Here is a 231263-nt window from a genome sequence, read left to right on the forward strand (position 1 = left end):
CGTAAGCACGATCCAGCCCTGTTTCTGGGCAATGCGGCTGCCTGCAGTTCTCAGATCTGTCTCCAGTGCTGGTGGGGAAGCACCACTGTGGCTGGGCAGGGCCTGGAGCTCAGCGGGCGCTCGGTTCCTTCTTCCCTCCTGCATGTATTTGTTAGGCGCCTACTGCATGCATGGCGGTGGTAAGAACCGGGGCAAAGCCACAGAATCCCTTGTCCTCATGCAGTTCCCCTTTTAAGTAAAATAAACGATAAATAAGTAAAAACGTCTATTTCGTCAGATGGCGCAATGGAGAGAATTAAGCCTGGAAGGGGGAGAGGCGGCGGGGGAGTGAGGTGGGAGAGCAGTGCTGAGGGACTCACCACGTCGGGTAGGGGGAGCACGTGGGTGTCAGGGAAGCTGAGTGACTTCAAGGCGGTGAGGAGGGAGCCATGCAGATGTCTGGGTGAAGGGTGGTCTGGGAAGAGGGGACAGCAAGGTCAAAGGCCCTAGGTGGGAGGGTGCTGGGTGTGAGGCCAGACCAGGCAGGGGACCTTGCAGGTCTCTTGCTATGGACGGAACTGTATCTCCTCCAAATTCCTGTGTTGAAGCCCTAACTCTCAGTGCGACTGTAGGTGGAGAGGGGGCTTTTAGGCAGTAATTAAGGTCAAATGAGCTCATACAGGGGAGGTCTTAATTCAATAATTGGTGGCCTTAGAAGAAGAGGGAGGGAGGGAGAGAGAGAGAGAGAGAGAGAGAAATCGAGATTGTGCTGATGAGCAGACAGCGAGAAGATGGTCACCTGCCAGCCAAGAAGGTTCTCACCAGAACCCGACCAGGCTGGTACCCTGATGTCAGATTTCTAGCCCCTGGAACCGTGAGATCTGTCTACGGTATTTGTAACAGCGGCCTGAACAGACTAAGCCACCTTTGTAGAGACTGTGGCTTTTACTCTGAGATGGAGGCCGTGGGAGGTTTTCAGCAAGTGGGGTGGACCGACCCCTGCTTTAGAGGGATTTGTCTGGCTTCTGTGCGCACAGTAGAGGGGGTGGGTTGACAGGCCAAGCAGGGAGGCCCGAGCGAAGGCTATCGCGAAGCTTGGGCAAACCCACACTATAGGACCCATTCAGCAGTAAAAAGCAACAAACTGACACCTGCCACAACATGGAGGTCCTCTAACACCCCCTTCTCCCCTGCAAAGGTTGGTTAGGCGCCTGCTGCTTGCATGGCAGGGGTTAGTTCTGGGGACGGAGCCCTGGCAAAGGGGAAGAAGACCAGACACGAAGACCACATCTCGTACGACTCCATTTGTATGCAACGTCCAGAAAAGACATGATGAAAATGTCCTAGGGGCGCCTGGGTGCCTCAGTCAGTCAAGCATCTGACTTCGGCTCGGGTCATGATCTCACAGTTCGTGAGTTCGAGCCCTGTGTCAGAGCCCACTTTGAGTTCCGTGTCCCCCTCTCTCTGTCTCTCTCTACCCCTCCCCTGCCCCTCCCTTTCTCTCAAAAATAAACATGTTAAAAAAAAAAAAGAAAGAAAATGTCCTAAAACAAAATTATGATGATGGTTGCCTAACTATGAATTTACTGAAAATCACTGGTTTGGATCAGGGTGGTGACAGGGGAGGTGGTGAGAAGCAGTCAGGTGCTGTTTTGTGGGTGCAGCAAATGGTATTCACTGGCAGATTAGACGGGAGATGGGAGAGAGAGAAGAGCCCAAGACTGATCCACGTGCTAATGCCCACAGCACTCACCACGTTACAGATCCTGCTGTAAGCCTGTTGCAAATTTGAACTCCTTTAATCCTCATAAAAATTCTTTTTTTTACCTTTTTTTTTTTTTTTTTCTTTTTGAGAGACAGAGAGAGACAGAGCGCGAGCAGGGGAAGGGCAGAGAGAGAGGGAGACACGGAATCCGAAGCAGGCTCCAGGCTCCGAGCTGTCAGCACAGAGCCCGAGGCGGGGCTCGAACCCACAAACCGCGAGATCGTGACCCGAGCCGAAGTCGGCCGCTTAACCGACTGAGCCACCCAGGTGCCCCTATCCTCATAAAAACTCTGAGTTAAAAACTGTCATCCCCATCTTACAAATGAGAACACCGAGGCACCGTGCCCACGGTCACATATCTAGGATGATTCCAAGGATCTGGGTGAGCGGGATTGACACGTGCTAAGGCCGTGAAAGTGGCTGGTTTGTGGGACAGAGGAACAGAAGTGCAGTGTGGACACGTCAAGGCTGGCCGAGGCGGTGAGCCATGGCGCGATCAGGCCCGGAGTTTACAGGAGGAGTCCAGGGCACGGACATAAACTTAGAGTCATCAGTGCATCCATGAGACTCACCCAAGGAGAGAGCACAAAGGGCAGAGGAGGCCCCAGAGCCCCCCAGCATGGAGAGGTTGTGGAGACAAGAAATGAACAAGAGGTTGGGGCACCGAGTGGCTGGTGAGGTGGGAGGAAAACCAGGAGAGGGCAGTGACCGGACAGCCCAGTGGGCGAGCGTCTCAGAGGACGAGGAGGTGGCCGCGACAAGTGCTGCTGACGGGTCACACCAGGTGGGGGCGAATGGCAGGAGGACCGGGAGGCCGAGGGCCTGGCTGCTGGGGACAGAGCTGGGCAGAGCCCCCGCCCCAGTGCTGTGAGCCCTTGCGTGAGCTTATCTGGGGGCCTAGGGGGCCTCAGGGCAAAGGGGCGTGAGCATTCTGAACCCTGCAGAGTTTAGGCGCTGGCAAACATGAGATACACTGGCGTGGCCCCTTTCTGAGGCCGGATTTAGGGGAGACCACCTGTCCTAGGAGCGCTCTCCCCTCCTCCCAAACCAACACGGGGAGCCAGGACTCTGCACTGGCCAGTGGCCTCGGGGCCAAGGTGACAGGGTTGGAGGGGAGGGTCAGAGAAGCAGCTGGTCAAGGAGCCAGATGGAGGCCAGCTCCTGAACCACTATGCGCTTTGGGAGAAAGTGTCCGTGGGTGTGTGGAACATCGGGCCACAGGTCACCGTGCTGCGGGACTCCCTCACCTAAACAAAACAAGGAAAGGCGTTTTGACTTAGACAATTCCGAGCTGTCCCAGCATGATGGGATCGTGACGGTTGGGCCAGAGACGGAATGCAGCTGGAAATGGAATACCAGGGTTGGTAGTGGGGTGCATCCGGGGAGTCTGGCCATCATGGGGCACCTGGTTGTCTGCCCACCCCCCTCAGGACAAACGAGCTATGAGGACAAAAACTCTGGTTTCCAGACGTGAGTCAGCACACCTGGTGATTCTACGAATTCCAGGCAATGACTAAGTTTCCCTTCAGCCAAGCAGATGGAGCCTCAACACAGAGATTTGGGTAATTAATGTAATTTGGGTAATGCATTGGCTTGATTTGGTCTCATCTGGGCTACACAGTTCTCCCTAACATTCGAGATGCAATTAGAGGTTGTTACCTGTCTCCCTCTTGACCGGGTGAGGGAGACTCCTGAGTCTACCTGGCAGGGTGTGAACGACTTCATCTGGCCACCGGAGTGAAATGCGGTGTCTGCCCTTTCAGCCTGTGGTTGGTGGGTGGACGACGACAGATAGGAAGCCACGAGACCGGCTCCTGGCAATCCCAAGGCAATTTACACGGACTAGACAATCTTCGAGATCCCATCTGTCTTCGTCGGCTAGGGCCGCCATGACGAAGAACCACAGGTTGTGTGGCTCAAACAACAGAGGTGCGTTGTCCCACAGTTCTGGAGGCCGGAAATCTGAGATCAAGACGTCGGCAGGGCTGGTCTTTCTTCTGAGGCTCTTCTTGGCTTGTAGATGGCTTCCTTCCCCCTATGTCCCCACACGGTCATCCCTCTGTGCCTGTGTCCTAATCTCCTCTTACGGCACCCTGACACCAGTCGTATTAGATTAGGGCCCACCCTAATGATCTCATTTTAACTGAATTCCCTCTCCCGAGACCCTGCCTCCAAATATAGCCACATTTTCTGAGGGACTGGGAGTCAGGAGTCCACAGCCTCATCCAATGAACTGTTGGATGATGCTGAGTGCCCTCTCTTTTGCTAACTCCCCACGAACCTAGGTGTGAGCCATTCTCTCTCTGGACCCGTTTTCCCATCTGCCTCAACTGGGAGGCACAGATCAGTTAATGTACAAGAAAGTGCTTTGTCACATCCACGGCTCTGGTCCTCGGAGGCACAGCACCACCCCTAGGGGGCATTTTGGAAATGTGTGGCTGCAGGCTTTGGGTTGCCACAATAGTTAGGGGACCTCGCAGCATTTAGTGGGCAGAAGCCAGGGAGAAATCCTGCTTCGCGAGGGACACCATGAACTGTCCTCTGTCACTCACGACCTTTTCATTTCCTCTGTGCATTCACGTGGGTGAAAAACAACAACCCACAATCATCCGAACTGGCACCCAATTCTCTTTTGCAGAACACAGGTTTTGCTTTTCGCAATGTTTATATGTATGCTGTCCATGGGAAGGCATCGCCAGGCAAAGGGAGGGAGGGTTGTGCCTTGGTTTGTTCAGAACTTTATCAAAAATGATGCTCCCCTTTAGAAAACTCACATTTTCTGCAACACACATTTAGGAAACGAATCTCTAATGCGACTCTATTCATGGCGCTTGAGTCATCGATACAATATCCCTGTGCCAGGTTTTGGGTGTGTTAGCTGTCTCATCCATTCTAGTTAGAGATGCAGGTGTTATCTCCTTATGTCACCTCGTATAGCTGTGAAATATATTATCCTAATTTACTTTTCATCTCTCCTTTCTATCACAGACAGGGCATTATATATTTTCTGGAAAGTATGTGTTCCGTAGTTATATTATCTCTGAAATTCACTTGAAGACTTTAGAGGGCGTGCTAAATATTTTTAGGTGGGGGCTATTACACAGGGGTTGAGAAATTCTGCTATAAGGCACCACGCGGGTGCTGACTTTAGCTGGGCTGGTCAACGGTGGCGGCCTCGAGGCTTTCCCGTTTCTTCGGTCTCCTGGCATGGCTGCACCTGCCCCAAGCTGATCTCATGGCAGTGGAGCGCCCTCAGAAGGAAGGGAAATTCCTTGCTTTTGTAACACCATCGAGGCATCAGCCACTGCTCCTTACTTCTGACAACAGGGCCGGTCGCTGCCAAGGCCGCTGGTCATCTGTCGCCCTGCTGCCTGGCTCAGGGAACTTGCGAGAGAGAAGGCATGGCTGAAGGGACAACTCCTCTGAGCTGGCGACAGTCTGAGAAGCGGGGTCACCTGGAGGCCCCGGGCTGGGGCAGAACCGTGGGACTGTGTCGTCACCGGTGATGTCACTGGGGCGGAGCGGAGCGTCAGCTGCCTTGGCCACTTGTTTGTGTTCCAGCTTTGCTCCAAGCCTGGGTGCCAGCCCCTCCCCAGGCTTGGGGCCTCGGGCTTAATTAGTGGCACAGCACATACACACGGTCTGGCTCCCCTGGGACGGCCCCCTTCCCCCAGGGTGCGGCCGATGAGCAGGCGGGCTCCGCCCCAACCTCTCCTGCAGCCCCGGGTTACTTTCCTCCGTCTCACTGCTCCAGGTGGCGTGGACAGTCCACCAGAGAGAGGGCTCCCTGGTGCCACGCCAGAGGGGTCCTGCTGTCATCCCCCCCCCCGAACGCCCCATCTGCAATTCCCGTACCTCTGTGACCATCTATTCTCTACCTCCCTCCCCCTCCGGGTCATTTTCTACAGGCCTCCGGCCGAGGAAGGGCCAAGCGCTAGCCTCGCCCCTTCCTCCACCCGCACCCCATCTGCTCAGCAGATTCTCCGCTCTTACTGAGGATACTGCTCAGCTGTGTGGACCACCTGCATCGGTGCTCATCAAAAATGCAGGTTTCCAGGCCACCCCGGACCTAGAAAATCACCATTTCTTTCCTTTTCTTTCTTTCCTTTTTTTTTTTTTTTTTAACCTTTCATTTATTTTGAGAGAGAGAGACAGAGTTCAAGCAGAGGAGGGGCAGAGAGAGGGAGACACAGAATCCGAAGCAGGCTCCAGGCTCTGAGCTGTCAGCACAGAGCCTGACATGGGGCTTGAACCCATGGACTGCAAGATCATGACCTGAGCCGAAGTCGGACACTTAACCAACTGAGCCACCCAGGTGCCCCCAAAATCACCATTTCTGTGGCGGTGGCCCTGGAATCTGTATTTTAATGTGAGCTCCGTAGCTGATTCTCTGTCCCTTAAATTGGGAAACCCTGACCTACAGAATAAAGTCCCAATGTCTTTACGGCCCCAGTGGCTTTCATATCGGGGCTCCAGCCTGCCTGTGTAGCCTCATTTCCCACTGCTGGGCTCACATCGAACTTGTTGTTCTCAACATCGTGGGTCCTGCTCCTTCCCAGCTCCTCTACCCACACACGCTCTTTCTTCTGCTTGGAAGAACTCTCCCTCCCTTCCCCCCTTGAAAACTCCTACACATCTTTCAAGACAAGATCAAACAGCACCTCTTCGGGAAGCCTTCCCTGATTCCCTCCTGGTAAGATACGTTTCTGCAGCACTGTGTCTTATCATGATATCTCTCCTCACCCTGTTCTGTCCTCTTCTCTTTAACCCCACCTGCACCCCACATTGTCAAACCCCGGAGGGCAGGGAGAGTTTTCTTATTTATCTTTAAAACCCTGCCACCGAACTGATTCCTGGTACCTAGCGGGTGCTCAGGAGATATTTATGTATCAAGGAAACCTTAAGTAGTCTCTTGGATGTTAATTTCCCATCTCTTCTTAATTGGGGTTCTGCTTCAGGCTACTGGGCTTCATTTAAACCTTGGTCATTAAAAAGCAGTTCCTTTGTTTCCTCCGTGTGGCTCATATTTAGCCAAAGAGATTTATTTCTCCAATAAACCCAGCTCTCCAGACGGCCACATTCATTTGTTCCTCCCACTGAGAAATGAAAGGTAGTCACAGAAGCGCCTAGAGCTCCTGTGCTCGTGAAGGCAGAAAAAGGGACCGGAGAAACTTGTTCAAATCTCCCTGACAGCTGTTGATCAAGGTTGCTTCCCTAGAACTTACCTCCGGTGTTTGCAGGGTTAAATGAGATTCTTTAGGGGTGGAAGAAAAACCTCTCAGAATTCTTTTCTTTGTTCTTATTCACTGCTTTAATTTTTCAATCCGAGAAAAGGAATTCTCAGGTCTGTGTTCCAAGAGGGTGGCTACATCAGGGGATGAAGAGATGACAGGTGGGGTTGTTTGCAAACCCAACAGGCTCGGAGCTTCAAACTACAGAAACGCAGGCTGGGGATACTTCCGGGTTCCTGGTGACCCAAGACGGCTGGAGAATTTCTGCCTGACATTGTGAATTCAGGTACAACGTCCGTCTGAAGAGGTGGGGTTGAAACCCATCTGATTTTTCTGTTTTCCTGGTTAAGAATGTTATATCTCTGAGGATTCTTGCTGCCAAACTATTTTCATAGCTGCAGACCAACCGATCTGGTGGAGAGACTTCTGTATTCTCTGCCGGCTTATCTCCAATAGAATTGAGGGGCTCTGGCGGAGGTGAGGATGCCAGATGCTAAATGGACTGTCCGGGCCCTGAGCTGGACACAAACAATAACGGTCTTGCCCCTAGAATGCTGACATTCAGGGTGAGAAGGAACTTTGAAGGTCACCTTGTCCGATCCCTGCTTTCTGTGCTTGAATTCCCTTTGCGACTTTCCCGGCAAATGATGATTATCTAGCCCTTGTACAATTGCTTCCAGTACCAGAGAACTCATTACCTTCTCAGACAGCCCGTTCCATTTTCTGATTGCTCTGCTAGCCAGCTCGCTCATATGTTAAGCGGACATCCGTGTCTCTAACTTCTAGGGGATGCCATTGCTTGTGCCTGCCTATAGGAAAAGTCTTCCAGGTTGCAAGGTTTCCCTTGTTCAGGCTAACCATCTCTGGTTCCCGTACACTCTTTCTGTGGATGATGGGGACCCATGTTAATTTACCCTTTTCCCACATAGTGGAGGTGTTCGGACAATGAGCTGTTTGGGGAGGGCTCCTCAGGGGAGGAGTGAGTTCCCTTACTTCTCCCCGGGATGGGCATGTGACACCAAGTGGTGGCTGTCACTACCTCAGTCCTTGGCATAGTGCTGGGCACGTAGGGAGGGGTATGCAACAAATATTTATTGGATGGGTGGATAAACAGTTGGATGGATGGGTGAGTGGTTGAACACACAAATAGGTAAGTGGATGAATGAATGGAGGAATGCATGGCTCAGTAAGTGGAGGGAACCAACTTGGAAATGTTTAGCTCAATGAATCCATATCTGTGGAACTTCCATGCCCGTATTGTGCTGGGTAGAGGAGAGAAGTGCTAGGGAAAAAATGAGCTGCTTACAAGGAAGTAGATACAATCTTTGTCTTAATATTTGAAACAAATTGCACCTGAATTCATGAAAACAGCCTCCTCCTTCTCGAGATCTGATATTTATTGACACCTGTCATACGGCAAATCACCAGCAATATAACATGGATTCCAGAAATTCCATCCTATGATTTGGGATTGAGAAAGTTAGAGCCAGAAAGGATATTAGTGATCAATTGGTCAAACCCTGTCTTTTATAGGGGACACGGAAGTGGACGTATCTTGCCCAAAGTCACACAGGGAGTTAGTGCCAATGCCAATCCTGGATCTCCCAGACTAGCACCCCTTTCCTATATTTATTCTTTGTTCAGATATTATTTGTTGTGTTCCACCTTTCATGTGTATTTGCTCCAAAATGTCTGCTTTGCATTGACCTTGCAGCCCTTGCTGGTTTGGAATTCTGTAGACATCATCTGTTCATTCATTCATTCACCACTCACTCTCCATCCGGCTATCCTTGGGGAAGATTTATCGTGCATTAAGCCCTGCGTTAGGTTTTAGAGGTAGATGAATGAGACATGAGCCCTACCGTGGAAGAATCTAGCAAGGGAGACAGACCCATAAACAAACAAAAGGTGCTGTGCTCAAGCTATAAATGGGGAGTGAGTGCCAAGAGGAAGAAATGGCTATTTCTGCTTGGGACCCAGAGAAAGCCCCCCAGGCTCTAAAACAGCTAATGGGTCTTGAAAGATCAGTAGGAGTTTGCTGATGGATAGGTAGGGAAAGGCATTTGAAGCAGAGAAGAGCCATTTGCTAAGGCAAGAAGTTGGAAAAGACCCAGCATCAGCTATAGCCCAGGGTGCGGGAAGCAGTGTGGAAGGTAACAACACGGGTAGACTAAAACCACAACTCTTAAGGGTCTCCCGGGACCCAGGGAGTGGCACAGGATGGCCTTACCCATTCCCTGATGATTTGTTCTTGTGTCCCAACAAAATGCTCATCAGCGAGAGCTTGAAAAATGAGTTCATCGGAGGGAGAATTCTCTCAAAAGCCTCATTAGAACTTAGCCGTTAGGGAGTGAACTACAAGTGTTCTCACTAGTTGCGGGAAGTGCAATGTTTTTGCAGAAATTATTTAGATTTTTTTTGGCTTTCACTCTGACCATTAGTATAAAGGAAAAACAATGCCCCGTGTGTGTATTATAAATAACTTGGAAGTTAGTCTCCTTGGTTTTTCTGGAAGGCTCACAGAAGTCTCTGTTGGAAGGCTGTATGGAGTTGAAGAAGGATACATGTGATTTAAATTTAAAGATGAGCCAGATATGACCTGTGATCAATTTTCAGCGGCTGTTGTGCACTTGGGTTGCAGAGACATTAAGGAAAGCTTGTAAACTACCTAACAGAGCACTTAAAAATCTAATAAATAAGAAATACAATGCCACTGTCAGAAGCCTTGATGGAGGTCAGAGGGAGCCCGAGAAGTAATTTGTGCAATAAATCCTGTGAATTCCCATTACTTTTTTTTTCTTCAGACAGGCTAAAAATAGAAGCTTCAAAAAAATATATATCGGAGGTAGAAAAGAGAAAATGGTGATTTGGAATGAATTGCTTGATGGCCTAAGCTGAAAATATAGACATTAGAATCTGAGATTACAAGCATGGGAGATACCACCATGTTTTTTTAGGGAGCCACATTTGATTAGACAAAACTTCTAAAGGGACCGTGTCCCCTAGAAACAAATCAAAGTGAACAAGGTAAAGACCCAGAGAAGTATAAATTTAGTCCCTACTTGGCTGAAGTCTCCTGGACATTCCATAGTCTGACTTCTTTATGATCATTAATGACCATGACTGAGGGTGTAGCAGTTCTGATGTCTCAAACCATCTGGTGTCCCCTCCCATCATGCCACCACCCTTCTGATGACCACCAATGACCTTCGTGTTGGTGAGGCCAATATATTTATCTTGTTGTATCCTCTGCTGCATGTGGGACTGTTATAGGCCCCTCCTTTCTTGAAATGTGCCTCTCTTAGCTTTCAAGATTCCCACATTTTATGCTTTTCTTCCTACTTCCCATTCCCACATTCTCAATATCCTTTGCTGGCTCCTTTTTTCTTCACTTGTACTTAAACACTGATACCCCCCCCCCCAAGTGCTATCCCTCACTCTCTTCTCGCCCCACATGCTCTGAGAAACTTCAAGACCCCCAAATTTCTGTCTTTGCCTAACATATGTCCTAACTCCATGTTCTCAAATTCTTTCTAGATCTGTGCTGTTCACTAAAGTCACTGCTCGACACATGTGGCTATTTAAAGTCAAAATCTTAAAGTAAAATAAAATTTAACATTTGGTTCTTCATTCACATAAGCCACGTTTTAAGAGCTTGATAGTTACACGTGGCTACTGTGTTGGATAGTGCAGCTACAGAACATTGCCATCGCTATAGAAAGTTCTATTGGACTGTGCTAGTTATTGCCACTTGAATATTCCACGAGCACCTCAAACGTATTATCAGAAGAATGTTGGTGTGTATGGAAAAGGGGGTCAAAGAGAAGTGAGGGAGGGGAGAAAAGATTCTTTCACTTGTAAGTGATACAAAACCCATCTCAAGAGGATTAAATAATCAAGGGAGTTTAAGTTTTAAGTTTATTTTTTTATTTTGAGAGAGAGAGAGAGAGAGAGCGCGTGAGCATGGGGGCATTGGGTAGGGGCAGAGGGAGAGGGAGAGAGAGAATCTCAAGCAGACTCCATGTTGTCAATGCAGAGCCCAACGCAGGGCTCGACCCCATGAACCACGAGATCATGATCTGAGTGGAAATCAGGAGTCAGACACTTAACTGGGCGACCCAGAAGCCCCAAAAGGGTTTATCGAGCTGTGTAACTAAATGGCACAAAGAAGGGTGAGTTTCGCATGAAGCTTGATCCAGCCACTCAGCAACATTATTAAGGACCATCTCTCTACTCTGCCATCCATAGCCTTGACTTCATCTGAAGGTAGCACCTGTTGAGGAAAGAGGTTGGCTGCCGGTCCTCACTGCTATCCAAAGGGGATAGATGATCGTTGCCTTTGCATTTTCAGTATAAGTCTTCCGATTCACTTTGGTTGGATCAGCCCAGGCCACGGGCCATGTCTATGCCCAAACCAATCACTATGGCCGGGGACACGGAAAGCATTAACTGGCTTCATCCCGTGGTCTATCTTTGGAGCCAGAATCATTTGGAATAAGATTGTCCTGACTCACAAGGGTCTTCAGACAGAGACTGGAAGATGCGGGGGAGAGAGAAGGGGAACACGGATGCTGAGGAGACACCTGCAGATGTCTGATAGAAGGGAGAAGGCATGACTTTAGAAGGAGATTGAAAAGTGGAGTTTGCAGTGAATTTCCTTTCTTTGAAGTTTTAGAATCGGGACTCAGGTACTTTGGGTTGACAGGAAGGAAGGAGCAGGACGGTGCATGCTTCTTTCATGTGGCCCACTATTGACCCTTCCATTCTGTGTGTTTCTTTCTTTTTTTTTAATGTTTATTTATTTTTGAGAGAGACAGAGCACTCACAAGCGGGGGAGGGGCAGAGAGAGAGGGGAACAGAGGCTCTGAAGTGGCCTCGACACTGGCATCAGAGAGCCCGATGCGGGGCTTGAACTCTCGAACCACGAGATCATGACCCGAGCTGAAGTTGGATGCTTAACCGACTGAGCTGCCCAGGTGCCCCCCTATTCTGTGTGTTTCTTAAGGAGACCTTTTACTCTGCAGCTGCAGAAATGATAGAGTTTTCTGGGAGGGGTCAGAGGACTATAAAATGAGGTTGTTCTTTCAAAGCCCAAAACAAGGTGGAGGGTGGGGAGAGGCTGTGTATTGTCCCTTTACTGTGATATTTTTTGCCAAAACAAGGTGGAGGGTGGGGAGGGGCTGTGTATTGTCCCTTTTGGAAGTTCTGGCAGAAATGTATTTCATTTCATGGAACAGAAGTTAGTAAAACCGTGTCTTTTCAGCAAGTATGAATTAAGACCCAGACTGCTTTCTTTCATAACCACATGTAACGAGCATCTTAGCTGTGGAGTGATGGCAATCCCCCAAACTCCATTAACACTTTACTCGGGGAGCCTGAGGAACCCCGTTTAATGTTAAGTATATTGTCACACCTGGAGGTTCTCCAATGGAAGCGTTTCACTTTTCTTCGAGTAATATGGTACTGGGAAAAAAACTTAACTAGAGCATGTTGAAATTCCCTTTTTGCATGAGTACAGAAATTTTTCTTTTCCTGAAGTTGCTTCAGGTTGTTATTATTATTTTTTCAAAGCCAAAGCATTTGACACGTGTCCACTGTGGGAAGCCCTCCTGAAAATTATTTGTGAAACTCAGAAGTGGGGGTTTAAGGGACAGCCACCTGTTATGGGTTACATCGTGTTCCCCAAAAAGACACGTGGGAGCCCAAACCCTCAGCACGTGCGAAGGAGACCCTATTTGTAAATAAGACTATCGCGGGTGTCATCTTAAGATGAGGTCGTATCGAATGAGCAGTGGCCCATAATCCAAAGACTGGCATCTTTATGAAGAAGAGATCATCTGGACACAGAGACAGAGAGAAAAACATACGATGACAGAGGCAGAGGTGGGGGCGGTGGAGGGCAAACCAAGGAGGCCAAGGGTTGTCTATAACTACTTGGAAGCTAAGAGAAGGCAAGACAGGATTCTCTTGCAGCCCCTTCAGATGGCACGTGGCCCTACCGACAGCCAGGTCTTGGACCTGTGGCCTCCCAGGTCACAAGTGAAAGAATAGATTGTCGTTGGAAGCCACCCAGTTTGTGGTATTTTGTTGTGGCATCTGAGCAAACTCATACAGCCACCACGGGCTCCGAGGCCTTTTCTCAGAGCAACACCCGGTTCCTTTTCCTCCCCGCCTGTTGAGAGAAACACAGGTCCTGAGTTGCCAGACTGACTCAAAGTGACTCGCAACTATCCTCCACTGTGGCTAAGACCACCTGCCAGGGTCACTGTGACACTTTTCTGATCCCAACCTTGAAGAATCCCTAACCTTCTGAGTTACATCTCACCAACCAGACAGCACAACTTAGTTGGGAAAGGGGAGATCTAAATGGAAAATCTGTACGGGATCTGGTTTTCTGAATGTGAATAAACTCCTGCGCTCAAGAAATTTTGCACGTTCTGGCAGGCAGGGCGTTGGCCACAAGCCCTGCTTCCAAACTCTAGTTACTAGGGAATTGGATGAGGCATTTAAGTCCCGTGAAAGTCGGGCTCCTCATCTGTAAAATGGGTCAATAATTCCCACCCTGACAATTTGCTAGGCTTACTTGGGAATCGGATGAGAGAGGATACGAGTGAACCAGTCTGAAATGGAAATCGCATACACATCTAAGGCACTGATGTGCCCAAGGTGGCCACAAAACCCAGTGTCTTAGTGAGGGAGGAAGTGGGTGTAGAAAGCTCCTGAGATTTAATACCAGTTGGGTGCTCGAGCGGAGCTCAGAACCAAGGGATCTGCTCAAGGGCAAGCGGCAAAGCCAGAAAGCTCTAACCAGAATTCAGGCCCCTAAAACCAAATGTTCTGTCTTCTCACTGAAACACCTCCCCCCACCCCAGTGGGCCCGGTGCATTTTCTTCTCTAAGTTATTTTTATGCTTTAGGAAACTGCTGTCTCACTTCTCCCTTTCTTAATTGTTGTCCCTCTCTGTCTTCCTCTTTTTCTCATCCTCTTTCTCTCTCTCTCAAACCACATCTTTCCTTTGACAATTTCAAGTAGAGTGAATACAGGGTTCTCAGCCATCTGGGCATAAAGAACTCACTATGCAGTTCAACAGAAATGATCTCCTTTGAAGAATCCCTACTTTAATCTCCACTAAGGCAGGTTTTTGTGGTGTTAGAGCAAAGTGACACAATACTCTTCAAACTAAAAGCCTTATTAAGTAGTATTCAGAAAATCTTGCAACTTTCCTACCTTCCTTATAATTGGAGGCTTAATTAACTGGATGAGTTTAAATGATTTTTTAATAGCACTTGGTTATTAGGACTAATAAAATATCCCAGAATAACTGTCTCAACCTTTTGGGGAAGGGCCAATGATCATCTTTAACATTTTTATGATTAAAAAAATACATCTTGGTTGAGTTAAAGCGTATGTGTATATAATGCATGCCTTAGTGGGGTTGGAACCAACATGCGCCAGAGCCAACAGCCTTTTGTGGCACATACGGTCACAGCAGGTGACCCCCAACCTGGGAGAGCATCTCTTCTTTCCTCTGAGGTCTCTTGTGATGCAGTGAAAAGCTTGATTGTTTCAGGGGGACCCATTTCAAGACCTGATTACATGTGTCGGGGAGAGACAATTGGATGTTGGATCATCTCACCGTGGAGATAATAATGAGCCTTCCCAGGCTGGAAACCCCTCCTTCCCTCACCAACTGTGGGACCTGAGAAAAGTGCAGGGGTCACTGGGTTCTCAGCTGGAGAAGTAAACACAGTAAGTCCTGCCTTTACCTGCGTGATCCACGTAAGAAAATGAGTGTGAATCTTGGAATCAAATTTGCAAAACTCTATACAAATGGGAAGTGCTATTCTCCGTGCAGGAAATGCCCTCAGAGGGACCCGAATGGGGTGGGGGCAGCCCATGTACCATTGCTTTCTTCGATACTAACTTCAAATGAGGCCCCACCGCAGCCCCTTCTCAGGAGCTGCCCTTGACATTCCAATCCAATGGGACCCTTCAGTCCTCTTGAGATGCCCTTCCCCACTGATTCTGCACTGCCCCCAAAGTCAGTGTACCCAAGGGCCTTCCGCAGTGAACCTAGACCTCTGACCCCCTGTGGTTCTGCGGCTCCTGTGGCATCTCTGGTCCTTCTCACTAAAGACAGAGTCTTAGGGGACCAGGTGAAGGGGGGAAGGGTAGACCGCCCTTGCCTCTGGCACCGTCGGCACCTGTTACATTCTGCTGCCCCTCCAGCCACGAATGAAAACTCACTGTGGTCCAAGCCACGGCCGCCTACGGTGCTGTGATTTCTCAGACCAGAAAGGTGAGGACAAAACAAAGCTTGCCCCCCCCACCCCCAGCACACACCTCACTGTCAAATCGCTTTTCTTTTCTAAGGGCAGAGGGAATAAGGGACCCTGTGCTTGGCTCTGGAAGCTTCCAGGGCATTTGTCCCCAGCAACCGTGAGGTTCCTGATCTGGGACTTTAACATGACCTTCCCTGCAGGGCGGGGGTGGGGGTGGGGAGGAGCATTCCTCCAAGGTGCCCTCACCACCATCACTGGGGCTGACACTCTCCTTTATTGGCACTTTGAGCCATGGATCCAGCGGGGGCAGAAGCAGAGGGGATACTGTGACCCTGGGAAGATTTAGGGTGACTATTCTGTAGGCAGCCTTCAGAGGGAGAATGAGGCATCTTCAATCCCACCAACTCCTGCCTCCACCCGTACCCCTGAGTGCAACCTTCCGGCAAAAGGGAAAATCCTTTGCCTCTACAGTAGCTCTGGTCCAGCCTCCTGGGGCACATGCAGATCACCTGTGGCCACCCCCTTCCCCACGCTGTTCCAAGCTGTGAGTTCCATTGCTAAATTCCTAAAATCAAAACAAGGCATATCTCTTGGTCACCATGGAACCTGTTCCAGGGGGAAGAACTGAGCCTGGGCACCGGAATCCAGGAAATAGAAGGGTTCCTGGGAGCTCCTCCATCAGAGCACGTATCTGGTTCTTCCGGATGCCCAAGAAGGAGCCTGGGAGTCATTCCAACACTGCCTTCCCCTCCCTCTGCCCTGGGCTTCTCAGTTAGCAACTCCGCTCGCCTCATCTTGGAAATTTGTCCTGAGTTCCACGCCCCAGTGTCTGGCCCCACTGTCAGCCTTTCATCCACACCAGCCTCTTTTGTCTGCTTTTCCTTCCTGAAGTCTGCCCCTTTTCAGTCCGTCTTTCCACACAGGCTGCCCAGTGGTCCCTTAAAAGCCAGATCTGACCATGTCACTTGCCTCCTTACACAGAGTCCCCCAAGAGCATGTTATTGTCACCAGGACAATAGTCAAACTTCGTGGCCTAACTCCCAAACCCTGGAGGACCTGGCCGTGGCCGGATTCCCCAGGAGCCCTGTAACCATTATCCTCACATTCTCTTCTGCCCTGATATCGCCGATCCTCAGTTCAGGGTTGTGCCTTATCTTTAACAACGTAACATTTCTGAAATTCTGATGTGTTTGAAATGGACCTATGCACTTAGTGTTTCAATCCCCTCCTCAGAGAAATCGTTAACAAATCAATGGTGCATAACCATTGATTCAATCAAGATAACCAATAATGTATTGGATCCGAGGAGCCACCATGGCAAGTGGGGGACGCAAGTATCACTTGGCGAAATGAGAGAAAGATGTACTCTGGAATTTGAACTTTACCTAGTGGAGCCCCCTGGAAAGGATGGGAAGGGTCAGACTGGTGTTTTGATGTTAGGACGGAAGAGAGAACCAGACCTTTGAAGTAGAAATCTCTAAAAGACATTTTGCAGATGGACGTTAAAGTAACGGCCTATTAATGCAGATAGTGAGAAACAAGGGGGCGGGGGAGCAGACTTTTTCTGCAGAGGGCCAGATAAAAATGTTCCAGGCTCTGTGGGTCATCCTGTCAGTCAAAAGTATTGTGCCAGTGCAGTGGTATGGAAGCAGCAATGGACGGTGTGTAAATGAATGGGTGTGGCTGTGTCCCAATAAAACTTTATTTATAAAAACAAGTGACATTCCAATAAATTAAAAAGCGTTTGATAAAACTTTATTTGTAAAAATATGGCCTATGGGTTATGGTTTGCCAGCCCCTGGGTATGGCAGGGAAATACCTAGCATTTTCTCAAGCAGAATTCTGGAGTAGCCAGAATCTTGGAGTTGTACCGTGGGTATCAGTCAAGGTTTTCAGCAACAGTTTTGAAGCTAAAGGACCTATTCATAAAGGAATGAGTGGGATGAGGGAACCAACAGGGGATGTTGAGCACCCCCCTCACCCCCCCACCCCCACCCAGGGATGCACAGCAGCTGGAAGCCATCACCACCCAGGGCCCAAAGGGACAAGGGGAGAGAATAGTATTCCTGGAGCTCAGATAAAAGCTGTGACCTTGGGACAGGAGCCACCTGGCAGAAGCAGTGGCCATGGAGGGACACAGCCACCATGGGGACTGCACCCAAATCAGGAAGAGAGGGAGGAGCCTTTCTCTCTATGGTTTGTTCTTTCCAAAGTTGACGCTTGCCCTACCGCCCATCTTCATCCCCATTTTGCCTTTGGTCATTCATCTTCCTCCAAGCACTTAAGTATCTCAAACTAATAAATGTCTTTAAGATACCTTTAAGAAAGGCTGTTCCATAATCCTGCTTTAGTAATCGAGTGCAAAGTCCTGTCTTTTATACCTAGCAAGCATTTCCCCCGACCTAAACCCCACATTTAATTGGTATTTATATCCTCTTTCTTTGCCACTCATGGATGCGAGGCACACTTTTGGGTACTGAGGTTCACTCGAAGGTGATTAAGACTCAAGGAACTCGGGGCGCCTGGGTGGCTCTGTCAGTTGAGTGTCTGACTTCGGCTCAGGTCATGATCTCACACTCCATGAGTTGGAGCCCCGCATCGGGCTCTGTGCTGACAGCTCAGAGCCTGGAGCCTGCTTCAGATTCTGTGTCTCCCTCTCTCTCTGCCCCTCCCCTGCTCATGCTCTGTCTCTCTCTGTCTCAAAAATAAATAAAAAACATTAAAAAAAAAAAAAGACTCAAGGAACTCAAAATACAGTAGAAGAGATAGACTGCTACCTAGTCAAAATAGGGATTCAAACACGCTACACGAGAGGTTTGAGCCAAGGGCCATGAGAACACAGAGGAAGGAAGGCTTAACTCCAGCCGGTCTAAGGGAAGGCTTTGCCAAGGGGGTCGTGTTTGAATTAGATCTTGAGTAGGGGTTTTCTGGAAAGGGGAAACAGCTTGAGCAGAGGCTCTCAGGGGAGAGAGGGGTGTGTTCTAGAAGACAGGGTATCAGAGGAGATGAAGCAGAGCAGATGGAGTGAGCATAGTGCCTGGTGAGATTAACAAGGCAGGTGGGGCTGGGCCATGAAGGTCCCTGCGTCCCTGATGAGACCATTGAGTCTGAGCGGAAGCATCAGTGCAGACAAATGACAATCAGTCTCTAGACCTTGGATACTCAACTTTCACATTAAAATGGAAAAAGAAAATTTCTCTAGAACTTCGTTCTCTTGCCTTCTCTGCTCTGACATTCACCTCAGTGTTAGCTCCAGCTATGTCTCAGAAGCAGACCCTGCCCTCACCAGCCCCCTGTTCTGTTCAGCTGCTTTTTTCCACAAAAACGCTTCTTCCAAACAGTTAAATGTGAATTTTGGATCTCATTTTTCGATTTCCATTCATTACCAACTGTGGTCGAAAGATTTGCATGATGAGAAGTGGGAAGACGAAATTGTCTTCTCCTTGGAGAAATAATTTGTGCACCCGCCATTTCGAAATTGTTCCAAGTTCATGCTTCACGAGAAAAAGTTACAAATTGCTCTCTGGAATGGAGCTGAGGTACCATCTGCGAGCGACCTCACTTGCGTCTGGTGGGTTAATATCTGGAACACCTTCTCAGTGTGGCCTTGGGGGAACGAATGAAGAGTCACGAATCAAGGCCACCGTTAGGGCGTTTATTCATGCACTTATTAAATACTTATTCACCACTGATTAGGTACGCAGTACCGGGCAAGATGTGCTAGGAGGTACACTCACCTGAATCGAAAAACTCAAGTCTTCCCATACTGGACAGTAAGCCCCATGAGGCAGGGACTTTGCTTACTGATTCACTGGTCTATTGCCAGCACAAAGCGGTGGCCAATCGATATTTACTGAATGAATGAATAAAGGAACAAAAGCATTCCCCACCCCCCTCATGCTCATGCTCTGTCTTTCTCTCTCAATAATAAATAAATGTTAAAAAAAAAAAAAAAAACCGGGGCGCCTGGGTGGCTCAGTCAGTAAAGCCTCCGACTTTGGCTCAGGTCACTATCTCATGGTTCGTGGGTTCGAGCCCCGCATCGGGCTCTGTGCTGACAGCTCAGAGCCTGGAGCCTGCTTCAGATTCTGTGTCTCCTCCTCTCTTTGCCCCTCTCATGCTCATGCTCTTTCTCTGTCTCTCAATAACAAATAAACGTTTAAAAAATTAAAAAAAAAAAAAAGCATTTATGCTGTAATGGAAAGGCTACTGGTCGCCTGGGTTTGAATCCTAGAATCTGATCATGAGCAAGCCAGTTTCTTTATCTATAAAAATGACTTGCCTGACTTATTGAAAGTAATGGCTTTGATCCTAATAGCATTGAAAACCTGTAGTTCTGTATCTTGTCCCCATATATCTTTGTCCTTCTGAATGGGAGAAACCAATCTACAAAATATCATAAACATCACGGTTTCTAAAAAGTCATCATCCACTCTCTGGACGCCAGGTAATACTAATTGATACTGGAAACAGGGGAACTTGAGAATCCAACAGAATAGAGGTGGTAAACTGTAGAATGAACTCCCCCTGCCTCCTTTGTTGGCATGGTTTTCAAGAGCCCGGGGAACAGAAGCCCTACCAGTTCCCTCTCTGCCACAGATGTACGATGCCAGCTAATGGAACTTTCTCTAGCCCCCTTGTTATACAATCAGCAAAGTGAGGTGATCAGCAGAGAGCCGGCCTCACCACCCCTCCTCCCCCTCTGCTTTTTGGTCACGTGAGTCCTGATGGTCAGCAAGCCCGCTCTTCCCCGGCAGTTGTAACAGTTCAGATAATAGGCCCACAGACGTCAGCCCTGCATTTATCCGCTTACAATGGCTCAGTTCTGCACTGCAGCATTATTCGAAGCCCACTTTGAAACAAACGCGCCTTGAAACGCAGACAACTGTGCCTCCCCCCGCCCCCACCTCTGCTGGGAACTTTAAAAGACACCTCGGTGAAACCAAGCTGGGCCGTAATGAGAAGGGGATTTTCCTGAGCACGAGCCAGGAGGCCGGCAGACTCTTAATCAATAAACTCAAATGCCACATGAGTTTCAGATTCAGGGGCAGAGCCTGGACTTCCTGCTAGCTTGCAGAGCTCCAGCTGGTGTGGCTTCTCCCAGAGTTGGTCACAAATGTGGCAGAGGAGGGGGTGCCACCTGAGATGTTTCACCATCTCCAGGGCAGAGGAAAATGCCATCTCTCTTCCTGACCATCTTCCTTCATGCCGGAAGTGTCCAGCTCCAGGCCACTCTTTTTTTTTTTTTAATTTTTTTTTTAAACATTTATTTATTTTTGAGACAGAGAGAGACAGAGCATGAACGGGGGAGGGGCAGAGAGAGGGAGACACAGAATCTGAAACAGGCTCCAGGCTCTGAGCTGTCAGCCCAGAGCCCGACGCAGGGCTCAAACTCACGGACCATGAGATCATGACCTGAGCTGAAGTCGGCCACTTAACCGACTGAGCCACCCAGGCGCCCCTAGACAATATTTGTTTAAGTGCAAGAGGCTGGATGCTTTTGCCTCCCATACCTGCAAATTCATGCGTTGAAACCAATTCCCCGATGTGATGGTACGGGGAGGTGATTAGGTTATGAGGGCTTCCCGAATAGGATCAGTGCCCTTATAAAAGGGACCCCAGAGAGCTCCCTTGCCCCTTCCGCTGTGTGGGGGCACAGCCGTTAGGTGGACATCTCACCAGACACCAACTCTGTCAACACCTTGATTGTACACTTCCCCAGCCTCCAAATCTGGGAAATAAAATTCAGTGGATGGTAATTTTTTCTTACATTTATTTATTGTTTTTGTAATCTCTACCCCCAATGTGGGGCTCGAACTCACAACCCTGAGATCAAGAGCCCCGGGCTCTTCTGACTGAGCCAGCCAGGCACCCCGGTGTATTGTATTTTTGTTAGAGCAGCTCAAACGGACTAAGACATGAAGTAAGCAAATGCTACCCCTGGGCCGACCAGGTCTCCGGCTGGTGTGCTGGAGTCCCAGGTTGACTAGGACAGGTGCCCCTGACCCGGGCTCGGGTCCAGACTCCGGGAGCAGGTGGAATTGCACTACCGAGCCCCTGACACAGCCATCCGGTGCCGAGCTTGGAGGTTGCTGGGGAGAACTAGGCAAGGAGCAGACATGCTCCCTTGGAGGAAATGGGCCCTAACCCCTGCCCCACCCCTTGGGGGTGACTCTGATCAGGTGGCAGGAGTGTCACAGCAGCCTCCACAATAGAATTCTCCAGGAGGATGGGACCCTCCCAAGGGTCAAGGGTTGACCCTTGACAAGGGCCAGAGGCCAAAGGGTAACAGAGGTTTAATTTCCACGAGACAACCGTCCTAGTCAAGCTATTGAGGTTTTGTGCCCGAGCCGAGTGGCTAGAAAAGTCGCTTTGCAGGACCAGAACCTGGGAGTCCAGGCCAGATCTGCAGTAACTCTGCAGACAGAGCATCCCACCTGACTCCCTGGGGAGCTATGGCGGGCTAAGGGTGGGGGGCCCGTCACGGCCCAGCAGCAGAACTGAAGTCGTCTGTGTCCCCAGCGGCACCGTGGGCTTTGCCTGCCTTGGGGGGTCTGCCTGAGTTTATGGGCACCAGACCAGCACGGCTAGGACGGAGCCTCCGGCTTGGGTACACAGAGGCACCTCTGAGGGGTTCCTGAGCCTAGCAGGGCAGGGGGCCCAGGGCAAAAGCCCGGGCATCTTGTCAAGCTGGCGTGTTGGCATCTCTTACTGAGTTGGCATGGAGAAGCGCGAGTTGCACTTTGGCCCTTGAAGATGCTGTTTGCATCCCAGAGCCTGTGAAGCAGGACCCGCCAATGACTTGGGGGCTGGCCACCCTGACCTGGGCGGCGGAGCTGCTGTGCCTCTTCGAACCACTAGAATTTCAGCCACAACCCCCCTATTCTGTCCTCCTGGGGTGTGCATTGCTCGTCTGGCTGCAAGCCCCCCATGCTGGCTTGCTGGGGCTTCCTGTCGTTTATTTTATTCATATGGTTATATGGATTCGCCTCAAAAAAGATTTAAAAAAAAATTTTTTTTTAACGTTTATTGATTTTTGAGACAGAGAGAGACAGAGCATGAACGGGGGAGGGGCAGAGAGAGAGGGAGACACAGAATCCGAAGCAGGCTCCAGGCTCTGAGCCGTCAGCCCAGAGCCCGACGCGGGGCTCGAACTCACAGACCGCGAGATCGTGACCTGAGTTGAAGTCGGACGCTTAACCGACTGAGCCACCCAGGCGCCCCTCAAGAAAGATTTTAAGGTAAATTTGTTTTTCCCTGTGAGGTAAGGATTATTATTTCTATTTTAAAGACCATGAACTGCAGCTTAGAGAGAGGACACCACACAGCTAGCCGGCACAGCTAATGGCAGAGCTGAGATGGCAATGAGGGTCATTTTGACTCCAAATTGAAGTCTCTTGTCCCCCCCCCCCAATAGACTTAGAAATTAGGAAGCACTTGCTACCTCTAAAAGAACACGTAACAACGTCCACATAGGTCGTAAAGCGTAGCACTAAAATGTCCCTTCTGTGAAGCACCCGTGGAGGTCTCCGTGGGCCACACTGCTTCCAGATGAATGTTGTCAGGGACCTGCCAGGAGTCAAGCTGAGCCCAGAACTTTCCAGAGTTGTGTCCTGAGACTCTCACGGCCCCTGGAGGTGGGGGCAGGCGAGCATTTCATTCTCAGTGTACAGACGGAGAAACGGAGGTGCTAAGGCTTTTCCATCCGGGCCGCGGCCTCATGGCAGGACAGAGCCCAGCACTTCCCCACCCATGGCTGCTTGTCACACCCTCCGGGGACCTTTTGGAAAGCGTAGATCGATCCCTGAGCTTTATCCCTGACCTTGTAGATCTGAATTTCCAGAGCTGTGGCCCAGGAGGGCATTTTTTCCAAAAGTTCCCAGGCGACTCTGATGCAGCTGGCCCAGATCCCGGGCTGGGGAACTAACGTTCCCCGGCACTGTGCCACACCGAGTGGTCGGGAGGGAGGGCCAGAGCTGCAAAGCTCCGGACGCACCTGCTGGCCTTTGCCTGTTCGCAATTCTCAGTGACCTGCAGCCCACGGGAGGAGCCTCGGGGACCCTCCTAAAACAAACACGCAAACCCTTTCCCCAGGCAAAGAACACTCCTTCCCAAAGCCTTTCATTGTCACATACAATCAACGTTACTTAACAAATGAGTATCGAAGCTTCCTAATATTTGGTGTTTATAAGGTAAAAGGAGCCTGTCGCTAGCATTTGCTGAGGGCTCTAATTCAGCATTCTCCCGAGGAGTCTGGCGGCCACCCAGCTCTTGGCAGCAGAGATGGCTGGGAATCCTGAACCTCCGGGAAGGATCCCCACTGCCAGCGTCCCGTCCGTGCTGCCTTGTGCTGGCTGGGCTTTTCAGACTCACCAGTATCCATGGAGTTGGTGACAGGCTGTTTGGTTAACCCTGCAGCGTGTAGTGATGCCTATTTGTATCAACCGTTTGGGGAGTCTGTAATTTTCCAGCAACTAGATGCTAGCATTTCAGACTGTAGAATTCATTTGCAAATCATCCACATCCATGTCACAAAGGCAGGTGTGTACGTGCGCCTGTGGGTCCCTCGAAACTGCTTGGATGGTGGTATTGTGTGTTATTGCACACGACGGAAATCAGGACAGGTTGTGGCAGGTGGACCACCGGCTCTTTTTATCCAAGGGGGGCACCAGTCAATGAAGTTCGAGAGCCACTGGCCTAGGGGCATCAACTCTTGGAGCTGGAAGGCATCTCGGCCCCCAAATCAGGGAGCCCCAGAATTTGCTATGGGCTCGTTAACCAACCAGACCCAAGAGGTAGTTTCCTCCAATTTCAAAGACTAAGGCTGGGCACGTGGACAGTGGCTGCCTGCTCGATAACATGATATTTGATTTACAGCAGCCCAAGAGCGTAGCTTGGGCGTGTTAATATTGGATTATTTCTCTTCATAGTTAGCTTCCTCCTCACTTCACCGTTTCCATGGCAACACTTCTCAAACACCACTTCGTACTCTGAATACACAATATAAACAATCTGCAGTTGAACATTTCCCAATTTAGGGGTTTGGAGCCAGAGCCAACAGGCCTGCCATTAGGGATAAGGGTGAGACTCCCCTGGGAAGCCACGGGGAGCCGGATGCTGAGGGGGTCATGGCAAGGATGCCTGAGCCAGCTCTCCGGTGGCCTGGGGGCCAAAGGGTCTCTAGAACACTGCTCTCTCTTCCGGGGGTATTTAGTAGATGAGGGGCTCAGAGTGACTTATGGAGCTGGTAGGCCTCCATCACTTAGAGATGAGGGACTGGAGCCTTGGAGGAGTGAAGTGACTTTCTCATTGCCACACAGTGGCATACTCATGGCGGACGCCGCGGGCCCATCCTGGTATTCTTCCCCCTCAAGCCTAGACTCACTCTCCTCCATTGCAGCGCGACGCTCTGGGAAGTCACTACCGGTTGATCACGAAACGGCACGTAAGACCCAGTCCAGTTGCCATTCCAGCAGAACCAATACTAGAGCCAGTCCTGCCAAAGGAATGACATTAGCGTGGATCACTTGTTCCGGAAGCCGGGAGACCCAAGAAATAAGAAGATAAAGCAGGAGGAAAGTGACGCAGCGAGCATCTTCTGGGTGCCAGGCACGAATGAGGTTAGTGCTGCCTTAGGATCTTGTCTCACCTTTGAAACTCACCACTTCCCCATTCAAAGGGAGTCAAGGGTGGGCTCCGTCCAGACAAAAATCCAACAGAGGGGCAGAGCCGGGCGGAGAATGTTGGAGAGAAGCTAAGTGTGGACAGATCCAGAGGCCTAAGGCAAAGCAAGTCCGTAAGGTGCTCCGGGGAGCAGACGGAGGAAGCAGGATCCGTGGACAGACACAAAGCACAGCGGTGGGGGCCCAAGCCTCGTGCTGGGAGCTGCGTGGGGTGGGAGAGGGAAAGCAGGTTTGGGAGCACAGCCGGTGCACCCCGGGGCCGCGTCGTGAGTGCAGGGAGGGTCACACTCAGGCTCACTCTCACGGGCTTTGGAGCGTGTGGCAGAAGACAGAGGCTCCTACAGACGTTCAGGGCTCAGTGGATGGGGGACAGGCCTTTAAGGAAAGACCAGCCCTCATTGTTCACAGCCAGGAAACTGAGGCACGAAGAGATTAAGTGATGCTTTTGGAGCCACCCAGCCTGTGAGGCCCATGTGAGAGTGAGGCACAGATCTGCAGACCCCAAACCCTACTCGTTGTCTTAGGAATCACCCCCTACCCTGTATTGGCGGTTTTCCTGTTCCGGTTCAGAGTCATAGAAAAACAGGTGGGAGGGGACAGCACGGAGGGTAACTGGGATGTAGGGTCTGAGGAGAAGTATAGCTGATAGGCAGAAGAAGGGTGGGTGGGGTGCAGGGGAAGGACCCTAAGGTGGCAGGAGGCTGGCAAGGGCACCCCCTTGTCTCCAGGGATCTTGTGCTAGGGCGATAGCGATTGTCCGGAGCTGCCTGACTTGGGGCTTCGGCCGGCAGTTGGTGACGACATTCTTTGTGCCTCTTGCTTTGAGAATCGCCTCCTCTTGTCTTGATGGCTGCAGGAGTGGTCCCTGAGGCAGCCCAGACTGGGACCCCTCCTCTGCCTCAGGGAAAGGCCCTGAGTGCCCGGATGAAAGGGACACCCCCTTGATCCCTCGTGTGTCCTGTCAGCCCAGAGGGACACCAGTGACAGGCACTTCCAGGGTCTCAGCAAGCTCCACGTTCAGGCAGCATCATTGCAGGAATTGTCTCTATTCAAGGAAACAGGGACGCAGCCCATGGCCCAAAGAATAGCCCAGAACCCCACTGAAGCCATCGATATGTTTTCTTCTTATCAAAGGAGGTATTTTTATATCCAGTCTCTGCCTATACATAGTAATGCACACATTTCCACATAGTTATAAGCGTGACAAAGAGGATTATTGGTTTTGTTTTGTTTTGTTTTTGAAATAGAAAAACGTCAGACCTTTTTCTTTCAACTTCCTAGCAACCCTTAGCATCTTTTGATTTCTGAGTGAATGATCACATGATTGCTGTGTCTTTAGCAATGAACCAAAGAACACTCCTGGCCTCAGGAAGTTGGAGAGAGAGGCTCGGCATGTTTGGGAAGATGCCACCCGCGAGTGTCCTGTGGGGAGAGGCCGCTGTTCCTACGGGTCAAGGTTTGGGGAAGTGGTAAGGGAGGGCTCCTCATTTGGCTGCCGAGCAGGCTTTGGAGCAGTGGGGGGATGCAGTCCATCATCTGTAGGTTTTAAAAAAGCAAACAGAAAGGGAGGCTTATTCCTTGCACAGTTGGTGCAGAGTTTCTGCCTTTCTGCCCACATCCCAGGGACCCAGAGCAGCCCGCCTCACCCATCAGAGCCCTGGCTGTTCCTTTGTATTTGGTTTCCAAGGTGCGCTCGGGAGGTGGGGGCGTGCCTGCCGTCTGTTCTCCCAGGGATGGCCCATCAGGTTTCCCTGGTGATGTCAATGGGTCCCCAGACCTATAAGAGTGTCCCTGAGCCAGGTCTGCTCTCCAGGTTCTGTTCTCCAGCCTGCGCCAAGCTGGTCCTGCCTGAGGCCCTTGTCCTGAGCTCTCCAGGCCCTCAGAATGTTACCATGGAGCAAAATCCACATGCACTTCTGGGCCCTGGGCTGTAAACCTGGGGCCCTGACAACGCCCTTCTCTGCAACCGCCAGCCCCCCTCACCCTCAGTGACTTGAACACAGTTGTTCTGCCTTTTTCTGTGGGCTCCTCAGAAGAAAGAGGGAGCTGAGAATCACACCATGCCTCCTGCCCTTAGAGAAGTCCTCTTTTTTTTTTTTTTTTTTTTTTAATTTTTTTTTCAACGTTTTATTTATTTTTGGGACAGAGAGAGACAGAGCATGAACGGGGGAGGGGCAGAGAGAGAGGGAGCCACAGAATCTGAAACAGGCCCCAGGCTCTGAGCCATCAGCCCAGAGCCCGACGCGGGGCTCGAACTCACGGACCGCGAGATCGTGACCTGGCTGAAGTCGGACGCTTAACCGACTGCGCCACCCAGGCGCCCCAAGAAGTCCTCTTTTTTAAAGAAATTTTCTTCGTGTTTATTTATTCATTTTTGATAGACAGGGAGAGACAGAGCATGAGCAGGGGAGGGGCAGACAGAGAGGGAGAGAGAGAATCCCAAGCAGGCTCCACACTGTGTCGATCTTGATGCTGGGCTCGATCCCACGAAGTGTGAGATCCTTATCCTGAGCCAAAATTGAGAGTTGGATGCTTAACCTACTGAGCCACCCTGGTGCCCCAAGAAGTCCTCTTTACCATGGCAGTTTGCCACATGGAAAGAGCCACAAGCCAGGAGGCCAAGGCCCGGCTCCACCCCTGACTCAGGGTGACCCTGGGAGAGTCATGCCCCTTTTCTAGGCCTCAGCCTCCCCACCTGTAAAGTGCAGACGTTAGGCTAATCCGCACTCCTCAAAACACCAGTTCTACGGGGACATAACTGGTGATAGGAGCAGAAAGGGTGCCAGGGCCAAATAAGTTTGGGAAATGTTGGATTCGGCAGACCATAAGAGGCTTCACCGCTGCAGATCTTCTCAGAGCTTTAATGCACCTCGTAGATTTCCAAAAGGGGATTGTAGCATAAGGAATTTTCTAAACTTAGAACATCTCCATCTTCTTAGCGTCAGCATGAGAATTCCCTTTCTCTCCTTGGAGAGGCAAGGAGAAATTGATCTTTACTGCTTTGAGCATCGAAGGCTGTTCGGCCTTTCAGTGGTCTGTCACTAGACTAAGCTCTAACTGCATTTCTACAATACGAATAGGCCTGGCAAGACCTTGGCAGTGGGTGGGGGCCACCTTAAGGTTCAGGGGAAGTTTCCAGTCCTCCGTCCTCCAGAATTTGTACCCAAAATCCCATATGTACAGCTTGTACACTTTCCTGGGGTGCAGTGGGTGGGGGGGGGCAGATAGCGTCTATGGCATTCAGCAAATTTTCCCAGGCATCTGTACCCCAAAGCTGGGGACCCACTGCATTTAAACTCTTACCTTGGTAGAAAGTCTGACTACGGAGGAGTTTGGGTGTGGAACACACCAGCTGGGACTTTGCCATCTTGCTGGGAGTTGGAGCAGAGGGAACAGGGAACAGAAACGGCAGGACAGCAGGCAGAACATGGGGATAAGGAGAGAGATTAGCAGCACCTCTGCCCTGGGCAGGCCCCAGCGCCCCTGACTTCTTCCCTGGTCCCGCTGTCCGTGCTCCTGAAACTCATCCCCTGGTTCTGAAGTATGGAACGTGGCTGCTGAAAACTAATGTCCATGGCAGGGGGAGAATTACCGCTGTCTCAGAAAGGCCCCGTGTCGTCCAGGTCACCAGGGCTCCGTGTATGACACTGTCGCTCAAGGGCACAGATGTCCTGAAAGTATGTGTCTCCTCAAGGCCGGACACTTTCTTTCACTTCCTCGGAGACCCTAGGGCCTGTGGCTTGGACTCTTTCTGTGCAAACCAGAGAATGATGCAGAGAAGCTGAGAACCGGATGAGGGAATCCACCGCCTTTTACGGAGAACAGCCTGCACCTATGGATGTGTCCTGAGGCAGCGGGGTATCCTTGAGGGGACCAAGAGAAGATTCTAGCGGAACAAAGACCCAGAGGCGTGAAGCCTGGATCCACAGAGGGACGTCGTGAAGAGTTCATTCAAAAGCTGACTTCTAAAGTTCACCCTTCTGGCCCGCTGCTGTCTTTTGATCACTGGCCTTTGAAACAGAATACTAATCATAAGTTTATACATTATTATTTACAAGCAGCCTGAGGGATTAGAGTCCTCTCGGCTCGAAGGGCCTCATGACCGCTCACACGCATGACCCAGTGGAGGGTGGTTTCAGCGGTGGTCAGAGGGGAGATCAGAGCTGTGTGCTGCTCACAAAAGCTCTTTTCTTTCTCTTCTTGGATATCTTCTCAAGTATCTGCCTGCCCCTACCCAAAATCTCTCCCCGCTGCAGGTAAGAATCTGCTGGAGAGTTTGCTTTCAGAACCCAGTCGAAAGGGGGGAGAGAGGAAAAGGAGAGGCCCCAAATCTAGCCAACAACATTCATCAAAAATCCTTTAAATTAATTTAAAACGCTGAGTCATACAGACCCATCAGCATTGCATAACAGACATTAAAGTATTAGTATTACTTTGGGGGGCACTTTATTATGCAACAAAGTGGTAAATCTCTTCTGGGCCCTTTTTTTTTTTTTTAATTTTTTTATTTTAATTCCCCAAAAGACTTGCAGGTGGTGAATTTATTTTCAAATGGGTTGTTGTTCCAGACTCCTATTCAGTCTTTTGGCTCAGAGCAAGGGTGGTGGTCCCTGTGAAAGTTAATATCTAAAATTAAAGGGGTGCTTGGTACTTTGAAAACACTTTCAATCACATACGAAAATAGAACCATCCATCCATTCTTTAAACAAGTGTTTACCGTCGGCCTATCTGTGCAGGAGAGTAAGCTCTGCACCTGAAATTCTGAGCTTCGGTCTCTCTTTGTCTTTCCTGGGTCTTAGTTTCCCCGGCTGTAGAAGGGGGGCTTGGATAGGAGAGGGAGACACAGCATCCAAAGCAGGCTCCAGGCTCTGAGCTGTCAGCACAGAGCCAGACACGGGGCTCGAACTCATGAGCAGTGAGATCATGACCTGAGCCGAAGTCGGACGTTTAACCGACTGAGCCACCCAGGCGCCCCAAGAAAAGTTCATTCTTGAGGTAGGACGGCTGAGCGCAGAGATCCTGGACCCAGACTGCCTGGCTTTGAATCCCAGCTTTGTCACTTAGTAGCTGTGTCACTTTGGGCAGGTTCCTTAACCCCTCAGAACACTTGGCTCTTCCACCTGAAAACTGACAAGGGTAATGGTATTTACCTCCCGGAGTTGTTGGCAGGATTAAATGAGTCAATAGACGTAACGTTCTTTGAATGCTGCCTGTCCCAGACCCAGGGTAGATAAATGATACATTGTGATGATTGTTTCTGTTGAGGCCTTGGCAATATGTCTCTCGTGCATGGCACAGGCTATTACCAGGCCCCTTCCTCTCTCGGGGGGCGCACAGCGGGTCCAGCCTCCCTGGCAGCTGTGGTCCCCAGGCTGTGTTCTAACCCCTAGGATGTGGGTGGAGTTGAAGCCGCCACTTCCAGGTCTGGCCTATAAAAACCTTCCATTTGGGATTCTCTGTGCCTTTCCCCGCGGCTGTCTCGGCACAGACCGGCTCGGCACCCCCAGAAGCCACGGGCTGAGGATGGCCCAGCCAGGAGATAGAGGGGACCGTGACTCCTCACCGACCACGTGGAGAAGAGCTGCCTGCCCCTCCACCCAATGTGGACATCATTCAAGTGAAAAATAAACTGACGAAGCGCTGAGCCAGTGCGATCTGGGGGCGGCTGAGTTACTAGAGCAAGGCGCTGAGCTAGGTCTGGAGTCTGACAAAGACCCAGACGCCTTTCCTGAGGGGCTGAGGCTGGTTGTGATCATTCAGATGCTTGACTCTGAGTTTCTGATATTATCTGGGTAACCGCACCAAAGGACGTCCAGTTCCCTGGCTGGGGACAAGAACTTGCCTGTCCAGCAAGTGCTGGCCTTGTGTCTGGCCAGCTCCCCGCAGACAGCTGCCCTGGCTGGCCGCCTGGACTCACTACTCTCGCTCTCTGGCCCACGCATTCCTGCCCAGACGCCCCAGGGAGCTCCCCAGCTTGGGCAGGCGGTGCGCCACCTCGGTCCTCGGATCTCAGTCCTCTCCCGTCTTCCAGCCATGGCTGTCCCTTGAGTGGGAATTAGCAGGGATGTTTGTACAGGAGCCTCCAAAGTGGGCAAAGTGAAACTTTCCCTCATTAAAACCCCAAAGCACGGGCTAGAAGGATGTTCACCATGCGGGATTGGCTTCTGGAGGCGGGTGACGCGCTGAAATGCGCTTGGATTGGGGACACGCCCGCCCCAGCGGTCCCAGAGGCAGTTAGTGATTTCCCGTGTGGCACATCTACAACTCCCTGGGACGAAAATCTCCGACACTCTCTCTGTCCCCTTCTCCCAGCACTTGCCATTTTACTCCTGGCTTAGTTGTCATTTCTTCCTGTGTATTGAGGCCCTTCCAGAGGTGCAGAGAGAGGCTGGGGCTCCCGGGGCCCGAGCCATTAGAGAGAAATGAAGAAATGTGAAAATAGGGCACATGCACAGGAAAACAAAAACCCACGCTGCTCTAGCCTTTGGCTGTGCAGCGCACTGACTGGAAAGGAAAATCTGGCTTTTGTGCAATGTCATGGCTCATAGTGAGCACGGAGAGGCCAATTCGGCTGGAGACAATGAGCGAGGGTCTAAACCAGAGGCAGCTTTCGAGCCGTGTCCCTTGCCAGATAGCCCTTCCGACTATCCCTTATGGGGAGCCCTACCAGCCTCACCTCTGCTCTCAGAGCTGAGTGACCCGAGGGGCGTTGTGTAGAGGGCACTCAGTAATCTGCACCTTGGGGAGGAGGCTGGGATCAGCGGCTTGCTACCCGAGGCATCTTGGCCAAGCCCCTTATTCTCCTTGAGTCCCAACACCCCATCGGTGGCAGAGGCTGATAACTGCCCACCAGCCCCCCTCCTCTGTTTCCACAGTTACAGAATTCACCTGGGCACTGCTTGCCCAGGTAGGCATTTTCTACCCTTGCTTGGTTAGGTGTGGTCATGAGACTCAGCTTCTGCCAACAGAATATGAGACGGGATGTAGCCGGGGTGGGGGTGGGGCTTCCAACACTGGCCGCTCCTCCTCCTTCCCGTTGGCTGGACGCGTGGCGGTGAATCAGCTTTGACCATGTAGCTGACGATAATGGCCTAGGGGATGGCAGAGCCACAAGGTGGCAAGAGCCTGGGTCCCTGGGTGGTGCTGAGGTGCCGAGCCCCCTTAGAAACGTGGACTGCACTCTGGGGCCGGATTTCCTTGACACAGGAGGCTACTCTTCACTCCGACATATTCTTCATAGGCTGGTGGGGGCGTTACATATTGAGGCATGAAGCGATATACAGTTAGGCGCTCATTAAATGTTTTCTGAACGGTGAACAAAGGGACGGGTTATTTTCGTATTTAAACCCGAGGAATCTGAGAAGCAGGCTTGCAAACCATGCAGCAGCCACATCGCTTGAGTTTAGGAAACCCCAGGTCCAGTGTATTTAAGGATCCTCCCTCCTCCCATCAGCCTTGGCTGGGAGTCCGCACCATTACTCAGGAACTAGGAGATGGCCCAGGCAGGAAATAGCGCCATGACGTATAGCCTTCTGTCTCCACCTAGAACTCACTTATCCCACAAGCTAGTTAGCATGCCTATCAGGATGAGAAGCTGTGGCATGGGGGAGTGGGTGAGGGTATAGCTAACGGGCAGAAGACCAGGTTCAAATCCCGGCTGTACCTCTCATTCCTTGTGCAAGCTCGAGCAGGCTGCTTAAGTGTGAGGAACCCAATAAGTGGGCATGCTAGGTCTGGCACTGCCTGCTCCTCAGGGCTGTTATGGGGATCAAAAGATGTGAAAACACTGCATATGGCACATGCCAAGGGGAGCAACATGGCGGGCAGAGTCACATGTGCTGAATGTGGGCCAGGTATGCTTTCCCTTCCTTCCATGAGGATTTATTGAGCACCTACTAAATCCAGGGAGTGAGTGTGGCAGATGCGGTTCCCGTCCCCACAGAGCTTAGAGTCTGGCAGAAACCACACGTAAGCAAATAGGCAATTACAATTCGGTCTGATGGATTATTTGACAGAAGCACAAGGCACCATAAAAACACAGAAGAGGGGGCTCTTAACTCAGGCGTCAGTGGTCCTAGAAGGCTTCTCAGAGGTCATGACATCTTCCTTAAAACTGGAAGCAAAAGAGTTAGCCGGGTGTCTTGGTTCAGGCTGTTATAATAACAATACCATAGACCGAGTGGCTTATAAACAACAGGCATTTAGCTTTCAGTTCCGGAGACTGGCAAGTCCAAGATCATGGTGCCAGCAGATTTTGTGTCCGGTGAGATCCACTTCCTAGTTCATAGATAGTCATCTTCTCGTTGTGTCCTCCCGTGGCAGAAGGAGAGAGGGAGCCCTCGGAGCCCCTTTTATGAGGGCACTGAGCTTACTAATAAGGCTCCACCCTCCTGACCTAATCACTTCCACACACCATCACATTGGGCAAAAGATTCCGACGTGTGAATTTGGGGGGTGGGGCACAAACAGTCAGTCCACAGGCCTAGGTAGAGGGGGCTTTGGAGGTGGGAATGTGTGTTCCAGAAAGATGACACAAGGGTCACCTCTGAAGAACAAGAAAGTGATTCTGACTAGCTGGCTGGAGCCTGGGGAGCAAGGAAAGGCATGGTAAGGGGTGGGCTTCAGGGGGCGGTGAGGGTCTGGAGCAGGGCTCTCCACCCTGGCTGCAGCCCGGATAAAATACCAAGGCCCGGTGCCCCCCTCCCAGCCCCCCAGTGGCTGAAAACCTCCCCAGGTGAATTGAACGTGCAGCCCACGTGGAGAAGCCGGAACAGATCACGCAGGGTCCTATATGCCGAGCTACAAAGCTGGAAGTCTGTCCTGAGAGCAACAGGGAGTGTCTGAGGGTTTCACAGAAGAAAGGGACATAATCGGATTTTCCTCCTTGGGTAAGATTACTCTAGCCGCTGAGTGGAGACAGGAATGTGCTGGGAAGGCTGGCCTTAGAGATACTGGTTAAGAAGGCTGCTGCAGGTATCGGGTGAGGCATTGAGCCCGTGGGGATGGCAAGAGGCGGACCGATCAGAGGTCCTAGGGGCGACAGACTGGCACGGGAGGGGAAGGGGCAGGAAGACAAGGATGAGGCCCAGATTTGTAATTTTAGCAATCCCCTGAACACACGGGACCAAATTCCTGAGGAGGCCCCAGCTCCAGCTCCAGACTTAGGAGTCAGCAGCAGAGGATAAACAACGCCATGCACAGAACTGATGAGCTCTCCGGAGTGAGAAGAAGGGCCCAGAACAGGAGGCCAGAGGGCTGAAGGAAGAGCTGGTCAGAGAAGGAAGAGAAAACCCAGAAGCACGCACCTTCCAGAAAGTCCCAGATGTGACTACTGAGAGAAAGGTGAGATCAAGAGTGTCAGATTCTGCTGGGATGTAGCCACAGGTCCCTGGTGACCTTGACAGTGAAGATGAGTGGAAACTTAGGGGGGCGCTACAGTGATGGTGAGAACAGGCACCACCTAACAGGGGCAGCTGTTTTTTTTTACCTGCCTCACATTGTAGCCAAAATGTGTTTATTTATTCACTGCATGAATACTTTATTTATTAAGCACCTAATGTGCTGGGCACAGCCGTGGATAAGACAGCAAGTCCTTGAGGCCCTCACCTGCCAGCAGGAGACGGATACTCTCGATCATTGCCACGGGCTGTGTAATGGGGATACAGGCCAGTGGCTTTGCAACAAGCAGGACCAATTCTACTGGGGAGCGGGGAGGGGCAGGCAGGAAAGGTCCTAGAAAGCAAGGGAAAGGGCTGAGGTTTGCACTGGAGTTTTCCCCGGGGCTGTCCACTGCAGGGCTGAGATCTCAGTCAGCAGGAAAAGAATGGCAATACAGGACCTCATGGTGGTTTGGTGGGACCACGCCACTGGTTTTGGCCGATGACTGGTGGGGAGCAGTAAGCATGTCCCTTCCAGATCAGCGTATTCCTTTGCCAGTGCAAGATCCTCCAGGAGTCTCCTGGTGAAGAGCCATGTTTGAGACTGTGGCTGCTCCCAGGTACCTGAGTAGCTGTCCCCAAGACACACAGGACAAGTGTGGGGGAAGAAAAACCATTTCCCCTTTACCCACCTTAGGTTCATTGGCCAGAGTCCTATAAATTAGATCAAGGAAAGACAGGTTAACAAGAGAAAGACAAACAGAAGTTCACTAACATGTGCATCATGCGTACACACGGGAGCACTCAGCAATCAATCAGTAACTCAAAGGGGTGGTTAGAACTTGGGCTTATAGGGGCGCCTGGGTGGCCCAGTCAGTGGGGCGGCCGACTCCTGACTTCAGCTCAGGTCGTGATCTCGCGGTTTGTGGGATTGAGCCCCGCGTTGGTCTCTATGCTGACAGTACGCTGGGGATTCTCTCTCTCCCTCTGTCTCTTGCTCCTCCCCTGCTCACCCTGTCTCTGTCTCTCTAAGTAAAGAAATAAACTTTTTTTTTCAAAAAAGAACTTGGGTTTGTATAGACTCTGAACAAAAGAACGTTACACTTTTAGCCAGTGACAAGACAAAGGAAAAAGACTTTGAGCTTCCATGGGGTGGCAGGTTGTGAGAAGGGAAATATAGGGGGAGCCAGTGGTAGATAAGGGCTAGTTTTAGCAGAATTTGTTAGATAGATCCCTCTGGCATTGTCTCCGGGCTGATAAGGATCTAGAGTTGTCACCACTGATTAACTTCTGTCCTTACTGGTGTGGGGGAAGCGCCTTTACAAATTCATGTCCCCCTTTTACATAACTAGAGGAAGGGCAGAGTGTTTCTTGTATCTGCTTCTTCTCATTTGCCTTCAGCTCAAAATAATCCTTATGCCAAAGTGGCATATTTTGGGGTTGCACATTTTGCTACTCTAAAACAAAATTGTGTTGTTTTGGTCACCATGGCATAAGCTAGCCCAGTGGTTCTCAAAGTGGGGGGGGGGGGGGCGGTCCCTGGGCCAGCAGCATGAGTTTCACTTGGAAACTTGTTAGAAATACAAATTATCGGGCCCCACCTCAGACTTACTGAATCTGAATCCCTATGGTGGGGCTCAGCAATCTGAGTTTTAACACACCTTCCAGGAGATTCTGAGGCATGCTCAGGACTGAGAACCGCTGCCCTCGCTGGGGCTGACTGATACCTACAGCCATCTGAAAGGCAGAGCAAGAGGAACTAGAATTTATAGAGAAGGTCATTCTAGTAAACTTGAAAAAAATCAAGAAGAATTAAATGGTCAGGTTCTGCATGTCATAGGAAAGGATTTTTAAGAAAAATATATTGGGAGGCACCTGGGTGGCTCAGTCGGTTAAGCGTCTGATTTCAGCTCAGGTCATTATCTCACAATTCGTGAGTTCAAGCCCCGCGTCGGGCTCGGTGCTGACAACTCAGAGCCTGGAGCCTGCTTCGGATTCTGTGTCTCCCTCTCTCTCTGCCCCTCCCCTGTTCGTACTCAGTCTCTCTCTCTCTTTCTCTCTCTCAAAATAAGTAAACATTAGAAAAAAAATTGTATCTATCCCTACAGACTGAGCCTTCCTATTAAAATGGCCCAAACTGTTTGACTTTGTGGATGGTCTCCTACTATGTTACATCAGAAGAAAACACTGTCACGGGGGCCGGGCAGTGGTGGCGGGGGGTGGGGGGGTGGGGGGGGTGGGGGGTGGGTGGAGATACTCTGAATCCAGTGGCATTGAAGCCAGACCTAGGGCCTAAGATAAACCCAGAAATGCATTTTCCATTTGTCCCCATAGCCTTGCTGACTTAGAAAATGCTCCTGAATGCTTTGAGTCTGAAAGGTACATAAAACCCAATTCTCTCTTCTGCAGGGGTGAGTCATTAGAGCTGCAGCACAGGCTATTTGGTAATGGCCACTATTTAAATGAAGCAAAAAGTACAATTCAGGCGAATTGCTTTTTAAACTGTCAGATCCAAGGAACCCATTTGTGCGTATGAAATTATTCCAAGGGTTCTAACTACTAACTGAACATAGGTATAAGATGTCAAAGGACACAAATGCTGTATTAAAGAGCTGGCTAAATGTTTAATGGCAGATACCCATTGACTCCTTTGGCCTGTTTTGGATTCAAAAATTTGTTTTAAACAGCCCTAGGTGAGCTCCACAGACAAAAGTTTTTAGACAATATTAAATCCTAGTAACCAGAAGCCATTTGGTTTATTGGAGTTTTTTGTTTTTTTTTTTTTTGGAGTTGTTTTAACCAATGTGACCCTAAGGTTGTTTTATGGAGAGGACAACAGCATATTAACACTTCAGCTTTTTCTGTTGGCTTCAATTTGATGCCAAGGGCTCTTGGCTAGCTTTCGAAATGGTATATTTAACACGTTCTATGGTTGTTTTTTTTTTGCTATTGCTATTTTTTTTTTTTGCTATTTGCTATTGATAAACGCGTCCTTGTACAGGCTAATCGATGAGAAGAAAATTCGGCAATAGTATGAAAAGTACCTTTTTTTGTCACCAATATGGGGGATAAGCCTTAATGGTAAGTAAGGCATCTCTATAGACAAAAAAGAGCCCTGGGCTGTTCTGTATGAGACCAACACCGCCTTTTCCATTTCATTTCCTCTAGGGGTTTCCACCACAATTAGTCTTGTTTCATGCCTTCAGTATCTTTGTAGCCACTGAAACGGGGCTGCTGAAAAATAATTAGTGAGCCTTCTCCCTCCCCAGGCCCTCTAGGTATTTACTTGTGTTCTAACACAAACACAATTGTCCCTGCTTAGACTAGGAGGAACCATGCGGATGGTGATCAGCTAGAGGCACTGGGACAGGCTTGAAAGGGCTATGCTTCTCACACCTGGATGTGACACAGATCTCCAGAAGGTCTTGTTAAAAATGCACATTCTGGGGTGCCTGGGTGGCTCAGTCGGTTAAGCCTCGGACTTCGGCTCAGGTCGTGATCTCGGGGTCCGTGAGTTCGAGCCCCGTGACCGGCTCTGTGCTGACAGCTCGGAGCCTGGAGCCTGCTTGGGATTCTGTGTCTCCCTCTCTCTCTCTCTCTCCCCTCCCCCGCTCGTGCTCTGTCTCTCTCTCTCTCAAAAATAAATAAATGTAAAAAAATAAAAATAAAAATAAAAATAAAAAATGCACATTGTCAGGAGGTCTGGGCTGGAGACTTGGAGCCTCCATTTCTTCCAAGTTTCCAGGCAAGGCTCACGCTGCCGTGGACCACATTTTAGGTAGTGATGGGAACATGCACGTTCTGCAGAACAGTGACTTTTAGAACTGACTTATTAAACAGTAGTTTATCTGAGGGTCCAGCTCCCCTTTGATTTAGGGTTCCTTGAAAGCTGGGGCAGAATCTTACACATTTTTTTTTGGTTGTTTTGTTTTGTTCGCTGGCTGCCACTTGGCACAGGTCCCTGCGCACGGTGGGTGTGTATTTATTTAATTAAACAGATCTGGCCTTGCTCCAAAAAAAGGATTTTAAGTGGACTTAACCCCTAGCAGGTCCTAACTAGGTGCGCGATGAATTGGCCAGGGAAGGAAGTCAGTCCCAGGGGTAGTCGCAAGCCCTCTGGGCTGAGGCCCTTCCTTCGCAGGGCCCCACCACTTGCTTGCACCTGGATTCCACTCCAGCTGTCTTCTGAAATTCTCCCTCCTGCCCCATTTTTTAAAGCGGTTTACCCTAGAGAGCCGGTCAGAAACCAGGAGAAAAAACCAACCCAAACCACAGAGCCCTGCAAAGCGGCAAGGCTGCAGAACATCAAAAGCCCAACTCTGGGTGGCGGGGCCGCGTTAACTCTGGGGTTTTCTCCCTCTGCCTGACCCGGAGCGTTTTGCAGGTCGTCGTTGCGCCCCCGCCGCCGGCTCCCCCCGCCCGCCCCGAGAGCCCTGCAGGAGCGGGTCCCGGCGGGCGCGGGCGCCTGTTGGCTCGGTGCCAGCCTGTTAGCTCCGCTCGAGCAATTAATCTTCCCGTGCATCTCCCGCCCCGAGGGGGAGGCGGCGGTGCGAGGGGTGCGGGTCGCCTCGGGGGTCGTGGGGAGCCCGCACAGGAGCGGCCGCGCGACAGAAACCCTCGTTCCGAGAGTCCCTGCGTTGCCAGAACCTGTTCCTCTCTGCAGCAGCCTCCGAGGGTAGAGAAGGGATTGTTTCGGCTCCATAGGGGAGGGGGGGGCGATTATATTGGTCAGTAGTTGAGCCTCCCCGGGGGGAAGGGAGGAGCGCACGGGCGAGCGCGCCCTCGGGGAGGAGTACACGTGCTGGGGAGGGGGGTGAGAGGCGGGCGGGAGGGGAGGAGAAGGGAGGCGAGAGCTGCGGGCGGGAGGCGCCACGGCCTCGCAGACGCAGGCGCTGGCAGCCGGAGAGAAAGTTCCCGGGGAGAGCTCGCCCCCGGGAGGGCTGGCGTGGAGGCCACTCGCGGCGAGGGTCGCGGGTCCCGCGGAAGCAGTCTGCCTTCTCCCTGCGCGCGCTGGGCCGCCGGGCTTGGCTCGCCGGGAAGCAGGGGGGCACTGCTGTTGGGCGGCCGCCGACAAACTTGGAGGGGGAGAATGCTGCGAGTGGGAGCGGCGGCGCGGGGCGCGGGGGCGCACTGAGTGCTCCCCGCGGGAGCCCCCGGACGCTGCTGCCGGGGCCGCGGCCGGGCGAGCGCGCCGAGGCTGAGCGGGCAGGTAGAGGCTCCAGCGGCGCGACTGCGCCAGCCCTACGGACCAGGGCCGCCAGCGCCACCGTGCCGGCATCGCCTCCTCGCCCCGGAGCCATGGTGCGCGGAGCGCGCACGCCGCGCGCGGGACTCTGAGCTCCGGCTGCGCCGCGCGCCCCCACCTCCCTTCTCCCAGCCGCCCCGCCGACCTCGCCCGCGGGCCATGAAGCTTTGGCCCGGAGCCTCTGGCCTCTGAGCTTCGCCCGCTCCAGCCCTAGCGCCGCTCGGCCACAGCTAGCACTCCGGCCGCCGAAGCTCCCCATCCTCTCCCGGGGACGGCACCCAGGCGCTCCAGGATGGCCCTCCGCGGGCCCCTCCGGCCGCGCAAAGTTCGCAGGAGGCGAGAGATGCTGCCGCGGCAAGTTGGCTTCGTGTGCGCGGTGCTGGCCCTGGTGTGCTGTGCGTCCGGCCTCTTTGGCAGCTTGGGTAGGTGCCGGTGCGGGCCCGCCCCGGGAGTTGAGGGGCTTGGGCTGGGAAGCCGACGGGCAGCTCCGAGACGTCTCCCTTTCCTTCCCTGCCACGTTGGTCCCAAGGGTTCATCCGGTCCCGTCCCCTCCCCACCCGGCAGGTAGAGCGCACCCAGGAGGGCTGACATCGACGCTTTGAGCTGTGGTCCCCGTTTCCCTGAGCTGCGCGCGGCCCTTGGGGGCTCGGGACGCGGCTGCAGTTCTGTGTTACTAAGATGAAAGCCTGAACATGGGGCCCCTCCGTTCCCGAGTCCTGTCCCCAGAGTGCGTGGGGGAACGGGCGGCGCAGGGGCGGGGTTCAGGTGTGAATTCTCTTAGCTTCGGGAGGACCGAACTGAGTGGTCCGCTTTCCAATTTTGCGAGCGGAGAGGGTTGTGTTCCGCGTTTCTCAAAAACCCGGATTCTGAGGCTGGGCACTGGGTCTCATCCATGCCCTCCCCGCGGCCAAAGGAGCTCCCTGAGGGTCCTGATGCATCCTCTTCCAAACCCTGAAAACGTCGGGGGGCAATCCCCTCGGGAGGTTTCTGCGGTGTTTCAGCATCGCTTAACTCCTTTTAATCCCCGCGGTAGGGGAGAGCACTTGTGTCTGGAACCAGAAGCCGCACTCCTTCATCCAAGACCGAGTGATTTGGGAGTCTCTTAGGATATGCAAATCTGAGGTGGAGAAAGAAACTTAGAAAAAAAAAAGATCTGTTTGGGGGTGGAGTGGGGGATGTGAGCCCATGTGGAATCTTCAGAGGACATTCACTTGGCTAACACTCCAGTTTTTAGTTGGGCGCTGTGGACCTTTTACTTTTTCATATTAAAAAAAAAAAAAAGAAAAATGCAGGTGACTTAGCAACCCGGAGGGTGGAGATAAAGCAGGAAGTGCCTTTTTGAGCAGTTAGGGACAATCTAGAGAGGTTTATAGTGATAGGTGAAAATCAGGTGGAACTTCATTAAACTCTTAAACTGTTTTTCAAAACCCCAACTTTGTGATTTGAGAACATAAGGTAAAAAAATGGCTCTTTCCAACAGAAACCCAGGAAGGTTATTTGAACATCTTAACCGGGTGCTTTGCATTTGGGCCGAGTCCGTGTATTTTTCCCCTCAGTTACACCCCCAGAAAAAACAAAATGCTTAGAGGCTCTTAGGTGTCAGCATTATAGAAGAGTTGTTATTACCCAACTGAAGCTGTGTGCACATCAGGAGAGGTAAATGAATACTTTGAAGCTCTTAAAGTGAGAATCGTTTTTATTTGCTAGATCAGAAATTACCTTTAGGAGTTTAACAGTGTTTGGTCACTGGCATCCACACCGCTGATGTCCCTTGTTACTCAGTGTGGCTCTTGGACCAGCAGAATTAGCATCACCTGGGAGCTTGTTAGTACAGAAATCCAGGGCCCAGCCCAGACCTACTGACATAGAATCTGCATTTCGACAAGGTCCCCAAGTGATTTCTGTGGACCTTCAAGGGTGAGAAGCTCTGGGCCAGATCCCATCAACCTTTTCCCCCCTTTGTGCTGACCTAATAATCCATTTGTAGTTCGTCAGGGGCAGGGACACCTGAGCATGTTTACTGGATGAGAACTTCATGGTTACCTACCCTGTGAGGGGCTGAGTGCTCTTGGCCAAGGTCAGATCACATGCTGACCCATCTGGGACTAGAAACAATGGACCAGATGTAAGAAACAGATTATGGAGTGTAAGCAGGTGATATTGTGCTTCTAATCGTTGTCTCACTCCCTACGGGTGGCTCGAGTAGTCAAACAGGGCTGTTGCTTATGTAGCCAGATACAGACGTGTAAGGTCATTGGAAGAAAGCACCATTTTGACCTAACGGTGTTTGTGACTTCTTTTCCAATCCAGGGCATAAAACGGCTTCTGCTAGCAAACATGTTCTACCAGATACATGGAGGAATAGAAAACTGATGGCACCAATGAACGGGACTCAAACAGCTAAGAATTGCACGGATCCTGGTAAGAAATCCGTCTCCCCCTTGCCTCAAGGCATTTGGCCTCCAGATGGTGCTTATGTGGACGTTACAGCCAGAGCTGAGACAGGTGCTTTGATGAACCTGGGTGGGAAAGGGTAGCTGTCAGGCATAGAAAAGGTGACGTACAGGCATTAATCAGTTGTGCTGCTAAGCAACTCTAGTACTTTCTTTACCCAGCAACGGGAAAGGTCACATTGGAGAGTTTTAAAATTTCATTTTTTTTTTGTTCTCACCACGCTCCTAAAGGCTGTCTTGATTTTGTTTGCCCGGGGCTGGGCGGGGGAGTCTTTGTTTTCTTTCCCTTTTGCTCACGGTATCCATCTGATGGAACTCTCGGGGCAGCAAATGCAGCTGCCGTGGCAGGTGGCACTTTGGGATGACCCTCCCGTGAGGGTCACAGCATGCCAGGGCATCTGCAAGGGTAGGACGCTGTGGAGGCTGGGGTCTGTGGGTGCAGTGGAAGCTCCCAGGGTATGGTGCCAGCTCGGGAAATGGATTCTGCTGGCGGCAGTTCCGATGTTCCCCTTCAGGCTCCTCCAGGGGCTCAGAGGCTGTAGGGACCCAGAAATGACATTTTATCTGTTCTGCCACAGGCAGGTTTTGCTTAAATAGGGGAAGAAGGATCCCGGGAGTGTACCTGCAAGCAGTGAGGCAAATAGAAGCCGCCCAGGCCTCGGGGCAGTCCCGGGCTTGAGTTCTGGCTCCAACACTTGGGGATCTATTGTGGGAAGGACCCAGTGGGGTGACGTGTTCAAAAGCCCGTTGAGAACTTGAGATTGTAGATGGGGACCAGTTGGCTCTTCCACCGAGTTGCCCGGAAGCCACATTATCTTTTTATGTCTGTTTTCTCATTGGTAAAATGGGCAGAATAGGACTTCCTGTTCTGGGGTTGTTGGAAGAATCTGGTAAGGTCAGATTGGTAAGGCTGTGTGTAAAAGGAAGTGGAAATCCGGGGCAAAGATGCAGGTTTGGATGGCAGTCTTGACTTATTTTCGTAGGCATGCCTTCTCTGCATTCTACACGTCAGGAAACCTCTAGGGAGAAGATAGGAGTCGCTCAAAGTCACAGGACTTCTGGGGGGTGAAGCTGGCATTGGGATCTAGACCTGTGTGATTAAAATGCTTAGTTCCACGGGCATAGGAGGCCAGGGTTCTCCCTCAAAGCCTGTTTTACTACACCATCCACCTCCCTCCCCTCAGGATGCCTTCTGAGAAGGCCATGTGGGGGCAGGGAGGGTAGGTGAGTACAGGCCTGCAGAGAAGCTGCTGGGATTGACTTTGAACTTGGACCATCGATCCCTGAGAAATTCCAGGTAATTCTCCCAGCCACAGTGCTCATCCAGTCATTTAACCTCCCTTGGACATCTTTCATTACCAGAAGGGGTGGAGGCATGGACCGGACAGGTGAACACATGCATGTACAGCCAGAGACTAATGTTGGGGTCCGTGCCCTCCGGGGACCTGAGACGCTGGAATCCGCACCATCCGCAAGGGCCGGGGACACTTTGCTACTCTGGGTAAAGAATCTGGAGCAGTGCATCTTTGGTTTCTGGCTCTCTGGTACCCTCAACTTGGTCAGGCTATGCCCTCCTCTAACTTCTGTCACATTGGGCACATTGGCTGAGACAGAGCCCCATTTCTTGGGATAGTCTCCTGTGCCCCCTTATTGCTTCTGTATCTTCAGTGTACTGTCTCATCAAAAATTACCCGACTAACTGTGGGGCAGGCATCCTATTCGGCAGGAAGACCTGGCCTTGTCCCCCTTCCAGAGAGGGTATCGGAAATAGTATCTTTAGCAATAGTGAACACCCGTGGGTTATGCTTTTGGTTGACTGTTTCTGAAATCAGGCCCTGCGTGTAGAGAGGATTCCATAAAGCTTTAGATGATGGAGTGAAAGGACATTTTGAGTATGAAGCACTTATCCTTCCAGGGTTTTTGCAAAGATGAAGAATGGGACGTTCAGAAGTTTAGTGACTCCCCAAGAGCTCTTGGCGGTCAGGAGCATTCCTGGGTCACCTGGGTCTGGGTCCCACGCCCTCCCCATTCTGTTGCACCTGCTCTAGTTTTCCTGCAGCCCAGGTGGGGGCTGACTCCCGACTTCTTTCTAGCTACCTCATCCCCGGGCCCCCTGCCATTTCACAAGCACGTAGCACACGCCTGCTGTAGTGTGTCCAGCCCTCCGATGGGCACTTGGGGAGGGTGTATAAACAAGCTTAAGAGGCAGCTTTGTCAAGTAGCTTACTGTCCTGTAGAAGACGGGCTCCTGACCTAGGGAACATTCCGTGAGGCAGAAGGATGGCAGAGGCCCTGCGCACAGTCACCAACCCCCCGGGAACCCTTCAGGGGCTCAGGGGACCGGGTCTGAAGTAGTTGGCGTAGTCCTGGGCTTCAGATGAGGCAGGCCTCTAGGGCAAAGACAGAAAACGTGCCCAAAGTGGGTTTAGTGCCAAAGGGAATTTATCGGGTCAGTCCCTGAAAGCGTGAGATCAAGGGTGAAGTGTCATGACTCAGTTTCTCTCTGTCTCTGGACTCGGAAGTCCTCCGGCGTGGGCAGGTGGTTACTGGGCTCCAGCTTTCTGTCCTCCCAGACCTCACAGTGCTGGGAGGGGTACCGGTGGCGCTTCGGAGGTAGTGAAGTTCTGTTGGCTTGGGTCACATGACTCCCTAAGCTAATTGCTGGTGGGGGGGGGCGCGGGGGGGAGGGCTGGGCTTGGGCTGGCATACACTTGAGTCCTGGACTCTGCTTCTGGTCCGAGCAGGCGCTCGACTCTTTGTAACTGTTCCCTTACAGGGTCCCATCCCCAGGCCGCTGCTTTGGTACAGGTGGATCAGAACTTCCTCCCACTTACAGTTTCAGAGCGTGACAGAGGGTGACCACTCTCTTCTCTACACAGTTAAAGGAGTTGCCCCTAAAGAACCACGGAGGGTTCTTGCATCCTCTGAGGTTTCTGTTCTGCATCTGTCTCCCCAGGCTAGGGGACCCCCAGTCCTGGTCTGCCAGATGAGGTCTCTTAGGCATGTGGGGAGATGGGGCTTTAAGAATTTCCTGCTCTGTCAGAACATCTAGAGCTAAAGTGCACCCCTGCCCCTGCCCCCCATGGACAGTCAACTAAAGTTCATGTTTTTGTAAGGAATAGTTTCTTTTCCAGAAAACCTGAACGGTACCCTGCTCTGGTGGTTTCTTAAGTCTCGAGGTGGAAAATGGGCTCTTTGCTCCACCTGGGGCCACTTCCCCAGGCCTTGCTGGTGTTCCCATCTCATTATTCGCATCGCGGCTTGGGTACCTCCCCCATCACATTACCTTATATCTCTGTGACTCGTATCGCCATCTAAAGTAGCTTACTTGTCCTCTGTTCCCCTTGAGGGCTCCCTTGCTCACTGCTCTGTGCTCAGAAGAGTGACTCTTAGCTCTGCCCACATCTTTCAGCCCTGGAAGAGCTTCTGAAATACTCCGGTCCTGTCCCTGGAGTGTCTGATTTCACTGCTCTGGGGCCCGGGAATCTGTACTTTTTAAGAGCTCCCTGGTGAGTCCAAGATGAAGCCAGGGTTGACGCTCACTGGGCTAGAGACCTGCTGTCCAGTGGGATTGGCATCACCTGGCAGCTTGTCGGGAATGCAGAGTCTCAGGTCCACCCAGGCCTCCTGAATCAGAATCTGCATCCCAACGAGATCCCCGGGGGCAATGCGCGTGCACACTACTGGCCCAGAAGCACTGAGCCAGGATGCCGCCTGACCCTTTGTAGGCATTCAGTTAAGTATTTGAATGTTGAATGAAGGCTAAGACTTGGGATAACCTAGAGATTTTCCTGGAAACCAGTGGGTTTCATTTTTGAATGTAGGGAAGCTTAAAAAAAAAATCATCATCATTTTTGACCCCTGAGGTCTGTGGGAAAGTCCTTATCTTCCCCCAGAGATCGGTGCCTCTTAGGACTTAAATTTTTCTTTCACAGTCTATGAAGAGGGAGCACTGCAGAAGAGAGGTGGGTCCCTCCACGCAAAACGCATGGAATAGGAACGAGAGGCCGTGACTTTGAACTGTCTTAGCTCGGGCTGCCGTAACAAAATGCCGCAGACGGGGTGGCTCAGATGTGTATTTCTCACAGCTCTGGAGGCTGGGGAGCCCAGATGTGGTTCTGGGTGAGGGCCCGCTCCCTGGCTTGCAGGTAGCTGCCTCCCTGTGTGCTCACCGGGTGGAGTGAGAATCTGAGCTCTGGTCTCTCTTCCCCTTCTTATGAGGGCACTCCTGTCACCATGGGGACCCCGCCCTCATGGCCTCTTCCAAACCCAGTCACCTCCCAGAAGTCCTACCCCAGACTCCCATCACCTTGGGAGACTAGGGCTTCAATGTAGGAATTTGGGGGTGGAGACAAACCTTCAGGAACTAGAGTTTGCACATGTCTCTGGCAGTGGCACTAGAGTGGGAGGAACCCGGGATTCTGTCACCTGGAGGCTCTGACAAATACGGATGCCTGGGCCTAGCTCTGACCTGTGAGATTAGGACTGGTGGCGAGCATGTCCTGTGGCTGACTTTTGGAGCTTCTGGGAACCATGCTGTTCCCCCTCGATCCTCCAAAATGGGTTGTCATTGACATGTCCCATGGGCCTCCTCTGATTACCCAACCCAAAGTAGGCTCCTTTTTTATTTTATTTTTAATGTTTATTTTTGAGAGAGCATGAGCAAGGGGGGGGGGACAGAGAGAGACAGAGACAGAATCTGAAGCAGGCTCCAAGCTCCAAACTGTAGGCACAGAGCCCGACATGGGGCTCAAACTCACAAATCGCGAGATGGTGACCTGAGCCAAAGTCGGACGCTCAACCAGCTGAACCACCCAGGTGCCCCAATAGCCTTCTGGTCACCGGTTCTCTTGTCCTTGTTCTTTGTAGACACAATTGTGCATTGTTATATTGTTTACTTCCCGACTGAGCGTTGTTTGCTTTTTAAACCGAGCATATGCTTCAGTTTTTCCTTCTGGGACAGTAAGGGGGTGATAATTACATCCACCTCAGAGGATTGTTAGAAATAAACGAGTTGATACCCTTGGAATTCTTACATGCTTAGACGTTAGCTTCCGTTGTCCTTATTTTCTTTTCTTATCTGTGTCCCCCAGACACGATACAGTGCTTGTGAATTGTAGGTCCTGGGAAACTATCTGTTAATTGAATTTTACGAGGACAAGTTAAGTAGGGATCCTGCCAAATGTGTATTTTTTTTCCCCCTCAAAACAAATTTTTTAAAAAATATTTTGAAGATCTGGGATGTTGGCAGTTGGCCCACCTTGCAGGACTAACCTCTAAATTGAAAAACTGTTAGGTTTTTTTGCTCTGGACAATGAGGTGTTACTTTACACGTTGGCTGTAAAGCTGGGGTGGGTCCTCCTCCCCCCTGCTTTAGCTGCCTTTTCCCTCACATTTGAAGTCATCAGTGCTCTGTCCTCTGCAATGTCCTACCTCTTCACTTGTGTGCCCAGTATCCTATGCCTGTATTCAAAAAAAGAGAGGGGAGCTTTGCCCCCTCCTCACGCCCCCACCATTGATCCTGGAGGGATTTGCTTTGTCTCGTTTGGTTTGTTGCTTTGTCTTCTTGACTTAAAAAATATTTTTTTCAATGTTTATTTACTTTTGAGAGAGGGAGACACAGAATCTGAAGCAGGCTCCAGGCTCTGAGCGGTCAGCACAGAGCCCGATGTGGGCCTCGAACTCCTGGATTGCGAGGTCATGACCTGAGCCAAAGTCAGATGCTCAACCGACTGAGCCCCCCAGGCACCCCTGGTTTTCTGCTTTTCAAATAGTCTTCAATTTGAAATGGCTGATGACTATGTGTCTATCTTTGCTCAGGCTGCTATAATAGAATTCCAAAGACCGGGTGGCTTAAACACCAGAAATGTCTTTTCTCACAATTCCAGAGGCTGGAAGTCTAAAGGCCTGATCCGGTTCTGATGAGAACTCTTGCTTGTGGACTGCCCTCATTTTGCTGTGCCCTCACGTGGCCAGGAGAGAGAAGGAGTGAGAGCCAGCTCCCTGCGGTCCCTTCCTGTAAGGCCCCCGATCCCATCAGACCAGAACCCTGCCATCACGACCCGGTCTAACCCAGATCATCTCCCGAAGGCTCGATCTTCAAATATCATTACTTCGGAGCCTAGGGCTTCAACATAGGCATTTTGGGAGGACGCAAAGTTTCGGTGTCCATGGAAGGAAGGCTGGGAAAAGACGTCTGCTGAGGTGACAGGTACATGAAAGAGATCTGGGGACGGAGGCAGTTCCTAGGCTTTCAGGAGAGCAGAGTGGTGGATGTGGGCTCTTGATGGAGGCTCTTCAACGGTTAAGCTGGCTCTGATCTACCCTCACCCGTGATTCTGTGCCAGGGCTGATGCACGGCCACAGTGGGAGGAGAGGGGGGTGGTGAAGGTGGTGGGGCGGGCCCGCACACGGGAGTTGACGTGGAGGCTGGGTTGGGAGGAGATGAGGTCACTGAGCAGGTGAGCGCTGCAGTGGGTCTCTGTAGGCGCCCGTGTGTGGGGAGCAGAGGTGCGGAAAGCATGAGAAAGCAGGGGTGGGGTGGGAGGAGGGGACCTAGAGCCACAGAAAGTACATCAGGATGTGGGTGTGGAGGTGAGGTGCTACTGGGGACGTGGCTCAGCGTCTGGATTCTGACCCAGTGTCTGTTCGAATGCTGCTTCAGCAGGCTTGGGAGATCAGCACATCTGAAGTTTTAAAGTTGTTACGTAAACGCAAACCCTGACTCAGAGAAGCAAGGATTGAACTAGTTACTGGGTGCAGCGAGGTCAGTCCAGTTATGGCCCCGGGCGGGCAGGGACAGAAGTTCCGGCCCGGGTAGGGGGTTTGCTGGGTGGGGCAACCTGCAGAGTCAGGTGGTTTCCTGGGTAAAGGGTCCCCAACCACCTTGGAATGCTGATGGGCTTGTGCAGCCACCAGCCCGATCACAAGTGGAGGCCCAGGAAGACGGCAGCTCATCATCAGAGGGATCGTTCTTTGCTTTTGGGGGGTTGGGAGTAGGGATGTTATTACAGAGAATCAAATGGCTTCGGGACCAAAGACCTGGGTCCCGGTATTGGTGCTCTCTGCAGCCACCAGAAAGGGCTCCTTCCCCAGCAAGCACCAGCTCGCTGTTTCTTGGAGAAGGCCGTTTGACGGGGTGGAGGCAGATGTGTGGGTTTGAGCCCCCCCGCTGGCCGGCTGTGTGACCTTGGGCAACTTACATAATCTCTCTATGCTTCAGGTTTTCTATTTTGTCAACTGAGGATAGCAGCAGTCCCTACCTGTCTCACAGGGCTGCTGTAAGACTGAGACCACACGATCTATGGAGGCATTAAGTGTTTCAGGTGTCCCAAGCACACGGCTCCTGCTGTCACTGTCATCGTCATCATGGTGGCTACCACCTGCTCCTCCTAACCTCCCTTTAGGTGTGTGCTGTTAGTGTCTTCATTTTGCAGATGAGGAAAGGAGACTCAGATGAAATAACTAGTCCAGAGTCACCAAGCTAGCAAGAAGCGAGGCCAAGGGTGTGTGTGTGTGTGTGTGTGTGTGTTTAATCGACTGTTGTGGAGCAGTTGTAGGTTTATAGAAAGATTGAGTGGCAAATAGAATTCCTGTATCAATAGCTTCCCCTACTAACGTCTTGCATTACTGTGGTACATTTGTTGCAAACTAACGTCCAGAGTTTACATCAGGATTCACTCTTTATGTTGTACTTCTGATGAGTTTGGATGAATCTATGATGACGTGTGTCCACAATTATGGGATCAGACGGAATAGTTTCACTGCCCTAAATATTCCCTGTGGAGCCTTTTAATTTGGATGGTCTGAGTTGTGAGCCTATATCCTTATCCATAATTATCAATGGATGGGTGGGAAAAGATGATTTGGAAATGGAGCCTTCCACTGCCCCTTCCAGTCTCTGTCACTGTCTGGGCACCCCACTGTCTGAGAACCCCATTGAGAAATGGGGTTCCTGTTCATTGCAGTAACACACATCTGTGGGGGCTCTGCTTCTGGGTGTGTTTCTAATAGTGGTTTGTTTGCAATCAAAAGTTTGTTCCCCCCCCCCCACTTATATTGAGAAATAGTTGACGTACATAACCATAGAAGTTCAAGGCTTCAGTGTGATGGTTTGATGTGCATATATTGTGAAACGATTACCCCAGTGGGTTCAGCTAACATCCATCTTCTGTGGACAAGTATAAAGAAAAAAAACATTTCTCTCCTTAAGATGAAAATTCCTGGGATTGACTCTCTTACCAACTTTGCCGTATACCATGCAGTCAGCAAGGTTTGCTGTAGTCACTGTGTCATATGTTAGATCCCTAGGATTTAATTCTCTTGTAACTGGAAGTTTGTACCTCGTGACCACCTTCCTCCAGTCTCCCCTCCCCGACCCTCCACCTCTGGCAACCACAAGCCTGATCTCTTTTTCTGTGTTTGGTCGTCTCCTCCCCACCGCCTACAAGTGAGATCGTACAGTATTTGATTATTTGACTTATTTCAGTTAGCGTAATGCCTTTAAGCTCCATCCATGGCATCACAATGGTAGGATTTCCGCCTTTTTTGTGGCTGAATGATATTCTGTTGTGTATATTCCATATACGCATCTTCTTTATTCAGCCATGAACGGGCACTTAGGTTGTTTCCACGCCTTGGCTGTTGTGAATAATGCTGTGAATATAGGGAGGGGGCGGATATCCTTTCGTTAGTATTTTCATTTCCTTTGGGTATATTCTCAGAAGTGGGATTGCTGGGTCATATGGTAGTTCCATTTTTAACTTTTTGAGGAACCTCCATACTGTTTTCCATAGTGGCTGCACCATTTTACATTCCTATCAGCAGGGCACTGGGTTCTCTTTCCTCCACGTCCTCGCCGATACTTGTCACACCTTGTCTTTTGGATACTGGCCATTCTAGCAGGTGTGAGGTGGTATCCCACTGTGGTTTTAATTTGCGTCTCCCCCCATGACTAGTGATGTTGACCATCTTGTCATGTACTTGGCCTTTTGTAGATCTTCTTTCTAGAAATGTCTGTTCAGGTCTTTTGCCCTTTTTAAATTGATTATTTTTTTGCTGTTGAGTTGTCTGAATTCCTTACGTATTTTGGATATTAACCCCTTAGGAGATACATAGTTTGCGAATATTTTTTCCCATTCTGTAGGTTGTCTCTTCACTTTGTTGATACTTTCTTTGGTTTTACAGAAGCTGTTTAGTTTGACGGGGTCCTTCTTGTTTATGTTTGCTTTTATTGCTTGTACTTTAGGTGTTGTATCCAAAAATTCACTGCCAAGATCCGTGTTGAGGAGCTTTATCCCTCTGTTTTCTTCTGGGAATTTCATGGCTTCAGGTCTTACCTTTTAACTTTTTAATCCATCTTGAGTTAGTTTTTGTAAGCGGTGTAAGGTAGGGGTCCAGTTTTATTCATTTACATATGAATATCCAATTATCCCAGCACCATTTGTTGGAGACCCTTTTTTCTCTGTTGAGTATTCTTGGCTCCCTTGTCAAAGACTAGGACAGTTGACTACAACACACAGTTGACTGTATATATGTGTGGTCTATTTCTGGGCTCTCCATCCTATTCCATTTGTTGGCTTGTCTGTTTCTATGCAGTACCATACTGTTTTGGTAACTGGAGCTTTATAAGTTAGCTTGAATCAGGAAGTGTGATGCCTCCTACCTTATTCTTCTTTCTCAGGGTTTCTTTGGCTATTAAAAGTTTTTTCCCCCCTTATCCAAACTATTGGGGCCATCTGCTAGCAATCTCTCCTCCCTACTGGGCCATCTGCTACCCCCCGACTTCCAGATTCTCCACTCTTGGTGCCATGCGGGCCTCCCGCAATCCAGAGAGCGCCCACTCGGCTTCCTCTTGAACTCTGAGGAACGTTCCTCCCCAAGTTAAAAATGGAAAGCATTAAGCAGTGCCATGTGTTGCCTTGGGTGGAAGAGAGCTAGTCATTCAACTCCACAGAAAAGCTTTTAAAATAAATTTATTAAACATTGCCCGTTATTGAAGAGGACATTGGAACATAACGGTTTACTAAAAAAGAACAAAAATGCCGGAACAGTATACAAAAGTTTCTCCTGAAAGGACCGTGGAATGCCCCCCCTTGGGAGAAGAACAGACAGTCACTGTGTGGCTGAGAAGCCAAAGCAAGGCATGATCTCTGCTCAGTGGATCATCCCCATTCGGATGGGAAAGCATGACCACTCTGTTTTTGGACCTACAGCGCCCTTTGCTAATTCAGCACCGTGCAGGGCTCCAGCCCTGGGTCTCCTAGCAATGGCAGGAGAAATCAAATGCAACATGCATTTCTGAGTGCCTGTGCACTCTGCACCGGGCTGGGCTCTGAAGCCTGAATGGCCCGGGGCCCTGCTATCACGGAATGCACCACAGAATAGGGGAGACAGGTGGGGGGGGACAGGGGTGGTGCTCAGATAACACAGAACTGCCTGTGGCAATTGCCTCGGGAGGAAAGAGTGCAGTGGTTCATGGGAAGGGTGCCCTTCCCGGGGATGACCTCTGATCCCAGTCTCGAAGGGTAGGAGGTGGCCGTGGAAGGACATGCTAAGCAGAAGGCACAGTGTACTTGAACATGCTGCCTGGGATATCGCAGCATCACGTCTGTACCTGCAGCAATGCTTGCTAGCAACCGCTGCTTCTTGCTCACCAGCTCTCCGAGGGGAGAGCGAAAACAAACACCTCCTAAGATTACCGTGCAGAATAGTAAGTAATTAGGCTTTGGGGATTTAGCAAGAAGTCTGTGCTTAACCAGGGCTAGGGCTGAATCAGATTACTTTTTTTTTTTTTTTTAAAGCAGAAGGAGGGGGGCCGGGGCTGGGAAATGTACCGGACCCCAGGGTGGAGTTGGCAGACTGGTTCACGGGGGCCCTACTGAGCCAGAGGTAGGACAGTCACCCCAGTTCACAGGTGGTGCTGAGCTCGGGGATTGCTCAGGACAGATTGCGGTTGTACCAATGGAGATGTTTGCCAGTCCTTCCCCACCAGCCTGTGAGCTCCTAGAGGGCAGGACTGTGTCCCTGGCATCCTTGGTTCTGAGGCTAGCTAGAGTGTGGTGTCACTTCAGCTTGCAGCCAATGGTGACGGGACGGACAGACCCCCATCCATCTACCTGTCCAGGAGCTTGCCCCGCAAAAGTGGCTGTTGTCTCCTTAGCTGCCCCTTCTAGCCTGATGCCTTGGGACAGATCAGAACACTCAGCCAGGACGGATTAAGGGTTCAGAAGGTGGACTCTGAAGCCAAACTGCCTGGTTTCCAGTCCTGTGTTTGTCCTTCCCAGTTAGGCGACCTTGACCTTGAGCTAGTTACTTTGTCTGCGTTCTAACCTCAGGGAGGGGGAAAGGTTTGTTTTGTTCACGGAGGTAGCCCAAGCTCTAGAGCAATGCCTGGTGTGCGTGCGTGTGTGTGTGCGCGCGCACGTGCCGTTGTAGGAGGCCACTCGGTACTTTCCTCGTGGGGCTATGAGCACTGAATGTGGTGTTAGTCTATGCAAAGTGCTCACAAGAGTGCCTGGCACAGAGCAAGTGCTGTACAAATTCTTGCTGCTGAAATTATCTCTGAAAAATAACTTGTGTTAAACTATAATTTTACAGGATAAACGTTTAGGACTGGCCTCTGATGCGGGATTGAGGGTGAATTTTGTCAATGCAGCACTTGCTTTATTTCACGTTCAAGTTAAAAATGAACATCTGGACTGGGGCCCCTGGGTGGCTCAGTCGGTTAAGTGTCCGACTCTTGATTTCGGCTCAGGTCACGATCTCCTGGTTTGTGAGTTCATGCCCTAGTCAGGCTCTGTGCTGATGGTGGGGAGCCTGCTTGGGATTCTCTCTGTCCCTCTCTCTCTGCCCCTCCCCCGCTCACTCGTTCTCTCTCTTTCTCAAAATAAACTTGAAAAAAAATGAACATCTGGACTTCTGTTTGCTTGTTGTTAAGTTTTTGAGGATGAGAAGCCGTTGACTTTTGCATGGCTGATGCTGAAAGACTGCCCAGCCCACACAGGCTGCATTGGGTCTCCCGATGTGGGTTTTAAATCTGGTCCTTCCTGTTGGTGATGTGGGATGTGATGAATGAGGGATTTGGAGACCAGTTTGTGCTCTGGCCCTGACACAACCTGTACAGTTTTGTATAAGACACTTTGCTATGGGAGCCTTAGTTTCCTGCCTGTGCAATGGGCAGAAGGGTGATTCTGTTACTTTTATGAGCTTTGAAGATTAAGTGCAAAGTGCTGTGAGAATGTCATTACCACTGTTTGCACAACTGTGGTAGATGCTTGCCCCTTTGAAGACTTCCTTCCTTGTGGACCAGAGAAAATCAGTTATCCGGGGCTTTTCAAAATTGATCCATAAAACCGCAAAGAGGATTTGGCCGAAGCGTTGTGTTTGGCTCGGGTGAGGCAGAGGGCCTGTTGGTGGACGCTTTAGGCAGAATGGAAAGATATGGAGGTCATTTCAGTTGTCCCCACACATACCAGACCTTAGGACCCTGCCATCGGTTTCCCTCATTTCATGCTATAAATGTCTGCCTTCATTCCATTACGCATGCCAACTTCAGGGACCAACATTTTAGCTGGGCTGATCTCAAGCCAGCTGGTTCAGCTCTTGCCCTTAGACATGTTAAAATAATCACATGTATGAAAAAAAATTACCCTACTTAAGAGGCCTCCTGAGGACAGTTTCTCTGAGCTCAGGTCGGAAGCCGTCCTTGGGTTTAATGTTTGGTTGCTGGGTGAATGCTGACTGGCCAACCCTGTCTGCTGGGCCGGTGGGGAAATGGAAACTGACCTGGATGTGGACCCTGCCCCCGGGGAGCTTCGATTCCGGTTGAGAGGAGCAGAGTCGACAAAGTTAACCCCTAATACGAGGGGGAGTGTGAACGGCCGCAGTCCCTGTGGTGGGACAGTTAAGTCCTGGATATCAGAACCAAGAGGTGCACTACATCAAAGGGGTCCCTGAAGATGGGCAGGTTGACTTTTGAAGGGTAATAGTGGGGTTGACTCATGAGTAGCACTGTTCTCCGTGCCTGACGTGCACCTCCTTGCTGGCCCCTGTGACGGTCTTGGGAAGGTAGGTGGTAGTATCCTCATTGGTGTGATACCCATGTTTTTAAACAAGTTTTTTAATGTTTATTAATTTTTGACAGAGAGAGACAGAGCATGAGTGAGGGAGGGGCCGAGAGAGAGGGAGACACAGAGTCCGAAGCAGGCTCCAGGCTCTGAGCTGTCGGCACAGGGCCCGACGCGGGGCTCGAACTCACGGACTGCGGGATTGTGACCTGGCTGAAGTCGGACGCTCAGCCGACTGAGCCACCCAGGTGCCCCGACCCATTTTTTACAAGAGGTGTGAGCAGCAGGGATTCGAACATGGGCGGCCTGGTCCCAGAGCTCTTTGGGGGAAGATGAAGGGTCCCCTGGCTGAGGGACAGGTGGGTGCGCGGTAAACCGGGGCACAAGGTGTGTGGGCAGGTAGGCTAGGCAGGTCACCTGTGGTGAGTGTGTGCGGGACCGAGAGCCGTAAACACCCGAAGGCCTTTGGGCTCCCATGAGTGGTGGGGGCCAGTGGTTCCAAGCAGCTCTGTGTTTTAGGAAGATGACTCCGCAGGCCACGTGGGACGATAGCTTCAGCTGAGGCACATGTGAAAGTACTTGGCATTATGCCCGATGAGCTTTTGGGGACCCCCAAAAAAAAGCAGCCCGAGAGAACAACTGGACCTGTCGCTCCATTATTTAGGCGAGACGTAGGCAAAAGCGATAGTCTCACGGGAGAAGCTGAGCAATAGCTGAGGAGGCGGAGGCTACAGATCTTAGCAGGTGCTGGATTTGCAAGCTGAGAGGCGGGGGCTGGCTCTGCTCCCAGGTGCAGGTGGATGGTCCCTGGCGCCACCGTTATCCAAGAGGGGGCCCGGGAAGCACTCCTTCCTTTTGTAGATTTGGACCCCTGTATGGGGACCCTCGTCCAAGAAGAGTCTTGGACCGGGCACAGCGGCTGGTGTCTGTCCTGAATTTCATATTCCTAAGTGCGCCTCTGACATCGGACATCCGTGGGTGGGGTGCTGGTTGGATGTTGGGATGGGGGAGGGGGAGAGATCCTGTCCTCCTCCGTGAGTCCCCAGGTTAGAAGGAGAAGGTGGACTTGTACTCGCCTTGTGTGACCTGGAATGACGCTCTGTAATGCCCAGCGTGGCTGGAAGGCATCACGAAGCGCGCAGCATTTGAGCTGTGCTTTGACACAAGTGGGTATTTGCTAGACAGAAGGGAGTGTGCGGCATTTTCCTGGCGGTGGATGTGGTGATCGCAGACGGAGGGTGGTACAGAGCCTGGCCGGATCAGGGATAAGGGTGGTGGTTTTCAGTTGGTCTCAGGTTTGGGTCCTCGAGGGGACGTGGCGGGCCCTGTGGCTGCATTGTGCGAAGCCCAAGGTGCTACCGTGCTCGGGCGGCTGGACTCCCTCTGGCTCATGAAGGGTTTTAAGAGTCAGAAAGATTGACTCTCGCCTCCCGAGTGACTGCTCACCCCTCTTTTCACCCACGTGCAAGGACCCTGGGCACCTGCCGGGCGGGGAGCTGAAGGGACACAAAGGTGTGGATCTTGGCCCCAGGGAGCACGGCTCAGCGGAGCATGGAGCCCTGCCCTCATGTTCCTTCTGCACTCCACCTCAAGTGTTGGGACACCCGGCTTATTACGCTCTTTACATCAGCATGGCTGAATCCCAGCAGGACTTTGCAGGTGCTTTTGTGAGAAGCCACACATTGGCATTTAAACAAAACCACGGAAAAAAGTTTATAAAACGTAGAGCACCGCGCGTACACAAGAAAGGGAAGGCTCTAGGGTTCTTTCTCTGCAGGACAATCACTACTTACAGCCTCTTCCTGGTTTCCTTTTCAGTCCCTCTCCACCCCCTCTGATGAGCAGGAAAGGGGGGAACCGAGCCCTCTTCCTGAAAGGACATTCAGGTGGGCACCTGGCCCGGTGACAACAGCCTAGCCTCCCTTGGCGTCCTGGTGACTTTCGTGCCTCACCTTATTTGGAGACGAGCACCGGGGCCTGGGGACCACGGACATGCCTGTGCTGTGCTCTCCGTGAGTGCAGGGAGCCTCCCCGTAGGTTGCGGATGAGGGTGTGGACTCGGCACTGGGTCCTGCAGGGCAGGAGGGGTGGAAGAGAGGCAGGAATAGTCTCTGCGCTGGAGGGCGGTCCCAGCCGGGAAACCGGGTACCAGAAAGAGGTGGAAACGTCCCAGAGGCCCACAGGAGTGTTGATAAAGGCGATTAATGGAGTAGATAGAATGACTTTTAAGCGAAGATTAGGGAAGCTAAGTGGCTCTGGCCAATTAGCTAAGCCTCCCTGAAAAGAACACTGTGGGAAGGGGCACATGGTTTTGCAAGATTCACCTGGTGCCTAGAGGTTGTACCTGGGGAATCGGCAGACCAGGGAGGGGAAGAACCAGGCAGCTGGCCTCCCCGAAGTGCCTCTCAAAGGAAACCTTGGCTTCTCCAACAGCCTCCCCAGGAAAATGGAGGGAAATCCCATCACCTGGGGTATCTGGGTTTGGCAGCGTGCTGGAGAGAGAGAGGGAGAGGGAGAGGGAGAGGGAGAGGCGCGCGCGCGCACACACACACACACACACACACACCCCATGTTGGCTACAGGGTGGACTGGCCCCGGCCCTTGTGTCCCGTCTCTTCTCTCTCCCTTTTCTGGGTAATTCTTCTGTAGCCCCGGGGGAGGGCAAGCCCTTGAAAGAATTGCTTTGAAATCATTTAAACTATGCTTGTTTTTCCTGAGCTGGCAAAAATCCCAATGTAGTGTGGTGTAACTAAATGACTTGTGGGCTTTGGGTGACCCGAATGCATTAGCAGGAAGAAGGAAAAGAGGAGAGGGGGTGCAGACCACGTGCACGGGGAAGATGTTGCTGCTGTTTCTGTAGCCTCCCCACCCCCAGCTCCAAGCTCAAAATGAATGCTTAGAATCAATCATGTCTGAAGGGACCTGAGAGGAAGGCAACAGGTTTTGAGCTCTCTTCTGCCTCTTTAATGTGCCCATGATCACCTGGGGGCCTTGTTAAAGGGGCAGATGCAGGGGGAGGTCTGAGGTGTGGCCTGAGGCTGTGCATTTCTGACAAACTCCTAGGTGATCTCTGTGCTTCTCTGGAGACCACACTTAGAGCAGTGAGAACAGTATGGAGTCTGCTGGACCTGGGCTTGGGTGGCCTTGGGCAGGTTTCTTGGTCTCTCTGAGCCTTCACTTTCCCCATCGGTGAAATGGGGGTCAAAGTGCTTACCTGGGGCGGTGGGGGGGGGGGTCTTGGCAGAAATAAGAGACCATACCTGTGGGCTGTTTTGCTTGGTGCTATGACTGCTACTGAACCTGAGCTCCGGGATGTGAAGCTTGACCCAGCATTCCATGAGCAGCACCGGTCCACAGGTGGTCTGCCCCCTCCCTCCATCTCCTGCTCAAGAAAACTTCCATGATCAAATAAGTCTGGGAAAGACTGTAAAGTCTGCCTCTGGTGAGGACAGAGGGGGCTGCAGCAGTGTGTTCAAGGTTCTGGAATATTCTGCAGTAAAGAAACCTTTATACTTAGGGGCACCTGGGTGGCTCAGGTGGTTAAGCATCCAACTTCAGCTCAGGTCACGATCTCGTGGTTCACGAGTTCAAGCCCTGCATCGGGCTCTGTGCGGACAGTTCAGAGTCTGGAGCCTGCTTTGGATTCTGTGTCTCCCTGTCTCTCTGTCCCTCCCCTGCTCTCACACACTCTCTCAAAAATAAACCTTAAAAAAAAAAAAAAAAAGAAACCTTTACACTTACAAGCATTCTGTTTTGGTAAAATGCACAAAACCGTAAAATTTACGATTTTAACCATTTAGAAGTAAAATGCCGCTGTAGTTGAACGGCATTAAGTAATTCACAGTGTTGGGCAACCGCATCTCTAGAACGTTTTTATCTTCTCAAACTGAAACTCCATACCCATTAAACAATGACTCCCCATTTTCTCCATGCCTGAGCTCTTGGAAACCACCCTCTACTTTCTGTCTCTGATTTTGACTACCCCAGGTACCTCATGATAAACAGAATCCTATGACATCTGTTCTTTGTGACTGGCTTATTTCACTTAGCATTATGTCCTCGGGGTTCACCCAAAATTTTATTCCTTTCATCTAATGCATATACCATATTTTGTTTATTCATCCATCGGTGGACACTTGATTGTTTCCACCTTTTAACTGTGGTAAATGATGTTGCTATGAACATGGGTGTGCAAGTATCTGAGCTTTAAACTTGTTAAACCCAGTATTTTCCAAATATTTGGGGTGTGTGGGTATGGATGGAGAAATGCCTAACAATCCAACCCACTATTCCCAACCTTGCATGTTACAGTATATGAGGAAATTTCAGGTCTGTTGCTGAGGTTTTCAATCCTAGCTGTGCTTTAGACTCACCTAGGGAGCTTGAAAAAAAATTTTTTTTTTTTACCCATGCCTGCCCACCCCTCCCTCCCCTGCCCCCAGACCAATTAAATCAGAATCTATAAGGCTGGGACTCGGGTGGACGTGTTCTCCAAGCTCCAAGGTGGTGGTAAGGAGCAGCCAGGGTAGGGAGCTGTGCAGGGAGGGGTTCACTCCCAGCTGCAATGTGGTGCCAGGACAAGAAATGAGGCCTGGAGAGTCCCAGGACCTCGTGTGCTGCAGTCCCCCATGAGTCTTCCTCACCCAGATCAGGCTCCAACACTGGAGTTTCTGCCACGGGCGTGCAGGGTGCAGGGTGGTGAGGACGGTGTGCCCAGGAGCAAGGGAATGATCTGGTAATTAGCAGCCCCTCGGCCTCAGTCTCCCATAAATCCATCCCATTATCGACAGGTATCTGTTACCCACCTCTCTAGGGAGGCCGCCAAAGGTCCTGTCCTCAAGGAGCCAACCTGGTCAGGAGGCAGGCCCACACTTACCTGAAATCACCAGCGATGCCTTTGGGTGCCCAAATGTGGACTTGCCTTACCGTAATTATGCAGAGCTAAATGCAGATCCAATGGGGCATTTCTGATTTTGATATTTTACTGAAGTCTCATTCGTTGATGAGACCTCATGCATTAATAAATTTCCTGCATTAAGAGCACCACATTCAAATATTTCTCATCCAGGAAGATCGCTGTTGATTCTCCTTGTCACCTGGAGATTGAGAGCTAGAGTTTCTGGCCTTTGTGCTATCGGCCAGATGGCCTGGGCTTGGAAACACTGCCCCTCCCTGAGATGGGGATTTGTCTCTGCGGGACTTGACCTCAGGAGCTACTGTTTAGTAGCCTGCTGTCCCTATTTAATTTCCAGGGTCTGGCAACCTTGGTTGCCCAGTCTCACTTTGGTCTGATGTGTAGCCATGTGGGGGAAACACTTAACGGCATTTACATTATTCTGTAAGCATATTATGGGCCTGGGAAAAAACCAGCCAAAAGTCCATTTTTACTCCAGGTTCTATCTTTGGACTTGCTCCACTCTTTCCAGGAATGTATGATGCTGGGGTTTGCTTGATGGGGTCTGTTGTGGCTCATCTGTTCATTCACCTCTTTCTTTTTATAATCGCATTTTAGGAGTATTTGGATGCCATCCCGTGTCTTAAATTGTAGTACCCAGTCGTCTTATTTTCCGGGGGTAGTTGGCAGACAAGCTAGAAAGCAGTTTGCAGACTTAATCAGAAATTCACCGTCACTCTCCATTTCACTGAGTGATAGCTATCTGGAGTTGGCTAATCCTTGAGGCCAGATTTTTTTCCCCCAGATACTCTCCCTGCCTCTCAGACGGATGGGGTTCTCCTCTCAAACCTTCGCTGCCTCTGAGCTAAAAGTCTGCTCGGGCTATCTGCTCACACACTCCTTTGTTCATTTAGCCAGGAAACTCAAGAGCCTCTGATGTGGGAGGCACTTTGGCAAGTGTAGACGAATTGAGCAGGGCTCTCTCTAATACAGTGCGGGAGGGAGGAGGAAACATGAATCCAGATATCAGCGGGTTGTCATGAGGAAAGGAACTCTCTTTCTGCCAAAAAACAAAACAAAAGAAAACAAAAAACAACCCAAAACAAAACAAAAAATCTTCCAAAGCCAAATCTAGCCCTCCGTAAACTCGTTCAGTGACTGCGTTCTCGCTGCTTAAAGACATACTCCGTGCAGAATACCCCAGGGAGGAAGACTGATGCCATTTCCAAGGATCCTAAATTATTGTCCAGCAGGAAGGTAAACTGTGAAGTAGAAATAACTGACATGCTCTCTGGGGCTTGAGGGACGCACATCGACACACCGGCAGGGGTCAGGACTCAGAGAAGCACCGGGTGTTTCCTTATGCGTCTTCATGGAGGAATTGGCCATAAGGGTGTTGACAACCTTTGACCCTTATGGATGGAGGGAATCATGTGGACTGAGGTCTGGAGGCAGGGCTTTCTGTAGTGGCTCGTGTGACTGTTTGCATTTACCTAACTTTAGATCTTCCTGAATAGGTGTGGATGCGACTTGCATTATAGGCTGTTCAATCCTATACTTGCTTTGGCCAAGGACACGGCTTAGACCATACCTGAGGGGAGCCATAAGAGCCATGTGTGTTTCTTCCAGCTCTCACTCTTTTGTCCCCTTTCCCATGAGGATGGAGTGTCCTGGGTGGGACTCCTCCTTCTGCTTGGATTCTAGAATGGGAAGACACGCAAAGCCAACCTGTGGTTGCCAGTATGTGATGCGAATAAGAATAAGAGTGTGTTGTATGATGTTTGTATGAGGTTTCAGGGGGTTGTTTGTTACTGTACCATAACCGGCAGTTTTAGCTGGCGAAGGCTGTCGGATACGGTCTCAGCAGTAGAATAGTGTGGTTTGCTCACGAGTAGTGTTAAGCGAGGGGCGGGAGATCTGGGGAAGAGGGATCATCTTGGAATCAGATGACAGCAAGCTTCTGTTGTCCAGCTAAGAAGTTTGGGTTTCTTACAAGGTAGTGGGAGTTGGGGGAAGGCTTCTGAGCCAAAGACTGAGCCGATGAGGCACGTGCTTTGGGGAGATGACTCCAGCCTCGGGGCAGAAGATGGAACTGGTCCTGAGGTGATACTTGACCCTGTGCAGGGGTCACAAGGAGTGGGTCCTGGTCACATGGGGGTACAAATGGAAGCTGCCTGGAGGTGAAGGAGGGAGGGAGGGAGGGAGGGAGGCAGGCAGGCACAGGGGCTGGGTTCTTGCCGGGGAGGGAGCTTAGTCTTTTAGTCCCTCCACAAGCGAGGAGAGCCTGGCTGACCTCACATGTCCCATCTGGCCAGCTTGCCAAGTGCCCTGCGCTGCCTGTGTCACAGCGAGGTATCTGGGTGGGTTTCGGGCTGTCTCCTGGCTTTGAAATGTCCTAAAATCCTGCTGCTGCCCAAACTGTTGTCCGGGCAGCATGGAAAGATTTGATGGAGCCTGGCTGAGGGAACGGACAGAATGCCCAGTCAGGGTGCTCTGTACCCCGGGGGCAAACTTCAGGGCAACCCCATGAGGGACTCAGGGATTTGGCCGCTCCACTCACGGATTCATTAATAATTCATTCAGGAAATGATTAAGAGTGCAGACTCCAGGGGAGCTTGGGTGGCTCAGTCGGTTAAGCATCCGACTTCGGCTCAGGTCATAATCTCACGGTTCGTGAGTTCGGGCCCCGTGTGGGGCTCTGTGCTGACAGCTCAGAGCCTGGAGCCTGCTTCGGATTCTTTGTCTCCCTCTCTCTTTGTCCCTTCCCTGCTTGCACTCCATCTCTCTCTCAAAAATAAATAAAGATTAAAAAAAAAAGTACAGACTCTGGAGCTGGATTGCCTGAGGGTTTGAATCCTGGCTCTGCCACTTAACTGCCCGTGACCTTGGGCAAGTTCCTCATTAACTCTTCTGTGCCTCAGTTTCCCCATCTATAGAACGGTGGGTGATGACACCCCTGAGGTGAGTAGTCTTGGTGAGCAGTGCTTTACCATAATTAGAGCACTGGGAACAGGCTTTGACCCATGACAAGGGCTGCTACAGCAGTGGGTATTGAGCACCTGGGCCGTGCCTGGCACTCGGGGATGTGGTGGTGAACAAAGAGTCCCTGCTTTCTTGGAGGAGGCAGAAGATAAATTTGTGGGTAGGTAGATGTATAATGTGAGCTGACGAATATCCTGAGAAAAAGAAATGAGGATAAGGAGGTAGTGACCAAGATGGGTTTGGGGACCTAAAAGAGAGCCCAGGGAAGGCCTGTTAGGGGGCGAGGTCTGCATGTGGTGAGGGGGAGGGCCTGGCTGTCTCTTCTGCCGGAGGAGAAGTACTGGGAGCTGGGTTTCGGGCCAAGGGAACAGGAAGTGCAAAGGGCCTGAGGAGGGTGTTTCTGGGGCAGGGAGGCTAGTGTGGCCAGAACAGAGGGCACTCCCGGACTATTTCCCCTTTAAGAAAATTTTTTTTCACGTTTATTTATTTTGAGAGGTGGGGGGAGGGGCAGAGAGACTCCTAAACAGGTTCCACACTGTCGGTGCAAAGCCTGACGTGTGGGTCTCGATCTCACTAACCGAACCGTGAGATCGTGACCTGGGCTGAAATCCAGAGTCAGAGCACTTAACTGATTGAGCCACCCAGGTACCCTGAAGCTTTCTGTTTCTATTTACTGTTCAGATTTTATAGCAAATGGGATTTAAAAAAAAAAAAAAGCCACACAGGAATGTGAAGGTCTGTTGTCCTCAAACCTAACACTATTCTTGGAGCTTCACTTTTCCATCTATAGAATGGGGCTTATCCTCCCTACCTCTGGATGACTGGGAGGGGAGACGGGACACATGAGGCCACGTGTCCTCGGTCTCTGCACACAGGAGGTGCTCAGTAAACATTAATTATGGGAAAGCGTGATCTGCGGGCAAGGAGGGAAGTCTCTCTGGAACATAACATGTTGGGCTGAAATCTGAGGTCATGAGGGAGCGATGGGCATCATTTAACCGTCTATTAAAAGGGTCTTATATTCACGCTGTTATTCACATTGCGGTAATAGCTGTTTGCAGGGGTAATTTTACTTATGAAAGGGGAAAATGATTGTCACATGGTGAATTGGCATTGAACTAGGGCTGTGGTTTTTGACTTCAGTTGCTTATTAGAGTCACCTGTGGAGATTATACCCCCCACCCCCCACCCCCACCCAGGTACCCCCCCCACCCCCCAATGCTGAGGCCATACCCCAGACAAATTAAGTCCGAACCTCTAGGCCGTAGGCCAGTCTGCAGTGGTTTTCAAGGCTCTCCCAGTGATTTGAATCTGCAATCACCGTTAAAAACTAAGCTGGGGGGCACCTGGGTGGCTCGGTCAGTTGGGTGTCCGACTTCAGCTCAGGTCATGATCCCGCAGCTCGTGAGTTCAAGCCCCGCATTGAGCTCTGTGCTGACAGCTCAGAGTCTGGAGCCTTCTTTGGATTCTGTCTCTCTCTCTCTCTCTCTTTCTCCCCCCTCCTCTGCTCATGCTCTGTCTCTCTCTGTCTCAAAAATAAATAAACATTAAAAAACATTTTTTTTTTAACTAAGCTGGGTTGGGTGTGGATGTCACCTCCCTTGCTCTGGAAGATTCTGCAGGGAGACTTGGGCACCCCTGTGGTTTGGGACTAGGGTGGGAGAGGTGGGGGTGGGGTTGGAAAAAGAATGACCTCAAGGTCGGGGTCCCACCCAGCTTCTTCCTGTGTGGTCTTCACTGCCAGTATGGTTCCTTTATGTGGCTGGACATAACGTTATGTTTAACCTTCTAAATGCTTTACACTTGACTCTGTATTCTTACTAAAAAATACACAGGCTCTTCTATGGGTTCTGATATCAATCTCCTATTTCTTCCTCCTTGGGAGCCAATATAGCGATGAGGTACATTCCTGATCCCAGTTAGTGTCCCCCACTGGGCTCATTTTACCTGGTTTGTGCTGGGATGCTTCGGATCTTTTAAGGAGCGAAGGGCACCAGGATCCTGGTGTGTTGCCTTGTGGTGTAAGACCTCACTCATGGCAAAAGGCGGACTTGGGAACACCAAAGCCTCAAGGTAAGCTAGCTGCCAGGAAGGGATGGTTTGTCTCATTGGTTACTGAGATTCTCATTGTTCCCTTATTGCTTTGGCTGCCAGGAAACTTAAACTGTGTTGTATTCTCACTTGCCTTGCATCCCTTAGTGTTTTTAAGGAATATAATTATCCATTCTGTCTTTATCGTTACTTCTGCGTCCTAGTACTTGGCTTTCAGCCTTTGACTCTGATCTCAAACCTTTTTGAAAGTAGCTGGGTTATAAAAATACTTTTGTCCTTGTTTTTTTTTTTTTTTAAGAAAGAAAATGATGTTAATGATACAACACAGATTTTATTTTGAGATCTAGGATACATAATTATACACCAGATAAAATGCATAGAACTCTATCAAAATATCAAAAGTAGCACCATTCTGAAAATTATGAAGGAAGCCAATTTCATCAAACTTAATTTTCTCCAAAGTAACATAGTTTCTTTTTTTTTTTTTTAATTTTTAATTTTTTTTTAAATAGGCCCCACACCCAACGTGGGGCTTGCACTCATGACCCTGAGATCAAGAGTCACACATTCTTCCAGCTGAGTCCACCAGGCATCCCACAGTAACATAGTTTTCTAGTGAAAACTATGCATTTGGGTTCTTCTGTATGGCTTTCCTTTCATTGCACTCATTCTGTTTTTGTTTAATTGAAGTATAGCTGACATATGATGTTACGTGGGCTTTAGGTGTATGTTACAAATACTTTTAAAGAAAATGATGGAAGTCAACCCCGCTTAGTAGTTTTTATTTGTTTAATGTTTATTTTTGAGAGAGAGAGAGAGAGAGACACATAGCTTGAGTGGGGGAGGGGCAGAGAGAGAGAGGGAGACACAGAATCCAAAGCAGGCTCCAGGCTGTAAGCTGTCAGTACAGAGCCCGACGCGGGGCTCGAACTGATGAACTGTGAGATCATGACCTGAGCCGAAGTTGGACGCATAACCAACTGAGCCACCCGGGCGCCCCAACCCAGCTTGGTAATTTTGAATGGTGACTGCATATTCGAATCACTGGGAGAGCATTGAAAACCACTGCAGAATGGTCCATGCCCAGAGGTTCGGACTTGATTTGTCCGGGGTATACCCTCAGCATTGGGGGTTTATAATCTCCATAGGTGACTCTAGTGGGCATTTGGGGCATCACCCTGGTCCCTGATACCTGACTGGGAAAGAGTTGTTCTCATCATGTGCAAAGGAGGAATTAGGGCATTACAACTTCTTTTGTGACCCTGTCCTCCTCCTTGACGAGGACCCGGGAGTGGGGAGACTTGCTCAGGAGGTGATGTGATGGAGGGAGCTGGGCACTCAGTGTCGGACACACTAGAATTTCAATCCTGGCTTCTCCACTTACTATTACATTTGGGCAGGCTTTAACCTCCTTGAGCCTTCGTTTACTTATATATAAGGTGCAGACCATCCTAGCCCTGCAGGTTTATTTTGCAGATTGGATCAGCTGAGGTGGAAACAGCAGTTGGCATGGTGCTTGGCACCTGAAAACTCTGGTGGGGTAGCATTTTTCGCATGATTATTGCTCTAAGTCAGGGGCAGCAGACTATTGATGGAAAGGGCCAGAGGAAATATTTTAGGCTTTGCTGGCATCCACTATCGGTGGCAACCGCCCCACTCTGCTGTTACAGGGTGAGTTGCAAAGGAGTGTGCAGGACTGTGTTGCAATAAAACTTTATTAACCCCATGTGCCAGCCCCCCCTGCTGTAGGTCACAAAGTCAGTGGGCAGTTTCCTGTTTTTTTTTTTTTTTATTTAACGTTTATTTATTTTTGGGACAGAGAGAGACAGAGCATGAACGGGGGAGGGGCAGAGAGAGAGGGAGACACAGAATCGGAAACAGGCTCCAGGCTCCGAGCCATCAGCCCATAGCCTGACGCGGGGCTCGAACTCACGGACTGCGAGATCGTGACCTGGCTGAAGTCGGACGCTTAACCGACTGCGCCACCCAGGCGCCCCTGTTTTTATTTGTTTTTGAGAGAGAGCGCAAGTCGGGGAGGGGCAGAGAGAGAGGGAGACACAGAATCAGAAGCAGCCTCTGGGTTCTGAGCTGTCAGTGCAGATCCTGACATGGGGCTCGAACCCACAAACCATGAGATCATGACCTGAGCCAAAATTGGACGCTCAACCCGCTGAGCCACCCAGGCGCCCCGGTGGGCAGTTTCCTGATTCCTAGCCCCAGGGGCCCACACTGGGCACATCAGAAATGGAGACTGCACGGTAGTTTTTTGTTGTTCATCACTTGGTTTTCTGGGTTAACTTTTCCCCTAAGAGTCACACGGAGGTCTGATTTCAGCTAGAGAAATCCAAAATGGGCTCAGCATGTCCATGTATCTTCTCTGGGCCTCATCTGATGTGTGTGGGGAAAGTCCTTCTGAAGCACAGTGTTCTAAGGGCCCCTTCGGTGATAGCTTTTGGAGCCCAAGCCTCTGTGAATGTGGGAGCAGTGATTACTGAGACTCTCACATACAAGTGACCACTTAAACTCTCGAAGGAGCCCAGACTTTGCAGAGGGTTTAGCTGCTGACTGTGGCTTATGATCTGGAGTTACCAGTTCTCAAGGTGGCAGGGGGTGGGGGCAGCAAATCATGTCGCAGGCTCCAGAAGGCTCATAAAATGAACTGTCACAAAACAAGAGGGAAAGAATAGAGACACCCCCCAATTCCAGGTAAAAAAGCCGATGTAGTGATTGCTGTGAATCCCCACCCCCCTGCATCCCAGTTTTCAATGTCCTAAACAATAAAAGTGATCAGAAGAATTTGTGAATATAGAGGGCGTATTCTTTTTCATTTCTTTTTAAATTAAACTTTTTGAGAACTGTTGAGTCAGATGGCAGTGATAAGAAACAGTACAGGGGGATTTCTTCTACCTTTTACCTTGTTTTCCTTAATGGAAGCACTTTGGAGAAACTCTCCGTGTCACAGCCGGGATATCGACGTGGATACAGTCAAGATACAGAATGTTTCTATCCCCTCAAGGATCCCTCAGGCTGCTGCAGGGTGTTTTAAAATATAAACTTTTGTTGAATTGGGGGTTCATTCAGATGGGCTGGCATGCCAGCAGAGTGGTTCAGTTGTTTTCATGACTTGCTTTTTTCAAATACTCTGCGTGGCTGAGAATCTTATTTCCCATGGCAGAATGTTTCCTTCCTGAATTGTGGATAAAGGAGCGGTGTAATTGATTGCCTTCCTAAGAGGCCGTTCTCGAGGGTTCGAGGGTGTGCTGCTGTCCTGGTCCCACAGGGCAGACACTCACCACTCAACCTGGCAGACATCTGGCCAAAAGGAATGCTTTAGAGCTCATCACGGAGGGAAGCTTGCCCCGGTTCAAAATAATGCACTTATAAACAGTAAGCTGCAGGCTCACGGATGCATTGGACCCCATTAAAGTCTCTGTATCTAGAAAGACAGCAGAGTAATAACTGGTGAACTGATCTCACCAGTTTCATCACCGTGTGGTTCTTTTTGGGAGCTGCTAATGGTCGTGGATGGGTGCGGGTGACTTCTTAGCCCTCCTGCAACCCAGTTATAAAGAAAGCAAGTTGTTAATATGTTTCTGCCACACCTCTAACCTTCAGTAAGAGGAACGAAGTCCTAATACACCCTTTGCAAGAAGGATTGGCGTAAAGTAGAACCCATAACACGCAAGCGTCAGGATTCACTTAACTTTATAGTCCGGATCAGACAGCCAGAAACCAGCCATGCCGTTTGGGGATCAGGCCTTAGCCCCATACTTAAGGACGCAGGATGCAGGCTTCACTCCCTAGTCACCCTGGGGTGGGGGTGGGGAGGTGGAGACGACCTCCTCTAAGGATACCTCATCTTCTCCACTCATCTCAAAGGCCATCGATTTCACCAGGGAGAGTCCATTTTTCACACGCAGTGTGCTCGTTACCGAGTCGTTAAGTTACCAGCAAACCTGACTCGTTGTGCACATTAGTGGAGTCCCTGATGCGGATGGAAAAGAGGCAGCTCAAGGACTTGGGAATTTTGCCAGCCGTCCTGTTCGCTCCCCCAGGGGTGGGAATTTGGGTTTTGGCAACTGACCTTCCCCTAGAGCTTAGCTGAAAGCAACACACGCACACACCCCTCATGCTCTTCGTGTGGAAAGCTCAGGGTGAATTATAGGCATCGTGCAAGTGGTTAGTAGGGCAGGCTGGCTGTGCTTCACACACTGTGTGACTCTGGCATTTTTTTTTAATTGCTCTGTTTCCCCATCCATGAAATGGGGATGATGGGACCTGCCTCAGAGGGTTGGCGTTCAAGTTCAGTAAATGTGTGTGGCTCTTGTTAAGTGTGTGTGGGGGGGAAATAAATGCCTTCAGCTTTCTCTTCCCCCATGGATGTGAGCAAGACATGAGTCCTTTAGAGTCCTCTTTAGGTGCTCCTTCTCTTCCTGGAAAGTTACAGGCTTCCTTTTAGTTGGCGGTGGGGTAGGGTTGAACAGAAGGGAAGAAGGTCTGCAGAAAGGAGGAGGGTCTACAGGGAAGATAGACCTTGAACAACGAGCCAAGAGTGAGAGGAGCTAAGAACAAGTACAAGAGGCAGTTAGAGCCTAAATGGGGGTTTGCTCTAGCAAGAGAAAACTATCCCAAAGCAGGGGTGTTCAACTTGACACACACTAGACAAGTAAGAATTACCCTGGTGGAGACAGAGGAAGAGGATGGCAGGTAGAAAGGCCCTGGGGCAGGCAAGAGTGTGGTATGTTACAGCAACACTGCTGAGTTTGGAGTATAGAGAGATGGGGACGGAGGTGGGAGGTGGGGCCCTAAGGTTGCCGGGACTACATTGGACCTTCTTGGCCAAGGGACTGAATTTGGACTTTGATGGAGGGCTCTCCCCTACTAGGGCTTTTCATTGTCATCAGCATAGATCCTGATTCCAGAAGATGGTGTCAGATGCGTGGCAGCCTCAGTTTGCTGATGGGTTGAGGCCTAGGAGGGGATGTACTTTGGAAGCCAGAGAGCTGTCCCAAAACTCATTTGTTCCCTGGACCTTTTTCTCCATCTGCCAAAAGGGGAGGTTGTAGCTGATGCCCGAGGTGCGTTCCAACCCAATTCGGGTGAGTTAGAGTTGCAAGGGGGCTTCTCTGGGGGGTGAGGCCATTAACATTCAAGAACATTCAAGAAAGAAGTTGAGGCTGCCTAAGTTAGAAATGAAACCTACCCTTAGGAAATGCTATCAGCTACCTTTGGAAATAAGTACCTACCTTAGTCTTTTTTGAGCTGTTCTCACAGAACGCCGTACTTAGACAAGGTGTCTATCAGCAACAGAAATTTATTCCTCACCCTTGTGGAGCCTGGAAGTCCAAGATCAGGTTTCATCACGGTCGCATTCTGGTGAGTGTCCTCTTGCTGGTTGCAGACAGCTGACTTTTCATTGTGTCCTCACCCGGCAGAAAAAGGGCGAGCTCTCTGGGGCCCCCCTTTCTAAGGGCAAGAATCTCATTTGTGAGGGCACCACCGTCATGATCTAATGACCTCCCAAAGGCCCCACTTCCTAATACTGTTGCACTGGGGGGTTAAGATTTCGGCATAGGAATTGGGGGGGGAGGTGGGGACTCACCATTGAGTCCCTAACAGCCCTGTTGCCTGAGAATGTGATTCTGGAGAGGTTGGGAAAAGCTGAATTCGAATCCCTCAAAATTCAGAGTAGGGTTTCCTGATGGTGCTTTCAAGAGGGCCCTGGAGAGTACCTGCACTTCAGTGTAGGGAATTTTTAAAAACTTAGTCTTCAAATAAAATATTCCTAGGGTTCAAATCCAAAAAGAACAAAAGAGGCTATAATAAAAATTCTCCCCCCCCTCCGCCCGGCTCTGTCCAACAGTAACCCAAATCCCTTCCCCAAAAGTACCCCATTACCAGATGTTGCCACGTATATCCCAGAGCACGGGGCTGAGAGGATCCCTGCATCTCACACAGTTCGTTGCATAGCGTATATACTCTTCTGTATCTTTCCTTGCTGTTGAAGGCCAACCCAGATCATCAGTAGTAAATAAACCTTTTCCTCCCCATAGTATTCTGTTGTATAGTGGGCTATGGTCTATTTAACTGGCTCCCTACAGACACGTACATATAGATTGTTGAAGCTGAAGAAGGCAGAAGCGTTGTTATGATGCATAGCTTACAGGTGGGATTACTGGGCCAGTTATTGGCCTGGTATTTTGGAAATTTTTAAAGTTTATTTATTCTGAGAGAAAGAACGCGAGATGGGGAGGGACAGACAGGGAGAGAGAGAATCCCAAGCAGGCCCCACACTAACAGCAGAGAGCCTGATGCGGGGCTTGAGCTCATGGACCCGTGAGATCATGACCTGAGCCGAGATCAAGAACCAGACACTTAACTGACTGGGAGTCACCCAGGTGCCCCTTGGTCTGGTGTTTTGAGAGACCTCTTTGCTTGTGTGCTAGAAGCCACGACTGGGTTGGAAAGGGGTAAAGGACAGAGGGGAAGCTCAGGTTTGCTCGGCCTGGGAGCACTGCCTTCGTCAGGTTCAGGGGCATCTGGCCAGGTCCTGTTGCCATGCTTTTGAGGGTCTGCCTCCATTCTGTAGCCAGAGGTCACCCAAAGTTGTAATGAGTGACGTGGGCCAGGCAATCCCACCAGGTGAGACCTTCTGAATGTGGCGGGAAAGTCTTTCCACTTGTGAGTTAAGGGTGGTGCTTACTCTCTCCCATTCCCTGACTGGCGCCCTGTTTGCTTATAAGTGTGCACGTGCTGCCGGAAGGTAAGGCTGACCCACCCCGTATCCTCCCCTTGCCCATACTTAGTCCAAACAGGAAGCACAGAGCTCTGGCGAAATTAATGTGACCTTTTTCCATGCTTTTGTCTCTTAAAAACCAGAATGAACTTACCTCTTTGCCTTTACCAATCTCTGCAAATTGTTACACAGTAGCACAGCTTTATGGGAAGAACAGACTCTGAAGCCAGAAGTCCTGAAATCATACCCTGGATCCGTCCCTTACTAGCCATGTAACCTTGGGTGAGCCATTTGTCCTTTCTCTTAGTTTCTCCAGTTGTGATGTGGGGATGGCAGTACCTGGGTTGTGAGGATTATAGGAATAAACGGATGCACATCACATGGCCAGTGCCAGGAATGTAGGAACTGCTCAGGAAGTTGTCACAGCATAGACCGTGTCCTTCTCCTTGATGAAGCTTCCGTGGGTCCCACGGGCATGGGATGAAGTCCAGACTCTGGAGCAGGACATGTTTCTGTTCTCTCTGGGATCTGGTTCTTCTCTCTCTCACGTCCATCATCTACCTGATAACTCGGGTGTGCTAATCACGGTCACACATGTGTTATGGCTACATGTCCTTGATGATTGAAACACTAAGTCAAAAAAAAAAAAAAAAAAGCCTTCTTGACTCTCATAGTACAGAGAATGCACTCTCCATGCCGAATGAACCTTGCGGACGTGATCTGACACTGAGTATCTCCAGGATCTCAGGTAACTGGAGGTAGGGCATTTCTTGGTGTTGGAGCTGAGTGGAGCTATTTCCTTGGTATTTTCCTCGACCGTCTTTCTAGCTTTGATGGGTGTTAGTTGGATACTTGCGTTCTCCCTTCAGTACTGGAACATTTGTCAGTTTCTTCAGACTTACTAGGGCCATCTTCTCAACCAGGGTTAACTGAATGTTACAGCCTTCCTTGGGAAGGATAAGATGAGAGGTCATCTCTTGGCACAATTGAGATCTAGAGGGAAGTTCTTCTCAACTCAGATCTAGAGAGAAGTTCTTCTCAACTCAGTAGAGATCAATACGGAAAGCTCGTTGTAAGAAGGAATTGGAAATCCTGGTGTAAAGCCAGAAATTGGTCCGCTTGATTAAATTTCACTTGGGAAACTGTGAAGAATACATGTATTGCAGGTCTCTAAGAGACCCCCATGTTCAGGGTAGAATTATTCACAGCAGCCAAAAGGTAGAAGCAGCCCAGGTGACCACCAATGGATGAGCGGGTAACAGTGGAATGTTATTCAGCCTTAAAGAGGAAGACCGTTCTGACAAACGCTTCAACACGGGTGAACCTTGAGGACGTTTCATTAAGTGAAACGAGCCGTTCACAAAAACACGGTTACGGTGTGATTCCACTTCTATCAGTTACCGAGAACAGTCAACTTCATATAAAGACAGAGTAGGATGGTGGGTGCCAGAGGCTGGGGGGGTGGGTGAGGGAACAGGAAGTTGTTGTTTTGTGGGGACGGAGTTTGAGTTTTACAAGATGGAAAGAGTTCTGGAGATGGACGGTGGGGACAGCTGCACAACCGTGTGAATGTACTTCATGCCGCCGAACTGCACCCTTAAAACCGGTTAAGACGGTGGCTCTGGGTGGCTCAGTCAGTTGAGTGGCTGACTTCGGCTCAGATCACGATCTCATGGTTTGTGAGTTTGAGCCCCGTGTCGGGCTCTGTGCTGACAGCCCAGAGCCTGGAACCTGCTTCAGATTCCGTGTCTCCCTCTCTCTCTGCCCCTCCCCTGCTTATGCTCGCAGGCGTTCTCTCTCAAAAATAAATAAACATTAAAAAAAAAAAAAAAAGATAGTAGACCATTATGTCTTGTGTATTTTACTGCAACTAAAAATTTTGTAAACAATATGTGTTGCATTTTGAAATTGTAACAAGGGAAGGAAGTTTGTTTCCACGTGTCCTAGGCTGCTTTTGGCGGAATGAAAGAATAGAAGTCTCCGAGAGAGAGAGAGAGAGAGAGAGAGAGAGAGAGAGAGAGAGAGAGAATATGAATGAATGAATGAGAATTCCTTCCTTGTCAAACTAAGTTTGACAAGTGTTTCTTTTTGGGAAGTTAACTTCTGAGAATATGCTCCTGGAAGGACCTGCTCTTTGAGGCTGCTTTGGCCAAAAGTGTAGAGTGGGGAGAGAAATTAAAGTTGGTCCTATTCTGAGAATTCTCCTTTTCTGAAAATGACTTGTTTCCATCCAGCACAGAGGGGACATGAGGCAGAAATACTGTGTAGGATCTGGAGAGGAAAAAGTGTGTTCAGATAGGCCAGCTCCGTGCATTCAACTGGGATGGGTCCTTTTTTCCCTCCATCTAAAAGGCAAATGATGGTGACCCATTTTCAAACATGCTTATTTTTCATTCAGTTGACCCTTGATGACGATAGAGTGCTTGTGGTTTCCACTGTTTGTGATCACCTGCTGAAATCTCATTACAGCGCATTGGTTGGTCCACACCTGTTCCGTAGATGCCGGGAGGCTGGGTGCGGGAGGGGTGAGTCACTTTGGCTGGGCTGCCCAGTGACTACTGCTCAGCTTTCTTTACTCATCTTACTGTGGGGAGCTCTAGGCTCAAATATCCAGTGGCCTGTGGACGCCCCCTCTGGGATGATCAATAGGCCTCTCCAAGGTGACATGATCCACACAGATTCTTGATGCCCTCCTGCACCCGTCCCCTGCCTGCCCCAGTTCTTCACCTTTTTATTGGCATCACCAGCCGTCCAGGTGCATAATCCAGAAGCCATCACATGGTCTGCTTTCCTGTACCCCACCTGTCTGACCCGCTTACCTCCAGAACATGTCCCGAATCTGTCTCCCTTTCTTGGTCTCCATTGTGACCTCCTCAGTCCTGGCTGCCATCCTCTCTGATGTAGTCTAGGGTGATGATCTGGCCTGGGAAGCTAAAAGCTTAGAGCACTCACCCCACCTTGTCTAGCCTAGTGATCTAGTCTATTCTAGCCTTGGAAGAGCCTGGCCTCATCTAGTCTCACCTGTTGGGCTCCTCTAGAATAGTGGGAGGGCACCTTACCGACCCTTCCCCCAACAATCCACTCCAAATACAACCAGAATGATTTGTTAAAACCTGTGTATATCTGTTTACTCATTTTTCTGTAGGCTGGCTGTCCTGCTGATTTGGAGAAGTTGTTTATATGTTTTGGATTTGAGTTCTTTGGGTTTTGCTACACATATTCCCTGGTCTTCAGCTGGCCTTTTTTCTGTTAAAGGCTGTCTTTTTTGATAAAGAGGTGTCTTTTAATATAGTCAAATGCCTCAGTCTATATAGTTAATATTCCTTACCTTTTGTTAAAGGTTGATTTCTCTACCTCAAGGTCACAGACACATTCTCCGACTTTATCTTCTACAAGCTGTAGTTTCTCATTTCACATTTGATTTTGTAATTAGCCTGGTGTTGATTTCTGTAAGTGTTGAGAGGAATCCAATGTCACCTTTTCTGCTAGATAAACTCAATTGTCCCATTAACGTAGGGTGACCTTTGGAAAAAAGGTCATGTTATGTCACTTCCCGCTCTTTCATCAGCTATATTAAACCTTCAGGTGGCTTCCAAAGCCCTTACCTCTTGGTTTCCCCACTCTGGAGCCATCTTGGATTTAGTTCTGTTTTTCAAACAGGTGAACCTCATTCCTGCCTCAGGACCTTCGTGCTTGCTGGTCTCTTTTCCTTTCCCCAGAGTTTTACCTGGTTGTTTCCTTTGTATCTTTAATATCACTATCATCCTCTCAGAGTGCCTTCTCTGTTTACCCGATAGATTCCCCCCCACCCATTACTCTCTTAAATTAAAAGTATTGGTCACTATCTTAATTTTTCCTTTAATTTCTTTACCTCCCCTCCCCATTAGAATAGTAGTTCTTTGAATGCCAAGATCGTTTGACTTGTTCTCTGCTGTGTTCCTGGTCCCTAAACAAAGCCCAGGTAGCAGTAGATACTCATTCATTGTTGAATGAGTGGATAAGTCAGAATTTTGTGACATGAGGAATTCCATGGAAAATGACCCCTAAATGCCATAAAGGACTTTACAAACTAAAGTTTGTTGATGTGCATTATGAGGATTTTCTTTATTTAACAAACATGTAGGTCATGTTTACATTGACTAAACACGGTTTTGAATTGCTTGCAAAATAGGAACTTAATTTTTTTTAAATATATATTTTTTTAATTTTTTTTCAACGTTTATTTATTTTTTTGGGACAGAGAGAGACAGAGCATGAACGGGGGAGGGGCAGAGAGAGAGGGAGACACAGAATCGGAAACAGGCTCCAGGCTCCGAGCCATCATCCCAGAGCCTGACGCGGGGCTCGAACTCACGGACCGCGAGATCGTGACCTGGCTGAAGTCGGACGCTTAACCGACTGCGCCACCCAGGCGCCCCAGGAACTTAATTTTTAAAAAATGTAATGCAACTTCCTTATAATAGCATGGATATTGACTATAAAAGCTGTAATGTCGTCTTTTTTATCGGCTAAACCATGCCACTGTTGTTCTTTTATTCAGAAAGTGGGATCCCACCCTTTGAAGTAGGTATTCTTATTGTCCCCATTTTAGTTTTTAATTTTTTAACGTTTATTTTATTTTTGAGACAGAGAGAGACAGAGCATGAACGGGGGAGGGGCAGAGAGAGAGGGAGACACAGAATCGGAAGCAGGCTCCAGGCTCTAAGCCATCAGCCCAGAGCCCGACGCGGGGCTCGAACTCACGGACCGTGAAATCGTGACCTGAGCTGAAATCGGACGCTTAACCGACTGAGCCACCCAGGCACCCCTTTATTGTCCCCATTTTGAAGAGGAGGAAGGTGAGGAAGAGACACGTTAAATACCCAAGATCGTCTGCCTGGGATGTTGAGGGCCTGGGATTCAAACCCAGGCAGGATTTATGTGAAATACAAGATACTGTGAAAATGGGACCAGGAAAGAGTGTTAAGGGAGTATCCATCTCTCTCTAAAGATTTGCAGGTGTCCTTGGTAACCAGCACAGTTTCCTGCAGCATCTTCCAGGGTGTTCCATGGCATTATAAACCCTGGAGATGATCCAGTGGTAAAGGACATTGGGAAACATGTATCGTTTGTCCTTCAGAAAATCACAGCCCACCTTCACATGCTAAAGAGAAATTCTACAGCAGGTACTCTGTCCTGTTGGACCCACTGTTTCTATGTATTAGTACAACTATGACCAATCCGTTAATTAGTATTCTGAGGAACGCATTTTAGGAAATAATACTCTACTATAATAAATAAAATGGCTTATATTTTAAAAGGGGGGAAAGACCTGTAAACACAACTAATAACTCTTTAAAAAATATTTTTTAATGTTTTTATTTTTGACAGAGAGAGAGAGAGAGAGAGAACGAGAACATGAGTGGGGGGAAGGGAGGAGAGAGAGGGAGACACAGAATCCCAAGCAGGCTCCAGGCTCTGAGCTGTCAGCACAGAGCCCAATGCGGGGCTCGAACTCACAGACTGAGACCATGACCTTAGCTGAAGAAGTTGGATGCTCAACTGACTGAGCTACCCAGGCACCCCTAAACACAACTAACTCTTAAAACTTTGGTGTATTTCCTTCTGTAATTTTTTTACACATGAGCTGTTTTTTTTTAAACATAGCTGATTGAACAGTTTTGTATCCTGATTTTTTTCCACTTAGAATTTGATTCATGAATAAACTTTGTCTTATCTTTTAAAAGAATATTTAAAAAAATTTTTCAGTTTTGACCATGTTCGTGCATTGCACTCAGCTATCACCCCCTGCCTCTGGCAGCCACCAATCTGTTCTTTGTATCTATGACCTTGTTTTTAAAATTCCACATGTAAATTAGATCACATGGTATATTTATCTTTCTCTGTCTGACTTACTTCACTTAGCATAATGGCCTGAAGGTCCATCCGTCTGGTCACAAATGGCAAGCTTTCGTTCTTTTTTATGGCTGAGTAATATTCTAATGTATATATACTACATTTTCTTACCCATTGTTTCCATGTCTTGGCCGTTGTAAATCATGCTGCACATGGGGGTGCAGATATCTTTTTAAATTCGTGTTTTTATTTTTGCTACATAAATATTCAGAAGTGGAATTGTTGGATTATAGGGTGGTTTTATTTTTAATTATTTAACAATCTCCATACTGTTATCCAGAGTGGTCGCACCTGTTCCCGGTACATGAGGGTTCTCCTTGCTCTCCTTGCCAATGCTTATCTCTTGTCTTTTTGATAATAGCCATTCTGATGGGTATGAGGTGAAGTCTCATCGTGGTTTTGATTTGCATTTTCCTAATGATGAGTGATCTTGAGCATCTTTTCATGTGTCTGTTGGCCATCTGGATGTCTTTGGAAAAATGTTTATTCAGGTCCTCTGCCCATTTGCTAATCAGATTTTTTTTTTCTGTCGAGTTGTATGAATTCTTTCTATATTTTGGGTATTAGCCCCTTATCAGACATAGGATAAGGGGTATTTTCTCTCATTTCCTAGGTTGCCTTTTCATTTTGTTGATGGCTTACTGTGCAGAAGCTTTTTGGTTTGATAAATGGTCCCAACTGTGCTTGCTTTTGTTGTCTGACCCTCCCCCCAAAATCATCCCTAAGACCAATGTCAAAGAGCTTACCACCTTATGTTTTCTTCTAGGAACTTCCTGGCTTCAGGTCTTCTGTTCAGGTCTTTGATTTTGAATCAGTTTTTCTGTATGATGTAAGATAGTGCTCCGGGTTCATTCTTTGCACGTGGCTGTCCAGTTTGCCCAGCACCATTCATCAAAGAGACCGTCCTTTCTTCGTTGGCTCCTTTGTCATAAATTAATTCGCCGTATGTGTGGGTTTATTCCTGGGCTGTCTGTTCTATTCGGTTGATCTCCGTGTCTGTTTTTATGCCAAAGATTGCTTTGTATAATTGCATTATATCCTGGAAAGTGACTACACCATTAAGTAAACTAGACTGTTGACCCAAGTTGTTAGATTTCTAGGTGGTTTCTAACTTTTGCTATCATAAATAAAGTGAGAAAATAAATGTCTTTGGCAAAAAAAGCTTTTAAAACAATATTTACAATTGTTCCTTAATATGCTTTTCTGAAAACAGAATTACTTGGGCAGAGTACACACATTTTTAAGACCTTGATCTATCAAACTGCCTTCCAGAAGATGCCAGTTTGCCATCTGCAGGATATAATTCTTTGTTTTTAAACAAACATTGGTGACCCATTGTTAATTAGAAAATTCTATTACAAGGTGAATAATTGGTGCTATGACGTTTTTACACCCTCACCATTAAACTTGTTTTCCGTGTGTCAAAGGAAGACTATTGTTCAAGAACCATTCTCTGTCATTTCAAGTTTTGTAACTTCTCTTTTCTGTAAATAACTGATGTATTTGTTCCTTATCTGCCTGGAGGTTTTGTGGTTCTACAACAAGTGTGAATTGTGTTACTTAAGCGGATCTTGGAAAGTCCTGACCAGATACTAAGATTCATCATGGTTACCGGCTGATGGGGATTGGTTCTGGGTGGGAATACGTAAGAGCTGGGCCCTTGGTGTGGAGGTGCACCCCTCCCAGGCCAAGCCCAGTCCAGCATTTGAGACACCCCCTCCCCCCAAGTGGGTCTGGACACCATTCCTTCTCCTGCTCTCACAATCGAGCTGATGAGAATATGAATTTATTTGTTCCAAATCATCTTTTTTTTTTTTTAATGTTTGTTTATTTTTGAGAGAGTGTGAGTAGGGGAGGGGCAGAGAGAGAGGGAGACACAGAATCCGAAGCAGGCTCCAGGCTCTGAGCTGTCAGCACGGGGCCTGACGTGGGGCTCAAACCCACGAATGGCGAGATATGACCTGAGCCGAAGTCGAATGCTCAACCGACTGAGCCACCCAGGTGCCTCTCAAATCATCTACTTTTTAATGGCATCTTGAGGACCCCTCGCCCCACAGCAGTGCCCTGACATATTTACTCCCCTCATTTTATCCTCACTGAAGCCCTGTGAGGGAGGAAATTATCCCCGTCTCGGTATATGGGGAAAGCGATGCCCCATTGGACAGGTGAGGAAGTGGCTTCTGGACAAGTTGGGTATTTGCTTTCTGGACTGTCCATCGCCTCCACTAGATCTGTGACCTTTTGAGGATGCCTGTCCCTTGATCCGTGTTTGTGGTGCCCGGCACACTGCCCATTCATCCGGTTCACGTCATTTGCCCTGGTGACCAGCTGGTGAGTGACGGGCTTGGCCCTCGGCTCCGCTGTCCCTCCCTTGGCACCCGCCAATTCCCCCAGGTTGCCACAGACTCTCAGTTTCTATGGAGCAAAGATCTCCAGTGCCTGACGTGGCTCACAGTGTCGCCTTGCATTTCAGAGGACAAGCCATTCTGTGTGTGAAAGTAATTAGACTAAAGCAGCCAAGCCTTTTAAGCACACGTTTGAAGTGAAAGGGAACATTTTAATCTTATAAAAAGACATGGTGTTGCCATGCTCCCCACCAGCGCCGGGCCTCAGCTCTCAGGTAGGAGGTGTCAGAATGGAAAAAGCCACAAGTGTTCATGGCCAAAATCTGCCCGTGGCTGTTGAGTGGTTCAGGTTTTCCTACAGTTGGCACATTCCCCACACGTTTCTCATCTCGGGGATGTTGACCGATTATGTAATAGAACATTTTTTTGCTGAAGATAGCATTTGAAACTGCAAAAATGTTCCCTGCGCTAGCTAGAAAATATTAAAAAATAAAAATAAAACCCACACCAACCTTCGACTTCAGACGTTCTCCTTGGAAAATGTCACAGGGGTAGAGAAATGGAGTAGGGGAGGCAGGGGGGCTTGGGAAGGTAGAAGGGTGGGCACGGCTTAATTTTCTTAAAACCTTGAGATCTCAGCTGTGTGCATTTCTGGTTGCTAGGTCATTTTGTAAAAATAAAGCAGAGGGAGGTCGAAATGGGAAGAAAACAAATGAAGGGAGAGACCTTTCAGAGGCGAGGGGAGCACAACTAGATTTGTTCAGTCAACAGGCTTGATCTTTTGCTAGGTGCCCGGACAGTGATGAGATCAAAGAAAACCCTCATCCTCATGGTGCTACAATCTAGCATGCTGGGGGAGAGAAATCATAAACGAATATGGTGTTTGGTGGGACCACAAAGCTGGGTGATAATTATGGGGGGTTAGGGCGGGGGAGTCAGAATGACACGAGTCAGGGTGTCTGGAGTGGGGTGGGCTTAGCTTAATGTTTAACTTGAGATCTCCATGGGTCCTCCAAGTAGGAACAGGTGCCCAGCTGGTGATTGGAGATGGAGTCTAGAGAAATAGGGGTTGGATAGAGGATCCTGGGGTGTGGGTGGGGTGGGGTAGGGGGGCAAAGACTGTAGCCTTGGGGAGCATCTTATTTCTGGGGCCAGGAGGAGAACCATGTGTAAGTGCTGGCTCACAGGTGCTCAGGAAACATTTGTTGAAGTGATGAGTGCTGGTAATGGCCTGGAACATAGAAAAGTTAGAGCAGGTGTGGTTCCCTGACTGCAATTTGGGCTGGAGGCTTGGGACTTTCCTGTCCTTGCTTGGTTAGGCTGAAATAGAAACCCTAGGGCCTTAGGCTTCCCTGTCTAGCCCCAGCCTGATTCAGGGGGCCCTGGTGTGTGACCTCAGGGGCCTTTGGGTTCGCTAGACTCTGTCAGTCAGGCCCAGCCTTCCTGCTTTCCTCTTCCAGGTCTCTGGAGAGAGTGCTCTGAGTTCCCTTTCCAAGATGGCTGGATGGTGGTACCTTGGGACTTCCCCTGCTGGGTCACTGCTTGCCTCCCTGTCCTTTCCCAGGTGCTTAATTCCTGTGCTTCCCCTTCTCTTTCTTAATCCTTCTCTTTTTCCTGGCCCCTCTATTCTCCACTCTCCCCGCATTCACCTCTTGCTGCCCAGAAGTGGGGTGGGTAGATGCACCCATTGGGCAGCTGCAGGTAGAATTGACCCCACTGAAATGTAGGATCAGGTCAGCGAGCCTGTATATGTTCACAGCCATGACCCACGTGGGCACCCGTAAAAAGGATTTGGGGTGGGGGTGGGGGGTCCTGGTAGAGATGGCTTCTAGCTTCCAGAGAGATGGAAGTTCTGTCTTAAAAATAAGAGAGCTGTTTTCTAAAGTGGTCGAGGCTGTCACAGTCGTAATTCTTATCCAGTCCTGGTGTCTGTTGGGGGGTGGGGTGGGGGGGGGGTCAACACGTTCTGCTCAAAAACTTGTGTGGAATAAATGTGCAAAGAGAGGCAGCAGCTCCAGGCCAAATCTATGATGTTCTCGATATTTGGTCAGCAACCATTGGATACCTACTGTATACCAGAGGCTGTCCCAGGGGTTCCTTGCTTTGCAAGGCGCGTGATAAGAAGAAGCTGGCCGCCTTGCTGAACTTCCCTAGGCCAAGTTAATGAAACTTGGAGTGTACTGGTTTTTTTTTTTTTTTTTTTTTTTTTAACTAATAACCAAGCGGAAGAGAGAAGGAACTCTGAGGAAGGGAAAACTGCTTACGTTTCTTAGTCATCTGACCATCTCCCTCTTGCAAAGGGCATGAATCAGACGGCTCGGCTCCCTCTGCGCCTGGAGGACAAGACCGTCCCCATCTGAGTCATGGGAGGTCGCGGTTACAGGCCAGCTCGCCGCTGGAGTCGGAGTGAAGGGCGATTACTGTGGGCAGTGTATGCAGACATCTGGTCTGGAAGCGAATCGGAGCCTGCACGTCATCTGAAAGCTGGTCTGTGTGCCCTGGTCCCTTGGCCGCCGGCTTGTGGCCAGTGGCTGCTGCTTGGCCAAGGTTTCTCAGAACATAAAGCACTTGACAGTTTCACACTGTGTTAATGACAGAGACTGATGGCAGGCTGGTTTTTGCCCTCTGGCCTGTCATTCTCCTGCCCATGAGACCGCCCTTCTGAGAGCTCCCATTGTCCACATCCTCCCTTTGATTTAAGTTTCCAGAATTCTGCATGGCCGTTGGGATGAAGAAGAAACTTCTCAGCCTGGCATCTGGAAGTGCTGGCTCTCCGCCTCCTGCTTCTCTGGTTCCATGGCTGCACCTGCTTGGGGTTATGGCCACCTGAACCCTGATGGCGTTGCCCACAGATGCTTCCTTGTCACCCCGCGCTTTCTCCTCTCTGGCATGCTCTGTCTGATGATACCAACCTCATTCTTCAACATCCAACTGAAACTGTACCTTCCCGGCAGCACTCCTGATGCCCTTGGACAGAATTACTCGTTTTGTTTTTTTCACTATGGCTTTCATGACATACTTAAGTTATAATTATTAATGTGTCACGTATGTGTTATCATAATGACCTGCCTTTCGGGACACACTGTGGGCTCCTCAGCTCTCCACCCAGCACGCAGCCAGTGGCATGTGATGGTCCTAAACTTTCACAGAATGGACTAGATCCATGACCGTCATGGGTACCTCCTTAGGTGACTGCCTCCTCCCCCGGCAGAGCTCTGTGCTAGGCTCTTGGGGGCGGAAAGGGGTGGGAAGGAAGGACAAGGGGAAGTAGCAGGCCAGAGCCACAAAGTAAAGGGGGTGGGGTCGCTGCCCTTGGGCAGGAAAAAGGGAGAGGAGGAGAAAGCACAAATAGTTATCTGTAAACACGAGGCACAAAGCAGGTGTATACACAGAACACCTGTGTATGAGGAGGAGCCAGGATGACGGTGGCAGTGGGCACAAGGAAGTGACATTGGAGCACATAGCCCAAAGGAAAATAGCCTTCTCCCTCCCAGAGACCTCCCCCATCACCAGAGGCTGGAACTGGGGAAGGAGGGAAGGACTCGAATATGCACTTGCTGTTTCCTCCACCAGGCATGCTCTCCCCGGTCTTTGTGTAGCCGCTGCCTGTCCCTGACCACCCAAAGGAACTCAGAGCCTCTCCATCTGCCCCCTCCAGATGACAAATTGGTGACCAAGATGGTCACGGCTCCTGCTTGGGTGTATCCAGCAGAATCTTGAACGTTTATCCGGCACGTGCTTAGTAAATGTTGGATAAAGTGCATCTCCTTCTCCAAAGGGGCCAAGCAGCCCGCTTATGTGCCCTGTGAGTTTCTTTTCCCTGCCTCACTTCCTGACCTTCCCTCTGCCTGATCCTTCCAACTCTGCTTATGTGGCCCCCGTGAAGCCTCCTGGATACCCCCTGGCCTGGGCTGGGGACTGCCTTCCTCCGCACAGCCAGGCTGCTGAGCGTGGGCGAACTTGTGGTCTGCCCGCTGCCTGTCACCACCCTGTCTTGGGGACTCCGAGGGCGAGGACACTGGTGCTCACCGAGGAGACATTCATGTTGATCTAACTTCACCTCCCCAGGCTGTTGGAGCATTGATGAGAGGAGGTCTGTAGGTCAGGCAGATCTCAGGCAGATCTTTTTATTTTTTAATTTTTTTAACGTTTGTTTATTTTTGACAGAGCATGCCAGCGCACATGTGGGGGAGGGGCAGAGAGAGAGGGAGACACAGAATCCGAAGCAGGCTCCAGGCTCTGAGCTATCAGCACAGAGCCCGACGCGGGGCTCGAACTCACGAGCGGTGAGATCATGACCTAAGCCGAGGTCGGATGCTTAACAAACTGAGCCACCCAGGTGCCCCTGTGGGTCCAGGAGATCTTAAAACACCTACTGTGATTCCAGGGCTTGCTACTGTCCTAATGACCCTCGTTTGGAGCGAGCTTCTGCACAGGCTTGTCGCTCACCCCCAATACCTTTGTGTCTGGATGGGCCGACCCAGGAAGGCTTGGGTTAGTGCTCCCTGCTTCCCCAAGTGCTGGCATTGATGAGGAGGAACTGGAACCCGTGAGTATGGGCTCATGCTTCTTCCCCACCCCTGGACTGTTCTCCTGAGCTCCCCCATCTAGCGTATCTTCCAGCGTGGTGCACTGGTGACCTCCTCCTTCCCGCCGTGGGACTGTAGCTGCTCAGCCCTCTGTCCCCGGGGCCTGAGGCTCAGAGGGAGCACTCTGAAGGGTTGAGCCAGCCTCACGTCCCCTGGGCTGGCAGGCATTGTGATGTGAGGTCCCCAGTCAGGTTGAAGGGGATTATGATCACAGTTCACATCTATTGGTCCCTTGCCATGTGTTGGCCACGGTTCTTAGAATTTCATGTCAGGGGCGCTCGGGTGGCTCAGTCAGTTAGGCGTCTGACTTTGACTCAGGTCATGATCTCACAGTTCGCTAGTTCGAGCCCCACATCGGGCTCTGTGCTGACAGCTCGGAGCCTGGAGCCTGCTTCAGATTCTGTGTCTCCCTCTCTCTCTGCTTCTCCCCTGTTCATGCTCTCTCTCTCAAAAATGAAAAAAAAAAATTTCATGTCTGTTAACTGTTCTCATTTTTTGTCTTTCTACTTTTCGCTTTATTGTAAAACTCGCCGATTTTAAGCGCGCAGTTTGAGAACTTCGGTAATTGTGTGTGCTTTTGTAACCGATCAAGATGTGGGAATTGCCCTCCCCGCCCACCCCGAAATTTCCTCATACTGTCTGCGTTCAGTCGCTCCCTGACCCCTACCCTGTCCCAGGCAATCACTGACCTGCTTGCTGTCACCAAAATTTTGCCTCTTCTAGAATTGCAGAGAAACGAAATCACAGAGTGTATAGCCTCCTTTTCTTTTCCTTTGTTTAGTGGGAAGTTTTAAAGATGGACCACTGATGATGCATGCCTGCCTTTTCATTGCTGAGTGGAGTGGCACCCCACGGTGCGGGTGGTCAGTGGAGATCGGGGTGGTTTCCACTGTTAACTATTCTTGCAACAAGACCACGAGAAAGAAACTTACCAGGGTCACGCAGGCCGGGCGGCAGAGGTGGGGTTTGAACCAGGCAGTCTGATGGCAGGGCCCGTGTTCACACTACCATGCTTCACTGCTGTTCACCAAGTGTCCAGTGTAGCCCAAGCACTTATGGTAATACCTTGTGCTCGAGAGCTTACCGTGTGCCAGGCAGGCACTGTGGTAAATCCTTCACGTGCATAAAGTGGGTTGGTTGGCCCAGGCTTTATGTGGGATAGGTACCACTCTGTTCCCAGTTAGCAGGTGAGAAGGTGGAGGCCCTGAGAAGTTAGGTAGTTATAGTGAAGTCTGGCTGAAGTGGGGAGGGAGGCACCCTTTTCCTTCTGGGCGTGCTGGCCAGTGCGGCCTTCACCCGGGAGCCCTTGATCCTGGGGCCAGGTGCCTGGGAAGGGGGAAGCAGAGTGCGCGGGGGACGCAGACCTCTCTGGGGGGGGGCAGGAGGTCATAGGATGATGGGTTTGCCAGCAGCTGCTCAGGGTAGACAGCTCTGTCGGCCACAGGAACGAGGTCATGGCAGCCTTGGTCAGCCAGGAGCACGCGCAGACACCGAAACGGGGGTGGCCTTGTGCCTGTAGCTGTGCACTGTATCCGAGGGCATGAGGTTTACGGGGCTACCCTCTGACTTCAGTGCTCAGGGTGGAATCTCCTTGGCCGGAGCTGCTGCTACCCTCCCCTTTGAGCTTGGAAGGGGGTTTGGAGCTTGGAAGTGACATAATGGGCCAGCACAGTCTTGGGACAAATTCAGGGCTTGCTTGGATGACGGAGCTCATCTGGTGAACTTTGTGGAGCTGCTGAGCACTTTCTAGAAGCCTGTTTCTCTATCCCTCGCCACCCCTGGTCTCTGTTCCCGCAGATTCAGTTAAAATGCAGGCCTGTCCCCTCCACAGACACACCTATGTGTGCCTGTTCCTGCCCCCCCCCCCCCCCCGTGAAAACAAACAAACGTGAACCAGGAGGAGGCCACAGGCACTGTTTTCTTTTAAACTTCTCTGGTTTAAGACTTGGGTTTAGGTGACAATGCTGGTTTTTATGGGCGGGTCAGGGGTGAAGTTGCCCAAAGCCAGAGTTGCTCTTTATTTCTTTAGGATCTGTCTAAATATTAAAAACAAGTAAACTTAACAGGTATAACCCCTCTGTTGGCTGGATAGTGAGGATTGCGGGATGGCAATTCTCACTTTAGGCTTTCCTGTGGTCTTACAGAAGCATTGTCTGTTTAGGTGGGTAGGAAAGAGGCACTTCATTCCATTTGTTTTCAACCCATGGCTCAGAGAGCCTGAGTAACCTGCCCAGGGTCACACAGCTGGTGCGCAGCGTGCTGGGACTAGACCCGGGTTCAGTCCCCTCTGGGTTCAGTGCCCTCTTGGCCACTCTGCAAAACCCCCTGCCTGGCTTTGGTTGAGGACTGAACTTTCCGTCTGGCTTTGAGGTAACACCTTCCCAGGAGTAGAGCTGAGGGAGCAGGTGGGTGTCCGAGGGACCATCCAGGAATTGTGGAGTGGTCCTTGTGTGTCACCTCAACACTTTCTGATGCAGCAGGAAGAAAGGACAAGATACGCCAGGGTCTTCCTGCACCAGAGGCTGGGAGGTCTGTCCTTTGACGCTGATCATGAGAGAGCAAGAATCCATTCAGTGTATTCAGTGCTGTTCGTGGCTCGAGATGGGGATTTGTACATTTAGGAGCTACTGGGTGCTTGCTGTGTGCTGGGTACTCTTCTAACGGTGTGTGGTGTTAACTCACGGACCCCCTCCCAAAAAGGCAGAGCAAGGTCAAGGTTGCCCAGTTGGTCAGGTCAGAGCTGGACTTCCGACCTCTGCACCAGGATCAGAGCAACACGACGGGGTTTTGGTTGGCCCCAGCCCAGTTTGGAAGGTAAGATTTGAGGGAGCAAGCCAAGCACTCTGCCGGAGAAATGAATGAGAAGAAAGGGGTGTCCGCAGTGGGAAGGTAGGTCTCCAGAGGAGAAACAGTGGGAAAGAGAGGATGCAGGGAGAGCTGGCCCGTCCCGTGGGGAATGGTCAGCGGTTCGGTGCCCAGCGCCGTGCTCCGTTTCCTGGTGTTTGTAATACCAAGCCTTCAGCCACGGACTGCCCAGGAGGGCCCTGAGGGTTGGGGTGCTTCAAGGGATGAGAAAACAGAGGCAAGGGTATCACAGCTTAGGGAAAGCGGAGAAAGGCCAGCATTTGCTGCAGGGTAGAGAATGAGCATTTGAGAGAAGCAGAAACTCAGAGAAACAGAAGCCCTGGGAGGGCTGTCAGAGTACATTTTCGAAAAAGTTAAGCACATCATTCTCCTACAAACCGACGGCGAGCACGTGTCAAGGACTTACCGAACTCATTAACGAGGGAACCAGCGGCACGATGGATCTCACCCCAGGAAAGATCCAGGGGACCCATATACCTGGTTAGCGAAAGGGTGCTGGAATCCAATTCCTAAGTGAGGCACGAAGCTTGCCAACATCCTGCAGGGCGACGAAACCCCCGCCTTTGGGATTGTCTCTTCTCCCTCCAGACAGAAGCGAGGGGCAATTTACTCATCCCAGCAAGTTAACCGCTAACTTGGCAGAGTCTGAGCCACAACGAGGAGGGAATTACCAAGGTGACAGCCCCAGGAGAGTCACATGACCCTTTGCTGGGCAGGTAAAATGAGGCTCCGGCGTGCCACCGAGAGGACGGCTGACGTGGGAGTGCTGGATGACTGTATTCCCTGTGTCTTTGGAGACTTCCTACGGTGGCTTGTTTGGGGACGCTACCTGTTGCTTCAGTGTGAAACGATGCGGGCTCACCGGTAAAGGTAGTGGCTTGACAATGCACATCCCCTTGGCCACTTCCCATTATGAGTTCACTGAAAGGGTTTTTTTTTTTTTTTTTTTTTTAAAGCTAAAATTCAGAAAGACCAGAAAAAGAAAAAAGTTTGAAGCTGGAAAACAGAAGTGTAAGGAGTAAGTTGCCCCGTCCCGCAAGCTTGGGGGCAGGGGGGATGGTGCCCCCGAAAACAGGAGGGCTAGGGAGAAGTCTGGGGAGCAGCTCAGTACCGCCTCCTCCCCATTTACCACAACTGTCCAGACTGCCCTGTCCAGACTGTGGCAGAAAATGAGAATTTTCTCTTTAGAAAGCATGAAACCAGGGGTCCTTGGAGATGGGCGATTAAGGAGGGGTTTGTATGCCAGATGGAGACCCGAAGCTGTCCTCCCCCACTCAGCCTCCAAAAAACTCGTGGCCAATTCTGTACCCGCTTGGAGGAGACTGGAAAGTTCTTCCCTTGGGGACTCTGATCAGCTGGAGAGGAAGCATCTAAAGACTCTGACCTCTATTTCTCTGCATCTTTGCCAGCACTTGTTGTTTCTTGTGTTTTTGATGTGAGCCGTTCTGACAGGTGCGAGGTGATATCTCATTGTGGTTTTGATTTGCATTTCCCTGATGATGAGTGATGTTGAGCATCTTTTCATGTGTCTGTTAGCCATCTGGATGTCTGCTTTGGAAAAATGTTCAGCTCCTCTGCCCATCTTTTACTGGGATTATTCGGTTAATGGTGTCGAGCTGTATAAGTTGTCTGTACGTTTTGGATACTAACCCCTTATCAGATATGTCATTTGCAAAAATCTTCTCCTATTCAGTAGGTTGCCTTTTAGTTTTACTGATGGTCTCCTTTGCTGTGCAAAAGCTATTTATTTGGTTTATTTATTTTATTTTTATTTTATTTTTATTTTATTTTTATTTGGTATTTCTTTGGTCCCAAAGAAAATGAAAATGCTAACTTGAGGGGCACCTGGGTGGCTTAGTCAGTAGGCATCTGACTCTTGATTTTGGCTCAGGTCATAATCTCATGGTTTGTGAGTTTAAGCCCTGCGTCGGGCTCTGTGCTGATAGTGTGGAAGCTGTTTGCAGTTCTCTCAAAATAAATAAACGTTAAAAAAAATCCCATTAACTTGAAAAGAGATATGCACCCTATGTTTATTGCAGCATTATTTACACTAGCCAAGATAGGGAAGCAATGTAAGCATCCACTAATAGAGGAATAGATAAGGAAGATGTGGTATGTATACAGTGGAATATTACTCAGCCATCAAAAAGAACAAAATCTTGCCATTTGCAGCAATATGGATGGAACTAGAGTATAGTGCTAAGTGAAATGAGTCAGTCAGAGAAAGACATATACTGCATGATTTCACTCCTATATGGAATTTAAGAAACAAAACAGATGAAAAAACAAGAGACAAAAAACCAGACTGATGAATACAAAAAATGGACTGGTAGTTGCCCAAGGGGGCAGGTGGGGGGGTGTGAAATGGATAAAGGAGATTGAGTACACTTATCCTGATAAGCACTGAGAAAAATACAGAATTGTTGAATCCTGTTGTACCCCTGAAACGAATATAGCATTGCATGTTAATCATACTTGAATTTTTTAAAAAAATCACCAAAACAGTAAAGGACCTGCTCTCCAGAGGTCTCCACTGAAACAGCCTGAGAGTCCTGTAACTGAGGCCTTGAGCCAAGGCCATGCTTCACGCTTCTCACGTCAGCCTAGCAGCCGAGAACCACCCCACATCTCAGGAGAAACTTGATTTTGCAAACCAAGCAGAAAAAAAGCAATTTGGAGGCAACCAACTATGCAGTGGAAGGAGCCAGCATGTAGTCCCAGGAAGAAAGTAGACTTTGCATTACCTGCGTAGTATTCTTACCAAGATGTTCAGTGTGGATGGAAACCTGAGGAAACCAGAGAATCCATATGTAGAATAGCATGTAAGAAACTGATGTGGAGACTCCAGACTTGGGAATGAGAAGAAGGCAAATATATATATTTGTGCAACACGTTCTGGGGACAACTGTAGAAATCTGAATATGAGCCATATGTGAGATAGTGTTACATCAAACTTGAATTCCTCGATAGTCACAATAGTGTTGTGGGTAGAAGCAGGATTTCTCAACTTTGGTCCTGTTGACATTTTAGGCCAGGTCATTCTTTATGGTGGGGGCTGACCTGGGCATTATAGGATGTCAAGGAACGATCCTGGTCTCTACCCACCAGATTCTAGCAGCACCCCCTCCTGTCTTGACCACCAGAAATGTCTCCAGACATGGTCAAATCTCTCTTTGGTGGGGGTGGGGGCCAAAATCTCCCTTGGTGAGACCCATTGGTATGGAGGAGAATATTCTTGCTCTAAGGGAAAAGGCAGTGAAGTATTTAGGGCTGAATTTTATATCAGTAACTAAGTTTTAAATGGCTTAGCAAAACAAATATGTGATACAGAGAAAGTGACTATGGTAAATATTAATTGGTCAGTAGGTCTAAAGGGTACAAGGGCATTCATTGTAGGTTTTATTTTATTGAAGTATGGTGGACAATGTTATAGTAGTTTCAGGTGTGCAGCATAGTGATTCCATAATTCTGTACATTGTGCTCTACTCACCACAGTAAGTACAGTTGCTGTCTGCCATCATACAGAGTCATTACATTATTGACTACATTCCCTGTGCTGTACTTTATATTCCCCTGAATTATTTATTTTAGAATTGGAAGTTTGTACCTCTTAATCCCCTTCACCTGTTTCATTCATTTCCCACGCCCCACCCCCACCCCCTCCTCTATCCCCTTCAGCCTCAGGTTCTCTGAATTTATGAGTCTGTTTCTGTTTTTTGTTGTTTCGTTTGGTTTTTTCTTTCAGTTTTTCTTTTTTTGAAATTCTACTTCACATACAGTGCAAGATTGGTTTCAGTAGTAGAATTCAGTGATTGGTCACTTTATTACAATACCCAATACTCATCATAACAAGTGCCCTCCTTAATACTCATGACCATCTAGCCCGTCTCCCACCCACCTCCCTTCGTCAACCCTCAGTTTGTTCTCTGTTGTTAAGAGTCTGTTGTGGTTTGTTTACCTCTCTTCTCTCTCCCTCCCCCCCCACCCCAATGTTCATCTGTTTTGTTTCTTAAATTCCACATATGAGTGTAATCATAGGGTACCTGTCTTTCTATGATTGACTTACTTCACTTAGCATAATACATTCTAACTCAATCCACATTGTTGGAAATGGCAAGATTTCATTCCTTTTGATGGCTGAATAATATTCCATTGAATATATATACCACATCTTCTTTATCAGTCGATAGACATTTTGGACTCTCTCCATAATTTGGTTACTGTTGATCATGCTGTTATAAACATAGGGGTGCATGTACCCCTTTGAGTCAGTATATTTGTATCCTTCGGATAAATACCTGGTAGTGCAATTGCTGGTCCATAGAGTAGTTCTATCTTTAATTTTCTAAGGAACCTCTAGAGTTTTCCAGAGTGGCTGCATCAGTTTGCATTCCCACCAACATTGCAATAGGGTTCCCCTTTCTCCACATCCTCCCCAACATCTGTTGTTTCCTGAGTTGTTGCTTTTAGCTATTCTGACAGGTGTGAGGTGGTATCTCATTGTGGTTTTGATTCATATTTCCCTGATGATGAGTGATGTTGAGCATCTTTTCATGTGTCTGTTAGCCACCTGGATATCTTCTTTTGAAAAGTGTCTATTCATGTCTTCTGCCCATTTCTTAACTAGGTTGCTCGTTTTTTGGGTGTTAAGTTTGATAAGTGCTTTATAGATTTTGGATACTAACCCTTTATCAGATATGTTGTTTGAAAATATATTCTCCCATTCCATAGGCTGCCTCTTAGTTTGGTTGATTGTTTCCTTTGCTGTACAGAAACTTTTTATCTTGATGAGATCCCAATAGATCCTGTTTTCTTTTGTTTCCCTTGTCTTTGGTGATGTGTCTAGTAAGAAGTTGCTCTGGCCCAGGTCAAAGAGGTTGCTCCCTGTGTTCTCCTGTGGGATTTTGGTGGTTTCCTGTTTCACATTTAGGTCTTTATGCATTTAAAATTTATTTTTGTGTATGGTGTAAGAAAGTGGTCCAGTTTCATTCTTCTGCATGTTGCCGTCCAGTTTCCCAACACTATTTGAAGAGACAGTATTTTTTCTGTTGGATATTCTTTCCTGCATTGTCAAAGATTAGTTGACCATATAGTTGTGGGTCTGTTTCTGGGTTTTCTATTCTGTTCCATTGATCTATGTGTCTGTTTTTGTGCCAGTGCCATACTGTCTGGATGACTACAGGTTTGTAGTATAGCTTGAAACGTTCATTTGTTTTTCAGATTCCACATATAAGTGAAACCATAGAAGTCTTTCTCTGACTTTTTTTGTTTAGCGTACACTGTCTAGGTCCATCCATATTGTCCTGAATGGCAAGATTTTATTTTTCCATTGTTTGTGTATACTGTATCATCATTATCCATTCATCTGTCAGTGGACACTTAGGTTGCTTTCATATCTTGGCTATCATAAATAATGCTGCAGTAAACATAGAGGTGGATTTATCTTTCCAAATTAGCGTTCTTGTTTTCTTTGGGTAAATACCCAATAGTAGAATTACTAGATCATATGGTATTTCTATTTTTAATTTTTTGAGGAACCTCCATAGTGGTTGCACCAATTTATATTCCTACCAACAGTGCACAAGCATTCTTTTTTCTCTACATCCTCACCAATGCTTGTTCTTTTTCTTCTTTTTTTTTAAGTTTGTTCATTTATTCTGAGAGAGAGAGAGAGCGTGCGTGCACGAGCGGAAGAAGGGCAGAGAAAGATGAAGAAAGAAAATCCCAAACAGGTTCCACGCGGTCAGCACAGAGGCTGCCATGGGGTTTGAACTCACAAATCAAGAGATCATGACCTGAGCTGAAATCAAGAGTCAGATGCTCAACAGATTGAGCCACCCAGGCACCCCTGTTATTTCTTTTTGATACTAGCTAGCCATTCTGATTGGTGTGAGGTGACAACTTAGTGTTGTTCTGATTTGCATTTCCCCAAGGATGAGTGATAGATATTAAGCATCTTTACATGTATCTGTTGGCCGTCTAGAAGTTGTCTTTGGAAAAATACCTATTTAGTTCTCTGCCCATTTGGGGGGGGGGTTGGTATTGTGTGAGTTCTCTACATTTTTTCTATATTAACCCCTTGTCAATGATATCATTTGTAAATATCTTCTTCCATTAAATAGGTTGCCTTTACACCTTGTTGTTTCCTTTACTCTGTGAAAGCTTTTTAGTTTGATATAGTCCCAGTAGTTTGTTTTTGCTTTTGTTTCCCTTGTCTGAGGAGACAGATCCAGAAAAAAAAAAATTGCTAAGCTTTATGTTAAGAGATTACTATCTATGTTTGCTTCTAGGATTTTTATGGTTTCAGGTCTTACATTTAGGTCTTTAATTGATTTTGAGTTTATATTTTGTATGGTGTGAGGAAGTAGTCTAATTTCATTCTTTTACATGTAGCTATCCAGTTTTCCCAACACCATTTATTGAAGACACTGTCTTTTCCCTATTGTATATTCTGGCCTCCTTTGTCATAGATTAATTGACCATGTATGTGTGGGTTTGTTTCTGGGCTGTTTATTCTGCTGATCTGTGTATCTATTTTTGTGCCTACCACACTGTTTTGATTATTATAACTTTGTAGCATTACTTGAAATCTTGGATTGTGATACCTGTAGCTTTGTTCTTCTTTCTCAAGATTGCTTTGGCTGTTTGGGGTTTTTTTGTAGTTCTATACAAATCTTAGGATTGTTCCATTTCTGTGAAAAATGCTGTTGCTATTGTGATAGGAACTGGATTGAATATGTAGATTGCTTTGGGTAGTATGGCCATTATGACAATATTCTTCCAGTGCATAAACATGGTCTGTCTTTCCATTTATTTGTATGGCCTTCAGTTTCTTTCATCAGTGTCTTACAGTTTTCAGAGTTAAACTTATCCTTTGATTGAAGTTATTCCTAGGTATGTTACTCTTTTTTTTTTTTTAAATGCTTATTTTTGAGAGAGAGCATGAATGGTAAGGGGCAGAGAGAGAGGGAGACACAGACTCTGAAGCAGGCTCCAGGCTCTGAGCTGTCAGCACAGAGCCCAACATGGGCTTGAACTCAGAAACCATGAGATCATGACCTGAGCCAAAGTTGTACACTCAACCAACTGAGCCACCCAGCCTCCCCTGATATTTTATTCTTTTCATTCTTGATGCAGTTCAAAAATGGGATTTAAAAAAATTTTTCTTTTTGTTAGTTCATTATTAGCATATGAAAATACAATAGGTTTCTGTATATTTTGTATCCTTTACTGAATTCGTATATTCTGGTAGTTTTTTGATGGATGGAGTCCTTCGGGGGTTTTTTTGTGCATAATATCGTGTCATATGCAAACAGTGACAGTTTTACTTCTTCCTTACCAATTTTCTTCCTTTTACTTGTGTGATGGCTGTGGTTAGGACTTCCAGTACTATGTTGAATGAAAGTGGCAAGAGTGAACATTCTTGTCTTATTCCTGATCTTAGAGGAAAGCTTTTAGTTTTAACATTGAATACGATTGTTAGCTGTGGGTCTGTTGTATATAGCCTTTATTATATCGAGGTATGTTCCCTCTAAACCCACGTTGAATTTTTATCATGAACTGATGTTAAATTTTTCCAATTGCTTTTTTTTTTTGCATCAATTGAGATGATCATATAATTAAAAAAAATTTTTTTTGATGTTTATTTCTGAGACAGAGACAGAGCATGAGTGGGGAGGGGCAGAGAGAGAGGGAGACACAGAATCCAAAGCAGGCTCCAGGCTCTGAGCTGTCAGCACAGAGCCCGACGCGACACTCAAACCCACAAGCTGCGATATCATGACCTGAGCCGAAGTCGGTCGCGCAACGGACTGAGCCACCCGGGGGCCCCTGATCATATAATTTTTATCCTTCGTTTTGTTAATGTGGTATATACCATGTTGATTGATTTGTAGATATTTAAACCATCCTTGCCTCCATGGAATAAATCCCACTTGATCATGATGAAATGATCCTTTTATTGTGTTGCTGAAAATAATTTGCCAAAATTTTGTTGAGGATTTTTGCGTCTATGTTCATCAGGGACATTGACCCGTAGTTTCCCCTTTTTGTAGTATCCTTGTCTGGTTTTGGTATTAGGACAATGCTGGCCTTGTAGGATGAATCTGGAAGTTTTCTTTTCTCTTGTATTTTTTGAATCGTGTGACAGGGATAGGTATTAACTCTTTAAATGTTTAGTAAAATTCATCGCTGAATCCATCTGGTCCTGGACTTCTGATTTTTGGGAGTTTTTTGATGACCAATTCAACTTCATTACTAATAATGGGTTTGTTCAGAGTTGCTGTGTTTTCCGAATTTAGTCTTTGAAGATTGTATGTTTCCAGGCACTTACCCATTTCGTCTGGATTATTCAGTTTGTTGGCATACAATTTTCTATAGTAGTCTCTTCTAATCCTTTTTATTTCTGTGGTGTCACTTGTTCCTTCTTTTTCATTTCTCATTTTATTTGAGAACTTTTTTCTTGATGGGCCTGGCTAAAGGCTTATTAATGTTTGTCTTTTCAGAGAACCAACCTGGTTTTTATTTTCGTGTCCATTTCATTTATTTCAACTCCAACATTATGTCTTGCCTTCTGACTTTGGACTTTTTCTTCGCTCCTTTAGGTGTAAGTTTAAACTGTTGCTTTGAGGTTTTTCTTGTTTCTTGATATAGGCCTGAATTGCTCTTATCAATTGAGATGATCATATAATGGTCCCTCTTAGAACTGCTTTATCTGTGTCCCAAAGATTTTGAACTATTGTTTCCATTTTCATTCCTCTCCACGTATTTTTAAATTTCCTCTTTGAGTTGTTTTGTTTTTGTTGCCCCATTGAGTGCTTAGTATTAGTAGCATGTTGGTTAACCTCCACATGTTTGTGCTTTTTCCAATTTTTTGCTTGTAATTGATTTCTGTTTCAGAAAAGATGCTGGACATGTTTAAATCTCCTTAAATTTGTTGAGACCTGTTTTGTGGCCTAATGTGATCTGTCTTGGAGAATGTTCCCTCATTGCATTCTTTAAACTTCTCTTTAAGATTTGAAGTCTCAAAGTAACTTAATATTAAAAAAAATTGCAAATGAGGACCCACAGAATTTACAGGTGAAGTGAAGAACTTAAAAAATGGTTAAAAGAAAGAACTCCTAGATATAGAGCAAAAAGACATTTAAAACAGAAGATGCCTGAATCTGCTGCTTATCAGCTGAGTGACTTTGGAAAGCCTCCTTATCTCTGTGGGTTTCAGTTTCTTTGCCGCGAGGACGGAGCTCATAATTTCTGTCCTGCCTACCACACAAATATAAAAGGCAATTCCTTAAATTGTTTTTAATGGCTATTTTTGAGAAAGAGAGAGAGAGTGCAAGCGGGGGAGGGGCAGAGAAAGAGGGAGACACAGAATCTGAAACAGGCTCCAGTCTCTGAGCTGTCAGCACAGAGCCCAATGCGGGGCTCCAACCCACGAACTATGAGATCATGACCTGAACCAAAGTTGGATGCTTAATCGACTGAGCCACCCAGGCGCCCCATATAAAATGCAATTCCTGTCCTTACTGTTGTATGAAGTTCTCTTAGTCTGAGATACACCTGTTTTCTGTGAATGGTGTTCATGTACTAATTGTTCTGCCTGCATCATTCACTCATTTATTTGAGAAACATTATTTAAAAATACATGAGTAAAACATTTTTATTGTAGACAAAAAACCCCAGAAAAAGTGACAAAAATTAGAGAATGAGATCAGAAGGTCAAACATCAGAATAATCTTCTAGAAAGAGGAGATAAGAAAAATGGGGGCGGGAGTGGAAATCAAAAAAAAAAAAAAAAGTAACGAGCACTTCTAGGAACTGAATTTCCAAATGAAAAGTACATTTAGGTCTTTGGCAAAATGGATGAAAAGGGGCCTCACTGAGGCTTATCATTCGGAACTTGTCCCAGGTATTTAGAAAAATGTCTAGAAGTTTCCAAAACGAGGAAGAAAGAGGTTCCATATGAAGGACCGAGACCCAAGGCAGCTTCAGACTTTTTTGCCAGAGCACTGGAGGCTAGAAGGCTGCAGAGTGTAATGCCTTGGAAATCCTAAAAGAAAGCTATTCCGACCTAGAATTCTCTACCCTACAGAGCCTCAGCCTGTAGTCAAGTTTGAGGGCAGAATAAAGACATTTTGAGACATGCCAGGTTCCTTCTCCATCCGAGTCTCAGTGAATTTGCATGCACACGCCCTGAACTCATGCTGTGGCTCATGAAGTGTACATTTCAGGGGTCACGGACATTTCCCACCTCCAGACTGTCACAGTCAGTGGGTGTATGAATCAAGAACGGAGAGAGCTGTTCCAGAATCTGAGGATCTGGGGTATAAGGATGACACAGAGGGAAACACAGGCAGTGGTATGTTTATATAAATAAAATGCATCATCATAAAATGAAAGTTCTAGCCTGTGGCAGCTAGCCGGGGAAGGCTCTCGGCGTTCTGAGCAGCATCTTGAAGTGGGGGCAGGAATTAGGCTGGCAGAAGAGGAACGTGTGCAAAGGCATGCCGGCATGAATCAGTACTGGGGGGTAGTCGTCACAGGGAAAGGGGTCCTCAGTATGTGTAGGTTTCCTCTCAGCCCCTGTGACTGTCTGAGAGCGTACATGTCTCACTAGACAGACCCACTTTCCAAGACGGAGTAAAGGAGAACACCTGGTTTCAGGGAGCCCATGACCTTGGCTGGTTCTGACCTTGAGCAGTCGCTGCCCACAGGTGTTTGTGACCGACAGCCTGAGGCTCACACAAGAGAATAAGGGCTGCCCGGGATCCACAGTGCACAGTTCCTGGGGCGTCCCAGAGAGAGGCAGCCAACGGGTGGGGACTTCTCATAGGACTCTTACTACCTGTGCTGCAGGTCAGGGCCACGAGCATGCCCACCTGGCTCTGAGACTCCGCATTGCCTAGGCAGGGATGGAACAGCATCGTACAATCAAGTGTCTCAGACTCTGTGTGTTGCAGCAAAGTGTGCCCAGGCTTCCCGAACCTGAGGATCTGCCTCACTCCCTTGACTCTTGGCCTTTGTGAACTTGCGTCTCTCATCTGTAGAGTGAGGGTGACGTCAACCTCCAGGTTTCAGAGACGTGGTGAAACAGTGCCCATCACACGTCACATTTGTACCTGCCTGGCCAAGCCCTAGGGAAGAGAGAGGGCGTGGTGGTTTTTAAAACAATAGACACTTGGAAGGGAACAGAGGCCCTGGGAGGAGCAGCACTTTGGCTGGGTCTGTGGTGGGCTAGAGAGAGTGGGAAAGGGTACCCGGTGTGCTCCTGACTCCTTCCAGAGGTCTGTGTCCCCTACTGGTGACAGCAGCCCTGTCTTGTCCCACTCCCCCCTTGCTCTGCAGGCACTTACGAAGCGCGAGCGCTCTCAGGGTCTGCGGTACTTTCTCTTCCTCGAGTTCTTTCATACATCAGAAAAATTCCCCACTGAGAACGAGGTGGGGGTGGGGATCTATCTCTATACCCAGGGGACTTTTAGGTTGAAGACCATCAACTCTGTAGAGAACACCCTTCACTTAGCTCTGTGTGTTTTTAACCATGTTTAGCCTTTCCTTATTTAATTTTTTTTTAATGTTTATTTATTTATTTATTTAAAAAAAAATTTTTTTTTCAACGTTTATTTTTATTTTTGGGACAGAGAGAGACAGAGCATGAACGGGGGAGGGGCAGAGAGAGAGGGAGACACAGAATCGGAAACAGGCTCCAGGCTCCGAGCCATCAGTCCAGAGCCCGACGCGGGGCTCGAACTCACGGACCATGAGATCGTGACCTGGCTGAAGTCGGACGCTTAACCGACTGCGCCACCCAGGCGCCCCAAATGTTTATTTATTTTTGAGACAGAGAGAGACAGAGTATGAACAGGGGAGGGGCAGAGAGAGAGGGAGACACAGAATCGGAAGCAGGCTCCAGGCTCCGAGCTGTCAGCACAGAGCCCGATGCGGGGCTCGAACTCACAGACCGTGAGATCATGACCTGAGCTGAAGTCGGATGCTTAACTGACTGAGCCACCCAGGTGCCCCTTAGCCTTTCCTTATTAAAAAAAAAAAAAAAAAAATATATATATATATATATATATATTTTATTGTGGAAAATTTCAAAAATCTATCAAATCAGAGACGATAGTATAATCCCCAACATCTCCATGCAGACTTATGGCCAGCCCAGGCGGTTTTATCAATACCCTCTCCATCCACCTCTTCCTATAGCATTACTTTGAAGCAAATTCCGTATATCATATGGGATATCACTCATAAATAATTCAGCATGTGTCTCTGAAATGCTTTTTTTTTTAAGTTTATTTATTTTGAGAGGCGATGGGTGGAGAGTGGGAGACAGAGAATCCCCAGCAGGATCTGCATTGTTAGTGCAGAGCCCAATGTGGGGCTTGAACTCACGACTGTGAGGTCGTGACCTGAGTTGAAATCAAGAGTTGGACACTTAACTGACTGAGCCACCCAGGTGCCCCAAAAGCTGTGTTTTGTTTTGTTTTGTTTTGTTTTGAATGACATAACCACTCGTATTGGACCTGAGGAATGTTCTGTTTATTTTCTTTGTTCCAACTGGACTGGGGTCTTTACTGCCTCCACTGGGGAGAAGGAAGCCCCAGACAAAAGGCAGAGAGGAGCCTAGAACGTTCTTTGCTTTTGTTCTTCCCTGGGTGCTGGTCCTGGAGACGGAAGAGTGGTTTCAGGGACCGTCAGGAATGTTTTTGACCATGCTTGACTTTGACCCCACCTTTCTCGAGCCAGGCTGGGCTCCCGAGCCAGTGCAGGGCTGACCCCCAGAAGGCTGGGAGGGAGCACTGACATCAGTCGAGTCCCTCCTGTGTGAGGAGCACCACGTGCCATTCCTTTCCAGTGGAGCAGGTGGTGTGGTTCCCGCTGAACAGAGAAGACAGAGGCTCAGAGGGTCCTCGGGCTGTGAGTGACCATCGAGGATCAAACCCATGAGCATCTTGAAGGACCCAACTCTGGCCGGTCTTGGGTTTCTTGGAAGGTGGCGTCAAATCACAAGCTAATCTCCACAGATGGAAGCTTTTCTGAAGTGCAGGTGTCTTCCCAAGCCCGACGCTGCTTGCATAGGTAGGTGCCCGTTGGGTGGGCACCAGGCACCTGTTCCCAGTTTGCAGAGGGCACAGGCATTCTGCAGAGGAAGCTGTCCCCTGCAACCGTCCCCCAGCTCTGCCTTTTCTTTTGTGACTTTCTGTAGCACTGGCTCTGGTCACGTTTTCTCATTATGCTCAGCATTTGAGAGTCGAGTCTGAATTTTAGATTTGTGCTCTCGCTATATGGAGCCTTAAAAAATAGGATGTTTCAACATTCCTATTACCCAGAGTTAGGGGACCTTTAAACATTGGATACAGTGTTTTGCAATTTGCTGGCTTGCCCTATTTTTGTTAATAGATCTTTAATTCTCTTTAAACATTTGCTCCTACCTTTTGGTTTTATTAAATTTCAAAATGCACATGTGTTTTTGAGTCCTCTGGGTAGCGAAATGTCAACAGATTATAGAGTACATTTTTCCATTGCCTGCCAGCCTGTAGAGTCATAACAACCCAAATCTGATTAGAAATGAGGTTACAACCCCCCACTCTACCCCAGATCTTCTGAGAATAAGGCCACGGAAATGAGAGAAATTAAACGAGTGATTACGTTCCCCTCAAACAGTTACAACTTTTTACCAAATTCCTTTCTGGGGATTGGATTTGATAGGAGGAAATGTACTTGGACCCTGTTGTGCCCATCAGTTCTGCTGAGCCCTAGAATAAGGTTCATTACTGTTTGATCAAGAGAGAGTTTGGGAGAGACCACTTGAGACCCACTGGGATGGCTGTGATTTTTTTTTTTTTTAAAGGTGTTGGTGAGCTTATGGAGAGATTGGAATCTTCTCACACTGCTGGTGGGAATACAAAGTGGTGTAGCTGCTGTGGAAAGCAGTTTGGAGAGGGGCACCTGGGTGGCTCAGTCAGTTAAGCACCTGACTTCAGCTCAGGTCATAATCCCATGGTCCGGGAGTTCGAGCCCCACGTCAGGCTCTATGCTGACAGCTCAGAGCCTGGAGCCTGCTTCAGATTCAGGATCTCTCTCTCCCTCTCCCTCTCCCTCCCCCCCTCCCTGCCCCCCCCTTCTCTGCTTGCACTCTGTCTCACTTGCTCTCAAAAAATAAACATAAAAAATTTTTAAAAAAATAATTTGGAGGATCCTAAGTAAGTTAAACACAGAATTACCACATAACCCAGTATCTACCCAATGTAATTGAAAACAAGCACGCAATCAAAAGCTCCTACACAAATATTCATAGACATATTCATAAAAGCCAGAAGGTGGAAACAACCCAAATGCTCGTGCACTGATGAATGTGTAAATACACTGTGGAATATCCATACAGGGAAACGTTACTCAGCCATAAAGAGGAACAAAGGACTGATATTTGCTGTGTCTTAGAGGAATCTGGAGAATACGATGCTAAATGAGAGAAGCCAGACACAAAATGCCCCATGTTGTAGGATTTCATTATGTGGAATGTCCAGAATCGGCAAACCCTTAGAGACAGGCGGTTGTCAAAGGCTGTGGAGAGAGGGGAGCTAATGGGGAGTAGCTGGTTAATGGGTAAGGAGTTGTATTTTGGGAGAAAGAAACTGTTCTTGCAACTAGATGGGCTGGGTGGTTGACAACATCGTGAACGTACTAAGTGCCAGCGAATTGTATACTTTAAAATGGTTCATTTTACGTTCTGTGTTTCACCTCAGTCGGAGAGAATAAGACACTTTGGGTTCTTGTACCACACGTACTATTGTGTGTGTGAAACTACTAGAACTTGGCATGAAACTGAGTAAGGTAGGGAGGACCTTTAAGTGGAGTGGTTCAACGGGCAGTGTGGAGCAGTGGGGACGAGAATGGGCTCTGAACGGAGACGGGCAGGGGTTCAAATCCTCCCTCCTCCAAGCGGTGTGATGTCAGGTAAGTTAGTTAACCTGTGTACCACTTCTCCAAACTCTAGTTTCCTCTTCTACAGAACAGAGTCAGCACCCTGCCCGGTGCGTCCTGTCATGTGGGTGACTCCACATCTCTGTGCATGTTCTCAGGCCACACGGACTGTTGGAGGCACTTAGCAGGTGTCTGATCTTTCTTTCCTCTGTGGTCTGTCCGTGCGCACGGCATTAAGGCTGGGTGGGGCTGACCACGGTCCTGGAAGCCATTTGCTGGGTGTCTCGTGGGCCCGTGCTCGTCCAGGTCCTGCTGAGCGACTGCTAGCATACCCTGTCCCCACCGGGCATGTGAGTTTTCCGGGCATGCATTATCCTCTCAGCACTGGGATCAGCTGGTTAAACCTGCGTTGGCTCAGGTGCTGGGAGGGGTTGGGTGTTCCTAGGATCAAAATCTAAGTCTGTGGTCCCTGGCTGCCTCCCAGGGGACTTGTGGCAACCTCTGAAGACATTCCTGGTTGTCACAACCCTGAGGGAGGGGCTCTTACAAGCATCTGGTGAGTAGAGCCCAGGGAGGTTGTTAGGCGTCCTGCAACACACGGGGAGCCCTGTAGACCACGAACAGCCTGGCCCAGGTTGCTAGTCGCACAGAGGAGATCCCTCTGCTAAGTGACCTGTCGGAAGGACAGATCGATAATGCCCTGGGAAATTCCCCACAGGGGGAACATTCCTGCCTTCCATGGGCATCTCATTAATTATCTCAACAGTCATGTCAGCATCTCCCCCACTTGATGCATGTGAAAAGTAAGATCCTGGAGGGCCTTGTCCAGGACCCACAGCTGCCGAGGATTTGAACTTGGGTCTTACTCCAGAATCTGTCTCCTTAACTGTGAGTAAGACAGGACAACTCTTATGTTGTCTAGACTACCTTATGAAGGCAAAATGGGACAAAGCATGTTTTATTTAGATAAACCAACATTACTCAGTACCCTGTCCTGCCTGGGAGCTGTGTGGCATGGCCCTTGCTCACAAAGCATCTAGAATGTAGTGGGCAAGGGGGCAGATCTTGAAACAGATCAATTAAATCCATTTTTTTTTAAGTTTATTTTTGAGAGAGGGGGCGTGAGTGGGGGGTGAGTGGAGGAGGGGCAGAGAGAGGGAGTCAGAGGAAGTCAGAAGCAGGCTCTGCACTGTCGGCCCCGATGTGGGGCTCAAACTCATGAACCTAAGCCAGAGTTGGACGCTTAACCGACTGAGCCACTCGGATGCCCCAATTAAATCCACTTTTTAAAGGACTAAGAGGTGGAGGTAAGTGTGTACCCAAACCAAGAAGGTGCTGCCTGAGCTGAGTTCAAAGATAAGTGGCAGTCAGCTTGTAGAAGACAACCAGGAAGCGTGTTCCAAGTAGATGGAACAGCATGAACACGAGGTTGTCGAGCGGCATAGAGCTGGTACAGGTGGTTGGGCTGGACACTTAACCTGACTTGGGAAGTCACCAGCAACAGGAGAGGAGTATACCCTTAGAGGAAGGGGGACTGTGTGTGTGCAGAAGGGCTTGGACCTTATCCTGAGGGTGAGGTGGGGAGTGACGGGGCACGATGTTCTGGATCAGGCATTCGGCTGCTCTATGGAAGACGGACTGGGAAAAGCAGTGGGCCAGGTTGTCAGGTTGCTTTAAGCGATGAGGTGGGGCTGGAGAGGTACGTATGGTCAGGGAAGAGTATGGTCAAGGAAGATGGCTTAGAGGCCGGAGGTAAACCAGGCACCTGATTTGCTTTTGGAAGAGGAGATGGGAGGGGGGCAGCTGTGGTTATCCCGGGTCTCAAGCTTGGGGAAGGGGAGTGTTAGGATCCTACTTAAAAGGGAGGAGATCGGGGCACGAGGTTTGAGTTTGAGCTGCTGGGGGACCCACAGGGGGATTTGCCCAACACACGGTTAGGTGTGACCTCAGGGGAATGGGTGTGCACCTGTAGCCTGGCAGCTTTTCCTCACCGTTATTTGAAATTCATCCATGTTGTTGTGGAGAAGAGGAGTTGATTTTTTTCACTGCCCTGTCAAATTCCATGGAATGAGTTCATAAGCGATTGGTTCGTCTATTCAGCTGTCAATGATCATTTATTTAGGTTGTTTGGAGCTATTTGGAATACTACCGTGGTGAACATCTGACAGTTGCCTTTGGCAGGCACGGGCTTTCATTTTCTTTTGCACACGAAGGGGAAGAATTGCTGGATGGTGGGAATTTCCTTGGACATGTTTCATAGCTATGGCTGGATAGTTTTCCAGTTTACCACTTTATGTGGCTTCCAGAAGGTACAGGGGTTCTTGGTACTTCATATCTTGACCCAACATTTCAGTCCTGGTATCTCATGACTTTAACATGCATCCGTGAAGATATGCTTGGTTCTGACCAATTTCTTGTGTGTTGATATAATAACTGTTTGGATATCCTTTTCTCCCCACCTGCATGATACGTCTTTGTCTTGTTTTCTTATTAGGTTCTTTTTCTGATTTGTATCTGAAAAAGTCCTTTCTCAGATATGGACTGCATTCCATTTTCACTCTTACAGGTGTCTTTTGAGTGGAAGTTTTTAATTAAAAATTTTTTCTTTTAGTGTTTTTATTTATTTTTGAGAGAGAGAGAGAGAGAGAGAGGGAGGGAGGGAGAGAGAAAGTGTGAACAGGGGAGGGGCAGAGAGAGAGAGGGAGACACAGAATCCAAAACAGGCTCCAGGCTCTGAGCTGTCAGCACAGAGCCTGATGTCAGGCTCGAACTCAAGAACTGTGAGATCATGACCTGAGCCGAAATTGGACACTTAACCAACTGAGCCACCCAGGTGCCCCTGGAAGTCGTTAATTTTAATTGTAGTAATGACAGCAGTGAAGTAAAATGTCTTTATTAAAAATGGACTGAAGTGGTATTTTGGAGAGAGGACACCTAGTGCTATGGCTAGTGTGATTTTTAAGGGAATTAAAAGCTCCCTGGTTTCATGAGTGGACGAAGGAAACAGCCCGAAGTGGGTTTTGAGTCTGAGAACCTCTATTGGGCAGGTCCCCAGTCCTCAGTCTGTAAAAGGAAGGGGGGCTGTCAGCCTGGCTTCTTGGGGTGTCCACAGGGCCCGGTGAGCTCACATGGGTGAGAGGACTCCAAAGAGAGATGTTGGTGCTATTCTCAGAGGCTCTGCTCAGGGCCTAAAGGCAGAGGAGAGGCCCCAAACCTGCCTCCTCCCTGGCTGTGGGGGCGGGCCTGGGGGACAGGGGCATGGGGTGGGGACAGGGGTGGGCTTGGGGGACAGAGTCGTGGCAGGGGCTGCTGGAATAATCTAGGAGGGCGTGTCTCAGGTTGGGGGAACTGGAACACCCCTGCTCCCTTCTCTTTCCTAGCGTCTCCCCCTTCCCAGAGAGAGGACACTTCCAGGATGCCTGGGTGGCCTCCACACCACTTGATGCCCAGTTTGATGGGGCTCGGGGCTCATTCCCATAGGCCAACAGTCATGCATGAAACCCACCTTTCTCCCGCACACCCCCATCTCCCACCACCTGCCCATCACATGCTGTGCTCCAACCACACTGACCTTTCTGTTCTGGGAACACTCGGCCACTTCCTGCTTTTTGCCCAAACCATCCCATCAGCTGCGGATTCTCCCCAAGCCCGTATATCCTCAAGCCTTCTGTCATCTGTCTCCCCTGTATGGTGGCCTCTTTCTCTTCCCACCCCGCCTTGCTCTGTATTCCCTGAAGCTCTGCGTGAAGCTGGGTCACACGGCAGAACTGGGGTCGAGTCCCTCTCAGTCCCGCCAGCAAACGCTAGGGGACGTGGACCTCACGCGGTTTGTTGCATCCCCATGGCCTGGAGTCGTGCCTGGCGCGGAGGAGGAGCTCATGAGCACCGAAGGGGCGGGGGGACCCAGACACTTGCCAAAAAGGGGGTCCTCTGCAGTCGGAGGCCGAACAAGTTGGCCGTGACAGGGAGCACCTCACATTTACAAGAGATCGAGGAGGGGGATGTTAAGCTGTAAGGGCCAGATTGAGTTTCCTAGGATGTCCCCAACCGTGTTTACTTATCCTTCATAATTCTTGGGCCTGGGTCAGTTATGGAGGAGGGGGCCCATACTTGGTCACATTTCCTGGCCCCGGACAGGAATCTGCCCACCCCCCAGGGCCACAGGTTGCCATAAAGGCCTCCGTCCCCTGCAGGCTTAGGGGAGCCCTTTGCTAGGGGCAGGTGTCAATGCAGAGTGACTCCCAGGTGTCTGGGTAGATCCTGGTCACCTGCAGCTTTGTTCTCAGCGCTCCGCCCCGGTGGGGCTTCTCTGGACAAGTCCGAGCAGAAGGCGCTGCCTTTTCAGCCACCTTGGTGACCACGTGGAGTCACGGCCTGCGCGGGGTCGAGGCAGGTGAGCTCGGGGGCCCAGGATGGAACTTGTGGCTTCTGCCTCGGGGTCGAGCACCACCCAGAAAGCAGCCTGCGGGCCAGGCCGTTCCCATCCTGCACCAGGCTGGGTGCAGAGGCCTGACGGGCAGCACAGAGGCTCGGGAGGCGTCGGACGCTGCCTCTCGTGAGCCGGCGACTAGGGGGGAAGAGAGGGGCCCCTTCCAAGCCTTGGTGTCTCTCGTGGGGAAGGGGTTGTTCCTTTCCTAGGGCTGGTCGTGAGGGTTCAGTCAGAAACCATGGCCCTGGGACAGGGGAAGCGAGAGGTGGTGGCCTCACAGTGAGACGGTGGAGATGCCCCCTGCGCCACCCAGTGCGCTCTGATGATCACATAAGGAGTTTTCACCTGGGCCTCTGGTACATTTAAGTTCTTCAGTTATTCAGTGACATGATTTTGCTTTAGACTCTCAACCATGCCTGCATATTGGCATCACCTGGGGAGCTTTTGAAAAAAAGTAAAAAAAAAAAAAAAAAAAAAAAAAAAAAAAAAAACGGGCACCGGAGTGGCGCTCAGTCAGTAAAGCCTCCGACTTCGGCTCAGGTCACGATCTCACGGTTTGTGAGATCGAGCCCTGTGTCGGGCTCCGTGCTGACAGCTCAGAGCCTGGAGCCTGCTTCGGATTCTGTGTCTCCCTCTCTCTCTCTGCCCCTCGCCCACTTGTGCTCTGTTCCCCTCTCTCTCAAGGATAAACAAAAATTAAAATAGATAAATACTCTGGCTTGCAAAAGATAGATGGGCAGGTAGATTCATACGGAGATGTACATGTCTAAGGCCTTCTGGCTCCACAACTTGCTAGCTCTAACTTAGGCAAATTAACCTCTCTGAGCCTCTGTTTTTCCATCTGTTATTACTACTCAGGTACCAGGCGAGGCTCTTGGAGGTACCCTCACTCATGTAATCCTCTAATCCCCCGAATAACCTAGGAGGTAGGCAGAAGTAGAAACTGAGGGAAGCGAACGTTAACTTGCCATTGATTGTCATAGCTGGTATGCACAGCGGATTCGGGCTACCTCCTGTGGAGGTCATGCGCTAACCCTATGAGGAAACAAAGGAATCTCCTAAAAACTCCTGTAATATCGGTCCTGGAGCAATTCTTAGGGAATCCGGTGCCCTCCAAGTGGCCCCGGGGATTTCTTGATGCTGTGACTACAAGGGTCCTGCCTTGGGCGCTCTGCCCTCTAGTGGCAGATGCAGGAAGTGCGTCTGCTCCCGGGCTACGGAGCCTCTTGGGAAGTGGGAGGCGGTGGGGGGGCGGGGCGTGGACAGAGAGCCCTGGATTCAGTTAGAAAGTCCCTTCATTCACTAGCAATGAGGCCATTGGTTCATCTCTCTCAGCCTCAGTTTCCTCACATACCTTGCCTCAGACCTGCCCTCCACCCCCCGCATGCCTTGTGGGGACGGCTGCAGCAGTCCCCTGCCCGCCTCCCTGCCATAAGCCATCAGTCCTATCCCCTTCCATGTTGTCTGGCTAACCAGCAGATCTGATCATCGATCATCGCTATCAACTGTAAAGACCCTGCGGGGGTCCTCGCAGGGGAGACCTAACATTTCCTAAAGGTCTGGCCCAAGCTGGAACCTTGCCACGTAAGACCCCCCAGCCTGCTAGCTAGCCTCATTTTGTGCGCCCTTTCCCTTGCATAGACCCCAGCGGGCATCAAAAGTAGTGGGCCTTGGCTGTGGAAGTGATGGGCTAGGGAAGGCAGCCAGCCACCCAGGGGCCAAGAGCTAGGACAGAATGTCCTGAGTGGGGGGGACTTTGCATATGCCTTCCCCCTCCTGGAATGCCCTTCTTCGCTATCTCCAGATGCACACCCATCCACATAGCCTTTAAGACACACTTGATCTCCCCTCTTCTGCAATACTGCCTCTTGGCGCCCCAGGCAGCGGGAACTGCTTCCAACTCTCCTGTCACCCCTGGGTTGAAATCTCCACCGGCTACACGGGTCATGCCCATGACCTTGCGTGTTTCCCACCCGTGGCTCCCCTTCGAGACTGGGAGCTGCCCCAGGCAGAAGCTCTCTCAGCCTCAGCAGTCTCTCCCCTGCCCCAGCAAGGTGCTCGGCACAGGACAGGCCGCAGTGTTTGTGAATGAATGAGTGGGAATACTACAGATGAGGACGGTTTCCCGGGCACGCAGACGTCCAGTGCCTGTGGCTGGTTGGGGGCGGGGGTCTCCTGCTGCCCCCTCTTTATCTCCTTCCGGGTGCAGGCTCTCAGTGCTGCCCAGGACTGTGCCTGGCCGGACCCTCCTCACCATTGCAGGCTGAGGGTGGTAAGGGCAGAGAGGGAGAGAGAGAGAATCCCAAGCAGGTTCTCTGCTGTTAGCGCAGAGCCCAACACGGGGCTTGAACCCACGGGATGTGAGATCACGACCTGAGCCGAAACCAAGGGTCAGACGCTTAGCCAACTGAGCCACCCAGGTGCCCCCACGAGGCTTTCAATATGAGTTACCTGGGGCTGGGGAAGGGCAGCCCAGGCAGAGGGAACATGGCGAACAGGGGCTCCGATGCCAGGGAGCCCTTAGCTGGGCCAGACTGGGCCTGAGGAAGGGGAAGAGGACAGGCTTGGGAAAGGAAGTTGGGAGACAGGTGGGAGGGTGTAGACTGTCACTCACACAGCAATGGCTGGCCTTAGGGCGGAAGAGCCATTGTCACTGGGGCCGTGGGAACCGCAATAGACATGAACCTGCCAGCTGGGGCACGGCGGGCGTTCATTCCTCCTCCTTGAGCCCAGAAAGGCACTTTACGGGGGTTGGTTACTTTGCGTTGGCGGGACGCAAAGAAAGGAGGCATCCAGCTCCGTGTACCTCCACCCCACCCCCCCCCCGACCCCTGCCTGTTGTTTGAAGCCTGACTCGGTCTGAGCAATGTAAGAGGAGGGTGGCATTTGAGACCACACTGGCAGGGCACACTGGCAGCAGCCGAACTCCAGGTCTTGCTCACAGCTCTGTGTGATTTCACGACGTAACCTCTCTGAGTCTCCGTCCCGGATGGGCAGGGTGATGGCCCAGAGTAGCTGGGGCGGATCCTAAGCACTGAGGCAGTCTGAGCAATAGAGGAAGCCTCATGCAACACTCAGAAGAACCGTGCCTGACAAACAGCAGGTGCCTGGCAAGCGTAGACTGCCACTGCTCTGCGGGCTTGGTGATCATGCCTGTACTCTCAGCATCTCCAAGACATGGTGCCTTCCCATGCACTCCACGCGCGTGGCGCTCCCAGGCGCTGTGTCTTCTAGAATAGCCGGAGGGGTCTGCCAGGTAGTTCCTGTCACCAAAGAGGGGAAATGAGCTCAGCGGGAGGCGACAGGGCATTGTTGCACAACCTTATGGAGATGTATACTCAAGGCTTTTGATGATGGCCCGCTCCCGCTCCCAAGGCTCTTTAGCAACAGGGACGGGCCCTTGAAGGTTCCAGGTGAGCTGACACCTGTGTGTGCTCTGGGTGCAGATCTGTAGTCTGAGCTGGGATGTCTCAAGGATGGCGTCTGCCCATCCCGAGTCCCTTTCTCCCAATCCTCCATGCTTTTCTTGAACTTGATGTCCCAGCTCAATGGATGCATGGGGAGGTGGGGGGGAGCTGGGTATCCACCTCTGCTACAGGACAGGCGAGCGGTTATGGGGGAACCAGAAGCTTCCAGAAGGCTTGTTTCTGGGAGCTCAGATCCCGTGTCCCCCATGGCTTCAAGGCAGCTGCCCATCTGGTGAGGGTGTGGGGCCCTGCACCGATGTGGGGGTGCAGGCTTTTGAAAGACCTATGGGATCCCTCAGAAGGGGGATTTTCAGACTCTAACCCTCCATTCTTAGAAACTTAAAAGTAGGTGTGTTTCTCAAAATAGTTTCCTCTTTCCCCTCTGGTAGATGTTTCTAGGGCATGTTTGGGGAGGCAAGGTGGCCTTCCAGGGAATGCCCTATGTGGACTGTTGTGGAGAACATTGCGGTGGCATTGGGGAGAGACAGGCCTGGGCTTAACTCCTATAATCTTGGCAAGTCACCTGCTCTCTCTGTGTCTCAGTTTTCTCATCTGTAAAACGGGATCCTAACAGACCTGCCTTCCCAGGTCACCGTGCAGACTAACAGAATGCACATAAAACACTAACACTCCTTCCTTCTGTGATTTCCTGAGTGCCTAAAACCAGTGGGGTGCTTGGGGGTCCCGCTGCGAGCAAGACAGCCTCTGCTCCCAGAGTCTACATTTTTGGGGAACGGGATAGCTTCTAGCACAAAGCTCTCAAATGATACACACTACCTGCTGTTAGCCAGAATTAGTATTATTTAAAGCCAACCTCATTCTCCCCTCACCCTCCCGCCACCCCTCCTCCAAAAGGTAGTCAAACTGCAAAAGTCCGAGAAGAATGGAGTTCCCAGCAACATGGTGCATCCTACTAAAGTGTTTGCTTGAGGTTTCCATTAATCCGTGTTTAACATATAAGCAGATTATCTGAGCAGAACTGGGATTTTTGTGCGGAATGATTTGCCTGTCCCTGGCCTGGGCTGCTGGCCTGTGACCCTGCCTTTGAGGCTCTGTCTATTCCTTGTGTTGAAATTCCAGGAGGTCCATGGTGGGCAGGTGCGGGCAGAGGGAGAGGGCTTCTATAGGTGTAATAATGTGTTCTCAGAGACATCTGTGAGCACAAAGGTGCTTCCACCTTGACATTCAAGGGGCTCCTGCAGTAAACCTGGCTGTCCCCCCTCCCCCAACCCTCCCCGGTCCCTGCCCCTGTCCTGTAGACCCACCTCCGCCAGCATCTGGCTGTCCTACAGGGTCTAAGGGAGGAAATGAAACAGCAAGAGGTGTGGGGATCCAGGGACAGCCAGGCAGGGGCGCCGTGGGAGGGTGTGCCTCTGGAGAGGAGGCTTTTTATCACTGACGTTTAAAATTTCTGGCCAGTGGTAACCACGAGTAGTGCAACTCATATTAATATTTTTAAAGTTTATTTATTTTGAGAGAGAGAGAGAGCACGAGCTGGGTAGGGGCAGAGAGAGAGGGGAGGGAGAGAATGCCAAGCAGGCTCTGCACGATTAGCACAGAGCCCGACACGGGGCTTGAACTCACGAACTGTGAGATCATGACCTGAGTGGAAACCAAGAGTCGGATGTTTAACTGACTGAGCCACCTGGGCGCCCTGACTTGTCTTAGTTCTTACTTTGGGAAATATACGTAACATAAAATTTACCACTTTGAGCATTTTTGAGAACACAGTTCAGTGGTATTAAGGGCATTCCTACACTGTTCGGCTTCCCGTCTCTGGATTAGATGACTCTAGATCCCTCCTGTAAGTGGAATCCTAGTATCTGTTTTCCTTTTGACTTCCGCTTAGCACAACGTCCTCAAGGTTCATCGGTGTTACATAGCACGCGTCCTGCATCGTTCCTCGTCAAGGCCGAATGACGCTCCGTTGTGCGTGCACCTCAAGTCGTGCTTGCCCGTTCATTCATGGGTGGACACTGGGGTGGCTTCCGCCTCTCGGCTGTTGTCAAAAATGCCACCTTGGACACGGGTGCAGGTGCACGCTGTCTGCTCGAGTCCTTGCCTTCTGTTCTTTGGTGTACGGGCCCAGACTGGGAACTGCTGGATCCAATGGCAACTCCCTGGTTAATTTTTTGAGGAGCTGCCGTACTATTTTTAAACCGTATCAACAGCGCATCCTTGATTGGGCCCCCCCTCGGTGCCCCGTCCCTGTACTGTTTTCCTTTATCGTTGCCTGATAAAACCTTGAGCCCGACCTCAGAAGGACTTGCGTGTGCGACCTTTAGGTCTGGGGTATAAAGGGCATCCCGAGGGGTGCCCCTGTCCTGAGAGGTGGGCTTCCCCTGGACTCACCAGTGAGGTCTGTGGTTCTGCGGCTGCGGGGGGCCCAGGCAGGGTCCCCAGCTAGGTCCTCTTTCATTCTTGGGGCCTCCCGATGGCTGGCTTCTAACTCTGTTGGAGAGGGCCCACCGGCGTGGACTGGGGACTCCTGTCCTTGGGCCCGGGCTTCAACGGGTGGGCCGGTTGGCCCTCCCTCTTAGTGTGGGGGGCAGGGATGCGGGTGCTTCCCACTTCCTTCTGGCACCCAGGGAAAGGGAACAGTGGAGGTGTCCTCGCCCATCTGCTGGTCTGGGGTGGTCGGTGCCGATTCCAGTGACAGCTCTGCAGAGCGCCCTTCGCATCACGTGGGGCAGAGAACGCCCCTGGGCTCTCCGGGACTCTATCCAGATTCTGCATTGAGTTTGCTTTAAAAAGGCAACTTATTGGGGCGCCTGGGTGGCTCAGACGGTTAAGCGTCTGACTTTGGCTGAGGACACGACCTCGCAGTTCATGAGTTTGAGCCCCGCGTCGGGCTCTGTGCTGACAGCTCGGAGCCTGGAGCCTGCTTCGGATTCTGTATCTCCCTCTGTCTCTGTTCCTCCCCCGTTCACACTCAGTTTCTCTCTCTCTCAAAAATAAACATTAAAAAAGCACTTATTTGATATCGGTGCACTAGAACACTTATGGTAGAAATCCTACGCTAACTGGGATTGTCCTCATGATAAACTGGCTGGGGGATGGGGAGGCGGCAAGGTGGGGAGGGGTGGGTAGGAGATGAAACCACATCACCCTGAGTACGAGCTCGTGGTTGTGCAGGCAGGTGATGGCTGCAGGAGCATTCACTGTACTGTTCTCTCTGTTCTCTGTTTTTGTCACATTTCCCACATTAAGTGTTAAGAAAAACCCAGCCTTTGGGGTGCCTGGGTGGCTCGGTTAAGTGTCCGACTTTGGCTCAGGTCATGATCTCGCGGTTCGTGGGTTTGAGTCTTGCATCGGGCTCTGTGCTGACAGCTCGGAGCCTGGAGCCTGCTTCAGATTCTGTGTCTCCCTCTCCCTCTGCCCTTCACCTTCACCCCGTCTCAAAAATAAACATTTTTAAAAAATTATTAAAAAAAAAAAAAAGGAAAAAACCCAGCCTTTCTCTCCACCCCACTCCTGGAAGAAAACCTTTCTGAGCACTTCTTCTGTTTGGACGTTTCCTCTGCGTTCTTTTATTAAATGTTCAACACATGTGCAGTGGGTACGGTTATCCCCCATTTAATAGGTGAGCAGAGGAGCCTTGATATTTCTGTCAGGTAAGCGGCTTAGCTGAGATCTGAACCAGGTCTGGCTCCTAGAGTGTTGATCTGCACCCAGAACAGAGAGCCCAGCCCTGTCTCACCAGCCAGGGGTCTGTGCAACCTGGGCCAGGGCTCAGCTTCTGGAAACCCAGTGCCCGGGGAAAAGGGGGGACCCCCAACCCTGTCCCCGTGGCTTGGCCTTTGCCCTCTCCCTTCCCCAGAAGGTTCTGCCCGCAAGGGCCTAGAGATGGGCCCCCAGAAAGGTGGAAGGGGCGATTGGCGACTGAGCCTGGGTGGCTCAGCTGCTTCTCGGCAGAGCAGCTCCCCTGTGCCAAGCCGGTGCTGCCTCCCCAGGGCGCACTGCCTCATTAGCACACTCTCATTTCCTGTGTCTTCCCTGGGCTCCTGAACCTTGCTGCTCAAACCTCCCCTCGCCCCCGGGCTCCCGCTTCCTGGCTGCGTTGCGGTCCCAAGCATCCTTGGCAACTTGTTTGTTTGGTGTCCCAGCTCCCTCTTCTGTGCTGTTGGTCTGATGCCAGCTGGTCCCTCTGCAGAGGTATTTTGGTGTTTTATTCCCTCCCATCACCTCTGCTTCCCTCGGGCCTGCGTCTCCCCGGCCAGGTGTCCCTGCTGCTGTCCCCGCTGGCCTCCGAGCCCAGGTTAGCAATGTCCCCCGCGACACCACCAAAGGGGGAGTGCATTTCTCTGGGTCCCGCCAAGGCATGCCCACACCAGCTCGCCCGCATCCGCCTTCCCCCGAGCGGAGAGGGCACCGTGCTGTCAAACAGGACCTGGTTCCTGGCCTCCTCCTCAGTCTCATTAGCTTGTCAGCCTTCATTACACTGAAGATATTTTTAAACACTCTTAACACATTTTTGCCTTCGTCTTAACCCCTCCCCTGGTTAAAACATGGTTGTTCTTCCAGTTCATTTTTCCCCTAAGATCTGACAGCATATTTTCTTAAAATGTTTTCTGAACCTTTAATTCTTTACCACCAGAAATTTGAAAGAACAACAGTCACAAAATTAATAGAACATTCTGCGGGGCTGTACTGTGTGCCCTGTGCCGACGGGGCTGGGGGCTCCTCTGTGAGCCCCAGGAGGCTGTCCGCACCCATGGACGCGTGTGTGTCACTACCCTTGTGCTCATCACCAGACAGGCCTGCCAGTGCCATTTTACAGCAGTGGTTGGGGCACTGGGTCTGCCAGGGAACACAATTCCTGTTTCAGGAACCTTGAGTTGACCGTGGCCGGGAGGTGGTATAATGTTAGATAGGATGCCAGCTGGTATAGCAGGTGCCTCCTGTTTCAGCCTCTTATTGTAATAACGGTTTGCTTCTCACGAGATCTAACGCTCTGGGGTGTGGTGCTGGCCGGTGTAGCATTTTCTGTGTGGCCATTCAGGGACCCAGGCTCCTCCCCTCTATGGCTCTGTCTCAGTAGGGCTCAAGTCGTACGCATTCATCCAGAGGATGGGGAAAGAAAAGGGTGTAAGAAACATACCTGCTGCTTGACGACCAGGGTCTGGGAGGGCACGCGTTACTTCCACCAGAGAGGGCTGGTCGCATGCCCTACCTAATGCGGGGGGTTCTAGGAGGTGTCCTTGGCTGGACAGTTACTTCTCAGCAACAACCCTCTCCTGGAAGAGCCACGGTCTTTGGAGGACAGCTGGCCACGTCTGCCATACGCGGGAGTGGGATGGGAAGAGGGTGGAATTGGAAGAGACGCTTCCCATTGTTAGTTTCACTAGAAGAGCGCCAAGTCTTTCACCGGGTTTGATCTTCAGGTTTTGTGTGTATCCCAACCCAACCCTTGTGCCCTGTGATAAGGAGCCAGGGTCTCGGTGTGGCTGGTTCCCCTCTGGAATGCTGGTTTCCCCAGAGTCTGGCTTGGGATGCATCACCACCTCGCTCCTGGAATAAGCTCCGTGTCGACCGTCTGAATCACGCAAGTGCCTGGAATAGTATGTGGTACTTGGTAGGTGTAACTGATTGTGGTGGCCACCTTGGGAAAATGGTATCTCCTGCCCCATATGCTGTACCAGTAGAATGTGGCAAAGGAGACATTCTGGACTTTTGAGAACAGGTCGTAAGAGGCCTTCCAGCTTTTGTCTGTCTCTCCTGGGACTCTCTTGCATAGAACCCACCTGCCGTGTCCTGAGAAGGCCAAGTGACCCTGGGGTGTCCCATCTCCCATCCCCAGCTAGGATCCCAGCCAACTGCCCATGCCAGGTGCTGGCCATGTATTTGAGTGTGCCACTGGGGGCATGTGGCCTGGTTGAACCTTCAGATGATGACAGCTTCACCCGACATCTGGCTGCAACTACAAGAGACCTCTCCGCCCTGACATGGGAATGACCCTTCCTGACCCCAGCTCTGCATTCTCCCCACAGAGCCCCCAGCCCAGGCTGAACCATGGCAGCCAGCTCTGGTTGCATATGGGACGCTCAGGAAGGCACCTGTCTCAAACAGCTCTTTCCTCCTCCCCAGTGCCCTGTAGATTTTACTGACCCCTCTCTTTCAACATTATCAGAAACTCTCTGTAATTTTCTAGAGGTAAGGCAGGATTTCTGGATTTAGAGATCAGTGTGTAGAAAACTAATACATCTTGATGTGAAAAATGCATTGGGTGCTTATCTTCTCCTAGTTTTAGGATCATTGGAAGAAATGAGACATTATTAGAAGGTTTTTCTTCTCTCCTGGGTTCCCCCAATTTTGTCCTTCTTGTTTGATTTCATCCTGATGTCCCCTCTGCCTGCCACTTCCCTTCTGGACCTTTGGGCCTTGGTGGCTCTGTTTGTAGCCTGGGCCAGTTTTCCGTCCTCACAAACGACACCTTGATTTCTGTATCAGGACAACGGCTTTCCTCTCTGGGATGTGGCTGGAAGTGGCCTTGTTTCCAACGAATGCTCTGCAGTGAGATATTCAGGGTTCCTTTGTGGGCCCTATGGGGTAGTTCACTTTCAAGACCACCCACTGAAGGGGGCCTTGGAATGGGAGGTGGGTACCCAGATGCCTCAGCAGTGGAATCCCAGAGCCCTGAGTTAGGGGCAAAGAGTAAGAGGGAGAAGCGATCGGTTAGGATTCACTTTCCTTTTCCATCAGCCATAGAATCTGAACTATCAGTGAGCAGTTCCCCCCCCTGGAGGTTTCTAAAGAACAGTTGATGCTTGGAGGTGCTGGGAGTTTCTAATGTTGTCCTTTGTGTGACTATACGAAGTATCTCCTGCAGCACTGAGGGTTCAAGGGTGTGTGCCTCACATGGACCCCTGCCCCATGTAGACGCCTACGGTCTGAAATAGGGGTTGGGTCAGGTACCAAGGGGAACAGTTGATGCTTCCAGTTCCATTCAAGACAAGCTCTTAAAGGAATAATGCCATGGTCCCTAATTTTCTCTTACTAATTCTCAGGTTTTGCTGTTTGTCATCTCTGGATGTGTTCCTTGGTTTAGGGGAACCCCATCCATCTGCAATGATTTTTATTTTTTTTATTATTTAAAAAATGTTTTTAATGTTTATTATTTATTTGAAAGAGAAGACAGAGTACAGGTGGGGGAGGGGCAGAGAGAAGAGACCCAGAATCTGAAGCAGGCTCTGGGCTCTGAGCTGTCAGCACAGAGCCCAGCGTGGGGCTTGAACTCCCACATCGCGAGATCATGACCCGAGCCAAAGTTGGACGCTTAACCGACCGAGCCACCCAGGCGCCCCTGCAATGATCTTTAAATGCAGGAGTGCAGATTTCTGCAAGCAATTAAAAATAGTCCTCCAGATGGAAAATTACTACCGTCATAATATTATCGTTTTTACTGTAATATATAATTTTGCATAAAATTTTGTGCGAAACAATCAAAGGAGACTAGAATCGGGTGATGTTATTTCAGTAGGAATTCAGATGGCTCTTCCTACAACCTATAAAACCACTCGGAACCACAGGTAGCTCGTTAACACCCACATTGTGTGGGACAGCAACGATACCACGTACATGCTGTTTATGAATGGGGTTTGATTTTAAATGATGGGTACAGTCCAGGTGCTTCTGTTTCGGGGCAAACTTCCTGGCTCCCTTCCCCCTGTTACGAAAGCAAGATACCAGTTAAGGGATGTGGTGAGACTTGAACTTGTTGTGACCTTCCCGCTCAGAAGCCAGACAGCAGGCGTGACAAGGGACGCAGGTAAGTGGGAAAGGTAGGGGTGGCCTCCAGGATGGATAAGACAGGCCAACAGTTGTGAACTTGACCCCACATTGGTATATAGATTGTCATCCTGTTCCCTTTAGAAGTGGGAAGAGAATGGGAGCCCATCATTTTTGCCTGATGTTTGCAGCCCGCCGTTTTTGCTTAAATAGGGGGCAGGGGCGCTCTGCTGTCTTGAAGTAAGGGTTAAACTTGGCTGCACTCCATTTGCATAAGTAGAAAGAAGCCAAGCCCTGTTGCCTTTGAGGATGCAGTGATGCGAAAGGTTTCTCTAGACTGGCAATTCTGAGAGCAGTATCTGCCACTTGACTGAAGATTTAGGGGCTCCTCCTGAAGCATTAAAAAAAAAATCCTCCCTGGTTCTTGTGGGCAATGATGTACCTTCAGCTAGCTCCAAAAACTTCACATGGTGGAAGTTGGGAAGGGTTACTTAGGACCTGAGCTAGCAATTAAGAGTTTCTGTGGTGAGACTTTTTATTTGTAAACTAAAATTCATGAGCTTCTAGCTTCTAGAGCTTGAAGGCCCTAATTCAGGATTCTGTAAGAAGTTTGGATGCCACTCAGCAATGGGTGATAATGCACCCAGTTCCTACCCACACATAACATGCATGGAGAGTTGGGATTTTTTCGACTTAAAGGAAGTGTGCTTTATGAGTGTACTTTCTGTTGTCTTGAAAGGGTCACACTTTTTAAAAAATTTTTGTGTCTTTATTTTGAGAGAGAGACAGAGTGCGAGCAGAGGGAGGGGCAGAGAGAGAGAGGGAGACACAGAATCTGAAGCAGGCTCCAGGCTCTGAGCGGTCAGCACAGAGCCCAACGTGGGGTTCGAACTCACGGACTGTGAGATCATGACCTGAGCCAAAGTCGGGTGCTCAACTGACTGAGCCACTCAGGTGCCCCGAGATGGTCACACTTTTTAATTGCTGCTGTTCTTTTCACACATATATTTTTTTTTAACTTTTATTTTTTTTAAGTAGGCTCCATGCCCAATGTGGGGCTTGAACTCATAACCCTGAGGCCAAAAGTTACATGTTCTACCAACTGAGCCAGCCAGGTGCCCCATTTTTTATTTTTATTTAAAAAAATTTTTTTAATGTTTATTTACTTTTGAGACAGACAGACAGAGAGTGATTAGCAGAGGGCAGAGAGAGAGGGAGACACAGAATCCAAAGTAGGTTCCAGGCTCCGAGCTGTCAGCACAGCGCCTGACGCGGGGCTCGAACTCACGAACCGTGAGATCATGACCTAAGCCAAAGTCAGACGCTCAACCGACTGAGCCACCCAGGCGCCCCTCCATTTTTTTATTTTTAACTGAAGTCGAGTTGACGTTGTACCACATCGTGATTCAACAGTTGTATGCATTACAGTATCCTTACCAGTGATCATTGGTCACCACACCAAGTTATTGCGATATTATTGATTTTATTCCTTAGGGTGAACTTTTTTTCATCCCCATGACTTTTTGAAGAGACACGTGGTATATTTGCATCTGAATAAATCACACTCCTGCCCCTCCCCACCCTGCCCTCCATTTGCTATTAAGTGATGCTTCGTTTCTATCATGGAGTCCTTGGTGCCCTGGGATGTGGGGACGGATGAGGCTGGGAGAGCCTCCGGTGCTCTTAATCCTTCTTTGTGGGCCGTGGTGCAAAAAGATAAAAAAGCAAAAGGTGAGGGAACGTGTGCCCTTGATCAGACTAGGGAGCGGCAGTCAGCACCAGAAGGGATGGGGACCGAACTAGGAATGTGACCTTCTGCATCATTCAGTAGCTCCGGGTTGCATTTGAAGATGGGTCACAGTTTCCTCGTTGTATTGACTTCTGGGGCGTCCGTAGCTCTCTGTCTGTGGTGGGGTAGGTTTCATACACCACGTGCATGCCTTCGTATTCCACTTTTTTCGTTACCCTTTCTGTTTTCTGTATCTCTCTTTGGTAGTCGGGATTCTTCCTTGGTGGTTCAGTGGCCCACTGAGTCACTAGTGACTGATGTGATGGGGCATTTCAACAGCTTCCTGAATCTGCCCTCACCCCCTCTGCTTAGGACATTTCCCCTTGACACCAGTGGAGCGAGGAGAATTGGAGACCTGCCGTCATAACGGGGTTATGGGGCACGTTCCCTGTGCCAACGCTGTCCTGCCCCAGAGATCCCAACGGGGAGAAAGAAGCCTGTCGTACTAATACCATTTTCTCTTTGGTAAGAAACTGGAGGTGGAAACTATACGTGTTCTTAATGATCTCCGAGTGTTGATTGCTTGTGGAACCTTAAACAGAGAAGAGTCCTGGGAACAGGACATACTACACCCTTTTGCTGTTGGTATTTCATACCAGCGGTTCTCAGTTGCTCTGAGGCTGGAGGACGGTGTGAAATCGATCACCGTGGATAATCCCAGATTTGCATTTGGAATACAGAGGTGTCTTTTCTCAGAATCCCACGGAAAACCAGCCTCCCTGCGTGCCCAGCTCCTCCTGCTCCTGTCTGGTTCTCCCGGCTGGGCGGTGTTGGGAGGAGTCCCTGAGTCACCATGTGGAGCGGCCATCTGTGCCTGAGCGATCACGGTCTGGAGCTATTTGGGTGTCTGTCTTTGGCTTGAAAAGGAGTCTGCGATGAGCCCAGAGTGGCTTCCTTAATTCAGTGCAGTGCTCTTTCCCCTGTTCCAGAAGGAGGAAAGAGCTTTTGGCGTGAGAATAGTTGCCCCAGCCTTGTGGGGGAGGGGGTGCTCTATGCTCGGCATGCATGGGGAGGGGTGCACGAACAGAGGTGGAGAGGTCCGCATGGCCAGAGATACGTGTGGGGCAGTGACCGGGCTACGGTGGGGAGGGGGCGGTCTCCTCCCAAGGAGAATGGCTGGCAAGGTTGGAATTGTCCAGAGCCAAGTCCCGGAAGGAACGAAGGATGTTTCTGGAATTTCTGTTGGTGATTATCTAGTGTTGCGAGCTGGGACTTAAGAGAAGTAAGAGCCCACCTGGTAGAGAGGTTTTTCCTCACCCTAAAAACAAGAGCAAGTGATATACTTAGGGTCCATAAAATAAGTAGGATCTGACTCCAAAGTGGTCCCAAATCAGAACACTTGACTCAGGTCAGCAGGACCCCAAACCTGGCACCTCGCTGTGTCCTTTTTGAGAACAAACCATAAAATGCAAATGGGGACCCCCAGGGCCAAGCCCTGAACAAAGGGGCCACCTTTGAGCCTCCTCTGTCCCAGGCCCTGGCTTGGAGCTGGACCTGGGGGGGGATGGGCCGTTGCTGTCATCCATTTTGGGTCCACACACCCAACGTGGTCTCATTTCAGGGTGTGGTGGTGTTTTTTTTAATGTGTCCTTGGTGTATGTCTGCTTAAGTTGGGTGAAACCTGAAGATGGGCCGTCGCGGTTGGTAAACTGGCATTTGGAGACCGTTTGGCAGCAGATGGGCAGTTAGTTGAGGGTGGCCTCGTCCCTGGGACAGTGGGGACCACTGAGGGTCTCTGAAGAATGCCCCGGCATAGTCCCAGCGGGGCTAAGAAGGGGTGGGGGGTGGGGGTAGCAGGCATCCACTGTCAGAGGAGTGGGCGGGGCGTGTGTGAACCGTTTTGGAGGAAGAGGGTCTGAGCCTGGACGGAGGCAGGTGCTCGAAGGCCCGATCTTACAGACAACCTCTTCCTCCTTCCTCGAGCTTTCTGGTCCTTAGAGAAAGCCTATTAGCCTCAGCCGCTTGCTTCTCAGGACCCCCAACCAGCCCAGGGTGCTAGGATGGGTTGCCTCACATCCATCCAGCCTGTGCCCACCCCTGGTTGGGTTCAAACGTACCCCTCCCCAACTAGCCAAGGTGCGAGAAGGAATTAGCACACCCAGCCACACAGGTGCCCACAGTCCCCACTGAGAGACGGCCGCCCTGGGTGGAGCGGTCCCACACTCGGCCTCCCCTTCTTTACGCAGTGCCTCTCTTACCCATGGCGAGATCCTCACGGTCAAGGACCATGTCCACGTGAATCTGACACACTCAGGAACTGTGTCGTGTTTGAAGATCATCAGGTGGCTGACTTCAGGGGGATTCCAGCAAGATTTAGGACCTTAATTCATAATCTTAACAACCTCATCCTGCTCAGCCCTGTTAGATGATATTTAAATGCCAGCACTCGCTTGAAATACCTGGGGAGAGCCCTGCTAAATTATTCAGCCCTTAATTGATCTTAAAATGCATTTTCAGTGGGATACAGAGTTACCTAGACCCCAGCTCTCAGCAAATAACATGTTGTTAATTTCATGCACATCGAGTTAAAAATGTCACTCCTTGGGGTCTAAATGGCCATAAACTTGCTTGTGCAGCTGAGGCTCTCCTTGTTTTTGACACCTGCTAGACAGAGCTAAGGATTTCCTATTTGGCATGATGAATACAAACGGTGTTTCAGATTAGCAGTTTCCAGATCCGATTGATGTTCCTTTTCTCCAAGGAAGGATAAAACAAACACATCTCAAAGATATTAGGAAAAGGCAGTTGGATCTTGGATGGAAACTTGGATGGAAAATAACTTGATGTTACTGTTAATTTTCACATGCAAGGTATTACCTAAGAAAGAAACCAATATTTATCTGGTGGCATTGACTTTTCAATGAAATGTCGCCCCATGTTAACACTGACACCGTTTTATTGCCTTCTGGGAGCAGTTCTGAAATCTTGAAGCTCCTCCAATTACTTCGATCCTCCTTTCCATTCAGTGAGTCATTGGGCTGGAACTTAGCTGGCTACCGGGGCTTTGCAGTGTGATAGAGCTAAATCATTTCCCCCTCTGGTACCCTCCAAATTCTCCCAGTGAGAGTTTTTATCACATTGGTTCATTAAGACAATTACAGTAAAATTTATTAATTGCAAAGGTAGAGAAGAGAGAGGAACGTGGCCTACAGCAAGCTTTGCAGAGAAGAGCTTGCTTCGTCTGAGCTTTGGAGGATGGGGCCCCGGGAGAAGCGGAAGGTGGGCAGAGTGCAATTTTAAATAAAGTACTAGTGTTTTAGAACTGGTGGTATTCTGTTAATGATGTGTAGTTATGACACCTAGATAAACTGGAGAAAACCCGGAGATGTTGGGGCGCCTGGGTGGCTCTGTCGGTTAAGCGTCCGACTTTGGCTCAGGTCATGATCTCGTGGTTTGTGGGTTCAAGCCCCGTGTTGGGCTCTGTGCTGACAGCTCAGGGCTTAGAGCCTGCTTTGGATTCTGTGTCTCCCTCTGCCACCCACCTCCCCCAAAAAATAAACATTAAAAAAAAAAAGAGGATGTTGACTTACAGTTGGGGAAAACACCCTACCCATCTACCGCCAAAGTGCAGGCAAACCAGGGGCTGGAAGATTTCATGGAGCTTGACAAGGAAGCTCTAACCATAGTTGCCTCCTCTGGGCCATGTAGGATTGCAGGTCCGTGTACTCTGGGCTGTGAATCCTGGTTCATTAGGGGCATCCCTCCCTCTCTGGGCAAGTACTGACCAGTATGTAACTGAGCACACAATCCGCTGTCATAATTCATTGCGATGATACGAAGCTAACTCCTGCCTCCTGACAGACCTAAAAACAACCTGAGAACGTGGGTCCCCTGTTACCTGTCTTTTCCCGTTTATTTCTCTGGGCATTGGTGTTTAGTGCGGGATTCCTACTTTGCAAATACTTTTTGCTTTTGTAAGTACTCTTGATACCTGATGTAAACAAGCATGTTTGAGGAGTTCATGAAAGGGAGGGAACGAATCTCCAATCTCATTGGTACATCTGCCAGTTCCCCACCTGGGAGGCAAACCTGGGAAACGGGGGTGAAAGCCTAAAGTGGAAATGATTGTCTTGGAAGTATCTCCATTTCACAAGACGGAGGACGTCCTACAAGGTATCTAGTAACTAGCGGTCCTTGCTTCACCAGCGGTGCAGGGGGTATAGTGAACAGAAAGTTCTGTGGCCTCATCCCTCAGTCTCATAAGGAAGGGACAGAAATTACCTGCCTCTCACAGTTGAGTTACCCAGCAACACTTGGCGAATTAAATCAACAAACGTCGCTTTGACCTTATTGCGTGCCTGGTGCTATGCTAAGAGCTGGCAGCACCAAATGGAAGAACACAGTGTCTTCAAGGAACTGGTGCTCAAGGTCTAGTGATAGATCGCTGTTTACAGCTGTGCAGGTTGTGCACTGCACAACCCTAAGGGCTCCATTCAAATCTTAGACATGGCGGATTTGTCTTATTGTTATGACAATATTCCAGTAGATAGAAGCAAAATGTCTTCAGGAAGGGGGCACCTTATTCTTTGGGCTAATATAAGCCTGAATGAGAAAACAATTTCAGTACATCTGACAGTGGCCAGAGTGGACATGTGTGTAAAAGGAGCCCTCTGTGTGCCTGAGGGAGTCCGGGAAGGGTGTGCAAAGAGCAGTCCTTTGGAAGACCATCCCCCTGAGCAGAGAGACCATGTTTTGTAGCAGCATAGAGATGGTGTTCAACATTCAGACTGCTTGGGTTTACATCCCAAATGTCCCCCTTACTGTGTGACCTTGGACAAGTTACTTAAACCTCTCTGTGCCCTACCTGAGTTGCTGCTAATTCTGCAATACCCCAGGATGTGTATCCAGCCAGGCAGGTGGTTTAGTAGGAATGAAGCGTGGGGGCAGGGAGTCATCTCAGCCCTGCTCATGTGGACTGATGAATTCATTCTACCTCCCCAAATTGTCCAGCCTTTTCCTAGGGTGCAGACCACACAAAGGCCAAATACACCTGCTAATAACAAAATGTATTGTGTTTTCCTTTAAACAGCAATGCTTAAAAGTAAAAGAGAAATATGGACAAATATATTCAAATTCCTCTAGGTCCATTGCCTGGTCTCCTTCATGATGGGCTAATAAAAGTCATGGGATATATGGCTCCATAACATTTGGGCACTTTATAGTTTGCTGATTGTGGTCCACAGATAACATTTATCAACGTATACTCTTGTTCCAAGGGACAAGGGCAAAGCTGAACAAGATAAATGTCCGCTGGAATAAGTAAACCATATGTCAAAAGCAGGACATAAAATTGGTTACCCTGGCTTCTAAAAATACCTCTATGAGGCAGGCAGAATTACTGAGCGCTAAGTGTAATCATAATTGAGTATGGCCACTCACTTCCTGATTGTCATGGTCCTGAAGTATACTGAGTTTCATATCCACAGTCTCAACTTTTTCCTTGCCTGGGTGTGCCTCCTTAGTGACAGCCCCAGAGAGAGGTCCAGATCCTTCACGTCTCCTATCAGGGTCCACGTACTGCGATCCAAACCCCCAGCCAGATGACGAAGGTGGATGTTTGAGAAATTTCAAAATGTGATTCTTTTGGAGGTTAGCTGGGAAAATGATCACAAAAGTAACAGAGAAACTCCCAAGTCTCAGTAGCTTCACCAGTACGAGTTCACTTTTCATCCCACAAAAAGCCGCCGTGCGTGTGCAGCAGGGAAGCTTCCTGAGCGGTGACCCAGGGACCCGGGCTCCTTTCTGCTTTGCCATCATCAACAGGTGGCCTCCAGGGCCCCTGTGAAAGGTGAGAGAGGGTGGAGAAGACATGCCTGTTTTCTGAAGCTCTTTGGGGGCAAAAGGGACCCATGGCACTTGTGGCCTGGCTGATGAGGTCCTCTGGTGGGCAGCTGTTTCTCTGCGGCCGTGGCTGCTGTGCCACGGAAGGGGAGCCCGGGTCTGTGGCAAGCCCCCCACTGTCTCGGCCAGCAGGCGGGTGTGAGCAGTGAGCCCTCCTCCTCCCCCAACACACCCCACCTTCCCGAGTTCGTTCAAAATAGCAGACTATCTGAAGCTCCAAGAGTACTGGCTGGAGTTTGAGGTTCTAGAAACGGGACCTCGTAAGTTAGAGAATTGCCCCCGAGTGTTCTGGATGCAATTAGGGCCAGCCTTTAGCCAAATTTCCAAGGAGGCGTCTTCTCTCATCTATTCCTCCTTTCTTCTACATCCTTCTAACACTCTTCTCAGCAGACTCTGCTAGAAATTTCCATTTGGGCGCCGCACCCCCACCCCCTCCCCATATGCTCTGTTCCTACATTACGTACGTAGCTTCTCTGTCAGCCACACTACTCATTCTTTGAGTGCTGTTAATGCTCAGTATTAAGAGGTAAAGCTGATGGGGCTAATTTATACTAGTATGTAGTTGACTGACAGCTCTTTTTCTCTGGAAAGTGAATTATATTTTAAAAAAATATACATACACACACACACACACACACACACTCAGTACTCTCTTTAGTGCTGGGGGTCCTGTGCATGTCCTCCCTGAGCAGAGAGGAACACAGAACAGTGATGAAGGGCCAACTGAGTACAAACCCCTACTTTGCCCCTTGCTGTGTGACTGCGGGCAAGTTACATAACCTCTCTCTGCCCTCAAATCAGCTGTTGCAGACGTTTCCGCAATACCTGGGAGCGGTATGTGTCCACCCAGGCACCAGATAGATCAGTTAGTCCTTTAGCTGCAAGTCAGATCTCCTCCAGAGGTTTGAGAATAGGGCTTAGGAACTGTGTTTACAACAGGGAGGAGGTAAGCATGAACATTCCGGTGGAAGCTTCCCCACCAGCTCCTGAGTGGTCGGGATGGAGAGCCTGGGGTTGTTTAGCACAGACCTCACTCTGGTGGGGTCCAGCATTCAGGATTGACTACAGCAAACTATAGAACTAGTTTGCAGGCAATCTGATACAGCGGAGGCAGCGGAACTGTGTGTGTGTGTGTGTGTGTGTGTGTGTGTTGAGATGGCAGGCTTACTCCCAGCGTAGATTCAGACAGAAATGATTTCATGTGAACCAAAGTGCTGAATCGTCACGGGATGCTCATATGGGTTATGTATGCTTGTTGTTCTCATCCACCAGAGGGAATGAGTCAGGATGGAAGGAAAAAAGGGGGGGGGGTGAGTAAATGGACCTGGGATTTGAATCTCTGACTGTATTTGTGGTGGTTAAATGGAGTCTTCTGGGTTTATTTGTGTAAGGAAGTAACTTGCTTCGTTATTTACTTGGTGATCCCAGAACGGCAAGCAGTAAGTGTGTTATTGGAAACATAGGAGCGGACTGTGCGCGGGCGGGTGGGGAAGGTCAGGGGAGCCAGGGCCTGGGACCGGGCGAATGCTCTGTGGATCTCTGCAAGGGTGTGAGTTTGTGTTACCTTGGAAGCCTCCTAGGTGGGCTGTTTTAAGATGGCTGCGAGAAGTGAGCCAAGGTGGAGAAACCCCAGGCTGTGGAGCCACGCCCATCTGGCTCGTGTTGAGTTCTGGCTCTCCTGCTTATGGGCCGGAAGGCTTCACACAAGTCCCTTAGCCTTTCTGGACCTCAGTTTTCTCATCTGCCAGATGGGGATAATGAAACCTCCCCATCAGGTAGTAATTAGGGTGAAGTAAGAGAATGACTAACAAAGGTTGCTTCCTTTATCTCCCTACTGGTGTTAATCACGACTATTTATTCTTTCCTTGTCCTGAAGCAGGTTAAACTCTGCCTGTTCTCCCAACAGGAAGCCCTCCTGCTGGGAAAATTCGGTTAGTGCAGATGCATGCATGTCTTTCCCTCAGTGTGAGAAAGTGGGGAACTTTGATTTCAGTATCTGTGAATTACAAGTCACTGTTTGGGGGACTAAATAGATAAGGGGCTGGAGTTTTCTGAGAGATAAGAAGCTACAGATAAAGGAAATCTGGCCCTAGGACCGGCTCACTGAGTCTTGGGGTGAAGGGCGGGGGGAGGTGAGTGGGGCTTTGGCTCGGGTTTCTGCAGACAGCGGTGGGGCTGGGTCAGGGCGGCTGGTGGAAAATAGCTTCTTGGCTATTTTGCTGAGTTAAGGTCAGTCTCCTGGGCTCTTCCCATCCCAGTGGTTCAATTGCTCTGGGTCATTAAGACACAGAGAGGTCCAGCAAGCTGACCTCAGCAACAAGAGGAGGCGATGCTGCACAGCTGGATGGAGGAATGGGGGGGGTAGGATGGGGGGGTGGGCATTGCTGGTGCTGTCTGCCCACAACCCAGTTTCCTACAGAGCCAGAGAAAGCTGGAAGCCGTTCGAGGCTGTGAAGCACAGAAAATAATGGAGTTGCAAAGGATGGAAAGGAACAAGGGAGAGAAAATGCACATGCATTAAATGCAGTTTAGAACTTTTTATTGAAGGCTAACATACGTATAGGAAAGCACGCTTCATAGATTTTTCACAAACAGAACATACGCATGTCACCAGCACCCTCGATGAAGACACTGTTACTAGCCCCAGAAGGCCCTCCCGGTCCCCTTGTAGTCCGCCCACCCCCACCCCCGATGGGGACCCCCCCCCCCCTCCGCCTCCTGACTTGTAACAGCATCTTTGTAAGGGCATCTTTAAAAAAAAAATTTTTTTTATGTTTGAGAGAGAGAGGAGCGAGGGTGGGCAAGAGGCCGAGAGGGGGAGAGAAAGAAAAACCCAAGCAGGCTCCCCGTTGTCAGTGCAGAGCACAATGCTGGGCTCAGTCTCCATGCTGGGCTTCAGGACCGTGAGATCATGACCTGAGCCGACCGAAATCAAGAGCCAATGCCTAACTGACTGAGCCCCCCGGGCGCCCCAAGGGCAGCTCTTTTAAGGTAAAATTCCGTGCATGTGCACAAGAGAGTGGCATCATTCTGGCGTCATTGGTTACACGGAATAGCGGACATGTCCTGAGCCCTCGCTGTATGCTGAGCCTCTTGCACACTTTTACATGCATCCTGTCACTCTGTCCTCTGAACAAGTCTGAGAGGTGGGGGCTAATATTAGGCCTGTTTCACAAACAGGAAACGAAGACACGGCAAGGTTAAGAAGCTTGTTTGTCAAGGCCACCCCACAGTTAAGTGACGGAACAAGAAGTTGAAAGCAATGAAGGTCCACCTTGCCGTGTGCCTCTTGGGGGAGGCAGAGGGCACTGGTCATCTGGAGGTGGTGTGTTGGATGCGGAGACGACAGAAGGACCGAAAGTGATTGTGGGTTTAGTAATTGAAGAAAATCTAAGGCATCGACAGCAAGTATCCACACTGATGCTTGTGCATATGGGAGGCATGTTTCTTCTGTGTTCACTCACGGGTTTGAACACCTCTTAGACAAACTCGGAGTTCTCCCCTCTGTTTGAGAATCACTTCTCTGGTCCAGCTGTCTCATTCATCATAGATGAGGAAATCGGGTCCCAGAGAGTGGAACTGACTTACCAAAGGTCAGGCGTTCAATGAATATCAGGGCTGAGACTCAGGGCAGACTCACTGCACAGTGCTCTTTCCTTCCTGTCGTGTAGTCCCCTGTTAACCAGCTTCTCTATACACCTATTTCATGGAAAGTCACAGTTGAACTGGATATTTTGGAGCCTGTGTCGGGGCACAGGCCTGGGACCCCCAGCTGCCTGCCTGTGTCTCCACCTCCAGCCTTGGAATCAGGGTTGAGACACTTAATAGAGCTCTAGTGCCCATTTTCCCTCTTTGCCCAGTGAGTGCTGCTCATAGCCAACATTTTCCCTGCCCAGGTGGAGCCTTGCCCCTTGATTCCCTTCTTCCATTTAGGCTCTTACCCAGCATGCATTTAGAGCCGGCACCCCATGAGTCTCTCCTCTCCTGGCTGGGGCCTGTCTTGGTGGTTTGAATGAGGCAGAACCGGGTCCCTGAAGCTCATGGGTTTGCTGAACCCTCAGTCAGTGGAGAAGGAAAAGGAATCCATACTTCCTGCCGATGTTTCTTTTCAAAGTTTCCACTAGCTCAGTGTGTTTCCTGCCCTGGGATTATGTGCCTTCATTCTTGGACCAGCAACTATTGAGTACCTGCTGTGTATGAGACGCACTAAGAGAAATAAGACAGGTGTGAATGCTTTGGATAAGATTGTCTGTCAAAGAATCTTCTCAGGCACCTTGTCACATATGATTCTAGGATCCAGGCCCCTGCCCTCCCGGGTTTCATTCTAGCTGCAGCTAGTTGTTTTAGGGCTTTGGTTATAAGTGACCAGAACCCAGCCTGGACTGGCTTGAGCGGGCGATGGGAAATGATGGGCTCCTGAACTGGGAGGTCAGGGCTAGCTTTCAGTATGGCTGGATCTAGGGGTCAGTGGGTGGCAACAGCATCGATCCTTCCCTCGTGGCTTCCTTCACAGCACATCTCTGCACAGAGGCCCTCGGAAGCCCTGGTGTGCATTTTGACCACTTTGAGGTTTTGCAGGAAAAAAAGCTGCTCCTGAGATGGACTCCCATGGGACCGTTCACTTATCTCTGAACCAACCCTAAGGTGGAACCAGCCCCACTTCAGTCTTCCGGGCAAGAACAGGAGAGGGCACATTCCCACAGGGCGAACCAGGGTTATAGGATGCTGGGAGGCAGGCAACAGATGTCCACTCGATCACCCACCCCAAGGACTCTGAGTAGCCGACTCTGGTATAATCGGGCTCTCTTTGAAACAGCCTGATCTGCGTGTGGGCCAGGCACCTCTGTCCTCTTGGGCCTGGATGTGTGGCCCCAGCCACGAGCCTCTCTGACCCCTGCCGACCCCACGTTGTCACCCCTCTAGATTCATGGCATCGCGGCGCCCACCCATCACTCCAGCCAGGCCATAGATGCATTCTTCTGGCCCCCCTCAGTCTTCCAGCTGGCAGCCCAGGTTGCCCCAGCATTTGTGCATCTGTCCCTTCCTTCTCCAGCCCCGGAAGCTTTTGTTGAGGCCCCTGTCCCTCACACCCCCCCCCCCCCCCGAATGTGTTTCTAAAACTGGCATCAGCAAACTACAGGCCAAATCCAGCTCATCGTCTGTTTGTAGATGGCCCACAAGCTTAAAATGGTTTCTTTATTTTTAATGGCTGGGGGGGAGGGAAAAGGGTGAAAAGAAGAATAGTTTGCGGGACGTGAAAATTACGTGATATTCAGATTTCAGTGAACATAAATAAAGTTTTATTGGAACACGGCCATGCTCATTTGTTTATGTATCCTATATGGCTGCTGCTCGGCAGAGTTGAGTAGTTGCGACACAGACCATATGGCCTACAAAGCCTGAAATACTTACTATCTGGCCCTTTACAGAAATAAGCTTGCCAATTTTTGGCTTAAAATACTCGAATCCTGTCATGCCTGAGCTCAGAAGTCTTCCAGGGCTCCCTGGTGTCATTGAGACACTAGGTTCCTATCCTGGTACTCAAGGTCCTGTGATCTGGTTCAGTCCCACGTCCCAGTATGTCTTCCCATTGTCATGTTCCCCTCCCTTCCAGAACGCTTGGGTCCTGATGGCGCAGCATTCCCGGCCTCCTGGGCTCCCTCCCCCTTCCTGCCGCAGCATCCAGTTCATTCCTTTGCCTAGAAAGCCTCTCACCCCCTTCCTGACGTGACTCTGGAAATCCTCCAGAGCTCAGCTCTCCTGTCTGCCCATCTTCTCTGAGTCACCTTTTCTGAGTTAGAGTTCATTGTTCCCTCTTCTGTGTTCCACTGAAGCTGTTCAAACCTCTCCCGTGGCATTTGTCTTGTTCCAGCCACCCTCCGCTCCCCACCTGCTTCCCCCTCTGTGGGAGACTGTGAACATTGCCTGCTAACTTACCCTTATTCCCTTGCAGCCCCTAGCATACATCCTCCTGATAGATTGCACACACACTGCACTTATCCAAAGGAGTGAAATCCAAAATCGGGACCGGGGGCAGTTTCAGTTCCAGGGACAGACCTGCTCATTGTATAGGAACCTACACACACACACACACAGAACCACAACTGGCAGAATAAAAATCTTCCGCTGTGGTGGGATGCACAGGGAAGTTGGTAGAAATAGGCAAGAGATGTGCCATTATTGAACGGTGTGGATTTGAGTTGATTTCATGAGACTTTCAGGAGAGGGTGGGGAAGAGGGGGAGGGGGCGGGAGTCAGAATTTTCTGGCATGTTCCTAGCCACTCAGTTTGGGTGGAGAGAGAGTTTTGTGAGCGGGGACAGCGTGTGGACTGGTATAGATACACCATGTGTGAGAGGCAGGGAGTGGGCAGGTCGTAATTACAAGGAGGCAGAGTGAATGTAGGCATCAGCGTTCAGTGGACGAAAGTAGAAGCTGCCATTTTTTTGTAACGCATTGTTGTTAGTTTCAGGTGTACGACATAGTGATTCAGCAGCTCTGTACGTGACCCTGGGTCTGGCTGTGCTCACCACAAGCGTAACTACCATCTGTCCCCATACGGTGCTGTTAAAATACCTTGGGCTCTATTCTCTAGGCTGTACCTTTCATCCCTGTGACTTATTCATTCCATAACTGGAAGCCTGTATCTCCCACCACCCTTCACCCATTTTGCCCATCCCCTCCCACTCCCATCCCCTCTGAGGGCACCCGTCAGCTTTCTGTACCTTTGGGTCTGTTTCTGCTTTTTTGTTGGTGTGTTCATTTGTTTTCTTTTTAGATTCCACTTCTAAGCGAAATCATGTAGTATTTGCCTTTCTCTGACTTATTTCACTCAGCATAATACCTTCTAGGTCCATCCATGTTGTTGCAAATGGTATGATGTCATTCTTTTTGTTTTTTTTTTTTATGGCTGTGTAAATTCTACTGTGTGTGTATGTGTATATATGCGTGTCTTCTTTATCCATTCACCTATTTGTGGACACTGGGGTTGTTTCTGTCTCTTTTCAAATTAGTGAAAAGGTCCTGTGGAGTAGCTACCCAATATTGGAATTATTAGATCATGTGGGAATTCTATTTTCAGTTTTTCAAGAAACCTCCATACTGTTTTCCACAGTGGCTGCACCAGTTTACATCCCCACCAACAGTGCACGAGAATTCCCTTTTCTCCACATCCTTACCAGCTCTTGTCATTTCCTACCTTCACACCATGCTGACTGGTGTGAAGTGATCTCGTTGTGGGTTTGATTTGTGTTTACCTGATAATGAGTGGTGTTGGGTATCTTTTTATACATCTGACATCTGTATATCTTTGGAAAAATGTCTATTCAGGTTGTCTGCCCATTTTTATTTGGATTATTTATGGTTTTCTGATGTTGAACTGTATCAGTTCTTTATATATGTTGGATACTAACCCTTTATCGGGTATGTCATTTGCAAATAACTTCTCCCATTTAGTAGGTGGCATTTTTATTTTATTGATGGTTTCCTATGCTATGCAGAAGCTTTTTTTTTTTTTTTTTATGTAGTCCCAGTAGTTTATTTTTGCTTTTGTTTCCCCATGCCTCAGGAGACCTATCTAGAAAAATGGCAGCAGCTACCATTTTAACTGATTTTATTCCCTGGACTAGTGTTTCTCAACCTGGACCCTATTGGCATTTGGGGCTATATAATTCTTTGGGGCACCGTCTCATGCCTTGTAAGGTGGTCAGCATCCCTGGCATTTATTCGCTAGATGCCAGTAGTACCCCTGCCCTAAGTTTTGCCAACCAAAAATGTTTCCAGAGGTCACCTAGGCTGGGTGTGGGGGTGAGGAGACAGAATTACCCTCAGTTGGTAACCACATCCCCAGATGACTGCTTCTCAAACTTTCTGTAGCAAAAAAACAAAACAAAACAAAAAACAAAATGAAAAACCCTTGTTTCTTTATAAAATACTAGAAAAAGAAGTCAGTAGAAAAATGACCACATACTTGATCGTCACAAGGTCAGATTGTTGAAACGTGTTTAAATGCTTATTCCTTTTCTCTGTTCTGCCCCTTTCACGGATGGATAAACAGAGGTTCCCAGACCACATTCCAGTACAGAAAAATGTTAGAGAACATTCTCCACTCGTGTAGATGTCAGCGTGTGCTGGGATTTTGTCACTCTTAGGCCCTTGTTAGAATGTTTCCTCGTCATCTTGTACACTGACTTTTCCTCTGAAAAGCAGACTCACCCTTGAAAGGTGACGTTCACCTCGTGTTGGAAGGAGTGCATTGGCTGCCTCCTGGGTGACCCACCTCCTCAGAGATGGCGTCGCTCAGAATTCTCCTGAGGAAGGCCTGGAGTCCTACTGTTCCACTTTCTGGAAGCTGTTCTACCCCCTGACCGCCCTCCAAAGCCAGAGCCCGTGCCGACACGCTCCTCTGCCAGGCTCTCCCTGCCAGCGGGCCGGTTACCTTCCCAGTTCTGGCCCTGAGTCTGGGATGGCTTCCTCCCCATGTTGGGTGGTCAGCCTGGAAGGTCAAGGCTCTTGCCTTTCATCCTGTGGCCCAGAATAGGCTCGTAAATGGCGGGCGATGGAATTGAGGGCTGCACGGATTTTAAATTTGAAGGCCTTGAACTCTACGGAGGTGTAGAGAAATCCTACCATCCTTTCTGTGAAGTGGAAATACTTGAGGGGTGGGGGTGGGGGTGGCAGGGCATGGCAGGTGAGAAGTCAGAGAAGTCAGTGACTTTGGGGGTGTCACCCCATTTCTAACTTTTTAACCTAAACACAAAGTGGGGCGTCCCTGGTAAAAGTCGGCTGCGTTGAGCAGGTATGTGGAGGAAGAGAGGGGGCTGGCAGGAAAGCCAAGAATTGTTTCCGTGGCTTAATGATTTGCTTCCTTCCTGCCTTGTGTTGGGCGTTCTCCAGCAAGAGGACTCGACATGAGTGGAACTGAGCCGAGAAACGGTTGTGGTCCCATGTCTCTGATTACCTCAGCCCTCCTCTTACTGGGGAGGAAACTGAGGTCAGGTCTGTCAGAGTTAGTGGCTCAACTGAGGCCAGAATTGAACTTTCTGGACTCCTGATACAGCATGTTGTCTGATTCTTTACTGCCTCGTGAACCTTGATTTTGGTTGATGTTTTTTGAAGGGGAGGGGATGGGCCTGGGATAACATCTAGGGAGAGAAATGGCCACAGGTAAAGTTCCAACGAGCTGGTGTGCTTTATCTTAGATTTTGTTCTGTGGTTCAGATGAATCTCCCATTTATGACAGGCTAAGAACTTCCTCAAACCTCACAGTGTTTGGTGGAAACTTAAGGAGCTAAGTAATTTTCCATAAGCTCACAAAGGAAAGCCAAGAATAAAATTCAGACCCTAGCGACTCTTCATTGGAAATGTTTTGACAGAAGCCAAGGACAAGAATAAGCCCAGAGCCTAGAAGGAATTAGGCAGACTTTTTTTGTTCTGAGATCTTAGGAAAGAGGGGTTGTATGTCCAAAGCATACCTGCCAATCATTCAACAGATGTTTAGTTAAGCACCTACTATGTGAGACCTCTGGAAAATACATTAAGCTTCCAGTTCCTTCCTTTCTACCTGCAATTTTGTTTAACCCTATTTTTAAATCCTTATTTACTTTGAGACAGTGCATGCACATGGGAGTTGGGCAGAGAGAGAGAGAGAGGGAGAGAGAGAATCCCAAGCAGGCTCCGTGCCGTCAGTACAGAGCCTGATGTGGGGCTCGATCCCGTGAACTGTGAGATCATGACCTGAGCTGAAATCAGGACTCGGAGGTTTAACCAACTGAGCCACCCACCCAGGCGCCCCTGCTTTACCCTGTTGTTTGAACTATAGCGACTAGTTGGGCTTGTTAAATGTGTAAGTGTCTATAAGGACCACATAATTCCTTGGCCAGTGCTCACTGAGGGACTGACTGATGTACAAGCAACTGTAGGAGGGGAGAAACCAATCTGTTTCCAGGAGGATCTCACTGTGCCTTCCCAAACAGGACTGATGAACTCAGCCCCTGTCTGTGCTGAATCCTGGCTAGATGCTTCTTGTTTTGAGGTCCCCTGGGGGAGAGGCAGGATTGTGCCAAAGAGAAAGATGGCCAAACGGGAAACCCCCAGGGGGTGGAGTGGGGAGACAGGGAGTGACCTAAGGATGCTGAGGGGGTGACGCTGACCTACAGCTGTGGGTTATCAAATGGTGAGAGTAGCCTGGCAGGTCCCTCTGCGAACTCTATGTACTTGTCCCTCTGACTCCTGGCCTCTGGCTTCTGCCTCATCCAGGGGACAGGAGGAACAGCTCCTCATTCTCCACTTCCCAGGCCCAGTTTGCCAAGGTCCAGTGTATCAGTCAGAATTCTCCAGAGAAAAAGAACCAGTAAGAGGCACATCCATACGCACACTCATAACAAGATTTAGGTCCAGGAAATTGGTTTATGTCATTACAGAGACTGGCAAGTCTGAAATCTGTAGGATGGGCAGGCAGGCTAGAAACTCTCAAAGCAAGAGCTGACGTTTCAGTCTTGAGGCAGAATTTTTGCTCGAAAGGCCTTCATCTGATGAGATGAAGCCCAGCCATGTTATCAGGGGCAATCTCCTTAAAGTCAGTTAGACGCTGGGTGGTAGATGTTAACCACATTCGCAAAACACCTTCATGGAAACACCTAGATTTGTGTTTGATTAAATGATTGGGTGCTGTAGCTGAGCCGGGTTGCCACATGAGATTAACCATCCCTTCCAGCACAGAGCTTGGCCCTGACCTCTGCACCAGGTAAAGGGAAGGGCCGTTCCAACCTCCCCCAGGTCCCTTACTGGTTAGCAGGGGGCCGGGACCCCTGCTCACTCTTAACTCATCCATCCTTGCCTAGGTCTGAGTGTTCTTGGGGGTCGTGCTCCGCACTTGTCTTTCCCCAGCAAGTATTCACTTACCTTGTTGAACTTGAGGCCGGCCAGGATAAGGGTATATTGAGTGTCTGTGTTAGAAATGATGAAGGTCTTTCCTGGCGTATCGACACAGGTTAATTTGAACTCTGTTAGCTAATTGGTATTAATATTTGCTCCAGGTAACTGAACTCCTAATGAGCAGAGTGACCATGAAATGTATCATCCAAACTGAGACACTTTTGAGAGGGAAGGGGCACCGTTAAGCATTCTGGACAGCAGATGTGAATCAGGATTGTCTTGAGAAAATTAGAGCATGTGAAAGACTTACTGATGGCCGTTGCTATGTTTTCTTAAGAGCTCTTTTATGGGGAGTTATTTTCTACGCCTGTGTTCCACAGATCGAGTTAATCAAGTCAACAATATGAGCACCGTTGTGGGTTGAACTGCATCCCCCAAAAAGAGATGTTGAAGTCCTGATATTCCTGAATGTGACTTTATTTGGAAATGGGGTCTTCACATAATTAGTCAGGATGAGGTCATGTGGGGGGGACATGCGGAGTGGGGGGGCATGTGGAGTGGGGGGGTGCATGCGGAGAAGGGGGCATGTGGAGTGTGGGGGGGTGCATGCAGAGAGGGGGGTGCATGTGGAGGGGGGTGCATGCAGAGGGGGGCATGTGGGGGGGCACATGCGGAGGGGGGGGCATGTGGAGTGGGGGGGCATGCAGAGTGGGGAGGGGCATGCAAGAGGAAGCCGTTTAGAATTCCTCCACCTGCTATAGCCGCTAGATTGGTTTTGGTATATTTCTTTCCGGTTGTTTTCATTCGCTTATTTGTGCATAGCTGCACGCAAACCACACGCGATCGTGTGTGTTTTTTCATTTATAATTAGTTTTATTTCCACATCCAATGTCTTTTCAATAACGCTTTGTCTAAATTTGTCATGAGGGCAAGGGCTCTGCCTCTCTTGTTCATGGATGCATTCCCAGGATACAGAGCCATGCTGGGGTGGGGTAGATGCCAGTAAATGTTCGTGGAGGGATCGGAGAAATGTGTCACAACTACATAACCATTTCCCTACTACTGGATGATTAGGGACTTCAGTGTTTTATCTTTAGAGGTAATGAGCATCTTCACATGTGTGGTCTTTCCCTTATATTTTGAATAACAGAATACAAGCCAGTGATGAGTTGGGTCAAAGAGAAGAAACACTTTCTGGTTCTTCATAGACAGTCAAGTGCTATTTTAGAGCTGAATTACCCAGATGTATCACTCTTGGCTCTGATGCTGTGTGTCCTTGGGTAAATTCCTTAACCTTTCTGTGCCCTAGTTTGCCCATCTGTAAAATGGAGCTGATGATAATATTTCACAGGCTTGTTCCAAGGATTACTTTTAATGTTTATTTATTTATTTTGAGAGAGAGTGAGCAAGCGCAGAGCCCAATGAGGGACTCGATCTTACGACGAGATCACGACCTGAGCCGAAATCAAGAGTCGGACACCTGACCAACTGAGCTACCCTGGTGCCCCTTGTTGTAAGGATTAAAAGGAATACTATGTGTCAGGTACTTAGAGGGCGTGGTACACAGTAAGCCCCATATACATACCTATTTGCTGTTTGTGGTTTATACATAAAACATCATATCATGCTAACAAAAAATTGCATCTGTGTCCCCCAAGTAGAAACAGTTCACCCTAATAATCACTGTCCTCTTGATATACTCAGTACCTCTTGTGTGGTGGCTGGTGAGTGGCTCAGAGTTTGGTGGTTGTAATGTGGATAAGAATCTCGGTTGCTGATGAACTTGAGATACGTTGTGTGCATTCTTTATCAGATCCTGTAGCAGAGGTGGGGGCGGAAGAGGGGTGAACGAATTGTCCCCATGGCACTATGAGACCGCCCAACCTACTGTGGGAGAAATACAGCCAGACACAGCCAGCGGCCCGTGGAATTATACAGATGAACAAAGTCCACCCAGATGAGAACACATCCCTGCTGTTCGCTCCGTGTACTGTAGCAAGGGGGTCCACTACCACTGCTTGCCCTTGGCAGAGACTCAGGCAGGTAGGGGGGTAGAAAAGCCTTATCATGAAAACAGGAGAGGCCTAGGGTGTGCCCTGGTGGGAGGTCATTGGCACGGGAGGCTGGCGGAGGGTGAACTAGAAGCAGGACATCTCATGCCATTGGTTTGGGGAGTATGTCTGTTTCCTAGGGCTGGTGTAACATTACCGCAAACTGGGTGACTTAAAACAATCAACGTATTGTGTCCTTGTTCTAGAGGCCAGAAGTCTGAGATCAAGGTGTCCGTAGGGTTGGTTCCTCCTGAAGGCTCTGGGGGGAATCTGTCTGCTGTCTCTGCTCTGGTTTCTGGTGGCCACATCCATCCTTGGTGTTCCTTGGCTGCTGGACACGTCACTGCGGTCTCTGAGTTCGTCACCACCTGCCTTCTCTGTGTCTTCGTGTGTCCTTTCCTCTTATGAGGACACCAGTCAGTGGATTTGGGGACCACCCTAATCCAGTATGACTTCATTTTTATTTAAATAATTGCATCGGCAAAGACCCTATGTTACAGACAAAATTATGTCTCCCCACCTCACTGCCCAGTCCGTATGTTGAAGCCCTAACCTCCATGTGACCGTATTTGGAGAGAGCACCTTGGTAGGTAATTAAGGTAACATGAGGTTATAAGGCTGGGGCCCTAATCCAATAGGACCGGTCCTTGGAAGAGGGAGAGATTCCAGAGCTCACAGTCTCTGCACGCACACAGAGGAGGCCACGTGAGGACACAGCAGGAAGACCACAGTCCCCAAGTCAGGAAGAGAAGCCTCACCAGACACCAACCCCGGGGGGCAACCCGATCTTGGATGTCCAGCCTCCAGAAGTGCGAGGAAACGAATTTCTGTTGTTGAAGCCCTCCAGCCGGTGGTATTTTGTTGCAGCAGCCCTCCCAGGATAACACACCTAATTTCTAAATAACGTGCCTGCTGGGCATGAGTTTTATTCAGTCTGTTACAGGGAGCATATTAGCTTTCTCTGGCCGGTCTTGAGTTGGTAGTGGCGACGAGCAGGAGGCTTGCTGACTGAGCCCTGACCGTCTGGGCCAGTCGTGGTTCTTTGGGCTTCCTGCAGGCACAGCAGTCCGAGTTTTGTGGTCCTGTGTGCCGTGGCCATTGTCTACTTATCTCTCTGGGCTCTTGGAGTTCTGTTGCTAACCAGCTGGGATGCTGGGTAAAGAAAGCCCTTGACCTCTCTGGACGTCAGTGTGCTTTTCTCCCCCTTAAAATGGGAAGTTAAGTGGTTCTTACGGACAGGATAAGGAAATTCAGCATCAGGCTAGGGACAGAGTTGGGGATGGCGGTGTTGGCTTAGAGAATGTCCCCCCGCCCCCAATTTTGATAAGCCCAATGCCCTGTCCTGGGTGAAGGACAACTGGGCCACGTAGCATCTGGAACCTCTTCCAGCCCTAAAATTCCGTGGCGGTTGCTCCTGGAGAGGGCGATCCTGCTGCTGGATCTTCCAATCAAATTTTTATTTTTGGTGGTGCTTAATCTCTTTTGGAATGTGCTGGGGAAAAAAAAAAAAGATAGGATTTTAAACTCCTTTTCAAGCTGGTTAGGCCAATGATTTAATTATTTTTGCTCCTGTTTGAGACATGAGGGTGATGATAAAACCTAGACATTCCAACTATTGCCCATGAAAGGTATAAAATTCTTAGCGAAGTTATTTTAAACCATAGAATTGGGGGAAAATCACGATTTTTTTTTTCTTTTTGCTTTTGGTTTCTGGCACTTGGGTGGTTTCTAAAACACACAAGTTGAAATGATGGAAGTTTGAAGCTATTTAAATTACTCTCCAGCCTTACGGTCTCACTTGCATAGTTTCAGAATAAACGTCAGGGCTTAGAACGTGGGGCTATTTTTAACTAAGGTAGAAAGCAGAGAGAGAATGGCGTGTTTTGAGGCAATTTTTTTCTGTTTTGAAAAATTCAATTCACAGTTTGTATTCCCTAAAGAGAATCGACTAATTGAAAGGTCGGGGAAGGATCAGCATTTAATGGAAGCACATCTCCGTCCAGCACTTTCCTTCTGGGCAAGGTCATGGTCCAGCATCCAAGCAGCACTTTGGAAGCCCAGAGCCGAGAAAGCAGGGCCAGCCAGCCTGTCTCCTAGATATCCTTGGGGCAGAGCTCGTTCTAGCAGCTCTCAGGTTTGTGTCCGAAGGGAGGTGGAAAGCCAGACACATATTCACTCCGTGGACGTGTCCTGAACACCCACCTCGTGCCAGGATCCAACAGCTCACAGGCTTGAGCGGTGAAGCCGGAGCAGAGCCAGTGTGGGAGGGCAGGTGGCTTGAGAAGACGAGAGATTGTCCGGGCCACACCATGCGGGTTTGGGCATTTATCCTAAGAGCAATTGGAAACCACGGAAGGGTTTCAGGCCATATGCGCATGTGGAGGAACTGGTCTGGCTCTGTGTGGAACACAGAAAGGGGCACATCGGGAGAGGTTGGTGGAGACGGAGAGGTGGGTGAACTCAAGCTGGTTAGGAAGTAAGATGGCCAGGACCTTAAGGAGCATTGGCTAAAAGAGGGCAGAGTGTGGAGCACCTGGATGGCTCAGTCGGTTAGGTATCCAACTCTGGATCTCAACTCAGGTCATGGTCCCAGGGTCATGAGATGGAGCCCTGTGTCAGGCTCTGCGTTGACATTGCACAGCCTGCTTGGGATTCATTCATTCATTCATTCATTCATTCATTCATTCTCTCTCTCTGTCGAAATAAATAAACTTGAAAAAAATAGTAGGACAGAGTGTCAGTCAGTGTTCAGTACAGGAAATAGAAGCCATTCTCCATATTTTTAAACAGAAAGGAATTCAGGGAATTATGTGTTTACAAAGTTGCAAGAGAGGCTAAAGGAACAGGAGTTGGAAGTGGGATGATCAAGTTCAAAGACATCCTGTGGGGGAATACGGAAGTGGGTGCTGTTGCCAGGAGAGCCTCTCAACACATGGGCTTTATAACCTTGGTCGCCGGCGGAAGAACCCCTCTGTGTCTTTTCTTCCCTCTGAGCCCCCTGGCTTGGCAGAACCTGCTTCTCCTTCTGAACGCTTAGCTTCAAGGTCGTCCAGACTCCACAGGACAGGAAATAGGGCCGGTATGTGTGAACGTGTGACTATGCAGTGCACAGCCTGTGCGCTGTCTAGCGTCCCTGACAGGAAGGTGCGTGGAAGGAAGTTGAAATGGAAGCTGGGTGCCCTTGGCCCTGTCCACCCATCACAGGGCGTGGGGGAGGAGGAGGTCATCAGGGACAGCGCCGGGATTTCTTGCGTGCAGAGCAACATGGATGGTGGGCCACTCACCGGGGACGGTTTAAGGTACTTATAGGACGGCTAAGGTGTGATGACCGGTTGGCACCTGGGTATGTTGGTCTTGAGCTCAGCAAAGGTTGGGATTTGGGAGATGTCTGCAGAGATTAGGAATTCAAGGCCAAGGCCACCTGGGGAAAGTGCGTAGATGGAGAAGAGGGCTTGGGCAGAGCCCTGAGAACCACAGTATTTGGGGTCCCACAAAGGAGGGGCTTCTGAAGGACACTGTGCAAGCGGGGGGGGGGTGTCAAAGAAACGAAGTGAGAGCATCGTGTGAAGGTGGGATCACACAGCAATGTGGGTGGATCCTGGTACATTTTGCCAAGTAAAAGAAGCAAGACCAGAAGGGGTGAAAGAAGCCAAAAGAAAGGCTGCATGTTGTATGATTCCACTGACAGAACATTCTAGGAAAGGCAGTCTATGGGAAAAGGAGACACCAGTAGCTGCCAGGAGTTGGGGTGCAGAGGAGGGTTTGACTACAAAAAGGCAGCACGAGGGAATTTGGGGGATGATGGAACTCTGCTGTCTCGGGGCGTGGTGGTGGATGTCCCAAGACCCGTAGAAATGCACGCCCCGAAGAATGAATTCTGTGTGTAATGTGGGTGGGTGGATAGATCATTCATATGTTCATACATCATAAGTAGGGCGTGGTCAGTTTTATTAAACGTTTCAAGTATGTTGAGAAAGATGAGTGATGGGTTTCCGTAGACCCATGGAGTGACGGACAAGACCTCTGCACGGGCGGCTCGCAGACTGTCATCGGAATGGACCTGTAACGTGTGTGGTGCTGTTTTTAGGAATGTGACTTCTGGCTGTGGTCCTCAGAGCTTGCAGGGGTACGGAGCCTGTCCTTGGGTAAAGGAGACTCGAGTTCTGAGATGTGCACCTGTTGCGGGCAGAATGCTCTGATGGAGAGACTGGTGTCGGTTGGGCTCCCGGCCTGTGTCCCCCTGTCCTCGCTTGTGCCAAACCTTGGTTGCGTGACCACAGGCGCCTCGTTTAGCTTTTCAGAACCTCTATTTTGTCATCAAGAAAATGGGGATGACGGTCTTCTCAGGACTGATGTGACAGATGAGAGGGCTTTGAGAAGTTTGTAACGCAGCCTTCGAGACTTGATGTGGGCGCCACTCTCTCCATGGGCTTGTGTTCCCCCTCCCCCCTCGCGTCAGTAACCCCCTCCCCAACCCTGGCTTGGTTCGCTCCCCGTCATTCTTGCAAGCTTCTCGTCATCTCTCAGTCTTTCGTCTACTTGTCTAACTTGCACCAGCCCCTCAAGCGCACGTCTGGGATGCTCGTAGTAAATGCTTGTGTCCCGCACACAGTAAATGCTCAAGAAATTCATATTGGGCTCTTTCAGGAGCAGGGCGTCTGCCATCTTGATAACCTACCGCTTTCTGGATAACTTTGCCTTTCTTTGAAGGTCCAATCACGCTCCAGGATGAAAAAATGCCAGGCCTGCGGATGCTCACAGATGCATCGGGATCCCGTCTGCCCATGCCCAGAAGGCCTGACATCTACCGAGGGTGCTCGGCAAATGCTTGAACAAATTAATACGTTTTGAAAACTAGCAGCACTGTTGGCAAAAGTACGGAGCCTTGAAGGGGTAACATGAACTCAGGGTTCCTGAAATAGAATGGCATTATCCATGTGAGCTTGTCCACAGAGAAAGTCAAGTGTGCCTAGGGGTCTCATTTATAAGGTGTTAGGTCGCTGGTGGTGGAGGGAGGGTGGCAGAGGCTTTTGTCCCCAGGGGTCTTAAAGTTTTCCCTCCGATGTTCAGGAAGGCACCTGGCAGGAAAGACCTCTCCCCAGCTCCCACCCGCCCTGGACCCAGCGGAGTGTGGGCAGACTAGAAGGTTCACGCCCGAGGTGTAATGTAAGGAGAGGGGTGTGTTCAGAACCTAGAGTGATGGAGAAGCCGGCTCTGGGCACCCAAGTTCAAAGGAAAGAATCCTAAAAGGGAGGTGGGCAGTGGTTGCTGGGTCTCCGGCAGCTTTCCCTCCCTTCCTCTCGCCCCGGGCTCCCCCAACCCCCGTCTGCAGGTGTCAGGGTACTGGGATCATCCCTGGTTTCCTGAGCTCAGCTCCACCTGAAGGCAGATCTTTTCCCCCACACCCACCGCTGTCGGATTTCTGCAGCTTAAAGGCTTAGGCATGGCCTCAAAAGCCGCATGCACCTGCCCTCTTGATTCCTCCGTCCTCCCTGGTGGGGATTTGAGCAGACGGGGCGGCTCGGCCCCTTGCAGACATTGCAAGCATCGCCGCACCCTTGAACGTGGCCCAGGGTCTCCTGATCCCAGCAAGGCCAGGAGAGGAGTTTTTCTCAGGAAGCCAGGATTAAGTAGCAGCAGCATCCAGACCCTGATGTGGCCGGGTCTGATCTCCGCGGTCTCTTGCTCTTCCCCACTAAGCTGGTTTTGTCTTCCCTTTTGCTTTCACAAACCCAAGGCTCGTTGTCTGGAACGGGGGTGGGGGCAGACTTGCATCAAGTGTGGAGTCTGTAAGGTAACCGTTCTGAATGACACGGAGTGCCGGAGTGCCGTGCAGAGTTGCCTGCATCCCTTAACCCTTACCGCAGCCGGTGGGCATGGCGATAACCACTTACAGATGAGGGGACAATCCCTGAGGTGTTAAGCAACTTGCCAAGGTCATGAGAGTAATAGGAGAGGGGCAGAGGCCTTTCCTGAAACCTGTCATCTGCTTCTAAAGACAGGGCCCTGAGCAGGTGCATAGGCTGTCTGTGGTTTAAAGTTCCTGCTGTTCGCGATGGAGGTGGGACGGACAGGTACCTGCTGTGCCTGCTCCGTGGTCTGCTGCCCAGACGCCAGTTTCTAGAAGCTTCGATTCCTGAACTGAGAAGTGGACTGGTCCCAGCTACCAGCTGCCGACTGGGGAGGGCAGGGTGGCCATCTGCCCGCTCCTAACCACATAGTAGCAGTGAGCGTTCCACCACTTTGTGTGGCAGCAGATGGCTCCTGAAGAAATAGAGGGACGAACACAGCCGGGGCCCCACAAGCCTGTGGGCAGTTGCATCAGAACTCCCATTCAGGTCTTCCAACCCCCTTTACAGTGGGATCTCCGTCTGGGTTAGAGGCAGCCCTTAATCCTAGACAAGGAGCTCAGGGTCCCGCTGTGCATCCTGGCTTATGTGGCTGGGGTCCCCAAGCTGCTCACTGCCCCCTCTGAGCCTCATCTGGAAAACAGGGACCTTCATGGCTACAGGGCCTGCCTCATGAGTTCATCGTGTGTCCAGAAGACTTGGGTGGGTGCAGAGGGCAATGGGTCATTAGCAGCTGGTAGGTGTGCTGGTTACACCATCTTTGCTGGCAAAATTAAGGCATGGATGGCATGTTCCCCCCCCCCCCCCCCAGCCCTCCAGCCTACGCAGGGGGTCGCAGAGCAAGAGGCTGTGGCTGAACCAATAGAAGCCTGTTCCTACCAAGGACAAAGCCATTTATAATCCATATCTCCCCCTTCCCGGAGCCCAGCTGATACATCCTCACGGCAGAAAGGCGCATTACTTCATTCTAATTTTCAAAGAATTCCCAGGATTGAATAAATCACCAGCTCTCTGAACACAGATTTGGAGAATCAGGAACAGTGTCGAATGTTCGGTGCAGAAATGTCCATTGATCTGCACCAAAATATCCTAGGCTGTTACGTTTCTCCTGGAAACAAGGCCCTGGCCGCAGGAATGCTGAGCCCCTTCCTTTATAATTATCATCTCTGAGCCGACAGACCTTGAAGCAGACCCCTGCCATTGAAATGACAGCAGCAGTTTTATTAAAGAATTTAGATTACAGAAGGAAAAATACCCCAGAGAAGAGAAAGAATCCATCTTTCATTAAATGCTGCTTGTTTTAAAGTGGGAACATTTTCTGGGTGTCTGGGGAGCTGATGTTTTCCATGTCTTGTGGGAGAATCTGGTCTTAAAAAACAGAAGATTTTCCATATAAGGGAGAAGTCATCATTTTCAGAGCTTAGGGCCAAATTATATTTCCAGAGAAGAGATTTTTGTCCTAGAGAGTATATTTACAAGCATTTATTGAGCACCCGCTATGAACCAGGTGTCATTCTAAGTGTTCAAGGGGTCTGTAAGGGTAATGAAAGCATTCTAATAGGATAAGAGAATATGGGTTGTTAGTAGTTTACTATTTTTTATTCAGTTGACTTTAATTTTTTTAATGTTTATTTTTTTAATTTTTTTACATGTTTATTTTTGAGACAGAGAGAGACAGAGCATGAACGGCGGGGGAGGGTCAGAGAGAGAAGGAGACACAGAATGTGAAGCAGGCTCCAGGCTCTGAGCTGTCAGCACAGAGCCCAATGCAGGGCTCGAACTCACAGACCGTGAGATCATGACCTGGGCCGAAGTCAGATGCTTAACCGACTGAGCCACCCAGGCTCCCCTAATGTTTATTTTTTTTTTTTAGATTTTTTTTTTCAACGTTTTTTATTTATTTTGGGACAGAGAGAGACAGAGCATGAACGGGGGAGGGGCAGAGAGAGAGGGAGACACAGAATCGGAAGCAGGCTCCAGGCTCCGAGCCATCAGCCCAGAGCCTGACGCGGGGCTCGAACTCACGGACCGCGAGATCGTGACCTGGCTGAAGTCGGACGCTTAACCGACTGCGCCACCCAGGCGCCCCTCCTAATGTTTATTTTTGAGAGAGACAGAGACTGAGCACGAGTGGGGAAGGGCAGAGAGAGAATCCGAAATAAGCTCCAGGCTCTGAGCTGGACACAGAGCGTGAACTCACGGACCGTGAGGTCTTGAACTGAGCCCAAGTCGGATGCTTAACCAACTGAGCCGCACCCCCCACCCCCAGCACCCTTATTCAGTTGACTGTTAAAGCGTTTTGGGAATTTGCTGTGTGCCAGGCCTGGCTAAGGCCCTGAGAATGTAATACGGGGCAGTGTGGAGCCCTGCCTTCCCGGAGCTTCCAGTCTAGCTGGATGTGATGGAGACGTGGGGGTGTGGGAGTGTCTGACAGAAGACTTGTAGAAATGACATTCACAATGTAGTTATCCATTGGTCATCTTGAATGGGCAGGTGGGGTGAGAAGGAATTATTCCTTAATTATCTGTGAACTTTCTGAGGCCCAAGAAGCAAACGAGTGGCCCAGATCCCTTGGGAATGTCAAGGGTGATACCCCAAAGCCAAGTGCTTGGTTTCTGATGCAGAAGGCTCTGCACATCACAGGGCCACCTACCACCATCCAAGGATGATGAGAGCCTGTAACAGGAGTGGTGGTACCCACCCCAGCAAGGTATTCTTGGGGACAAAGGAGGGGCTATGACCTGGTACCCAATGATCCAAGATGGCGGTATGCCAGTGGAAGCACCTGGTGGCTGAGGGGTCCAGGGGATGAGGGGACAGGGGCCAATGCTCTCAGACCTCATCCCTACCTTGCTACACCTCAGCCTGGGGTCATGCCCCAAGACTTACCTGGAGCCTCACTCCCACTGATGATTTTCCCTGTGTGTGTGGCTCCACAGAGAGAGTCCACAGCATGGGGGAGGGGGGCGGGCGGGGACAGGGGGTTTGTCCTGCCAGCACTGCCATCCCCAACCCAGCCGATGTCACCTGACCTCTTTGGGATCTTGGCTTCCCCATTTGGAGTGACAGATCCGTCATGGGTGGTCGGAGAGGTGGAGAAGAGGGACCAGTGAGCTTTGGACAAGCCGAAAGGGCTTTGCAGGAGAACACGTGTCCCTGAACTCTGGGGGGCAGGCCGGGGACCAGAAATGACTCCAGAGTGAGGGAATAAGCCTGCTTCTCAATTCTGATCTGACTGTGGCAACGGGTGATCTCCCAGAATCCTGGGACAGCAAGTTTGAAGTTTGCCACAGTAACAGCTTTATTTAATTTATTTAACTCACATACCGTACAATCCATCTATTTAAAGTTACACACTTGAGTGGCTCTTAAGCATATTCATAATTATGCAAGCATCACCACAATTTTAGAACACTTTCATTAACCCAGATAGAAACCCTGCCCACCTTACCTGTTACCCCCCAAGCCCTCATACCTCCCAGTCCTAATCAACCACAAATCTACCAAATAGATTTACGTATTCCGGCCATTTTATATTAATGGAATCTTACAACATGTGGTCTTGTGCGACTGGCTTCTTTCACGTGGCATACCATTTCCAGGGTTCTTCCAGTTTCTTCCATCATCTATCAGTACTTCCTTTCTTTTCTTTTTAAAGTTTTTTTATTGTTTATTATTTATTTTTGAGAGAGAGAGACAGCACAAGTGGGAGAGGGGCAGAGAGAGAGGGAGACACAGAATGACAAGCAGGCCCCAGGCTCCGAGATGTCAGCACAGGGCCCGGCGCGGGGCTCAAACCCACAAACCGTGAGATCGTGACCTGAGCCGAAGTCGGACGCTTAACCGACGGAGCCACCTAGGTGCCCCTTTGCTTCCTTCCTTTTTAGTGCCAAATACTGTTCCATTGGATGGACCACGCTTTATTTATCCGTTCATTCACTGGTGGCTCTTTGGGGTGTTTCCACTTCGAGGCGATCATGAATCACACTGCCATGAGCACTCGTGTGCAAGTTTTGTGTGGACGTGTTTTCCTTTGGGCAGATACTTGGGAGTCGACTCCCTGGGGCCCGTGGCAACTCTTCAGTCTAACGTTTTGAGGACCTGCCAGACTGTTTCCCCACAGTGCTGTCCCATTTTACTCTCCCACCAGCAGTTACCAGGGCTCCGGTATCCCCACGTCCTTGCCCGCATTTGTCGTTATTTGTCTTTGCCATCCTCGTGGGCGGGAAGTGTTTCCTACGTCAGAAAACTGCGAGGGCTGTGGTAAGCTTGATCACCTCGAGTTTCTAAGATGTCTGTGGATAATTCGTGTTCAGCAACGTTTACTGGAGAGCACAGGTCAGCCGGCTGGCCCCCTCCCTTGGGGCGGTTCCCGGCCCGACAGACTCTGCAGTTCCAGACTCAGACTGCAAGGGCGGCCGTCCCATCGGGAGGCCCACTGAGACTAACACTCTGTCCCCTTGTCTTGCAGCGATTCATGAGTTCCCCACAGACCTGTTCTCCAATAAGGAGCGACAGCACGGAGCCGTCCTGCTGCACATCCTCGGAGTAAGTGGCCGCGTGGGGGGGAGGGGCTGGGATGTTCCTAAACCTCCGGCAGGTGACGCCTGTGTGCAGAGCACAGCAGAGCCCTGGCGTGCCAAAGATGTCCCACCCTTGGAAGCGCCCCGCGAGGAGAACGGATCCTGGACCCATTTTAACCCTCCCCGCCAGAAAAAAGAAAAGAAGATGAAAAGAAATCTTAAAGATCTCAGGTGGCTTGCTCGGGGTTGCACAGCAAGTGACCCCGAAGTCCCGTCTTCCTGTGCCCCATCTTCTGCTTTTATAAAAAGGGAGTGACAGCCTCTTTCCCAGACGTTGTGAGCACGCGTGCATGTGAGTCAAGAAGCGCCCTGTAGGCGTCTTTTGGGATGAGCACTGGCTGTTTTATGGAAACTAATTTGACAATAAATTTCATATAATAAAAAAAAATAAAGTCACTAAATTCAAAAAAAAAAAAAAAAGCGCCCTATACATGATTGCTGGGATTCCCCGCCCCCCCCCCCCCAATTTCACCACCCTGCCATAAATCTATAATTGAAAACTTTGGCGCACTTCTCCAATTCCCCTCTGTATTTAGATGCGCCTTGGTGACAAGTGGTGGCGTTCAAACAACAATTCCAAGAGGAACAGCGGGTCCAAACCTAAGTCACAGGTCAAAGTCAGCTCTCCTGTGACGGGAGTAGGCGAACTACAGCCTGCAGCCGCTGCCCATGTTTGTAAATAAAGTTTTCTCGGGGCACAGCCATTCCTGTCATTTCTGGACTATCTGTGGCTGCTAAACCCCACCCAGTATATTGAATGACAGTCCTGGGTATTTCTGTGACAGTTATTATCTTCCCACTTCCCCTGGCTCTCCTGCACCCTCCCCTTTCACTGAAAGGGTGTGGGTTTGGCAAATTAGTCCCGTAGTTCTGGTGCTCTGCCCCATGAACGTCTTGGCATTGCTGACACAAAGCCTTTTCTCCTGAACCTGAGAACACCTCGGGAATTTTGCAGAAACCCTGGAGAGCAGACATTCCCAAACTGTGGCTGGAGGGCCCAATCCAGCCCACCTCCTGTTTTTGTGAATCAAGTTTTATTGGAACTCAGCCCTACCCACTCCGTGTACTCTTCTAACGCAGCAGAGTCATTGCGGTGGAGACTGCGTGGCCTGTCAATACGAAAATATTCGCCGTTTAAGAAAAACTTTGCTAAAAAAAAAAAACAAACAAAACTTTGCTGACCCCTTCTTTAGAGCAAGAAAAGGCTCAAGCTTTGGAGCCAGTTGTCGTCTGCGACACTAGGAAGCTTCTCAGAATTTCCTGGCCTGGGCAGTGTGGTGCCTTCTTGGCCTCCTTTTCTCTTGAGTGTTTCTGAGGGAATCAAGAGAGCTGGGGTCCCACAGATCACCCTTTGCCTGGGAGATGATGTTGGGGAGAATTTATGGGGGGGTGGGCGGTGAATTCAAGTCCATATCCTGAGATTTTTATAGAAGAGTCTCTCTTCTTGACCCATACCCCCGGTATTTGTTTCTTTTTGCTTTCCCCCCAAAGATAATTAGGTCCAGGGACAGCATACCTGGGCTCCAGGAGATAAGGCCTTGGAGGCCTTGGCCACAGCCGATCTTCCAGTTGATTTAATCACCATTAATCAGTGTGCTACTTCAGCAACTTCACAGTTGTTTTTGCTGAAGCAGCCCGGCCTTTCCCATTTTTGTGAATAGAGCATCCATATCACTTTGTCTTTGAAGAAAGAAATGCTTCCCTTAGCATTTAGCATAAAGTCCCACCTGTCCACGGACTCTCTGGTCCTTGCCTTTCCCTCCAACCTCACATCCTCTGTTTTCCATCTCCGTCTCACTGTGTTCTACCTGCATCAGTGACCTTGCTGTTCCTCAGGTGCACCAAGCATACTCCTGCCCCAGGACCTTTGCACTTGCCTTTCCCCAACAGTTAGACTTTGTCTCTTTGTCCCCCGCTAAGGTAAGTTACAGGAGGCAGAGGCATTTCCTGGCGGATTCACCATGTATCCCTGATGCCTGGAATAGTGCCTGGCCCATAGGATAGGCTCAGGGAAACCATGTCGGATGGGCAGGGCAGGGAGGGGTTCTGTATATAAAACCGTGTGAAAACTGTCAATCTGTTCTCACTCTGCCATTAAACAGATGAAGAAACGGAGACCTGGAGATGTGACTTATCCAAAGTCACATGACAGCTAAGTCCCAGAATCAGCATTAGAATCTGGACTTTTTGTGCCTTGAACCCCCCAGTGTGAGTGGCTTGTGTCTTTGAACCTCTGCCAACATTAGGTAGCATCCCAGGTACCGCTGGCTCTCAAATTGCCACTTGTTTCGGCAGGGGGTGGCCAGCTGGTAAGAAGAAAATGGTGCCTTCAGCAAAAATGAAGGGGGAAAATTGGGATAATTATTATTTCAAACTCTTAAAAGGGTGATTCTAAATGCTCTCCTTGGCCCTAAGGGTGAGATCTTGCATTTCGAGACCATACTCTAGTGCCAGGGAGACAGCTGGTGCTTTAAGAGCAGAGGAAAGAGCCCAAGGCCGTGTGGCCTGAGCTTTTGGCCCCTTTGCCGCCCAGCATATTATTTCCCCTCCTTGGGCTCAGTTTCCCCATCTGCTCGTGAGAGGATTGAGGGAGCCAGCCTCTGTGGTGCTAGAATCTTCCTCTGTGTGTGCCTCCGCCTTGGCAGGCTGGCTCTGGGCATGACGGATGCCCAGCCATGCCTCCTTGGCGGTAGGTGCCTTCGCTGACGATCCCCCATTTCCTTCTCAGGCTCTGTACATGTTCTACGCCTTGGCCATAGTGTGTGATGACTTCTTCGTTCCGTCTCTAGAGAAGATCTGCGAGGTACGCAGGAGGGACTTGGGATCCCTCAGCAAAGCCGGGGTGCGGGTGGAGGGCTGGGGCGACCAAGGACACGGGACGCGTCAGGGCCAGACTGAGTGGGGAGCACTCTGGTGGTGAAGATGGTCAGGCCAAACGCTTAGTGTGGCCCCAGCAAAGCCTGGCTTTGGAACGCCCAGAGGAGAGTCGGTGGGCGGGGGGGTGTCTTCTCCCAGATTTGGCAGAAGAGGCGTGCGGTCATCACCCAGAGCCTCTGGCTTCATGGCGAGCTGTTGGCCGTGAAGCCAAGCCTGTCTGGTTAGGGAGCATTTCTCGTACCAAGCTGCAGGTGGCAGGCACCAGGTAGGGATCTGTGTCTTTGGGGGAGATGCAGAGGCAGAGCGAGGAAGGCCCTTTGTTCCAAGTTCACAGGCTGACGTTTTTCCCTTTAAGTATTTGTGAAGGTTTGGTTTTCTTGTCTCTTGCCTCACACGTAAAAACTCCAGTGCTGGGGCGCCTGGCTGGCTCAGTCGGGAGAGCATGTGACTCTTGATCTCGGGGCTGTGGGTTCAAGCCCCATGTTGGGTGTAGTTATTGCTTAAAAATAAAATCTTACAAAGAAATTTGTTTTTAAAGGATTTTTTTTTTCAACGTTTATTTATTTTTGGGACAGAGAGAGACAGAGCATGAACGGGGGGGGGGGGGGGCAGAGAGAGAGGGAGACACAGAATCCGAAGCAGGCTCCAGGCTCTGAGCCATCAGCCCAGAGCCCGACGCGGGGCTCGAACTCACGGACCGCGAGATCGTGACCTGGCTGAAGTCGGACGCTTAACCGACTGCGCCACCCAGGCGCCCCAAGAAATTTGTTTTTAAGTCTCCTGTGTCTCTCAGCTCTGCCTTACTCTTGGCTTCCAGCCAGGGAAGGAGAATTACCTCTGTTTGCAGCACCTACTATGTGCAGGTGACTCTGGGCTTTGGCTCACTTCGTCCGTGTGAGATCTCCCAGCTACTTGAGGCCGCCTTGTTGTTGTGACATTGGCAGCCGGGGGACACAGCTTGTTAGGACAGGTGCTTCCCTGCTGCTCGGCACGGAATGGGGACTTTTTGACTTGGGCCTCCTGAAGAGGGAGTGGCCTGGCAGGGGTGTGCAAAGGCCTCCCCTCCCCCCGCCCCCCCTTGCTCACCACTCCACTTCTCACCCCGCTCGGAACGAGCCACAGGTCAGTAAGCGACTTGAGCCAGAGAAGGAGCATAAGGAGAGAATCCGGAAATGGCCGCCGGGGGTGTCGGGGTGGGAGGCCTCGCCTCAGGGCCCCTGGAGCAGTGTGCTGGGTGTAAACCACCTGCTGCTTCCTCGGAGGAGGCCCTCGGGAAAGCCAGTCAGCTGGGCCTTACAGAGTGTGCACTCTGGGCACTCACTAATGCGAGAGCTTGGGGACCCCAGCAATGGGGGGGTGTCCTCTGCCATTTTGGGGGTGGCAGAAGCCTGTGGAAGATGGGTGACCAATGGCACAGGACCATGTGCCGTGGAGGTGCCCCTCAAGGTTGCCTGTCTTTGTAAGGACACAGAGGTGGGTGAGCGGGATGGCCTTGGCCCTATAGGCAAAAACCAACGGAAGGGGCTTGTAAGAGCCATCAAAGGACCGAAGAGCCCAAAGGAGGGAGGGAATGTCTCTTTCGGGGAGAAGCCTAGGAGGGCTTCGTGGAGGAAGTGGTATTTGGTCCAGACTTCCGAAGTGGGAAGGATTTCTCCAAGCAGAGAGGGCAGGGAAGGGTGTTCCAGGAGACAAAGGCAGAACAGTTTGTATTCTGCTAGAAGATACTGGAGATGCTCTGATGGCAGAACATCTTCTGTGGAACCTTCCTGTCTGACAAGGTTAGGGTGGCCGGGTTTCCACCCGGGTAGGTCAGTATTGTGCCACGCCCCAGCTTCTGTCAAGCCCAGAGCTCTGACCCCTCTGAGGGACCCCTTCTATAGAAGGTCAGCAAGGTCAGCAGGGAGGTTGTGCCAGACTCTGTGTTCCTCAGGGACTCCAGAGCCCCGGGCTGACCAGGGTGCTTTGGAAGGTGGATGCCAGAGGAGACCCAGCCCTGCCCAGAGGCCTTCTGAGTACCACAGGGTGGGCACCTTCAAGGTGGTGTTCAGGCAGGGGCGCCCCGACGGCTCAGTCAGTTAAGCGTCTGGCTCTTGATTCAGGCTCAGGCCACGATCTCACAGTTTGTAAATTCGAGCCCTGCATCGGGCCCCGTGCTAACAGTATGGAGCCTGCTTGGGATTCTGTCTCTCCCTCTCTGCCCCTCCCCTACTTGCTCTCTCTCACCCAGATAAGTAAAAATAAACTTAAAAAAAAAAAAAAGGTGCTGTTCGGGGAGACCCAGGATCTCGGTGGTTTCTCCTGGCATCGAAAGTCCCTGGCACCACATTCCCAGTCAGAGGATGGGCTTCTGTGGCCGGAGCACGGCCTTGCCAAGCAAAGTGAGTCTCAACAGGGCTCCAGCCCCGCCTCATTCTCCCTTATCCCTGGGAGTAGGGTACCTGGGTGTTTGTCTCAGCGGCCAGCCGGGCATCGGGCCTGCCACGGCGAAGGCCTTCTGGAATGCAAGAGCCAAGCTGTGTGTCTGGGGCCTCCGGGTTCCACGGCCCCGATGCGTCGCAGTCCGCATGGTACCCAAGGTCTGTGTGGGCATCGGAGGTGGCTCCCCATTGAGCACCGCTGTGTACCAGCCTCTCTCTTAGGCACTGGCGATCCGTGGGTGAAAAAGACCGACCGTGCCCTCATCGGCCAGTGGGGCAGGGAAGCTCACAGACCTCAGACCCTCGCTGTGTGATTTGTGTTTCATTAATGGGAGGACCGGAACCTCCCACCTGTCCTGGGTGTTGTACCTGGAAAGGCTTCATCAAGGAGACCTCGTTCAGGGGCTTTGGGGAACGAGCGGAAACTGACAGAAGAAGGGGACGGGGGCCTCTGGGTTGAGCGGCCAGCAGAGTAGCAGGAGACGTGTGTGCTCAGGGTGCAGGGTGCTCGACTCTGGCAACAGCACCGCTTTCCCACGCTTTCTGCGGCTGCCAGAGTATCGGGGGACTGTCTGCTCTCCCCGCCTCACAGCCTGAATGTCCGCGGTCGCTTCTGTTTCAGAAACTCCATCTGAGTGAAGATGTGGCCGGAGCCACCTTCATGGCCGCGGGAAGCTCGACGCCCGAGCTGTTTGCCTCTGTTATTGGTAAGAAATCCCACCAGCTGGGGACGTGGGATCTTAGAGAGAGTCCCGGTCTGGGGCCGTGACCAGTGAGGGCATTCGTCAGCTCCGAGCCTCTGTTTTCTCATCTGTAAGACGGGAGAGCCAGGGAGACAGAAAGTAAACTCGTGGTTCCCCGGGGCATGTGGTGGAGCAAAGGGCTGATGGGTACAAGGTTTCTTTTGGGGGGTGACGAAGGTGTTCTAAAATCAGATTGTGTGCTGGCTGCACCATTCTGGAACTCTACCAAAACGCTGGGTCTTACGCTTTGAATGGGTGGGTTTTATGGCATGTGAATTATTTCTCAATAAAGCTGTTAAAAGGGAAAAAAGGCGGGGGGGGGTGGAGGAGTGGAGTAGGTGGTCCCTCGGGACACCTCCTCCTCTCTGGTTTGGCCGTTGTCAGCATCATGGGCGTCCTAGAACCAGTCCCTCAGTCCATGGGGTTGGGGACAAGGGCCTCGCAGCAGCCTGGGTCTGAGGAAGTGTACGCACAAGAGGATTTCTGCCTTTCCCTTCCAGGCGTGTTCATCACCCACGGAGACGTTGGGGTTGGGACCATTGTGGGCTCTGCGGTGTTTAACATCCTGTGTATCATTGGAGTCTGTGGATTATTTGCGGGGCAGGTCAGTGTTTTTCTCCCTTTATAGAGTGACATAAGGGACAGCAGTGGGGGGACCCGAGGCCTCACCTTAGTTGTGCCCTTAATTGCCCGAGGCTGCAGGCAAGTTGGCTTCCCCCTCCGAGCCCAGGTCCTCATGTGTACAAGTGGCCTCTGACGTTCCTTGCACATCCAGCCTCAGTGCATCTGAGAGCAGGGACGGGGTCTGCTCCCTTGGCCAGCCCAAGGGTGAGCATTCATTCAACAGCAGGACATCTTTGAGAGGCGCCTCCTGTAACCCTGACCCTGAGCTAGATTCTGGAAATATCTGAAGTCTGCTTTGGCCTCCTTGGCAAGGAGCATGACATTGGCCTGCGGTTGGTACCCCATCAGCATCTCCCCGGTCCTCAGGGCCATGTGGGCGTTAGACTCAACCCCAGAGAGTTGGGCTCATGATTAGGCCCTGCCTGGCCAATGGAGGTAGAGATGGGCAGCTAGTTACTACCAGGAGGTTCCAGAACCACAGGGGAAGCAAGTGCCTCTGGCCTCTGCCTTGACCCTGGGCTTCTGCTGTGAAGCCTGAGATGTCTGTTACCTTGGAGGAACAGAGGGCAGCTTTGCCTTCACTTACAAACATTCCATGCTTTCTGTTCTGTTCCCCACGTATAATGAAAAATACAGGGTGGCCTTGAGCAGCCAGGAAGGATGGGTTTCGGGTAGCACAGTTAGGAGTTGCTCCCTGGGCATGTCCCTGCACCTGTGGGGGTCTGGGGGTGGTGAGAAAGCCACCCTCACACCACCGCCCCCATCTCTCCAGCCACTAGCCGCTGACGGCCCTTTGCTTGGCAGGTGGTCCGTCTGACATGGTGGGCCGTGTGCCGAGACTCCGTGTACTACACCCTCTCTGTCATCGTGCTCATTGCCGTGAGTTTCCTTCCTGCCCCTGTGCAGGCACATGACCCCTGCCCATCTCTGTCCCTGGCACTATAACCAGAGGACCCAGGGCACCCCAACTGTGGGCTGTGCTGACCATTCACTGTAGTCAAAGTGACCAGTCCCCTCCCCGCTGTGCCTCCCTTGCCTGAAAGCCTCCTACCTGACACCTTGGTGATGGAGCACATCCCGGGCCCACCTTGGATACGAAAAGGCCTTGGAAAAGTCAGAGCGTGGTCACACGGTCCACACAGTTAAGTTCAAGCCCTTCGCTCATCGGGCCCTCGGATCCTCACGCAGCGCCGGGTTTCCTGAGAATCAGAGTTTCTGGGTTCACAGCTCACTGCAGAGCAGGAAGGAGAGAAGCAGGCTGGGGGCAGGCAGAGTGGGAAGCCGGGGCACCAGGGAGAAAAGCCGGAAGAGCTGGAACAGTGATTTCTAGAGTCTGGTAGCGTGGAAAGCAAGGGGCGATATCCCCGCAGTCCCCCGAGGGCCAGGGTGCCTTCATGGCACAGGACACCGGCTACTGCTGAGGAGTGCACCATCCAACAAGGGAGCCATTTCAATCCAAGTGGTGGCATGGGGGCAGGTGCACGTGGTGTGCCCAGATTGACTGGAATGTGCTCCCCCCAGACACAGTTCTCAACCTTACACCACCTAGAGCCACCTGGAAAGGACAGTCACATCCCTCGTACTGTCTGTGGCTGGGTACCCAATCTCCCCACAGGTCGATAGCTTGAAATAGCAAGTATTGATCACTCTTGTTGTCTGTGGATCAGAGTCTGGGAGTGGTTTACCGAGCCCTGTGCTTCAGGGTTTCTCACGGGTGTTGGCCCTGGTACGAGGCTCCCCTGGGGGAGGATCCACTTTCGGGGTCACTCACGTGGCCTTGGATAGGCCTCCGATCCCGCTTGGCTGGCTGTTCCGCAGCACAGCTCACAACAGGGTAACTGGCTTCCTTCAGAGGGAGGGTGAGAAGGTACCAGGGCGGAAGCCCGTTCTGCCCATAACCTAATCTTGGAGGTGACAGCTCCTCACTTTCGCCTTATTCTCTTTGTGAGGAGCCAGTCCCTAGGTCCAGGCCACATATCCAGGGGTGGCGTGAATGTCAGGCAGGGGGTTACTGGGACCCCAGCTTCCTACACCCCCCAAAATGAAAGTTACAGATAAAAATCATTGACCTGTACATACACAGTTGTAGAAAAGAATCAACGTGATGTTCAAAGTATAAAAGACGAAAACATCTTTCAGTGTGTAAATGTCTGGGCACAAAGACACTACAGCACTGAATGGTGGAATCCGTTGTCCCATAAAGGAAAAATCTCTGAGCCCAGAAACCACCAGCACAGACTGAGGCCGTGCTGGGCTGGAGCCTTAGACCCCGCGAGCATTCCTGACATTGACGACGTGATTTTCCAAAATTAGGAATGACTCCTGATGAAATCGTGGGCGGAGCCCAAGTACAATCATCCCTCCATTTACATGATAGCTACCTCACTAGAAAATTAAATATTTATTAAATACGTAATTTAAAAAAGTATAAGTACTTTGATTTCTAAAATAGAGTTCAGTTCTGGGCTCAGATTTGTTTGGTTTTGTTTTCCCCGTTTGCCTGAATGTTTAGCAAGACCTTTTAAATAGGACGTGTGCCAAATGTGGAAAACCCCTTCTGAGAGAAGTAGCTCACAGGTTCTAGACTGGTCAGCACCCTGGGCTAAATGCCAGTAGCCTTTCATGGAGTTATAAAAAACTAAAAATATCCCCCACAAGTGTTCTCACGTTCTGGCGGGGGAGGGCACTGGGCACTCCTCTGTTGAGTGCCCTTGCCTCGGAGCCTTGGGTTTGGGGAGCCTCACAGCGATGCCTGGCCAGGAATGACTCTCTCAGAAGTGGCCCCTACAGCAGCTTCTGTGTGTGACGCCTGCTATGACAGCCAGAAGAGGGTCACAACGGGCCCAAGTCCAGACAGCAGCCCCCTGGCTTCTTCTGGCTTCTGGTGTGGGGACCCTATGTCTCCAAGATCAGTTGGTGGGCACAGCCCCTCCACCTGCCTGTCCACACTGGGCCTGGCCAAGGTGGTCACAGGATCCCTCCCCTGGACCGCAGAGGTGTCATTCATCTGGGTCTGTGCCAGAGATGCTTGGTGGAGTTGTTGGGCAATGTCAGTGGCCTCTTCAGAAATCATCATGACCGCACCATCACCCCTGGCCTCCCTTCAGATAGCACAAGTGGGTCCTTTGCCCTCAGAATTTCCAAAGGGGTCACTTTTCTATTTTAAGAAAATGATATCCCTTCCCTCCCATACACACGAGTCCCCTGGATAGGTAGGTACATAGGTTTGTAGGTAGACAGGCAGGTGTCCTTTTAGTTTTTAAGAGTGTTGATTCCAGCAAGGCTGTGCCCTTAGTGATGGCAGGTTGGCCCCAACAGCTACTCGGACCGTCATGAAGCACAGGCCGTTTCCCTTGGGAGGCTGAGCTGAGCCGCATAGCCTGGCATCTTGTGGTCTAGGTTTCGACTAAGGTCTAAGGTCACCTCCTCCCGTTGAGAAACCCAGAAATGGAGAGAGGAGCCCAGCTTTGTGTAGAAATAACAAGGCAATGATATGTGAGCTCGGAGTGTGTAGGGACCTGTGTGTGTTCTTTTGGAATAAATAAGTCCCCCACCCTTTGTTTCTTTTGCCTTCCAGTTCATATATGATGAAGAAATCGTGTGGTAAGTTTGAAGTTTGTTTCTTGTTCCTTTTTTGGTAGTATTCTTCCTCATTGGGTTCATTGAATCTTTTTTGAAATTATTTTTACAAACATGAGCTTTTGAACTTGCAAAAAGGGCGTCGTTTGAAGCAATCACACCTTTATTCTTTCAAAGTGACAAAGAATCCCTCAGTGTTCCTGCACTGCCAAATAACAAAATATATTTAATGCTAAAGTAACGAAAACAGTGTGGTGTTTTACACCGAGGTAAGCGTAGGCCAATATGGAATATGGAACCAAGAACCCAGTAATGGGCCCATTTCTTGGCTGGGGAAATATGACAGCTGTCACGACAGACAGTGAGTTAGGGAGAGGGTCTCAGATGCTGCTGGCAAAACTGGGAACCCTATACAGAACAGAATCACATCGGATCTCTCCCTCACACCTTATACAGGAATAGATTCCAGATGAATTAAGGATCTCACTGTAAAAAGGAAAATTAAACAAAATAGAATAAAATATAGGGACTCACCATTATGACCTTGAGATAGGAAATGACTCCTTAATTCAGATCTATAAAGCAGAAACTTTAAAGAAAAGATTGGTGTATTCGCCCTATAGGGCATGAGTGTATCATACGTTCATAAGCCATAGACATGATCTCTTTATGACAGTGATTCAGAGTCCACATTCTCTGTGTTTATTTGTGGGGCTGTACTCAGGAGGCCTGGTTGAGGACAGTCAGCTGGCTGACGTGAGCAGCCATGTGCTCTGGGCCCACAGAAGCCTGCTTTTGGCCCCCACCTAGCCCCTAACCCACTATGTGAGCCAGGAAGCCACGCCTCATCTGGGCTCTCCTTTTCCTCGATGGGGTCGAGGGTGGTGGCAGTGGGGTCATCTACAAATCTCTCTGTGGCTCTGCTGGTCTGTGGGCTCTGACAGTAGAGGAAGAGCTCCCAAACCAATCGTACCTTATACCTAGCACATAGTAGGTCTTCAGCATGCAGCTGTCGGATTACCAAACAGATTAAGGCGTGTGGCTCCTCAGAGGCTTGTGGTCTGAGCTACAGATCCCCGCCACGCGTGGGGTTGAGCGCTGCATCAGCTAGACGGCAGTGGTGTATATACCCGACGACTCCTGCCCCGCCCCTGTGTTCAGCCCAGGAGGCTCCTGTACCGGCCCCTCTCTTCGGGCAGTTCTTAGGGCCCCTTCTGTACCGACAGCCTTTCTGGTCCCTGGTCAGAATCTCTGGTGAGCACAGGGTCTCTTAAGCATCAAGTCAGCATGACTATGGTCACTCTCCTCTGTGAGTCCTGCGATGTGGTGGCCCTGGTCCCTCCTTTTTCTCCATAGCTGATGGGACTCTGCCTGAGCCCTGCAGGCCCCCTGTAGTTGAGAAGAGCCCACCGTCAGCCTTCTGTGTCCCCAAGAGGGCTTCAGATTGTAGGACAGGCTGGGGAAGACTCCCCTGGATGCCGGAGTTCTGGGCCGGGCTCCGGGGCCAGGCAGGATCATAGGACTTCCGGCCCTGCCCCCTCCCCGCCCCCTCTGCCAGTCACCTCCAGGCCTCAGTGCTGCGGGCCTCCCCAGCCCTAACCAGTCTCCTTTCTCTCTTTGAGGTGGGAAGGCCTGGTGCTCATCATCTTGTACGTGTTTTACATTCTGATCATGAAGTAAGTACCTTCTGTCTCCTTCTCCGGGGCAGTCTGACGCCTTACTCCGTTTCCTGCTCTGGCCTTTCGTTAGAGCCCGGACAAAACTAACTGATAGACCTCCCCGTGACTTCCAGCCGGCCCCGCTTCTCTGGAGGATGCCCCTCTGGGGTGAGGTGTTCAGATACTGTTTTGGGGTGCTGTGCAAACCCGGGCCGGGGGAGTCGCGGCTGGTGGGTTGCAGATGAGGCTGCTCGCAAACAGGTAGCAAGCAAGGCCTCTTCCTGCTCCGTGCTGATTTCTCCGTGCCCGAGTGGCCGCTCTTTTCCGCTGTCACTGTAAATCTCCTGAGAGTTTCACACCGCTCTTTTTTTGAAGAGCCGGGCGGCCTCACTTCTGCTCCAGGCTTTATCCAGTGCCATCTGTCACGGCCGCTGCCTTGCACAACTTCTGGGGACACCACTCACAGCAACGAAAATGCAGACACTGGGTCTCAGGTTGTGCGATGCTTTTGCAGCCCTTTGACGCTGCCTGGGTCAGAGTGCTCTCAGAACTGCCCGTGAGGAATATTATTCAGCCATAAAAAAGGGAGGAAATGGTGTCACATGCGACAACGTGGATGAGCCTTAAAAACATGCTAAGTGAGAGGAGCCAGTCACAGGAGGACAAATACTGGATGATTCCACTTCTGCGAGATACCCTAGGAGAGTCCCAATTCAGAGAGAGAGCAAATTCGAGATTACCAGGGGTGTGGGGGAGGGAGTGATTCCTAATTGATGAACGGGCACAGAATTGTTGGAGATGCTGAAACCATTTTGGGAAGTAAATAATGGTGATGTGATGGTTACCCAACATTGTGAGTGTAATGAATGGCAGTGAATTGTATGCTTAAAAATAGAAAAAGTTAAGGTAGCAAATTTGATGTTGCCTATGTTTTGCCACATTAAAAAAAAAAAAAAAAAGGAAAAACTACCCAGGAGCTGAATCATCATCTTCAGGTTTTACCTTCTTGTTCACACCTCCAGAAATAATTAAAAACAACACTGAGCTTTATGACATTATGAATCTCCACGTTTATATCAAACATTTATAATGTGTTGTGAAAACGGGTGATAAACTGTCAAGTGCAGGAGGCTTGTCCTCAGGTGAACTCCTCTCTGAGCGCCTTCCAGTGAGGCGGGGAAGCCTGGGGTCTGAGACAGAGACAGTGTCTTCTCTGGGCCTGGCTGTGAGTGATTCAGGGATGGCCCACCGGGCAGCCCATAGGAGTGGGACTCAAGGCTGTTGGGAGGACAGCCTGGTGACAGCTCCTTGGAGCCTGTCCTTCAGGCTGACCTGAACTTCTCTTATGAGGACAAGCTTTGGACATGTCTAAGTAGGCGTCAGTCATGTTCTTGGAACTGAAGATTCCTTACGCCCCCAGGAGGCCACTGACAGCTCTGTGGAGCAAGCCCTCTGACCACGCGTTATTCTAGGGGTCCTGTCGGGACTGTCAGCTCAGATGAAATTCTTCGGCTCCCCCTTGCCCCTGGGACACTCCCGGGGCCGGGTGTGACTGTGTGTGCACAGGGGCGGCGGGAGGCGGGCCCCCCCCCCCAACTCCTGCCAGGTGTCTCCCGCGGCTCTGACCTCCTGCCTTCGCTTCCAGGTACAATGTGAAAATGCAGGCCTTTTTCACCATCAAACAAAAGACCATTGCAAATGGCAACACGGTCAGCAGTGAGCTGGAGGATGGTAATGATTACTGTGATACTAGCTCTGATGACCCCTCCCTGCCATTGCTGGGGCAAGGTAAGGCTGAGCAGACAGGAGTGGCCAAAAGTGTCACCAAAGCCTCTCTCCCATGCTCTTTCCTGCACACACACACACACACACACACACCTTCCCTCTAAATTGTCACTCTCTTACTTTGGGTCCCAGGGCCCTCAATGAGGTGTGGCTCAGATTTACATTTGCACAGAAGGGAGAAGGACTGACAAAGTCAAACCCTCACACCCTGGGGACGTTCGGAGCCTGAAGGAGGCTCCAGGCCTACTGGGCTTTTTTGAAATGCAGTGAATTACCTCCCCGATCCCTGAGAAAGGTGGTGGCAGGAGGCTGATGACTTGGGGTGACAGAGCAGACTCAGGCCTCCCTGTGATTTCCCACACGCCAGGCCCAGTTCAGGGGGAGGACTCTGCTCTGGAGGGACCTCTGGCTCGTTGCCCAGAGCAACAGCGAGGCTACGGAGGGCAGCCTCGGAGCAGAGCGGGAATGCCCAGAGTGGGCCCCACGGAGCCCTGCCTGGGAGCCCTGCCCCGGGGCGCGGCAGCCTTGCCTCCTCAGCTGCTCTTTGGCCCCGCTGTCTGGGGTTCTGGGCCTCGGGAGCCAGCCCCTGTGGTCCCTGCCGAGCTCCCCTGGTCCTCTAGGCCCACCTGGCTCCCACTTTGGAAGCCACATCTTCATCCACCGGTTACTAAGGGATCCGTCTGTGGGGCCAGCTGCCAGCAAGACCGGAGCATCTCCGTTCTGCGAGCCCAGTGAGCGTTGGGGCCTGAAAGGGCTCTGGTAATGAGGACGTGGGAAAACAGATTGGGCTGGCATCTCCAGTCCTTCTTAACCAGCATGCCAGATGGACTGGCCACCTGAGGGTCTCTCTCCCGTGCCCCTGGGCAAGTCACGTCCTCTTTCAGGCCACTTTAACTCCTGCGTGGTGTCTGTGACGGGCCAGGTGGTCCCGGGGACCTGTTTGCTCGTGTCTGGGACGTGTGGGGGCTGAAGTCTGTATTCGTTGGCCCCCTTGCTAGTCCTTACTCCCGGGTGGATCCGGCTAGTGCCCCTTCCCCTGGACTTCAGGCAAGTTTGTTCTGTCCCGTCTCGGGGGACCCCCTGGGGAAGACACCTGTTGCAGGTGCTTGAGGCAGGAATGAATCTCTCCACACGGGAGAAGGCTTTCTAAAGAAAGCCCCTGGGGAGAAGGTACCAGTGTCCAGCCTGGAGCCCGGGGCTGTGTCTGTGTTTCCTGTTGCATAAATGGTGGAGCAGCCTACCGGAGGGGGGATCCCGTTTCCAGGACAACCTTCTCAGAGGGGAGGGACGGATGTGGCTGCTGGTTTGCATTTTAGCTCTGCAGATACAGTGGCTCTGAGGTCCCTGTTACAGATCCCCCCCCCCCCCGCCACACACACACACACACACACAGCGTCTCAGGACAGAGGCTGATTTCTGCCAGGTCCTGCACACAGAGATGTAGTGCTCCCCGGCCCTCTGCACCTTCATGGCAAAGAAGAGAGATTCCAGGTGGTGGGTCATTCAGGTCCGCGGAAGAAGCCCAGTTCTTCAGGTGCCAGTCCCCAGAGCTACCTTCCACCTGTGTGGGGGAGGGAGGACACCTCTCCCCAGTGTCCTATGGGAAACATATGTCACATGCAATATAGCGGGTGCCTCAGCCACTTCCCTGTTCAGGGCAGTGGGGATTGCTGTGAGGCCGCGGCCCTCCTGGGGCCTTTTCTGGACCTCTGTCATGGCTCTGTCTCCGTTCCTTTTGTACCCAGGGCAGTAGGACCATCCCCACAAGTTTATTATTTCCCCCCAGATATCTGAGTCCAAGATAATTTCTAGAAAATTGTAAGATTAGGCACAGGACTGCTCCCCCACCCCACCCCCAAAACACAGGGCAAGGAAGAAGATAGGCCTCCTTCCAACTTTGAACCGGGGGTGGGGGTGGGGGGGTGGGGAAGGTGTTTAGATAAAGACCGAGGAGGAAAAGGTGCAGGCCTGGAATTGGAGAGAAGGGATCCCAGAGATGCAGCCTTAGGGATTTCGTAGCCCGGCTGGCGGAGGACTCTGTATGTGAGTCACTGCACGGCAGTGCCCCCTCAAATAGACTGAGGCAGGAGCAAGAAGACCCCAGGAACCCTGCAGGGGCTGAGAAAGGGGCTTCAGGAGTTGGCCTTTTCAGCCAGTGTTGCTGGGAATCTTCCCAATGCGGAGAGCACTCGCCTCCCTGGTCCTCGGCCTGCAGGCAGGTCCCCCTCTACCCACCCTCCCAAGGAAGTCCAAGATTGCTGGCTGGTAGAGTGTGTCTAGAGCCCACGCATGCGCACACGGCTCTGGCTGTCCTGTTACCGGTTTCGGCGCTTCCTGTATCAAATCAACATTTTTAACCCAACCTCTTGACAGGTTTTTGGCCTTGTTACTACCACTCTTGCAAAATGCCTTTATATACTTAGATGTTCTTAAAGGTCATATGGTTCAGTTCACCAGATCATCTCGGGCCAGCTTTCTCTTTTTTGCAGGGGGGGGAGGGGCGGGGGGCGGGGCGGGGGCGGTGGGGAGCGGGGGGAGGGGGATGACATTCTCCAGCTTCATTTTTTGTTCGGATGTTTGGGTTTTTCTAAAACTCCACAGGCTCCCTCCTTCTGAGCCCAGTGCCCCCTGCCCCTGCCCGGGGATGCCTGTGTCAGGGCTCGTTCTCGAATGGACCTGGACGGAGCCTGGAGCCTGCAGTCTCCCAAGGAGGGAGGGATTCAGGCTTTCCTACAGCTGCGAGGGGTGGTGGGCCCAGAGGCTCCTGCTCCTCAGAGTGGGACAGAGCCAGGGAAATCGGCTGGGAGAGGGGCCATCCCCAAAGCCGGGGACCCTGAGCATTGAAGCCCCCTGTAGCAGGAACCCTTCTACTAACTCCTTCAAATAACCCCGTGGCCACCATCAAGAATGCTGCCCCCCCGGCTCTTGGCATCCACCGCAAGCTAATCACCTCTGGCAATCTCTCTTGGCCTTTGTCTCCTTAACTCTCTTCTTCTAAATTGTAAGTAATCTGCTTTCATCCAAGCGATAACACGTGCATTACAAAAACCAACCAACCAACCGTGACCTCAGCGCAAGCCTCACTGGAGGTTAGTGTCTGTCTCCGACAAATGCATGGTCCTCCCTGGCTTTGTTTCTAACCCACACGCCTCCTGTCTGCTGAGCCTTGCTGCCTGTTTGGGGAGAGTGTGCATGTCTGGTGTGCACTTGTTCGTGTCTGTGCCATTAACTCTGGCGAGGATTTGCTCTTGACGACTCCTGCCCAGCAGGGGACCCTCACCGGGAGCTGGTGACCGGTGCAGAGGGGAAAACTCCACCTGCTTCTGTGTGCTGTGTTCCAGAGTGGTCTCATGACTGGCTCCTCCAGGGCTCAGGAGTTAGAGGTCCAATCCCTCAGGATTCCAGCCCTGAGCGTGTCTGTGAAGGTGACAAGGAAGAGGCCTGAGGCCTAGAGAGATTTATTCTTCAGCCTTATGAGGGGGGAGCAAAGGGTCAGAGAGAGCTGCCTCCCTGCCGGAGGGTGTCCGTTTTACTGGAGACCCTGGATTTGGCTAACAGTTCACTGTGAGCCTTCGGCAAGTCGGCTGTCCTCTTGGGTCTCCCTTGCCTCGTTCAGGGCCTGTGAGCCATATCTTTGCCCTCATTGCCGGCCTCGGGGAGAGCAAAGTTAGATGTATCCTTCTCTACCAGGTGGGGATGGTTGTTGGAACAGCAGGTGGCCTTGTGGGAAGTTTAGAGCCAGTGCCGTGTGATGCTTTCTAGCATTTTCCATCCTAGAGGGCCCTTGTCAGTCTCTAAAGTTTCCTCTGAGCCTCTGTCAACAGAGGGTAAGAAAGGTCCCCTCAGAGTCACAGGGTGGGAGGGACCCTGTCTGAATTATAGATGGGCTTCCCAGGGAGGCTTAGATGAGGAGCCAGAAGACCCCGCACTTGGCCAAGAGGGGCCCCAGAGAGAGGGGGCATCATCTGGCAGCGGGGCTGGATGTGGAGTGTCTGCTCATAAGGAGTCCTGTAGCAAGGGACCACGGGGCCCGGCGAATAGCCCACGTCGGCAGGTGGTCCACTAGGACTAAGTCAGCCTCCCCAGCGGGTGCGGGGCTCAGAGCCCAAGGAGGTCTGTAGCGTGAGGGGAAGTCATGAGCTCAGTGCTGGGGTGTTGTCCTTAGGGAGATGTCAGCACTAATTGTGGCATTGTGCTCAATATAGTGAAGGAGGAGCCACAGTACAGCAAAAACGCGGTGGTGATGGTGGATGAGGTCATGAGTTCCAGCCCTCCCAAGTTCAGCTTCCCGGAGGCAGGCTTACGCATCATGATCACCAATAAGTTTGGGCCCAGGACGCGACTACGGATGGCCAGTAGGATCATAATTAATGAGGTACGTTTGCGCAAAGGGCGTTGAGAGTGAGTAGCCTGGGGTGATGCGTTGCGCTTTGAGGAGGCCCTGGCTTATCAGGGCGCTTCCTGCTGTTAGGGCCACCAGGATGTCCTTTATTGCTGCACCTGTTGAAGGAAGGAGGCGCAAACATTCCCTACGGGCAGCAAACGATCGGATCCAGAGGTGTGTTAAGGCAGGCCGCAATCGAGTACCATTTCCACGATGTCCGCGGAGTATTTTGTTGACGCGCTCCAGTAAAGCTAATTGGAGAAAGGCCAGTCAGAAGTACGGATTGTGTCTTTAAAGTGTCACTTAGAACAAAAAAAAAGGTGAACACATACCTGTTCTCTACAGATGCTACAACTCTAGAAAAAAACCAAGAACAGAGGTGGATGGCAGTTACCTCTGGAAACTGCCTTTTTCACTCTACACCCTGATGTGCCGCTTGAAATTTGTGCCCTCTTTTTCATTTGGAAAAACAAAAAAAGTTTTAATGCCTTATAATATACACACAGTGTAGCAAAGATGCGGGGTTCTAATTGCTCACCAGCTTGGTCAGTCTTTGCCACATACGTGCGTGTGCATATTGGAGTTGTGAGTCCTTAACCCTCAGACCCAGGTAGTTATCAGAGAGCTTGAAACTTTGATAGCTAATAATCGGTAGTTAGCACCTCAGGTGTATGCAGGAATGATATCACACAGGACTTAAAGGATGTGTACTTTGAACACGTCTGGATTCGTATGTCCCCCGTGTGGAAGGTGTATTAAGAAAGAGAGTGCGGGGGCGCCAGGCAGCTCAGGCAGTTAAGCACTTGACTCTTTAGCTCAGGTCATGATCTCTGAGTTTGTGGGTTCGAGCCCCATGTCGGGCTCTGTGCTGACAGTGTGGAGCCTGTGTGGGATTCTCTCTCCCTCTTGCTATGCCCCTCCCTAGCTCCTGCTCTCTTTCTCAAACTAAATAAATAAGTAAACTTAAATAAAATAAAATAAAATAAAAAAGAAACATTGCAGATTTTGGATCATTCTGAATCATTTTTTTGATTCAAATCAGTAAAATATGAATCAATGAAATTTTACTGAATTCTGGCTATTTTTCATGAGCATGATAATTGTACCCATTGAGTGGGGATAGGGACCACTCTGAAGGATTTGGGTATATAGTATCTTTTTCGTGGGATAAACACCAGGGAATTAATGGGGGTTTTGATGAGCTGGGAAAATACTGTCCTGCCCCCAGATGTTTCTTCAGGCTGCTGGGAAAGTCTTGCTCCCCCCCTCCCCCCCGGGTTGGGATTGACTTCCTGGAAGGCAGCACTGGGAGCCAGAGAGGCCAGGCTAGTAGAGGAAATTGAGATAATTTTGTTTTATTTTTAATGTTTATTTTTGAGAGAGTGCAATTGGGGGAGGGGCGGTGGGGGGTGGGGGAAACAGGATCCGAAGCAGGCTCTGCGCTGACAGCAGCAGATGGGGGCTTGAACTCATGAACTGTGAGATCGATCACGACCTGAGCCAAAGTCGGACACAGCCAACTGAGCCACCCAGGCGCCCCTGGAAATTGAGTTTTAATCTCACATTAGCCACTAACTGGCTTAATCTTCCTGGGCCTCGGTTTCTCTAACTGAGGATGTTTGGCAGGAGGCTTACAGCACTAAAAATTTCAGTGACACACAACTCTGCCTGGAGGCTAACCAGTATCTTGTGGTCAGTGCATCAAGCAATGGGAGTGGGAAACCCAAAGGCCCAGATTCAAAGTTGTTTCTTAAGACCCTTGGTCTCATTCAAATGTTCAGTTATTTTAATTCCAAAGTGTTAGAGCTGTTTGTAAAGCTGCAATTAATCCGTGGTAGATTCTAGTACTTGTGGGACAGATGCCCTCATTTGTTCATCAAGAGAGGGCAGAGCAGCTGAGAGGGTTCTTGCACGGGGTGGGTGGGGGGTGTTTGGGGGGGCAGCGGGGGGGATGTTTGGGGGAACATGTGAGAGGTATGGCTTTCCTTTACTCCAAGGCTACACCTGACTGTCCTCCCCTGTGGCCACTGCAGTGAGTTGCCGAGGGGCACAGAATTTCACCCATCCTCAGTTTCCCCTGCCTCATGAATCCGTCTCCCACCTGGGTGCTGGTCTCTTTGAGCTGGTGCATCTAGCTGTCATTTCCTGAGCACCTGCTGAGTGCCAGGCAGGTGCAGGATGTTTTACCTGCATTTCAGCATTAATCCTCTTACCATCCGAAGATGCTACTTGCAATTTATCAGAGAGGCAAACTAATTTGCCGAAAGCCACACCACTAACATGAGGGTAGAACGGGAATTCCCACCCAAACCTGAGTCTAGACTATGTAAGTGGGACTGCATAGATCATTAGGGGCACCTCCTCTGCCCCTTCTTTCTATATCTTTATTCCCTCTATAATAGTGCCTGCTTGGGTTGCTTTTAATGGCCTCTTCCATGTGGCAGCCCCAGGAACATCAGGAAGTAGTTGCCACCCCCCGATTTTCTCCTTGAATCTAAACATCCTTGGAACCTCACACCCTCCCTGATGTAACAGGGTTCCAGTCCTCACCATCTTCCAGTTTGTCTCTTGCAGCATGGGGATCCATCACCTCCTTTGTGTTACAATCTATGCCTCTTTTAATACAACCTTAGGTAGCTTTAGATCTCCAGGTACAATTCTCTGTTGGTTCCTATTAAGCTAGAATCATGACCTCTTCACATTTCTGCCATTCATGTTGCCATTAAGTCGTGCCTCCCTCCCTCTTTACAATTCTGTCCTTACACAGGTAGGTTTTTGTTTTTAACTACAGGGATGACCGGTCTTCGGATGCTACTTGGGTTTGTTACACAGGTAGCAAAACACTGTGCCTGCATATGTGGGCTTAAGTCACAGGCATAGATCTCTTTGCTCTTTTCAGTATGTTAAGTGTTATGGATATACTTGTAAGAAAAGAATTTTAAAATCTTCACCCCACCCTAGACTTCATGATTTAGGAGTCCCTGCCTAAAACCAACATGAAGACAGATAAATGGTCAATTCCTTTTTTTTTTTTTTTTAAGAGAAATAACATGTGTCTATTTTCATAATGATATCTTTACTTCCGGTAATCATGAGGATAGGCGTTGGACACACAGGAAGAGAATAGTGCCTTGGGGGACACATTCACTGACTCTTTGTTTCCTGGTGAAGAATTGGGAGAGGTATATATGTGTCCACTGTGTGACAGTCCTTACCCCCAAGGCCTCATTCAGACGGACCCACTGGTGTTTGTAATCAGAGCCGGACAAAGGGGAAGTGTGCACAGGAAGGCAGATTCCTTGGAAAGTGAAACCTATTGATGTCTTGAAATGTGGCTTCTGCCTTTCCCTGGCTTATAGAAGCCCATGGACTTGGTGAGGAAGCCAGGCTTCTGCTTGGGTGGAAAGGAGGCGGGCTTTGCCAGTCACTACGAGATGGGGCAGGGAAAGGGACAGGTGGGTGGGATTCTCTTTCTCTTCCTCTCTCTTCCCCTCCCCAACCTGCGCACACACACTTTCTCAAAATAATAAATTTAAAAAACTAAATAAGGGGGGCCTGGGTGGTTCAGTCGGTTGAGCATCCGACTTCGGCTCAGGTCATGATCTCACAGTCCGTGAGTTCGAGCCCTGCGTTGGGCTCTGTGCTGACAGCTCAGAGCCTGGAGCCCGTTTCAGATTCTGTGTCTCCCCCTCTCTCTGACCCTCCCCTGTTCATGCTCTGTCTCTCTCTGTCTCAAAAATAATAAATAAACGTTAATAAAAAAAATTAAAAAAAAAAAAAACTAAATAAAAGGACTGCCAGTGTCAGGTGTTAACAAGGATGGGAAGCCATTGAAATTCCAATCCGTTGCTGATTCGAGTGCAAAATGGTTCACCACGCGCCTGCTACATGGCCTCGAATTGCCACTCCTCAATACCTAAGGGAAATGAGTGCGTGTGTCCAGAAGTGCACAAATGTTCACAGTAACATTGTTCATAATAACCAAAGAAGGGAAACAGCCCAGTGCCCTTCAGTAGGCAAAGGATGCATTGCGGGTTATGCAATGTATTACTCTACAGCCGTGAAAAATAGTTAAGTTGCCGAGTCGTGCAACGCCGTGGATGGATTTCACAGATATTGAGTGAGAGAAGCCAGACACAGCATAATACATATTATTTGAATCCATTTATACGAAGTTCAGGAACAGCTAACCGATGTTTGTAAAAAGTCAGCAGAGTGGTTACATATAAAGGGGCATATGAACCAGGGAGGTGCCTGAGGGAGTCTTCTGAGGGGCTGGAAATGTTCTGCATCTTGATGTAGCACATCATCGAGCTCTACGCTTCATAGAAATGTACTTTTTGCACAATGTACATTTTAAAAATTAAAAACAACGATGCAGGCTTTCCCCGTGACCGTCTTCAGGCAGCTTGTAAATGCCCACGGGAGGAGCTGGAATGAGCACCGCAAATGGAAATGAGCAAACTTAGATGGATTCCAAGGTTCTTGGGCCAGTTCCCAGGCAAACTGGCCTCCAGGGGTGTGTTCCAGAAACCCGGAAGGGCTGTGTGCTTGTAAGGAGCAAAGCCACGGTGCGATACTCTGTAACATGTCTTGGTGTCTGACTTGCCTCCTGTCCACACAGCGGCAGAGACTGATCAACTCGGCAAACGGTGTGAGCAGCAAGCCGCTTCAGAACGGGAGACACGAAAATATCGAGAATGGGAATGTTCCCGTGGAAAACCCTGAGGACCCTCAGCGGCAACAGGAGCAGCAACCCCCACCCCCACCGCCACCCCCAGAGCCCGAGCCCGTTGAGGCTGCCTTCCTGTCCCCCTTCTCCGTGCCCGGTGAGTCCTGGGGTGCAGGGCCCTCGGGCTAAGCTGTGGTCTTCAGGAGGGAGGCCCGGACCCATGAGGAGCGGTGGGGGCGGGGCTGGTGTGAAGGGTCGACATCAGGTCACCGGGATTCTTTGGAGACACTTGATAAATATGTCCTAAGTATTGATGGATTAGCGCTGCAGTGAGACGCAGGCATGCCCGGTGTAGGGGAGCCTGTGTGCCACAGAGCACGTCGGCTGGAGACACGGAGTGGGGAGGGGTACCAGGAACCCCCAGTGACTGCACTTAAATGCCCAGGGCAACTGGTCTTTCCTTTGCAGTAAGAAAAAGCAGCCAGCACTGTTGTTTTTATGGACCTGCTCAGACTCTCCAACCCTACATTTGCTGGGACGGGACATTCTAAGGCCACAAATTACACCTTATACAGTTAAACCTTATACATCTGACGTCTCCTGCTCGTAAATAGGTCGGATCAGGCCACCGCTCTGCCCTAAGCCCTCAGCATTTTTCACCTCGCTGAGGTGTGATCTCTGAAGTTAGTGTCCTCTGACTGTCAGCTCCTTGCTGACCTCACCTCCTGCTCTTCTTCGTGTGCCCTCTGCTCCAGCCACACCGGCCTCCTCACCATCCTTCTTAGATACGCCCTACCTCAGGACCTTTGCACTTGCCGTCGCCAGAATGCACTTTCCCTCGTGGTCCGTAGGGCTTGCTCCCTCACCTTCTTCGGGTCTCTGTTTAAATGTCCCCTCCACAAAGGCAGGGATCTTTGTCTGTTTTGCTCATGCCTGACACACGGTAGGTGATTAGCAGGTGTCTCTCCAGTGAGTTCACGTACAAGAGGAGCCCCAAACACGCCCAGGGTACCTTCATCTTTAACCAAGTTTCTTCAAGTCCTAAATAGGAGACAAAGCCCCCCCCCCCCACCTTGGAGTTTTTATCTTGGCATCTGGTCATTCTGAAAGGCGGAAGAATTCCTTTTTTTTTTTTTTTTGTCCAGAACTTGATGTTTTTCTGAAAAGAATTCTGTGTTTAACATCAGGCTCACAGAGCACCTAATTTGGGAGGTGGCTCTGTGGAGAGAGAGGCTGTCCAGTCCCTCATCCCCATTTTCTGGGATGACTCTTGCCCCCAGGTAGATGGCTTGGGCCTACCCAGCTGCAATACTCTGCCACTGTGGTTTGTCTTTTCTCTTTTTTGAGAGAGAGAGAGCGAGAGACAGACAGACAGACAGTGTGAGCAGGGAAAGGGCAGAGGGAGGGAGAGAGACACAGAATCCGAAGCAGGCTCTAGGCTGTGAGCTGTCAGCACAGAGCCCGACGTGGGGCTCCAGCTCACGAACCGTGAGATCATGACCTGGGCCAAAGTCAGATGCTTAACCAGCTGAGCCCCCCAGATGCCCCCTTGTTTATCTTGAAAATAGAGCCCTTTGGGATCACAGGGCTGCCTCGGAGTTACTCGATGAGTGTCTCCAGGGTATGCCGATCACAGCTTCCCAGGGTCTCTTCCCAAAATTCAGGGTCTGGTTCTAAAACACAGACATTTCAAAGCCTGGCACGGGACCTGGGAATCAGCATTTTCACGCCTTCTCTGGGGGATTCGTGGGACCTGGCCAGACTAGAAATTGATGCTCTTGGTCAGTACCTCCCAGCCTTCTTTCACATTAAGGGCAGACCGGGAAAGTGAAATGTTTTTCCATCACTGAGGTCGCAGAGGGGCCCATCCCTGGGGTTCAGGCCTCCCCAGGTGTTCCTCTGCCGACCAGAAGGCTGAGGGGAACCGGGTCTCACACGTCCCTGACATGTCCACCCACCTGCTGGAAGACTCTGGGGGAGCAAGGGCTGTACTCAAGCGGCTTGTCTTGTGGCCTGTGGGTCACGCTGTGCTTGGGCGGGAGCTTGGCCCCTGGGGCTGGGTGTGGGGGTGCTGAAAGAATACGTCGTCTTCTCCAGATCCTGGGAACCTGTATCTGATTACCTGTTCGGACACACTGCAGGAGAGAAGATCTCATGGGGCAGGATCCCGGGAGGGCAGTGTGTCCACCCGGAGCAGAATCTGCTCCAGGTCCAATGAAGCGGGACAGGGCCCTGCCCCACCTAGAATTTTTCACTTCTGTGTTCATAAGAGGTCCAGACATAGGCCCGGAGCCTGGAACCCCAGCTACTCCCACACAGCCCTGCATCGTAACACTACCAGCCCACTTCCTCTCCCACATCCACACAGGGCAAGCACAGGGCCTCGGGGCTGCAGGCACCCCAGGGTTTCAGTTCTTCAGGGGCTGAGGACCAGATGCACTGGGGGCTGGGATGTGGTCACGCGGAGGGAGAGGCAGCCGAGGTCCAGCCAGCCTTTCCGGGGAGGAGCTACCGTTCCATGAGTCGTCTTCTCCAGTCCCAGGAGGTGGGTGACAGAGTCCCTGTTTTGCAGATATGGGGCCTGATGGGCCACAGCCACCACCCTTCATGGGCCACTTCATGGGGATCCTTGTCTGGACGTTGCCCACCGTCCAGGACTCTGCAGGAAACCAAAGAAGGGATATGTCCTTCTTGACAGCTGCCGTTGAGGCAGCCATACCACTCACCTCTCCATTTCCTCAAAACCTTGAGTTTGGCAGGATTGGGTGGGGTGAACCCCAAGGCCTGCTGTCCCTTCCTTGCTTTTGTACTGGGACCTGGCGCTTCTCAGAGAAGTGACTGCGGGGAATGGGATCTAGCTCCCTGTGCAGGACTCTGGGCAGGTCACGTCCTGGGCGAGATGGGGAGGGGGCCTCTGATGCTGCTATCTTGCCAGGGCTGGGGACCAGGGAGCTCCCGGGCTCTGTGCCCCAGTGAGTCCTCCCGCAGGGACCTCTGCCCTTCCTGGTGGCCCAGGGCTTCCTGTTACTCCACCTTCTTCCTCAAGCCAGAGGCTCCAGGACCTTCCCCAGGGCCCAGCTCGGGACAGAGCCAAGTGCAGGGAGCTTCCTGCCAGGGCTTGCCTGTCCTAGCCCTCAGGAACAGGCCTGGCTTCCTGTGTCCCTGCAGAAAGCTCTCTCCCCCTTTGTTTCCTCAGGGATGGATGTGTTTCTGGGTGTTGCCTTGGAAACCACAAGGTACTTCCTGCTCCTCCTCTTGCCCTCACCTCTGCCTCCTCTGAGGAGTGGGGGGTGGAAAGGGAGCTGTGTGGCTTTTGCCCATCCAGGTGTGTACAGCGGGCAAGGAGAAACGAGGCTCGTGTGGGGCAGAGGTTTGTAGGAACTTGGTGGGGCCCAGAGCCTCTGGAAAAGCCCACGTCTGGCTCCAGGCCCTTTGGCCACCCACTCTCGCTCACCTTGTTTTCAGTTCATCTCTGGTGGTCGCTTCACAATGATCTGGGGCTGGGGGCCGGCCCCAAGGGCACTTTACGGGCAGAGGGAGCTAGTGGGCTCCTAAGCTGGGCCCAGGAAGAGGTCATGGGCGAGCAGGGGTGTGGATGGGAGGAAGGGAGAAGCCATTCCTCTGGTCAGCTTGAAACCAGCCTAGCTGCGGTGTCAGGAATAAATCGAGGCCCACTGGTTCTGTTCACAGCTCTTCTGTGTCGTCAGGGGCAGCCTGGGAGGCAGGCTCTGGAATCCAGATGTCCTGGGTTCAAGTTCTGGTTCTACCACTCACCAGCAGGTAGCCCTGGCGAAGCTGTTTCGCCTCCCTAAACCTCTGTCCCTCAGTTACATTAACTGAGTTATAACTGAGTTATATCCAGCTTTTCACATCTTTCCCTGTTTGGACTACAAGCCATGTTCTGGAAAGGTCACAGGTGCCAGGATCCCTGGAGGCCGGGAGCTGCGGTCGTCCTGAGCGTCAGGGGGCACCTGCTGTGTGCCAGGAACCCAGCTCTGGGCACTTTGCAGATAAGACAGTGTTTCTTTTCAGTAGATATTTGCGTACAAGATGCTTGTGGGCTTTGGGGATGCAGGTGGGAACAGGACAGCCACGGTCTCTGTTCTTTAGGAGCTTATAGCTGTGTGGGGTAAGTCCAAGCAATTACTACGGGAAGCATTCCTTAACGCACCGCTGACAGGTGGAGGAGGGGCCCCAGCCTGTGGCCCCTGGCCTCTGCCGCCCCGCATGAGGGATCACTGGGCTTGTGGGTTGGAGCCGGAGACAGGCAGCAGCCGCCTGGCCCTGGTGCCCACCTGGCGGCCTTCATGCCCACCTGAGCTGCTGCTAATATTATATTGACATCAAATGTAGCCTTGTTCTTCCTACTCCGGGCTGCGGAGGCTGGTTAACAAGCTTCCCAGGCCAGCTGTTGGCTGGGGGAAGAGGAAGGGGAGAGAAGCTTTTTCTCCCATGGAAACTGGCCTGCAGCCTGGGAACTGCTCTGAAATTGCCAGCTGGTGACCGTGAGTCCCAGTCTGGCTGGGGAAAGCCCATCGTGCAGGCCGTTTGTGGTTGACTTGTGGTCTGTGAGGCCCCTGCTCTGTGGACCAACGGGACGCCTTTCTTCTGCCCCCGAAAGGGGAAGGGAGTCCCATCGTGTATACCGGGACACTGGCCACTGTTCTCACAGTGCTGGGGACTTGCTGGATGTCAGGCATGGAGTAAAAAGTCAGGGAACCAGGCTCTTAAGGGGCTTCTGTGTCCCCTGCCCTGTTCTAAGAACTTTCTGTGTGTTTTCTTTGATTTAATCTTCACGACGCATGAGGTGGGGACAGTTCTCTCCATTTTGCAAAGCAACGAGAGGCACAGAGAAGTGAAGCGACTGGCCCCGAGAGGCTGTGCGACTTCCCAAGCCACACAGCCATTAAGTGGGGAGCCCTCTTCCAGCCTCTGCCTCCCGAGCTGTGGACGCCATCACAGGCTGGTCCCCTGGGCAGCAGAGTCCCAGACCATGAGCCCCAGAGCTGTCATAGAGCAAGTAAATGGCCTCGGGTGCATATGTATCCTGGACCTACGAGGCAGTTGAGCGCCTGTCAGTGGAGAGACTAGGACGCAGGTGTGCCTTTCTGAAGTCCAGGGCCTTGATTGGTGCTGGAACAGTAACAGGAGGTAAAACTCACCAAGCGCTACAGTGGGCCAGGCAGGGCACTTGATGTATTAGCCCGTCGAGTCCACACGACAACCGGGAAGGTACGTGCTATCATCCCCATTTCCCATGTGAAGACACTGAGGCACAGAGAGGCTGTGTTGCTCAAGGTCTTCAGGAGGAGGGGGCAGAGCCAGGATTTGCACAGTGGCATTCGGACCCCAGACGCACTCGGGGGGGGGGGGGCGGTGGTGGCACGGTAACCCAACCAGCGAATTGCCAAATAATCTGTGGCAAGGAAACTGTTGAAACGAGCTGAATGACGGGCCTTTTGGGGACCTCACATGCTCTCATCAGGCCTTGGATGGCACGGCTGCACCTTCTCTTCCTTCAATATGGTAGAACTCAGCACAGGCGACCTGGAGGTTTCGGGACGCTTTTAGGGCTTACTCTTTCCCAACCCACCCCATCTTTCTCACTTCTAGGTGGCACTTGAGCAAGCTGTCCCGGCTGGGAGGAGAGCAGTCTATTTAGTCTTTTAAAGCCCTCTGTGTGTGTTTGGTGGGGGGGGGGGGGGTGCGTGCTGCAGAAATGGAGCTCTAGAAACCCATGGGCACGTTCTTGCTGCTGAGCTCCTTGGCGCATCCGTGAAAACGGTAGAGAAACCCTGGTGCCGTGCGCTCATTTACATGTGAAATTCCGCGCACGGTTCCCGTATGTTCCAGGCCCCCAGAGACACGGCTCTGTACGGTGGAAAGTCTCTTGTTCTTGCCTCTGTCTCAGGAGCCACCAGAGAAATGGTCTCGTAAGTCAGAGTCAGGATTTCAAAGGAGCGTCCGTGTCCTTCACCGCGAAGCCCTGAGGTGGTCTCCTCACAGCCCAATGAGAACAAACGCTGGCGGAGCATTTTTACTTTTTAGTGTAACAACTTTATCCTTTTTAAATCTTATCTCCGGTGTAATTAGCACAGTGTGATATTAGTTTCAGGTGTATAAGCTAGTGATTCAACAGTTCTATCCATTGCTCCGTGCTCCTCATGATGAAGTGTGTCTTTCACCCCCTAGAACAGCCGTATGGATACAGCGGTCGCTTACCATAGGATTCACACCTTTAAAGTATACAGCTGAGCGTCTTTTAGTATATTCACAAAGTTGTGTAGCCATCACTTCAATCCGTTTCGGAATATCTGTACCACCTCCAAAAGAAGCCCCTTTCCCCGTTAGCAATCATGCCCCATCCCCCCATCTCCTGGCAACCACTCCTCTGTCCCTTTGGAATTTATTCTGGACCTTTCATATGAATGGAATCATGTAGCATGTGGCCTTTTGTGACCGGCTGCTTTTACTACTTGGTGTGGTTTCAAGGTTTATCCATGTTGCTGTGAGTGCTAGCACTTTGTTCTTTTGAGTGGCTAAACGATCCATTGTATGGATTTACCACATTTATCTGCCAGTTGCTAGTCATTTGGATGTTTTCAGTTTCTGGCTTGTGGGTGGTTTATAAAAACAGATAACAGAGCATACTGGAGAAAGAGTCTCAATGGTTTTTTTTTTTTTTTTAATCTAATGAAAGTAATTTCCCTCCAGGTCTCTGTGATTAGTGACAGATGGTGTCTGAATACTGGGATTGAAAGGGATCTTAGGAGTTTAAGACCTATCTCCTCCTACAAAATGGGAAACTGAGTCCCAAAGAGGGGCAGGGGCTTCCCCAAGGGGCAGTCTTGAGCAGAAGGAACCAAACATCCAGGCACCTGCCCAGGAATCTGCTCCGTGATGTCCCTGCCTCCAGGCCAGGACAGAGCAAGTTGGGAGGTAGGAGGTGAAGGGGTCCAGGACCCATCAGCTGCTGGGGTCCCCAAGCCTCTGCAGATGCCAGCAACATGAAGCCCACCAGGCTCCCTTGCGCTAAAAAGGGAACCTTTTTTTTTTTTTTTTTTTTTTTTTTTTAAAGTAAGGACTTAGAGATACGTGGTGGATCCCAAGAGCACAGAAACCGTTGGAGACATGTCGGGTCTGGACTCAGGGCCTCAATGGATATCAGGATTCTTCCTGGCCCTTGTCTTCATTTCTTCACATGTGCCTCTCTTCTCCTTGCCTGCAGACTGGTCTTCTCAAATTCACTGCCCACGTGGCAGACTGTGGCCTCCCGTAGACCCCAGACCGACCCGTGACAGTTCCAGCCTCCCTAACTTAGCTTACTGGTGCTGTATCTGAATTCCACAGTCCTGAGAGAGAGAATTCCATTGGTCCAGAGGTCAGATGTCCACCCCTGGTCAGTCTACTGTGCTAGCCACCATGGCTTTGGTGGCCCCTAAGAAGGGTGGCCCTGAGCAGGAGGGTCTGGGCACATGCACGCCGGCATCCCTTGTTGGACCCATGACAGCTGCCTCTAGCGCTATCAGGAGATGGTGGCTGTAGCCCTTCTAGACGCAGGAAAACTAGAAGTTAACACAGAGGAGATGTAGGTGCCCTACGTGATCATGGGAAGGGCACTCTAGTCTGGACACCGGCCGTGACAATGGAGCCCACCCGCTGAGCCAGCTCCCACCGCCGCCACACCAGAATCAGGGCGGTGGGGAGCCAGGGTGTGACAGAGCTGCTGAGTTCAAGATCTTCCCATCAGAGCTGGGATCCAGGGACTGGGAGGCCGCTGCCACAGCTGTGCCTCAGCTCCCACAGCAACACGAACTGGACACTGGGACGATGGCCAGACCTCCGGACCGTCTCTGATGTCCACGCAGCTAGTGCCTGGGCACGGACGCCCTGTAGCAAATCCCAGTAATCCCCCGAGCCCTGCTTGACCAGAGTGCCTCTAAAGCAGTAGGAAGGCAGCCTGGCCCCGCCTCCACTCTTCTCACATGACGGACGCTCTTTTGAGTCCGGGACTGGAGCTGCAAGGGAGTCAGGGAGCTACCTCTGCGGACACTGGAGGGAGGTTAGAACGGGAGCGGAGGGCCGGCTCAGGACATCCACTTCCACGAGAGCCAAAGTGCAGCAGGGAGGAAAGCAGTAAACCCAGCGTTTACTGATGACTCAGACCGGACCTGCCAAGGAACGTGCATGGCTCTGTCTCTGGGAGACCGAGGGGGGGGCGGGGCCCCAGACTCTAGCTTCATCAGGCAGCTGCTCTGGCCCCAGCACTGGGCTCAGCACCTTATGTTAAGTACTTAGGGTACTGCCCAGCAGCCCTGCTGGTGGTTGGTGTTCGTCCCTATTTACCGAATGAGCGGACTGGGGCTCAGGAAGCTGCACACGGAAGAGGGGGTGCCACAGGTGAGGCCGGCACCCAGGCCTGCCCGACTCCAAAGTGCCGTCCTTTGGTGCCACTGTTGACTTGGGCCAAGAGGGCCTTCTGCTAAGGTGGCATGTCGGCCCTGAGCTGTAAGGGGCAGCAGGAAGGAAGGGGAGGGAGGAGGCTGGCTGCTGGGTCTGTGTGGTTTTCAAACACTGGGAACCACCAGCCCTGCTCTGTCCTTGTAGAGTGTGCAGAACGCTCAAGGCCAGAGGGTGTGCTGGTGGGGAGTGGCAGGCCAGCGAGTGTTCTGGACTCTCTTGGTGTTTCTGGGATTAGCGCGTCCCCTGTTTCGTGCTCCTGGGGCCTCCAAGTTCAGACGAGGCCCTCAGAGACTGGGCAATGAGCTCCGTACCTTGAGGGGGGTGAGGCCGAGGACTTACCACCATCTCCCGGAGGGGGACGTGGAGGCTCGGGGAGGCTGGGGGTCCACCCGCTGCCACATAGCAGAGACTGGGAACAGAACCACCCTCTCTGCTGGAAGTCTTGAGATCCCTGAAGCGGGGTCCAGAGCTGGCCCTCACTTGGGGTCTTCAGAATGAGGACGTTGGCACACCAACCCCAGACCTTCCGGCTCTGGGACCCCTTTACGTCCAGTCGCAGAGCTGGATGTGGAGCCTCCACAGGGCCGGGGTGGGGGCCCGGGGGTCTGTACCAGCCGAGGGAACTCAACCCCGCTTCTCCGTTACCACGTCTGTCCCCTGGCTGTGCCGGTGTTGGGGGATGGGGGAGACGGAGACCAGGCCAAGGTGGCTCCCTTGGGGAAGGACTCCACCCTAGGCTGCCAGGTACATCCTTCCTGGGCTTTGGGTCCCCGTGTGCCCAGCCTGCCTGCATCGTTGTGTCAGCCCTCAGCGGGACCTGCCTCTGACTTTGCTGAAGGCTGGTGTTTACTTCCTCATCCTCGCTTTCATTTTTCCCCTCCCTCCCAAGCCTCAGCGTGGCAGATCAGCTTGCTTGTGGTCCTGACCTCGTTTGCTTCCCATGCGGCCTCTCCTCGACCCTCTAGTGCCCTCAAGATCAAAACCCACCCTCCAGAAGTCAGGACGGGGTCATAAGAGGCTTCGGTGTCGGAATCCTGGGTCTGTCAGTTCTTAGCTGTGTGACCTCTGGCACGCTGCCGTAGCTCTCTGAGCCTGTTTTCTGTAAAAACACCCAGCCCGGTGCTTGGCAGCCGTACGCAATTAAGTGGAAGTTAATACAATTGTTAACATCAACAATAGCTAGCTAAGTTTAGTGTTCACTTGGCAACGAGTGTTATTATTTTTGTATGTTTTTTTTTTTTTTTGAGAGAGTGAGAACGTGAGTGGGGGAGGGGCAGAATCAGAACGAGGCTCCAGGCTCCAGCCTGTCTCGGGGCTCAAACTTGTGAATCGTGAGATCATGACCTGAGCTGAAGTCAGATGCTTAACTGACTGAGCCTCCCAGACGCCCCCCCCAGCACCGGGTGTTATTCTAAATACCTCACTTATGTTGGCTCATTTTTAGTTTTCCATAGTGCTGTGAGGTAGGAACCATGGTTCTCCCCATTTTACAGATGAGGAAACTGAAGATGCAGAGAGGCTTAATACTTTCCAAGTTCGCACAGCATATACCATAGCTGGGATTTGAACCTGGCAGTCTAGCCTCAGTTAATTATGGAGCTTCTATGCCCCTCAGAAAGCAAGCAATTCATTTATTTCTAATGTTTGTTTATTTTGAAAGGTGGGGTGGGGGGAGAATCCTAAGCAGGCTCTACACTGTCAGCACAGAGCCCTGTGCGAGGCTCGATTTCAGGAACCGTGAGATCATGACCTGAGCCAAAATCAAGAGTCAGATATTCAACTGACCGAGCCACCCAGGTGCCCCAGAAAGCAGTTAATTTAATGCTAAGTCTAAATATGGACGATATCTAAGTCTAAGGATAAAAATGTATTGAAAGCTAAAAATTGATTCTAAACTTCATTTGCCCCAAGGAATAAGAAAACTTTAATGGTTTCCTCTCCAGAGGACTTTTCTGTTTAGATCACAGCCATGAGCTAAGAGTTGAAGGCTCTAGATGGACAGCTGGTGGGTAGCAAAAGGATGTCCCCAGGCCTTGAAAGCAGGGAACTCAGGGCAGGCGAGCAATATAGTAGAAAGGACTGAGGATCTAAACTTTGAAGATCTGCTTTCAAGTCCTGGCACTACCTCTCGCTTTCTGAGATGTTTATGTCACTGAATTTCACCAAACCTCAATGTACTTAACCTGTGAAGTAGGGAGAATATCCCCCAAAAAGTTGATGTGAAGAACAGAGAGAGTGTGCATGCAAACCACCTCCAAGATGTGAAGACACAACACAAATTTGGGGTGACGGTGAGGTCAGTCATTGATCTAGCCTTGACCGTGCTTCACCTTCACCCCCTGCCTCTCCACAAAGGCCAGCCTGGAGGTCGCTGGCTGGGGAGGCAGAGTCTGGGGCTCCGCCTCTAGTTTTCTGTGAGATTGGGGGCAGTCTAGTAACCTTCATGGAACTTTGCTTTCCTCTTTATGAAATGGAGTTAAAATGAAATTTATGCTGGGAATGCAGGATTGGCTCAACGTATGAGAAAACAAGACACCACATTGTTGAAGAGGAAAAACATATGATCATCTCCATAGAGAAAAAGTGTTTGAGAAAATCCAACACCCTTTCTTTTTTTTTTTTTTTAAATTTTTTTTTTTTTACGTTTATTTATTTTTGAGACAGAGAGAGACAGAGCATGAACGGGGGAGGGGCAGAGAGAGAGGGAGACACAGAATCAGAAGCAGGCTCCAGGCTCTGAGCCATCAGCCCAGAGCCCGACGCGGGGCTCGAACTCACGGACCGTGAGATCGTGACCTGAGCTGAAGTTGGACGCTCAACCGACTGAGCCATCCAGGCGCCCCCCAACACCCTTCTTGATGGAAAAAAAAAACAAAAACACACACGTGACAAACTTGGGAATAGAAGAAAACTTAACCTGATAAAGGAGGTCTACAAAAACCCCATGGCTAATATCGTGCTTAACGGTGAAAAGACTGAAAGCTTTCCCCTTCAGATCAGGACCCAAAACCAAAATGTCACTCTCACTACTTCTATCCGACATTGTGCTGGAGCCTTTATTCAGGCAAACAGGCAAGAAAAAATAAAAGGCCTCAAGATGAGAAAGGAAATGTAAAACTATTCAGAGATAACATCTTGCATACGGAAAATCCTGAGGAATCCACCAAAAAACTGTAAATTTGCAGGATGCAAGAGCAATGTACAAATTTTAGTTGTATTTCTGTCCAGTAACCGTTAACCTGAAAGTGAAATTAAAACAATTTCATTTGTAATCGCATCAAACAGAATAAAATACTTAGGAATAAGTTTAACAAAGGTAGCATAAGAAGTGCATACTAAAAACTACAAAATATCATTGAAAGACCTCAACGATCTAGATTCCATGTTCTGGATAGGAAGATTTAAAATCTTTTAAATGAGGGGCGCCTGGGTGGCTCAGTCGGTTGAGCATCTGACTTTGGCTCAGGTCATGATCTCATGGTTCATGGGGTCAAGCCCCACATTGGGCTCTGTGCTGACAGCTTGGAGTCTGGAGCCTGCTTCAGATTCTGTGTCTCCCTCTCTCTCTGTCCTTTCCCTGCTCTCTCAAAAATAAACATTTAATAATTAAAAAAAATATATTTTAAATGACATAAGTCCCCAAATTGATCTTCAGATCCTGAACAATCAAAATCCCATCTCGCTTTTTTTGTTGTTGTTTGCAAGAAATTGGTGGGCTAATCCTAAAATTCATATGGGAATGCAGGAGACCCTGAATAGCCAAAACAATCTTGAAAAAGATCAAAGTTAAAGGACTCACACTTCCTGATTTTAAAATTTACCACAGGGGTGCCTAGGTACTTAGTCAGTTAAGTGTCCGACTCTTGGTTTCAGTTCAGGTCATGATCTTGCAGTTTATGGGTTCGAGCCCTGCATTGCCTGCTTGGGATTCTCTCTCTCTCCCTCTCTCTCTCTGCTCCTCTCCCATTTGTGCACTCTCACTGCCTCAAAATAAATAAACTTAAAAAAATTTACTACGAAGATGTAACCAAGACTAGTTCTAAAATAAGGGCAGAAGTGTAGATCAATGGAATAGAATTGAGAGTCTTGAAATACACCCGATGCTTTTAAAGTCAAGTAATTTTTGATAAGAGTGCCAAGATCGATGGGGAAAGAAGAGTCTTCAAATGGTGCTAGGAAAATAACCACAATAAAAAAAAAAAAGTGAAGTTGTATCCCAAACTCACGTCAAAATAATTCAATATGAAATAGAGACCTAAATGTAATAGCGAAAAATATGGAAGTCTTAGAAGAAAACATGTGTCCACATTCATGACTTTGGATTGGACCATGGATTCTTAAACCATAAGTAGCCAAAGAAAAGCATAAACTGCACTTCATCAAAATGTAAAACTTTTGTGATTTATAGGACACTGAACATGAGAAGACAACTCATAAAATGGGATAAAACATTTGTAAATCGTATTTCTGATAAGGATCTAGTATCTTGAATATATACAGAACTCTTGGAACCCACCACCAGAAAGACAACCTAATTTTTAAAATGGGCAGAGGAGTTGAATAGACAGTTCTCCAAAGAGGATGTACAAATAGTAAGTCCACGAGAAGATGCTGAACATTATTAGTCATCGGGGAAATGTAGATCAAAACTGCAGTGAAATACCCCTTCGCTAGAATGGCAAGGTTCAAAAGAGAAAGTGTGTTGGCAAGGATGCGGACCTATTGGAACCCTCACACGCTGCTGTTAGAAATGCCTAATGGTTCAGCCTCTTGGGAATTACTCTGTCAGTTCCTCAAAGAGTTAAACACAAAGTTACTATATGACGCAGCAATTCCACCCCTAGCTGTATGCCCAAGAGAAATGAAAACCTGTGCCCACACAAAAGCTTGTTCATGAATGTTCATAGCCTCAATCATGGTAGCCAAGAAGTAGAAACAATCCAAATATCCCATCAAGTGATGACAGGTAAGCATATGGTGTAGTCATACAATGGAATATTATTCGTCCATACAAGGGAAGGAAATACCGATACCTGCTACAACATGGATGAACTTTGGAAACACATGTAAGTGAAAGGCAGACACAGATAAATATTGTGATTCCATTTATATGGAATGTCCAAAATAGGCAAATCTATAGAGGCAGGTCAGTGGTTGCCAGAGTTTGAAGAGAGGAGGGGGAATGGGGCATGATTGCTGATGGGTACAGGGTTTCTTTTGGGAGTGATGAAAACCATGTGGAATTATATAGTGGTGATGGCTACACAGCTTCGTAATATACAAATACTAATTGTACGTTTAAATGGGTGAATTTTTAGTTTGTTAATTACATGCTGTTTTTCAATACGGAGTTCATCAGAAATGGTGGTTCCCAAAGTGTGGTCCCAGTACAAGCAAGGCACCTAGGATCTTGTTAGAAATGGAAATTCTTGGGTCCCCCATTCCAGACCTGCCAAGCCATTAGCTCTGGGGAGCATCTAAGGAGCTCTCCAGAGGATTCAGATTTAACCTCAAGTTTGAGGACCCCTGGTCTATGGCTACACTCCCTAGGTCGTGCAGACGCTCCCGGCCCCAGGGTTCGTGGACCTCTATCGTGCAGCGACACACAGCCCCACGTGCCACAAGTTAACCACTCCCTTAGTTGGCGTGTCTAGAGAACTGTCCAAATGAATGTGTTTGAAATTTTCATCAGCAATTGTATCCGTTCTCAATTTTTGCCTCCAGTATGATTAGCCATCTGTTTTGTTACAGTTCATTTTAAGGATTTTTGCCACATAATTATATTGTAATTTTCTACTTCAGAAGAAAAACCTGAGAGTTTAGTGACACAAACAGCTGCAGCCCTTCTTTCTCTTGTGTTTGCACGTCAGTTGGAGTCTGTGCAGAGCATCTCAGATGTCCCCGACATTGAACTTGAAGGAAAGGCAGTGGGAGCCAGCAGGGGCTGCTGCTGGTGGTGTTGGGGGAGATGTCCCGAGGCATAGACACTGCTGCATTACCGTTGCAGCTCCCTGCCCCCAAAAAACTCATTTCACCCATGAATCAGTCCAGACTCTTTTACTGTTAGAGAAACCCAGTTCAGGCTGGTTTGAGCCAAAAAGCCCATAGTGGCAAGTTCTCTGGGAGAATCTACCTTCAGGCAAAGCTGAACGTTGGGCTCAGATGGTTACAAGACACCGTCCATCTCCGGGCGGTGCTTTCCCTGGGGTGGCTCCATCCTTGGGCATCTTACAGAGATGTCTTCCAGCCGTCCAGGCTCCCATCCCATTGGGTTAATTCACTGCACAGGCTGTGCCCCTGTCTGAGTTAAACATTGCATTCAGCTGCATGTAACAGAAAATTCAAGTGACCGAACCTTCGCCTCAAGGGGTTCTTGTTACCTAACAAGAAAGAAGCCCTGAAGTTAGGGACTCGAAGTTAGTCTTGTAGCTCTAGCATATCGTCAGTGTCCCCTTTCTGTTCCTCCATCCTTAGTGGGTGGCTTTTGTCTTCAGGGTTGCCAGTTGCTCCTGCAACTCTGGTGTGTCCGTGTTTCAGCCAGGAACAAGGAGGAAGGACGGAGGGCAGAAGACACGTGTCACTAGTCTTGTCTCCTCAGGAAAATATTCACCTTTCTAGAAGCTCCATCGTGTGGACTTGCCCTTCCGTCTCGTTGCTAGCACCGTCTGTGACCCCTCCTACCCGCAGGAAAGCCTAGGAACTTAAGGTTTCTAGCTGGAAAATGTTGCACGCGTAATAGGATTCCTTTAATAAGAAGGAGGGGACGGTGGATATTAGAGGCAGCGATTCCCAGCAAAATCCCCGGGGTTGACACTCTAGTCGTGCGCCCAGCCCCAAACCTGTGTAAACCCCTCTGTGGAAAGGGTTGCTGTCTTGTTCACTGTTGGATTCCCACTACCGAGAATGGTGCCTAGCACAGAGAATGCACACACCAAGTATTTATGGGACACATGATCAGCCAAGCTTGAATCACACACCCACCCATAGAGGTAGGAGGTGGAGTCAGCCCTCCAAGCCACATGGGCTGATGTGGTAATGGGGGGTTGGCTCTCTAAAGGAACAGTAGCGTGCTGCTACCAGTAAAGGAATGGGTGCTGGCCAGTACAACCCAGAAGCACTCGAACTTGCTGATTTTTAGAGATTGCATACTACTAACTTATGCAGGAGCATACCTTTTATTCGCAAACTAACCAATCCAGATCCCAGTACTCTGAACCGCCACCTCTGTCTGCCTCTCCCACCCCACGAGGCAGTTTTCCTCTGCCCTGACCACCCCAGGGTCAAATACCAGATAATTAGAGATGGCCTTGACACCCAGAGCCTGCGGACATTATTCAAACTAGCCAATCCTAAGCCTTCCCACTGTACTGGCTCTTTCCCATGGAAATCCCAATAAAGGCTCCTGTCCAATGCTTTCCACCTGTTCCTTCTGTCTGCTGACCAACCCTGGTCCTTCCCCAGCGTGGCATGCCTCACCTCCTGTTGCTAGGGATCTGTGAATATAAAAACTTTCATATATAAAAAAAAAAAAACCATCATTTTTGTGCATCTTACCATACCTGATTAAAACCAATGCTAGGTGCATTTTAAAACACACTAGATCTGGATTTGGCAACATAACGTGTATTTGAGCACAGCCTTGAAGGCATTAAAGCAGAAAGAGTCTGTAGGACCTCAGTAGGGCTCGGGAAACTATGTTAAGCACACCCTCCACCCCAGGTGATATGGTTGTTCAGCAAGTCCTGAGAACGAATGATGTAGCCTCGTCCTCACTTTGCAGATGAGCGAGCTGGGGCCCAGCCTGGTGGACATGTCAGGAGACCACATCCTGGGGCAGGAGGCTGCGTGGTGAGCACAGAATTAAAACAAGGAGTGAGAAGCTTCCGGCCAGGGTAGCAGGATGAAAAACCCTTCCTACAGCAGGGCTGTTTCTGTCTTCACTGCTGCTTAGGACCCTTTGGCTACCAGAAACAAAAACCAGCTAGAGCCCCCCCCAAACAGGAAAGGGAAATTTCTGAGAAAGGTACATATGTGTTTTCCGGGGCTGGTGCAGGCGGGTCTCGGGACCAAGCAGGGCCAGGAAACATGATCAGGCAGGCCCCTTTCTACCTATCCCCCTTTTCTGCCTCTCTTTCAGCCCTTGCCCCTGAAACTTGATCCTTCTGCCTCTCCTACCCTCACTTCACAGTTTTGTCTCAAGTTCATCCTGGGAAGCAGACTCTGATTAACTCAGTCTGATAGAAACCACCCCTGGGGGGCGCCTGGGTGGCGCAGTCGGTTAAGCGTCCGACTTCAGCCAGGTCACGATCTCGCGGTCCGTGAGTTCGAGCCCCGCGTCAGGCTCTGGGCTGATGGCTCGGAGCCTGGAGCCTGTTTCCGATTCTGTGTCTCCCTCTCTCTCTGCCCCTCCCCCGTTCATGCTCTGTCTCTCTCTGTCCCAAAAAAAATAAATAAACGTTGAAAAAAAAAATTTAAAAAAAAGAAACCACCCCTGGGCCAGTGGCAGGCAAGAGCACAAATGTGACTGGGAGAAAATGCCTCCCCCCATCAGGATTGCTGTCACAGTTGTCCTAGGAATCTCGGTGAATCCGAATTCCCATGCCCAGCCACCCAGCAAGGCCTGGGCATTTCCAGGACATTTGCACCTCCTTTCCCCAATCAGGTGTGACTGGGTTCTCTGTCTCTATTCTGGTAATACATCCCCGTGACATGTCCTGTTCTCTCAGAGAAGTTGAGGAAATCCCATTTCATCAGCGTGATCTATAGAAATCCCCTCCTGGGAATAGAGGATTCTTTCAAATGACAATTCTTACATCTGCTCTGTGAGATTTTTTTTAAATTAGTTTTTATGTCAGATGGTCTTTTCCTCTTCTCGTCCCTATATCCTGGCTGGACCTTGGTTTCCCAATCATTTCTCATGTTTTGGACTCTGCCAAGGACACAAGAATGTAAGAATCCAGAAAGTCTTTGCCTGTGAGCAGCTTGCGCTCTGGCTTCAGAACTCATACAAGTGACCGTGACATCTGAGCCAACACCGAGAGCCATGGTGATAGCTCCCTACAATATCTGAAGCTGGGTCAGTATTTCACAGCCCCAGTGCACTGACAAGTACTGTCTTGTTCCCAAGCCCCCAGTTTGCTATCATCACCCCCATCTGAGGTCAGAAAAAGGGATTTGGGGGGACTGCTTGCCCTATGACCCAAAGCTGATGAGTTACCCAGCTGGATTTGAACCCGTGTCAGATGCCAGACCTTTTGCCCACTGCCTGTCTTGTCCCTGGCCTTTAACTATTGCACTTCAGCATACACAGCAATCTGGGAACAAAACGGTACATAAAGTGCTGAATTATGCAGTGCCAGCTATTAGAAAGTAGGACAGTGCATCACCTCCTGCTAATCGTATGCTCCAGGCTACTGCAGAAGGCACCAGAAGCTGCTAGCAGCCGTGTTTGCACCCTATCCTGGAAAGGTGTGGATGGTGGATTTGGGCAGTAAGGCCGCAGGTCAGCTTGGGTAGTTTCAGTAACTCACAAACATCTATGTGTTCTTAAAATTCAAAGCAGTTACTGTAGAAAGAGATCATGAGGGACTGAGCTAATGAAAGGTTTTCCAGAGGAGTCTGAATAATGGAGAGTGTGAAGACAGGTGGAAGGTGTATGTAGGATAGTGGGGGGGGGGGGCATAGCATGAGCACTCCACAGTTTTCCATATTTTGACCATGATCCACAGCAATAAGTATTTTACATACAGCCAACTATAAAAAGGAAGCAAATCTCATGGGATAATAGTTCATTCTTACTATAGATCAGAACTCTTAATGTTTACTTCTTTTAAAGAAAATGCCAGTTGCCACCCACTTAAGTTGATTTCACAATCCACCAATGGGTCTCATCCAACAGTTGAAAAAGCACAGAGCAGGTCTGATGGAGCATTGTTTTATAGAAAACAATGGTGGGTCGTGAGCTTGCCAGCTGGGTGGGGCCAGCTCAGGGTAGATGTCCAAACCAGATGTGAAACCCATCCCAGGCAGAAACACAACACAATGTTGTGTCTGTGAAAATAAGAAAACGACCTTTCTACTGTGGCATTTGTATAGATCTCCAAAGATGCGCCCGAGAATTTAAGTGTTCCGAGTTAACAGTTCCCTGAAGTGAATTCTTCCCCTAGACACGGAGTTTTGGTTCAGTTCTGGAGATGCCCTAGGCGTTCCCCAGCAGCCGAGATGACTTGGGGCGGGGGCTGATGAGGGAAGAGCCAGGAATTGTGGACAAACCAATCAGGCAGGAAACCTTTCTGCCCTTTGCACAAAGACCACAAGGCACAGAAAGGTGTATGTATGTATGTAGAGGAAGATCTGGGAAGACGAATGTTTCTCTGATGAAGTCTCTAGGACGGATACATGAATGGATTTGCCGATTTTTGAGCTAACCATATTCTGTTCATTATTATGAGCAGGCTGGGGGGAGGGTTTCTTAGCAAATATGCTTTTAATGATTTAGGAAGATTCAAGCACAGACATGCAAAGCTAGTAGAGTTTCTGCCAGCCTACTTTGCAGTTCCTTTTCTTACTGAGACATAATTCGTGTATCACAAAATTCACCCTTATGAAGTGGACAGCTCAGTGGTTTTTAGTGTATTTGCAAAGTTGTTCGGCCATCATCACTGTAGATTTCCAGAAAATTCTCCCCCCCCCGAAAAAACCCCACATCCTTGAACACTCTGGTTCCCCCCGTCCCCTGACAACCATTAATCTTTCTGTCTCTGTTGGATTGGCCTGTTCTAGACATTTCATATCAATGGACTCACATGACATGTGGCCTTTTGTGTCCGCCTTCGTTCATTTTGCACAGTGTTTTCTAGATTTAGTTATGGCAGTGTGGGTCAGTACCTCATTCCTTTTTATGGATGAATAATATTCCATTGGGTTTTTATTCTTCATTTTGTTTGCTCACTGCTTAATGGATACTTGGGTCGTTCCTACCTTTTGGCAATTATGTGTGATGCTGCGATGAGCATTCGAATAGAAGTTTTTTGTGTGCAGGCATAGTGAGGAACTACCAAACTATTTTCCAGGAGGCGGCTCCGTTTTACATTCCCTCCAGCAGCGTAGGAGGGTCCCCATTTTCCCACATCTTTGCCAATATTATTATCTGTCCTTTTTGGCATAGCCATACTTGTGGGCACAAAGCCATTTAATTGCCATTTCCTAATGACAAAATATGTTGAGCATCTTTTCACATACTTCTTGACTATTTTTATTTTTTCTTTGGAGAACTGTCTGTTCAAATCCTATGACTACTTTTCAAATTGGGATTTTTTTATTGTTAAGTGATGAATTCTTTGTATATTCTGCCAACTAGAACTTTATATGATTTCCAAATATTTTCTTCCATCTCGTAGATTGTCTTTCACTTCCTAGATAGTATCTTTTGAAGGCAGAATTTTGAAATTTTGGTAAAATCCAATTTCTTCTTTTGTTTGTGTGTGTGTGTGTGTGTGTGTGTGTGTGTGTCTTTTAAGAAACCGTTGCCTAATCCAATGGCATGAGTTATGCCCTTGTTTTCATCTGAAAGTTTGATAGTTTCACCTCATATTTAGACCTTTGATCCATTTTGAGTTGATTTCTGTATGTGGTTTGAAGGAGGGATCTAATTTCATTCTTTTGCAGGTGGATATACTGGTGTCCCAGCACCATTTGTTTAAAAGACTGTCCTTTCCCTATTGAATAGCCTTAACACCCTTTTTAAATATGAATTCACCTTAAATAGATGAGTTAGTTTATTTCTGGACTCAAAATTCTATTCCTTTGATAGATAAATCCTTATGTCAGTAGCACATTTTGTTGAGTGCTTGTAGCTTTCCAGTAAATTTTAAAATCAGGGCATGTAAGTCCTCCAACTTTGTTCTTCTTTCAAGATTGATTGGGCTGTTCTGAGTCCTTTGCATTTCCATATAAATATTAGCAACAGCTTGTCAATTTTTACAAAAAAAGGTCAGCTAGAATTTTAACAGGGATTGCACTGAACCTATAGATCAGTTTGTGAGGAACATTTCCATCTTTATATTAAATCTTCTGATTTAATGTACAGTTGTCTTTCCATTTATTTAAGGCTTTTTAAATTTCCTTCAATGTTGTTTGGTAGTTTTCAGCATGTAAATCTCAGAATTTTGTTACATGTATTCCTAAGTTTTTTTGTTGTTGTTTTTGGGTTTTTTTTTTTTTTTTTTTTTTTGGCTGCTATCGTAAATGGAAATGGTTTTCTTAATTTCATTTTTGGATTGTTCATGGTCAGTGTGTAGAAATACAATTTAATTTTGTATATTTATCTTATATCTTGCAACTTGGCTAAATTTGTTTATTGTAATTGTGTGTGTGTGTGTGTGTGTAGACTTCTTAGAATGTTCTCTCTACAAGATCATGCTATGTACAAATAAGGATAGTTTTACTTTCTCTTTCCAAGCTGAATGACTGACTTCTTTTTCTTGCCTAGCGTTCCTGGCTAACACCTGCAGTACTGTGTTGAATCGAAATGATCAGAGCAGACATCCTCATGTTGTTGAAAGCTTTCAGTCTTCCACCATTAACTGTGTTAGCTATGGGGGTTTTTGTAGATGCCCTTTATCAGGATGAGGAAATTCTCATCTCTTCCTAGTTTGTTGAGTGTTTTATCATGAAAAGGTGTTGGATTTTGTCAAATACCTTTTTTTTTCTTTGCCTCAGTGGACATGATTGTGCAGCTTTTTTTTTTTCCTTTATTCTATTAACATGGTATGCTGAATTGATTGAAGTTCATATTTGAACCAAGCCTGCATTCCTGGGATAAATCCCACTTCATCATGGGATTATGATCCTTTTTATATGTTTGCTTGATTCAGTTTGGCAGAATTTTGCTAAAGAGTTTTGCATCTGTGTTCATAAGGATATTGGTCTGCTTCTTTTCTCTTGATGTCTGGCTTTGTTACCAGGATAATACTGGCTTCATAGAGCAAATTGGGAACCGTTCCCTGCTCTTCTACCTTTTGGAAGAATTGTGAAGGATTCATGCTAATTCTTTTTTAAACATTTGGTAGAAATCACCATGAAGTCATCTGGTCCTGGCTGTACTTTAAGGCCGTAAACTTATAAGGGTTGTTGTTGTTGTTGTTACTATGTCAGTTTCTTGTTAAATCTTCTTGGATTATTTTTTTTCATTTTCAGCCAGCTTTGCTGTTTCTGTCTTGGTAGGATTTTATCTGTTTCACCTAAGCTATGTGAGTTGTTGCCACACTGTTGTTCATAATATTTCTTTAATAATTCTTTTTATTTGCGTGAGGCTCGTTAACAATCACTTTCTTTCATTCCTGATTTTAGTAACTTGAGTTTTCTCCCTTTTTTTTTTTTCATGGTCAGCCTAGCTAACAGTTTGTCAATTTCATTGATCTTTTTAAAGAACCAACTTTTAGTTTTATTCTCTTTCTTCAATTTTTTTTATTTCTACTGTAATCTCGATGATTTCCTTTCTTCTGCTTTCTTTAGACTTAATTTGCTCTTTTTTTTTCTTTTTTTTAATGTTTATTTATTTTGGGAGAGAGAGAAAACACGAGCAGGTAGGGGCAGAGAGAGAGAGAATCCCAAGAAGGCTCTACACTATCAGTGCAGAGCCCAGCATGGGGCTCGAACCCATGAATCACAAGATCATGACCTGAGCCAAAATCAAGAGCCAGATGCTTAACTGACTGGGCCATCCAGGTGCCCTTTTTTTTGTTTCTTAAGGAGAAATGTTAGGTCATTGATTTAAGATCTTTCCTCTTTTTTAATATAGTCATTTATAGCTACCAGTTTCTAAGCACTGCCTTTCCTATTATCCCATAAGTTTTGTTATGTTGTATTTTCATTTTCATTCATTTCAAAGAATTTTCTTATTTCCCTTTTGATTTATTTTTTGACCTATTGGTTATTTAGGAGCATGTTGTTTAATTTCCACATATTTGTGAACTTCCAGTTTTCCTTGTGTTGTTGATTTCTAATTTCTTTCCGTTGTGGAGTGGTTATAGAACCGCCTAGTCTAGGGTTGCCTGGCAGGTTCAGTCAGTAGAGCATGCGACTCTTGGTCTCCGGGTGGTGAGTTCAAGCCCCACGTTGGCTGTAGAAATTACTAAAATGAATAAGTAAACTTTAAAATAATAATAAAAAAAATAGAGGCACCTGGGTGGTTCAGTCGGTTGAGCATCCGACTTTGGCTCAGGTCATGATCTCACAGTTCGTGAGTTCAAGCCCCACATCGGGCTCTGTGCTGACAGCTCAGCCTGGAGCCTGCTTTGGAGTCTGTGTCTCCCTCTCTGTCTTCCCTCCCCCACTCACACTCTGTCTCTTTCTACCTCTCAAAAATACATAAACATTTTAAAAAATTAATAAAAAAATAAAGTCTTTGTCTAGTAAATCCAGTGTCTGGAATTCCTCAGAGATAGTTTCTATAGACTGATTTTTTTCCTATGTATGGACCATACTTTCTTGTTTCTTTGCATGTCTCATGATTTCTTCTTGTTGAAGACTGGGCATTTAAAATAATAATTTGATGATGCTAGACATCAGATTCTTCTCCCTTCCCAGGGCTGCTTTTTGCCACTGCTTATTGGTGATGTTTGTTTAGTGAATTTTCTCAGCTAATTCTGTAAAATCTGTATTCTTCTTCACTGTAGCCCCTGAGATAGCTTCTAGGTTCTTTGAGGGTCATCTAATGATTGCACAGAGATTTCTCTAGATGCCTGGATCAAAACAAATCTTCCAGGCTTTGCTGATGAGTTCTGTGTGTGTTTGGAGGCGTACCTTCAACACTGAGGCAGGAAGTTTACAACTGTGCCTTAGTCTTTACTTCCTTGCTTGCTCAGAGGCTCACCCTGAGGCAGAAGTGACAGCTTAGGGCATTCTCAAATCTTCACCGGGCATGTGAATAACCATGGGCATATGGTTTTGGTCTTTAGATACCAAGATATGTAGGAGCTTTTCAAAGCCCTCGCTAGGCATCCCATTCCCCGATTTGTTTTTTTAAGCTGTTTGGTCAGCTTATTGTCTGTCCCAACTGTTATCCACCCCCGTGGACACTGTGATGTTCAGCAGTTGCCTCTGATTCTTTTCAACAAATGCCTCCAAGGAAAAAGCTGTTCACACTGGCTGAGCTCTGATGCAGGAAAAATAAAGACAGCCTTGGAAGTGGGATCTTCCAGGAAACCACCAGACAGGTCAGAAGATGCCAGTTCTCCCAGAATGGACTTGAAGGGGCTCCAGCCTTGTCCCGCCCCCTGCGGCGGATGCCGGGGATGATGGTTTTCAAGGCTACTCCAGAGCTGGTGGGAAGGAATGGAAAAAGAGCAAGTTAACACTCCACAAAGCTCACTGTTCTCACTGATATGCAGCCAGTTTTCTTTTTTAAATTTTTTTTTTAACGTTTATTTATTTTTGGGACAGAGAGAGACAGAGCATGAACGGGGGAGGGGCAGAGAGAGGGGGAGACACAGAATCAGAAACAGGCTCCAGGCTCTGAGCCATCAGCCCAGAGCCTGACGCGGGGCTCGAACTCACGGACCGCGAGATCGTGACCTGGCTGAAGTCGGACGCTTAACCGACTGCGCCACCCAGGCGCCTCTTAAGTGAACTCTGCCTGGATTACTACAAGCCTTTGGTCCATTTCCAGAGTTCTGAAAAAGGCTGGATCTGACCATTTTTGCCAGTGTTCTCATTGCTTTTATGGAGGAGAGACTCCTCAGAAGTCCGTCCTCCACTGTTTCATTGGCAACAAGCTGACTGTGAGTCTGCATGTGTACCCATACTCAGTGGCTAATTAAGGACACCAGGCTTGCACACAGGCTTATTGAAGCCACTTCTCCATGGATGAATTGTTTGTCGATTCTGTCGGTAGGGGCCAGTGAGGTCTTACCTGCCAGCCAGGACACCCACACTTTAGTCTCGCGTTTGCGACGAGCCGAGCATATGATCTTGGAACAAAGGAGCTGAGGTTTCCAAAGTACCTACTGTATGCCGCAGCGTGTGTTTTGTGTACATCATGTCATTCCTGGAACACCCAAGAAAGAGAAAACGTTCCCACTCAACAGATGAAGAAAGCACTAAAAGGCAAAGCGCTTAGTTAGCCCTATGACTCCGTATACTGATTATAGCACTGTTGTTACTACAACTCTTGCCGTTGGTGGGGGGGGGGGGGGGAGTTGATGGGATTGCTCAAGGTCGTCTGAACACCGACCCGGGTCTGTCTGATTGCAGAGCCCACCGTATCCCACATCCCCGCCTCCAGCTCTCCTGGGCAAATCCGTTCCGGCTCTGGATCTCGCTTTCCTTTACTCTGACGAACGAAAGATCTGGACTGACGGAAGTTATTCGGTCAGCAAACACTTACCGGCTTGTCTTATTGAGACCGCCTCCAGGGTGCCATTATGGAGGCGTGTACTTCTGAGTTCAGGGGCTCACACTGGGGGCGTTGTCTTGTTCGGCTTGAGAAACGAAACGGACAGGTAGACTGGCAGGTGTATAACCCGGCATGTGTTTCTCTCCCCGCCCCGCCCCCGGCTCCGCCCCCCTGCAGAGGCAAGAGGGGACAAAGCCAAGTGGGTGTTCACCTGGCCGCTCATCTTCCTCCTGTGCGTGACCATCCCCAACTGCAGCAAGCCCCGCTGGGAGAAGTACTTCATGGTCACCTTCATCACCGCCACGCTGTGGATTGCTGTCTTCTCCTACCTGATGGTGTGGCTGGTGAGTGGAGGAAGCGAGGGCAGTCTGTAGGCACAGCCCCTGCCCAGCACCTGCTGGGGGCTGGGAGAGCTGGGTTCAAAGAGCGGCCTCAGGCACTGCTGTGCAAGTCCCTCCCTTCGCAGCCGTTGGCACGTCGCTGGGTAGAAAGGTTCAGCAGAGGAGCGCGGGGCAGTGCCGTGCACCGGGGGCGCCCAGATAGAGACCTCGTGGCGCTTGCCTTCCAGGCAGGAGTTGGGGCGCGTTGAGGGAGACAGACCTTCACACGGAGATTGTGAGACATGCTGCCTGGGTGCCGTGCAAAGAGGAATACGGCGGGGGTGGTGTGGCTGCTGTATAAGGATCTCTGGGGGGCTAGTCACTAGGCCCCCTTCCTCTCCAGGGTCCCTGGGGGGAACGTGAGGGAGACAACACAAGGCAGCCCTTTCCGGAACCCCTGCCCTCGTGACAACCCGATGGGGTAGGTGTTTTTTATTTTGCCCATTTTACAGAGGAGGAAACTGAGGCATCCAGATGGAGTCATCGGCCCCCTTGCACGACTACCAACTAGGGCACAATTAGTTACATAATCAGTAAGGTCTAGAGTTGGGGTTAGTCCCCAGTGTTGGGTCCTGAGTCCATGATCTCAGCCGTGACCTCGAGCTGCCTATCAGTCTCCTACTGGAGCTTTCTGATGCCATGGGGACAGACGTTTTGCAGGCAGAGAGGCATTGGCACAGTTCCTTGTAAGCTCCTCTGGGCCATGTGGGACAGCCCCCTGGGGCGGGCCAAGCAGGAGCCCCTTCCCCCTTGCTCCGTGTGCCACCCCATGGGGTCCCCACGCCTTCCGCTCCACGTAGGGAGCCCAGGAGCAGGAGAGGAGCAGTGACAGACAGCTGTTTCTGTTGCTGTGAAAGCTCACCTGTCAGCAGCTCGCACCGCAGTGTAGACATTTCAGGCGGAGAGCCTGATGCCTGACGCCAGCTGCAGAGGGCAGAGAGTCTTGGTTTGAGAGGCACAGGGGCCGCCTTTCCCTTAACCCCAGAGGAGCAGTGTGGCGGGGAGAAAAGGGCTGTGGGATCACATGGAAATGAATTTGAATCGTAGATCTCCCACTCACAAGCCACGAACTCAGGTGACTCAGCTTCCAGAGCCACAAGTCACCTCCTCTACGAAAGGGGGACGATCATCCTTGCCTCACAGGGTCATTGGGAGAGTGGAAGTGTCTGTTCGGGCATCGTGGTCTGAGCATGACAGATCGATCACGGCCGAAGCTAACAGCTGTTCGCACCGCAAGGTGCAGCCAATGCTGCGTCCATGCTTTGTTCAGATAAAGGCTAAAGTCCTTATAGATGCCGGGTGTGTGTGTGTGTGTGTGTGTGTGTGTGTGTGTGTGTGTGTGTTGGGGTGGGAGGAGTTGAAAATAGCTACTCTCCAACCCTCCCCACCCCCAGAAAAGGACGACAAAGATCGTGAAAACTATTCCTTAAATGAATTACACTTGTAAATTGACATTTTTCTGAATAGGGTTAACGCCAGCCTATCTTTATATTTGATAAAAAGGATCCAGTGGTTTCTCTTATTAAAAAGTGCGTTCCCAAACTAACAACTGCAAGTAAAAAAAAAAAAAAAAAGTATTCCATGATGTTCAGGTGGGTTATGAGAATTACATAAGATCAAATTCATGACTGAGTGAGACTTTTTCTTCTCTACTGAAAACAGTAGTATTCTGAAATCCGCTCTATTAGTTGGCAGTGAGGCAGGACATTTAACAGCACCCTCATCCACACCACCTGGACTTACCCCACCCACACTTCTTAAAGCAGAGTCATGGCAGCGGCTTGGCCGGGGTCACAGGAACCGCTTTGCTGGGGCCCCCTTACCTACGGTTTTGAACGTCAACCCGCCTTAGTTTGGAGGGAATGGAATGACCCTGATAGTAGCAATTGGTATAGCTCACAGCACCCCACGTTAGTCTTCATTTCTACGGAAGCAAGAAGTGCTGGCCAGAGGGACACGAGCTTACTTTCCTTATGCCCTGACCGGTGTGCCAGGGAGCAGTGAAGGGTCACCTGCCCACCCCTTATTCCCACCAGCTTTTACATCCCTCACCCCTAAGCCTTCAGGGCAAATGATTCTTGAATGCCAGTGTCAAAACGGAGGGTCCTTCGAAAGGGATTGCCGTGTCCAGCTCCCTTGCACAGTTGGGGAGACTGAGGACCGGAGGGGAGCCGTGACTTCCACTGGGTCACAACAGATAGCCCCAGAGTCTGGACTCACCTCTGCTTCCCTTTCCGAAGCCTGAGTATCAGGTGGGCTCCGAGAGCCCAGGGCCGGAGTCCAGGGCAAAGCAACACTCAGGTGGCCTCTCCGGTCCTAAGCGCCCTGGATGGCGCACGCACACACGAGGCCTTCCTTCTGTCCTTCCATCCTTTGGCTTCTTAGCCACACAGTTCAGTGATTTAAGAAAAAAAAATGGAGGCATCCAATAACATCAGAATAACCCAGGCTCCTGTGTTTATGACGTCTGGCATCCCTCACTGAAAGCAAGTCGGCCATGGCCTGGTTGTACTTAGGGAGATCTCCATCGTGGCCGAGGTAGACTGAACACTGATTGATGGGTCAGCAGTCCGTGTTGGCCTCCTCGGTGTCTCTTCCTGCAGAGACCAGGGCGGGCCTGTCAGTGTGCGCTCTGCCCTGTACCTGGTGATGCTGAGCTGGGTACCGTCTTTCAGCACGTGGGCATCTTCAAACCCCCCTGCAAAGTTTTGTCCCGGGAGGGATGTTGTTGCAGTCCACACGCTCTGACTACATTCCAGGGCTGAGCTTTGCACTTAGCCTACTTCGTCTGGCGCTCTCTGAGCTCTGTGAATCTGATCACCCTCATTCTCTCTGCCCCTATGGATTGTACGGTGAATGACCAAAAGAGAAGGGAAACACACACCTACGGACATCTTGCACAGGCCAGGCATGGTCACTTCACACTTTCTCATTTAATCTTTATCAACAAGCTCGTTTTACAGATGAGGGGACTGAGGCTCAGAGAAGCAAACCAGCTTGTCTAAATCAAACAACTGTTCACTGGGATGGGAGCCATCCATCAAGACGTGAACTACCTAAGAGATGCCAGTGTTCCCAGTTTTTAGATGGGGAAGCAAGCCAGAGCTAATGAGTATTTTGAATGGGGTTATCCAGACGCTTCTAGGGCTTTCCATCTGGCTGCTACTCAGGGCCCCAGCCATCTCTCAAGCGTCAGGCGTTTATCAGGGGAGTTGTGTGACCGAGCGTCAAGATCCTTCAAAGCTCACATGTCCTTCCCGCCGGCGGTTCTGTTTCTTGGACTTATCCTTAGGAGGCAGTAAGAACTCAAAGCTGTACGCACAAGGCGCACGGTGTTGAGGTTGGCGCATGGCCTTTAGAGTCGGAAAGACCTGGTCCAGAATCCCTGCTCCATGGCTCACCAGCCTCGTGCCCACAGGCAATGCCGCTTAACCTCTCTGAGCCTCCGTTTCCCGGGGCGTAAAATGAGCACGCCGAGAGTGGCCCCTCCCCAGTGGGTGGGGATAATAGAGAGCCTGAGATTGTGCATGTGACACACCTGGTACACAGCAAGTGCTCAATAAATGTCACTTATACGCAGTGGGAAAGAGACCACCTTGATATCCACCGGTGAGGGATGCGCTGAAACTCCAGAGCCGTGCGATGAAATCTGTGCATCAGTTTAAGACAGTGTCGTGGTTGAGAATGTGCGGTGGACAGGTGTTCACAGTCAATTATTACATGAAACAGGTAGCTGCAAAATCTGTGTCGATAGTGTCATCTGATTCTGTTTTTTTTTCCTCACACACACCCCGAAGAGAAAGTCAAGGATGTTTTGTAAAGCAGTGGTTTTCAAGCGGGTTCCCAGACGAGTAGCCTGAGGGTCCCGGCCACCTGGGAACTTGTGAGGAATATAAACTCTGGGCTTCACCACAGACCTCCTGAATCAGAAACTTGGGGTGGGGCCCGGAAGTCTGCACTGTAACCAGCCTCTCCCTCCCCAGAAGATTTTCCACATGCTGGAGTTTGAGAGCCGCGGGCTCATGAAAAGTGTTAGTAGTGGTTGTCTGTGGGTCTTGAGAAACGGTAGGTGACTTTTGTTTTCATCTGACTGCGTTTGCTAGACTTTTGAAAACAGTAAATAAAACAGCAGTGCTGTGGTTCAAGCGGAAAACACTCAGAGTAAGCAAAGGTCGGGGTGTTCCTCCGTGAGTTCCTGTCCCCCGTCTTCTGCAGGTGACCATTATTGGATACACGCTTGGGATCCCGGATGTCATCATGGGTATCACTTTCCTGGCGGCAGGCACGAGTGTTCCGGACTGCATGGCCAGCTTAATCGTGGCGAGACAAGGTAAGGACGGTGCCTCGGCCCCCACAGCTGTGAGCATCGCCATGCAGGCTCCCGGCCCCCACCGGAGTTCTAGTTCATGGCTCTTCTGCCTGGTAGTTGATAAGTCCTGCTACGGAGCCAGCTGATGGTGGGAAAGCATCATGCCGCAGATCCCATCCGTGGAGAGAATACTACCAAGATATAACGCCTCCAGCCCTTTGGAAGCATTTGCTTGTGCGAACTTGGATAAAAATGAACTTGCTCTAAAGTCACCAGTGCGACATTGAACAGAGCTGAAGCTCCAACTTCTTATACCAAATACAACAGTAACAAGGAGTGTTCAGGTCCCAGGACGGCCAAGCAGGGATATCCTATATCTGGTTCCTATTTTTTTTTTTTTTTTAGTTTATTTAAAGAATTATTTAATGTTTATTTTTGAGAGAGAGAGACAGAGTGTGAGTAGGGAGGGGCAGAGAGAGAGGAAGACAGAATCTGAAGCAGGCTCCAGGCTCTGAGCTGCCCGCATAGAACCTGACGCGGGGCTCAAACCCAGGAACCGAGAGATCATGACCTGAGCCGAAGTCGGACGTGTAACCAGCTGAGCCACCCAGGCATCCCTAAGGTTATCTATTTATTTAAGAGAGGCGGGGGTGGGGGGGGGGCACACAGAGTGGGAAAGGGGCAGTGAGAAAGAGGGAGAGTCCCAAGCAGGCTCCGTGTGGTCAGCACAGAGCCTGATGCAGGGCTTGATCTTATGAACCACAAGATCATGACCTGAACTAAAATCAATAGTCGGACGCTTAACCCACTGAGCCACCCACGTGCCTCTGTTTTCCTATTCTTTTTTTTTTTTTTTTTTTTTAATTTTTTTTTTTTTCAACGTTTATTTATTTTTGGGACAGAGAGAGACAGAGCATGAACGGGGGAGAGGCAGAGAGAGAGGGAGACACAGAATCGGAAACAGGCTCCAGGCTCCGAGCCATCAGCCCAGAGCCTGACGCGGGGCTCGAACTCACGGACCGCGAGATCGTGACCTGGCTGAAGTCGGACGCTTAACCGACTGCGCCACCCAGGCGCCCGTTTTCCTATTCTTTTTTTTTTTTTTTTTTTCCAACGTTTATTTATCTTTGGGACAGAGAGAGACAGAGCATGAACGGGGGAGGGGCAGAGACAGAGGGAGACACAGAATCGGAAGCAGGCTCCAGGCCCTGAGCCATCAGCCCAGAGCCCGACGCGGGGCTCGAACTCACGGACCGCGAGATCGTGACCTGGCTGAAGTCGGACGCCCAACCGACTGCGCCACCCAGGCGCCCCTGTTTTCCTATTCTTAAAGTCAGGGCTCACTATGTGACATGGGTCAACCTGTATGCTGTCTAATGGCAGAACAAAAGAGCCGTAAAGGGCAGTGAATAAAGGCTGTTTCCACTGGTGAGGTAGCAACCCAGCATGCATTTCCATAGATCTTCATCCACCAACGAAAGTGTGAAAGTTTGGGGAGGGGGGGCGGGAGGTGGGGGCCAATCACAGAATGACACCTCAGAGGGGACAGAAGTCCCCAACGAGAAAGTCGGCTCTGGAAAATCGGCAAAGGACCTTTCATTCCTCTGAGTTAGGAGAAAGGGTTGGTTGATGGGTCGGTCGGTCGGTCCTGAGAAGATAAGAGCTGAGGGGAGAGAAGTGTGGAAATGTGGTTGGCGTAGGTTGGAGGCTTGCGGAGAACGGGGACAGTGGGGACAGCAGCTGAGGCGAATGGGGTGTGATCCAGTGACCTTTGAGGTGAATGCATTCATTTCCTAGGGCTGCCATAGCGAAAATACCACAACTCAGTGGCTTGAAATAAGAGATTGATTGTCGCATGGGTCTGGAGACTTAGAAGTCCAAAATCAAGGTGGTAGCAGGCCCGTGCTCCCTCCAAAGGCTGAAGGGTCTGTCCCAGGCCTCTCTCCTGGCTTGTAATGGTGACCGAATGGCTTGAGGCTGTGTCTCTATGGTCTTTGCCTCCGTGGGCACGTGGTGGTCTTCCCCGTGTGTGCGTCTGTGTCCAGACTTCCCTGTCCTCACGAGGACACCGGTCCCTGCATTAGGGCCCGTCCTAATTCAGTTATGACTTCACCTTCCTTTGATCCTCCTTGCAAATAAGGCCCAATTCACAGGTGCTGGGCAGACGTGAGTTGTGGGGCCGGGCACTGTTCAAGCCAGTACAGGGAGGAATGGGAAAGGCAGTGAGCCCCGAGGGCCTGGCTGATGTTCTGTGGCACAAAGTTGGGTGGGACTCAGTCACACCAGCGCCAGTAACACACGGATGAGAGAGGGCAAGTTCCCTGGCCCTGGGGTTGTTGGGTTGATACAATGGGAGGTCAAGGGGGCAAGAGAATGCAGTTGAAGAAACTGCCCGCAGAGTCCGGGCTGTCTGGGGGCAGGGGTCTTGATGCTAGAAGGTTAAGGCCTGGGGAGGGGGCGGCCCCAGTGAGGTCAGAAAGGGGGCTCTGGGAGCTGGGGCTGACTGGGGCTCTGAGGGAGGACGTCATCTCAGAGTGAGCCCTGTGGAGTGTGGGGGCACAGAAACCGAGGAAAGGCGAGGCAGGGGTGGAGTGTATCATCGTAAGGGCGCCTGGGTGGCTCAGTCGTTCGAACACGTCCGACTCCTGATTTCGGCTCAGGTCATGATCTCACAGTCGTGGGATCGAGCCCCGTGTTGGGCTCCGTGATGAGCACGGGTCCTGCTTGAGATTCTCTCCCCGGCTCCCTCCGCCCCTCCCCCACTGATGAGAACATCAGGGTCGTTCATGAGAGGGCACCGAAACTCCTGCTTGTCCACCCACAAGCAGACCCCGCAGCACGCAGAGATAGGGCGCCCTCGGCTCCCTGAAGGCTCCCGGCTCTGTGTGTGGAGCTTGTGGGACATGCAGAGTCTCAGGCCCACCCCGGACCCACTCAGAATCTGCATTTCAGCGAGGCCCCCAAGCGAGTCCTGTGCTCTTGAAGGCTGAGAAGTGTTGCCGTAAGGTTCCTCTATATGCAGCACCTGTGTGGGGCAGGAAGGCCACCGCGTCAGAGAGACCCTCGTCCTCTCAAACTCGGGCATCTTTTTTTTTTATTTTTTATTTTCTAATGTTTATTTTTGAGAGAGACAGAGCACGAGTGGGGGAGGGGCAGAGAGAGGGGGGAAGACACAGAATCCGAAGCAGGCTCCAGGCTCCGAGCTGTCAGCACAGAGCCCGACGCAGGGCTCGAACTCACAGACGGTGAGATCGTGACCTGAGTCAAAGTCGGACGCTCACCAGACTGAGCCACCCAGGTGCCCCTCAAACTCAGGCATGAACCCATCGAGCGATGGGGGCAAGTATCTGGCTCAAAACAGCAGCTGCATTCGCGGGAAGGGTGATTTCCCAGAGCTTCCGCCCCCAGCGGCAACAAGCTGCCACGATTTTCAAGTCACTTAAGACAGTGTCAGTGTCGAGGGAGGCCTTGTATCCCGGAGGTCTGCAAAGGACAGCGACAGGGCAGGAGGCGGGGCAGGACCTGGCTTCCAGCAGCTGCACCGGTGGTCAAACGGGTGAGCCGACCGTCCAGGTGCCGGCCTGGGTGGCTGCAGGCTTCTCGGTGACAAGAGCGGTTGTGTGCTTGTGGCCATTTGTGTTTCGGGTGTGTTCATTGCACACACATTTGTACGTGTGCCAGGTTCTGACACTCACGTTGAATGAGAGCTCAGAGGCCGGGCTAGAACAGGTGTGAGCCAGCATGAGTGTTAGTTGTGAACGTTTGTTTTCTCACTTTTCATACCCCTCACGATCATTAAGTCCTTAGGTTGTGTGGCCAGCATGACACTGGCCGGTTGGGCAGGAAGCAGGGGATGACGGCATGGCCCCCTAGCCTCGAAGATGCTTCTAGTCTAGTGGGGAGAAAAGAATTCACTCTGCGGAAGCCATGAGGGCAGAGGTCCTGACAGCTTATCCTCTGAGCCCAGGTCATGGCACCATCACCTGGGCCACAAGTACACATCATGGCTCGGGGTGAAGGATGCTGGACCTCCCACAAACTGTGATCTTGGGCATGTCCCAAGTCTCGGTTCCATCATCTGCCACGTGAGACAGCAGACAGTGCCCTCTCCCTCCCAGGGTAACTGGGAGGATTCAACGAGGGTGAAGCATGCAGTGAGCCCCTGGAGAACGTCAGCAAACACCGGTCGTCTTGGTGTTTGTGGGTGGCTCGGTTAAGCATCCGACTCTCCATCTCCGCTCAGGTCTTGATCTCAAGGTTGTGAGTTCAAGCCCTGCTTAGGCTCCATGCAGGGCATGAAGCCTACTTAAAAAAAAAAAACAAAAAAACAAAAAAAAACCCACCAATCATATTGGATTAGGGTTAACTCTAATGACTTATTTTAAGTGGTTTATCCCTGTAAGATCCTATCTCTAAATAATGCCACATTCCCAGGAATTAGGGGTCAGGACTCCAACATATGAATCTTAAGGGTCACAATTCGGTCCCTAAGAGACCCCTTAGACTTCATAGAGTGGATTTAGACTTCATAAAAAGTTTCTGAAATTCGGAGTCTGTGAAGAAGGGATTCCTAGGACGCTAATAGGGGTTTCCGGCCACCTCAGTGAATGACTCATGTCCCTTGTCCTCTAGGCCTTGGTGACATGGCAGTCTCAAACACCATAGGAAGCAATGTGTTTGACATCCTAGTGGGACTCGGCATACCTTGGGGCCTGCAGACCATGGTTATTAACTATGGGTCCACGGTAAGTTCCTCTCACTGCCCCATAAGCCAGATGGACGCCAGACACGAGCACTTTATGGGGAATGACAGTGGCCTTGGCCCTGTTCCAGCCGAGAGCTCCAGGGGACGCGCTGCCCCCTTCCCCTTGGCACCCTGGCACCCCCTTTCCTTGAAGGCCTCCGGGACAGCCAGAGGAGCAGCTGTTGGGGAGAAGCCCATGTATAGCCCCCGTGTGCTGAGCAAACATCGGGACGGCCACCCCACACTGCAGCCTGCGGGCGTGCACGTCCCCTCCGAGTCCTTTCCCTCACAGGCAGGGCCGAGGCCTAAACCCACGTTTGGCTGACCCTCCACCGCCATGTGCTCGCCGTGAACACCCGCCTGTGCTTTCCGGAAGGGGAAGGAATATACCGGGGTACGCCAGGCTCTCAGAATGGGGGCCCCGGCAGCCCAGAGATTCAGGGCACCCATGTTTGTTTTTCCAGGTGAAGATCAACAGCCGGGGTCTGGTCTATTCCGTGGTGTTGTTGCTGGGCTCCGTCGCTCTCACCGTGAGTCTTTCCGGTTCCAGAATTACGTGTCGTTCCATGGGATCCACAGTCACTTGCAGAGTCTCTGAAAGCCCTCCCTCCTCCCCTTGGCAGTGAGGCATAAAAATGAGCAAACACAAATTCACAGGTCCCTCCAGACACAGTTGGTGCCAAGACTGTTGGCCCCCACCACCACATTTTTGCCTGAGTGACCCAGAAGTCACCAGAGCAAGTGACCCACCTCCCTGTATCCCCATGGCCCAGTCTATCTCCCCTGACTAGTGCCAGTAAGAGAGAAATTCACCCCTGTCCATCCAAGCTGACAGGCGGGGAGCATGGCTGTCAGGCCTCAGGACCAGGACACCCTCATACTGAGGGCTCCTCACCCCACGTGCCCACACGTCTGTCCCACACACTTTACCTCTGCTTATGCTAGTCAGTCCTTACAGCCACCTGATGATACCATTCCCGTTGTGCGGAAGAAATCGAGGCTCGGGTTCGAGAAAGCGTGCCCAGAGTCCCAGGGACAGGAGGTGGCAAAGCCTGGATTTGAACCCAGATCAGTCTGTCTCTGTAGAACACATCGTGTTGCTCTGATGGGGTAACTGTGATCCAGTCCTTAGGAAGTCTCAATTCAGAGATGAGAAGGAAAGGCAGTGAAGTGTGGGAGAGTCTAGAAAGAATGTAGAATGAGGATGTGCTCCAAGCCCATCTACACACACACACACACACACACACACACACACGCACACACACACACACACACACACCAAAAGGTGGTCCAAGCTGAAGTTTGCCAAGCCGTGAGCCAGTAGATGCATCAGAAGTTTTCCCAGAGAGGGGCTGAGGATGCCAAGTTCTGCAGCAAAGGGAAGACCCAGAGAAAGTCCCTGGTTGTCGCTAGAGGAAGTCCAGGCAGGGCGGCCCTCGGTGCCGAACATGGGTCCTGAGCAAAGTGGTGTGTCTGTTCGGGGAGGGCCAGCCCAGAGGGGGCGGCTACTTGTGTCCCTGGAGCCAGCAGGCCTGGGTCAAGGGCAAGACTCGCCCTTCCATCAGACGGGTCTCAAAGCCCTCAGGGACTCAGTCTGACCAGACCCAGGATGTGCCTTGTGGTACCGCTCTGCCCTCGTCCACATTTTGGAGAAAGTTCTGCGGTTCCTAGTTTGTGTATAGTGGCCCTGGTAAAATGCCTCCCTGTATTCCTCTGTCCCCAAGGTCACTGCTTGTCCTCTGTCCCTCCAGGTCCTCGGCATCCATCTAAACAAATGGAGACTTGACCGGAAGCTGGGGGTCTGTGTGCTGGCCCTCTATGCCGTCTTCTTGTGCTTCTCGATAATGATAGAGTTTAACGTCTTCACCTTCGTCAACCTGCCGATGTGCCGAGAAGACGATTAAAGCCGAGCTGCTGCCCACCCCCCACGGGGGGCTGTTCTGGACTCTGATGCCAGCCTCTTCTCTCCCTCCCTCCCCCACCACGAGTCTCTCCTGCCTCGGTGGCCACCGTCTGTTCCTTCACACACTGGAAGGAAGAGCCATCGTGGTCTTTGTCTGGTCACGGGCCAGGCTGCTGGGCATCCTCCTCCTCCTCGGAGTGCTGCCCTCCCCACACAAGGCAAGATTCGGGGGCCGCCATGGGAGTGGCTTCGCAGACCCCCGAGCTGGCAGCCGCAGGGATGCACTTGTGTCTCATCTCTCTCGGACACTTTAGTGAGGACGTCTGTGTGCAGTTTGTCTTTCTGTCGTAGGGCAGCCTCAGAAGTGAGGTGGCCGGCGAATGTGAGGTCCCCTGGGGCAAGTGCAAAATAGGAATGTCATTCTCCGGTGTCCCCTCTGGGCCAGAGGGTGTGAGTCCCTGAGGCGGCCTGTGCTACACTCAGTCCCTCCCATTTCTGCTGGAAACACTCACACCTTGGAGGGGGCAAGGCCTCCATCCGCTGAGGGTTTGGGGCCACGAGGGCAAACATTCTGCCCCTTTCTCTGGAAAAGCTGGAAGAACGGAAACTGCTTCTCGCCGCAGAAAAGAGAATTTCCTTACCACTTTCATTGACGCGTTCGGAGAATGAGCAGTGAAATATTAAAAATAAAATGTCATGTCGATCATCATACTTGAAAAATCTCAGTCCGTACAAAAAGGCCATGCCGGGGACCAAGAACAGGTAACACCCCGTGGAAAATGAATCCTGTGTGTATCAATCATGTCGCACTGACACTAAGACTTTTGGTTTGGAACACAGAAGAGAGTGAAAGACTAACATCTACCTAGGTGCTAATTCAGAGACACAGCGGAGATGGAAGCTCACAGCCATACATTCCAGACCTTCCGTGTGATGCGGACCCCTGTCGGTTTGGGTTTGTCATTTCTTTGTTAATGCGCTGCTCTCAAAACCACCCGGTCGAAAGACCCAGTCGTCTGTATGCCCAGCAAATTCCATAGCCTGCTGGAACGAGTGTATCACCAGTAACAGTTAATGACAGGATGGGAGATTTCCTGAAAATTGCTGTCTGGTTACCTGGAGGCGAGTATGAAAAATGTAACTTGGAATTTTTAGAGCCTTACAGTGGGCTCCACGTGAAGGGCCAAGGACGGGAGGCTGAGTCAAAAATAGAAAAATAGGAAATAATTTTCACCTGCTTCGTAGCTCTCAAATATATATTAAAAAAGATTTATGAACACAAACCATCCGTGGTTTCTAAAAAGAAAGCACAATTAATTTTATATAGAGGTGTGTTTTTTTATTTTTATTTTTGTGGCGTTTCTATTGCAAAAGTCTACTGGATTTGATGCACTTTTAATATTGGGATATTTTGCACGGAAGACTGTATGGCAACTGCCCGTGATAGTGTGAGGACAGGTTTTTAGCCGTTCACCTGTAATCAGTCGTCGGGGATGAGCCTAAACCAACAGCTCATTCCTTCCTGAAACAAAGGTTGTGACTCGAGGTTGGATGTGTGGCTGTGTTTGTTAGGGCCTCCTGATTTTCAGAAGGAGGGAGCGTTCGAGTTGGTGTCCTTTAAGTGAGCCTAAGCCTAAGGTGGGAGGGAACACCGTCGTCGCCGGGCTTCTGTTCTGGATCCGCATCAGTGTTAGTAACTACACCACATTAAGGTTCCTCTTTCAGTTTCTTTACCTGGATTGGGCTCAGTGGTCTTTCCATGGAGGGCAAAGGTGATTTTCCTAAGAAATTAGCTAGGTGGGAGCCGGGAGGATCATTCGTATCAACTTCAGATACGCAGGGTTTCCAAGCCCTCTGTGACCTCTTAGGGAAGCCCGCCTGGTCCCTTTGGTCTTACAGACTCCTCTGGGTTTCAGAGTGGGTCTGTCTCCAACTTGACTCTCAAAATTGCCCTGTTGATGTAAGTAGGGTTTGGTCTCTCCATTTTTTTTTAAGTTTTTTTTTTTTTCAACGTTTTTTATTTTTATTTTTGGGACAGAGAGAGACAGAGCACGAACGGGGGAGGGGCAGAGAGAGAGGGAGACACAGAATCGGAAACAGGCTCCAGGCTCTGAGCCATCAGCCCAGAGCCTGATGCGGGGCTCGAACTCACGGACCGCGAGATCGTGACCTGGCTGAAGTCGGACGCTTAACCGACTGCGCCACCCAGGCGCCCCTGGTCTCTCCATTTAACAGAAAATCTAGCCTCGGAGCGATCAGGTGACTCGAGGTCTGTTGTCAGTAAGTAGAGCAGAGCCAGGCTCCCGGTCATTACCCTTCCCTGGTCAGCCAGTGGGTCGGCCATCCTCGGTTGGGGAGGGGGGGAGGGGATGGGCGGAGGCATGTCTTTGCCCTTGTGGTTGGTTCTTATTGTTGAAGTTAAGACTTCAGCAAATATTTAATTGACTCCTGGTGCCCCAGCTCGTATCCTAATATCTATCTCTATCCAGTGTGCGTTTTTTTCCCCTGGTAAAGACCAAAAGATCTTTTTCCCTACAAGGCGCAGGCCACATGGCCCCCGAGGGTGTCCCTGCTGGTGTTCACTTCTCTGAATCCTTGTGTAGCTTTTAGAGAATACATCCCAATGACCTGCCTCTTCCTCAGCGGAGTCCATCTGAGATAATAAAGTATACTGCTGTTGGCAGTTTGAGGCTAAAATAGTGTTTTTAGTACGTAGAGCACTCCTGCTGGCTAATTCTCTTTGGACTCTAATGTGCCAATGTAGCTTCCTTAAAGGATCTGTGCGTTTATTGTAACTAGGAAGCCATGTGCTGTAAGTGAAAAAGTCTCTTATTTAAATATTTTTCCATCACAGGTTTAAAGAATTGCTTGATTAATTAGGCCTTCATCTTAAAATAATGTTTCTATCACTCCGCAGGATTACTTCCTTTTATTTTATTCCCGAAGCTAATTAGCATGGGGTAATTACTCTGCGTCACAAATAGGCAATAAAAAAATTAAATTTAGCTCTTCTCATTGGGAGCAGAAAAGAAAAACGAACCGTTGCAACTGAGACTGAAAATGTCTGTAGAATCAGGAGCAGGGGACTCCTGTCAATTTCTGGTTTGGAATTTCCCCTTACCGGCTCAGGCGTGGACAGGTGGGTGAAAACCTGGCCCCGGAGGAAGGTTCTGGGTCAGCTGCAGGGAGAGATTAATGGTTAAGGGCGCTGTAGACAGGTTAGTCGTTATCCTTCCCGTGACCTGCAGTGTGCCGGTCTCTGTGATTCTCGCCCCTGTGCGCAGGCCTCGCCGCCCTTGTGAGTTTTCACCTGCCCATCGCCACCTCTCCCCGCACCCGTTAGGGCTGTTTCTTGCTTCTGTCCATCCCCTCCTTTTACAGACCCAAGCGGTTGATAAGGCAGAACCCTCCCAGAGCCAGATTAAACCAGGTGGGGAATGCACATGACTCTAGGGCAGTCCTGCAGTCCCCAACCAAAGACCCCCCTCCTGGGCTGCCCAGGGGTCTAGGTCCTCAAGAAAGAAACTGTCACTCTTTCCCTTTAGACGAGGAACTGCAAGCCTGACCACAGCAGCAGGAGCCAGGTACTCAGGGAATGCCGGACTCCGCACAAGTGCTGGGAATCCAGGAAGAGTGAGGGTGGCTCCTTGCCGACCCCCTTCCGTCCCCCTGGCGTTTCTCCTACCTGAGTCCTAGGGTCCTCCCTCTCCTTAAGGTAGGGGTGGACAGAGGCGTGATAGGCTGGGAGAGGGTCAGTTCTGAACCCCCACTCCGCGGAAAAGTGGGGGAGAATCCCAGCACCAGTGGCTGAAGCTGCTTCCATGCCCTGCCCTCCCTCCCCAGGCATGAGATGGGCCAGTGGGGTTCAGGCACTGGAACAGTGTTTGGGGACCTGCCGTGTTTGGGGACTTTCCCCTGGGGCCCAGCAGGAGGGAAGCAGCTTGGGCCGGTGCTCCTCAGTGGCCTTGATGTTCTGATGGGGCTGTGACCCTGACCCTGAGTGGGCACTTAGGGAGGGGGTGGCCCATTTGCTCCCACCCCCCTCTCTCCTTCCCCCTGCAGGCCATGTTCCTCCCTGCCTGGAAAAGATGGTTGTGCTGCGTATGTGACAGGCTCTCAGCAAGTGCTTGTTACTTCAATAAACGAGGAACTTGCGTGTTAGGGTGAAAATCTTCAGGATGTTCTTCCCCTGTGCCGTGATTTAAATATTGCTGGGTCTCTCTAATGCCCTCTGAACACAATTCTGTAGGTCTTTCTCCCCTTGGGGCAGTTAGCAGATGCGTCCGGGGCACCCGAGATGGTTCGTGTCCTGGTAGCCTTGTTGCCACATCATGCCCATAGAAACTTCCAGAAGTTTCTGAAAACTCTCTGGGCAGCTGTTGGGTGGCAGGAAATCTGTCATCTCCCCACCCCACCCCGAATACATACCCAAATGCTGTCTCGCTGACCCCTGTCCTCTTGGTGGATTCGCCCAAGTGTCTGGACACCCCCACCGGGTGTGGACACCTCCTTGGGCTTTTCTGGTCTCTCTAGCTGATCACGTGAGCCCCTCAAGCATGAAGGCTCCTTCCGGGCCTTCTCAAAGCGCAGAGGAAGGGGACTCTTCCCCACTGCATCAGTCATGTGAGCGGCAGAACAAGAGATTCTTCCCATGGACCCATCCCACGAGGCAGAGAACACGGGTGGGACACAGATTTTGTTTGGTTCCTCACTTCGAGCCCAGCCTCTTGCCAACCTGACTCATCGGGGTTGCCGTGCTGTTGAAAACGTTTCCCAAAGGGCACAGACCACGGGGATACAGATGTTTTTTTAAAGACCTTTAGGTTATTGTATTTGCTCCTCAATAAGGAAAGCAAACTGGGATACTGGTTTTGTGGTCAGGCCGTCACTCAAGCCTGGTAGCCAACGGGAGACTATCCGCCCTGTCACCATGCTGCCCAACCTCGAGGAAGTGGGCATCTGCGTAAAATTGGGACAAAAAGCGCTGTTCTCCCATTCCGCCGCCCCCCCCCCCAGGTGGGGCTGTTTTTTCCATCACAACAAGGAAGCCAGCTGGCTGGTATTAGAGCTTTGATATTTTATGGAGATTTTTTTTTTATTCTCATTTTTCAATGACAAATGGCACCCTGGTTCCATTTGTCTCTGTGAAACCTACACACAGGAACAGGGGCCGGTAGGCCTGCTTTCTGTCACCTTTTATCTTCGTGTGTTCAAGGTTTTTCCTCGCCTCTTACAGGCATCAGTGCCCATTCGTCGGGGTCAGGTGCCCTCCACTTTGCGCCAGGGGCCAAGAACATGCTTCCAGTCTGCGGAAACATCTGAGGCCCGAATACCCCGAGATAGAACTGGGGGCAAGGGGAGGCAGCTCTGAGGGCTGAAAATGCCCCCGGGACCCCTTGAAAGTCCAGCCCTATTTCGTGTAGCTTATCCGTGTCTTCGATTTCTGGGCCTGGGATCGGCCACTCCTTGGTTAAAAGCCTGATGACAAACAGGGACACAATCCACACCTATTCCCACTGTTGCCAGAATTTAAACAGTTGCTTTTTATGTAACATGTTGGTTGGGACTTTTCCATGGTCAAGGCCAATAAAACCCTTAATCCTGGAGAAAGTATGTGCTCTGCCTACCCCACCACTGGAAAACACAATTTTTTTAAAGCTATCAAGAAAAAGTACGTGCAGTTGGGTTTCTAGTGGCGTGGTCTGGTATGATCAGCCTTTGTGCGTAAAGGGAAGGTCTCAGACAACAGCTCCCTCCCTGCTCCCGCTCCGGAATTCCCAAGATAGGAATTCCCAGTTATCCAGACGGACAGTCTCCTTTCAAAAGAAGGAGCAAGGTTTTCCCTTACACCAGAAATGACTAGGGTGTGGGCAAGGCAGCTGTGTTTTTCCAAATCAAATGTTCCAGTGGGTTTTGGGTTTGTTTGTTTTCTTTCTGTCCACTGGGGCATCCCTGCCCTCCCCTCCAGAGGTGCCCTTTGGAGCTGTTAAAGACTTCCTGAAGCTTCCTCCACGTGGCTTAGATCAAGGATATTTGGGGACCCAGCGGACAGAGGCTGTGGCTGAGCTTCTGTGGCCGGACCTTGGGGAACGTCTTAAGGGGGCTGTTAGTCTGGGAGGCTGGATGTCCAGTTCGGAGCAAAGTGCCTTCTGCGTGTGTCTCCTGGCCAGCAGCCGCCAAGCCGGAGTAGTTGCTGGGTGAAGACAAAAAGAGCCTTGATTACCTAGAGAGGAAAGAGGGCTGCCGGCCAGATGGGGCCAGGCCTGTGGGCAGAGGCACGAGCTGCCAAGAGAAAGGCCAAGCAAGGAGAGGCCGGGCACATTGCAGATGCCCAGGAAGTAGGCTGGGCACGGTTTCTGCAGGGCCATGGGATTTTCCTGGAGGCTAGCCGTGACTTACCAAGCAGCAGGTAGAGAGAATCAGGGGGCTCTCGTGTCCATACAGAACTCGCTTAAAAAACGACCAAACCCAAGAACTTCTGGGGCTGTTCCACATCACTTGAGTCCCCCACCAGACCTTTCTGGCATGCGGGGCTCAGTGCCCGCCATCCTTGTTCATTCTAACAGGCAAAGCAGGAGCAATGAGTCGAAAACTTGTAAATAATAAATATATTTATCTCACTATTTATTTTTTCAATAACTGTGACCTCCTGCACTGTGAATGCTCTGTGATATGAGATTCTTAGTTTAATAAAACTGTCATTAAATTTGAATGAATTGATATCATTGGTTACTAAACACTGGCATGAGTTTATTTTTGTTGTGAAGAAAAATCTAGAGTAAATATGAACTAAATCTTTACGAGAAACCTAGCAGTCAGTATTGTAATGCAATATATCAAAATCTGTACACTGTCAATAAAATAAATGAGCACAAGTTGTCTTTCCCTATATAGAGCTCCCATTCACGTTTTAACAGACCTACATCTCTGTACGTTGTGAAAGAATCATTTGCATTCGAGTAACGGCCATTTGAAACCATTCTAGTTGCATATTGAGAAAATTCAAAAAGGTTGAGGCTTGGAGCTTTTTACTGACGATGATTAGTAATGAAAAAAACAAAGCAGAAATTTTGTAACCTATCTTGACCAGCACGTGTGAGTTCGGAATGAGCCAACCATTTGCTACCTCGTCAGCAAGGCCAGCTTGATGAGCAGGGGACGACCCACGTAGTCACCAAGGGCCTCACACTCAGAAGGGCCCCAATCTTAGTTGTCGCCATTCTAGAATTCATGATTTTTTGAAAAGGGGGCCCGCATTCTCACTTTGGCCCTGGGCCCTTCCAGTGATGTCTGGTTCTGTTCATCTGGAACAGGTTAGGCCATCAGCTGTGGTGTTAGGCGACACTGAGATGAGGAGGAGAGCTTCTAGTTAATTCCTTCATTCTGCAAGTGTCCTGAGACCCACCTGCCTCAGCCGCCACCACAAACTTTAACAGGCTCGTGAATCACCTGGGCAGCTTGTTAAAAAGCAGATCCTGGTTCAGCAGGAATGGGATGGAGACAGAGATGCTGCATTTCTAGCAAGTTCTCAGGTGGTGCCGTGCTGCTGGTCTACTTTGAGTAGTGAGGAGCTAGATCAGTCCTACTCGGAGCACGACGGGGGCACCTCTGCAGACTCACAGACTGTTCCCAATCTGCAACAAGACGAGGAGAGAAACAGAATATAAACATCTATGGCACTATGATGGGTAATGTTATGTCTGAATCTGGTTTTTTTTTTTTTTCCATTGCATTTTCTAGTAATTTATTTAAAAATTTTCTTTTACTTAATTTGAGAGAGAGAGTGCAAGTGGGGTAGGGGCAGGGAGAGAGGGGAGAGAGAGAACCCCAAGCAGACTCTGCACTGTCAGCACAGAGCCCATTGTGGGGCTCCAACTCACCAACCTGAGATCATGACCTGAGCCGAAGCCAAGAGTCGGACGCTTAACCGACAGAGCCACTCAGATGCCCCTATAGTAATTTACTGTATTTTATTAAAATGTGCACCCACAGTGAGTTAAAATCTAAAAATGTATTTTAAAAATCTTTCCACAGGTAGAAATTCTACTTTCAAAGACAGACAGAAACCCCTTTTGTTTTAACTCTTTCCTGTTGAAAGTCAATCCATGATAGTTTTGGTAATTCCAGTCCAGTAATCTCTGTGGGTCCTGCAGCCCTGTGCTCTTTTTTTTTTTTTTTTGTTTTTGTTTTGGAGAGAGAGAGAGAGCATGTGCACACACACGAACAGGGGAGGGAGAGAGAGAGAGAGAGAGAGAGAGAGAGAGAGAGAGAGAGAGAGCGGATCCCAAGCAGGCTCTCTACACTGTTCGCAGAGTCCGATGTGGGGCTCGAACTCACAAACCGCAAGTTAACGACCGGAGCCCAAGCCACATGCTCTTGGTTCTGAGCATCTCAGCATCCCTCAGTCCGTCTGGTGCTTTGTGACTTACAAAGCCAGTGAAACACGGGGCAGGTATGGTCTCCATGCCACAGATGGGCAAATGGGGTAGAGAGAGCAAGCTTGCTGTGCACAGGAACTCCGCTCCTCACTGAGCTGGCTGAGAAGCTGTTTCCTTCCACTGCCCACAGCTGCCCACACAAGGAAAGGTAGCAGGCGTTTGGCTGAATCTATCCCCTCCCGGGGGCTCACCTCCTAGTTGATTTCACACCTCAGGCTCTGTCAACTTGCTTTTGCTGTTGCTAGAAGTTGCTCCAGGCGATTCCAAGTTCACCACGGTCCTGGTACAGGTGGTCTGATGGTCCACTGAATGGGCCTGTGCTAGCTGGAGTCCACCAGGCAGCGCAGAGGGGAGGAGCGGATTCTGACCTCCCTCTGTCCCCACGAAAGGCACTGTCTTCTGAAACTCTGCTTACACTCGCTGCCTCTGAGGTCTCGTGTCCCACCCTCTGCCCTGCATGTGTCATCAGGCCACGATACCCCTGGCCTGTCATTCTCCTAATCTTTCTGCAGGTTTTAATACTGTGGATGTTTATCCTCTCTAATAAGCAAACTCACTCCTCTGGGCCTCCACTTCTTTATTCCTGCCTGGCTTTATTCCGTCTCCTGGCTTCCCTTCTACCTGCCCCTTAAATGAAAGTGTTCGTCTGCATACTATCCCGGAGCGTCTTTCTTCTGTCCGATGGTTCTCAATTCTGGCTGCCCATTGGAGTTATCTTGGGAGCTTTGACACACACAGCTTCCCTGAGCCCCACCCCAGAGGTGACCAGGTTGGCCTGGGCACCATGGTTTTCTTTCTTTTCTTTTTTTTAATGTTTATTTTTGAGGGAGAGAATGAGACAGAGTGTGAGCAGGGGAGGGGCAGAGAGAGAGGGAGACACAGAATCGGAAGCAGGCTCCGGGCTCTGAGCTGTCAGCACAGAGCCCAATACAGGGCTCGAACTCACTAACTGTGAGACCATGACCTGAGCCAAAGTGGGACGCTCACCAGCTGAGCCACCTCAGGGGTGATTCTAATGTGCAACCAACATCAAGAACCACTGGTCCGGCTCAGCCTCTCTAGATGCAGCAATGATAGGAACCTTCACAACCGTCCCCCAAAGCGCCCGCCCCAAGAGGCTTAGTCCCTCTGGGGCCCCTGCACTTCCTGTTTTTCCAGTTTATTTATTTATTTTGAGAGAGTGCATGAGCAAGGGAGGGGCAGAGAGAGAGCGTGAGAGAGAATCCCAAGCAGGCTCCACACTGTGAGCACGGAACCCAACACAGGGCTTCAACTCACAAACCGGGAGATCCTGACCTGAGCCAAAATCAAGAGTCGGACACTTAACTGACTGAGCGCCCCAGGTGCCCCCTTACCTGCACGTCTAACCTCCTGTTGGACTCTTCAGCCTCCCAAGTGCCTCAAAGTCAGGGTGACCAAAAATAATCTAATTTTTTAACGTGGGCAAGTGTTCACAGCAGCTTTAGTCAACACAGCCAAACACTCGAAAGAGTGCAAAGAGGGATCTTCTAAAGCAGGAATCGATTTGTTCTTCTCCTGCTTGGAAACATTGAGCGACTCCCAGTTGCCTCAACGGGCCACATTAGACCCTCCGCGACCATCAACCATCGTCACCTCCCTCTTTGCCTGTCCTCATGCTGTTTCCTCTGCTTGAAAGAGGTCCCCCACCCCTTGTCCTGCACGAACCTGCCTTTCTGCCTTCAAGGCCTTCCTAGACCTCTAGCCCAGAACGAATCACCTGCCTCTGGTTTCTTATTATCTGTTGCTGGTGAGACTGCTTTGATTATTCTTTAGCAAGTATGCATCTGGAATTTTCTAGAAGAGTTTCAACTTGATATATACTCACCCATGGCCCCCACCAACTATAGAAGGGCACCAATTCGGGGATATCTAAACTACCTCTCTCAGATGGGCCCTTGAAGCTAAAAAAGAGCACATTTTGTCACCTTCTGATTTATTCGATAGGCCTGCTCTGTGCCAACCATCAAGCCAGCTGCTGGTTGCAGAGATGGAAGGCCCACTTCCAACCGGTTCAGGGAGTCCCCAAGTTCTCGGGAGGAGTGCGCTCAGAGGCAGGAGCCCGGAGAAAGGGCACGCAGTCGTACTGACAGGGCAGACACTGACCCCAGCTGAAGCTCAGTGGACAAGGGGAGTGAGGAGGGGTGATGGCAAGTAGCTGACGCACAAGACAGGAGCCATGCAGAAGTCAAGTCGTTCAGATTTAAAAAGAGGCAACGCGTAAAGGAAAAATATGACATGGGGATATTCAGATATCCCCAAGGGATTCCAGCTGGGAAACTTATGGGGCCTGTGGGAGACAGAACAATGGTCCCCGAAAGAAGCGCATGTCCCAAATGCCCGGAACCTGTGAATGTGGCACCTTATGGGACAAAGCGGACTTTGCAGATGGGGTGAAGTTAAGGGTTCTGAGATGGGAGACTCTCCTGGATTGTCCCAGTCGCCCTGATGTATTTATTCACAAGGATCCTCATCAGAAGGATGCCAGGTATCAGAGGGAAGCGGGGATGTGATGATAGAAGCAGAGGCCAGGGGGATGTGGGGCCACGATCCAGGGATTTTCAGCAGCCTCCAGAAGCTAGAAAGGCAGGAAACATTCTCCCCTGGGGCCCCACAAGGAAAACGGGCTGCTGGTACCTTGACTTTAGTCCACTAAGACCCATTTTGGATTTCTGACCTCCGGGACTGCAGGTTAATACAACTGAGGTGTTTGAAGCCACTAACGTTGGGTAATTCGTTACAGTGGCCACGGGACGCTCGTGCAGACATTATGAGTGGGACGAGGAGGGGGACATGGAGGGAGGCCGAGGCTGCCAGGGCCCCTGGGGGTCAGGCAGTGGGGAGCCACTGAAGGCTGCCAAACAGGACAGTGCCCGCTTTGCCTTCCAGTGTCCGAATGATCTCTCGGACTGCAGATGGAGAAGCGCTGGGTCCTGGGCGCGGTGGCCGGGCTAGAATGGAGTGATGGGCCAGGAGTCCAAAACCCAGAAAAGAAGTGAGGACACTGGCGGAGAGGGGAGGCTGGCTAAGCGCAGGTGCTCGATGCTCACCGAGTGACCGGTGGGCTTCTGTTTGGTGCCGTCGCCCACAGGACCCAGGAACTGATTATCGAGATAAAGGAGCAGGTCCAGAGAGGAGGGCTACCAGCTTCCCCACAGGAAGCCCTGGGGAGGAGCAGGTTGGAGTCCAGGAAGCCTGTGGGACCCACATTGGCTAAGTGACTTAGCCTCTCAGAGAATACTCCCTCCTCTGCAAAACGAGGGTCGTAAAGCCTATCACACAGGGCTATCGGCCCATTGTGTGAGATAACGGATCCGACCCCACACCCAGGGCCTCCAGTCTGGCGAACACCCGAGACAGGCAGCACTGGTGCGGGCGAAACAGACACCTTGCTCGTCCACAGCTCCTCCCCACCGCTCTCTCTCCAGCACGGCGAGGGAGAGCACGCACTTGACCGCTTGAAGGGGGAACATGGGCTTAGGAGTGGTGAGGATTTGGGGGGGTTCAGGTAGGACATCAAGAACCAAGCCTGCGGGGCAGGAATGACAGTTTCTCCCACAGGGAGGAGACCACCTGTCTGCCTTGAGACTCCACCCTGGGACCCAGGATCGGCAGGAAAAGAAGGAGATGGAGAGGGGGGTGTGGTGGGCAGGTCTCAGGCTGCCTTCTTGGGGATCTCTGCGCTGGGAGGGAGAGCACCCAAGATAAAAGCTGTGGGCAACAGGGACGCCTGGGTGGCTCTGTCGGTTAAGCATCCGACTCTTGGTTTCGGTTCAGGTCACGATCTCACAGTTTGTGAGTTTAAGCCCCGCATCGGACTCTGCGCAGATGGTGAGGAGCTTGCTTGGGATTCTCTCTCTGTCTCCTTCTCTCTCTGCCCTCCCCCACTCGCTTTCTATCTCCCCCAAAACAAATAAATAAACATTAAAAAAAAAAAAAAAAGAGCCATGGCGAACAAAGAGGGCCAAGGGCGTTTGAGACAGCCCCTCTCTGGCCAAGCTTTGGTCAGGCTCCTCTGATCTCTCTTCTCCACGAGGCCCATGACCTCTGGGCCTCCATGTTTGTCCCCACCCTGTCCACTTTCAGGAGCAATCCTGCTAAGTGGGTCTAGCCAGAAGCCCCAATCCTCCACACTGGTCACCCTCGACTTGCCACCTGGCTCCTTGTCCCCCACTAACCCCAGGGGACGCTGACCACCCCGGCCCGCCTTCGGCAAGAACCCACAATCCGTCATACCCCTGACATTTAGCCAGAATCCCTGTACCCCTGATGTTTCCTCTCCGTAATTTTCCATCCACGGACCCCACCCTGCTCCTTGGATAGAAACCCCCACTGTTTCCTTGCTGTCTGAGGATTCCAGCCCAATCTCTCTCTCCCACTGCAGGGGTCCCTGTCCCCGAGGCGATAACCTTCCTTGTTCTTTAGCCTCCTTCTTTAGCGATGGTCACGAATGAGTTTTTCTTTAAAGCTTGCCAGATAAAAAAGCTTGCCACACTCCGCCCTTGGGGCCTCTGGGAGGAGCTAGTGGGGCCAGCCAGCAGAGTCCAGGGTGGGCTGCACTGTCAGGCAGGCAGAGAGGCTGCTCCTGGGTGCAGGACCCAGAGCATTCCTGCGGGGCTCCAAGCGGGACTGACCCGGGCCTCTGGGCTGGGGATTCAGCTGAGGAGATCCGGGGAGGCTCCCTGTGATGCTGAGCCAGGTAGAGTGCTGGGACCAAGTGGGGACTGTCCAGGGTAGCCCTGAAAGTCCCGTGTCCTGGGAAACCCATCGGGCTGTGACAAACTGAGATATTGGTCACCCCAGGTCACCCGTGCAGTCACGGAGCCCATGCTTAGAAAGCCCCACCCGTAGAAGGCTCTCGTGCCTGGTTTCATGTTCTGCTGTTGCTGCCTTGGAATCTGCAATACTTTTTGAGCACGGGGTCACACATTTTCATGCGGCAGTGGGTCCCACGAATCACGTAGCCTGCCCTGCCCTAGACCAAGATCCCTGTGAGGACCACAGCCCACAGTTTCAGGATCTGAGACATCTGCAGACGAGAGCCCTGGGAAGCGTGGGTGCTGCTCCTTCCTTTCCCCAACATCGCCTTGCCCGAGGCAGCATTAATTAGTAGCAGCTGAACTGAACCCCAAACTTCCCCAAACACACCTCTTGGCACCCCTGTCAGGGGCAGGGCACAAGGTGGAAGGCATTGCAGAGCCTCGGGATCTGCAGATTCCTCGGGATCAAACTGACCAGCCTGTTGCCACCCCATGATTTTAAACAAACCACCCTGGCTTTTCTCGCCAGGAAGGTTTGAGGACACCACGCTTGATTTTCAGAGGAAGTGAGTATCCCCTAAAGGGAGAAGTGAGATAGAAATAAATCACGGCATGACCACCAAGTAGTTAAGGAACATCTTTTTTGCCAAGCCTGCTATACAAAGAATGTTAGATACAGTCCTTACCCTCGAGACAAAAACAAACAAGGAGGATTAGTCGTTATCAATATGGCACCCCTCAAAGATGGGCACTTACGCTTTCTTAGGCGGTAATTAATTTTTCCCTCATCCCTGTCTTGAGAGGTAAATAGGGTCCTGCCTCCAACCCTTTACTCACACAGTCACGTTCCTCCCCAAAGGTGCCCTTCCCTTATTTCTGCCTGTTGAAATCCTACTCCAGAAGAATGCCAAAGAACAGTGGCTTGAACAGGATAGGATTTTATTCTCTGTCACATAGAAAAAGACAAAGGTGTTCAGTCCAGACTGGTGTGGCACTCCATGGTGGCGGCGACCCAGCCTCCTTCTCCGTTTTTGCCCTATCTTCCCACGTGAGGCATATAGCCTCATAGTACAAAATGGCTGCCAACCTTCATCTTGACTGCAACCTCATGAGAGATTCTGAGTCAGACCCAACTAGTTAAGCCGCTCCAGGATTCCTGAGCCATGGAAATGGTAAGATTATTAAAAAAAAAAAAAAGTGTTTATTGTGCTTAAAGCTGTTACATTTGGGGTAATATTTTATACATCAGTGGGTAGGTAATATACTCTGTACACAGGTTTTATCTCACTTATTTAACCATCCTGAACCCCTAATCTGGGCACACATGAATGAATCACACATGGTTAAAGACTGCGTACCAGAATACGAAGAATTCCCAGGGGAGGGGGGCAGAAATTATAAGTGTCCTCGCCCTCGGAGCTGTCTCCCCACCTTGACACGTAGGGTCACAGTACCTGGCACACAGTAGGAGTTCGCGTCCCAGAGAAGAGCCTCGGGCCTCCTGGCTTGCCTTCTGGTCGGATGAGCCAACTCAGATCTGATGAGCTGCTAATGTTCAGTCATCTGGCCTCTTGTCAAAAATGGATTTGTTTCCCAGAAGTCACTGTTTCAAAGGCTTTCCAGTCCCTCACTCCAGGTGCTGCCGAGAGGGCCATGTTAACAAGGCAAGTGAGTCTCTCCCGAGCCAGCTGCCCCCCCACTGCCTGCATCCATGTGAAGGGCTGAGTCCTTTCAGGCCCACCAAGGGCCACCTCCTCCTCTATGCCTTCCTGGCCATCCTTCACTGGGGGGAGAAGGGGGCAAAGAAGATGATCCTGAAAAATGACTCCCTCGTGCCGAATCTTTAGAAACCATATTGTTAGAGCAACTTGAACTATACCTATAACTTGTGGCCTTGTTTCCTTACATAATAAACTATATAATGCTCTACTATAAATTCCACATATGCAATTGATTCTCATCAAATGTTTTCACGAAGGGCTGCCAAACTCTTGTACCTCTAACACACCTATGGTTGCAACCGATGAACTATAGGAATGCTATAGATTATCACATTTTTGTTTACACTAACGTGTACAACCAAAGCAAATCAACAAAGGCATACCTCAGAATTTACTCCTTCATCAATGACATGAATAAATTCTCTGCAGAATCAAACAGTAGTTTTTGAAAACTGGAAGAATATTTGCTTGATTTTTTTGTGTTTTTCATAACATGACTAAAGATATGACATGCTTTTTAAAACAGCCTTTTTTGAAGTATAATTGACATACAAGAGTTGTGCATATTAAAGTATACAATTTCATGTTTAATTTTTTTTTAATGTTTATTTATTTTTGACGAGAGAGACAGAATGCGAGTTGGGGAGGGGCAGAGAGAGAGGGAGACATATAATCTGAAGCAGGGTCCAGGCTCTGAGCTGTCAGCACAGAGCCCAACATGGGGCTCAAACCCATGAACTGTGAGATCATGACCTGAGGCGAGGTCGGATGCTTAACCGACTGAGCCACCCAGGCACCCCAATGTTTATATATATGTAAATATCCATGAAATAACCACCACAGTCAAAATAATGAATATATCAATCAACTCCAAATGTTTTCTCATGCATGGTCTCATGCATGGTCATTTCCTTACAAATGTACTGGACACTGTTGATTATCTACCCAATACCTATTCTCTCCTTCCTTCCCAGCAGAACCTTAGCTTTGATTGGGTCTCAACCCCACCCCACCATGATCTGGGGGAAGATCACTTCCAAGCCCAGGACCAAGTATGGGTCCTAAGTAACATAAGCCACCATGGCATGACATCCTCCGGGTGACTGGGGCAGGTGTGTGGCTTAATATGGCCCATCACACTACATGGACTTCTGTCCTAGGCTTCGGAGAGAGGCTTTTCCCCTTTCCTGCAGGATGGACCTAGAGAGCATGACCCTCACTGCCACGGACAGCTCTCTTGGACGCTTACGAGAACTAGCCCAAGGATGGAGTCAGTGCCAAGGAGGGCAAAGCAGAGAAAGGGACCAAAAGAGTGACTGATGGCAGCATTGAGTCCCTGACTCTTTTGCACATGGAGCTGCCTGTACTACTTATCTTCTAAAATGGCCTTGATGATCCCTGCCTTCTGGTCTCCACACCTTTATTTAATCCCTTGCCTTTGAGTGTAGACAGGACCTGCGACTTTCTAATAGAATAGGTCCAGGGGCACCTAAGTGGCTCAGTCGGTTAAGCTCCTGACTCTTGACTTTGGCTCAGGTCATGATCTCATAGTTTGTGAGATCAAGCTCTGGGATCCTCCTGACAGCACAGAGCCTGCTTGGGATTCTCTCTCTCTCCCTCTCTATCTGCCCATCCCCTGCTCTCTCTCTTTCTCTCTTTCTCAAAATAAATTTTAAAACTTAAAAAGAAAAAAGAATAGGACCAGAATGTTGGGATGTCAGTTCCACGATTAGGCTCTGTAAAGCTGTGATTTCCATCATACTCTCTCTGTTGCCTTCTCAGCTTCACACTTTGATGAATCAAAGGCCATGTTCAATGCCACAGGGCACTGAAGATGGCCTCCAGCCAACAGCCAGCAAGAAACTGGGTCCCCTGAAGGAACTAAATCCTGCCAACAGCCATCTGAGTTTGGAAGCAGACCCTTCCCTAGTCGAGCCTTCAGATGAGACCCCAGCCCAGCCCAACAACTTGAGTGCAGCCTTGTGAGGGACCCTGAAGCAGCGGCAACCATCAAAATTTTGCGAAGACGCCCCCCCCCACTCACAGAATCTGTGAGATAGCAAATTTGTGTTGTTTTAAGCCACTAACCTTGGGGGTAATTTGTTACACAGCAATAGATACCTGATGCACTTCCTGTCTCTGGGCTTCAAGTTGTAAGAGACAATCCATTTCCTTTGTAGTCAATCCACTTAGATTCAGAGCTTTCTGTCACTTAAACCCAAGAGCATCTTCCTGTGGCTTGGCTCATTCATTAACCTAAAAAGTCCTCAGCACAGGACTTCCATGAGCTCCCAGTACCCCACTGGTGTCACTGTATGAACTGAGGATATTCCTGGCCCCAGTTTTAGCTCATCTTCGGACAGCACAAAGCAGAGATAATCCTCACAATGGCACAGAACTCAGAAATGGAGCAGCTTTCCTCCTTGGTAACAAATTGTTTTTATTTAGCCAATAAGAGCTTCTTAAGTGTTTACTGTTTACAGAGTTCTCCACTGGTTATTGCTGGGTGGGGTGTAGAAAAGAATTTAAAAGGAGGTGTATTCCCTGCTCCTAAGGAGCCTGTACTCACACTAAGGATAACTGAAGCATGAGAATATTAGAGTGTCTGGAAATATGTAACAAGTGCAGGTTAAGAGGGCACCTCGGTTGGGAACAGACAGGCTTCAGGGACAGATCTTGGAGGCAGATGAACAAATGCAGCTGGTCGTCTTGGCGGGGAGAGGAGTTCCCTGAGGCAGATCTTCAGAGCCTGTAGTTCCTGCCTCAGGGATGAATGGTGTTGGCCAAGTGGGAGTGGGAGAGCAGACAAGAATCTGCTGCCTCAATAATCCAGGCCGAGGGCTGCTTTAAAAACTTTTGGGGGTGTCTCGGGAACATCCTCTCTCTGCGGAGACCAGTGCCGGAGACAGCCTGCACGGTCTCCAATGAGACACGCAGAATATGTCTGTCAGGGCTCTGTCCTTTCCAGAACCTGGGGAATCCCCGAGTGCCCCCTGGGTTTCACGAGGCACACCCACGCCAGTGTCAGATGCACCTTGCGGACAGATAGAGCCTCAGAGAAGACAGAAGTAAGATCTCAAACCAGCCCCCGAGGGTGCCTGGGCCCTCGGAAGTGTTTCCTTAGCCAATACGATATTCTAGAAATCTGAAACAGTCCTATAAAATTCCAGATTTCCAGGATTTGGTTTTTTTAGTTGTAAGGCCTTGTACGCCCAGCCCTCATTCCTGCTGAGCAGACGTCACAAGAACTGAGAAGACGCTGTTGCTTTCCCCAGGGTCTAGTTCCCAGGCCACCTCAGCCCCTATGCAGCCGGTGCAGACATTTTTTTCCTGGCTGACCCCTGAGGATACAGATTGATTTTGCAATAATAAAGTGGTTTTCCTCCCACTTTTATTTTTTAATTTTTTAAAGTTTACTTATTTTGCAGGGGCGGAGGGAGGGCAGAGGGCAAGGGAGAAAGAGAATCCCAAGCAGGCTCCACGCTGCCAGCACAGAACCCGATGTGGGGCTCGATCTCACCAACCGTGAGATCATGACCTGAGCCGAAACCAAGAGGCAGAGGCTTAACCGACTGAGCCTCCCAGGTGCCCCACCGCCCGCCACGTCTTTTAAGATTTCTCTAAAGTAACAGGGAATGAAGACGAGGGGGCTTATTGGGGGCCCAACAATGGAAAAAGCCACAGACAGAGCTGTTTTCTGTATCTATTTTTGCAAAATAAAATATCCCGAATAGCAACCATTTTATTCTAGGTCACCAATTTACCAGCCGGGAGTTCAGGCAGGTCTGGCCTAGTCATCCTCCTGTTCCACGGAACAGTGACAGAGGTCACTGCGTGGATTTAGCCGGCAGATGGGCTGGTCTGGAGAATCCAAACGGCCTCGCTCACGTGTCTGCTGCCTTGACTGATTTGCCAGGCTTCCCGGCCAGAGACTGAGGGGGATTTGAGCCAGTGTGTCTGATTCCCCAGCTTTGCCCTCCCGCCCCCGCCCCTGCCCCCAGCCCTTCTCCGCACTCCAGCAGGCTAATCCATAGGGACCCCTCACCCACAGGGACTGACCGAGGGGCTCCCAAGCCCTCTGGCTTCCAGCAGGCTTGGGTAACTTGGGGGCACCCTCGCTGCAGGAGATTGGCGGGAGGGAAAAGACTCGGAGCATTTCTTTTCCTGGCTGCCTCCCTCAGGGTCACTGTGAGCTGGCTGCGTTCCTAGACTGAGGGACCCTGCTCCACTCCCCTGGCAAGGGGAGGACAGGACTCTCTGCTTCTGGGTCTGGAAACTACCCCTTCTCCCCATCTTTGGGCTGAGGAAGGTAACAGATCTGAGGTTGACAGCACTCTCTCTTGCATTTCCCCACCTACAAATTTATTAAACCCTCCTCAAGGGGCGCCTGGGTGGCTCAGTTGGTTAAGCATCCGACTTTGGCTCAGGTCATGATCTCACGCTTCGTGAGTTCGAGCCCCACGTCGGGTTCTCTGCTGTCAGTGCAGAGACTGCTTCAGATCCTGTCCCCCCCCCCCTCTGTCCCTCCCCGGCTCTCTCTCTCTCTCTCTCTCAAAAATAAAAATAAAACCAAAACCCTCTTCAAATTATCCTAATCAGATGTGCCATTTGTTTGCTGTGAGATCTGACTGATACATTAAAGGCCTTAGTCATGGTACAAATAATAGCTAATACTTACTGAGTACTTACTATATGCCAGGCTCTGTTCTAAGCCCCTTACCTACATGAGCTCATGCAACACTCACAGCAACCCTGTGAGGTAGGCACTGTTATTATCCCATCTCACAGATGAGGAAGCTGAAGCACAGAGAGGCAAAGTCGTTTGCCTGAGGTTACACAGCCACTAAGTGACAAAGCTGGGATTTGAACCCTGGCAGCCCGACTCAAGCCCCTGCTCTCAATGACTACTCTAGATAGAAGGAAAATATCTGGGGAAAGAACATGCTCTATTTCCTTAATGTCTCTTATCCGACTCAGAGAAAGGTTTGGGGAAGTTTTAAAAAGCAAGACTGTGCCGTGAGACTTTTTTTCTCGGCTAATCGTCCCCAGAAACTCCAGCAAGGCTTAAAGTTGACCTCCTGGGGGTGACCTTTCCCTGAAAAATCCCAGGGTGCTCCTCAGGACTGAGTCTGTTTGCCCTCAGCTGTGTGGAGGGAGGAGGAGGCTGAGGAGCTGTTGGAGGTGAGAGCTGCCCCATGAGGACCCCATAGATGCAAACCAGCCTCTTATATTTTGGGGTAATAAGGTGAAGTGTTTATCTGTTTATTCCCATAGCCCCACCACAACTGGACATCCTCCAGGCCCAGCAAGAAGTGAAGACAGAGAAGGGGCTGCAATCACGGAGAGCCTGGACTCCCTGGTGACTAACAGAAGCCTGACTCCAATTGTATTTGAGTTTTTAAAAAAGGAAAAGAAAAGAAAAAGGACTGTATTCATTCTTGTAACGGAGATGTCGAATGGTGCAGCTGGCTGTAGACACATCAGAATCTAGACCTCACGGGTGACACCAGGGCCCCATCTCTCCTTGCACTGCTTTTTTCCATCTTGGCTTTCTTCCTGAGTACATTTTACCACGTGGTGGCTCAGAGAGCTATTGTGCTACCCCAAGTTCATACTTTCCCAGCTTAGCCAGCTTGAGGTGGGGGGAAGACTGCTAGGCTTTCCTGAACAGTGCCAAGGAAAAGTCCCAGGGAGGGATCTTATTGGCCCAATTGGGTCACGTGTTGATCCATGAACCAGCCAATCACTGTGCCCAGTTAAGTGTAGGGCTCTGATTGGCTAGATTAGAATATGTGTTCCTGGTCAGTTGGGGGTAATTGTCATCTCCACCTGAACGCAGCCGGGAGGAGTAGCTCCTTAAAGGGAAACCAGGTACCCCGGTACCAGTATTAACAAAGAAACAGAGGCTAGGGGCAGGGGGAAGGAACCCGCGGGCCCAAACAGCAGCAGATGCTCACTCCCCCGGCAGGCGTCCTGAGATCTGTCCGGGGAGAGGAGTGGGGTGTGTGAGGGCTTGAGTGAGTCAAACGGGGACCCAGGAAGGACACTCAGGGCCAACTTGTCAGAGGCCACCACTAAGAGAAGCTGCTTGGATTTCTGGAATCTCGGCAACTTCCTTTTCGGTCAGTTACCAGCAACAGGGGCAGGGTGGACCTCATCTGGTGTCTACCTGAGGAACTCGGTCTTCACGGAGCAGGTGAGCAACAGGTCTCGTGGAGGCTTCTGTCGGGATGTGGTGAGAACCTTGGGGCTGGTCCCATGGAACCCAGGCTTCGAGGGGCTTGTCCTGTTTCTCAGTGGCAGCCTAGGAAGCTGAAGGAAACCTTTATTTGCGGCTGGGTTGGGGGGAAGTGGGGGTTAGTCACAGTCGGCATCAGCATGGTAGGGCCTGAGGGATCGTTGTAGATATGACAGTCGGATAGACCTCTTCCCTGGGGGCCAGGGAGGCCAACAGGCTGGTTCCAGCAACAACAAGAGACTAATAATGCCACCTGGGGCGGGTGCCCACTTACACTCATCACTATTACAGCCCAGCAAGTTGAGACACCAGGAAGTGATGTTCCTGGGGCTACCCCCGCTGGAAGGTCCTGGGGTTGGACGTGAACACAAGTCTGTCCTCAAAGCTCATGCGTTCAAACAGGAGCTACAGTCCTATCCAGGGAGATGTAGAAAAGATTCTGGTCCAGGGAGCAGACGGTTGAGCCTCCGGAGGAGAGGAAAGGTGAGTGGGAGCTTGGCTATGATCTAATGAGGGAGTCTGGAGGGATGCAGACAGAGGAGGAAGTGATATGGCAGGAGGAGTCAGCGTAGCCTCTTGCACACTGCAGTTTTACAACAAAATAACAGTTTAATTGAGATAGAATTCACGTACCATACAATTCACCCACGTAAAGTGTAGTTCAAAGGTTTTTAGTTTGACCACAAAGTTGTGACATCCTCACAGTCAATATCAGACCATTTTCTTCACCATCCACCCCCCTAAAAAAAAATCCCGGAGCCACGAGCAGTCATTCCCCATGCTCCCTTCCCCCCAGCCTCTAGCAACCACCAATTTACTCTCTTTCTATATGGATTTGACCATTCCGGACATTTTATGTAAACGGGATCCCACAGTATGTGATCCTCTGTAACTGGCTTTCTTCCGTTGAGCTCTTTGCCAAGTTCATGCATGTTGAAGCCTGTATCAGCACGCCATTCCTTGTTATGGCCTCACATTATGCCGTCGTATGGACGTACCACATTTTGTTTATCCACTCATCAGTTGATAGACGTTTGGACTGTTTCCACTTTTTCTCTGATATGGCCAATACTGCGATGAACATTTATGTACAAGCATCTGTGCGAACACGTGTGTTCATTTCTCTGGATACCCACGTGGGGGGTGGCACTGCAGGGTCATGTGGTGACTCCAGGTCTCACCTTTGGAGGAACTGTCAGACCGTTTTCCCAAGTGGCTGCACCACGTTACGTCCCCACCAGGAGGCTGCATGCACTTCTATTTAGGGATGGGGATTCTTTCCTCTCTAGTTTCTGCCAGGCTGATTTGGTGGAAATGTCATGAAAGGTGGGGAGGAGGGTGTGAGGGGAGTGGCAGGGCAGAGGCATGGAGGGCAAAGACGCCTCGTGATGCTTGTACCAGAGCCCCGGGTCTCAGTCCTGCCTGCGCCCAACTTGCTGGGTGGCCTCGGGTGAGTCTCCTCCTCTCTTTATGTCTCAGTTTTCCTTATCTATAAAATGAAGGCATTAGACCAATGGGTCTCAACGGGGGACATCTATCTGGCAAAGGCTGGAGACGTTTGGGGTTGTTACAGGGGATGGGCGATGCTCCAGGTATCTAGTGCATAGAGGTCAGAGATGCTTGCCAGACATCCTACGATATGCAGGGCCGCCCCCACGACAAAGAATTACCTGGTCCCAAATGTCAGTGGTGCCAAGGCCGAGAAACCCTGCGTTAGACTGCGGTGGCCTTGCAAGGTCCAGTCGTGCCCAGTCACGTGAAATGCTCTGAGGGCAGTTTGGGCTCAGGAGGCAGTGTTGAGTGCTGCCGGCGCTTAGAGAAGAGAGGCCTCCTGGTCCCACGGGAGTTGCTGTGGCTGTGGTATTTGTGTGAGCTCACTGGCTTTCCCACTCCGATCCCACCTAGGGGTGGTACCCAGGATAAGTGAATCACGTGCCCGTGGATGAACAGACCACCTTGTGAAGTAGTGAGCTCACCGTTAACCGAGGCATCCAAGAGGCCACCTGCCTCTGGTCCGGGGCTGCCCCTGGGCGAGTCTCGGGCTCCTTGGGGCGGGAGGCAAGGCTGCGCCTCCCTGTCTGGCGAGCCCGGCCCGAGTTCCCCACCTGCCGGTCCGCAGGAGCCGGGAGCGCCTTCCTTCTTCCCACGCGACTCTTCGCCATGTGGGAGACTTTGCTG

The 231263-nt window shown here is 50.2% G+C and overlaps 1 protein-coding gene and 1 non-coding gene across 3 annotated transcripts; both read left to right on the forward strand.

Moving 5' to 3' along the window:
* Positions 1-39749: 39749 nt before the first annotated feature.
* Positions 39750-209902, forward strand: SLC24A4 (solute carrier family 24 member 4). 2 transcript variants are annotated; one of them, XM_030319822.1, is made up of 17 exons: positions 39750-39984; positions 41873-41983; positions 148865-148941; positions 151705-151779; positions 154893-154977; positions 155514-155617; positions 156442-156516; positions 159215-159240; positions 160839-160892; positions 162520-162662; positions 166865-167034; positions 171668-171872; positions 196752-196918; positions 201170-201284; positions 205896-206008; positions 206472-206537; positions 207759-209902. In XM_030319822.1, exons 1-17 carry the CDS (start codon positions 39855-39857, stop codon positions 207909-207911), a joined length of 1869 nt encoding a protein of 622 aa, XP_030175682.1. In that variant the 5' UTR covers positions 39750-39854; the 3' UTR covers positions 207912-209902. The 2 variants fall into 2 exon arrangements, with proteins under 2 accessions (XP_030175682.1, XP_030175683.1); XM_030319823.1 differs by having other exon boundaries at positions 162520-162605.
* On the forward strand, positions 152271-152343 carry TRNAK-CUU. Its single transcript has one exon. It is a non-coding gene; the product is annotated as a tRNA-Lys (tRNA).
* Positions 209903-231263: the final 21361 nt, after the last annotated feature.

The sequence above is a fragment of the Lynx canadensis genome, chromosome B3 (assembly GCF_007474595.2).
Source record: "Lynx canadensis isolate LIC74 chromosome B3, mLynCan4.pri.v2, whole genome shotgun sequence".
NCBI classification, from domain to species: domain Eukaryota; kingdom Metazoa; phylum Chordata; class Mammalia; order Carnivora; family Felidae; genus Lynx; species Lynx canadensis.

What these genes read in the sequence shown, in the direction of transcription:
- SLC24A4 (XM_030319822.1), top strand. Translation starts at nt 39,855, where the DNA reads ATGGCCCTCCGCGGGCCCCTCCGGCCGCGCAAAGTTCGCAGGAGGCGA. An exon ending in TCCTGCTGCACATCCTCGGA is followed by an intron (nt 148,942 to 151,704) that starts GTAAGTGGCCGC and finishes TTTCCTTCTCAG; the next exon opens with GCTCTGTACATGTTCTACGC. An exon ending in GTAGGATCATAATTAATGAG is followed by an intron (nt 167,035 to 171,667) that starts GTACGTTTGCGC and finishes CTGTCCACACAG; the next exon opens with CGGCAGAGACTGATCAACTC.